Source organism: Hibiscus syriacus, unplaced genomic scaffold (assembly GCF_006381635.1).
Source record: "Hibiscus syriacus cultivar Baekdansim isolate YM2019G1 unplaced genomic scaffold, ASM638163v2 tig00110546_pilon, whole genome shotgun sequence".
Taxonomy (NCBI): domain Eukaryota; kingdom Viridiplantae; phylum Streptophyta; class Magnoliopsida; order Malvales; family Malvaceae; genus Hibiscus; species Hibiscus syriacus.
Window position 1 is genome coordinate 177,906 of NW_024062773.1, and position 288,358 is coordinate 466,263.

Consider the following 288,358-nt stretch of genomic DNA (forward strand, 5'->3'; position numbering starts at 1 on the left):
TGTCCTCAAAAGAAAGACAAATTAGTGAATTTGTGGAAAATCCTTAGTGTGGATAGCTAAGGTAGTGGACATAGACTTTGGTTGAGAAAGTCGAACCACTCTAAATTGCTGTGCAATTTCTTTCAATTTTCTGCAAAAGCTTCCACCAAAATTTTTATTGCCAATTCACCCCCCTCTTGGCCCATTCCGTCAATCGATTAACTCAACAATTGGCATCAGAGCCTAACTCATTTGAAGGTTTAATCGCCTCTTGAGTCGATTCGGGAAGAGTTACATCGATAATCAAAGTCATCAATGGCCTCTACTTCAAACTTCGACTCCGGTCTCGATTTGATGCCCGTCAATAAGCCTCCTTTCTTCAATGGGGCTAATTATGCCTATTGGAAAAATAGGATGATGTACTTCATTCAAGCAAGTGACATGGGAGCATGGAATGTCGTAGAAGAAGGATACTTCAAGCCTCTCACTCATCCAAGATTATGGAGTGAAGGAGAGATAAAAATATTCCAGCTCAACTCCAAAGCCATCCATATCATATTTTGTGCTCTCAGACCAGATGAATACGGAAGAGTTTCATCTTGTACAACCGCCAAAGAAATATGGGACAAAATTCACACTCATGAAGGTACCGATGAGGTAAAGAAATCTAAAATTAGTATTCTAGCGAATAGCTATGAAAATTTCAGGATGAAACCAAATGAAGATATCAAAGCTATGACGGATAGATTCTCAACAATTTTCAATGGTCTCAAATCATATGGAGAGATCATTTCAAATGAAAAGCTTGTGAGGAAGTTAGTATACTCCCTCCCAAAATCGTGGCAATCAAAGAAGACGGCAATCATCGAGTCTAAGGATCTAACATCCTTAACTCTTGAAGAGCTAATCGGTTCACTCTTCACTCATGAAATGATCTTGAAGATGAGGTGGACCTTGATAAGATTGAAGAGACACCAAAGAGAAGGAGAAGAAGAAAAACATTGGAGTTGCTCTCAATCTACAAAAAATGAGAGTGATTCGGATGAAGATGACATGACAGGAAATGGCATTGTTGCCAAACGGTTTAGAAAAATGATGACCTTACCAAGGAAGAAAATTTAAACGAAATGAGGCCTAAAAATGACCAAAAGCCTCGAAGAAGCTCTACCAATTCCCGACACAACCGAGAAGATGGCTTCTACCTCCGGCTCGTTCCACATGGAAGACTCCCTACCAACTGACAAACCTCCATACTTCAATGGAGTCAACTATCATCATTGGAAGAAATTAATGAAAGTATTCATCCAATCCAATGATCTTGATGCATGGGAGATAATCGAGAACGGCTACTCTTCTCCAAAGAAGAAGGAGAGAAGAGTGACAAAGAACGAAAGAAAGCTCAACTTAATGCCATGCACATGTTGTTTTGTGCATTTGGTCATGAAATCTATGAAGGGTTTCTTCATGTTCAAGTGCCAAGGAGCTTTGGATAAGCTTGAGGAAATCCATGGAAACAAGAAAGAAGAACCAACAAAGGTGGTGTCTCTAATGGCTGTGAAGAGCAATCATAGAGGTCCCCAAAGAACCTCTAATGGAAAAAATCGTTAGAAATATATGGGTTTCCTAAAGAGCTCATTACTACTAAAGATAAATATCCTACACAAATGGATACCTCAGGGGACTAGGATTTTGGAAACTAATGAATATGGACCCAAAAGAATTTGGCTACCAAAAATTAGAAATTAATCTATGTTTGTAGGAAAGGAGCATTGCTACAACGCACGGGAAACAAATCCAATTCATGGTACCTTGATAGTGGATGCTCAAGACACATGACCGGAGACAAAAACCGTTCATTGAGCTTAACACCAAAAATGGAGGAGAAGTGACTTTTGGTGATGATCAAAAGGTCACATTGAGGTATTGATACTATTGGTAATACCCTTTCCATACAAATTAAGAATGTTTTATATGTGAATGGATTAAGCATAATTTATTGAGTATTAGTCAATTTTGTGATAAGGGAATCAATGTCATGTTTGATATTAATGGTTGTAAAGTCATTGACATTGCATCTATCGGATTATACTTGTTGGTCATAAATAAGAAACATATACATGGTGTATTTAGATTCTATTAATGACTAATTTGTGCCTAGTTGCTAAGGATGAACATGATAGTGGTTGGCATAGGAGAACTAGGACATGCTAGTATGAGTGTTTTGCAACGGCTAACTCAAGGTGATTTAGTTAGAGGGTTGCCTAAGCTAAATTTTGATAATGATAAAATCTGTGATGCTTGTGCTAAGGAAAACAAAAGCGAGTTTCTTTTAAATCCATTAATGACGTATCAACTAGTAGAGTATTACAATTGATCCATATAGATCTTTTTGGGCCAACTAGGACTACTAGCTTGGGGAAAACAATATGCATTTGTCTTGGTAGATGACTATTCTAGATATACTTGTGTTCTATTCTTAAGTACTAAAGATGAAGCATTAGAAAAATTCATCACGTTTTCAAAGTAATCCAAACGATAAAGGTTACTCTATAACTAGTGTTAGGAGTGATCATGGCACTGAATTTGAAATCTTGGATTTACTGAGTTTTGTAATTCTAATGGTATTAGTCACAATTTTCAGCACTAGACCCCTCAACAAAATGGAGTTGTTGAGAGAAAAATCAACTTTAGAAGAAATGGCTAGAACCATGCTTATGAAAATAATTTGCCAAAATATTTTGGGCAGAAGCCACAATACCGTTGTTATATTGTAATAGAGTAGATTAGGCCATTTTAAATAAACTCCATATGAAATTTTCAAAATGAAAGCCTAACATTAGCTATTTGCATCCTTTTGGATGTAATGTTTTGTTTTGAACAACGGTAAAGAAAACCTTGGCAAATTTGATGCTAAAGTGATGAGGAATTTTTTTTGGGTTATTCCTTAAATTCTAAAGCTTATCGAGTATTTAATAAAAGAACTTTAGTTGTAGAAGAGTCTATACATGTTGTTTTCGATGATAATCCCCTTTCAGGAAGGATTCTTGTGTTAATGATGATGTAGGTATTATAAATACAAATGACGTTAGACATGACGTTGGAGAATCATCATCAAAAGAAGAAACGAAAGATGAGGAACTCATGATCCCCTCAAGAATCCAACCATTGAAGAAAGGGAAGTATTATCCAAGAGAGTACAACTATTCAAAGATGGTGAGATTATAGGTGATCCATCCAAAGGGGTAACAACTCGATCTTCTCTTAGAAATATTTGTAATTATGTTGCATTTATTTCATGCGTAGAGCCTAAAATTATAAAGCATTAAATGATGAACATTGGATTATGGTTATGCAAGAAGAATTAAATCATTTGAGAGAAGTAAGTATGGACATTAGTTAAAAGGCCTAGTAATAAATCTACTATAGGTACATGGGTATTTAGAATAAGCTTGATAAGAATGGTAATATAGTTACAATCAAGGCTAAGTTGTTGCTCAAGGGTATACTCAAGAAGAGGGTATAGACTATGATGAAACATACGCTCCCGTAGCTAGGATGGAAGCAATTAGAATGTTATTAGCATTTGCATGTTTTCATGAATTTAAATTATATCAAATGGATGTTAAAAGGGTATTTTTAAATGACTTTATAAAGGAAGAAGTGTATGTGGAACAACCTCTAGGTTTTGAAGATTCAATTTCCAGATCATGTTCTTAAATTGACAAAGCGCTTTATGGTTTAAAACAAGCTCTTAGAGCTTGGTATGAAAGATTGTCAAACTTTTTAATTGAAAAAGTTTTTCAAAAGGGAAGGTTGATAATACATTGTTTTTAAAGCACAAAGGTAAAGATTTATTAGTAGTTCAAATTTATGTTGATGATATAATATTTGGTTCTACTATGATGTTCTTTGCCAATAATTTTCTAAGCTAATACAAAGTGAATTGGAATGAGCATGATGGGGGAGCTCTCATTTTTCTTGGACTCCAAATCAGCAAAGAAAAGATGGCATCTTCATCAATCAAGCTAATACGTCAAAGACATGCTTAAGAAGTTTGGGACAAATGGCAAACCTCATGACACTCCAATGAGCTCTTCAACAAAGCTTGACTTAGATGAAGGAGGTAAATGTGTAGATGTTAAATTATATAGGTCATGATTGGATCTCTACTTTATCTAACTGCAAGTAGACCGAACTTATTTTAGTGTTTACTTATGTGCTAGATTCAATCATGCCTAAGGAATCACATTTACTAGCTGTTAAGAGAATCTTTAGATACCTTAAGGACACTCCTAGTTTAGACTTTGGTATCCTAGAGACTCTAGCTTAGCTTGCATGCTTTTTCTGATGCAGATTATGAGGATGCAAATTAGATAGGAAAACACCTCTGGTACTTGCCAATTCCTTGGAAATATGCCGATTTCTTGGTTTTCAAGAAACAAATTGTGTTGCATTATCTACCCTGAAGCCGAATACATTTCAGCGTTTGTTGTGTACACAAGTTTTATGGATGAAACAACAACTTTTTGATTATGGAATTGAAGTTGGTACCATTCCTATCAAGTGTGACAATACTATGCTATTTTTTCTCACTAAAAATCTCATCCAACACTCTAGAACTAAGAACATTGAAATAAGACATCACTTCATTAGAGACCATGTCACTAAGGAAGATGTAGTTCTAGAATTTGTTGATACTTTGCACCAATTAGCGGATATCTTTACAAAACCTTTAGACAAGGAAAGATTTTGGACACTTAGGAGAGAATTAGGTTTGACCAACCTATCTTCACTTAGTGTTTAAAATAATTTTAGCACTTTTAAGACTAAATGAAAAATGCTAATTTTTTATTGCATTCATTGCTATTAGTTAGGGGGAGTTTATGATTCTTGATGAAAAATTAATTTTATGTTCAAATATCGTTTAAAGAATAATTTGATTGTTTGAACATGATTAATTTTCAATATATGAGTTGCCAACCACTAGAGAAAATTAATTTAGCATTTTGTGTGTTTAAAATCGAATTTTAGCATTTTGGTACAGAGGGAATTGATACCCCCATGAGGGAACCGATTCCCCCTTTGAAAGGGAACCGATTTCCCCCACAATGGAATCGATACCCCCCTGGGGTTCTGGTTTTATCGGGTAGAACCTCACATTTTGCTCAAACCCTCTCTTTCTCTTCTCATTGCCGCCATTCTCCTCTTTTACTCTCTCAAATCTCTATTTTGCCTCAAATCAACGATTTTAATCGGAATTCACTTCAAACATCATCTTCTAAACCTGCTAGCATCATTAAAATCATGCAAACAACATCAAAATCCACTCAATCTCATCTTTCAAGGTAAAATTTCTAAACTCTCTATTCATTGATTTTGAACAGGACTAGTTTAATTAGTTCTAGGTAGAAATAGTGATCGTACATTTATTGTTTAGTGATTAAAAATTAGATATTACAACTAATTCATCAAAAACACAAGAATTTTCCAAAATATTGAAATTTTGGAAATAATAAATAATAATAAAAATTGTTTTTCAAATTATGTGTTTTGATTGAATTATGTTGTTGTTATGAAAACAATATTGTTTTTCAAAATCTTATTTTTCAGTAGTTTCAAAAACTTTGCCCAATAGGATTAAATTAGAGAACCTTGAAATATTGAGGACTCAATTGAGTTTTGGGATTGATTGAATTGCATACATGTGTTTTCTAAATTGCAGGTTATCCATTCTATTCTGATTTCCTAAACTATGTCCAATCCTAAACGTGCTAGGTCATCATCTAGTCGCTCACACCGTCAACCAAATTCTCCTCCTATTCCTAAAATTCCAATTCCTAATCCTAATCTAGTTGATCCCAATATAACGATCCTAAACTCGTGCTTCAATCATCCTGGTCCTAGAAATCATCGTTTTTGGTATTATCAATATTTCGACTCTTACAAAATTAGAGAAGAACGTATCACTTCTCGTCAAGCTATGTTAGATATTAATTTTAAATATCTTCCTCTTTTACAAGAGTGGAAATTTGACAAACTCTTTGAACTTGAACCCATTGTCTACCATCAACTTGTTCGTATCTTCTATTCTAATGTTGTTTGTGTTAAAAACCAAACTGAAACCGAAACTATAGGAGTTCGTTCCTACATCCTAGGACAATTCTTATATATTGACTCGGCTTACATAGCCAATGCATTCAGATATTAATGATGGTATTTCAAATGAAAAACAAATCTTAGGATCTCGTTATAAAGAAGGGATAATGCAAGTGTCTTAGACCTTCATGAACGTTTTTTTCATCTAATGATTTCTTGGTGGTTTCGACCATCCGGAGGTCGTTATTCTACTCTTATAGCCTTGGATCTTTGGTGGTTACATTGTTTCGAAAACAGTATTAAAATAAACCTACCTCAAATCATTTTTGCTGAAATTGTTGAAACCGTAAATCTTGTTCCTAACAAGAAACTCTGTTCATCTCTAGTTTACGGTTGCATTTTGAGTAATCTAATTTCGATAGCCGGGCTTAGAGTAGGTCTAGATGCCTCATTTCCTCTAAAGAAACAAATTAATCTTCTTTCTTTAACGAGAGCATGATGGATAAAGGATAAGGAAACCGTGAATGGGTTCGATCATCTGAAAATACTCCGGGAGCTAGTTCTTCACGAGCTCAACCAGAAGCTGACGACGATCCCGAGCTTCAACAATTAATGCGAGACATCAATGAGAAGATGACCTGAGCAAACCCGAGGAGCAAGTACAACAAACGCATCAAATGCCTCCATATTTTCAATCTTTTATGGAGACATTCGATTTTCGATATGCTACCATGGATTCGCGCTTTACTTCTATAGAGTCATTTATCCACAATGGGAGCTAAACAATTAGAAATCCTCCGAGAGATGCGCACAAACAACGCTTCAATGAATGAACATATTGATGCACTCTCACACGAGATGGCCGCTATGCGAGCTCGTTTTCTCCTCCCGATCCGGATGTTTAATTATGTGTTTAACTTTAAAACTTTGAACTAAAAGATTTGTTTCAACATTTTGAATATTTTGGATTGTTTGATTTTGTGGATTGTTAGACTTTGGATTTATTTGGATGTTTGAATTTATATATTGTGTGGTTAAATTTATTCATTATTGCATCATTTACATCATGTTAGACATATGACCAATTTTGCCATGTCATTAATTATGAATATTGATTATGGAAATAATGGCTAACATTTCTCTTGATTGTGATCTTAGCATCTTAACTATATATATTCAATTTGCTATATGATTAAAAACCTTGTTTAAAATCTTTTACAAGTCTTTTTGATTTAACAAAAAGGGAGAGAAGTGTTAAGTGTTTTAAAGGGGGAGAAGTGTTAAAGTAAGGGGGATAATTTTTCAAAAACGTGTCGTTTTTTATTTCAAAATCTTAAAATTACTAAAATGTTTTGTTATATCAAAAAGGGGGAGATTGTTGAAAACATTTTGATATTTCGATATAACAAATTAAGTTAAATGAATTTTAAGATTTTCCAAAAAGGTTTTCTAAGTAAACGATTTTACAAAATATTTCGAACCATCTCAAAGCCAAAAATTCCAGATTGCTCAGAGGGAACCGATTCCCCCCCAAGGGGTACCGATTCCCCCCTGAATGGTTTTGGCTCCGAGAATTCCAGTATGCTCGGAGGGAACCGATTCCCCCCTGTGTAACGGTCGAAATATTTGAATTTTACACTTAGGGAACCGATTCCCCTTAAGGGGTACCGATTCCCCCCACGCTCCAAACTGTTTTATTAATTGATTTTACACTAAAACGGCTATATTATCTTCATTAATGATCCCCAACGTTTAGAAGTGATTCAAGGTGTATTTAACCAAGCTTAGAAGTCATTGATCAATAACAAGAAACATCAAGCAACTAGAATCAAGAGAGAATCAAAGAGAAAGCATCAAACCTCAAGTTTGAGCATTTCAAGCCTATTTTTCATTCAATATTCATTTTTCTTTCAAGAACACTTATTGTGCTCAATTGTATTCATTCTTGAGTGTTCTTTTCTTTATTCTAGAATTGTGCAAATAATCTACCTTGTGAGGATTTCCTTGTAAGTTTGCAAATTTGTATTGTTCTCTTTGGGAGAGAGTGTTTTCAAGAATTTGGGGTATAATTCTTGAGGGTTTGTAAGGTTACTCTTTGTCCTCAAAAGAAAGACAAATTAATGAATTTGTGGAAAATCCTTAGTGTGGATAGCTAAGGTAGTGGACGTAGACTTTGGTTGAGAAAGTCGAACCACTCTAAATCTCTGTGCAATTTCTTTCAATTTTCTGCAAAAGCTTCCACCAAAATTTTTATTGCCAATTCACCCCCTCTTGGCCAATTCCGTCAATCGATTAACTCAACAGATTTGGTTCTCTTCTTCAAAGATAACCTCTAAAAATCTTAATTTGTTAATATCAAATTTAAATATTTTTTTATATTCTTTTTTAATAAGTTCAAAGAAACTTAGAGTAGACGAACATTGTGTGATTTTATTTTGTTTGTGGAGACGAATATTATGTGTGTTTTTATTTCTCTAGAATGATTATAAGATAATATTTATTTGAAATACTCATAATCATTTAACAATAAACGTCTAAATACTTTTATAAATGGTGTGCCCGAAAATAGGACTTTTAAAGACAATAAATTCCTACCACTGAGATTATGTTTGATAATGTCATAATTAAAATTAATTGATATAATGATGCATGTCGTTTTCTAAATATATATATATATATATATATATATAATAATAATAATAAATAGTAAAATAAAAGTTCTTTTTTCATTTTTAGATTATATAATGCTAAAATTAAATCATTAATGTTTATCAAAATAATCATTTTTTGGACTATTTTGACCCACGATATTTTATTTTAGGGCAAAAAGATCCACAACATTTCATTTTAAGATAAACTATATTTTTTTAACGTTAACCATTTGTTAATTAATGATTTTCATTTATGAATTAGTCTTTTGTCCCAAAAATGAAATATTCGGTCAAAACGTTATTGAAAAGAAAATAATGAATAAATGAAGGTTAGTTTTGATATTATGCCTTTTTAGATATCCAGATAGAATTATAAAAAAAATCTGTCAAAATCAGAAAAAGAAAAAGATTCAATGAATTGAGAAAAAAAACTTGTTCAATTTTTAGAAGAAATAAAATATCTTTTCTCAATGGTTTTTACCAAGATTGTAGAATTCAACCAAATGCAAACCCAGTCAAGTTCTCACAATGTTCGGCTTCCATGTTCGCCAAATCAAACATCCGTTATCCCCTCTTATTACATCAAAAAACCTTCTTTTCAGCCTATCTCTTTCGATATATTCAAACTCTTCGAATCCAGTTGAGGGCTCACCATATCACCTGATTCAACAATCACGTTCACCATTTCCACAACTTCACTCATTTTGGGACGTAGTTTGGGTTGACGAGCCAAGCAATTGTTAGCAACAGCACAAGCTTATGAGCCGACTCTATCGAATACTTGCCATCGAGCCTAGGGTCGATGATCAACCTGAACTTTTTTAGATTGGAGAGGTGTGGCCGGACCCATTCCAAGAGCTTTTCTTCACCTTTGGGGCGGTTCCGATCCAATGGACGCCTACCGGTTATGAGTTCGTAAAGGAAAACTCCATAGCTCCAAACATCACTTTTGACCGTGAGGCGTCCGGTTTGAATGTACTCGGGCGCTGCATATCCAATGGTTCCCACAACCTGCTCAGCAAAGTGCACCAACTGATACATCCATGAAGAAAGCTCCAATGTTAAAACATAATTTATAGCAACTTTAAACCTACTGCAGTTGAGACATGGCTTAATCCATCTGAAGGTCCCAATCTGGCCAACCCAAAATCTGAAAGCTTTGCATTCCAATGTTCATCCAAAAGAATATTTGAAGACTTGAAATCTCTGAAGATAATCTGTAGCAATCATAAAATAGAATTCTTTGAAACCGACTTGTTAATTGATCCTGCGAGCCGATTTCGATCTTTTTTTAAACACAAATATCTCATTTACACCTTAGTTCATATTGATTTACTTTATACTAACTCTAAAAGTACCTGAAAATCCATTCCTTCATGGAGGAATGCTAATCCTTGAGCAGCATCCCGGGCGATTGTCAACCTGGTTGCCCAAGGAAGAGTTGTTTGTAACCGAGTTGACAAATGATCCTGCACACTCCCGTTGGGCATATATTCATATATCAGTAGTCTTTGTATTCCTCTTTCATCATCCTCAGCACAGTAACCCATTAATTTCACCAGATTTTGGTGCTCAACTACCCCTAACACATTTACTTCCGTCACCCATTCTTTGTGTCCCTGTGAACATAAAGTGGAAACAAATTTGATAACCATATGTTACATAAAAGAACATACAACATGAATCAATTCTTTTCTCAGTATGAGATATTATCCGCTTCGAAGATCAAAGGACAGCCGTTTGTCCTTCAAATGTTGATCATGGAGGACTAAATTGTTGGCTTCTCAGTACAGAATAGAGCCTATGTGAATGAAATGGTACATCATGGACAGAAATGGTACAGAATTCGCCCAAACAATAGATATAGCTTATATCGAAGTTTCAGAAGCCGTTTTTGTTACTGGTGGTTAAAAATCCAGGAAGCTGACCTGAAATCCTCTTTCGGTTGAGCTGTTTAACAGCAATGTCGATTTTCTTGTGGGAATCTTCTGAGCTTCGGATTGTACCCCTATAAACACCACCAAATCCGCCTTCACCGATCATCAGGGATCGACTGAAGTTCTTGGTTGCGGTCTTCAACTCCGAGAACATGAAGTCTCTAAGATTACTTTGTCTTTGAGACATAACAGCAAATGAGTTCTTGGTGGATGAATTTGAGCTAAAATCTGAGACATTCCTGGAATTCGACTCCGACCCAGATCTTCTCATTTCGTTATCAGTTGTCATGGAAACAGAAGTGGAGGATTGAATTGAAATGGACTTTGTAGTTTTTGGTTCATCATTCTTCACTTTACTATTGAAATAAAAACACTTCATTCCCGCAAAGAATCAAACAGCTTCACTGCATATTAACAAGATCGACCAGGAAATAGTTTCAGTGGTGCAAAACAATCATTGCAAACTACACTTTCCAGCTAATATTCAGAACATGAGACAGAACAGCCTTATCAACTCAAACGACATTAGCCTTAAAAGTCAAACATGGCAGCTAAATACCAATGTTCTTTGTCTGCATTTCTCCCCCCCCCCCACCCCCAAACAAAACTCTATAAAAAGACTTCATCTTTGACACAAAATAATCAAAACCCAATCGCCAAATCCACAACTAAATTGTAGCAAAGCCTCAATTGGAACCAATTTCATGTGCAATTAAGTTCTCAAACACTTGGAAACCAATAGGAAAAATACATAAATTCATACATCTGCTGCAAAGAAATTCAGCAACATTTTGAACTATAAAAGAACAAAAATAACAATTGAAGACACCTTTTTTTGAACAATTTCAAGAAAGAACTCACCTTTTACTAATATTCAAACAAACAAAAAATCAATAACAAAGTAGTATAATTTACAGGTTCTTAAACAAATACCAACAATCCAAAAAAGTAAAATTAAGAGGATCCAAGGAAGCAGCAAATAGATGTAAATGATCTAATAGCTTACCAATCAAGAACCCTCCACAGAATATAATAAACACCAAATTCAGATTATGGTATTATGTCTAGGAATTGAAGAACAATAAAGTAAAAGTGAAGATTTGGTTGTCATTTTCTTCAAAAGAAATGATTTTGAACCAATTGAAGAGAATTCAATTCATCCTACGCATATTCGAATATATATGTATATACAGTATAATTCTTTGAACATAAATATGTAAGACACGTACCCTTCTAGAAAACAATAAAGTAAATTATTTGTAGTCTTCTTTTTTTAAGGGAAAAGGGTGGTTTAGAAGGTAGAAGCCATTAACATAGCTCAAAGCCGCTGGCTTTAAATTGTTGAATTCTTTATTTGCTCCATAAATTCAAAACTGGATGCAAAAAGACAAATCATAAGTCAAGATTTATAAAAATCTTATTGCTGTGTAAGCATAAGCTATAGTAAACAATCATTTTGATATGAGAGAAAGTGAATGCGTCATTGATTAGGATTTCTAATATTTTCATAATTCAACATTTTCTCCAATCCATGTTCATGTTCATGTTCATATCTACTCATTTTTTATTTTTAGTTTTTCTAATATTTCAAAACTTTTATAATAAATTGACAACATACATATATTAATTGTTTGAACTCATGATTTCTAGAAAAAATAATATTTTTTAAGTTTTTAATTAACTTAATTCTCAGCTTTAGATGGCATTGTGAATATTGGAAATGGAACCTAGATGGCTAGATCATAACCTACTAGATTGAACTTTGAGGTTGTACATAATTGATTCGGAATAAGTTCCCACTAAAACCCGACATTTCAGTATCAAATATATAATTAAATCTTACTTAATTACTTTTTCTATTTTTATCATCGGTCTTTTAATTTTATCAATCAGATCATTTAATTATTTAAGTGTTATAATCAAGTTACCAAATATTAACATTTAGCGGTTGTTTGAAAAATTGGCACAATTACACATTTAATCCTCAATATTTATATATTTTATCGAATTAGTTCTAATTTCACTTCAATTAAATAAATTTAATCTAAATAAATTTTCTCTTCAATAAAGAGGTGACATGTAGAGATGAGCATTCAATCGAGTCGAACAACCTATATATGATAGTGTTAGGTGCAAGCGCTGAAGAAGTGTGCTGGAGTGATACCGAAGAATGAGCTCTCTGATTATAAACTGAACATTTTTGTCTTGGTTGAGGTGAGTGTCGCTTGCGTTGGTCTTTGAAGCCCCGTCGCTCTATGTCCTTTGCAGGGTTGCTGTCGAGTGTTGTGTAAAGTGTGATGCTGGTTCTAGATGATTGGTATGGCACGTTCTGTGGCTTAATCTCTTGGTATTGCTGGCCCACGATCATTTGTGTAGGTGCGTTGATAGGTTTTCATTTTTGTTCAGTTCAGGGTGTCCCATGGTTATGTTCTGGTTCGTGATGGATGTGTGTAACGGATGCCTGTTTTGACGAATATGATGCACTCTTTTTTCTTTCATCAGATTTAAGGAGGTTTTTTTTAACAAGACTCGTGTCTTTGTCGGGTTTTATATGATTTTTTACTTCTTCTGATATCATACAAGACTAACCCTTTCAAAAAAAATTGAGTTATTCGAGTTGACAAGTCATATTTTATGACTTAAACTCAAATTGAATTTTTTTAGGCGAGTTGTTTGAGTTTTTGTTCAAATTTAATTATAATTATTTATAGTATTATAGTATGAATTGGTTCTAATTTTTTGACTCTTTCTAACCATATAATATATATGTATATATATTTATTCATATTATTTTCACATTATAATATTATTTTATACGTCATATACAATCTAAAATTATAAAATATATTTACAATATTATATTTCAAAGAAGATATTTTGAGGATAAAAGATCGATGAGAGATTGAGAGTATAAAGGAATCAAAGAATTGACGTGAAGAAAAAATTTATAACATTATAGTTAAAAACCTAAATCGAGTAAATGCAAAGTTAATAGACTAATTAAAAAAAAGTACATTTTTAGTAAAAAATTGAAATTGCATATGTATTTTATAATTGTAGCTATGGTAGCATATTGTTTAAATTTGGTAAAAATATACCTAAAATAGAGGATGAATTGAAAAAATACGAAAATCGTGCGAAACTGAGAAATTAAATTAAAAATTAGAAAATTTATTATAAAAAATTAGAATTAAAAACATATAAACATTCTATGATAATTTAGGAGCATGTAATTCAAATTTTTTGATAAAAAACTTACTTTAAATGAAAGAGAAATTTTAGGAATAAGAAATTAAAAAACAAATAATAAATTTGTCAAAGTACTCATTCAATTTTTTTTTTGAGTTACTTAAAAATTTAAAACTTCAACTCTACTCAAATTAAAAAGTTAAATTAATAATTCAAATTAACTAAAAATTTAAATAATTTAATATTAAAAAATAATTTTTTAAATCGAGTTTGTTAACTCTAATGGCATACATCACTGCATTATTTTCGAGAAAAAAAATATATTAAAGAGAATGGTGGCTGCCAAACGGGATAACATAAAAGGGTTAAATGCACATTTAAAGTATACGAATAATAGTTAAGTTACGTTGAAATTTTAAAATTTCATTCAAATATACATTAAATTTAAATAATTCTTTAAATTTGATAATTAATTTATAACATTTAAAATTTTAATAATAAAAAATATTTTATTCAACGAAACATCTATACACTTCAAGCCCGAAGGAAATGCAAAATTGGATTGGCGGATCGAGTTAAGCAAATCTGATTATAATATTTCTATCCGAGTTTTCTCTGTTTCAATACAAAGACACCTCATTGACGTGTTTTAACTGCTTACAACAGCTTGAAAGGAAAGAAGGAAGAGGCAAAAATGGCGAGAGCAGCAGCTTGGCATGCTTCATTTACTTCATATTCATCATCATCATCTCCTTTTGCAAGGAATCCCATGGTAGCTGTTGGTTTTTTTCTCTCATTTTCACCCAGGTTCCACAATTTATCATCGGCTTTTCCTTCACTTTCCATCAAACCAAAAAGACCCAACAACTCTTTTCAAGGTAATTCCTTTACTTTGTTTTACCTCTCTCCTAGATTGATTGTATGCCCTTGATTTGTTTGGAATTTTTTGATGTGTTTTTTAAAGCTTTTTCATATTAATTATTATCTTTTGTTTATTGTAATGGATTTTGAAATGGGTAGTTTTAAACTTTTAGTTTACAAGTAGTGAGATTATTACGATGTCAAATTTGATAAATTGTTGTTAAATACAAAGGATTTTTTTAAGTTTATCATCAGATTGTAGTGGATGCTCCATTGGTTAGTTCAATTCACAAGTAATGAAATTTTTATGTAATATGAAATATGTAAGCTATTGAGGATTGTTGTAGATATAAAACTGGAAAGTTTGTTAAAACAAGCTAAGGAAATGCTAGTTTTAGTGGATGAGAGGAGTAAATTACAGGAAATTGAAAGATGGTGACAGGATAGTTCGTTTTGTTTCAAGTTTCTTCATTTATTTGGAGATCCTTGGAGGGTCATATCCTTTTGCTAGCATCTGGAAATGTGTTGGACGCAAGTACTTCAATAAAATAATGAAGAGTTGGAGCAAATGTCACAAAAAAAGTGGAGTCGCAGGAACATAGAAAGAAAGTCGGAGTTCATTCTTGCTGAAATATTTTTGGTGAATACATTTTTGTTGTGAAAAGGCTTTTTTTCCCTGAAATTTTATAGGAGGCAATAAGATCACATAGTTAAAATTCTTTTTATGAGATGTCGCTAAGTGTTTTAGGGAATTGTGTTCAATGGAGTAGTGTGTCCAGCCCATGTTAATTTACTTCTCATTTTCCTGAAATATTTGTGCTTGACACATTCAAACACATTATTGGATCGGTCCCTCCAAATATATGAAAAAACTTAAAAATTGAGCATACCAGTGTCAAACATATACCTGAATCCAACACTCACTCCCCTCGAGTTTGAGCAACGTGGTTTTAGTTCACCGTGGCTTTTTCCTTGGATTAAACCTAGCTTATGGGTGCTAAATGATTTATCTCTATACTTTTGTGGCAGTGAGATCTGTGGCTGCTCCTACAGAAGATGTTGCAGGATTTGACGAAATGGTTTCCGGGACCGAACGCAAGTATTACATGTTAGGTGGCAAGGGAGGTGTAGGGAAAACAAGTTGTGCAGCTTCACTAGCAGTTAAATTCGCAAATAATGGACACCATACTCTGGTGGTTTCGACTGATCCGGCTCATTCATTGAGTGATTCCTTCGCTCAGGTTTAACCAACTCCCTTATTTTTTGTTTCAATGCTTTTATTCCTACGTTTATCTTCGTTTGGGCTCAGTCTGTGTTTACCTTTGATCAAGGATTTGACTGGAGGGATGCTAGTACCAGTTGAAGGACCTAACTTTCCGTTGTTTGCTCTTGAGGTACGTGGAATAAACTGTGTTGATTTTTCTTCGGGACACTATTTTGTGTTCGTTGCATGTAATCCTTGAGATCACGTATTCCATAAGAGTTAACTATCCGCGAGCTATTGCTTTGACGATTTTTTATTGCCTTGTATGCTCTGTAAATGTATATTAAATGTATAGTTTTGTCACAGATAAACCCGGAGAAGGCTAGGGAAGAGTTCCGAGATGCAACAAAGAATAGTGGTGGAACTGGGGTCAAAGAATTCATGGATGGCATGGGCCTTGGGATGCTTGTAGAACAGGTGAAGCTTTATTTACTAATTTTGCTCTGTGTAATGCCCATGTGTGGCCTCACTGTTTAAGTTTTGACCATTAATCTTTTTAATAAGCTAAGTTTCTTCTAAATGGTCAATGCATCATTTTGTGTTTCATGTGGAAGGCACAAACATCACACATACCTGTATGTACCCATGACCATACTCGTGCATATGCTGACACATGAAACCAAAGTAGCACAGCAAGTATAAAATACTAACCATAGGAGAAATGAGAAAATTTTGCTACATGAATTTCCTGATTGTATGTGGGTCCTAATCCTTCCCGTAAGCTGCTTTTCCTAAGGTCTCAGCTTGTTATTCTTTTGACATTTTCGGATTTATAAAACTATGATCTGTGCTTCTCATGCTTCTTTTAACTTCAAAGTTAGGGGAGCTGAAATTGGGAGAGCTGCTCGATACTCCACCTCCTGGTTTAGATGAAGCTATTGCAATTTCGAAGGTAGCATTATGTGCCCGGCTTATTTCCTTGTTTTATTGCAGCTTTCATATCTTTGGATGTATACTGACTGCAAAAGATCTTGCTAGGTAATGCAATTTCTTGAATCACCACAATATAATATGTTTACTCGAATAGTTTTCGACACCGCGCCAACGGTGAGTCACGAGTTTATTCTTCGTATTTTGTGGCACTTAATATTCAAAATCAACCTGAAGATCCCTAAATGATGGGGAGTTCTTTACAGGGACATACATTGCGACTTTTGTCTTTGCCAGACTTCTTGGATGCATCAATAGGCAAGATATTGAAGGTGAGACTTCCATCATCTATGTTACTCAGATTCAAGTTTGTTTGTTGGATACAAATGTGTACGGGCATGAAGAATGATCGACAAGTAACATCTTCCTCGTAAAACATGAGCTTATTGTCCTTTGTTGTTTATTACTATATTTAGAGGTGCTTTTAAGTTTAAGATAGATGATTTCTCATGTTATTGCCTCACAGAGTTGGCATGTCTAACTGATTTCACATGTAAAACTAAGTTACTCGGTCTTTGTGTCGTCTGAGTGTTGGATATGAGTATGTGTCCAACATGGGTATGTTCATGTCTTTTTAAGTTTTTCCGATGTATTTAGAGGGGTCTTAAGAGGGTCATATCTTAATACCCACAACCTAGTATGTATTAGACTCAGAAACTTAAAAGAAAAATTTAGTCTTAGCAGCATAGTTGTAAAGCCTTCCATTCCTCGAGAGTGGTGAGGTTGAGTTGGTTGACAATGTAAGCAGAAGATTTGTCCTTTTTTTGACATAGATGTCTTATAAATCGAATCATCATGAATCAAATCAATCATTTTTACGAATCTGAAACTAGCTTTATATTTGATGAGTAATTTAGGATCATTGGATGAGTGTAAACGAATGACTAAGATTAAGACTGTGTGTATTTCCAATATACACCTCTTTTTCTTTTTCCTGTAAAAATCTTATCTTCAACTATATATCTCAGCCATCCATTTACACTCATCCAATGATCCTAAATCATTGTAAAACTAAAAATTTTTACAGTGTAATTGGATCCTACCTCTCTATATATATGTTTTCTTATCTAGTTCTGAAGGAACTAATTTCTTTTCTTTAACCGTCATTGCCATATACAGCTTAGACAGAAGATTGCTTCAGCCACCTCCGCCATAAAATCTGTTTTTGGGCAAGAAGAAACCCAACAGAATGCTGTAAGACTGATTTAAATAAGATTGGCATCTTGTTTTCATTTTTAATCATTTTATTTTATTCTTCAATACTATTTATCCATATATTGTATTGTTTGTGCAGGCTGACAAGTTGGAGAAATTGAGGGAGAGGATGGTAAAAGTGAGAGACCTTTTCCGCGATGCAGACTCTACGGAGTTTGTCATCGTCACAATTCCGACGGTATTGCCATTTACAATTGTTGTTCAGCCTCAATTTCAGTACTCAATTATTTAACATTATTTACAATATTCTTTCCTTCCATTACATATAAGGTTTGCTAAGCTTGATCTGAATGGAGGACCATTTTTTTTCTCGAAAAGCAAGGGTGCGGTGGGACGGATTGGTTTTGGCAAATGCTGATATTTATTGCAATTAAATCACTTATATTTTACGTACTTTTTCTTAGGTGATGGCGGTTAGTGAGTCCTCCAGGTTAAGTGCCTCCTTGAAGAAGGAAAATGTTCCTGTGAAGAGACTAATTGTTAATCAGATTCTTCCTCCATCTAACTCTGACTGCAAGTTTTGTGAAATCAAAAGGAAGGTATATTTATCTTTTACTTTCATACAAGGATTATGAGCAGGCAAAATAAATCCCTAAAAAATCAGATTCTTTCTCTGCGAACGGGAATTGGTTCAAGTGGTAAGCGGCTTGATATCGCTTAAGTAGATCTCAAGTTCGAATCCTTGTGTATGATGAAAATCCCCGAAAATCCCTAAAAAATCAGATTCTTTCTCTATCGGCATCTGACTGCAGGATTTTTTAAGTGAATGCTATCGGGTTTATATCTGATTTGACCTTATATGCTATGAATGCTAGAATATGCTATGAATATTACCATTGACATTCTCCTTTTCGGCTTACTCTTCCCTCAAAGTATTCATTGTTTGATTAATATTTCAGGATCAGATGCGTGCTCTTGATATGGTCCGGAGCGATCCCGAGCTATCAAGTTTGAAGTTGATCCAGTCACCCTTAGTTGACATGGAGATTAGAGGTGTTCCAGCCCTTAAATTTATGGGTGATATTGTCTGGAAATAAGTCATCGCTATTGGTAATTCTCTCTTCTGAACTTTCTATTATCATGGCAAAAAGTCTTAAAGGAATTCGTTCATCTTTGTTATTCCGAAACTTCATTTTCCTTGATGTATTTATGGTTACCATCACCTAAATATATCTGTTGTGCACTCATCTTCGACACTCATGAATTTGAATAGAATCGATCTTGACTATGCTCTGTATTGTACCCAGAATTACTAGAGGCCCTATCTATGAAATGGTAGTTATACTTCCTATTAGATTTTTTCATGAACCGGGTTAGGTCGGGTTTTGATTACTGAAACGCATTCAAGTCGGATTTGAGCCGGCTTGATTTGAATAATCCATGTTATTATTTAAAGATAATACCCGAAGACCTCTAAATACATGAAGAAACTTGGAAAAACAATGAACGTATTCGAATCAAACACACATCGGTATCTAACAATTAAACCCGGACTTCATAACCATTACATCACCGTTATGCAATTCGTTACTAATATGTGGTTGTGAATTCGACAATGGCAGGTTCATTGAACAATGAATTGAAGAAGCTTGAGATTTTGGATAAAGAAGCCATGAGAGCTCAAAAGCTTGAAATTGGTTGATGTAAAAGGAAAACCTTCAAGTTTTGTAGAACCCCAAATCTTACATACACGCACACTGTTTTTTTTTTATTACTTTCTGTATGAGAGCAATGATATAACAGTCATAATATTGTTCAAAAAAAAATTAGGTTCAAAATTGAAACAATTTTAGAAAATGTTCATGAAGTATATCACATATGCGGGAAGAGCCTGACAAATCAAATCTTATAGACAAAAGGAAAGAACATAAGAGAAGGCGGTCACCTGTCTTTTTTAAAAGTATTGTTCTTTACTAATATAATACAACTGTTTACTCCTTGAGAACGTCTTTACTTGAGAAAGTGAGAGGAAAAATTGAATTTTGCATGTGCTTTAATATTTTTTTTTTTCGTTTCAGACTAATTTAGGAGTTATGTGTGAGTTACATTTCTCATATTAAAAAAAAAGGAAGAAAAGAAACTCGCTCCTGAGAGAAAACACCCTCCCATTTCCACAAAATTTACATTTCTACCACAAAACCCCCCAAGTATAAATCCCTTGTCGACCACAAACTCCACCCTCCATTCCCCCACATCGCATTCTCTAGAGCTCCTAAATTTCACTTCTCTTTCCACTCGCAATCACCTCCAAGTCCAATGGCCGCCGCAGCTCCACCGCCGCCACCATCCGATGTCCCGGAACCACGCATGGCACCACCGGAAACAACCCCGATAGGCCACCCTGTGTTCACCAGGATCCGCTTAGCCACCCCTTTGGACGTCCCTTTCATCCACAAGCTAATCCACCAAATGGCCGTCTTTGAAAAGCTGACCCACCTCTTCTCCGCCACGGAGTCATCCCTCTCTTCCACCCTCTTCCTCTCCCCTCCTTTCAAGTCCTTCACGATTTTCCTCCTCGAACTTTCCTCTTCCCCTATTCCTCCACTCCTTTCCCCATCCCCTTCTTTTACCCCCATAGAGAAAACTTTCAACTTCGACCTCCCCTTGAACGACCCTGAAAAGGATGTCTTTTCGGTTCATTATGGGAGTGATCAAGTTGTAATCGCTGGGTTTGTTTTGTTTTTTCCCAACTACTCGACATTTCTAGGGAAACCAGGGTTTTATGTCGAGGATTTGTTTGTCAGGGAATGTTACCGGAGGAAAGGGTTTGGGAAAATGTTGCTGTCGGCGGTGGCGAAACAGGCGGTGAAAATGGGGTACGGGAGAGTTGAATGGGTGGTTTTGGATTGGAATGTAAATGCCATCAAGTTTTATGAACAAATGGGTGCTCAAGTTTTGCCTGAATGGAGGATTTGCAGGCTTACCGGTGATTCTCTTCAAGCTGACCAGAATGCCAATGTTTAGCTGTTTTATTTGAGCTTTAAGAAAGTTAAATAAAAAAGGGTTTTTTTTCTTAGTTGGATTCTGATTTGGCCAATGACTGAAATTTTATCTTCAGAAGTTAGAGTTTCTTTGGATGAGATTGTATTTTGCTTGTTTCAGGAGATGAAAAATTATGGATTTCTATGTTATCGTGATGTAGATTTACTCTTATCTTTTGTAATCTGTCGTGATGTAGATTTACTCATCTTTTGCAATCTGCTTTTTTAAATGAAATATGGATCAATTCCACAGTTTTATCGGATTGAGAATTTATTATTATCATATTAGTTAAAATATTTCAAAAAAGAAATGAAAAAAATTGAAAGGATTGCCATGGCACAAACGACAGGAAATAAGCTGAGAAGTATCTTCCACTCCTAATAGCATTCAAATGATTGGAGAATGCCAATCTAGAAAAATATCAGTTTAGTCCTAAACTATGCCTAATCAGAATCTTCCAGTTTGTACATGTTTCCGTTAGACCTGTTACGGCCCCGGAACCCATACCCAGGTGCATTACAGATGAAACCTAACTATAATGACCAACTTTCAGGCCGAAGAGTTTATGTAATGACCAGTTTTCCGTCTATGTCGGCTATAGTCAGACACAAACCTGAAAGAAAGGCCACAACCTTCAACCTTGCATTGATACGGGCGTTCTCCAGTATGCACCCGTATATGCTCGGTCCTAGCCCATGCCCACTTGAATGACATGGAACAACCTTTCCATGGGCACTTGAGGGGCCTATCATCATCATGGACTCGTTGATGAAGGATTGCATATTTGTGGGAACGGAATTTCTTACCACAGCCATCATACGGGCACCGATTCCGTTTGTGCAACCTCAACTCATCCTCTGTCTCGAAACTCATATGGCAGCCTTCCAGGTCACATCCATGAGACCCATTTTTTATTTTCTTCTTACTCTGGGTATGAACTGAAGGTTTTCTCATCTCTTTTGTTGGCAGCCTCTCAGAAGATGCTTTACATGCATTAAGACCGTTGGTTGCATCTTTCCGATCCCTCGGCCTTAACCCTTCACATGGACTTCTAATAAAGCCATTGCTGTCAACCTTTTCATGTGTTTCCTCCAGTTCCGTCTTCCTCTTTCTTCCATACATAACACTTGATTTACAATCTGCCATGACAGACTCATGATCTCCATTCTCTGCCGACGAACAATCTCCGTCGCCATCATTTACATTCATGGTAGTACCAGTCTCTGTAGCGATAGCTTTCTGATTCATAGAAACAGTTCCCTCATCTGCTGTTGCAGCAGCACACGGCACGTCCTGAGAACTGCTGTCTTGGTGAACCTCACAGCAATCTTCTATCACCACGTGAGTAGGCTGCTTTTCTTGGATTGGCAAATCAGAACCACTTATAACTTCATCCCTAGCGATTCTTTTTGTAGCTTGAGTTTCTTGCAATACTTCATCATCTAAGGTCACACCAGTATGCCAATCTTCTTTGGCACAAGGATTCTTTGAAATTAGGGAATGTTTTTCAACAGAGAGGTTAGAAGAGTGATCAATGCCCCCTTCCTTCCTTGCATTAATCTGGATTTCCTGCTTCTGTGCTTTATTCTCGGAAGAAGTACCATCAAAAGAATCTGCTGCAGCACAGGGCTCCTTCCGATCTTCCGATCTTAACATCGCCTTGTAGTTATTTTTGCTGGTAGCTTCAGTTTCTTGCTGCACTTCGTTCTCAGATGTCATATATGAGTTTATGGACAACTTTAGAATAGTTGTATCCTCTAATCCTTTATCAAATGTTCCAGCACATGGCCGAGCAGATCTTGAACTTGCTGAATTACCAAGATTCACCAAATCATAACCGGAAGCCGGTTTCTCAACCCGTCCTTCAGAAAGTGAATTGCAAACCTTGGTAGCAGTGGCAGTGTTCTCCACATATCTTTCATGATCCACAGAAATGCAGCATTTAGAACACTCGCCGGCAGGAGAAATCTCATCACTCGCAGTGTTACTCTCTGTGAGCTTGATCTCGCATTTCTTTTGAGAACTAGCACAGGCTGTCAAACTCCGAGTTTCATCATCCGGATCCAATTCCTCCAAAATTTCATTCTGGTCATTTTGTACCACTGAGGTAGTCAGGATCTCAAGTTGAGTCCGAATTGACTCATTTCTGGTATTTATCTTGGATTTATTTCCCATATCTTCTTTTGGCAAGTCATTCTTCAACGGCTCACTGACCCCACCAGCTCCAGTTGAAAAATCCGGTTTGCTTTTCTTCCTTCTTGAATACTGAATAATTTTCAGCCCATATTTAGAAATGTTGCTATCAAGCTTTTCCACCAATATTTCATCTACTTTCATTTCAACACTTTCATGTGGTTTAGACGGTGATGGATGGTTTAACTTGCCTTTGGAACGGGATTTTCTCGACTGCCATTTGACATTTATTAACTCCGAACTGCTGTATTTATCACTGAAAAGACCACTCAATGGCAGTGCATGCTGGACTTGCTTAAATGGAGAGTTCTTTCGGACTTTGACACAGTACCGCAAGTTAACACCAAGTTCGGTGGTCCAGTCTTCCAGAATTTCATCATGTTCATCATCAATCGCAAAATTGATCAAATTCAGATCCTCCTTGGATGCGGCTTCTAGTGGAACATCATTAAAATTGAACGGGGTACCAATCGCGTCTGCAACAGGTATTGCTTGTGCCTTTATTTTCTGATAATCTAATAGATCAGAGAATAGATGTTAAGAACTAATTCAAAACTACAACACAAGCAAATACATGAAATGATTGAATAGTAGATAGTAGCAAATACTACAGACCTATGTTAACTCATTTGAGTGTTTCAGATACGGGTATGAGTCCAACGGGGATGGGTTCAATTTTTTTTTAATAAATTTGAATGTATTTGGAGGATCTTTAAAAGATCATATCTCCATACTCGAGTCCAAATATGATTTGGAAACGGAAGATGGGAATGGATACTTTTTGATCGGTTGTTAATAACAACAGGAATGTAGCCTAAATGAAGATAAACTGATCTGATGTATAGAATAAAGGAGGCAGATAGATCTAAAGTCAATCTTACCTGAATGACAAATTACCAGCATTTTCGCTCCACCTTTGGACCGCAAAAGCTCATCGACTTGGAGAGCATGCTCCAGGCAGAAAATCCGAGGTCTCAGATATTTGTTACAGGTATTCCATCCTTGGGAAACCTTAGTTATTGATGGAAATGGTGAATTCTTGGAAGGAAGTGATAGATCCACATGACTGAGATTGTCTGGAGAACAAAGCACGAGATTTACATTAATAATCATTTCAGAAACCCGAAAAGATGGTGAAGCAAACTTCTTTGGTTTAAAGCAACATAAGTTCCAACCTCCAAGTTTATGGCAACAGATGTTTAACTTACGGGAAAACAATCCAACTATGTGACAGTTTGAGTGGTGAACAACTCGAAGTCAAAATGAACTGATGATAAAATTGAGAAACAAAATTTATTAGAAAGGGTCCCATACCCGAAATTGATCCCTCAACAGGACAAGAATGGATATTGTTAGGTTTCAAGACTGTTGGACCTTGACATGAAAGATGATTCGCAGGTAGAAGTTCCATAGTTGCTCCCTCACGTGGTTGTACCACGGACATAAATGGATAGCCTAGAATTCCACAAGCCACACAAGCCAATGTCCCTGAATCAACTTGTAAATCACATGTCAAATCGTCATCATTAGAATATAAATAGTTCAGATTTTCCATGTAGAAGCTCATTTCATCTAAGAGATTCTTTGACTAGATTTATCTTCACTGTGAATGTCAGAAACATTTTCCTGCAGCATTGTAGAATCTGTAGCAATTCCGCTGGGCAATTCGGAATCTTTTCTCACACAAGGAAGTAACAAAGGGTCCCACATTATTGCACGATAAGTCGATTCTGTTTTTAGAAGAAGAGATAACAATTTATTTTCGGTTAACAAATCTTCTATAAAAGCCTTCTTTATTAACACCTCTCGTTCTTCCTTCAAGCGATCTCTCAGACGAGAACTGCGAGCACCAGGTAGCAAGGATCTTGGTATCCTGGAATGGAAACAAATTAATTGAAACAAACTTGAGAAACAACTAAACAGCTCAATAGATATTATCAAAACTAAATTTTAGAAAATAATGTAAAGTACAAAGATTTTATGTAGACCTCTATGCTCATTAAGCTTGATATTCACACAAAAAAATACAGATGGCATAATTGGTGAGTTATGGATTAACTTCAGTTGATTAAAGAACAGAAATAATGCCATAATTTTGGTTTCAGATTGTTCTAGAAACTAAAACCACAGTTCATTTTGTGTCAAAGTTTGATATAAAAGAATAAACTAACTAAAAAACAAAGATGGTATAATTGATGAGTTATTAGGGATTAACTGCAGGTGATTGAACCATATAAACAAAAATGATGCCATAATTATTGTTACAGATTATTCTAAAAACTAAAAACATGGGTTTCAAACATAAGGAGTCAACAAATAAAGTGTCGGAGCAACATAGTATATTACTATACTCAGCCTTAAATTTATTAAATTTAAATTAGAAATAGAAACAGCTGCCCGTAGGCCCATTGTTTCAGTTCTTGACATGCTATCTGCACTGGGCAACCGTCATCCGTTGACCTAGGAAATATCGAAAATATAAATCTTCATACTGCCAGATTTCCAAACTAACAGATGTGGCATAACTTCAGTCCATGCTTTGCTTAAATTAATAAAAACTGACCTTGACAAAAAGGACATGGTCAAAAGGTATAACAACTGCTGATGAGAAAGCATTGGAAGATAGTTCATAGCCGCTCTACGCACAGCAGCTTCCTTAGCAACTTGAAGCCACTGCGGAGTTCCAAAGTTTGCAGCTTCCCCGCAATTAAAACCTGTTTAGTAAAACAATTTACCATGACAATTGATGAAAATTAGAATGAGAGAGAAAAGTCTAAGGTAAATGTATGTTCAATTTTTTCACAGATTTCAATATTTGGAGTGTTCAGGGAGGATCATATCTCCATAAATATGTTCGGATATGCATTGGACATTGGTACTTCCAAAACAATGAAGAAGTGAAGCAACAATTGTCTAAGACAATATTCAGATGTAGGTTCACAGTGACCACATTAAAAGGCCCTTCCACATTGTTTTGGTTTATGAAATATAGATACACAATAGTATATGTAGCATATAACAAGTATGAGAGAGAGTGACAGGACAGAAGAGAGAGAAAAATGAATATGCCAGTCTTCCTCCGGCGGGAGTTGGACTGTATTCGTTGACAACCTGAGTAAGAGAGTCACTAGGAGTGAGCTAAGAAACATATTTATCGATCAGGGTCAGGTGGTGAGAATTTTCATACCAAATGTGGTGAACAGGCCAAAGTATAAATCTTTCACTTTTGCCTTCGTTCAGTTTGGTAATGAAACAGAGATGAGGAATGCAGTTGAAAATATTAACGGGGTTGTGGATAGATGGGAGGAAAATTTACGTTGGAGTTGCAAAGTACCAGAGTGTTCGACCAAGGGTTGCTGGTTCTTCTCGTCTTTCAGTTGGTGTCCAGGAAAAGGTTATATTTGATAAAGCTAATCCAAGTTCGAAGGCTGTGATTCCGAGCAGATTAAGAGATGATAGATCATACAAAGATGTCTTGGTGTCGTGCAGTTCGCAAAAGACTGAGTCGGAGCATATAGGAAAAAGTTACGAAAGTCTAGACAGGGGAAGAGGGATGAAGAAGAAGAAGAATATTTGGGAAATGCATATTCCTACTGAAAATTCAAGTTGGGTGAAAAGATCTCTAACGGGTATTGTGAAACATTCCTTTGAGCTGGAGTTGGTTCAAAAAAGGTTTGGCTAGTGATGGTTTTGAAGTTCAAATTGCGAGCTGGGGATATGTTTGGAACTCTTTTGTTATAACGTTCAAATCAGAGGAATTGATGAAGGATGCGTGGTCAAATAAGAGTAAGGAGTTATGGTTCTGGTTCGATCGGTTGGCACCGCTGTTGAATGAAGGTGGAGTGCCTATGGCTTATTGTTTGGTGGAGCTGTTCGGTGTCCCTCTGTTATGTTGGCAAGAGAATTTCTTACAGAAGTTAGCTGGAAGGTGGGGTTCAGTGGAGGTCATCCAGGATTCGACTCTAACAAGGGAAGATCTCTCGATGGTGAGAATTTTGCTTAGGGTGGAAAGTCCCTTTGACGTCCCGGAAGTGTTTACTCTAGGTTCCTACGGAAGATCATATAAGGTGACTTCTAAGTTGGGATCTACTTCCCAGGTTTCAAACTTCTTTCATGGCATCTCGCCGGATAAATTTTCCGACGATAGAGTCACAGTCGTAGAGTCGTCAGAGGAGGAAGACGATAGTATACGTTCATCAGACATGGCAGGTCCAGGTCAGCTTGATGTGGAAGATCGGCAGAAAGTGGACTTATGGATTGATCAGGGATTTCCTGTCGGGGTTAGTGCAGTAGGTGAAGAAAATCAGTTTTCAAAAAGAAGCTTGGCAGGGAAAGACATTAATGAAGTTGTGTCAGAAGGTCACAGTTTGGGGAGTAGTAAAAAGGGAGATTATGATGGGCTGGGTTTAAGAAATAAGGGGGATTATAAAGACAGTTTGCAGGCCCTTTCAGACAGGAGCAGTGAGCCTTTTTCTCCTATCTTGAGACTAGTTCCGGCTGGGCCAGCAGTCAAATTCATTGGGCCCGGAAATGCTAATCAAAAGCAAATTCATAATGTTTCTAACAGCTCTGGGGATGGAGACAAAGACAGAGGCAGTCAAGGCTTATGGTCTGAGGCGGGTTTTAAGGATACAACAGGTATGGATGGTGAAGTGGGGTCTGCTGAAGGCTTAAAGTTGTCATGTTTTAGAGCTGGTTCGCCAACTCGTTCTGCTAGTCCTATTTCTTGGAAGAGTGTCCCGGTTGGGAGAAAGCTAATTAAGAGTCATAAGAGATTTTATAACAGGTCCAGAGAAAGAAAAATTTGGTTGGATGAGCCAGGAAGGGTTTCTAGTTTAAAGTTGGGTAGGTTTCCTATCTCAAGTGGTTTTCATTCTAAAAGTTCAGAGGCGGCTGGGTTGGCTGAAGGGGTTTGTGTTGATCAAAGAGGCAAGCGCTCTTATAGGAGAATGAAAAGATCCCTCACTAGGGATGCTCTAGACCATGCTAGTGTGACTACAGTATCCACATTAACATTCTCAGGGCTGTTGGAGGAAGCGATTGCTACTTGGGAGATAAGTAGGATGCTGGGCATTTCTTTCAAGGAAGGGAAGAATGCTTTTCTACAAAAAATTATGGATTTGGAGAAAGGTTTGAGTCAGGCTAGCTGAGTCCTAAGATGGATTCTGGGATTGCTTTGGTATTTTTTATAATTGAATATGATGACAAAACTCATTATCTTGTCCTGGAATGTTAGGGGGCTGGGCAAAAAGGAAAAACAGAGAGCTGTTCAGAAGTTATCCTCAGAGAAAAAACCAATGTTTCTTTTTCTCCAAGAGACAAAACTTGAGATTTTACCAAGCTCATTTTTAAGAAGTGGGTTGAATAAGCTGCAGGGGTTCGTTGTGTCTCCAGCAGTTGGTTCTTCAGGAGGCTTATTTAGTTGTTGGGATGATAGTTGTTTTGAGTTAGAAGACCAGTTTATCCATAGGAGGTTTATTGCTGTTTTTGGGAAGTTCAAATTCAATCAATTTAAGTGTGGGTTCATTAATGTTTATGGCCCGTCTGTGGAAGAAGAAGGCCAGTTTCTTTGAAGAATTGGACAGTTTTTAAATGGGTGCAGTTTGCCTTTATGTGTGGGAGGGGATTTCAATGCTTACTTAACAGAGGAGGAGAAGGATGGCATGTCTCAAAATAGAAATTCAATGGATATTTTCACTCTGTTCATTCAGCAAACGGGGGTGATTGACTTACCTTTAATAGGGGGAATTATACATGGAGCAGTAATCGGGATTGCCCCACTGTTATTAGGCTGGATAGGTTTCTGGTTAATGTCAGCTTCCTTTCTAAGTTTTCTGATATTACCCAATCGCTGTTGACAAAGTCCATTTCTGATCATAATGCTATTATTTTGGAGAGTGGGGAAGACAATTGGGGCAAGAGGCCGTTTAGGCTGTTTAGTTATTTGATGACTGAGGACGGCTTCCAAGAGAAAGTTGCAGAGTCTATTAATGAGTTCAAGAGGGTCAGAAAAAAAGCAGGAATTCTGAGCATTCTTAGAAACACTAAGTTTGCTATAAAGACTTGGTCTGGAAATAGGAATCAGTTTCCTAGTAAACAGATTTCTGCTATTGAAGACAAGATCCATCACCTAGAGAACTCTCTTCAGAAGAATCGAATTTCAGGAGTTATTGATAGTTCATCAGAGCTGAAGTTACTGAGGGATGAGCTTTGGAGACTTTACAGAATTGAGGAGCAAATCTGGTTTCAAAATTCAAGAGAGAAGTGGGTTAAAGATGGTGATCGGAATTCTAAATTTTTTCACACTTGTGCTTCCATTAGGAGGCGGAGGAACGCTCTAAATGCTATTTGTGTTGATGGGGTTATTATCAGGGACCCGGTCCGGTTAAAGTCTGTTGTCAAAGAGCATTTTTTCAAAGCTTTCAATAGCCGCACTACCTTGGAAGTGGAGGATATTAAGTTAAATTTCTCAAGAATTTCAATGGAGCAGAGTCTTATGCTAGAAAAGGAGTTTACGGAAGGCGAAATTTTGGAAACCTTGAATTCGTGTGATAGTAACAAAGCTCCGGGTCCGGATGGGCTGAGTATGGGTTTTTTCAAAAAAATTTGGTCTTCATTGAAAGGTGATATTATGAATTTTTTCAATAACTTTTACTTGGGAAAGGATTGGGAGCATGGCATTAATCATTCGTTCATAACTCTAATTCCAAAGGGCTCTAATATTGGGGGTTTAGATGATTTCAGACCAATTAGCCTAGTAGGTGGGATGTACAAGATTCTTTCCAAGTGCCTTTCGAGAAGGTTGAGGTGTTGCATGGATGATGTTGTTAGTGATTCACAATTTGCCTTCACTCAGGGTAGACAAATCTTGGATTGTTCTTTCATCGCTAATGAAGGTATTGATTTGTGGAGGAAGAAAGGATTGAAGGGTTGTGTGTTGAAGGTGGATTTCAAGAAAGCCTACGATACGGTAGATTGGGATATTTTATTTAAAGTTATGGTTAGAATGGGATTCGGATTAAAATGGTGTGGCTGGATTCGGAAATGTGTGTCAACTGCCTCGGTTTCAGTGCTAGTTAATGGGGTTCCTACGGATGAATTTCCTATGGCTAGAGGTCTTAGACAAGGGTGCTCCTTGTCACCATTGCTGTTTAATTTCATTGGCGAGTTACTTAATCTACTGATTAGGAAAGCAGTATCTTCGGGCTTGTTCAATGGTTTGATTGTTGGCAAGGATGATACAGCTCTTAATTTGTCACATTTGCAATTCGCAGATGATCTCATTATCTTCTGTATGGCTTCGAAGACACAGATTCTAAATGTCAAGAGGGTCTTACGGGTCTTTGAAGTCATTTCAGGACTGCAATTAAACCTCACTAAGTGTAGATTATTTGGGATTAATATCAGTGAGGAAGAGGTGTTGCAGTGGGCTAATACTATTGGTTGTGTAGTGGGACATTTTCCTTCGGAATATTTGGGATTACCGCTTGGTGCTAAGAGAAATTCTATAGCGTTGTGGGATCCGATAGTGCAGAAATTTAACAAGAAGCTAGCCAGCTGGAAGGCGAGGACTCTGTCTGTGGCAGGAAGATTAGTGTTATTAAAGGCTGTTTTATGCTCATTACCCACCTATTTCATGTCCCTGTTTAAAATACCCTCTTCCGTGATTGTTAAGCTAAACTCCATTATGGCCAGCTTTCTATGGGGAGGAGGGGCAGAGGTTAAAAAAATCCATTGGATAAACTGGTCGACAGTATGCTCTGCAAAAAGTGCGGGTGGTCTAGGAGTTCTAGATCTTAATTACATGAATAGAGCACTCCTAGGAAAGTGGTCTTGGAGGTTTGCGAATGATAGAGGGTCAGTGTGGAAAAAGGTTATTTGCAGTAAGTATAATCTAGACCCTAGTTTGTTGATTTTCAAGGAAAAACTACCTGCTTTTTCTTCTTGGATTTGGAAATCGATAGTCAATAATCATTTCAAAAATGACCAGTTCGGAGCTAAATTTCGAAGTCTGATAGATGTTCGAGTAGGCAGTGGGGACAGAATCAGTTTCTGGTCTGATAATTGGGCGACTGTTTCCCCTCTTAAAGAGGTCTTCCCCAGATTATTTGTTCTGTCTGTAAATAAAAATGGGAAGTTAAAAGAGTTTGGTGAGTTCAAGTCCTCAGTTTGGTGTTGGCATGTTCAATTGAGAAGGAGTTTGAGTGACTGGGAACTGGTTCAATTCTGCGATCTGATGACCTTAATTCACAATATACCTCTGTCCAAGGATCTGTCTGATGGGTGGGTTTGGAGAGGAAACGGGGATGGGATCTATTCTGTTAAGACCAGTGTCAAAGCTTGCAGTCCTGTTTTGTCAGCTGATTCTTTTTGGATGAAATTCATTTGGAGGGGTTTGGTGCCTCCCAGAGTGGAGGTCTTTTTGTGGCAGGTTGTGCATCATAGACTGCCAGTAAAACAGGAACTACAAAGGAGAGGAGTTTCAGCTGTTATAGATGTGTCATGTCCCCTTTGTAAAAAAGAGGTTGAATCCTCTTTGCATTTATTTTTTACTTGCCTTGTGGCATGGGTATTGTGGATGAAATTTTTGAAATTGTGGGGTGTTAGTTCGGTTTTGCAGGCCAATGCTCAAGTTTTCTGATAGCTTGGGAGCATTTGGTCCCTAATTCTAGAATTTGGTCATATATTCCAGGTGTGGTGCTATGGACTATATGGAAATATAGGAATGACATTGTGTTTGATGGGGTAGGCTCGATCAGATCGATCTGTTTTTTATGGCAAGATGTAGGCTGGCGACCTGGTTCATAACGAATACCAAGGATGTCTCTATTCTAAAAGACTCTCTCATCTCTGATCCTACTATTGGGGATTATTGCTCTAAGTCAAGGTGTTCGATCATTGAAATTGTGTCTTGGTCTCCTCCTCCAAAGGATTTTATTAAACTTAATGTGGATGCAGCAGTGAATGGTGATTGGAGGAAGAGTGGTGTTGGGGGAATTCTTAGAGATGAGGATGGCTCGGTGATGGGCTCTTTTCAAGAGCCTTCTGGTCCAGGTCCTCCGGCGCTGATTGAGTTGTTGGCAGTTAAGAGGGGCCTAATTTTTTTTGAGCCGTTTCATCAGCAGATGAAGGAACGTTTATTGATTGAATCTGACAGTAAGCTTGCAGTAGAGTGGGTCAAGAATTTTGAGCTCTGTCCCGGTGTATACTCTAATTTAGTAAAAGATATTGTTACTAAGTTAAGGGAGTTGAATGGTATTATTAGATGGGTTGCTAGGTCAGCCAATGTTGAGGCTGATAGTTTAGCCAAAGCTGGTATTGGCTAGTTTTACATTTGTGATTTGCTTTTGTAGTCTTTGGGTTGGATTATGTAAAGGGAGTGTTTATGTGTTGTTGTTAAACATTATGTATATTGTGGTTTTTAATGAATCCTAAGGCACTCTTTTCCTCCTTCCGCTGATTGAGAAACACTTAGTGTTCCATTAATCATGAAGGGGGTTTTTAACGAGGCCTACATTCCTATCAAAAAAAAAATATAGATACACAGCTGTTGATTGGATTCACTCGCCTTCTTCTGCACCTGTGTATTTTAGTAATCTAATTAAGGATATTGAGCTTTTTGTATTCTCTAGGGCGTTGATAGTAAAGTTAATTCCTAGGGGTTGTAATTGGGAGGCTGATAAGTTAGCTAAAGGAGTTGGTTGACTGAGTAGTTTTATTGAGGATGTTTTTTGGCATTCTTAGGGGATAGTCTTATCTATTGTAATTCGAAGGCATTTTGTTGTATGAATTTCATATCAATAAAATGAGGTACTCTTTTCCTCCTTCGGCTAGTTGTTCCTTGCCTCTCGGAAAGGATCAATTATTAAGGGGGTTTTTAATGAGACCTCCAACTTTTATAAAAAAAAACATAGATACACACGGATAACATCTGTTAGTCCTAATTCTAGTTCCCTGGTAAAATCCAATACATCAAAAATCTTCTCCAATAAGCAGTCGGAACTCATTTTAAATATCTTCAAACCTGCTCATTAATGAGATCACCAGTAGCAAGACCTTGATCACTAATGATAAATATATAACCCCATCCCCCACCCAACCCAGACCAAAATGATTTGGCAATGAAATCCTTCCACATCTCCTCCCCTATAGTTCTCCCGAAGTAAGAAAATTAAAAAGGAAAAAGATAACTATTATTCTCGTAATTAAAATAGTCATTAATTACCAAAACTGCCAGAGGTGTAATCGGGCCAAACTCGCATAGAGGTCAGCTCAAACTTGAGCTTGACCGAATACTCGGGGTTCGATACTCGGTTCGAGCTCAATCTAACATCAAATTCTAAGATCAAGCTCAACTCAAGGTATAATCGAACAACTGGAGCTTGAGCAAGCTCAATTACTAATCTTCATATTCAAACTTAAAATTGAGCTTGATTAAGCCAAGATAGGAATCTTATGAAATACCCAAATGGGAAAAGAAGGGCAAAAAACCCAGAACTTTACCTGGAAAGCAAAGGCCAGAGATTACATGTCATATGTGAAATGGAAAACTGACAAAAAAAGGGGGGAAATAGTTCTTTTGCTTGCATGTAATTTTGATGAAAAGAGCATGAGAAAAAAAAACTGAAATGACTCAACCAACAGACTTATCTGATGTAGAGTCGATTTAAATACACAAGGTTAAGTTGATGTTAGAGATTCCCACTTGACTTGATTAAGAAGTCATTTTCTTACTGTCGAAGAAAGCAAGAACAGGGAGTTTTAGAATCGAAGGTGAATGGCTGAAGGTTTGGGAAAGGAGGAGAGTGGCTGTCGGCTGAGGATGTGGGAAACAGGTGAAGGGCTGAAGGGTTTGGGGCAAGGATGGGTTGTTGGCTGAGGATATGGGAAGGGGAAAACATTGAAAATCGTTTAGGGTTAATACTAAATATAATGAGGTTAAATTTAATGTAGTAATATAAAAATATTTAAAATATATATCATAATGAAATGCTCGATTAAGCTCGTGAGCCATTCCAGCTGGGTATTATAGTGCTCGAATTTGGCTCGATTGAGAGCTCAAGCTAGGCTCATTAATTATTGAATCGCAAACTTTTTTCGAGTCAAACTCGAATAGCTTGCAAATACCAGTATCTCATTTAAACCCCCAAGTGAAGCTTATCACTCCCGTATGGAGCCCCAAAATTTCACAAATATAAACACATTTGTTACATCGTGCCTATCATTTTCAGATAGTTTACCCTATTAGAACCTCACTATCCATTATTACAATATCATGTCAAGCTAAAATGTGTACCTATAAAGCAAGAGAGAGAGAGAGAGAGAGAGAGAGAGAGAGAACTGTTTTCCTGAATATGTTATGCCATCAAAGAACAGACACATTCATTTAATATTTACACATTTTCTATTTTGTGCTTCCAATGGTCAATAAAACATAAATGTGCAGGAATTAAATCCCCCATTCAGGAGATAGACAATTAATGAAATTATCATAAAGCTGAAAATCAACTATAAGAAATATTACCATGGCTGAGTCCTACATGGTAGGCTCTCGGAAAAGTTACAACAAATTCACCAGGATTCTGTATTAACCTGAAGAAACAACAGAATAAACATAAGTAGAACTTCAAAAGTTCAGAAGAAAGCACCAAATGTCAGACACAGCAAGCCTCAAAAGTTTTCCAATATTGGGATGTTAACATCCTCACATCTGCAAGTTCAATATCATTACGGAATCAAGGGAGATTAGGGATACAATTACTCAAAAGAACAACATCAACTCACCTACAACAAGGAATGCCAGATGCGACAATCAACTCAGGTGATACAAGAGTTGTCTTCTCACCCAATAATGACAGAGCAGCTGGCAAGAAAGGATACTGAAACTGAGTTACAAGAAAGGTATAAAAGTTGCAATAATCAACTAAGTCTGATGGATGGCAAATGTTCCACTCCAGGGAGACATGTCTAAAACATCCTAGAATTAGCAAAAGCACATTTTCATAAGCCTCCATAGATTCTACAAGTGGTGAGCGAAAAATTGAAGCAATTCCAGATTAGAGAATCCATCAAAATATTTACTATAATCCATAAGCCATGAGATGAAATAGTGCAAACTGTTACTAAAATCCACCCGAATGTAATACACAACAACCTAATATATGATGACAAAAAGTGTCGTACCTAAGCGGTCAATGTTACCACCATAACCCTCAGTGCGGATAACTTCCTCAAAAGCAAATGCATGATCTCCAGGAACAGCATACCAAGTCTTTGAAGAGCCAGTATGAAGAAAATTCATGCTATGAAGCTCATGATCTTCAACGTGCCATGCAAACCAGCTAAACAGCATGCCAATATAAACCATGGGAGAAGTAACACCAGGAATATCATCAGGCATAAAACGTGTAAGTGAGCCAGCTGAGCGAGCAATCACTTGAAGATTCCAAGGACTATTTGAAAGCTTCCAACCAGAGGTACCTTCCATATCATTGCCAGTATTTACATTCTTTCTTTTAGAAAGAGAATTTCCATCTGATACCATGATTGACAATGTCGTTGATGACTTGGGTGTTTCTACAAATGAATCTGGGTTACTTTTAGCGGGAGTATCTTTATTCTCATCCCTGTGTGAGTTATTTACAGTATCGTTCTCATCTTTCTTGCATTCAGGGTTTTCCCTCCTGTATGACATCCTCTTCCTCTTCCTCCTATGGACATACCGAAATTGACCGTCTGGTTCCCCAAAACCTGATCCGGGGACATCATTAGCATATTCCACATATACAGACTTCTCTGAAGCCACCTTCCAAAATAATGCCTCGATGTGCAATGGTGATCCCTCCTTAAGCACACCCAATAAACTCTTGGCCAATGTCTTAGACTTGGATTCAAACTGCTCTAATGTATAAATCTCCCCACTTTGCCACACCTGCTTCTGCACACCACAGTGTGGACTATTAGCCACCCCTTTCATTCTCCTCCCACTCTGTCCCAGCTCCTGATGTCGAGTTGTAAACACCGCCCTCCTTTCCCCCTCATCACCATCATTGTCCCCAAAACTCGAAACAGAACCAACATTCACGTCACTTCCTAATTCCGGACACTTGGACAGTGACTTATTCAAATTGTTAAAAACATACTTTTTCGATGGTTTTGGAAATGGTGGAATAATCTTACATATACCATAAGAACCAGCTTCTTTCTCAATCTTTGATATATATGCAATGGGGTCAGCAAACTCGGTATCTGTAGGCCGAAATTCAGGTGCCAACGGCAACCGTTTAAGCCATTTTGGTATTTCCACATTTCCCATTTACAACAAAGATTCTAAACAACAAAGAACAACATAAACCAATCAAATCATTAACCCTTAACATACATTGCTTATTAATGTTTCAAAGGCATGAAAATTGACAATAGCCCAATTCTATAAACCACTAAATAAAATTGTTCTAACACGTTTCCCAACATGGGTATCCTTGTTTTCTTCAATCGAATCTACATAAAACTCCAATGTTTTAGGGTAAAAGTTCCAAACTTGTCGCTTGAAAAATATATCAAATAAATTAGGAGGGGGAAGAATAAAAACCTGGAGAACCGCCAGAAGCCACTTGAAAATCTCGACACTAGTCTTCACAACGCGGCAAACAACAGGGAGAGGAAGCTAGGTTTTGATCAACCAATCTGGTGCAAGTTAGCAGGTGAGTGTGGGAAAGGGCTAACGTGCGAGGAGATGTTGATGCAGATTGTGTGGACCGTGCGATATTCGGTGGTATGATGAGGTAAGATTGGATGATATTATATATTGGGCCACTTGCATGATGAACATAACATGCATGGGACCTCTAATTTTATATCTTTGTTTTATCCTTACACAATTGTAAAGGTTTAGATTACCGGTCCAACTACATAAATTCCATCCATATGAACCTATCTTTTATAAAAAAAAATATTTCTATATGAATTTGGATGGATTTTATTTAAATAAATTTATAAAAATATATTTTTAAATTCTTTATTCAAGCTAATTTCGTTAGATTATTATATAATTTTAAAAATTAGAATCTATTAATCAGTTTTAGTGATAAAAATGAGTGTTATTCTTTCTAGAAGTCTCAGATTCGAATAATCATATTTATAAGGTATGTATATGTTGTCAATGACTACAAAATATTTTTAAAAATATTACCTTGTAATCATGGACTGATACAAGATTTTATGTTAGAGGATGAATTTATAAAATTCTAAGGATGACATGCTTATAAAATTTTCAATCGAAAATATATAGGAATTTAAAAAAAAAATTAAGTGGACGATCACCCTCACCCGCTTCCCCCGATCTATCCCTACTTGTAATTATCTTAGATTATTCAAATAAAATAAAATAATTTTATTATCGTTATTTATGTGTATATATTATTCATCATCACACTTATAGTTAAGATCCAAAATGTATCATTCTTTGTTCTATCCCTCACATTTGTGGGATCGAGTCCCACGGAAGGTATTTCATAATTCGGATGTCTCTTACGGAAGCTGCTCTCAACCTGACGTTGGGGGCAATCTACTATCCTACCTATCTCTTACCTTATTACATATGAGAATAAATGTCAGCTAATTTTTTTTCTTTTCCAAAAAATAAATTCAGAGTCAAACAACGACGACATAAATAAGATTACAAAAATTAATGAGCAGTGACAGTCTAATCTCTACTTGCACGGCCCTTATATCAAATTTTAAATAATTAAATTTTAAACAGTATATTTTAAAGCTGCTTTTAAAATTAATTTTTTATACTATTTTTTAAATCACTTTTCAAAAATGTAATAGCAAATGACCACTCATTGTTTTCCACCTTAAACAGGTATGTGGTTAATTTTTTATAAGGGGAAAATATTTTAGAACATTTTTGGTCTTTCTTAACCATCATTGATGGCAGACGCACGTGATTGGCAAACGAAGATTATTGCAGTCGATCTCTTATCAGATTCTCGATTGTGATAAAAAACAGAATTAAAATATAAGAGTGAAAACATATTTGTAATAAAAAACACAAAAAAATCTAAAATATATGAAAATTTGAATTTAAAATTTTTATGTAATTCTAATTTTTATTCTTGTATGGAACTCGGCTTCGTAAGTCGATCATCACTTTCCAAAATCAACTTGTCCTTGCACTTTTTCACAGCAAAGAAAGTTTAACCTTTTGCACTAGTTTCTGGAACTTCAAATTTCATCATCCTTGACAGGGATGTTAATGGCGAAAATAGAGCAAGTGTTGGGAAAAGAGAGAGCGAAAGAAACACTGATAAAGAATCCAAATGGAGTGAAAATAGTGGTGAAGATGATGTTCATGGTGTTGAACCAGGAAGAGTGAAAACGCAATTAACTCCTGATGAAGATGTGTGAGGAATTAATGGAAGCAAGGGAAAAAGTAATAGTGGGTGCAGTTTGAACGCAAATGCAATTGCAATTAGTTGAAGCGTCAGTCAATATGAGTCAAACGATATATCCTGCATGGCGCTTGACGGTCGAAATAATTGTTTAATGGTCTAGTTCAGCTTTCTGTCACTGAGGTTAATGGCTGATAACAATATTTTATTACAAATCGATAATGTTAGTAATTAATTTTAAATTTTTAAAAGTTTAGTAAGAAAAACAAAATTTGATCAAACTTTGGTGACCATTCATATAGTTTACCCAAATTTTAATTTATATAGTTATCATAACCATACCAATCTTATCAACTCGACCTCCCGCTGTGCTTTTAGTTGAATTTAAGGTAAATTATCGCGTAGTCATGCCACTTTTAGAATCTTTTCAATCAGATCCTCAACACATAGAATTTGCTAGTAATTGAACCTCATGGGTTCTGATTCTCTCGATCAGGTCCTAATTTGCTTTAAATAAACTAAAATTCAACATTAATTTCATAATAAATTTCAATTAGGTCCCAATTTGAGATTAGTTCGTTAAAATTTGGCTTTAATCATTAATTAGGTTCAATGTGGTGCTTATTTGATTTAATCTTTTAACATCTTATTTTTTAAGGGTATTTCCGTAAACTCATTAAGGGTAAGTAATTCGGATCAAATTTTACCTTTTAATTTAACTTGCAATTTTCTTAATCAAAGACAACTGAAAATTACGTAGTACCGAAAGGGCGGTTCAAGGGTACTAATCCTTCCTTGACCGTAACCGACTCCCGAACCCGACACATCTTTGGAAAGACGCAGATCAGGTAAGAAATAGGGTATCCGATCAACCCATTTGTTTTAAATAAATGATCGGTGGCGACTCCAATCCACATTTTTCAAGTCGAAGCCCAATTCCGGGACCCAACCGAAAGACGGTTGCGACAGTACATAAATATTTTTGGGCAATATTTATAAGCATAAATCAGATCATGCAAATTGTTATACCATTATATCATGAAAGTTTGTTTATATCAAGCTTTTAAAAATAATAATAATAATAATCAGATTTACATGAGTTTTATCTATTTATTTTTCCTTTAACAAACGATGTCTGTTTATCAAGAAGAGAAATATTTAAGATATTAGTAAAAAAAATATTTAAGATTAAATTTTTTATATAAAAATATAATTATGTTAGCGTATTTTTTTTTCATATGACACGGAATTTAAAAGCGAAGATTAAATTAAGTTTAAACCAAATCTGTCTACGATCTTGTTAGTTCTTTAAGAATGCGAAGCACATATAGTGAATGCATGCGTGCGCATGACTACTGAGATCGAGCCGTGTATGATCATTGTTGGAGGTCAGAAAGGTAAATGCCAAATGTTAATTCATTTTTTACCGGCAAAATCTTTTTACCGTACAAGAAAACAAAAGTACATTAGCTATACATCTCTCATATTTATTTTGATCAAACTCTATTATGAATTTCATTCAAATATTCTTTTCACATTTTTATCTATATTTGAATATGTTTCGTTTTCCAATGCGATTGTACTTTATACTGATTTGATTTTTCTAATTATCATTATATATATATATATTATTCATAATTACACCTATAAATAAAATAAAAGATACAACGCTCATAATAAAAGATTCAGATTCAGAAACGAAAGCAGCACAAATAAAATTATAAAAATTAATGAATATTGCAGCAACATTAACAGTCAAATCTCCGCTTGCACAACCCTTACATCCACAATGAACGCATTCAATAATGTTTTCCTTCCTTAGGTGTTTGGGCACACGATGTTGGTAATGTTAAAACACTATCCCACATTGAGTGAGAAATATCACACACTTGGGTATTTATAGTGTTCATTCTTCTTTCCTTTATTCAATGACAGAGAACAAAGGAAAATCTCGCACGCCGCCGCTGCCTCGTCTTGTCTTGTGGACGTGGCTCGTTGGATACTATCTTTTCGGAGGAATGGTAGGGGCAGACTGGTTAATATCCGATAAACGAGAAGATGATCTTGGCAGCCGGCGAGGTGGTATCGTGCAGGTTTGAGCTGTAACAACGTGTTATTGTAGGGGTACAATTAAGTTGAGCTCGAGCTCGATTTCAAGATAAAGATTCAACTGCTGGGCCGTGCTCAATTAGGCTCATTTAACGTGTAAAGAATAAGCTGGATTCTGCAAGTTCATTTATTTATGAGCCGATTTCTAACAATCGATTCAATGTTACTAAACATCGTGCAAAACATATACAAAATCTAAGAAAACAAACTACTGCTAGAAGATTAACTTTGTTGCTATATTCATTGCAGAAACATGCAGCTCAAGCTGGATCTGAAATTTTCTTCATTATTAATATCCAGGTATGCTTATATTTTGAATTACCTTCACATTTTTTTAACATCCCAAACAACGGGTTAGTGACTAAATTGTAAAAATTCAGAATTTGGTGATTTAGGTAGAATAATTGAATAGTTAAAAAATAATTGTTAGTAAATATGAAATGAATTAAAGGAAAAAATGGTCATTTGTAAGGTAAAATAATTAAAAATTTGGATGGGTTTATATTAACCCACGTGGAAGAGAAAGGAAGGCAAAAATTGGTTCCAAGTTTTATTTCTCTTCTTCTCCTTGTTTGTCTCTTCTTCATGGTGGCTTTGGGCTACAAGGTAAGTTGGATTTTTATGGTTAATTTCTGGAATTTTAAAGAGGGTTTTGATTGTTTAGATGCTATATAAGCTAAAGGAAAGCTTATATGACATTAAAACAACAAGATAAATGTTTTAGAGATAGATTTGAAAAATGAGTTTTTAGATGAAATTTTGATATGGATGAGTTTTTGAAGTTTGAATAAGATTTTTGACTTGTCAGTAGGTTAATTAAGGAATATGGAGTGTTAGAATTGATTAATAACATGTTTGAAAATTGGATATGATTCTTAGTTTTAAGAATTTGAATTAAGTATTGGAAATAATGAAGTGTTGAAATGATAGAAGTTAGTTAATATGGTTGTAGTTAAGTTTGGTGGTATTAAAGGAACTTTGTATGAGAAAAATTAGTGAAGAGTTGATGAATTTCGGGTTTGAACAGTAAAATTTACAGATTATGCAGAGGGAATCAATTTCCCCTAAAGGAAAAGGTTGAAGTTTGGTTTATTAAATTAATCTAAGTTGTTAGTATCAAATTACAAGGGTTAGGCTTCTGATAACCATCTTGAAAATTATGTTTATGTAGATATAAAACGTAATTATATTCCGGAACAATCGAAGAGTTAGGATTGAATCAACGAAAGCGTGGTCAAGGTGAGTGCATATTATAATTATAGTACAATGGAATAAGACTTGTGATAAGTCTAAATCCTATCTTGATTTTTATAGTACAATAGTTATGAACATGCATACATGATAATTATTATGATACATGCATAAGATATATATGTTCATATGATTCGATAAATTATATATGTGAATAGATTCAAATGCACATGTGATATTATAAGTGATATGAATTATGTGATTTCAAGAGAAATGACATGAGCACATGAACATATAAAATATAAGAATAATGCCCATCGTATATGATATGAGAGCTATAGGTATAGTTGGCATGCCAAGAGTCGAGGATTTCATAGGTCCTTCGGGATAACTCATAGGTCATTCGGGACATATTCACAGGTCCTTCAGGACAAACTTCATATGCCACTCAGTGGGACTTATATGAGCTGTGGTGACAACATAGTGCACGACCTCAATGTACTCGAATACCTTGAGTTCTCAGTAATGTACACGAGCTTATAAAATGTTATTAAAGGTAACATTATTATTGTTGTATGTTACCATATTGAATTACATGCTAAATGATTGAATGGATAGATTGCATGATCATATTCATAAGGAATGTATCATTATTATATTTATATGCCTCACTAAGTCTATGACTTAGCGTGTAAGTGATTTACACGTAGGTACCAAGAATCAAGAATAGCGGAAATAGGAGTGGCAAGAACAACAACACTGCTAGAAGATCATATCAGAAGTAAATAATAAAGTATGTATTTTGATTGTATATAGTATGTTGGCATGTAAGAAATGTTTTAGTAAGAATGCTCTGATCGACTTTTCTAATGTTTTAAAAGTATTCATGTAAATATAAATGTATAGTAATTAACGATTAAATTTTTACGAGTTTTATGTAAGTTTTACGAAATCATTGTAGATGCACTGTAGCAGGTTATTGTTCACGGGAATATAGCATGTTACTGTTCATACGTATTTTAATGTTCATAAAACAAGAAAATATTTCGTTAAATTGGTTATAATGAATATAATTAAATAGTATATTATAGTATTTCTTTAAAATAAGTTCAAATGTTTTGTTATTTTGTAAGGAAATTTTTTTTAAAAAGACAATGTGACATCTCAGACTCTTATTCGGGTCGGATACAGGTTGGGGGTGTTACATTTTTCATCAACCATCACATCATATATTTCAGCAAATATGAATCAGGTTCCCGGAACGTCGAGATATACACTAGCATTGTACTGCATGATGAAATCTCCTTTGGAGGATCACCCTTAACTTTACAAATTTTTAAACGGAGAAGATGCCTTTAGGAACTCAAGATTTAAGTTCATACCATGCATTTCTGAGGTGAGAAAATGCTGCACTATATAGTTATATGTTGCTTCAACTTTTTTTCTTATTTTGAAGTATTCGTGCTGCGAACCTGTGAAACTCGGCTTGGATCGGTTCATTTGCCTAGGATTTTCGGTTTCATTTTGAAAAGACTAGGATACTGTATGTTTTGACTACTGATGTGCCTCTGTAGGGATCGTGGATGGAAAGGCAAAGTGTTCCAAAGAGACCTTCCTTAATAGGTCAAGCTCTTGAAACTCGTTATTTCAGAGGGACAAATTACATGGAGGTACATTGTTTTCAATTGTTCGAGGATTGTAATTGGATACAAATATTCGAATATTTCAAGAAAAATGAATAATCAAAATAATGTAGGACGCGTATACGATGCGATTAACAATCAAATATACTGAAAATTTTGCAGGTTGACGTTGATATTGGATCTTCAGCAATAACACGGGGCGTAGTTGATTTTCTTCTTGGATATATTAACAATTTGGTCGTAGAAATGGCTTTTATTATACAGTTTTCCTTTTAACTTTTTTGTTTATGTTTCTTTATTTACTTTTGTATTTGTTAAGATAGAGAAGGAAATGCCACGTGTAATTTGGTTGATGGATTGATTATGATCAAAATCTTCTTGTTCAGGGTAATACACCAGAAGAGCTACCTGAAGCCCTTACTGGAACATGCAGGCTTCATCATATGGATCTATCCAAAGCAAACCATTGCTAGCATTACCATGATTCAAGGTGTTGTTTGGTCGAACCGGGTTAAGCCCGAACCGGCTGAATAACCCTTTTACTTGGCATAATGGTTTGTGTCAAAATTATCAGACCATATGCTATGTTTAGACACAAAATTGAAAAATTAGATTTCACTTTATATGTAAGCTGTAAAAAAACACACATTATGACTAAGAGATGTTTATTAAAATTATACATGAATTTTAGTAAAATATACAATGTGATATAAATTTTTTATTCAATTTTCATAAATCATTAATATTCGTATTATTGTGATATCATTTTATGTGACACCTCAACCGACACGTAGAAATTATCGCCTTAATTCCCGTGCATGATTTTCCGGGTCAAATTATGATTTTGTTTTTCTGTTTTATTTTGGACTTTCATTACCCGGTTACGCAACCGAGTATCAATCTATGTCACCTGCTACACCCAGTCACTCTGTCGGCACCGACACGCCAGATTCATTCTCGGTAAATCGAGACATGTATTTTTTGAAGGGGGTTCATTAGATGTTTTGTGGTGCATGATAATCTAGTGGGGACTGGGAGTTTTGAAAGAGTTGCTTGCTGGATTGCGGAGTCATTGACAATTTATCATGCCTGCACGTGATTTGCGGCCTAGTGGATCGGGACCTGGCTTTGCATAGCAGCCACCAGACATCTCGACCCATCAAATTAGGGGAAAAAATTATTAAATAAAATAACAATTGATAGTTTTATAATATTTTGAATGTATTATATTAATGGTAAATACATAAACGATCATTGACTATAAAATATTATTTTATTGAATCATTAAATTATTAAAATTTACAAATACTTCATTAATTATAGTGTGTTTATTTGTTGAACTCTGAAATATTAAAAATTACAAAATGATTATTCAGTCATTCATTTGTTTTAAAGTTATCCTTTATTATTAAAAAATATGATAGTTTGAGTTGAATGTTAATTTATTGACTGAGATATAATAGTCGTTTTAGATTTTGAGATTATATTTTATCATATCATCGTTAACAACTTAACGTCCAACTTAAATTATCGTCAATTTTTTAACGAAAAATAATGAGTTTGGAACATATGAATAGTTAAATAATAATTTTGTAACTTTGAATAATTAGTGAACCTAACAAATAATATCATATAGACAAGATCATTTACATGCTTTACCCTTATAATAAATGATCAATATATTGATAATTTAATTCCTTCTGATGCGAGTGTTCTGCAACTATTATTGTTCATTATCGATGGATTTAGAAAAAAATTGTGGTGAGAATCACGTATATATTAACTACGTAATTTTTTTTATAATGTAGGCACAAATAAAATTTTAAAATAAATACAACCAATAAAATAAATCGTTAATTAAAAAAAATTAAATTTTAAAGTAGATACGTTATCTATCCTACCATAAGCATGCATCCGCTACTATTTATCATGCAAGTGCATTCTTAATTTTAAAAAAAAAGATATGTGAATCATTGACGAAATGTTTTTCGTACTTTCCAAGTCAGGAGATTTTACTGATCATTTATTATAAAGAAGTAAAAGTCGAATGACTAAATGTTTAGTTTACCCATATAATAAAATATAAAACAAAGTAAAATATTGACGTGTGTTAATGAGTTTGACTTTCATACTTACCTTCATATCTATTATTACTTCATAAAAACTTAATTACTATTCAAAAGTATAATATTTATGAATAGATCTGAGTAGTGACGATGAATATATTAAGAATTAATGAATGAAAAATAATAGAGTAAATCTCAATTGAAACAGATATCCTCTTCGAGCAATGGTTTAGGGTTCGTAGTCGTGAACTTATAGCTTCATGTCTTTGTTTGGCCCCACCATCGTGTGCATATCACATTTTGAGTCTGCGTACGGCCGATGTTCGGGTAATTTTATATTAAAAACTTAAAATAAATAATTATTTAAAGAAATAAGGTTTTTTAGAAATTATTTGAAAGAATAACTCCAAATCATCCACACCGAACGATCTCGCGGCCTACAAACCGCGTGCTAAATCTTCGCACCCTCTAACACGCGAGATACATCCAATGTGGATGTACTTTCCAAGTAAGCCAATAAAACAATTGGATAAAATGGCATTGCACATTGTGAAGGAGAGCTAGCCTTTATGATACAAAATATCGCGAGATTTATAGGGGACCTCGCTGCTTGCAAAGCGCGAGTATTGAGAACGAAATAAATTCTGCGTGTTTTCAACGTAACTCACATCTTGCAAGACTCAAGTTACCTTTAAAGCTGCGTTTCCTCGGGTGCGAAAATGGCTATAAATAGGGTCCTCTATTCCTATTCATCACCACACCCATCCCTTTCATATATCCAAAGATTCAAAGATTTCATATCATGACAACAAGTCTATTAAGACATTATCGAAGCCACGTATTCGATTATTGGAGGCGAAATGATGACGTAAATTAGTTAACATTATTTTATATTTTTACTATTTATTGATTTAGTTTATTTGTTTTGGTATTTAAATAATTTTTTAATATTTATATTTCGTAAAGATATAAACGTGTATTAGAGTGTCATATAAATCTTGTGACATCGCCCGATGCAGATATTATTGACTATTTATATTTAGCGGGTTTCAGATATATTAGTAGTATAACTGGTCACGGTGTGAAGTTGCATCATCCACTTATAAATGTGTTTGTGGAAAAATGGAGATTGGAGACGTATACGTTTCATTTTTCGTGTGGGGAGACAACTATTACCCTGCAATATATTGCATTTCATCTGAGACTGCCTATTGATAGAGTAGCTATTAATGGTGTTGTTGGCGCCCCTATAAACATATGTGAGGTATTGCTCATAATTGATCCGCTTGATGATGCACACGATGGTGGAAAAATAAAAATTAAATTTTTGGATGAAAATTTTACGAACCTACCCCAGAATACGGAGCATGAAGTGAATGAATATAAGTGTTTTTATATATGAATATTTATTAATGTTTCAATTTATTTATTTAGAAATTAAGTAGTTATATTATTTTATTAAATTTTTTGAAGCGATTTGTTCATGTGCATATACTACGAGTTATTGAGGGATTTTAATGCCAGGCAAATCCCAAAATAAAGTGCATCTGATGTGATTGAATCGTTTGCAAAATTTGAGTGATTCAATAAATATAAGTTGGGGTTGACAGTTTTGGCATTTTTGTTCCGACAATTTTGTAGAGTTGTAGATCCGACGAAAAATATCATTGGAGGGTGTTTATTGTTGTTGCAGTCGTGGGCCTGGATCCGAAAGCCATTTTTATACCTGATCCTTAAAACAAATGTCTCATATGAATTTTTTTTACTTAAAAGGTAAAAAAATATTTTTTATAATATTACTAACAAAATAATACAATTATATATTGTATTAATGATAGGTGGAATGATGAAACCTCTCACGCCCACTTACTAACACATCAACGAGACTTCAGACTCCTGATCGATAAGTTTGAAGATCTAGTAATAAAAAAATTTCCTTCAACTTTTATCTTATAATTTTAGAATAATTTAATTTATTTGAGGTTTTTAGCTAACAAAGTTATGTCATTTTAATTTTATAGTTCTTGTGGACACTTTACTGCGATGCTGCTATTGTCGATTGTATACAGTATGAGATTCGGGTGAATAGTGCGCCTGTGGCCATCGTGTTAGTCCCGTTGATCTTGTATGAGATAGTCGAGTGGCATCCTATCGAGTGCGCCATTCAAAAATTTAACTGTGTGCAATCAATTTCTCCACATTTACCTTACTTGGATGATTTTTATCGACTGACTTGACAAGGGAAGATTACAATTAATTGGGCGGACCATAATGCGGTGTATCTGAACGAGTGGGTCCGAAGATTCTAGAGCATGCCCATGATTCAACTCATCGTTGGCCACAACATGACATATGATTATATGTGATGGTACTAAGAATATGGGATGCCACATATATTGATCGATGAGGAGCGAGCATAAGAATTATATGTTTCTCCACATAGTCACCCACGGACGGGGAGGAAACGTGGGGGACTTAAGGCATAGAAGAAGAAGACAACAAATGTGCATCTTCTTTATCAGTAACAATACAAGGACCTCCTCAGACACCGTTGACACACCCTGACTTCACCCACTTGACTCAATCATCATTTCAACAAATAGGGCAGTTCCAGGAAGGTTTCCTCACTGATGTCTTTGACCAGTTGAATTCACCACTGACACAAATGGCGGCTAACTTTGGATCCGATATTATTGAACAAACACCGTCGCAGAGCATATTCTACACCGATCCCAATTCTAGTACCAGTGATGGATTGATTCCATATACAACTATCAGTCTTGATGATGATGATATTGCTGAAGATGAAGATGAACCGTAATTACGTTCGTGTCGGACTCATCGTCCACCACGATGCGAAACTGGTGGACATAGGCATTATTAGTTGTTATCTATTTCATTCTTTAAAAATAAAATATTTGTTTTAAACTATTTTATTTTGAGTTAATCAAAATATTTTCAGTGAAAATCGTACCCTGCATCCTGCGATATCTATAGTACGTCAGCAGAACCACACATCTTCAAAACGTGAGATACTAGGATCTCGCACCCTGCAACTCGCATTATTTGAAAATCGTGTCTTACAACTCGTGAGGTTCTTGAATGCCAATAAAACAACTGCAATTCAGTATTATCGGGCAACAACTCAGTTAAAATGTCGAGGAGAGAAAGCCTTACTGCTTTGGAATATTACAATGATGAAATGATCAGTGATGCATATCTCGGTGTTGTGTTTCAATCCGTATACACTATGATAATAGCGCTACCAATGAAGTTAATGAAAAACAAGTTGATCAAGGAAGTGAAGAAAAATGTCCCACATGCTCGCGGTACAAAATTGTTACCCTTGAGGTATCGACTACTGATGTCATTAGAACCATTAACGTACATGATATACACCGTTGAGGACAATGGTGTTGTGCATATGATGATTGATGCTCACTTGCAATATTCATTTGGAGGGTCGATAAAGTTATAGGTATTATTTTCTGATGCTGATAATAGTACCAGTGTGCCAAGTTGGAGACAAGCGGAGTTTGACTTTAATGCAACTGTTGACAGTTTGACGGTAAATTTGAGAAACAACTTCAATTTATTAAGCACACACGATACACATAACAATTTAGGTGCATCATCATCTTCAATGCCAAGACATTATTGTATTGCTAGATTTGAGTTTGAATTGATCATGCCACCAACACAACAATCCGCGTTTAACACATTCGATGATTTCTCATCTGGACGATATTCAACGTATATCCCTTCTGCGAATAACGCCTCAATACATATAGGGAAACATTCTTTTACTGGTGTGCGTAACGTTAATCATGACAAACCGATTCGTGAACGGTCTCGTGATTGACGAACACCTACAGTAGTGACTAACTTTGATTTAAATTGGGTTGAACTATTCCATTTTGAGAGGGATCATTCTGACGAATAACCAATAAGAGAGCCTGACCCTGATGGTAATGAGTTCGACTCTTCTATAAAGAACCACAAGACCTTGACATGCCATCAGAAATAGAAGACAATAAAGAATACGGTGCGACTACAACGGTTCCACTTGCTACAATGCATATTTCTTATTACTAACCACCATCACACTTTACAACAATTGATATGGAAGCATTTAACACTCCAAAAATTTCCCAATTTTCACACATTGAGCAATACAATCAACTTAGTGATGGTGATCTCTATGTTGGAATGATTTTCAAGTTAATATAATGTTTTAATTTTTTATTATTTATTTTGATTTATTTATTGATAAGTTGGCAATTTTATTTACTTTTTTACAAATAAGTTTAGGATAAAAGAACAAGTTATGACAACAATCAAGAACTATAACATATATCGTTCCGTCACGACAACTGTGAAAAAACTGATTCAGATAAGTACATCATTGAATGTCTCCACAAGAAGCAGGGATGTAATTGGAGGGTTCGTGTATCACGGTTGAAGATGATGAACAACCTTTGGAAACTCAAAAAATACATCAAACCACATAAGTAACGTCCTTCATACCAGGTTAGTGATCAAATTGTGAAATTTTAAAATTTAGTGACCAAAGTAGATAAATTGAATAGTTGAAAGATTTAATAGGAATGTTTCATGTAGGATGGATAAACAAAGAAGGGAAATTAAGAGGGCAAATGAGTCTTTTAGTAAGAGAAATAATTAAATATTCCTTAAGGTTATTTTATAAACCACGTGGAAAGCATTTGAGAGAAAACAAGGTTCCAAATATTTCTCTCTTCTTCTTCTTCTTCTCCAACCGTGAAACTTGCAAGAAAATGTGAGTTGTCTTCTTTTGGATTAATTCTTATGAGTTAAGCATGGGTTTGGTTAATGAAGATTTAGGAAAGATGATGAAGAGAAACAAGGACTTAGAAACTCAAAAAATTGGAAGTTAAAGGAGATTAAAGGTTGGGAGCCATTGAATGAAATCTTGGATTAAAGGACATAATAAGAATTAGAAGCTGGATTTGACTTGTCATCAAGCTAATTAAGAAGTATGAGGTGATAGATTAAAATTAGAACAAGTTAGAATTTGAGTAAGATTCTTAAATTATATATGGAGAATTGGTTTTTTTAAGTTTTAGAGGTTTTAAACGGATAATAATTAGTTTAAGTAAGTGTATGAAAGTTAGGAATATTAAAGGGAGTAAAATATGAAGGTTTGAGCTGAAATGAGATGATTTTCGAGCTCAAAATAGGATTTCTGGTATAGGGAAATCGGTACCCATTCAAGGGGAATCGATACCCCCTCAAACGAATATGAAATTCCAGAATACCAGAGGGGAATCGATACCCCCACAGTAGGGAACCGATTCCCCCTAAAGAAAAAAATAAAATCAATTCCTTAAATTTGTTTAGGCTATTAGAAGTTAATTTCAAGACTTAGGCATATGATAATCATCTTGAAAATTATGTTCATGTAGATATTGAGCCTAATCGAGTTCTAGAACAATCGACAAGTAAGATCGATCGAGGAAAAAATAAGGAAATATATGTGAGTGCATATGCATAGCATGAATATAGTATTATATTCAGTTCTAGACTTGTGTTAAGTCTAGATTCAATATTTGATACATGATCACATTCCATATTATGATACTTGACATGAATTCATATTATATGCATTATGTGACATGAATATGCAGGAAAAGTTATATGAATTATGTGATAAAAGTGTGGAAAGTGAAATGTTATGTGATAAAGGTATGGAAATGATATGTCTATGCGATATAAATTATGTGAAATGTAAAAGCCCATGTTCTGTAGATGAGAACTATATGTATAGTTGGTATGCCAAGGGTAGAGGGTCTACGCGGTCTTTCGGGATATATATATATTCTTTGGAACATTTGTGAGGTCTTTTGAGACACATAATTGATCATTGGCATATGTATATGATTCTTAAGGAATTTATATGTGGTCCTTCGGGACAAATTCTACGCGATCCTTCGGGACAAATTTCTACGTGGCACTTCGGTACAAAAACTCTACGCGACACTTCGGTGCAATTTATACGAGCTGTGGTGACAACATAGTGCACAACCTCACAATACTCACGTACCTTAGGTTCTCAGTATGGTATCATGGGCCAATAAACTTATTAATACAAATTCGTGAATGCAAATGTAATATGCTTACGGGTAAGGATCATGGTGATATAAACTACATTGATTAAGTATACGATTTAATCTCATTTCATATCATTACGGCATTTTCATTACAGTTCCTTGCTATTATTATTACATTGCCTCGCTAAGTCGATGACTTAGCGTGTGAGTGTTTCACGCGTAGGATCCGAGAAAGTAGAAGATACATGTTAAACAGCTGACATCATTACTCCTGAAACTATCAGATCAGAAGCAACCTAATCAATAGGTCATTTTGTTATGTAAATGGGTGTTGAAATGTAACTAAAGGGTTAAGTTGTGTATGCTATTATTATTTTGGTAAACTTGTGTTAATATATGTATATTATCGTATTTTTTTAATATAATTTTAAGTATTTTGTTATTATTTGTTAAGAGTAATGTTTTAAAAAGGTAATGTGACATATCAGACTCGTATTCGGGTCGGGTACGGGTTGGGGGTGTTATATTTAATGGTATCAGAGCTATGGTTTAGCCGATTCTAGGCATAAACCAGAGTCTATAGAGTCTTTAAATAGAATACATGCCAACAAAAAGTGAGAACTTCTGATCTGGTATAGTATGATTATATTGTTTTGTTAATAGAGCGATATGTTTATTCTTATTAGATGTCCGGACATAGTAGCTCCCGAAGTGAAGCGGGAGAAGATAGACCTGCTAAAAGTAATAATTCATCTGCTCTGGCCAGGCAAGGTGAAGAACAGGCATCTCAAGGAGTGCCTGTGCAAGATCAGGATACGTTCTTCAGAACGTTAGACGCTATTCTGACGTATCTTCAACCTCCTGCTCCACCAACTCAAAGAATGAATGTAGCAAAAGAGTTGAGAGGTTTAGGAGCTCCCGTATTTATAGGAGAAGCCGAGAAAGGTCCGGTTGTGGCGGATCTTTGGTTAAATGATTTGAAAATCATGTTGGATGGTCTCCACTGCTCTAAAGTGGAGAAATTAGATGGAGCTGTCTCGTTACTAAGGGGTTAGGCGAGTGGTGGACGAACGTCACCATGAGGATGTCAAATGACCAGTTGACTTGGTCTTTATTTTTAGAATAATTCAAAAACAAGTACATTGGAGATCAGTTCATTCGACAAATGAAGCAAGAGTTTATGAATTTGAAGCAGTTGAACTGCTCTGTATATGAGTATGAATATGAGTTCAACAAGCTTAGTCGGTTTGCATCTAAGCTGGTACCAACTGAAAAAAAGGCTTGTGAATGGTTTGTGGAGGGCTTACGCCCTAGATTGAAAGAGATGCTGATATAATTGAATTTGTCCTCATTCCAATAGGTGATTAATCGTGCCAAAGCTCTTGAAAGAGCTTAGAATGAGAGATCTGGGGACTTTAGAGTTCAGACATCAAAGAGGACAGGTGTTTCTTCCAGCTCAGCACCACCAAAAAGAGGAAGAGACTCAGGATTTCGATCACAAGCTAGATCCGAATCAGTTGCATCCTCAGCTAGAGGAGCAAGTCAAGTGAGGCCTAGACAGACGCAATTAGTGGGATATGGTGCTGGGAGATCCACTCAGAGTCAAGCGAGACAGTGTCAACATTGTGGGAAGAATCATTTTGGGTCATGTCGGATGGCTTCTGGAGCTTGTTTTCGATGTGGAGACGTCGAACATTTTATTCGGGATTGCCCGTTATTGGTTGGTGAGCCTGCTTTATCTGAGAGAGTTGGCTCTACCTCACAAAGAGGACGAGGAAGGAGCAGAGGAAGAAACCAGTCTGAATCCTCTGCACAACATGAAGTTCGTTCAACTGCTCGGGTATACAATTTAAAGACAAGTAAAGATCGAGCTGATCCTGATATTATAGTAGATACTTTTCAGCTTTATGATAAATTAGTTTTGGTACTGATTGATCCGGGTTCTAATTATTCCTACATTATAAGTAAATTAGTAAAGAAATTGAGGATTCTCTTATAAGCCACGAGTAATAAAATTATAGTAACTAATCCTTTAGGCCATAGTGCTCGAGTAAACAAGGTATGTAAGGGGTGTCCCATAAAGATTCAGGGAATTGAATTTCCTGCTAATCTGATGGAATTACCCTTTGACGAGTTTGAAGTAATTATGAGAATGGATTGGTTGTTCCGTTTCTATGGGGATGTTAACTGCAGATCGAAAAAGGTAACCCTGAAGAGTCTAGGAGGAACATAAATAAGTGTGATCAGTGAAAGGTTTAATCCTTTAGCAAATGTAATATCATTAATGTCTGCTAAGAAGATATTGCTACAAGGATGTCAATGTTTTCTTTCAAATGTGAAAGATACAAGAGCTATAGAGAAAAGATTAGATGAAATTTCAATAGTTTGGGAATTCCCTGATGTTTTCCCTGTTGAGTTGTCAGGATTACCTCCAGATAGAGAGGTATAATTTCAAATTGAAGTAATACCGGGAACTGCTCCAATTGCAACGACACCTTATCGGATGGCTCCGAAAGAATTGCAAGAGTTAAAGAATCAATTGCAAGAGTTGTTGGAGAAGGGATTTATTAGACCAAGTATATCGCCTTGGGGAGCTCCAGTGTTAATCGTTAAGAAGAAAGATGGATCAATGCGTCTCTGCATGGACTATCGACAACTCAATAAGGTGACAATAAAAAATAAATATCCTCTCCCACACATTGATTATTTGTTTGATCAATTAAAAGGAGCTTCGATATTCTCGAAGATTGACTTACGTTCTGGTTATCACCAATTGAAGATTCAGGAGAAGGACATTCCAAAGACTGCTTTTAGAACGAGATATGGTCATTATGAATTCATTGTAATGCCATTTGGAGTAACGAATGCACCTGCTACTTTCATGGATCTCATGAACATAATTTTTCAGCCCTATTTGGACAAGTTTGTTATTGTCTTTATTAATGACATATTGGTTTACTCGAAGTCTATTGAAGAGCATAGTGTACATTTACAAATAGTTTTGCAAATGTTCAGAGATAAAAAGCTTTATGCCAAATGGTCCAAATGTGAATTTTGGCTTAATGAAGTGATTTTCTTGGGGCATGTGATCTCTGTAGATGGGATTCGAGTGGACCCTCAAAAGATAAAAGCTATAATAGACTGAGAAATTCCAAAGAATGTATCAAAAGTTCGGAGTTTTCTTGGACTTGCCGGTTATTATCGAAGATTCGTTAAGAATTTTTCGATGATAGTGCTGCCTTTAACGAAGCTAATGAGAAAGAATGTACCGTTTGTTTGGACTCCTGAATGTCAAGATTGTTCTGAAGCTTTAAAGAGAATTTTGACAGAAGCTCCTGTATTGGTTCAACCGGAATCTGGCAAGAATTTTATTGTATTCAGTGACTCATCTCATAATGGTTTGGGTTGTGTATTAATGCAAGAATGAAAAGTAGTAGCGTATGCATCGAGATAGTTGAAACCACATGAAAAGAATTACCCTACCCATGATTTAGAAATGGTTGCAGTGGTGTTCGTTCTCAAGATTTGGCGTCATTATTTGTATGGAGAACGATGTTACTTGTATACAGACCGTAAGAGCCTGAAATATCTGATGACTCAAAAAGAGCTTAATTTGAGGCAAAGGAGATGGGTTGAGTTTTTGAGAGATTGTGATATAATAATTGACTATCATCCTGGGAAGGCTAACGTGGTAGCAGATGCTTTGAGTAAAAAGAAGTTTGTAGCTTTACGAGCGATGAAGACAAGGTTATCTTTGACTGGAGACGGTGGTCTATGTGCAGAGTTCAAACTTAAACCATCATGGTTGGAACGAATAAGAGAATTGCAAAGTAAAGATGAAAGGTGTTTGAAAAGAATTGAGAAAGTACATAGTAAAGAGATTAAAGACTTTGAGGTTAAGTCGGATGGAAATTTGTATTATAAAGGAAGAATTATGATACCAGACGATAAAGAGTTGAAGAAAGATTTATTGGCAGAGGCTCATTGTAGTCCATTGACGATGCACCCGGGTGGAACTAAGATGTATATGGATTTAAATGATCGGTATTGGTGGCCAGGGATGAAGCGAAGCATTACTGAATTTGTGTCCAAGTGTTTGATATGTCAACAAATTAAAGTTGAGCATCAAGTTCCGTCAGGATTATTACAACCGCTTTCCATTCCTCAATGGAAATGGGAAAATGTGACGATGGATTTTACTTCAAGGTTACCTTTGAATCCGAATAAAAGAGATTCAATCTGGGTAATTGTTGATCGATTGACTAAGTCAGCGCATTTCCTTCCGGTTAGAATAGATTTCTCTATGGAAAAATATGCATAACTGTATATTAGAGAAATTATTAGATTGCATGGAGTGCCTGTTTCCATAGTCTCTGATCGAGACCCTCGATTCACTTCGAGATTCTGGAAATCTTTGCATGAAGCGTTGGGAACTCGTTTAAACTTTAGTACGGCTTTTCATCCTCAGTCTGATGGACAATCAGAGAGAACTATTCAGATATTGGAAGATATGTTGAGAGCATGTGTAATGGAATTCAAAGGATCATGGGAAAAGTATTTACCTCTGACAGAGTTTGCTTACAACAATAGTTATCAGTCCAGTATCAAGATGGCCTCATATGAGGCATTATATGGGAGTAAATGTCATACTCCATTAAATTGATATGAACTCAAAGATCGAAGTATTCTTGGTCTGGATTTGATTCAAGATGTAGAAAAGAAAGTTTGATAAATTCAACATAACCTCAAAGTGGCCTCTGATCGGCAAAAGTCTTATTCTGATCTTAAAAGAAAAGAGATTGAATTCGAGGTTGGAGATAAAGTTTTCCTTAAAGTATATCCCTGGAAGAGAGTATTACGATTTGGTCGGAAAGGAAAGTTAAGTCCTAGATTCATTGGGCCATATGAAGTTGTTAAGAGGATATGACCCGTGGCATATCAATTATCTTTGCCATCAGAAATGGAGAAAATTCATAATGTTTTCCATGTGTCTATGATGCGGAGGTATAGGTCTGATCCCTCTCACATCATTGCACCAGAACAAGTAAAAGTCTAATCGGATCTAACATATGAAGAAGAGCCTGTGAGAATAATGGATTATGAAGTAAAACAGTTGAGGAATAAAACTGTTCCATTGGTCAAAGTTCTCTGGAGGAATCACAAAGTAGAGGAAGCCACGTGGGAACGTGAAGAAGATATACGTGCAATAAAAATTCGATGATGAATTTTCTTAAGGGAGGGAGATTTGTAACGTCCTCCATACCGAGTTAGTGATCAAATTGTGAAATTTTAAAATTTAGTGACCAAAGTAGATAAATTGAATAGTTGAAAGATTTAATAGGAATGTTTCATGTAGGATGGATAAGCAAAGAAGGGAAATTAAGAGGGCAAAGGAGTCTTTTAGTAAGAGAAATAATTAAATATTCCTTAAGGTTATTTTATAAACCACGTGGAAAGCATTTGAGAGAAAACAAGGTTCCAGATATTTCTCTCTTCTTCTTCTTCTTCTCCAACCGTGAAACTTGCAAGCAAATGTGAGTTGTCTTCTTTTGGATTAATTCTTATGAGTTAAGCATGGGTTTGGTTAATGAAGATTTAGGAAAGATGATGGAGATAAACAAGGACTTAGAAACTCGAAGAATTGTAAGTTAAGGGAGATTAAAGGTTGGGAGCCATTGAATTAAATCTTGGATTAAAGGTCACAATAAAAATTAGAAGCTGGATTTGACTTATCACCAAGCTAATTAAGAAGTATGAGGTGATAGATTAAAACTAGAACAAATTGGAATTTGAGTAAGATTCTTAAATTCTATATGGAGGATTGGTTTTTTTTTTAAGTTTTAGAGGTATTGAATGGATAATAATTAGTTTAAGTAAGTGTATGAAAGTTAGGAATATTAAAGGGAGTAAAATATGAAGGTTTGAGCTGAAATGAGATGATTTTCGAGCTCAAAATTGGATTTTTGGGCTAGGGGAATCGATACCCATTCAAGGGGAATCGATACCCCCTCAAACAAATATGAAATTCCAGAATGCCATAGGGGAATCGATACCCCCACAGTAGGGAACAGATTCCCCCTAAAGAAAAAAATAAAAATCAATTCCTTAAATTTGTTTAGGCTATTAGAAGTTAATTTCAAGACTTAGGCATATGATAATCATCTTAAAAATTATGTTTATGTAGATATAGAGCCTAATCGAGTTCTGGAACAATCAACAAGTAAGATCGATCGAGGAAAAAGCAAGGAAATATAGGTGAGTGCATATGCATGGCATGAATATAGTATTATATTCAGTTCTAGACTTGTGTTAAGTCTAGATTCAATATTTGATACATGATCACATTCCATATTATGATACTTGACATGAATTCATATTATATGCATTATGTGACATGAATATGCAGGAAAAGTTATATGAATTATGTCATAAAGGTATGGAAAATGAAATGTTTAAGTGATAAAGGTATGAAAATGATATGTTTATGCGATATAAATTATGTGAATTGTAAAAGACCATGTTCTGTAGATGAGAACTATAGGTATAGTTGGCATGCCAAGGGTATAGGGTCTACGCGGTCCTTCGGGATATATATATATTCTTTGGAACTTTTGTGAGGTCTTTTGAGACACATAATTGATCATTGGCATATGTATATGATTCTTAAGGAATTTATATGTAGTCTTTCGGGATAAATTCTACGCGGTCCTTCGGGACAAATTTCTACGCGGCACTTCGGTGCAAAAACTCTACGCAGCACTTCGGTGCAATTTATACGAGCTGTGGTGACAGCATAGTGCACAACCTCACAATACTCACGTACCTTAGGTTCTCAGTATGGTATCATTGGCCAATAAACTTATTAATACAAATTCGTGAATACTAATGTAATATGCTTACGGGTAAGAATCATGGTGATATAAACTACATTGATTAAGTATACGATTTCATCTCATTTCATATCATTATGGCATTTTCATTACAGTTCCTTGCTATTATTATTACATTGTCTCACTAAGTTGATGACTTAGCGTGTGAGTGTTTCACGCGTAGGATCCGAGAAAGTAGAAGATACAGGTTAAGCAGCTGATAGCATTACTCCTGCAACTATCAGATCAGAAGTAACCTAATCAGTAGGTCATTTTGTTATGTAAATGGGTGTTGGCATGTAACTAAAGGGTTAAGTTGTGTATGCTCTGAGTATTTTGGTAAACTTGTATTAATATATGTATATTATCGTATTTTCTTAATATAATTTTAAGTATTTTGTTATTATTTGTTAAGAGTAATGTTTTAAAAAGGTAATGTGACATCTCGGACTCGTATCCGGGTCGAGTATGGGTTGGGAGTGTTACAACATACATGCACTGCCAACATCCTAAATTAAGATCATCGTAACTTGGATGTGTACGTGTTTTCTGAAGCCTTCATTTCATAACACAAATCAAATCCACGTGTTACGATTGTGACTGTATTGCTTCAGTTACATCGCTATACTGGTACACAGTTGACTACCACAAAGCATGATAAGTAAGGTATCAGACACAACAAAAATTGTTCGGCCAATGAGAGAAATCATACAATGAATTACGTACATAACTTAAACTGATTTAAAAACACATTCTAGGAACAGTTGTAAAATTAAAAACAGTGTCGACGTACGAAAATGATTGTGTTGTACAAGGTGTCTTCCAATTTTACCTGCTTTTTTGGACTTTTCCATAATGCATTAATGCATTATGACACTGTAAGTCGATTATTCAAATTGACGACACTTGGTTATATGGTTGATACACTAAAATAATCTTATTGACGGTTGTACAAGACGATAACATAAAAACTATTTCCATCTCCTTCGTAATTGTCGAAAAGGAAGATATCAACTATTGAGATTTATTCCTTACGAATTTACGAACATATGTTCTATCACATGTGATTAGGATATAGATGATGTAATTTGTCTTATTTCTGATGAAGGCGTTGGTATCAAATATGCACTCCAGTGTATGGACCCGTCTTGCCAACTTCCCAATATTTATCACCAGTACTGTTTACGACATATTACCGCAAACTTTTTGTAGAAGTTTAAGAGTCAAGATGAGCATTTAATGTTACTTCGAATAGGTACATCTTTCGCTATTTTCGGTTTGCCATATCTTTACAAAAATATTTCAGATTAATTGTTCCACTTTTTATTGATAGATTACACACAGTACATACGTGAGTTTGAGGACCTAATGCAGGAACTAAGACACATGAATTTTGAGGGCTTCAACTTCCTTGCTAGAATCTCAAAGGAGAAATGGCTTCGATCATTTGATGGGGTAAACGGTATGGTCACATGATAACGAACTTGGCTGAGGCAATAAATTCATCACTAAAAGGAGTGTGTCATTTGCCTATCACGTCCATTGTCAAAGCCACATATTATCGACTGACAACCCTTTTCGTAACCTTGGGAAGGCAAGCAACTGTCTGAATAGAAGGTGGCCACCAAATCCATCCAGACCTCATCAGAAAATTACAAACATTCCAACAGCATTCTAACACGATGAGTGTCATATGCTTCTCTCGCGAAATGTCATTATTCCGTGTATTAGAATTTACGAGGCCATTGGAAGACATACAACACAACACAACACAACACAACACATACATGGTTAATTTACGAGAAAAAACTTGCAAGTGTGAATTCTTTCAAACTTTCAAATACATGTGTGCGCACACCATTGTTGGTGCTTCTTCTGTTCAGATATCCTACATGAGATCCGTTGACCAATTTACTTACTTGAAACTTTATTCAATGTTTATGAATACAAATTCCCTCCCATTGGAAATGAATGGGATCCGAATGAAGCTGATGATGAACCTACAATACAACCAAATTATGCACTACGACGAAAAAAATTGATCGTCCACGGTCAACCCGAATTTTTTTGTAACGAGGAATTTGGTCGAACATCAAGAAAGAACCGGACAAATGAAATTATACTCTATATGTAAGAATCCCGAACACACGAAGAATAAATGTCCCAATCGCTCAGGCCCACTTATCAATTAAATGAACTTTTTGCATTATTTATTTTTTTGATTAACAACAAATATTACTTAGTTTTCAATTTCTTTTGATTTCTTCATTCACCAAATCATGCATTCCAACATTCTCCAACACGATTTTTACCCATGAAAATATCTTGTGTGTGGCCAAATTAGCCTTAACATAAATATAAGTTGCAATACTATACCTCTAATCATATAAATTCTAAAATCACTCATATTTACAATCCATAAATAACACTCCAGTATGTCTATCAAACCATTTTTTTTCTTATTTCTTCACAAAACCATGATTTCTAACTATTTTCAACATCATTTTTATCTGCTTAAAATGTCTTATATATGATGATATTATAGTCACCTTAAAGATAAATTGCAATACTATGTGTTTATAATTAAAATTTTAAAAACAATTAATTTTCCACTCGAAAATAGTATCCGAACAAGGCTATGGACATTAAAGTGAGGGTAAGGAATCTATTGTTATCGCGCTTTGCAGGCTGCGATATCCCCATAAATCTCGCAATATTTTGGATCATAAAGACTACCTCGCGCTTCGCAATGTGAGAGTCATTTTATCCAATTGATTTATTGACTTACATGAAAAATACACTCACGTCAGATGAATCTCGCGTATTGGAGGATGCGAGAATTTAACACGCTATTTATAGATTACGAGATCATCCGATGTGAACGATTTTAATATTATTCTTTCAAATAATTTCTGAAATGCCATATTTTTTAAATAATTATTTATTTGAGATTTTTAATATAAAAAATGATTGATGTTCGAATGTGTGCCCTCCTAACACATGATCTAAGAACATGAAATGATGCTGAAAAGTAAACAAAATCAAATCTGTTGGTACTTTCGTCTAAGCAAAGTCAGCAATGACAGTGTGGCAGCATATAATCAGTTCAGGTAGACAAAAAGTAATCCAAAGGTTCGGATCACAGGCAAACATCACGTGCTTACTACTCTTTTCACTTGAGCCCTTGCTACTGCACCGAACTTAGCTGGAGATGAGCGAGCTACGATTAGCTGTTGTGGGATCCACTGACAACACCGTGAATATTAGTCTTGCCACGTCGGCAAAATAACGTGTACGCGTGAAACGGGCCCCGCTTATTAACGTCTTTGGAAATTCCTACGTTATAAAAAAAAATAACACATCTTGTGAGCTTCGATTGTTATCTTAAAAAAATTATGTAAAAGGGTAACTTTTATTTTATAGTATATTTAATTTATTATTTTAGTTTTTGTTGTATTTTTGTAATAATTTAATATTTAAAGATGTTTAATTGCATCATTTTATATCTTATTTTTAAAATTTAAAACCCTAAATTATAAATTATAAGTTAAAATTTAGGGTTTAAAATTTAGAAGTATTTTGTTTTGATTTAGGGTTTATGTCAATTTATAATTTAGGATTTTAAGTTAGGGTAGAATATATAATAATGCAATTGAGTAACTTTAGGATAAATTGATGCAAAATACGATAGAGAAGAAAATGATAATTTAGATTTACTAAAGGGGCAAAGGTGTCCCTTAAGCCAAAAATTAAATTTCACCAAAGAATCTATTCAAGTAGTAAGTAATTTGATATCATTTAAGTAAATATTGAGTTTGCGTCCTTATATATGTAAAAAAAAATCTCCGCTAAAAAATTTACCCACCAAAATTGAATATACAATACGAATCGATCAAAATTAATCAGGACGATGTCCTAGAATTGAGAGAGTAATAAAAAAATAAATTTTTACACATTTTAATTTTGATTGATTCTTTATTTTGTTCTTTATAATTTTACACTGTATTAAAATTTATATAAATTTACTTTTAACGTAAAATTTATATAAATTTACTTTTAAATAAAATTATATATTCATACAACATCAAACCCTTTATTTTATTTCAATAACTAACCCATACATAAAAGTTTATTACTTCAAAGTGAAAAGAATATTACACAAACATATCTAATGATTCCAGTTTCTAATTATTAAACTTTATATTATTTTTATTAATGTAATAATATATATTTCAAAATAATTTTCAATCTTTTAATATTAACACTTATTGAAATTTCACTTACTATTTTTTTTAGTATATCAAACGATTTTACTATAAAAAAGTAAAAATTAGTGAGAAGGGGAGATAGAAGACAAGAAGAGGAAAAGTACATGGACAGCTAGCAATGGAGGCTACAAGCAATAGTGCAATTCCTTTCCTTTATAAACCTTCCTTTCCTTCCTCCTTACCTTTCAAAACTTCCCCATTCCCTCTCTTTCTCAAGGTATTTGTTCCAGTCCCCGTTGCTTCTGCTACTTCCTCTTCATCTAATTCTTTGAAATTCCAGTTGTAGTTTCACTTTCACTCTTTTGGAAGTTGGGTTTTTGATTTTGTTGGAATTCTTAATGAAATTTGTTTTTTTCCCTTTTGAGTCATAGTTCGTGAATTATGTTTTCAAGCAGCATTTTAAAAAAAAAATCTTATCGTCAAGAATACTCTGTTTGGCAGCTGAGAAAGTTGTGGAATAGAATTGAATTTGAGAACTGAAGTTTTCACTTTTCATTATTTCAGTCATTGCCGATGCCAATTTGAACTATTTACTGAATTAGTTTTTTTTTTTGGAACAATCACTGAATTGGGTTTTCATTTCTTTACCAATTGAGCAAAAGGAAATCATAGTTTTGCAAACCGAATACCATTCTCCTTCGCTTTTCTAGGGAAAACAGATAAACTAATGTAAAAGAAATAAAATTATATGATTTTTGTTATATGTTTTGGTTTTTATCAAACACTGAAAAAATTAAGAAGCTTTCTGCTGGAATTCTATTCCATAAATGATTTTCACAGCATATTTCAGCTACCAAAGCAATGTAAATACTAACAATTCAATTTGTTCAACTACAGTTTCGGTTTCCTGAGAAAATTCTCTTTATTTTCCTGGAAATTATCTCCAGAAAGTTCTGCTCACCGATCAGTAACAAAGGTTTGCTTCAAAATCACTCTATCGTTTTTTAATTCCTCAAATGAAAAAATAATAATAATTTCAGTTTTTTCCAGGATTGTTTTAGTTTTTATTTCAAAGTAAACATGATTGGATCAACGGATTTTATTGATGAGATAGATTGTGGAAGCTTCTTTAATGACCTCATCGACTTCCCTAACGGAGATGTCGAACTCGAAGCCTTCCACTCCACCGCTGCCACTGACGCCGCCTTGTTTCCTGCCATTTGGACAACTCAGCACGAGTCATTACCTTGTTCTGACTCAGTTTTCTCCCACAACAGTGCTTCAGACCCCTCCCCTGAACTCTTTGTTCCGGTTAGTGTAATGTTTTCTATTTTTTTTCTTCTTACACTGTATAATATATAGTACTACAGATATTATTTAGAAGTGTCGAATATAAATATATGTTTCTTATATTTGTTGAAATATTCAACTAAAATGAGATTTGAATAGGGTAATTTGGATTTTGCAGTATGAAGATATTGTTCAATTGGGATGGATGTCAAACTTGGTTGAAGATTCTCACCATGGAGCAAGCTTAATGACCAAGAAAGAAGAGTCATCTTCGATCATTGAGGTGGACTTTAAATGATCTAAGTTTTTATTTGTTGTTTATATTACTTTTTTGAATCTTAAAATACATTTTTACATATTCATTGATTGGTGTTGTGTTGGATTATGATTTCCAGGCATCCTATCATCAATTCCGGACTTGCAGTCCCGTTTCGGTTCTTGAAAGTAACAGTTCGAGCACAGGAGCTAAAACGTCGCTGGACAGTCCTGAAACAGCTGCTCCCAGGAAGCGTGGACGAGCACAAAGCAAACGTCCTCGTCTGACCACCTTCAATCATCTACCGGTAGGTCAGCCAATCTCCCCAACTTCATCTGTCAACGAGAGCGACATTCCTCAGCCATTTGCTATCCCGAAGGAGCCATTGGATTCTGAGAATTATGCCGAGTCTCGACTTCTAATCAAATTACCGAAACAAGTTAATCTGGAACATAAGAAGGTGAAGACCAAGCTATCACCTTCATCTTCGGCAGCCATTGCAGATAATAGTCAAAACCCAGCAAGACAAGTTGTTAGGAGATGTATGCATTGTGAGATAACAAAGACGCCACAATGGAGGGCAGGGCCAATGGGTCGGAAAACCCTTTGCAATGCTTGCGGCGTCCGATACAAGTCCGACAGGCTCTTCCCAGAGTACAGGCCTGCCGCAAGTCCGACGTTTGTTCCGTCATTGCACTCGAATTCTCACAAGAAAGTTGTGGAGATGAGAACCAAAAGTAGTTCACTAGCGCCTACCACAACAATGAGTGACAACAATCCAGCAGAGTTGATTCCAAATAAAAGCAACCCAGCATTGGGTTATATATAAAGCATATTGCCACTTATCTTCTCTAGAACTGATTTTTCTGTAGCTTGCGCTTGAAGCAATATAAGGGGTTTTTGTGCAACCTTACACCCCCGACAACATTAGGTTAGACCTCGAGTTCTTTTATCCCTTTATAACATTAATATATGAAATAAAACCCCAACACTATATCAAATATAAGTTACATATTGATCAATCGAAAAGTTACATGTTTTTCAGATAATATATAGAGGCACAACATATAAATGTGCCTTGACAACACTGAGTTAAACCTCGAGTTCTTTTATTCCTTGCCGTGGCTCAATTTGATGCAATCTCGCCTTAATTGCATGCAATTCAGTGACTGATTCTTCAATTTTCATCCTCTCGAAGGGAACTTCAACAGAGCATGCAGCGCCGACATTAGTGAACGGAACCAAACGCTCCAACATGTCACAATCTATGTTCTCTTTAATATGCTCGATCAATCGGTAATCCAAATTCTCCTCCAATTGTTCTGGCAATGCCATCTTACAGAAACTATGAAGGTTCATCCCGTAATCAAACCATCTGTTGGCCTCTTCTAGGTGATCATCTCCAAGATGAGAATCCCGTAGCTGTAAATATAGCCTTCCGGGTACGTCCGACCACCCATGCCGTATTCTGCAATGTCACAACAAAAAATTCCATTCGAAGAAAAACAGTGAATGATGTAAATTTGGTTAACAAAGTGAGATTTAAAGCTATGAATGTTACCTGGGGCGAGGTACCCAAATGTTCCTTTGATGGTCGAGGAAGTTGTTTGCTCGTTATCCGGATTACTTTCAACATCGAAAAGGAGCTTTGCCGTGCTGAAGTCGCCGACTTGTGCAACCATGTCATCATCGAGAAGAATATTGGCCGGTTTTAGATCTCGGTGAACGATCAGTGTTCGACAAAGGTGAAGGTAATCTAGTGCATTGGCCACATCTATAGCAATGCCTAACATTTGAGCAAAATTGAGATGACGTGACGAGTGAGCTTCCTCATGGTCATGATGAAGCCAACTCTCTAAACTTCCATTCACCATGAATTCCAAAATTAAAGCCTTGAAATCATTGCCTTGGAAGATTATGTTTGAGCAACAAGTTATCAGCTTGACTAGATTTCGATGTCGAACATTCCTTAAAGCCTCACATTCATCCATGAAACTTTTGATTGCCCCAAGGTTCCGAAGGTTCGATACTTTGATTGCCAAGAAACCCTTTATAAACAGAACCAAAACTGCCCTCACCAATTAAGTTCAGGGCTTGCCAAACCATTAGTTGCTTCAACGAGTTCCTTGTACGAAACTCGCACGAAGCTAACTCGCCACAAAGCCGAAGGGATCATTTCTTTTACCGACCGTTTCTTCCAGTAAACAGTAGCAATGAATGGAACCGAAACCGATACAACTGAAAGGTTAATGACAATAAAGACAGTGGAATTCGTTGATAAACCATTTCGCTTCTTCATCTCCGTCTGATCTAAGCATTTCGAAAGCTTAATTTCAGGAATCCCCCCACAAAGATCCTTATTTCCAATGACAGAGAATTGACTGATATTCTTGAAGACCCCTTCTTCTGGAACTTCACCATCTAATTGGTTGAAAGAAAGGTTTAAACTCGCTAAAAATGGAAGATTTTGAAGTTCAAGCGGTATCGTGCTCGTCAAATTATTACCGGAGAGATCTATGCTTTCAAATCCCCTTAAAGAGGCAAGAGCTCGAGGAATGCTACCATGAAACTAGTTTCCCTGCATGTGAAAGACTCTTAATCCAGAAATCTCACCAAATCTCTCAGGGATTTCACTCGAGAAATCGTTGTTATCGACTTATAACTTGACGAGATTCTTGGAGTTACTAACATCAAAGCTACCATTGAAAGAGCTGTGAGACAAATTCAAAGAAATCAATGTTCAAAACCAGCAACCAGTTGATTCGGTATACCGCCACCGAGCAGTGGCGGAGCTATATGCTTTTCAGAATTTAAAATTAGTTTATCAAGTATTCAATTTTTATACATGTGTCCACTTGCTCTAAATTTTTTTATGCGGATTTATTTATGCCTAAAAGATAACTTAAAATGTATATTATAAACATTATTTTTGTTTGGGTTTAAAATTTCATTCATCAAGTTCGAATCAAAATAAAACAAAAAATATATCTTCTTAAAACTCAAATACAATATGCGACCCAAATTTAATATACAATTTAGATTCAATACCCTTAACTCCAATATCAACCGGTTACTTGTCAACCCAACCCCCAATCCCCTCCAAATTTACTTTGCATCCAATACTGGAAAATGACAAAATAATTAACTATTCACATATTTCAGCGAGGTTAATCCAGAAAAACTCCAATAACTTGATAAAACAATAAAATTTGTAAAAACAATTATTACATAACCTAAATATTTGCAAAAATAGTCTATAGACCTACAAAAAATAGAGAATATCTAACAGAAGAAATTAAAATAAATAGAGAAAATTTAAATGAATTGTCAAACCTTTATTGAGATTTTCCAATGATGACAAACATCTTCGACCGTAAATTCGTACCGTGAGCTACTTCATAACGGCAAGTGGGTAAACATTCTCTGAGACCATATGGATCAAACCATCTAACTATTTAATTATTGTCAATCAAATCACTAACCGTTAATATTTGACGAAAATGTTGACTAGACAATTAACAAAATTGACATAATTATTCATTTAGTCTTTATTACTTACATATCCTACCAATTTAATCCAAATTATAAATTTAATTCAAAAGATTAATCCTCTAATCAAGAGGTGACACGTATCAATAGCTTATTAGATAGTTTTTTAAATCAAGAGGTGGTGATCAACGTGAAAACAAAGCAAAAAGAGAAGGTGTTATGATGGTTCAAAACCGGGACTAGAAGGGGCGCATATTGGGGTTTAACCACTGGGATAAACCCCACAATTGATGAATCTTACATGAAATTTTATATATATATATTATTATTAATTTTATTTTTCAGGCTTACCAAACATTCATCGTTTTATGTGAATTATAAAACAATGAATAATGAAATTTACCCATCATCAATGATGAGATTAATTATAGTAAAAATATAAAAGCATCATTAATGATATTAAATTAAATGCATAAATTTATTTCATATAATTAACTATAAAATATTATTAAATATTAAAACATTATATTCAAATTATTATATAATTAGATAATAATTTTTAAATATTTGATTCAAGTTAATTTATTAGTAAATTAATTATTGCTGATTACAAAAAATAGTTTTCAAATACTTCAAATCAAAATTATTAAAAAAATAAAAACAAATTTAAAAACTACTAAATTTATATATTGAGAATGTAAAAAATATCTTAATAAAAATATACTATAATCACTAAAAATAATAATTTAGTAGCGCTAAAATTATGATATTTTTATTTAAAAGATTTTTTAATTTTGAAAAATAAAGCGAAAATTGTTTTTAGAATGGTAATAAATATATACAAAATCATGTAAGAGTAATAATAACTCTGGTTAGGGGTGTTCATTCGGTTAATTCGGTGGCCGAACCGACCGAACTATCATTTTCGAATTAACCGAACTTTTTTTTTTCTTTAACCGTTAACCGAATCGAACTTTTTTTCAAAAATATTAACCGAACTGAATAAATTTCGGTTAATTCGGTTAATTTTCGAATTAACCAAAATTTTTTAGAATTTTAGAATTTAATATTTTTTTAATTAAAAAAATAATTTACAATTAATTTAAATAATATCTAATTATAAATAATATCTAATTAATTTGATTCAAACATTTTACATTTAGTTTTGATATTATTTTAATTAATTAATATTGATTTGGGTTTTAAATAGATTTTAAATGTATTGAGCCTCTTAATATAATTATATTTAAAGGTTAATTCGGTTAATTAACCGATTTCGAACCGAATTAACCGTTAACCGAATTTCAAAAAAATCTTTAACCGTTCCCCGATCGAATTAATTCGGTGGCCGACCGAATTAACTGAACTAATTCGATTCGGTCGGTTAATTCGGTTAAAACCGAATTTTGAACACCCCTAACTCTGGGATGACCCTAGTGGTTTGAGCGTGCCCTATTAAACCTTTGGTCCCATGTTCAATCTCCTCACTGCACTAACTAATTTAGAAAAAACTCTCCAATCAGCTCGTGATAGGTTTCACTAGTAAAATGTGTAATAATGTTATGTCGACATATATCATCTCCTAATTGTATGATTAATTTTTGAATGAAATTAAAATTAAATTGGTAGAATATGTAAGTAACGAGAATTAAATGTATGATTATGCCAATTGTGTTAACCGTCATGTAAATATTTCCATCAAATGTTAACTGCTAGTGACTTTATTGATAATAATTAAATAGTTAAGTGATTAATGATATAATTTATCTTCTTTCAATATATGATTAGGGTTAACAACTACTCAATCGCTCTATACATTTCTCTCATTGATCACATTTTGTGAATAAAATGAAAAATAATCGTATCAGTTCACAGTAAATCTTTTTCAAAAATTAAAAATAAATAAATAAAACATCACCAAATATCGACCAACAAATAAAAAATATCTCCAATTTATTTAACATCACATTTATCCCTAAAAATATAGTATCAAAGTACATCATGTAACAATAATCATATCATATTCAATATTCAATAAATAAATTTTTAATATACACATTTGTTAAACTCATCTATACGAATTAAGAAACTTTTAATACTATATTTAATTTGATTATGCATTTTATTATTATTGAGACATGTCCCGCAGACCTTTCCCATTGAGATCAAATTACTTGCAAGATCTACATAAAGTAAATGATATTTTTACCTTTACTTAATGTTAGTTTTCTTCTTTCTTTTATCTTTGTTCCAAGCTTTTCAAATTAACTCAAAATAATGATGAATAATAATATCTAATCGAAAATAAGGAGTAAATAATAATAAATATATATATATATATATAATATTAAATACCCATCAACCCTAGTTGTATTTAAGTGAATTTTTAACTATATTAAATATATGTATTTTATAAAAAAAATATAAGACAAAATCTATGGAAACGTGTCTTAACTGATAAAAAGTGTATTTTCAAGTTTTTGGTACGAAAGAATATCTATATAAATTTTTTTAAAAAAGATCATAAGTTAAATATATATTCGAATTTGCAAATTTCATTCTATAGATTATATATAATCGTTTAGGTATTAATTTTGGCCGTTGTGGGAATGCCCGTCCTTCTTCACGCGTAGTCTTTTCAAATTGAGTTTCTAGATATATGCAGACTATTTCAAAAATATGAACTTTTAATAATAAACCTTCGTGATTAAATCACTACATCTTCCTCTTGCACCTGTGTGTTCTGGTTCTTAACGAGAGAAACATTGTTGTCCTCACCAACATATTCTTATCTCGATCCATCGTCTGTTACTCTAAATCATCTTCTTTACCTTTATTTTTAATGTGTTTCGTTATAATTGAAAATTTAATTAATCAAGCCCCTTCATATGACTCCAACCCACTCCACTTTGGATCAGTCTTAAAAATATTTTGATAATTAGACATTAATCATGAAAATATAATATTAATAAAATAAGAGCAACATCTTCAATCAAAATTTGGCATATGATATCTAAAATTTAATCTAACGAAAGCTTGATGATATAATAAAACAAATAATCATCAAAATGCATCTAATTCACATGGATACTAGATAGGCCAGGGTAAAAATTCTTCAACGAGACCATACTTTTGCTGTAAATCGTATACCGTAAAAAATTCCTTCCCATGTCCAAGTTAGTAATACTTTCCTGTCTTGAATGCTTATAAGTTGCACTTGGCAATTATCCGGAACGCATGAGAACAACAAGTTACTCGTAAAACTTCGATTAAAATCAAGCTGGTAGATCTGTACCCAATGCATCACAGCGATATAATCGCCGACACGGCGGCAGCCTTCAACGGCCCATACTCGGACATGTTGTCCCAACAAACACCAGCACGTTAGCCGACCATCCATCTCTAATAGATTCATGCGATAATGAGATTTAATTGTTTTGCATGAACAAATTGGATGAGGCAAGGTACTGAACTTCTCACCCTCCATGGAGAACATCATGATGGATTTCTCGCATGTGGAGAATGAACTACGAATCATCCAATAAAGAGCGTTATCGAGTACGACCGGCGACGATCCCAATCGAACGCGATAAGGAAGGTTACCTAGCCTTCTCCACTCGGTTGAACCTAGAGTGAGTATATCATATTCAAAAATATTGCCTGTATTGCTGTTACCTGTCTCGTGAAAATGGAGTAGCTTGTACTCTTGCATTGAGGAATGATAGAAGAACCCTCAATATCCTTCTACGTTAAACTTACGAGGATTATGAATAGTGATTAGTTCTTCTCTGATTGGATTGCAGATATAGATTTGATCTGGTTTCAAATCGCGGTAGTATTTTCGATCATTTCGGGTTTACCGTGATTGTGGGCATCACGGGCGCTATTGGACGCTATTGTGTGTGTAGCGGGTAAATCAAACGGCGGCGAAAATACTATTTCGTGGGCGCTATCATGTTTTCGGACCGTGATTTCAAACCCGAATTTGATTTAAACTGTCAATATCTCTAGTTGACAACAAACTGGGATTTCCCACATATAACTTATGAGGGTAGAAACTCAATCGAAGATACCCACAAGTTGAGAAAAGAATCAACCCATTACTAGAATAAATGGGAAGAACAACATCAGGACTCCAACGTTCAACTACAAACTTTTTCAAAGACCTTTTGACAAAAACTAATCCATCATCACGAGGAAAAACGAAATCCAGAGAAGGCCACAGCCGGTAGCAAACAAAGAAAGTGGAAGGAGATTGCCGGATATGTGCATGAACAAAAAAGGGAGAGGAGCTTAGGGCATACCATCTCTCGCAGACTATTGACAAGACAACCACAGCTGGTCGGCAGGGAGCCGTCTTAGTATTTCGACGACTAAATGTTCGGAAAGATATTCGAAACGTCCGCCGCCGTTAACCTTACCATGACCATCACAAACACGTTCTACAGAATCCGATGACGATAAACTCTTCGTTGCTTATTGTAAAACTGGTTGTTATTGTGTCGATCGTAATTCTTATAGTGACGAAGCCTCTTGAAGCTCGGGTGAGTCCGATGCCGCCGATAGGCTCCATATACGCAGACTCTTTAAATCTGCCCCTTGCGAATAACCTCCATGAACCGCACCGGCGCTGCTCTTTGTAAGATGCTCCGAGTCTGTATTACCTGAATAAAATCGAATTATGATATATATTAGAAATTAATATGTTCTATTTTAAAAAAAAATTCTATGTATTTTTGCTTCATAAGATTTAAGTTTATATCACATGAATAAGATGTTTAAATTTATATCATTTGAATTTAGGTGCAAGTGTTGGATATTAATCGATAACAGATTTAATTTTATTTTTTTATGTATATGCTAAATTATCATGAAATTACAAAGAAAACCACATTCCAAACAAGGAAAAAGGAAATGCCAATATGGAGTATACAACACAGAACATCCGTATTCTAAATTATTTTCTATGTATATTTGCCGGCTCGAACTTTGGGAAATTTGAGCCTAAGGGTTCCTGTAAGTCAGGGTTGATAGGGAACAAGTTGCACTGTCCATGTTGCGCCATCAGCTGATCCACGAGAACCAAGGCTACAATGGCTTCCACCATCGGCAGCTCTGCATCGTCCAAATCAAACGAAAGACAACCCGAACCCGTAACGAGATATATTATTTTGAGGTGAAGGATATGAATATATGAAAAATATCCGAATGAAGCACATGAAAACTATCGTCCAAAGAATACCTCGAGGGTCAACACAGGGATCATGACGGCCGCTAGCTAACAGCTCCATCTCCTTTTTCTCTCGAGTCACAATCAGCTGCTTCTTCTGCAGAAAATATCACAATTCGACACCAATTTTAACCGAATACGCCAAGACTTAGCGAAATGAATTATTTATAGCAATGTGCTGGCAAACTTGTAGTAAAAATATTGAAAAATGTGGTGGTATAGAAATCGAATCATGACATCCACAAAGCATAGGAAATAAATGAGAAGGCAAAAAGAGATTAAACTTACGCTGATAGTAGCTGTTGGCTTGAAAGCTACTCTCATGTTCATGATTTCCCCATTGGATATTCCACCCTGTAAAGTCAACAATAGAGTGTCATAATTCTCAAGTTGAACACATGGATTTCGCCCCAATGTTTCACGGATTCAGATGTAGGTACAGTGACAGCTAGGATTGAATATTGATGAGGCCAAAAAGCTAGGGACCTAAGAAGTATTTTAACCAAAATACTTTAGGGGGAACCAAGGCCTAATTTGATTAATTACTACCTGTATCCCACCGGAACGGTTTGTTCTAGTCCTTATTCTTCCATGTTCATCAGTATAGAATTCATCGTTATGTTCTCTTCCAGTTAGAAAAGTACCTGCAAGCTCAACAGCAATTAGAACTGGAACGCAAGTAACCAAGAACCTATCCTCGCAAGTTATAGCATTCAAGTATATTTCATCCACAGGCCAACTCAGTTCAAGAGAAATATATGAAAGGCAAAACCAAACTAAAATTCTTTTAACCTGCAAATCCACTGCCAAATTCAAATCCTTTGATTGCAGGTAAGGACATTACTGCCTTACCAAGGTCGGCTTCAAGCTTATCAAAAACTGGTGAACGAAGCCCCTGACATAAGAAATATAGATGATCAGTTCCATACAAGACTATTATTCGACTTCAGCTGCTGTAACTTAAAGCATTTTTGTCGTTTATTGATCAAAAGAACCAAAAATTTCAAAATAAATAAGTAAATAAAATAATACAACATGAAAAACAAATCTGATAGAGAAAAACAGACAAGGTTCATACACGTGGGGCATTCCTCACTATGCACGTGACACCACCACCAATAGGATCTCCTCTTGTCCGAACGACATCAATAGCAGCAATCATTTTCTCAGCATATTCAGGATCTGGGCACATTACAATATTACTTTCTATCTGGAAACATTTTGTTGAAAACAGTTGGATAACGGCTACAATAAATTGGTCAGTAATGAAAGGGAAGTCAATAATCTAGATGAAGTAAAAGGGCGAAAGTAGATGAAATGCATGATGTATATATCAGAAAGAATGCTTTTTCAGAACTGGTAAACCCAAATTGGAGGACATGGGGAAAAAATAAACTCCCGTTAACCTGGTCAAGAGATACAGTGTCATGGTCAACCAAACCATCTGGAAGCACAACCTGATGAACTTGTGAAACATAAGCAATAACCTGAAGAACAAATGAAAATTAAGAAGGAAGCGTAACAAGATAAATAGACAAATATGGTTCAATTATGGAAGTTAGAGTCTGCACTCGTATGAACTGAATCCTGAATATGTATTTAAAGCTCTGCTATAGTGAATCTAAACATTCATTTGAGCAGCTGGTAAGAAGCTCGAACTTGACTCGGTCAAAATTCGATAAACGTTCGACTCAAGTTGGTTCAACTCGAAACCTTAACGAGCTGATCCAAATAAAGTCTAACTCGACTCGATAAGTTTACGAACAACTCATCCAAAAAATAAATCTAAATAATAATAATAATTAATTTATTAATAAATAATAAAAAATAATAAGTTAAATAATCTATTATTTTTTAATAAATAATAAAATATTATTAATTAATAATATTATTTTAATACAAAAAAATAAACCCAACCCTAATATACTCGTATAGTATTAGTAAATTTTATTTTTAATTAAAAAAATAATGTAAATTTTTGGTGAGCTTAATGAGTAACGAGTCTAGTTAAGCAACAATATTTTTTAATGAGCACGAGTAGAGTACAATTTTAACAACAATGAGTCGAGACGAGTCGATCAGCAAAATTTTTTAACGAGCACGAGTCAAACATTGCCCAACTCGCAACTGACTCGCTCGATAAGCACCCCTATTTGACACAAGACAAATGATTGCAAAATGGAATAAAGAGATCAGTGTCACAGTTTTCTTTTTTATTTTTAGACATTAATCAATTTGTATTGTATTTGCAAACAAATTAATCAAATAATCCGCACGAGTACTGCATTGAGTACAAGCATTATCATAGTTTCAGTGAATAGATGAAGCAAGTTATAATCACATATAACAAGATGAAACGATAGAGATCGATCCCACGAGCTTGAAACATACCTCAGTTCCCTGAGAACTGCTTGAGAATTTTCTTAGCAATAGCTCCAAAGGCCACTCTTCCAATTGTTTCTCTGGCAGAAGATCTACCACCACCCTTAAAAACAAGTCTGCACCTCTTAAAAACATGGCAGAATCCAAAGTACTAGGATGATTCTGAAAAGCATTACCTGAACTGATCTGATGCCATATTTCATGTCATAAGTGGCATCAGGATGAGAAGGCCTATAAGCTATTGACATTTCCTTGTAATCCTGAAATCAGAATGACATCATTCAAGAACCCTTCTAGATGCCTAAATAACAAATAATTAAGTCAAATTCGAGAACATATAACCTTTAACCAATATAATTGTTATATTTTATAGATCAACTAACTAAATCGTTAAATAATTTTGACTTATCAAACAATTGAAAATATCGAACTGATAAATTTATTTAATATTTCTAATTAAAATAATGATGTTATTACCAGAGGTCAAATGAAAGATCCTTCAGACAAGAGTGAAATACTAAATAAAAATTTACAAAAGTGATAAGACAAGTTATGTAATGTTTCATATAACTTCCATGTAGTCAGGAATAGTTCAGATTTTCTTCTTTTTTATTTTCGTAATCAAACTGTAATTTTAAGCTACAGATTTCCATACAAAGTGCAGCTTGAAATATTATAAAGCTCATAAAAAGTACATGGAAACTTGGTAATTGATGAAAAAAAAAATCGAAAATCAAAATCTTCCCATAAGAATATGTCTTTAATATTTTTATTCTCTATGCAAAAACTCCGAGAAAATGCGAGGAAGAAAAAAAACCCTAAAAACAGATGTAAATGGTTAAAGAAGGAGAAGATGAGTTACCTTTTGTTTTTATTTTTCTGAGAAAAGGGAAAAGGAGAGAAAAATACCTGAAAATGGTAATCCTCGAGCCTGGAAAGCAAGCAAAGAAGAAAAGAAAAGGCTGCAATAGAAGAGTATTCATGGAAACATGTATATAATACATGGAATATATATATGTGTATATTTATGTAGATATGAAACACATGGAATACATGCATGGCTCCTCATACGCCATTTACGGAGGCTATCGAAGTTCAATGGGCTCTACAAATGGCATACAGGGAGCCAGGCACATACATACATGGATAGGTCATGCTGTTGATGGTGATACAACATATATAAATGTATGGTGGCATGTCATGGCATTGTGTTTTGAATGAAAAATGCATGAAAAGAGGAATGCTTCGGGATGATGATGATGAAGATGATGAGCATCGCAATCATCTTCTATCTTCTCTCTCTCTAACCCCAAAGATTACAAGTATTACGTTGGTGAATAAGTGAACGGAGAGAAAGGAAGAGGGGCATATTTATGGGGAAATCTCAAGCCAAGAAACATGGTTCGATGTCTTAATCAAATATCAAGGAGAGGGAAAGGGAAAGAAGTTGTAGGAATTTCGTTATTTTTTTCAAATAAAATCCTTTGAATTGGCATAAAACAATGAAGAAAAAGTGGCTGAAAAGTCAGGGCAAAAAGGAGGGGTGACCTAACTAAAATAATGATGTTATTACCAGAGGTCAAATGACAGATCCTTCAGACAAGAGTGAAATACTAAATAAAAATTTACAATAGTGATAAGACAAGTTATGTAATGTTTCATATAACTTCCATGTAGTCAGGAATAGTTCAGATTTTCTTCTTTTTTATTTTCGTAATCAAACTGTAATTTTAAGCTACAGATTTCCATACAAAGTGCAGCTTGAAATAATATAAAGCTCATAAAAAGTACATGGAAACTTGGTAATTAATGAAAAAAAGGAAATCGAAAATCAAAATCTTCCCATAAGAATATGTCTTTAATATTTTTATTCTCTCTGCAAAAACTCCGAGAAAATGTGAGGAATAAAAAAACCCTAAAAACAGATATAAATGGTTAAAGAAGGAGAAGATGAGTTACATTTTGTTTTTATTTTTCTGAGAAAAGGGAAAAGGAGAGAAAAATACCTGAAAATGGTAATCCTCGAGCCTGGAAAGCAAGCAAAGAAGAAAAGAAAAGGCTGCAATAGAAGAGTATTCATGGAAACATGTATATAATATATGGAATATATATATATATGTATATGTATGTAGATATTAAACACATGGAATACATGCATGGCTCCTCATACGCCATTCACGGAGGCTATCGAAGTTTAATGGGCTCTACAAATGACATACAGGGAGCCATGCACATACATACATGGATAGGTCATATTGTTGATGGTGATACAACATATATAAATGTATGGTGACATGTCATGGCATTGTGTTTTGAATGAAAAATGCATGAAAAGAGGAATGCTTCGGGATGATGATGATGAAGTTGATGAGCATCGCAATCATCTTCTATCTTCTCTCTCTCTAACCCCAAAGATTACAAGTATTGCATTGGTGAATAAGTGAATGGAGAGAAAGGGAGAGGGACATATTTATGGGGAAATCTCAAGCCAAGAAACTTGGTTTGATGTCTTAATCAAATATATAGGAGAGGGAAAGGGAAAGAAGTTGTAGGAATTTCGTTATTTTTTTCCAAATAAAATCCTTTGAATTGGCATAAAACAATGAAGAAAAAGCGGCTGAAAAGTCAGGGCAAAAAGGAGGGGTGACCTAAAATTTGAGGGTTTCCTTTTCTTTTCCAAACGGAGGGAAAGAAGAAAGATTTGGGGGTTGAAGTTGAACCCTCCCCGATCTTTGGCCCCTAAATATAGACACCCACAGCAAAGTGGGGAGTGATCACTACAACAAAACTGTACATTTGCGGCGTTGTTTTACCTATAGCGGCGTTTTATGCGGTGCTATGACAAACGTCGCAAAAAGTGCCACTGAAAATAGTGCCGCTAAAGTTCGCGGCGTTTGGTAACAAAATACGCCGCAATAGGTAACGATATATAGCCAACAAACGCCGCAATAGGTATTGATATTTAGCGGCGTTTGTCCACCAAACGCCGTAATAGGTGTTGAGATTTAGCAGCGTGTTTGACACAAACGCCGCAATAGGTCTTGAGATTTAGCGATGTTTTTCCCACAAACGCCGCAAAAGATCTGGTATATAGTGGCGCTTTTAGAACAAATGCCACAAAATGTCATATCTATAGCGGCGTTTTAAGATACAAACGCCGCTAATTACCTCTCTATAGCTAAGAGAAATTGATTTTGCAAATTAAAACTAATTTGTCAAATGTTGTTTTCTACTCTTTTATTACCCAAATTTAACCTGTAGCATTTTCCAATAAACTTGACATCCATAAACAACAAACTTAAAATCCATAACAAGAAAATTGAAATCCATAATAATAAATCAAAGTTTACATTAACGTAAAATATAATGTAGTTCAACATTATTAACTATAATAAACAATAATAACATCTAAGATATTTTGCTTATAATCTTACACATTCTTCACTACTCTTCGTCACAATGAGACACTTAAATTCAAAGAGATATATCCAGTTTATATGGGAAAACAATGATGCAGAGCTAGTATTGTCCTGTCATTTCTTGCACAGATATGTTGCTTCATGAGGTCTTACTCCAATTGGCATGCCACTTGAAAAGGCCCCATCCATGGCAATGCAAACCCGATCTCTAGTTTCATATCCAAATAAATCATCAATGCCAATGAAAATCCATTATATCTTACGTTAAAAAAGTTAACAACACATTTCTTTAACAACTAAAATTATAGATTCCTTAGCGGTACTCGTACCAAGTTCAAATAAGAAATTTGCAACTCACATTTTCAACAGTACAAAGATCAAACAAAGATTCAAATTGAGCCTGCAGCTGCAACATTCTACTACTGATCTGCAACATGGAAATAAATCAATCAGTACAGAAACCATTAACTCTAACTGCCAATATGCTGCCTTGATGGTTGTATAAGATAATGCCTTTTCCTGATTCAGAACAAGATTGGGAAAGTAAAATAGAATGTCTAATACTAATACAATGGGAGTAATTGTAAAACCTAATGTGAGTTGGTCAAAGGTAATGGCACCAAAAGACAGTAAAAAATGCAAAGCAAAAAATAATAAATATTCAAGATAGAGCCACAGATGGTGTAGAAATGTAATACTGTGTAAAAAAACTCTTTCTGTATCAGCTTAAATCGCTTGAAATAAGGTAAATCCTAGGTTTAAAATCTAGTAATAGAAAGATTAAAGAACATGAGTATGAATTCCAAGAACAATAAAAAAGTTGATTGTTTTGGACTCATGGTGTTGCCATCACCTATTATTTCATGTGCAGTGAAGTGTAAAAAACAACTAAAACATGAGTATTTTAATGATTTAAACAGAACATATAATATTGCGAGGCCAAAACATTCGCGACTTTGGTATCTCGTTAATATCCTCAAGATAATCTCGGATAATATTCGTTTTCTTCCATTTTGTTAGATCCAGAACACATAGTTTAAGAATCATGTCTTCAAAAAAATGTCAAAATGCACTCATAAGAAATGTTGCTTCATTCATATATCAGAGCAATACATGAAGAAATAAATCCATTGAATTAGAGAGTAAATCTGGAGCCAAATCTTCCGTGCCGCAGGCATGGAAAAGTTTGGAAAGACCTAATCCCACAAGTCATGCTACATAGTGACAATATTCATCGTAGTCATCAACCGTTTCGACCTGTAGCAAAACACAAGTTCCCGGGATCGTATATAAGATAATATATATACATATTTTTGGTCAAGTATACAAAATGATATGAAGACATTTAAGAGTTGTATTCTTGAATGCATATTGAACAGATTCAGGGGCTAAGGTTGAGAGATCGAGTTCTTATATATGGTAAAAGACAATCTAGAAGAGATCAACCAGATTTCAATAATGCAAGAATGATAAACCTCCTTACAAATGAATTTTGCCATCCCTGCACCCATTTTTTTCGTAATGTCCTCGATAGCCTCCTGATAACTGCATAATCAATTGAGAATTATCGACTTTTTTCTCCTTTGGGATCAAAATCCACAATCAAAAACAACTTGAACCACTTATCTAAGATAGCCTAGTTAGGAGATAAAGACATAAACTAAATAAACACATACAAATCAGCACCACATTTAAGTCTTCATGAACAAGGAAGATCGAGAAAAAAATTAAATAACCGACCCTTTTTTGAGTTCGAGAAAAGCATTAGATACATGATGAAACTCGTCTATAAGAACTTTGTAGTTCTTTGTACCACCTGAAAAAATAGATAAAGCTATATAAGCAAACACATCGGGATTCATTAACCGGTAAAGTTTTCGGTAATAAAATTATCCCAATCCTGGTGCCATATTGCTCTACTCCACAGAGAATCGAGAATCCTCCTTTGAAGGAGAAAAAACTTCTAGATGCTCACATGAAAAGTGCCAGTTGCAATCGTATATATGACGATAGAAGTCTTTGAGGATAGGAACTTTGACATCAGTTGCTACACTAGTGTCATCCTCTGCACGAAAAAAAAACCTCAGCTTCTTATCGAACAACTCGAAAAGGAAACGCAGAATATTACTATCATTCATAGATTATATAGGCCAAATATGCAGAAATTGTTCCTAGTAATTTAGAATCGGTGAAAGATTATGCACGATGGGAAAATAATATTGAAAAGAAATGGAAATAAAGGGTTTAAAAGACAAAGAACAAACCAACAATATCAAGCGCTTGAAGAACCAAATAGAATATGCAGACCTGCAAAACCACAAGTATGGGGAAAAATCAAATCACCAAATTGAACAAAGATTAGTCTAATCTTAAGGATTAATAAAATCCACAATAAATACAATCGAAATCGACAGTAAATTTACGAAATCAGACTACACCATATGAAATCCATAGAGTTTTCTTACGGCTTTTCTAAGCTCGGTGTCGAGCTGTTGAATAATGAAGGCGAAACTAGGAGAGACTTTGTGAAGCATGGAGAAACAAAAGGCCAAGTGAGGCTCCGACAGGATCTTTTTCTCGGCATGCCTCGAAGCCAATTTCAGCTTCAACAATGGATAGAAATCATCCGGGTGTTTCACAAGTGCTCCTAAACTCCCCATAATTGAATATTTGTTTTGAAGTCAGACCAAAACAACAAATCAAAATATGGGTATATAGCGAAACAAATGGTTGTTTGGATTTTTGAGGGGGAAATGCAAACTGGGTCAAAATATGGCTTTGATATGTATGCTCATTTTTTTCTAAAAGAAATCCATATGTTTGGAGGACCATACTCCCATATAGTTAAAGTAGATACAAAGGGACCACTCACCAGTTCAAGAATTTCATTCCCCTGGTTGCAATTTCTTCATTCTTTTCTCCACAGTTAGCTTCCCACAAATTATCCTCATTGCTGTCAATATGAAGGACAAAAATTCCACCAATTAACCAATATTGAAATTGCAATTATAAAAAATTCCAATATAGGTAAAGTGGATGAGAATCTAGGGTTTCAATTCAAGTTTTTCAAAAAATTAGAAGAAATATAAGGTTTCAATTCAAGTTTTTCAAAACAGAAAAAGAAAAGTAGAAATCTAGGGTTTTTGAAAGTGATACGAAGTGGAAGGACTGATGAACTCGTGGATTTTTCCAGTACTGGAAATCATGATGATGGAAACCCTCGAATCGCAGAGAACGGTGAGCTAATTAGCTTTCTTGAAGAATGTTTCATCTCTTAGAGAATGTGACTTGTCTGTTGGTCGGGTACTCAAAAATTTGAGGCCTCTGAGAGTTAAGTTTAGGGCTAGGGTTTGCTAAATTTAGTTAAATGTGGTATATATATAGCAGCATTTGTATAAAAAACCCACTAAAGAATGATTATTTAGCGGCGTTTGTGCTTAAAACACCATTTAAGTATAGTATATAGCGGCGTTTATATAAAAGCGCCACTAAAGTACGAGTATTTGGAGGCGTTTGGGCTTAAAACGCCACTAAAGTATGAGTTTTTAGCAGCGTTTGTATAAAAACGCCACTAAAGTACTAGTCTATAGCCGCGTTTGTATAAAAAACGCCACTAAATCACGAGTCTATAGCGGCGTTTGTATAAAAAATGCCACTAAAGTACATTTTTAGCGTCGTTTTTATAAAAATGTCGCTATAGTACGAGTCTTTAGCGGCGTTTGTTCTAAAAACGCCGCTACAAATACCGCTATTAACCCATTTTACTGTAGTTATTGCGGCGTTTGTTGAAAAAACGCCACTATAAACAACTCTATTGCGGCGTTTGAGCTATAAAAGCCGCTAAATTACCACTCTATTACACCGTTTGTTTAAAAAACGCCGCTAAAATATAATTTTGTTACGTTTGTATTGTAAACGCCGCGACATACTTAAATTTTGTGGCGTTTTCCCTTAAAACGCCGCTACAGAACACATTTGTTGTAGTGGATTATAATTAATTTTTTTAGTAATTCATCTATTTCTACTGTGTTAATACTAAGGTATCTTTTTATCATATTTAATATGCTACTTTATAATATTAGTGTATTTTTTACATGTTGATGTTAATTCGAATATATTTTTATGAATACAATAAGAGATATCACTGATAAAAGAAAATATCATTCTCTTTAAGTGATTGAGTTCGAGTTGTTTTGCCTTTCATGTGTGCATGAGTTTAGCTAAATTTAAATTTTTATAATTTTTTTTAGATATTTTATAATTTTTATATAATAATTATAAAAAAGGTATAAAAAAGAAAAAGAAAAAGAGAAGAATGGTGGGTTAGGTTATGAAGCAAGCAAATTCCTACGCTAACCTTATGTTTGAAATCTCCTTTTTCAAGGTCTTAAGGAAAGGTTGCTTTTCAATTCTGAGCCTCATTTTGTCTTAGAGTTGTTGGAAACACTTGGATACCTCTATCTACTATTCTTTTTATTAAAATAAATTTGAAAAGGTAAATATAAAACAAATAAAATAAGAGAAAATAACCTCAGTGACCAAAAATGCCTTGTAATATACGATTTTTAACCAATTTTTTTTGGATTTGCCAAAATGACCAACAAAATCGCAATGCGAAATAAAAATCGCAACGCGATCTCCAGAATCGCAAATCAATTCCCAGAATCGCAACGCAATTATGAAGAATCGCAATGCGATAGTACAAATTCGCATTGTAATTTTCCAGAATCGCAACGCGATTTTTAAAGCGCCATTAGAATCTCTACGCGTATTTTATTTTCAAATTCCAAACACGAATATTAATTATCGGAAAACTGAACCGTCCACAGTGTATCCCGTAATCGCAACTCATAACCTAAAACCTAAAATCACAACTCAGTCACATCTCCATCTCTCACTCTCTACGGCGAAATCCGTCCCCATCTCCGAAGATTTCCGTCCCCATCTCCGACGAAATCCCTCACAACCATTCACGGTCAGAAATCCCTCACAATCATTCAGAAATGGAAAATCAACCTCCGAGTGTTAGTTTTTTTAATTATTTTTATTTTGAAAATTTTGCATTATTTTAGGTTTTTCATATTGAAATTGATGATAAGTTTACTGGTAATTTCAATAATAGATTAACCATTTCACTTAGATTTCTTATTAAATTCATTCGATTGCTGCCAATACTGCTAAACTGTTTAGTCTTTAACCCTGTGAAGTTAGTATTTGTCTTTGTTTTGTCTTTTGGTTGAAGTAATGTAATCCATTAAAGTTTCAATTTGCAGAAGAATAATAGTTTCTAAACTTAAAATCGCAACATGAAAATGAAAATTGCAACACGAAAATGACTATCGCAACGAGAGAAATGAAAATCGCAACGCGAAATTAAAATCGCAACGCGAAACCAAAATCGCATTGCGATTTTCATTTCGCGTTGCGATTTTAATTTCGCGTTGCGATTTTTCATTTCCGCATTGCGATAGTCATTCTCTCATTGCGATTTTCATTTCAACCAAAAGACAAAACAGTGTTGCAAATTTTAGTTTCAAGAATAAACTACTACTCTTTATGTTTATTATTTTTGGTATATCTTCACAGTGTAGTTTTTGGTATATCTAACTTGGTATGTTTATTGTTTTTGTAGAAATTTTTTTCGGCTTCATTGACATTAAGGAATAAAGTTAGCCTAGCCACTACAATTGCTTCAAAGCTTTCACCTGCACAAAGAAAATTGTTTGAGGAAACCTGCTTCGGACCATGGCTGAGAGTACAGCATCCGGGTGGAGATGCTAATTTGACCCATTTGTGGCTTCAGACCATGACTAGCGATCTACATGACAGTATACAACGTGGTAAGGAAGAGATATGGTTTCATTTTCCACCGGCGTATACTTGTTTTGGGCGGAAGGAGTTCTGCTTAATCACTGGTCTACGATTCAGACACGATGATGTAGGCCGGTACACTCGTCATATCACCCGCCCATCATGGTTATCCCGGGTTTTTCCCGGTGAGTCAATAGAGAAGCTGAACTTACACGTCAAAGACCTGAAGAAATTGTTTAATAAGAAAGATGGTTTTACTCGGATGAATGACGTCGATGTTGTCCGAGTATGCCTTCTAGTACTTTTGTATGTCGGCTTTTTAGGCAGAGAGGCCAGACAACCTATTCCTCAGGAGCTAATATTATTGGTAGAGGACCTAAATGCATGGAATCTGTTTTCGTGGGGTTCGTATATATGGAAAGCTACCTGGACTAAGTTGTCGTCTGCCTTTGATGACCGCAAAAGTTTGCGTGACAATGGGTCGAAATACAGTTTGTCAGGCTTTGTTTGGGCCTTTAAGGTAAGAATTTCTATATAATGTTTTTAAAATTATAATTAATTATTTAACAATTACTAATGTTTTTTATTATATTGTTTGTAGATTTGGATATTCGAGGCTTTCCCCAGCATACAGACATATGCATTAAAAACTTCAAATGATATTCCTAGGCCTATTTCCTGGAAGAGGAAACGTCTGTTGGATTGGGAAGACTTAATACCATATGCGACAATAAATAATGTAAGTTAACACAAATACTATCATATATAAACAAGTTATTACTAGTAGACGTTTAACTTTGTTTGAGTTTTTATATTTTTAGGAGGCCAACACTCCATTACAGAGACTGACACCCACGGAGGCTGAGCTTGCCACTGATTGGTGGCAAGCTAGTCAGCATTTTTTTGATGGCACGAATGATGAGAAGCCTCCACTTCCTCCACTTCGAGAGCCATCACCTCACCCAGAGCCATCACCTGATCGACCCGACTATACACCTCTACAACGAGAGCCATCACCTATCCCGTCACATCATCGAGCCTCTTCTCCACCATCACCTCATGATAGGCGACCGGCAAAGATGCCACGACTTCTATCTCCCTGTTCTCCACCTCTACCTCCACGGGATGAGTCAAGGGAGTTACGTGATGAAGTCAATGCCTTGCAAGAGGAGATCGGTACTCTACGCGATAACGATGGTGCATGGCGTGTGGAGGTGTCTACTTTACGTGGTGAGGTTGCCGCTCTACGTGAGATGGTAGTATCGTTGTAGAATGAGGTTCATACTCTACGCAAGGAGGTAAGTTTAAGATTTTCCATATTTAACTTGATGATAAATATCATGTCTGTTTATTTACTGATTTTTGTATTTAATTATTTAGCGGCCCGATAAGGTGGATGCTTTACGTCGGGTTTTTCTTGCACGACGGAGTTCACACTTCAGACGGCGTGCACGTGCTATTAAGTCTCCGTACACCCCAATAGTGTGAAGACACCGCAAGAAGAAGCCTGACTCGCCTGTCATCCCTCAAGAGTCCACTCCTATCGTTGAAGAGGCCCCTATCATTCCTCAAGAGTCCCCTCCCACCGTTCAAGAGGCCAATGTCATCGTTGAAGAGGTCCCTCCCACCCATTCAAGAGCCTGATTCACATGGCGTCATATGTAAGATTCTTGAGAAACCCTCTGACGTGCCGGACATGATGGATGAGAGTTGGCTCTCGTATGAGTTACCAGCTAGTACCATTCTGGTATCTGAAGTGGAGATGAGACAACTACCGGACATAATTCTGGATAACACCCTTTGGGCTAAGACCGCAATTGATTTTTATATACATTAGCGGAGCCAGGGGTGTTTCACTGACATATGCAAGCTCAACGATGATATCTATTTGTTGCTTGATCGGTCTTGGTGGGGCGTATTATTAGGGGTCGAAGACAATGGCTATTTCGATGGAGGGGTAAGTCTTATATTTTTCTTATATTTCAATTTGATTATTTTTTTAAATTTATGTAAGTCACTAATATATGTCTTTTTTTGTAAAATAGCATATCGATGTGTGGGTGTCACGTCTTCTAATAATTAGGAAACTTAAGAAAAATAAAAGAAATACACGATATACAATTATGCCGACGTCTTTTAACGCCGTTCACTTGAAGAATCAACGAGATGAATCATTTGCATTGGGCAATGGACAAGCTAAACTTTATCTTGCATGGTGGGAGGTCGATAAGGTTAGTATTTTATTTTAGATTGAGTTTAAAGGTATTCATAAATAAGTGCGCAAATGAATGAATTATTACTTATGATTGCAGGTGTTTATCCCTGTTTTGGAACGTAAACATTGGCTTCTCGTCGAGCTTCAGCTCCCATCCCTTAAGGCAATAGTATATGACAGCATGATAAATTACATATCATTGGCTGATTAAGAGATATTATTAAGGGATGGAGCTCTCATTTGGCTAAATTCTTGGATGCGATAAATTATTGGACTCGTTCTGGAAACAAGAAGCCAAAGAAGCTCAATATTACAGTTAGCAGAGACGAGACCGCACCACAACAAACGGAAGGAGTCAGAGGGGATTGTGGTCCTCTCGTATGCTTGACGTTGGAGCGTTTGATCACAGGAAGTATAAAGTATCTACCTCTCACCAATAGAGATAGAGATGCAGTAGGCTTGTGGTTTCGGCATTATATGGCTAGATCGATATATACGAGACGCTGCCTACTTGCATCCGCGTTATAAAAATGTCCATAAACAATTGGTAAGTTTATAGGCTTTTGGTTTGAAAATGTTTGGTTAAGTACCTAGAATTCAATAATTTGTTGTTTGTAGGTTTTAGATGTGTAGAAAGTGTTGTTTGAGCAAATGTTTAGTTTCTGCAGGTTAATCTCAGAAGTGAGCTGCTGCCTACCTGCATCCGCGTTATAAAAATGTCCATAAACAATTGGTAAGTTTATAGGCTTTTGGTTTGAAAATGTTTGGTTAAGTACCTAGAATTCAATAATTTGCTGTTTGTAGGTTTTAGATGTGTAGAAAGTGTTGTTTGAGCAAATGTTTAGTTTCTGCAGGTTAATCTCAGAAGTGAGCTGCGTGAAAATGATGTATGGCTACAAAAGTTGATTCAATAGTAGATGAGAAAATAAGAATTATTGCTTATTTTTTGATTGTTTAATTGATTTGTAAAAGATGATTTGTAAAAGTTGATTTGTTTAATTGATGTGAACATAATTTTTATTTGTGCATGTTTAATTGATTGAAATGTAATGGTTGATTTTGTTGATTTCAATCTGCATTATGTTGAAGGCAAAAATGACTATCGCAATGCGAAATGAAAATCGCAACGAGAGAATCGCAATGCGAAATGAAAATCGCAACGCGAAACTAAAATCGCAACGTGAAACTAAATTCGCGTTGCGATTTTCATTTCGCTTTGCGATTCCCTCGTTGCGATTTTCATTTCGCATTGCGATTCTCTCGTTGCGATAGTAATTTCCGCGTTGCGATAGACATTAAGATGATTGCGAACGTCATTTCCGTGTTGCGATAGTCAAATGAATGCCTAATAAGTGATAACAACTGAACAGATCATAGCAATTTTCAAACTCAAGTTACTAATACATGCCTAACTGAAAATGTTAAAAGTTCACACATAAAATCCACATAATACAACGTTTGCATTTAAAAATCACCTAAGTTAACAGTCCCAAAAGGTGAAGCCGGTTGTGATTGGGATTTTAAAGATGATTGTGATTTTGATTGCCTTTTGCTTGACACCATATGAGCTTTGGATTTTGATGAGGATTCATATTTTGGTAGAGAGGAAAATGATTGTGATGGCACTGGTGATCCACATGTCAACCTTGTATGACCACTTTCCTTGCACCGACTACATGCGATCTCTTCTTCTCTCACCCTTAGACGGTATACGATCGTGACTTTTTGGTCGGCCAGGTAGCCTTCTGTCCATGGCTGGTGGAAAAACTGTTTGTAAGTCATCTGGTATGTCCCACTCAGAAGGATGTGGAATAGGGTAGACAATCTCGCCATAAGTCTATCGATATACTTCTATAGTGTAGCAATCTATAGCGTATGCGCTTGAATCATCTTGGTTTAGATGAAGAGAAACTTTTATAACATTGCCACACGGATAACCAGATGTTTGCCATTTCATACAACTACACGTCTTTGCATTTAGATCGACAAGGCCATTTAAGTTATTATCCAGTACTTCAAACAAAGTGTTTGAACATGGTTCAACTCTCCATGACGTTGACTTCACAACACGTTTCGTTATCTTTTTTTTTTGTCCATGGTGTAACACGATGTTCCAATGTTCTTGTAAATTTAAATAAATAATACTTAGTAAAATATATGATAAGTTACGAATTTAAAGAAATAATAGATGCATGGTTTCTTTTCTTGTAGTACCACTGTTGAATAGAGGCTCGAAAAAACTCCATTAACATAGTAATGGGTAATTTCCGGGAATGACGACTTAGAGCGTTGATTGATTCTGCACTATTAGACGTCATGAAACCATATCTTGCTCCAAGTTTATGTACTCTTGACCATCTTTCAAACCCGACATCTTCTAGTGTTTGAGCGCACTGAGGCAAAACACGTCTTAAACAGTTTATATGATTATTAAAATCCACTTCCCGATAAGCTTTTACAGCATTCCAGTATGTCCATTTGTGATTTTTTATACCAACAGACCTTGATTTTAGATTTCTATACAAATGAACACCACAAAGTCCATGAAAAGCATCTGGGAAACACCTTCTAACAGCGTTGTCGATTGAGTTTGCCGTATCGGATATGATTGTCAGGTTGCTAATAGGACCTATGCAATCCCTAAGATGCCCCATAAACCATGTCCATGAATCAGAGGTTTCAGATTTGCCAACCCCGTAAGCTATTGGCAGTATCCCATTGTTAGCATCCATGGCTACTGCTAATAAGTTTACTCCAAGGTATCGACCTTTTAAATGTGCTCCGTCAACTATAATAATTGGGCGCATACAATTAATAAACGAACGAATCTACAAAATCATATACACAAGAAATATAATCATTTAAATGTGAAATACATGTAACTAACAAAAATGAGTCAACAAAATTATATTGATTTACTAACCGCAGCACCAATGGCGATAAACAGCAACTCAAAGCATCCATCTCTATCTGTTTTGATATGATTTACCGACCCAGGATTTTTCAGCTTTAAATTGTGACAATAAGCCGGCAGTTGGGCAAACGATGCTTCTGGAGACCCCCTCAACAATTCCAAGGAATAACATTTGGCTCTCTAAGCTTGAGAATATGAGATACTAATCTTGAACCGAGCATTCATGTCAGTCATAATTTCATGTCCCCGATATACCCTACCATTCAAAAACATGAACTCAGCCAGAAAACCACCCAACACCTTTTTGTTTGCCTGTCTATGGTGAGGAAAAACTTGGGTTCTTGAACATGTATGTTTATCAATAAAAGTCCTAACTTGAAACATTTCACAATCTTTTATCCTCTTTGCAATCATACGCCACATACAGTTTTTGTCAATCATACACCTTGTTTCGAAACGATCTTTGCTTGATTTGTTAACTTTTAGTTGATAGCCATTTTTCACACATTTCGTATACAAAGCTATCTTCAAGTCTTCCTTTGTATCAAAACAATCATCTTTCTTGATACGAATAATTTTTGTGTAACAATCAACTGCTATCTTTACCAACTCTTCTTCCGGTATCTGAAGTAATTTTGGCATATTCCAGTTATACTCCCGTGGCATTTTCTTCGGGGACTTTTCTTTGGGGATTTCTTCTTCTTCTTTTTCTTTTTCTTTTTTAGGGTTATATGAATTACAGAATGAATGTTCAACATGTTCATTTACAGTCGTAACTTCCTCCTCATTATCATCAACAACATCTTCCTCGGCAATGGCTGTTTCATCATCAAAATTCGGGTATTGACCAATATCAAAATCATTACACGCAGGGTCTATTTCTTCTTCTGAAAAATCATCAAAATCCGAGTATTTACCAAGATCAAAGTTCGGGTATTGACCAAGATCAAATTTCGAATACTGACTAGTACTCATAATTTTTTCTGTTGGCTCATCATCGTCTAACTGGTCAATACGAAAATCGGAATTTGGTGCTGAAAGTTGATTGGGATTTGGATTAGGGAAAGGTTGTGGGTTTTGAGATTGTGTTTGGTATTGGAAATGTGGTGAAACAATATTTGCTTGGTGATGAAATTATGGTGGAACCATTAAATTTTGAGCACCATAAACTAGGGTTGAAAAACTTAGTTGATTACTACCGCTACTGACCCAACTTCACTACTTCTAGGTTTAACAACATACAATGTAACATCATCACTTGAAACACTAATGTAAGCAATGAATCGTTCAACATCTTCATTGTCGATTAACAAATAAACTTTACCATTTCTCTGATAAGATAGCCTAAATCCACTTAGGGGCTCTAAATTCAATTTATTTGCAACACGTAACATTAGAGTTTCATAAGTTAACTTTTTTAATGATAGTTTTAGTTGAAGATTCATGGGTAAAGGCATATATTGTAAAACACCATGAACATTCTCCCATGACCCTCCAAAACAAAAATCTATCCAAACATGATCAACATTAGATGATTTCATTATTGTAAATTAATTTACTAAACAAGCGAGCTGCGAAACTAAAACCTGTTACCGGATGGAGAAGGATGTCGTTGGATATAGGAACGGATGTCGTCGGAGAGAGTGATAGATGGAGATGAAATGAGTTGCGATTTAGGGATTTAGGTTATGAGTTGCTGCTGCTGCGTAGTTATATACCCAAACATTGTGTTGCGAATTAAAACCTGTTGCGAATTCAGAAATCGAGTTGCAAATTTGAAATTCAGTATTGCGATAGTCAGAATCTCGTTGCGATTTACTAAATCGCAACGCGATTACGTAAATCGCAATGTGAATATGTATTCGCGTTGCGATTTACGTAATCGCGTTGCGATTTACGTAATCGCGTTGCGATTTACGTAATCGCGTTGCGATTTACGTAATCGCGTTGCGATTTACGTATTCGCATTGCGAATTAGGAAAATCGCAACGCGAATTTGGGAAATCGCAATGCGATAGTCAGAATCGCGTTGCGAATCTGGAAACTGATTTGCGATACCGGAGATCGCGTTGCGAATTATCGATCGCATTGCGATTTAGTTGGTCATTTTGGCAAATCCAAAAAAAGTTGGTTAAAATAGTATATTATAAGGCATTTTTGGTCACTGAGGTTATTTTCTCATATAATAATTTATCACCTTTTTCATTTTTTTCATAAAAAATTATTAGTATAACTTTAACCCTTATTTCCATGTCATCATCTTTTTTATATTGGTACTACGTTCATAATGAACTGAGATCCTCAGTTGACACTCATATTTTCCATGTTATTTTGCTACCTAATTTATCCTCATCCTTTATGTATATTCACCTACTTAACTTCCCTATTACATGTGATGTAAGGAATAATATATATATATATATATATATATATTATATATATTAGGATCAATTTATATCTAGTGTAAAACTAAGAATTTTACATATTTTTAAGATTGTTGTATTAAGAAAAATCAAAGGTTGATATTTACTTATTTTTTTTATCAGTGAATATCTTCTCATTTCCTACTATTAATCTCGACATTTGATTTCTCTTATTAAATGATCCTAAAAAGATGTAAAATTCTTAGTTTTACACTGGATGTAAATAAATCTTGCCCTATACATGTATGGTAAGACATGTTTCTTCTCGTTTAGTATGTTTTTATGAAAATCATGTGGAAATCTAATATAATGATAATCAATGTCAATGTAAAAATAAATATTTTGATTATTTTTTAATTTAGTTAGCGGAGTTGTCTTGTGACATGGATTCAACTAAAGACTTTATTAGAAGTAAACATATCATAAAAAAATAAAATATTTTATATATATACAATATTATTTTTATATTTTAAATTGATAAATTATTATATGTAGAGTGATAAAATCTATACAAAAGTAATATATCTTGAGTTTGGTTCTTAATTTTTTTAAGATTAAATGGAAGTATGAAAACACAAAAATATCTTTTTAATAATACTGATAATTCATTAATATAGATATTCATAATTTTTAATTAAGTTAGTAAACTGAATTGTGACATTAATTCAATTAGAAACTTTACTTATTTTTATTTAAAATAAAAATATCACAAATTACAGTAAAGGTTTACACTCAGAAACGTAAATTAATTACATGATTAAGATAATTTCCTATAATCATTCAAACAAAGCTAGCAATTTAAGATCATAAGGATTATATGATGAAAGATTAAAAATATAACCAATAAACTAGAATAAAGATAGATACAAATAAATATGATTGTATCAACAAACGAACCACAAAAGAGAATCAAACTATTGAAATACCATCGACAAAATAGCAAATTAGACTCGACAGATGTGAAAAGCTATCTACAAACACAAAATGGGCATCCAAATTCACTACGAGGATTCAAAGCAGAGAAGATCAACAATATATCAGATAAACGTCATCTTAATCAGTTGTGGCGATGTCAAATCAATCCTTAGAAAAAGATAAATGAAGAAAATGGTCAAACGACCGAAAATATTTCAAAAGACAGAAGAAAACGTGTCATAAAAGCAAATGAAAATGTGTCATACGGACATACTTATTGAAAATAAAAAAGAAAAAGAAAATAGAGATACAACATAAGAAAAGAAAAAGACAATAAAAAATACTGTCGGTTGCAACCATCATTAAAGTTGATGTCGTCGTTGATCAATAAAGACGAAACAAAAGGAAATGAGCGACACACCAATAAGAAAAATTAGATTTTTTCAAAAGAGGTAATTAGTTAGGAACATTATTAATATTAATAACATAAACATTTTTATAAGCATCCATTTTTTAAAATATCTTTTAAACTTCATTTTAAGAAAATGTTAACCAACGAAAAATGTAATTAATGCATTCTTTTGCGTTTAATGAAAATAATGGATTAGACCAAATCTTTATATCTAAAAGGAATGATCCCATAATTAAAGATGGTGTAAATTCTATAACATATATAATCAATTAGATATTAGCGATTATTATCAAACATTAAAAACTTTAAATATTATTATTATATTCATTCCGAGTAAACAAATCTAAAAGGAATGATCCCATAATTAAATGATGGTGTAAATTCTATAAAACATATAATCATTAGGATATGACCGTTTATTATCAAATAGTTAAAAATCTTTAAACATGTATATATATATTCATCCAGAGTAAAAAAAATCTAAAAGGAATGATCCCATAATTAAATGATGGTTTATATTCTATAAACATACATAATCATTAGGATCATTGAACATTGCCCATTTAAATTCATTAATCATTCCTTTTCATGCACACATCAAAGTAACAATCTTATTCTTTAAGCATAAGATATCATATCTAAAGTAAAGAAAATGATGGAACCAACATGAAGAATTAACATTAAACATAGAAAAAAGTCATCTTCCCCCCGATGTTCATTTACTGTTCAAAGATAAAGTTCTGATGACCAAATAGACAATTTTACTATTCAAGAAATTTATATTTTATAACCGGACTAAAAAGTTTTTTTTAATTATTCACAAATTATAATTACAATCAATATAAAGCATAAATAAATTATAAATATAATTAATATATTTATATATTATAGTTAGAATCCATCATTATAAAGTGCAAATATATTGATAGCCATAATATTCTCTAACTGCTGAATTTTGTTTTTTAAAACTATTTGATATATTAGTAAAATTTAAACATTGGATATAAATATGTTGTTTGAGTACAGTAAATCTTAATTTTAAAAATTATTTATTTTATTATTTTAATATTATTAGAATAAAATAATGTTTTTTTTAATAAATTTAGATGAAATTAAGAAAAAATAATTTAAATAAATCATATTTTAACACCATATGGACATTGAATTTTATTTGAATCTAAACATGTTACTTTCAATCTTCTTAAACGAGAGGCTTTAAATTAAAGTTGGGCTTGAAAAGTTGGATTTGAGTTTCAGATCAACTTGTTTTCGGCCTCTATCGATGTTTGGTTGAGATCATTAGGCTTAAATTTATTTGGGCTTTAAATTTGAATGCGAGATAAACTACACATTTAGTATCTAAACTATTAATTTTAGTTTGTTTTAGTATCTAAATTTTCATGTTTTTAAAATCGTACCTAATGTTTTGTTTTTGATTTCATTTTAGTACCCAAAACTTAACGCATTTAGTTCCTAAACTATCAATTTTGTCCGTTTTAGTACCTAAACTTTCATTTCCCCCCAAAATTTAACGTTAAATTTGAACGGTACTAAAATAAAACAAAAACTAAAGTTTTTAATGGTGGGTATTAAATTGAAACAAAAGCTAAACTTTAGGTATGGTTTTGAAAATTTGAATGTTTAGTTACTAAAATGGACCAAAACCGATAATTTACATACTAACGCATAATTTACCCTTAAAATTAATTTGGATTATTTTTGGGTTTCATATTTTAAATAAAAACTCATATTTATTATGTATAAAATATATATTATTACATAAAAATTAAAAATGACAATTAAAAAAGAGCCTAATGTAGTCAAAAATAAAAATATGGAAAACCTTAAATGTGAGTAACACTCTCAATTTGAATTACTCGTAAATTAAAAAAAAATATCACATTAACTGATCGAAACTTAATTTAAATTGAATTAAATCTAAATTGTGTATATCAATTAAACAATCATTTATGGACTATTATGAAACATATCAAGTATATGAACCAAAAGGGTTCAAAAATGCAAATTAACAAAATTGAGTTTGGGAGTTTCAAAATCAGTACCCTATTCACAAACTGTCTTCTTAAGCCCAAAATATCTTAAATATCAAATAAAATAAATTGAATAAATGATACGTATACTAAAAAAATAAATTGTCTCATCGCAATAATAAAATATTTCATGTAAAAAACATAAATTTTGTTATGATTATATTAATTATTATCTTAGAAAATAATATTATAGTCATTTTTCAAACCAATTAACATGTTTTACAAAATGTATTAGACTAAATTAAAAAAAATAGAAATAAGTTAATTTATATTAAATATTTTTTAGGATTAAATTGAATGAAAATTTATAATATTAAAAATTGAATTATATAAATTTAGGAACTAAACTAAACAAAAATTATAGCTCGTCCCATTAAACAGGTCCCCTATTGATCTTTTAAAAGTTAAATTTTCTAAACTTTGATAACAATTATTTTAAATATTTTAAAAAATAATTTTTATAAATATATATTTTAAAACTACTTGATTGAAGTATATTTTTATCAATAATAAATTTTAAATAATAAAGTCAAAATTAAAAAAAAAACCAATAACAGACATTTTAAGAAAGACAGAGGTAGTATAATATAAAAAGTATTATAGTAAATTATATTTTCATGAGATTAGTTCACACTTGACAATTTGATCTAATGAAGTTACCAGATTACTCCTGCTTGGTCTTTCACTGGGATTTTCCCTCAACGAAAGCTCGGCCAAATCCGCGAGTTTAAGCAACGGTTCCACATTTCTCGGTAGAGCATGTTCGGTCGATACTGGCTGCCGCCTTTCCTCTTATTAGAGGCAGTGTCCACTCTACAATTCCTGGAGGCGTGCGCTCTCTGTCATAACTTTCCTTCCACTTAATCTCCAATAGAACGATTCCGAAATTATAAACATCCTCCTCCATATCCCCCTTCACATCCGTGCTTGTATTAGCACTTACGATCCGGAGATCGGATATCCTTGCACCCCATTCGGCGTCCAAAAGTAATTCGAAGTCTTCAGGTCTCGATGAACGACAGGGGAGTGACTTCATTATGAAGATACTCGAGTCCTCTCGCAGCCTGGAATGCGATCTTCAATCGCAGGTCCCAACCTAACCGCAAGAGGTCCCCATGAAGATGGTCATGAAGTGTGCCATGAGGCATATATTCATATACGAGCATTCTTTCCCCCATTTCAGAACAGTAGCCTATTAAGTTCACAATATTGGCATGCTTTACATTGCATAGTAGTTCTAACTCTGCTTCAAAATCCCGGCTGTTGTTGTGAATTATCGTAGCAGCATTAGCACGCTTGATTGCGACTTGCCGACCATCAGGAAGAACAGCTTTACACACAAAACCGAAACTCCCTCTTCCGAGTTCGCTGAATTCTTTAAATCCATGAGTAGCATCTTTCAGTTCTGAAAGCCGATACACTTGTGTCTCCCCAACATACGTCGTTAAAGAGAGAGGCGGAAGTGGATTCGGATTGGGATCAGACTCCGCAACTGGTTTGCCTATGCAAAAGCAGCACGGAATTCTACGTTTGCCATCACTTTTCACTTTGAAGATTCGGGGAAAAATACAACAAGCAACTAGAATTAATAAGCAGCCCAGTACAGAAGAACCAATGATGACCACCAACCTTTTGATCTCCAGCTGCTTTTGTTGCCGAGACTCAGGCGAAACTCCACATACATCCCAGCAAGAGCTGTTCTGGCAAAGTGAGCAAGGAGTGCATATTCGATCCGCATTGGCACTGCAAGTACTCGAAGGAAGTAGCCCTCAGAACAATTTGTCCCACAAGGCAAGCATATCTTCAACTCATTCCGAGCAAGCCATTTTTATGTACTGGGTTTTCTAAGAATAATAATAAAAATGGTGATTCAGATTAGTCTTTGACTTACTAAATAAGTAAATCCAATATTTATTCTGCAAATCAAGATTCAGATCCCCGTGGACCTCAAATTGGGCCGGGTTTTCTGAATACGGATCCTATTTCATTTTTAATAATATTTATATCTATTTATAAAATATAAAAAAATTACTTTTCATAAATTAAATTTTCATTCTCTTAATTTTAAGTTTGCTCAACTCATAAACATTAAGATTTAAACTTTCGATTTTATTTAAGAAATTTTATGTCTCATTCCATTAAACTAATTGATTATTAATTAATAGAAAATGTATTTTAATTAATAATGAGAATGGGAAGGAGAAATTCCAAGCAAAAGGCTTGAAAACACAACGGCTTGTGTTTGTATGTAAGGGAGGTAACATAGGCTAATGTATGTCCACTTGATTCTGGTTTTCTGTCCCCATGTCTCATAACTGTATTGAACTTTGTAATTTCATGGAGTAATAATTAAAAAAAAAGATTTAGTCAATGGAAACATAAGGCACCTAATATGGTATTGATTAATAAAAATATGTTACAAATGGTTGATTTAGTTCATTATTCTGTAAAATATATTCAAGTTCCTCTGTGTTTCTTCCGTAACGAGGTACAAAATCAAATCCGGTAACTGTCCGTACGTACATTGATTGAGGTCACTGCAACTAAATGCAGAATCATATTGCTCTCTGACCTCGGAGCTTTACCGAAAAATTCAATCATATAAGGACACACCGGTCCGATATGGAATTGAAGAACGGATTCTGCACACTAGGTCCCTGCATTTCCACCAAAATGCCTTGCTCGGCCCATTTTTCTGTAATCTGGAGAAGGAGAAAGTTAGCAATACAGTTAAGTTTCATAGCATTGCGAAAGTTGTTTTTTCGCTACAAGCGGGTAACCGAGCAGGTCGGTTCAAAGAGAAGACCTAACACCAATATAACCGAGTTGAAATGAAAGAAAACCTATTTTCTTTACCTTCCTTATTGTTCCAAAGAGCCATGGCATAGGTGTTGAGTGGACAGTCGGGATTCGGATCTGCGTGTAAGGAGGTTCATAAACAATCAGCAGAACTAAGAGTTAATCTGTTTTGTAGACGAAACATATGTTGTTCCGACGCTTCATTCTATTTGGCGTATCTATGTCGAATACATATACGCATATGGTATAGGAGAAGCTTCAAAACCAAGTGAACATTGTGACGTAAACATATCGGATATACACCCATATCCGACACACCCGGAATGAATCAAGTAGGGGAAAAGCAATCATATTCATACCTCCCAGTAGATTTTGAACCGACAAAAGAATGGCCCTACAATCATAAGCAGAAGACCACTTATCCTGTAAAACGAAGAATTTAGGAGTAACTTGGAATACAATGTAAACAAAAGCTATGTGTACAAAGTGGAATTGATACCTGAAGAATGTCAAGGCAGATATTGCCAAACTGATCCACATTGGGATGAAAGCAAACGGTCTCCAACTTCGCTTGAGGTGGCTTGAAAGGATAGTCCGACGTGAAATGCAAGGAAACCTTGTACGACAAACCCTCATGCATGGTTCCTTTTCCGCCCTCGATCGTGCCGATCCATTTAAAAATGCTTTCGCCTTGCGGAAATGCTGAAACCCCGAGATCCCCTCCACACTGCACATCAGCATAATACCCATATATCATTTTGAAACGTAAAACAGTAGAAAAGATTCACATACCATGAGATCCATCAGCTACTTTTGAAGCCTGCAAAACAGAAAATAGAATAGCAGTAGAAAACATAATATATACTCCATTAAAATGAACACAGATATATAAAGTTTTCTCCCTACCTTTGAGTAGGGGAAGCAGTGTCGACGCCATTGATCTCGGAAACGGGTTGTTCGTATGCAGCAGTGGCTGCACGGCGCCGATTGTCCACCGTTTGATTGGCTCCGCCTTCCATCCAATAAAGTTTGAAAAGATAAAAATCAACGGTCAGAAATGAATGGTCGAATTTTCCAATAAAATTAATCAATCCGTTCGTGTTTTTTTCCTATGTGAAATGGCCTAATGCAGCCTCGACGTTTTTTTTTTAACATATTTATATCTTAAAAACAAAGAACAAAATTAAACAGTTCTTAATTTCGTTATTTTCTACGTGAAGGTTACATTACAAGTTGGTGAGCATTTCGTTTTTTCAATTAAAACGATTTCATCGTCTTTAAATTTCTTTTAACAAAATTGATCTAACCAATAATTAAAATTAATATATAATAAGTTTTTGGCGGGATTGGTTTGTAAAATTCTAAAGAAAAAAACTAAAAAATAAGTCTTACAACAGAGAAATATCTTAAACGAATGGTAGATTTAATTTTTTTTTTTCCAATTTAAACTAAAAAATGAACACATTACAGTTCCACCGAATGTCTTTCCGCATCTTTTATTACCTGCATGGTTTTTTTTTGGCCCAAAACAAAGCATGATGTCTGGTTCCACAAGGAACACGAGAAAACAAATACAGCATATAACACAATTATGCAGTAATGGCGGTCACTTCAGTAGACGAAGATGGCCCCATTGCCACCTGCAGAGAGACTGGATCCATTCAACATCTTTCCTGCAATCCCCGTTTTTAACGGCAACAAAGTCTAACTGTTTTGCACCACCGATGGAAACCGATGATTCCTTGATACCTAACTGTTTTCCCGCCGATGCTTTTAATCGGTACCGTTCTGCCCTAGAGCCGATAACCTGTCCTAATACAGATGCTGCAATGGTAAAAGCCATTGCTGTTTTTGGCATCAAGACGGATTTCCGAAGCATGGCTATGAATGGAACGGCGGCATGGATAGCCACAAACCAAGACGGTGAGAATTTTTCAGTGTGTTCCCGCCATATCCCTAACGGAACATTTGCTGCCATGCCTAACATCCCGATCACCAGTACTTTTGTCGGCAAGGATTGCGGGCGGAGATTCTTGGCGAACGCAGTTTGTGCTAGTGCTGCTCGAGCAGCAACAATTGCAGGTGGGCACCTGTATTTCATCCCTGGAGGTGGCTTAAGAACCTTCGTAACTAGTGGCAAAACACTGCTAACTGCCCTGAACGACTTTGCGATCGGACAGTTCCCATTTTGCAGCCATTCATTGCCCACTGCTTCATGATTCGAATTTCCTCCCTGAAAATAATATTGGAATGATGTCAAAACAATAATCCAAAATCTTCAAGAAATTTGTCGATTATTCTAACTTTAAATTCACAGGCCCATAATCCATTATCAGATGTTCTTTGAGTAATCCATTAGCAGATGTTCGATTACCTGTGAAGAAGACTCTTTCTTGGATGATTTTGATTTTCCTTTCTGATTGTTCCACTTATTAGAAAATGCATCAAAACTGAAGGGCCCTCCTGGTCCGAAGGATGAGAGACTAATGGTGGCGGCCTTTGCAGCCAAAGGATTGAACTTCGGTGGGGTTGTTTCAATATCTGCTTTCTCAATACGCAAGGAGGATCGTTCAGGTAGCGGAACTACTCCATCACGTCCATGGAAAAGCCTGAATGCCATGTCGAAATTGGGGACCATCTTCAAATATTGGACCTTTGGCTCCTCGAACCTTAGGCCAAGAAATAAACCCTAATGAACTCAAGTAAAACACAAGACTCAACTAGCAAAGCTCATGACAGGCCCAAAATCATACCGGCATGGCGAAAGGCATGGCAGACGAGAAGGAAAAGTTAGTTGGCTCGTTAATGTTTCTCAAAAATGGACATCTGAGAATGTCCATTTGGGAAGATGAAGAATCCTCATTTAGGCCTCTGAAGAGAAAATCCATTTCGAGCGTAATCTGAACAAAACCATTAAACAGTTGAAATAAAATCCTAAAAGTGCCAAGAGTAGTATTATGACTCGCATATAGAACCAGTTAACAATCAAGAAAAAAAAAATGATCGAGCCCTACAGAACTCAACTGTTAATGTTAACAATCCCACAGCAGCTATAGATCAAAAGCCAAGAGCCCCATATCTAAACGGTCCCATGTGAGGAAATGATATCAGTTGATCACAGAATAAAATCGAACATATTGATGAGATCAAAGTAAACCACTCCAAACACAATAAGAAACATAGAAGCTTTTAAACTGCAGACTGGAAAACATTATGAAAATCCCAACTTTGGCTCTGTCAAACACAATGGAATTTACAAAACTTGTGAATGAAATATTAGAGCTAGAAAATTACACCATGAACTGACACGAGCTGATCTTAAACCAAAATCAAACATGTTTGATTGAGCCCAGTCAGACAAGAATGATGGGAGAAAATTTTAAAGCAAACTATGGAAAACAATACCTAATCAAACACGGTATTTCCCAAATCATTCGTCAATAAATATCAAAGCTTGAAAATTGCCCAACAAATCGATCTAAGTCGATCTTAAAGAACAATCAAATATGTTTAACCAAAGTCTAAACAGTCGAGAATAAAGGCTGAAGCTTTTAAACAGCAGATTATGGAAAACATTAACCAAATTATTACCTCAACCGTTACCCAAAACATGGAATTTACCAAAATCACACATGAACAAGTATCAAATTTTGAAAATTAATAATAATAAAGAAAAACTACATGATTCAGATCTTAAATCAAAATCAAACATGTTTATTTCAGGTCACATCAGCTAGGAATAAAACTAAAGTTTTTAAACAGCAGATTGTACATTACTCTTTCAGGTACTTGAATTTTAATAAAAATAATTACCATGGAGACCAAAGAACTGAATGTTTTAATAAAAATATATAATTAAAAAGAGACATAAGAAACCAAAAATTTCAATTAAAAAAATCTGAATTTACTTTGAAAATGATATTTCATTAAACCTAGAAAATCTAAAAAAATGCTAAAAAATAAGATTTCTTGATTACTATTCAGATCCTTCACAAACAATAGTTAGACCTTCATAATTTATGAACCCTAAAATAATTAAATTTAGCTTAATTCCCCCCCCCCCCAAAAAAAGTAGAAAACATTAAAAATAACAAGAACAATCCATGAAAGGTAAGAAACCAAAAATCTACACAACATATAAGAATTCGAAAAGATAAAGCGATAAAAACCAAAAGGAAACTAAAAAAAAATGCATTAACAGAGATGGAATTAAGTAAAATCTATCACAAATAAACCTCAGAAGAAGAAATCCGTACCTTTTTTCAACTGGCAATTACAATTACGATAACAACAAGGAGAGGGAGAAATGAACAAAGAAAGAAAGAATAAAATAATTTCTGGAGGGTGAAAACGGTAACGTTTGAGCACACGCCTTTATGGGATGGAATAGTTGGTGGTCAACCCTTTCGTGTGGCAGCCATAGTTGAAGTGACGAATTATGAATTATTATTTAAAAATGGTAATAAATTAAATTTAAAACAAACTAAAATAATTTTAGAAAAAATTTTGACTTTAGAATAAATTAATTCGCGTGTTTCTTGCGGAAATGTCCAGCGCTGATACTTTCACATGTATTCACACACCAAACAAAATATTATATATATATATATATACTATTTAATATATAATTTATAATAAAATAATAAATATTTATATTCATTATTGTTTTTCTTGCTTATATTCTTCGTTTAGGTTGGGTTAGGTAGTTGCTTGCTATTGGTTCACCAGAAAGCTGATCTATTCTCACATGTAGGCCAGCGTAAGTGTCCAATGATATGGTAGTCTCAATATGGTATATTATCATATTGATATGATAATTTTTGGGTAAATTATATTAATTTTGATCCACTTTAGTTCTTAAACATTTAATTTTTAAAAAATGTATCTAATTTTAATTTTTATTTATTTTAGTACCTCACCGTTAAAAACTTAACCACTGCATTTTTTAGGTAAACTATCATCCATTTATCAACTATCTTCTCATTCCTATTTGGTACTAAAGTTTAAAAAAATTCAATTTAATTACTCAACTTTCAAATTGCTCCCATTTTAGGCACTCTAATTATTTTATTAATATTTTTTATGAAATGACATTTTTATTATTATTTAATTAATATATAATTAAAAAATTGAAAGTTAGAACGATTAAATTAAGAGTAATTTGAAAGTCAAGTAATTAAATTAAAAAAAATTAAACTTTAGTAACCAAAATAAGAAAGAGAAGATAGTTGAATGATGAATGATGCAAGTTACCCAACAAAACGGTGACACATACAAATCGCCCGTTAAGTTTTAACAACAATGTACAAACAAAACTAAACATTGGATATGATTTGAAAAATTAAAAGTTTAAGTACTAAAGCAAATCAAAACTAATAGTTTAGATACTAAATATGTAATTTATATTAATTTTGATATGGTTTAAGTACTAAAGCAAATCAAAACAAAATACATTAACAAAATAATTTCACTCTTTCTTGGATGATTTTGATTTTCCTTTCTGATTGTTCCACTTATTAAATGCATCAAAACTGAATGGCCCTCCTGGTCCGAAGGATGAGAGACTAATGGTGGCGGCCTTTGCAGCCAAAGGATTGAACTTCGGTGGGGTGTTTCAATATCTGCTTTCTCAATACGCAAGGAGGATCGTTCAGGTAGCGGACTACATCACGTCCATGGAAAAGCCTGAATGCCATGTCGAAATTGGGACCATCTTCAAATATGGACCTTTGGCTCCTCGAACCTTAGGCCAAGAAATAAAACCTAATGAGAACTCAAGTAAAACACAAGACTCACTAGCAAAGCTCATGACAGCCCAAAATCATACCGGCATGGCGAAAGGCATGGCAGACGAGAAGGAAAAGTTAGTTGGCTCGTTAATGTTTCTCAAAAATGGACATCTGAGAATGTCCATTTGGGAAGATGAAGAATCCTCATTTAGGCCTCTGAAGAGAAAATCCATTTCGAGCGTAATCTGAACAAAACCATTAAACAGTTGAAATAAAATCCTAAAAGTGCCAAGAGTAGTATTATGACTCGCATATAGAACCAGTTAACAATCAAGAAAAAAAAATGATCGAACCCTACAGAACTCAACTGTTAATGTTAACAATCCCACAGCAGCTATAGATCAAAAGCCAAGAGCCCCATATCTAAACGGTCCCATGTGAGAAAGATATCAGTTGATCACAGAACAAAATCGAACATTGATCAGATCAAAGTAAACCATCCAAACACAATAAAACATAGAAGCTTTTAAACTGCAGACTGGAAAACATTATGAAAATACCAACTTTGATCTGTCAACACAAGGAGTTTACAAAAACAACTTGTGAATGAATATTAGAGCTAGCTAGAAATTACACCATGAACTGACACGAGCTGATCTTAATCCAAAATCAAACATGTTTGATTGAGCCCAGTCGGACAAGAATGATGGGAGAAAATTTTAAAGCAACTATGGAAAACAATACCAATCAAACACGGTACTCCCAAATCATTCGTCAAATGAATATCAAAGCTTGAAAATTGCCCAACAAATCGATATAAGTCGATCTTAAAGAACAATCACCAAAGTCTAAACTGTCGAGAATAAAGCCGAAGCTTTTAAACAGCAGATTATGGAAAACATTACCAAAATTATAACCTCAACCGTTATCCAAAACATGGAATTTATCAAAATCACATGAACAAGTATCAAATCTTGAAAATAATAATAATAAAGAAAAACTACATGATTCAGATCTTAAATCAAAATCAAACATGTTTATTTCAGTCACATCAGCTAGGAATAAACTAAAGTTTTTAAACAGCAGATTGTACATTACTCTTTCAGGTACTTGAATTTTAATAAAAATAATTACCATGGAGACCAAGAACTGAAATGTTTTAAAAAATATATAATTAAAAAGAGACAATAAGAAAACCAAAAATTTCAATTAAAAAAAACTGAATTTACTTTGAAAATGATATTTCATTAAACCTAGAAAATCTAAAAAAATGCTAAAAAAATAAGATTTCTTGATTACTATTCAGATCCTTCAAACAATAGTTAGACCTTCATAATTTATGAACCCTAAATAATTAAATTTAGCTTAATCCCCCCCCCCACCAAAAAAAAGTAGAAAACATTAAAAATAACAAGAACAATCCATGAAAGGTAAGAAAACCAAAATCTACACAACTCATATAAGAATTCGAAAAGATAAAGCGATAAAAACCAAAAGGAAACTAAAAAAAAATGCATTAACGAGATGGAATTAAGTAAAATCTATCACAAATAAACCTCAGAAGAAGAAAAATCCGTACCTTTTTTCAACTGGCAATTACAATTACGATAACAACAAGGAGAGGGAGAAATGAACAAGAAAGAAAGAAATAAAATAATTTCTGGAGGGTGAAAACGGTAACGTTTTGAGCACACGCCTTTATGGGATGGAGGAGTTGGTGGTCAACCCTTCGTGTGGCAGCCATAGTTGAAGTGACGAATTTATGAATTATTATTTAAAAATGGTAATAAATAAATTTAAAAACAAACTAATATAATTTGTAGAAAATAATTATAATTTGACTTTAGAATAAATTAATTCGCGTGTTTCTTGCGGAAATGTCCAGCGCTGATACTTTCACATGTATTCACACACCAAACAAATATATATATATATATACTATTTAATATATAATTTATAAATAAAATAATAAATAATTTATATTCATTATTGTTTTTCTTGCTTATATTCTTCGTTTAGGTTGGGTTAGGTAGTTGCTTGCTATTGGTTCACCAGAAAGCTGATCTATTCTCACATGTAGGCCAGCGTAAGTGTCCAATGATATGGTAGTCTCATATGGTATATATTATCATATTGATATGATAAATTTTTGGGTAAATTATTTAATTTGATCTACTTTAGTTTCTAAACATTTAATTTTTTTAAAAATGTATATAATTTTAATTTTATTTTATTTTAGTACCTCACCGTTAAAAACTTAACCACAGTGCATTTTTTAGGTAAACTATCATCCATCCATCAACTATCTTCTCATTCCTATTTTGGTACTAAAGTTTAAAAAAATTCAATTTAATTACTCAACTTTCAAATTGCTCCCATTTTAGGCACTAATTTTATTAATATTTTATGAAATGACATTTTTATTATTATTTAATTAAATATAATTAAAAAATTGAAAGTTAAACGATAAATTAAGAGTAATTTGAAAGTCAGTAATTAAATTAAAAAAAATTAAACTTTAGTACCAAAATAAGAAAGAGAAGATAGTTGAATGATGAATGATGCAAGTTACCCAACAAAACGGTGACATACAAATCGCCCGTTAAGTTTAACAACAATGTACTAAAAAAACAAAAAAACATTGGATATGATTTGAAAAATTAAAAGTTTAAGTACTAAAGCAAATCAAAACTAATATTTTAGATACTAAATGTGTAATTTACCTTAAACTTTTGAATCAGTTCAATGCTTTTATCTTTTAAATTATAATACTGTGTTTCAATCTTTTTCACGTTATAAAAATCCATGTGACACCTTAAGAATGTGTCACGTGGCATATTCTTAAAAAAATCATGTTATATAGCGTTATTGTCATGTGTAAATTAAGGGAGTAACGTAACTAAAAAGTAGGAAATTATATATCCCTACAAGGAAATCCAGCACCCAAAGAGGCTGTTCTTCACACCATATAATATACCAAATGTGCATACATTCAGAATTTCTTCAAAGATGCAGTAGCTTTGACCCTACAAAAATACCCGTATAAGACACATACCCGCATCCGACACACACCCGAGTCCAAGTAACAAAAGGTAACGTAACTAAAAAGTAAAATTATATATCCCTACAAGGAAATCCAGCACCCAAAGAGGCTGTTCTTCACACCATATAATATACCAAAATGTGCATACATTCAGAAATTTCTTCAAAAGATGCAGTAGCTTTGACCCTACAAAAATACCCGTATAAGACACATACCCGCATCCGACACACACCCGAGTCCAAGTAACAAAAGGCAACCGCGAATGACAATCATAGATTGATCAATAGGAAAATTCTAAAAGTAGAGCTTTGAGGAAAGTGTATCTCTCAAGGATAACAGGTACATATACCTTCTCAATCTCTTGCTTAAATGTTTCAAACACCTCATTGCTCTTTACCAATGCATCCTGAAAATTAAATATAAATTCAAACATCATGAAGATGAAAATGGGATAGATTTAAGCAAATCGGACTTCAATGTTGCCGCATCATAGGCTAAGATTCTCAGCAGTCAATACAGAGAGGAAGTTGGAAGAGTGAAGTGCATTCAGTGATAAGGTCCAAGTATATCTAAAGGAAAATACATCAAACATGAAAGATGTATCACTCTATATCACTCCGGATTCTTCATTTTACGTATAGTATCCATGTTCAACAAATATTAGCAAACGGGCATGGGATTGCTACCTCGTCAAAAATAGAAAGATAGAGCATACCCACGTCCAATACGTACTTGAATCTGACACCCATTCTCAAGTCTGAGTAACATAGAAATCACTTCTTAATTGTCTATAAAGGCATCACACTACTATTCAATTTCTCTTCGTGTTGCTTGATTTTCAGATCCGAAAGCTGTAGTTGTAGTGTTTTTTTCTTTAGCTGTGCATATAATGTCCGAAACATAAGAGTAAGGCTGACAGTCCTTGATAATAGAATTGATTGGGATTTCAATATGAAAAACCTTAGATGTACCGGGATGTCAAACCATACCTTCTGCTGATATTGTTGTTCAGAGAGAGCGTATTGATCAGCAAGTTCCTTCAACTTATTTCTCAAAACTCTACATATAGCATAAGGACCTGCAGTAAAGACTTACCTTGTGCACAAAGTAAAGTAGGAGTCAGGGCTAAGCCTGATATACGTCCTCCAATAATACCCCTAATGACAATAATAAACATGTATGTTCAAGTGAAAACGGTATTTTAATTAAAACATGAAATGTTTTATTAAGAAATCAGATACAAAAATACAGTAATTAGAGAGCATATCGAAAATATACAGTAAATCATATATCAAATAAACAATATTTAGAAATCAGTATCGTCTCGTAAAAATATTTAGTATCACACGAATCTAAAAGTTAAGATGAATACTTTAAAACAGTAATGTAATAACATCAGGAAACACACATGTACCGGTCTGAGTAGTCTGATAAGGAAGCCACTATTGAGTCTGCCGATCACGATCAACGGTAGTGCTAGATCTTACGAATCAAAAAATCTATATCAGAATCCTAATATGATTAACAATAACCTCAATTTAAACAATTTACAGAAACCTACGTAACTCTCGAAGAATCTGGATCAAGCGGATCTAACAGACGGAACTACTGGATCTAATCGACCCTTGGTCGGTAGAAAACAGCACCTCATGAAAATATATACTCGTATCAATTCCATAATTAAATCTCAAATATAAACAAAAATGCTAAAAATACTAAGCACTTTCAAATTAACGGCTATTTGGGGTTTCGGGTTAGAATTTGGCAAAAGATCACAAATCAGACTCAAAATGTCAAAAAAATGTCAAAATGAAAGTTTTCAAAAAAGTTAACGCTAGTTAACGGTTAACCGTCGGATCAGGTCGGGTCAGGATGGGTCATCCGTTTCTAGAACTCACCAGAGTTTTCGGGGCTAAAAATACTAAGCACTTTCAGATGTTGTGCAATGATGACGCACGGGCGTGCGTGCGGGGCTTTCAGGGGTAAAAAAATATGGAAAAATTCCTATATGTTTTTTAAGGGGTTTTGAGAGATTTATCAAGGTAGATTCACAGCGATGAACGACGGAGAACTCGACTTCGCAATATGAGAAACTTGTTCTTCCTCACCCTTCACACGCCGGCGGCAACGAAGACAAGATGACCGGTGGACTCGAGACAATGCAAACACAATAAAAGGTGTCCAAAACGAACAACGGTCGACGACGAAACGTCGATTGAAATTTCTTGCTAAAAGAGGAAAGCTTGAAGATAGAGAAAATGAGGTTTTCAAATGAGAAAATTTTTCCGCTTTGAGGTTATATATTCTTAAAAGAAATTGTAAAATTAGGAGTATAGGTCCTCTAGTTTTTTATACTTTTTGAATTTGGATTCAAATTTAATCAAAATTTAACTTTGATCCCTAAATTTAATTAAAATTTCAATTTAGTTATCGGAAAATTTTTTAAAAAAATTTAAGCCCTAAGTTGTGGTGTGACAAATATTCCTATCGAAAATATACCGTAACTGTCATTTGTTAAAGTCCTCAAATTGCAGTTGTAGTGCAAGAAGCAAATCACGAATGCCCTAATATAACCTCTAAAACCAACTTCATGCTCGATGTTTAATCTCAAGCTCAATCCAAAATTTAATTTTAAGATCTAACATTAATTTGAGATAAATATTCAGTTATTTTAAATTTATTCAATTAAACTTTAGATATTATTTTAAAACATATATTGGGCTTTTATATCTAATTTATTTAATTTGTGTTTAAGTACAAGTTTTGATGCAAATTAAAGTTTAAAAATTAGTTATAATAAAATTCTATATCAGAATTTTCGAGTTCATTATGTCCTGATCCAACCATATATAAATAGGGGTGACTCCCCCATACCAGGGCCAGAGACTTAATACTCAATTGGAATTTATAAATTATCCACCAAGAGCGACAGTGATAGGATTCAAACTTGGCCTTATAAACTCAAATTCAAATATATAAAAATACATTTAAAACAATAATAAGATAATATAATATTATTATATCATACTTGTCCAATTTATTATATATTATACTTTTGAAAATATATTCTAAAATATTTTTTAAATATGGTAAATATAAAATAACATTTTAAATTATTTTTTAAGCAAAATAAAATATTTCGTTAAAAAAATAAGAAAGCACATATGTACACGTGCTGAAAACTAGATAAAAATAAATATAAATAATTATATTTTTAATATACTAACAATATATTAATTTATATATTATCACTACACCAAATATCATGAATTAGAGCAAGTATATTGACTAAGTGACCATGTTACCCGTCTTTATTCCCTACTATTTTCTTAAGTTATGAGTTCTAGACCCATTACGAACACTTCTCTTTCTCCCTAAAGTCCCCTTTTCCTACTATTAGGATTAGGATTTAAAATTAGATTTAAAATTTGTCAAAAAATAAAAAAACATAAATTAATAATCTTAAATGAATAATCAATGGTCCCTCAATGCTACACAAGGGTGAGAACATTCCAATTGAAGTCAAAACATAAATTTTATCAGTTGGTTGGACCTGTTAATTTTTTCTTACCGATATTGGATCGGGTCGAATAATGTTAAAACCGAACCAGCTCAATAATATCAAAACGTAGTGCTTAGATGCACAAATAAGTCAATTATACGTCATATAATGCCTGCTCGGGAACCATGGCCCCGCAGCAGTGCCTGACGAAACAGCACTTAAGAAAGCTTTTTTACAACTCCCAAACCACCTTGGAACAAGATGACCAAAAAGATGAATCCCACATTAAAGTTCCTATAGGTGTTTAACTAAATTTAACTTCTAAATTCTAATACTCGTAAATCTGGTAGCCGAAGCTTGGATCGGGGGCACTTACTCGTTGCCTTGCATGGAAGGAATGATCATATGTTGTCCTGGTGCCTGCAAGATTAAACCAAATCATTGAAATGGGATTGTTAATTTACACTGCAGTAGATATCCATTACCGAAAACAAAAATACGAAGAGTTTTTTCAGGTACATATTACTAAAAAGAGACCACGTTGGTTTTGAGAGAGGGAAAGGAAAAACAACCCTTCTTTTACAGCTACAATTTCCAAAAGTTTTTACTAAAAGATCCGAATTTTCACCCAGAGTGTATATATAATACGTTGGACTACGACAACTTCATTGCCATTACAATGTGGCTAGACAGGGTGCTACAATGCCAAATAGAGCAGCAGGAAGCAATAGCCTGACCTACTCTCCAAAGCGGGTAAAAGGAGTTGAAGCTGCTAGATGATTTTTTGTTGTCCCAAATCGCAATTGAGAAGCAGAAAAAACTGAAGGGCAACGGGGGAGAAGGAAGGGATTGATAGCTTTGCAAAAAGCTTCCTAGTTCAACAATCTAACTTACTCAGATTCGGATGGGTGCTACAGGAGTATGTGTTTGCCATAGGTAATTTTGGTTTTTTCCCCATAGGTTTTTCCACATATTTGGAAGGCTTTAAAGGAGTTACATCCCATACCTATGTTCGGATATGCTTTGGACAACCATACTTAACAAACACAAAAAGTTGAAACAATTAACAATAGTAGATTTTTACAAGTTTCTTGAGTGATTCCAAATGGAACTCCATTGAATCAAAGGGTCAGCCAATTGCACATTTATATAAAATATAATCTACAATGCGCTATTAAATGGCAGGAAAATTGAAATAACCGTCGGTGCAAAATCTTGCACGTAAATAGTTATCCAATCAATCAGTTTTAATATAAAAATATAAATATTGTAATCCTATCATTCATCGGTTGATCATTTCATATTCAAGAATTCTATCCTCAACAGAGAAAATAGTTTCCTACTGTAAGCTTGATGCTAGTGTGGAATGCTTTTACCTAATTCAACCCCTTATTCATCAAAAGATTAATGTAGGTGTAGGATTGATGCATTTTTGTTAAAAGACCTGAAATGGCAAAGCCTTCGGTAAAAACAGAACTTGGTGCAGTTGTTGAAATCGATTCATTTTTACACTTTTTAGAATAGGAAGCCAGGGGACTAGGAGAGAAAACTCACAAAAGAAAAGTTTGATTCCGTCGTTACTTTACTCAAAATAATTGGTTAAAGCAAGAGATAACCTAGATCCACTATGATATTTTTATTCCTCAAACTAGTGAAATTGTTAGAAAAAAGATATTGTATGGCACTAAGGTAACCAAAATAAAATGAAATGCTCGAGGCACAAGACTACAGAAATGAACTTTACTAGTACAATCTAATGCTAATCAAGCCGAACACGTGAAAATGTTTAACATGAAGTTAACGAACAGTGAAACATTAATCAACATGTTCTTAAGGGAATATATATATATAACCAACAAATGAAAACCTTTGCATGAAAAAAACCCCAAATGAGAAAGAGAGAGAAAGAATTACTTGGGAATTTATATAGTTCAATGTCCCCTGGATTGAAAACTGCAGGATTTATATGCCAACCAGGAAAAAGAATATAGTAATCAGTTACAGAGTTTATGGGGGGAAAATTGACAGGTATATAAATTTTTAGCACAGAAATAAGAATCTATATAATTCCGACTCTTCTCTTTTCTTGAAATACTAATGTACAACATGTGTGTTGTCACATATCTGGAAATTCGTACTAGGATATGACTATCCAAGGGTCCACCATATGCATGGAAACAACTTGAAAAAAAAAACTTAATATTACTTTGTTGGACCCATACTTGTTTCACTCATACTCAAGTTCAAGTAACTTAAGCTAGTAACATGCTTTCACCTGTGGATTTTGGGCAGCCAGAGCTCCAACTGCATCTCTTCTAAAAGATCCATCACCCCCACGGGCGGATCCCTTGGTGTCACCCTGTTAATTAGAAAGTTTGCATTAATGTTGCCACTGGCATCGGAGACACTATCCGAGTAAACTACAAGAAAATATATTAATGGTGAACGAGAGAGCATAACTACCTCCAACTGTGCATCATATTCATCGTGGATATATATCAGTCCCGAGAAAAAGGCCAAAAAGAAAGAAATAGTCAGATCAAATAATAAAGACTGAAAAATGTCGGTGAATTGAACAACAAATTTTGGACTTCAAAATAATGTCAATTGAGACCCAGGCTTAGTTTAACATTTTCTGTTATTTAAAAAAAATGTGATTTAAAAGTTTTAAAGAGTTTGACATTGCCGTGAAAAAGTGTTGTTATAAATAAAAATGTCAAGAAAAAGTATGTTTAAAATAATAAAAATTTAGGAAAGTGAGGATCACAAGGTCCAAAGTCAGCTTCCTAACCACAAAAGTTCCATTTCCTTAGCTTTTTATTTGGATTGTCAAAACTCAAAACTATTATTTTAACTGCAAAAGCCATTTTTTTTCCCATTTAGCATTGCACTTGCAGTGAAATGCAGCTTTTGAGGTAAATCGGTCCTAACATAGATTTACTTGTATGATACGCAAGACAGTTACAATAAACAAAAAGGGTTTAAACGCCATTCAGTCTTCTAACAGCCTGAAAGGTTCCAGACTATGATAAATCGACAAACTAGGTGAAGTAGACAAACAAATAGGTCAAAAGTTAAAGCCCAGGGCTAAGATGAATTGAAAAGCCAGATGAAGCAGAAAGTGAAGTAAATAAACAAATAGGTCAAAACTTAAAGCCCTGCATACCTCCCTGTATCTGGCGAGGTATATTTTAAGTGGATCGATATAGTCTTCGAATCCTAATGTTGCCATTGCCCACAACAGATCATCTCCATTAATTGTTTTCCTCTTCTCTTTCTGACATTTATCGCTAGCCCTACAAAACATACAGCCCAAACAATTTTCACAAAATCTAACCAACCATATGATTAAAATACAGAAGCCTAAATTTCCACCAAAAGCAATTCAACCTCTGAACAAAATAATATTAATATCGAAAACATCAACAAGAAAACCGATGATATATTTCACACCAATCACAAAATTTCTAGTTCACAACAAAAATGGCAAAAATGCTTGTCCACATCCCTCAAAACTAAAACCTTGCCTGAACCAAAAAACATCAGAAGTCGGAATTAAAAACACAAGAACATTTCTTTTTTATACAAACAAAAAATAAATACCTTCAAAACCAAAATTTTTACAATCCAGAGTAAGAAAGGGCAACAACCATCCATTTACCGGAAACCAGGAAATAAGCATATCAGAGACAAAAGCCAACGCCACAGAGTCACATCTCTAATGTCATGAATCACAATTCAAAATTTACAATTCATATAAAACATAATCATGTTTCTCATTATTATTAAGAAAAAGTAAAGAAACAAGCTCCAACATAAAACACCATTTGACAAAGAATCTCTAGCCCATATACAAAAAAAGCTCATAATACATCAAAACGTAGTGTATGAGAATTTAAATATCAAATTTTACATTAATGATTATTTTTCAAATTTATTGATTTGTCAGATATATAGTTAGTGGTGAATTTGAAATGCATATAGATCTTTATGAATTTGAAATTCATGCTTTATACCTTTCAAATATACACAAGCTTATTGAACCATAAATTTATAATGTATGTATTACATTCTCACAATTTATATCAAAAAAGAAATTTAAATCCAAATTTTCAAATTCATGTTTCCAAACATCTACTAACTCCAATCAACCAACTCCCAACTTGAATAATTTCCTAAAAAAGAACCAAATATTGCAATATAAAACACAGTCTACTTTCTCATATATACTAAACTATGTTATTCTGACTCTTCATTTTTATAGAAGTACCATGTCCAAAGTATAATAATTGAACATGTGCATGCAGCTATGATCTTCTAAAGATCCTCCAAATACATGAAAATCTTGGGAAACAGAAATTGAACACGACATATTTGTGTTCGACACTCCACCGAGCCCGAGTAACATAGATTCTAAGCCCCACATTTGAAACAAAACTCTTGATTCTCAAAGTGACATCCCCGCAATTTCAAAATCGACAATTTCAAAGTTAAGCAATATTAAAGAAAGAAAAAGTTCCCAAAATATTCAATAACTGAACATACTCGCTAGTGATGAAGCTGATGAACTCAGAAACACATTCTTGAATAGTATCTTTAGCATCCTTGGCAATCTTCCCATTAGAAGGCAATCCCTTCTTCATTATTCTACTTATATTAGCAATTGGGAGGAAACGGTCTTGTTCCCTCACATTTGACTGAGGACTGCTTTGCTCTCCTCCACTCTCATGGCTCCCTCCTGGTGGGCTCCAAGGCCCCCCTGCCATACCATCTGCCATGTGCCCAGAAAACCTAGATCACAACTAAAACAGAACATGGAAAAACAAGAACCAGCACTTTAAATACCCAGATGCACATATGCTTATATAAACATCTCAAATGCATAAATTCAACCCATAATTACATACAAATACAAACATGCCACGAACAAAATCCTCAAATTCAAACAAAAACAAAACTTAAATCATTTTAACAAAAAAGAGATAATCAGATGCATACATGCTTCAGTAAACATCCCCGAAAGCATAAATTCATCCATCCATACATATACAAATACGAATACTGTCATACATAGAAAATCTCAAATTCAACTAAAACCAGATGCCTAAGTACATAAATACATACAAATCCCTATGAACAAACACATACCTAAATACATACAAGTTTTAATGGATATTTTTTCTTCTTTTTTGTATTTGGCGCGAGAGGATTCGACGATGAATCAAAAGTAGATTTGAGGGTTTTTTTTTCCGTTGAAGGAAGTTCGTGTTTATAGTATCTGTATTCTAATTAAAAAAATATTTTAAATATCTACTGAATTATAAATTTTTTTAACTTTAATTACCTATTAATTATCGAAACTAACAGTTAAATCTAATAAATCTTTTTATATATTTTATTATTGATTTCTCAAAATTTATCATCAAATCTAACATTTTTAATATATTCTTCAATTTTTCTTACACTGCAAAAAAAAATATTAAAAAAATTTATCATCTACTGAGCACTTAAAACGACGACGTTCAGCTGCTCATAATGTGGGTGAAGAAAAATCCCTATGAGCTGTTTTAAGCTCCGATTTCGTTTCAATTCTCTACTACTCCTCGATCAAAGCATAAAAATTGTCATTTTAAAGAAAAAAATATTAAAAAATCGAAATTTTCTTTCAAATTCTCATGTGCTTCCCTGGGAAGAGTATGGAAATTGAGCTGCTTTTCTCAGGTGTAATTTTGGAATAGCATTTGATATCGACGGCGTTATTCTTCTTGGCCGTGTTCCCATTGGAGGTTCTCCACAAGCTCGGAGAAGATTGTACGGAGATTCCGGTACTATTAAGTGTTTTCTACTAATACTTTTTCAATATCATCAACTTTGTGTGGTTGCATTGAAATGCAAAGAACGGTATGAAAAGAAATATTGTTAATCAATTTTTTTATTACTTCTCAGGTGAATGGAGTGCTCCATACTTGTTCTTGACTAATGGTGAGTCACTCTGAAGTGAGCCTACTCTTATCACTACTGATAGAAACCTAACGATTTATATTGAAGACAGTATTTGCTTAGCTTTTATTTGAAGATATTATGTTTAAGTTACATATAATTATGGTTTGGTGTATTTTTTGTTTAAAACTATGAACTTAGTTGTCATTGTTTTGGATCCAATTGCAGAAACCAAAATCTACACAACAATTTTGTAGTATGAGTGTTATACTATGTCATTGGTAAACTCAGATGGATATTTGATTTGAATAGGAGGAGATGTCCCAGAAACTAAGAGATCGAAGGAGTTAAGAACTTTTGGGAGTAAATATTATGTCTTCTCAGGTAAAGCTTTAGCATTTCTATACGAATGTAGAGTTTTCCATCTTTGATGTTCGTTTGTTTGACAAATGGTTTGTTGCCATTTTCTTGCGGTGCAGGCTGCAAAGATCACTCAGCTTTGGTAAGTCTCTTTTTCTTTTTTGTGTCTAGAATATGGAATCTATTTCTTTTTCTGCTAAATCTCTTTTCTCTTGAATATTTATATCGGTAACAGACTACCCTATGTATTACTCAGTTAGCTGATATTTTCTAACTTCGTCTTCTCTAAGTCGGATTTGAGAACGAACTCATTATTGCCATTGGAAAAGGGGACCCTGCTTTGGTGATGTCTGAAATGGTTTCAAGTAAGGGCTAAATGTAATGTTTAGGTCTGCAAAAATTTGATTTTCATAGCATATATTGTTAGATTATTTGGAAATTTATTTAGCTAAACTGTTTAGTGCTAGAAAAGTCACGTCATTCGAACAGTTGGCGATGTACTTTGAGAACATTGATCCTGTATCTCAATATAAAAGATGGACAGCTATGCCACTGTCAGATAGGAAGGGTTCAACAGTGCCAATATATGAAATTTCATCAGTAAGGGTTAAGGCAACATTTGTTATCCGTGATCCTGTAGACTGGGGGAGGGACATTCAGGTATTTTGCTTTAGTTCTTCCTTTGAATTAGAACTTAAATTCTTTGTACACTTTGAATCTCATGCAAAAGTCCCTTGAATGATCTAATTCGAAATTGTCTATTAATTTGTTTTCTTGTTTGGGTTATTTGATATGGTGTCTGTCACTACATGTTCAGGTTTTCATGGTATTCAATATGAAATCAGGACAAGTCTGAAATTCTTGAATTACATGATTATGTTTAGAAAGAAACCATTTACAAACACATCTGGAAACACCTATAACTTGTTAACTGATTGATGAAATAGTGTTGTACAAGCTCCAAAATTTGTCGAACGGTTTCATGGAATCATTTGCTCCCAGATTTGGAAATGTTGAAGTCGAGCAACAAAATGAATGTTTTATTTCATGTTTCAACTTTTAGATTACACTATAGTTTGCAATTTGATCTGCATCGTGCAACATTTGGAATACCTAATGGGACTTGGATCTTGCTTTTGCTGAAAGTTACAATGTAACTTCTAAATTCTAATTGGTAAAGCTGTAATTACTCAACCTCTTACTATTTCCATCCCCATGAACAAAGTAAAAGTAGATCACTAATGTTGCTCTGACTCTTCGTCTTTCTTTGAAGTACTTATATATCTGGTATTTGATATAAATTTGGACATGGGTAGGAGATATGATCCTACAAGATAAATCAAATTAATTAAATTTCACATCATTCATTTTTCACATGATTTAATAATATACATATATAATTGCATTGAATTAACGTTCATTGCAGTTGAGTATAAATCCAGATAAACTTAGGTAGAAGAAACAGATATAAAAACCCATCGGAACCAGGCATTTGATGCATTGCAGTTGAAGCTTTGATCTCGGACATTTTTTATATTTACTTCTTTCCCTTCCCCAATGTCCAGCCTGCATTTTCAAAACAAGTTCATCAATTTCTTCAACATTGAATCAAAATATCTTCCTAGTGAACAAAAACAAAGAAAATTACCAGTAGAAAAGGGTTCTTGACTCTGAGAATGGAGCCATTGTTTATAATAAAAGTGTAAATTGTGTCCATACCGATGTCTCGGATCAATCTGAAAACACACATTAAACTTGAATCACTAACAGTGATAATCAAGAACAAAGGTCATCAAACCATGTTAATTTATAGAGAAACTCACTTACTGCCTCAAGCCAGTGTTGCAAGGCAAGCTTTTGAGCATTGTCATTCTCCGATAAACCTTTCCCAACCTTGGCAGCCCTTGTTCTCGCCCTCGACCAACGCAAAATCGCAGTTTCTTGTTTACCTATATCGAAAAACGATACAGAACTCCTCTTCAATTCTGCAAAAGCTAAGAGCTTCCACCTACATTACACCAAATAATTGCCTTAGAAAAAATAAAAGAAGTGCATAGAAATGCATATACACAGCCACACACCAAGTCTGTTCCACAAGAACTGCACAATCTGCAAGCTTTCTTTGTTTGAAGAAGAGATATGAATGAAAAAAAAATCCTAATTGAAGTTTAGGTATTAAGTTTTCATTTAAAGGAGAATATGGGGTCTCCATCGTGCCGGTCAACTCGATTAAACCCATCCATGTAAGCATTTAACGAGCCGATTGTGTTTTTCGTCACGCCTGTTAACGTTTGTTAACGTTGAATGACCAGTTTGTAACAAATCAATAACGTTAGTGACCGGTTTATAATTTTTGAAACATCAATGAGGAAAACGAAAACTACCTCAAATATTAATGACCATCCGTATAGGTTAACCTTTATATAATTGTACTGTCAGGAAAGTCTCATGTAATTTTGATATTTATTTTCTTTTAAAAATAAAGAAATAATTTGACTCATAACCTGAATCATATTCATATGTCTATAATCGTACACATCTTGCGGATGTAATTATTCAAATTTAAAATCTTTAAAAACATAATATTTATTTTAACCATTAATATCTCACTAAGTTGTTACCATTACATATGTACAAGATAAAAATTTAATCTTACATCCCAAATAATTAGAGGTAATAAAGAACAATTATGTAATCTTTCATCAAAATTAAATTGGGGATGAACAATTATTAACAAATACCAACTTCATCCCCATTTCACAACCATTTTGTTTGTAAAATAAAAAATATAAATGAATTAACAATCCATTAAAGGATTCAGATTTGATCATCCCGGTATATATTAGACCGACTTTGAAATATTTAAGTATCAAAGTAGAATATTTCAAGAAAATATATATAAAAAGTAAAATGGTAAGGCCTCAGTCGTAATTTCACCTCAATCCCTTATCTAAGTGGAACAGCTGCTCTTCCATTCTAAGTTATTCAAAAGAAGCAGATAAGCCCCTTCCAACCCCTAAACTCTCACTCATCACCCCTTTCCTTCCGATCTTCTCTTTTTTTTTTCCGCCATGGAAATAGCTCTCCTCTCCTTCCCATCCCTCAAACCCCCGCCTTCCCACCCATCACTCAGACCCACCGCCCCATTCCTCCGATCCTCCAAACCCACCTTCGTTTCCCCCAAACCACCCTCATACCCTTCCATCAGAGCCGCCATTTCCCGGACCAAGAAAGAAGAAACAGTCGAAACTGTCAAGTCCCAGTTAGAGAACTGTTACCTCTTGGCCGCCGTGGAATACAAGGGCTTCACCGTCAAACAATTCCAAGAATTGCGTCGATCGCTCCCCGACTCATCGAAACTACTCGTCGCTAAGAACACTCTGGTCTTGAAAGCCATCGAAGGGACTCCCTGGGAGGCATTGAAGCCGTGTATGAAAGGGATGAACGCTTGGCTCTTCGTCCACACCGAAGAAATCCCGGACGCTCTTAAACCTTACAGGACGTTCCAGAGGGAGAAGAAGGTTGAGAATGACTTCACGGGGGGTGTTTTCGAAGGGAAATTTTATGGGCCGGACGATTTTAAACAGCTTGAAAGTATGCCTACCAGAGCTGAGATTTACGCTAAGCTTTTGGGGAGTCTGCAGAGTCCTGCTATTGGACTTGTGGGGACACTCCAAGCTCCTGCGAGAGATGTTGTTATGGTTTTAAAGGCTTATGTGAAGAAGCTTGAAGAGGAAAGTGGGGGCAATTGATGAAGATTGCTTTGTAAGTGTAATTTAAGAAAACCCCACCTTTTTTTGTTGTATTTAAAAGAGAATTCTTCTGATATGTTCTTTTACTTTTGTAGAATCATGTAATCTTGGAATTCGAATTGCTGATGTTAGAATCACATTGCAAGTTGATTTTCTCTCTCTTCATTTTCTGGTGAATTGTTTGTCTTATGTTGTTTGAGTGAATGCTGGGCATGCCTATTATCATCAAGACTTTTGAGCATGAATACTTTCGAAAAATGAAAAGTTCATGTAGCATAAAGGGATAGGTGTGAGATTTAGGCAATAGAAGATAGTCATATTACTTGTATTTTGGTCCAAGCATGTTCACTTCAATGATATGCTGGATTTTCTTTAAAGTTTTTTCCTATATTTTGAGGGTCGAATTCGGATACTTTAGAGAAATGAACAGTTGGAGAGACACTTGGTAAGAATTCGAGTAAAATAGGAAGGGTTGGAGAAACTCGGAATACTTTTGTTTATGCTTGGTGAGTTTTGTTCCTTCTTAAAATCTGCGTTTGGTTTGAACTGGTCTTGAATGGTAATTGTTAGTTCCTCCGATTGTACTGTATTTTGTTCTTCTTCTTCTTGGTTAGTTTTGTTCCTTCTTCAATCTGCATTTGGTTTGAACTGGTCTTGTATGGTAATTGTTAGTTACTCCGATGGTACTGTATTTTGTTCTTCTTCTTCTTGGTGAGTTTTGTTCCTTCTTAAAATCTGCATTTGGTTTGAACTGGTCTTCAATGGTAATTGCTAGTTACTCCGATGGTATTGTATTTTGTTCTTCTTCTTTGTATCCATAAATTCAGCTTGTGTTGGATGGTCGGACTACGAAACTAGTAGTAATGGGGATATCATGAGGGTAAAACGATTCTATTGTAGGACAGCTATTTGATTCTAAATGGAACTAGCAACGATTCTGAACCTTATGACCACCTTAAATTATTTGAAAAAAAATACCTTTGATGTAAGCGTACATAGGGTTGATTTTATTTTTGGAAAAATAAAATATTTATATTGAAATAAAAATAAATAACTATTGAATTGTCCAAGATGAACGAAATATATTTTAAAAGCATTTTTGTATTATACTTTTTTCACCTTATTTAAAAAAAAGTAACATTAAATTAACCCTAAACTATGTTTATATTAAATTAATTTTCCATCATAATTACCCTCTTTTATTGGGGAAGAGGAGGGTTGGTTTAGTTAATATTAAACAAATAAATTAACGTTATATATTTAGACTTTAAAATTGTTTTTCCCATTTTACTCTTTAAAAATATGACTAATATTTTAAATTCAGCTCGACCTTTCATAGGCATTCATATCATCTTGATCTAAGGGATTAAGGTCATCTCCAGCTCTCATATCTACTCTACAATATCTTTATCTCTATTCTAAAATGAAACAGTAATTCATCTCCAACAGTATCTCTATATTACCACCAACTCTACTTTATTCACAATATTTAACTATATTGATTTTGTAAATATAAAATAAAACATATACATTTCTAATAGATATCAAGATAAAAAACATAAATAAAACATTCATAAATAACATTGAGAAAATACAAATAAATAAGAAAATTACAATTTATAATAATAATACGAAAAATCATAAGTTACATATTAGTATTTTGTGTTTGGGTTGTTAGTTAAAATGTTGTTTGAGTTTTTGGTTAAAATGTTGTTTGAGTTTTATTAATATTTTTTATGTTTTTATGTTTGTTGTAGTTTTTATGTTTCAAAAAATTAGTATGTTTATTTATCTAATTTTAATGTATTTTTATCTATCTTGCAATTTAATCTACTTGAATTTATTATATTATGTTTATTTTTTTATTTTATTATGTAGAAATTACAATAAAAAAACATAAAAGGTAGAATAAGATAAAATAATATAACAAAGAAAAGGAAAAGAAAAAAAAATAACAAAAGAAAGTAAAAAAAAAAACAAAAACCAAAAATCTAAAAAATAACAAAAAAAAATATAATATGTAGCGCAACTCCAGTTGTAGCGTGTAACTGTAGCTGTCGTCACAATACAACATTAAAGTGACGATGGACTAGAGTTGAAATTTATCTCCAAACTGAAGAATACAGCCACTCTGGAGTTGATCTAAAATTATGTTCTTTGTAGGTTTTCTAAGGTGTTTTTGGAGTTAAAAGATTTTTTTAAATAAAAATAATATATAATATATAGATTTTCACACTCAAAGTGTTTTATTAATATTTAAATTTTGTTTTTAAAAAATATTTTTGAATAAAATTATTCATTCAATATACATATCATATTTTAAAAAGCGTCAAAAATGTTTTTTTGTCAATTTAAAATATTTTTTACGAGAATCGTAGATATTAAAAATTGAAATTAAATTATTTAAAAATATATTTTTGAAAATATATTTTATTAATATTTTTCAGAAATAATATACTCTCGTGCTTTTAATTTTGAGATTAGTGCATTTGTTGTTTGTCCATGATTTAGGGATGGTAAACGGTATAGTTTTGTAGATTTTGTATCATACATGTTTTAATTGGAGTTGTGATGGGTATTATTTTAGTAGGTAGTGGACGGGTGTGGATTTAGAAAGTAGTACTCATCGTGGGTAGTGGGCAGGTGATGAATTTGTTACCCGCCCGCCCCGTATCTGCCCGCCTCACATCCGCCTGCACACTAAATACTCATTAAATTTTGGACCTTATGAATTTAGGTATAATTTTTTAGACTAATTTAAAAATTTTAATATTGTATAAGATATATGCTGTTAGGCGGGTCTAGCTGGATACATCTCCAGTTAGATAGTATGTGTGGGGATGAATTTTAAAATATACCCGCACAGGTGGGTGATGATTTAATTTTTTTTACCTATAATGGGTAGTGGACGATTGATGGATTTAAAAATATTAGATTCCCTCTAATCAAATCAACATTGAAAAAGGAGAGAAAACATAATAGTTAATTATATTGAAATATTTTATTTATAAATTTGCTACTAAAAATATTTTAATTTTAACCGAATTTGTTAATTATAAGCAGTTTAAACTAGGGAAGGCATGCGACCCGAGTTTGATGGGTTCTGATCCGATCGGGTCAGATGATTTTAAAAAAGGTTTTGGGTTCGGATTACGTCTGGTCGAGTTTTTTTAAAAGTGATGTTCGGGTCGGGTCGGATTCAGATTTAAAGTGAAAAATATCTAATTCAACTCGATCCAAAATATATATATAATTTTACCTTATATATTTAGTAATATTACAACAATAACCTTCTATATATTATTTTTTTAATTAAATCATTGTTATGTTACTTAAAAATACTCTTGAAACTCACCGACCTCTCCAAGAAGTAAACTTTATATGATTAAGAAATTCTGAATTTCGTTAGCAAACTATCATTTTCCACACATAAATTGGTTCATTTATAATAACTAAGTTTTTTAATACATTAAAAATATTGTTAAAAACGTGTGCTTATCATTACAAATTCATCATTTATATTATGACAAATCACATATTATTTTTTAACCATCTATATTAATTTACTAAATTTTTTATGAATTTTAAAAAATGGTTAGATTAAAAATAATGAATTTTTGAAGTTACAAGATTTAATAAATTAAAAAAACATAAATAACGAAATTAGAACATTTTTAAAGTAATGGCATGATTAGAAATTTACAGAAAAACCAAAGGGCACAATTGCAAAAGGGGAAAAAGGAGAAGAACAGAACTTCTTGTGAATTTTAACTCTCTCTCTCAATTTCTTCCCTAAAGTGTGTGTGTGTGTGTGTTTGGGTCTGATTTTCATTTCTCTCCTTTTAGCTCTCTCTCTCCCTCTTTCTCTTTCTGTTTCAGCAATTAGATTCTAAAGTAAGAAAGTGGAGAAAGAGAGTTTTAAGGGGTAAATTCATATGGGTTGGTTCCCGTGTGGTGGAAAGAAAAGCAAAAATGGAAAGAAAAAGCTTCCCATCGATGATAGTGCAACCACCGCCAATTCATCTGATGATCAGATCCCTTCTACTTCAGGTTCTTGTTGCTCTTCTATTCTTTTTATTTCGAAAACCACCTCAAAATTTGATTTTTTTATATACCCTATAGAGGATTTGATCTTTTTGTTAAAAAGGAAAAAACAGTGAATTCCTTTTTATTTTGGCTGCAAATTTTTTTGGTGTAAGACCCATTTGTTCAATTGTTTTTCTAGTTTTATGGGGTTTCAATGTTTCAGTTTGATCTATGTAGGAATTTGAAAATATATATAGTATTTTCGTTTTGTGTTTATTTTGAGTCTATAAAGATGAGAATTTGATGGGATTTTGTAATTCTTAATTCTATTGATTTTGGGATTAATATATATTATGTATACTGATTTGGAGTCTCAGTTATTAGCTTGAGTGTGCAATTCCTAATTTAATTCTATGTTATTAAGTCTTATGGATGTTTTGGGGGTTAAATTGTTGCCATCATTGAACTGCAATAATTTATACTTTTTTTTTTTGTTCTTGATGTTGTTATACTATATAGGTTAGAATTTCTATGAAAGCCTAAATAATTGTACTAGTTCAAGCATGTTATTATTTTCAATCTACGTTACACGGACTTAGCTGCGAGTGTCAGTCTGTCAGATATAGGTATGCTCCATTTTTGTTAAGTTTTTCCATGTAGTTGAATGATACTGGAGGGTCAAATCCTATCCGTACGTTAGGATATGCGTCGAGTATGAGTGTTTATGATGAAAGGGTATAGAAGCTAGAATCTTGTTCGTGTCCTTTTCGTCTACCTGTTGTTATAATGTGATCAGTAATAAAACCTGTCTTTGGCTTCTGTTGATGCGGTAGTGCTACATGTTTTTGGTTCAGTTTTCAGAAATTATATTAAGTTTGTTTTTCTGCGTCATGGTAGAAAAGCTGAAGGTTAATTCTGTGCCGGATGCTAAGAAGGAGGCTAACAAGGATGGAGGGTCGGATCACATTGCAGCGCACACGTTTACCTTCCGTGAATTGGCAGCTGCAACAAAGAATTTCCGGGCTGATTACCTTTTAGGCGAAGGAGGTTTTGGCCGGGTGTATAAAGGGCGATTGGAAAGCGCTAATAAAGTATGTGTAGTAATGAGACTGTAAATTTTGTTGGAAATACAAATACTTGAGATCCATATAACACAGTTCCACTCTCCGATGATCTCATACACCTTTAGTTGATAGAATCATAGAAATCATAATTTTCATTGTTCATGAATATATTTTTGTTTCGGAAATATATGCCCCTTAACCATTCATAACGTCTAGTCAACCTTAACTTTGTCACCGTGTTGTGTAGGTTGTGGCAATCAAGCAGCTTGATCGTAATGGACTGCAAGGAAACCGGGAATTCCTTGTTGAAGTACTGATGTTGAGCCTGCTTCACCATCCTAATCTTGTCAACTTAATTGGATACTGTGCTGATGGAGATCAGAGGCTTTTGGTTTATGAGTACATGCCATTAGGATCTTTGGAAGATCATTTACACGGTATGTATAGCAAACGCTCATTTCTATACTATTGTTTGGAATCTTGGTTTCTTTCACAACATTGAATATCGTGCAATTATCATGTATCATTTTTTGTGTTTTGAGTTTCTGGTGTTTGATTTGTCTCTTTTCCTTGGTCCATTCTGGCAATTATTTTGATTACCTCAACATGTATCATCTTTTAACACAGATTGCTGATTATTTTTCTCTGTGTGCTTTTATGTTCCAGACTTACCTCCCGACAAAAGGCAATTAGATTGGAATACGAGAATGAAAATAGCAGCAGGTGCTGCAAAAGGTTTGGAGTATTTACATGAAAAAGCTAGTCCTCCTGTCATATATCGTGATTTGAAATGCTCGAATATTTTGCTTGGCGAGGGCTATCATCCCAAGCTATCGGATTTTGGCTTGGCCAAATTGGGTCCTGTAGGCGATAAGACTCATGTATCTACAAGAGTGATGGGGACATACGGATATTGCGCACCAGAATATGCAATGACTGGCCAGCTTACGTTGAAATCAGATGTTTATAGTTTTGGAGTTGTTCTGCTTGAAATCATTACCGGAAGGAAAGCTATTGATAACTCAAGGGCTGGTGGCGAGCAAAATCTGGTTGCCTGGGTAAGATAGCCATGGCATCTCTCTTTTTATAATATTTCTGAGAGTTTGAAGACACGTTTTATTGCCTTGGCTTATATTTTTGCATGAACAAATTGTAATAGAATCTTGATTTCCTACCAAAACTCTTATCTGTTCAATTGTTTTGAAATCTGAACTGTGAGAATCTACGATACTCGGACACGAGTATGAGTGAAGGATATGAGTATATTCATTTTATGTTTTAAGTTCTCATTGATTTGAAGGGTCATTTCCCCATTGCCTGCATATGCATCATACGTGAGTGTTGGATACGAATACTTCAAGAAAAATGAAGAGTTGGAGCAACATACGAGAGAAATATTATTTGGTCATTGAGGCACAATCCTTCCGAAGAAGAAAGTAAAACTAGAAAGAACCATAATTCTTGCAAATCTTTTAGTTTTTTTCTATATGTTCTGCATAAACCGTTCATTTTTATTTAACAGGCTCGTCCGCTGTTTAAAGATCGAAGGAAATTTGCACAAATGGCCGATCCATTACTTCAGGGACAATATCCGGTGAGGGGTTTGTACCAAGCTCTAGCTGTGGCTGCAATGTGTGTTCAAGAACAGCCGAATATGCGGCCGCTGATAGCCGATGTAGTCACCGCCCTCACCTATCTTGCTTCTCAAAAGTACGATCCCAGAACTCATTCGGTTCAAGGATCTCGTACCGGTTCTTCCACTCCGAGAACGAGACATGAATAGTTCAGGTAAGGGGAATCAACCAATTTATCCTGTTTTTTTTTAATTATTTTTCTCAAAGATTTTAAATTCTTTCAATATATAGATAGAGATCTACTTTTCTTCCGTAAATTGTTTCATAATTTGTGCTGTTAATTTTAAACATTTATTCTCACTCATTTAATGATTTAGAATACGGGCGGTATGATTTTTTTTTTAAATATGTAGATTTATAATGGTATCATTTAAAATTATATTTCAAAACAATCATAAGTAGAATATACCAATAAATGACGGGTGACAAACGAGCAATAATGTAAATAGTTGATACAAACATATAGAGACGAATCATTCCAATATCTTCGAGCAACAGACAGAAAAAAAACCGACATATATGTCTAGAAGCCAATGAAATGTCGTATATAAATGAACTAAGAAATCATGCATCATGAAAACAAGCAACCAATAAATCTCGTAGAACCACTTATCAAGAAGAAAACTGATGCCGGAACAGCCATAACACTTTTTCCCAGAGAAAGGATTAAGAGAAGATATTATTATAAGTGTATGAAAATAAAATTAAAAAATAATAAAGTTAGACAAAAAAAAAACTGAGAAGTAGCCAGAGAAAAGTTTTGGAGTTTTTGATAGGAAATGCTTGCATAAAGATGAACACAAGTATTGAAAATGCTAGAAATCCTAAATACAAGTATTAAAAATGTATTAAACGACTCGTTTACATTGAGCTTAACAGGATTCTTTTGTCTAGATTTAACTTGTAGATAAATTTTCCTGACCAAATTCATCTCTTCATAACATGGACCTCAGGGTTTTCTTTTTTATGAGAATTTACTCCGTAGTTTTACTGTTCTCATACTAATTGCACTAAACAATTTTCGAAGGACTAAAATGAACATGAAAAAAAATTGAAGATGCCTTGCCGAAATTAGATGGAAGAAAAGAGATGGAATTCGTATTTTTCTTTCTCACGTTGGGGAAGGAGAAGAATGGAGAAAATTCCCTTTTTTTCTCTCTCTCTCTCTTTCTTTTATTATTTACTACTATTACTATTTTACCATTTAAATCACATGTTAGTAAATATGTGGTGTAAACTTCATGGAAAAAGGGAAAGAATCTATCATCTATATGTTAATTGCACTACAGGGATATCAACTTTCATTATTTTTAGTTACTAAAGTTTTAGTATTTTTGATCTATTTAATTTTGTCATTATCTAGGATTTTTGGCATTACACAAATTGACCCCTTAAGGAAAAAAAATTATTAAGACAAGATCAATCTTATTTATTTAGGTTCACATTTTAATTTCTCCTTTTTGAAATATTCTAATTTTAATCTTAATTTTCTCTAAAAGAGAGAATTTTACGAGAAAAAAATAAAAATATTAATATCTAGAACCACGACTTTAAAAAATATGAAAATAAAAATAAAAATTAGAACTTAATTTAAACCGATCAAATATGTTTCTCTCATATTTTAATTTCTTAAACATGAAACTCAGGGGCCTATCTAGGCCTAGGCCTAACTAGGCCACGGTCTCTCTTGCTCAAAAAGGATAAATTTCTTATTAAGTCACCCATTATTATTTAATTTCTATTTTGGTCACTCAACTATTATTTATTTTAAATCATGTTACATTTTGGTTATGTTTCTGTCTCTCATCTTTAAAAAATTAGCGGTGATATTGATGTATCATCATAAAATAATGTCATGTCATTATTGAAAAATAATTAAAAAAATTATATTAACATCATTGTTATTTTTTAACGGTAGATGATCAAAAAATATATATATATGAATTATTTTAGATAAAATTTATATTATATTTGTTTTGGCTAGTCTATGAAATTTTTTTAGATTCGCCACTGATGAACTTATGTTACATTTTAATTTATCATATATTATTTCTCTAACCTACTACAAACTTTAGTAAAAAGTGGGTCTTTCTCACGTCTAAATTACGCCTTTAACCATAAGACATATATGACTGGGTATTCAATTGATTGGATTTAAAGGTTTTACATTCACCTTTTATTTTTATTTCTATTACTACTTAATATATATTTAATCACACTTTATAAATTAATACAAAAGAGGTTATTGAATTATATTAAAATAATTATCTTAGTTATTAAACTTTTAAAAATTATAAAATAACCATTAAATTTTTTAAATTATTACAAAATAATTATTATAATATCATTTTATAACAGTTTGATAAAATTTAATGACCATTTATTAAATATTTTGATAAATTTAATGATTATTTTATAATAATTTGATAAATTTAATTATTAAGCTATTAATTTTAAAAGTTTGGTTCTAAATTATTATTTTATAGTAGTTTAATAATCTTTGATGTACTTTATCTATTAATTTAAACATTTTATGGATATTTTTATGTTTATAAGTATCTAATATATGTTTAATTATCTTTCACAAGCTAACTTTAACATTTTTTTGAAGGGTGATTATCACTATATTAGCAATTGATGGAAGAAAAAAGAAATTGACTGGATCCTAACATGATTTTAAATTAAAAAAATAGATTTTTTACATTCTTTTTGAAAAATATTAAATCACTGAACTGACGTTTTAATTATAAATTAGATACCAAATTATATATTAAACCTTTTTATTAATGTGACATTCAGATTATTTTGTGATTTATCAATTGCGTTAGTGATTAGAACATAACTTTTGAAGCTTTAATGAGTAAAATAAAAATGTACTACAAAATGAGTGGCCATGGATTAAGTTACCCTTTAAAGAACGCCGTAAATCATTGAATCTTTTTTTCCTCGAGTGTTGCTTATACTTTACTCTCTTAAAAACTAAGCACCTTATATTATATTCTTATAGGAATATAATCCACATTCTCCTGTTTGGTTGGTTAGAAATGTCATTCTTAGTAATCTTATATTATCAATAGTAGATTTTTTGGGGTATATTACCGGGAATGTCATTACCTCCATTTCCTTAGATATTGTTGGATTACCGGCGTTTTGGACTAAAATGCCTTTAATTTTTTTTTCTTTAAAAAATATCTTTATTTTATCATTGAATAATAAAATTTATACGAAGGTTAAATTACAAATTTATCCTTAAACTATTTTAGATTTACAAAAAAATCTATAATTAAAATTTTATAAAGTTCAGGAGTTAAAATAAAATTTTACCATTTCATTAAACCTTTTTATATTTTCAATTTTGTAAAAAAAATTATATAAATTTTATGAATTTAAATTTTTTAAAGAAAATATATAAATATTTTCTAACTTATTAAAAAATAAATATATAATAAGGACAATTTGGTTAAATATTTATTCCAATAATATTTTATTCCTTTAACTAAACTGTTAAAAATCAAACTTGAAAAGTCAAGAAAGATGGCTAGAAGTGCAACAATATGACGGCAAGATGACAAAAGCTAGAAGCCTCTTGAATTTCTTAATTATTAAGCATATTAAGGTGGTCCCTTAAAAGGATAAGGTTGCAACAAATATGGTGGCAATAATGGAAAAATTGAGAAGCACCCAGAGCTTCAAAATAAGTCGGTTAATTGATCCTATATATATGTGCTCTAGCCTAGTTTAGGATGTATGTAATACAAGTGAGGAAAATATACGAGAGAAAGTGAGAAAAAATGAGAGATAGGTTGTAAAGCTTAGCAAAGCTTTAAAAGAGTGAGGTTGTGTTTGTAAACTAGTAGCAGCTAGTATTGCAGTATTGTAATATTGAGAGTGTCGTTGTAAAATATTTTGTTTCGTATAAATAAAAATTTCTGAGTTTTATAAATTATAGTGAGCCCATCTACGCTTCCAACAAGTGGCCTCAGAGCTTGGTTTGAGTTCAACGTGGTGGAGAAGATGGCCAACATGATTCAACCTCAAATCCCGAGATTGACAAAGACAAATTATGGCAATTGGAGCATTCAAATGAAGGCGTTACTAGGGTCCCAAGATTGTTGGGATATCATCGAGGATGGTTACACCGAGCCTGAAAATGTAGCAGCAGAAGCAGCCTTGGCCAATGAAGAAAAGAAGGTATTGAAGGAATCCCGGAGAAAAGATAAAAAAGCATTGTTCTTTATTTTTCAAGGAGTAGACGAATCTACCTTTGAAAAAATTTCTGATGCAAAGACCGCAAAACAAGCATGGGAGATTTTACAAAAATCTCTACAAGGTGTCGAAAAAGCAAAGAAGGTACGCTTACAAACTCTCCGTGCTGAGTTTGAGATGCTAAAAATGAAAAATACAGAAAACATCGATGATTATATTAGCCGTGTGAAAACGGTCGTAAATGAAATGAAAAGAAATGGTGAATCACTCGATGATGTTAGAGTGATGGAAAAAATTTTGCGGTCATTAACAAGAAAATTCGATTACGTGGTGGTGGCAATCGAAGAATCAAAAGATTTATCTCAGATATCGATTGATGAGCTTGTGGGTTCACTTCAAGCCCATGAGCAGAAAATAAAACAAAATGAAGATTCTGAAAATTTGGAGCAAGCTCTACAAAGCAAGATGAATGTCAACGAAGGAAAAGCTAGCAGCAGCTACACACAAGGACGAGGAAATCGTGGTGGTTATCGTGGAAGATATAGAGGAGGACGAGGAACTCGTGGACGTGGTGGTCGATCATATAGCACCGATCAAATGAGTGAAAGCAATCCAACATCAGGTCGTGGACGAGGATTCAGAGGCCGAGGTAGGGGCAGATATCAACAAGGAAGCAAATTCCAGGTACAATGTTATAATTGCAATAAGTATGGTCATTATAGTTATGAGTGTAGATCTGCTCCTAAACAAGAAGAAAGAAATAACGTAGCAACAGCTGAAGAAGAAAAAATTGAAAAATCTCACGTATTCCTCACTTATAAAGGAAATGAAGAATTCAAGAAAAATATTTGGTATCTTGATAATTGTGCTAGCAACCATATGTGTGGTCAAAGGGAATTGTTTGTGAAATTAGATGAAACAGTTCATGGACGAGTAACGTTCGGAGATGACTCGCACGCAGAAATAAAAGGAAAAGGCAAAGTCATGATTACTCAGAAAAATGGAGAAAAGAAATATATTTCAGATGTTTATTATGTACCTGCTTTGAAAAGCAATATCATCAGTCTTGGTCAACTCCTGGAAAAAGGATATGAAGTGCAGATGAAAAACCGCTCGCTTGCCATCAAAAATTAAGAAGGAGAATTGATAGCCCAAGCTGATATGACTCGAAATCGTCTCTTTACAATTGATATCGAGTCAGGAGAAGTAATGTGCATAAAGACCGCGATCAAAGATGATTCATGGCTATGGCATCTAAGATATGGACATCTTGGATTTTCTGGATTGAAGCTGTTGTCAAAAACAAGCATGGTGAAAGGACTACCAGAGATCAACCCTCCAAATCAATTATGTGAGGCTTGCATCAAAGGGAAGCAACATAGACAAAGCTTTGAAGTTGGTAGATCCTGGCGTGCCCGAAGACCACTGGAGATAGTACACACAGATATAGCCGGTCCTTTTGACATACCATCGCTTGGCGGTAACAGGTACTACCTAACTTTCATTGATGATTTTAGTAGAAAATGTTGGATTTATATCTTGAAAGAAAAGTCAGAAGCGCTGGAAAAATTGAGAGAATTCAAAGCAATGTCGGAAAAACAAAGCGGTCAATATTTGAAGATACTCAGATCAGATAGAGGAGGCGAATATACATCAAAGTTATTTGAAGAATTCTGCAAAGAGCATGGTATCATCCATCAGCTGACAGCCAGATACACGCCACAACAAAATGGAGTTGCAGAAAGGAAGAACCGCACAATCCTGGATATGGCGAGAAGCATGATAAAAGGTAAGCAACTACCGAGAAATTTCTGGGCTGAAGCAGTTCGATGTGCAGTTTACCTATTGAACCGATGTCCAACAAAAAGCGTGAAGTATATGACGCCAAACGAAGCATGGAGTGGACAAAAACCAGGAGTTGGACACCTCAAGATTTTTGGATGCATCGCATATGCCCACGTTCCAGAACATACTAGAAAGAAGCTTGATGACAGAGGAGAAAAATGTATTTTCATTGGCTATGATGAAAGAAGCAAAGCTTACAGATTATATAATCTTCTTACAAAGAAGATAATAATTTCAAGAGATGTCGAGTTCGATGAAGCAGACTATTGGAGATGGAGCAAAGAGGAAAAGAAAGTTGAAGGACTATTTTTTGAAGATAAAGATGGTGATCTTATCAATCAAGATGAACAAGATGATGATCAAGATCCTCGACAAAATCTACCATCGTCGTCAAGCAGCAGCAGCGATGCCAGCAACATAATAGAAGATCGTGAAGCACCTCCCACAGAACTTCGAAGATCCACAAGAGAGAGAAGAATGCCAGAAAGGTACAACGATTATGAACTAAATAATGTTTCACTTTTCTGCTTGCTTGTGAACAGTGATCCAATAACATACGAAGAAGCGGTTGAAGATGACAAATGGAGGAATGCAATGGATGAAGAAATTGCATCAATAGAAAGAAATGATACTTGGGAGCTAACAAGACAACCAGAAGGCCATAACCCAATTGGAGTAAAATGGGTTTACAAGACAAAAACCAATAAAGAAGGAAAGGTCGAGAAGCACAAAGCGAGACTAGTTGTCAAAGGCTATAAGCAAAGACAAGGAATTGACTATGATGAAGTATTTGCTCCAGTAGCAAGGATCGAGACCATCAGACTTCTCACAGCAGTCGCAGCACAAAAAGGATGGAAAATTTACCAGATGGATGTGAAGTCAGCATTTCTAAATGGCTACCTAGAAGAAGAAGTTTATATTGAGCAACCACCTGGATACATTAAAAAGGGACATGAAGACAAAGTTTACCGATTGAAGAAAGCTCTATATGGTTTGAAGCAAGCCCCGAGAGCATGGAACACGAGGATTGATGAATATTTCCAGAGAAATGGGTTCATGAAGAGTCCATACGAGCATGCCTTATACACAAAGAAAAATGAAGACGGTGATATCATGATCGTGTGCTTATATGTGGACGACATGATTTTCACAGGAAATAATCCAGGTATGTTCAATGATTTTAAGAAAGCTATGACTAAAGAATTTGAAATGACAGATATTGGAGAAATGTCATATTTTCTTGGAGTTGAAGTGAAGCAAATGCAAGAAGGAATATTTATATCACAAAAGAAGTATGCAGAAGAAATTTTAAGAAAATTCAGAATGGAAGATTGCAAGCCGGTAGCCACTCCAGCAGAACCAGGAGTCAAATTAAGTGTGAATTCAACAAGAGAGCAAGTGAATCCGACGTTGTTCAAAAGCATAGTTGGAAGTCTGAGGTATCTGACTATCACACGACCAGACATAACATACGCTGTGGGATTGGTAAGCAGATTCATGGAGAATCCAAAACAAGATCATTGGATTGCAGCAAAAAGAATCCTCAGATATGTCAAAGGTACAACAGGTCATGGTTTATTCTACACGCATTCAGAAAATTCGAAGCTAGTTGGTTATTCTGATAGTGATTATGGGGGAGACTTAGACGATCGAAAAAGCACAACTGGATATCTCTTTCATATCGGCTCTGCAGCATTTTCATGGTTATCAAAGAAGCAACAAACGGTAGCTCTTTCAACATGTGAAGCAGAATACATAGCCGCAGCAGCGTGCACTTGCCAAGCAATGTGGTTAAGGAATATTTTGAAGGAGCTAAATTTGGCGCAAGAAGAACCGATTAAAATCTATGTCGACAACAAGTCTACAATTTCCCTTGCCAAGAATCCAGTCTCTCATAGCCGAAGCAAGCATATTGATACAAAGTATCACTTTATACGAGAGCAGGTGAAGAACAAAAATGTGGAGCTAATTTACTGCAGAACTGAAGATCAACTAGCAGATATTTTCACAAAACCATTGAGAGCAGATATATTCAACCGACTCAAAGAGAAGCTCGGAATGAAAAATCAAGTTTGAGGGGGAGTGTTAAAAATCAAACTTGAAAAGTCAAGAAAGATGGCTAGAAGTGCAACAATATGACGGCAAGATGACAAAAGCTAGAAGCCTCTTGAATTTCTTAATTATTAAGCATATTAAGGTGGTCCCTTAAAAGGATAAGGTTGCAACAAATATGGTGGCAATAATGGAAAAATTGAGAAGCACCCAGAGCTTCAAAATAAGTCGGTTAATTGATCCTATATATATGTGCTCTAGCCTAGTTTAGGATGTATGTAATACAAGTGAGGAAAATATACGAGAGAAAGTGAGAAAAAATGAGAGATAGGTTGTAAAGCTTAGCAAAGCTTTAAAAGAGTGAGGTTGTGTTTGTAAACTAGTAGCAGCTAGTATTGCAGTATTGTAATATTGAGAGTGTTGTTGTAAAAATATTTTGTTTCGTATAAATAAAAATTTCTGAGTTTTATAAATTATAGTGAGTAGACTTGTTGTCGACATAGATTTTAATCGGTTCTTCTTGCGCCAAATTTAGCTCCTTCAAAATATTCCTTAACCACATTGCTTGGCAAGTGCACGCTGCTGCGGCTATGTATTCTGCTTCACATGTTGAAAGAGCTACCGTTTGTTGCTTCTTTGATAACCATGAAAATGCTGCAGAGCCGATATGAAAGAGATATCCAGTTGTGCTTTTTCGATCGTCTAAGTCTCCCCCATAATCACTATCAGAATAACCAACTAGCTTCGAATTTTCTGAATGCGTGTAGAATAAACCATGACCTGTTGTACCTTTGACATATCTGAGGATTCTTTTTGCTGCAATCCAATGATCTTGTTTTGGATTCTCCATGAATCTGCTTACCAATCCCACAGCGTATGTTATGTCTGGTCGTGTGATAGTCAGATACCTCAGACTTCCAACTATGCTTTTGAACAACGTCGGATTCACTTGCTCTCTTGTTGAATTCACACTTAATTTGACTCCTGGTTCTGCTGGAGTGGCTACCGGCTTGCAATCTTCCATTCTGAATTTTCTTAAAATTTCTTCTGCATACTTCTTTTGTGATATAAATATTCCTTCTTGCATTTGCTTCACTTCAACTCCAAGAAAATATGACATTTCTCCAATATCTGTCATTTCAAATTCTTTAGTCATAGTTTTCTTAAAATCATTGAACATACCTGGATTATTTCCTGTGAAAATCATGTCGTCCACATATAAGCACACGATCATGATATCACCGTCTTCATTTTTCTTTGTGTATAAGGCATGCTCGTATGGACTCTTCATGAACCCATTTCTCTGGAAATATTCATCAATCCTCGTGTTCCATGCTCTCGGGGCTTGCTTCAAACCATATAGAGCTTTCTTCAATCGGTAAACTTTGTCTTCATGTCCCTTTTTAATGTATCCAGGTGGTTGCTCAATATAAACTTCTTCTTCTAGGTAGCCATTTAGAAATGCTGACTTCACATCCATCTGGTAAATTTTCCATCCTTTTTGTGCTGCGACTGCTGTGAGAAGTCTGATGGTCTCGATCCTTGCTACTGGAGCAAATACTTCATCATAGTCAATTCCTTGTCTTTGCTTATAGTCTTTGACAACTAGTCTCGCTTTGTGCTTCTCGACCTTTCCTTCTTTATTGGTTTTTGTCTTGTAAACCCATTTTACTCCAATTGGGTTATGGCCTTCTGGTTGTCTTGTTAGCTCCCAAGTATCATTTCTTTCTATTGATGCAATTTCTTCATCCATTGCATTCCTCCATTTGTCATCTTCAACCGCTTCTTCGTATGTTATTGGATCACTGTTCACAAGCAAGCAGAAAAGTGAAACATTATTTAGTTCATAATCGTTGTACCTTTCTGGCATTCTTCTCTCTCTTGTGGATCTTCGAAGTTCTGTGGGAGGTGCTTCACGATCTTCTATTATGTTGCTGGCATCGCTGCTGCTGCTTGACGACGATGGTAGATTTTGTCGAGGATCTTGATCATCATCTTGTTCATCTTGATTGATAAGATCACCATCTTTATCTTCAAAAAATAGTCCTTCAACTTTCTTTTCCTCTTCGCTCCATCTCCAATAGTCTGCTTCATCGAACTCGACATCTCTTGAAATTATTATCTTCTTTGTAAGAGGATTATATAATCTGTAAGCTTTGCTTCTTTCATCATAGCCAATGAAAATACATTTTTCTCCTCTGTCATCAAGCTTCTTTCTAGTCTGTTCTGGAACGTGGGCATATGCGATGCATCCAAAAATCTTGAGGTGTCCAACTCCTGGTTTTTGTCCACTCCATGCTTCGTTTGGCGTCATATACTTCACGCTTTTTGTTGGACATCGGTTCAATAGGTAAACTGCACATCGAACTGCTTCAGCCCAGAAATTTCTCGGTAGTTGCTTACCTTTTCATGCTTCTCGCCATATCCAGGATTGTGCGGTTCTTCCTTTCTGCAACTCCATTTTGTTGTGGCGTGTATCTTGCTGTCAGCTGATGGATGATACCATGCTCTTTGCAGAATTCTTCAAATAACTTTGATGTATATTCGCCTCCTCTATCTGATCTGAGTATCTTCAAATATTGACCGCTTTGTTTTTCCGACATTGCTTTGAATTCTCTCAATTTTTCCAGCGCTTCTGACTTTTCTTTCAAGATATAAATCCAACATTTTCTACTAAAATCATCAATGAAAGTTAGGTAGTACCTGTTACCGCCAAGCGATGGTATGTCAAAAGGACCGGCTATATCTGTGTGTACTATCTCCAGTGGTCTTCGGGCACGCCAGGATCTACCAACTTCAAAGCTTTGTCTATGTTGCTTCCCTTTGATGCAAGCCTCACATAATTGATTTGGAGGGTTGATCTCTGGTAGTCCTTTCACCATGCTTGTTTTTGACAACATCTTCAATCCAGAAAATCCAAGATGTCCATATCTTAGATGCCATAGCCATGAATCATCTTTGATCGCAGTCTTTATGCACATTACTTCTCCTGACTCGATATCAATTGTAAAGAGACGATTTCGAGTCATATCAGCTTGGGCTATCAATTCTCCTTCTTTATTTTTGATGGCAAGCGAGCGGTTTTTCATCTGCACTTCATATCCTTTTTCCAGGAGTTGACCAAGACTGATGATATTGCTTTTCAAAGAAGGTACATAATAAACATCTGAAATATATTTCTTTTCTCCATTTTTCTGAGTAATCATGACTTTGCCTTTTCCTTTTATTTCTGCGTGCGAGTCATCTCCGAACGTTACTCGTCCATGAACTGTTTCATCTAATTTCACAAACAATTCCCTTTGACCACACATATGGTTGCTAGCACAATTATCAAGATACCAAATATTTTTCTTGAATTCTTCATTTCCTTTATAAGTGAGGAATACGTGAGATTTTTCAATTTTTTCTTCTTCAGCCAAACACAAAATACAACATTCCCAATAATTATATTCCTGTTAATCTTTTATTCCCACTGATAATCTTTTATTCCCACTGGAAATCTTACATTATGTGAATCAAACTCACCCTAAACTGCATTTTGAACTAAACTCATCAGTGTTTCTCAAACCATCGCCGTCCGTCCATCAGTTTATGCCGTTGCGTCGCTCACTGCACGTGACTTCTCTTTCACATTACTCATCTTTTTTTGCAGTCTCCATATTTCTCATACATGTAAGCTTTTTTTTTTTTGAATTTATATTTTCTAGTTACATTGTTTTAAATTTTGCAGTAATATTAGGGTCTAGAAGTGAGACCAAAATTATTAGTTTGTGTTCATCTTACCCATCACTTTGAAGTATTATTTACTTAAAGTGAAGCAATGAGGACATATTAGTTCTTGTACTTACTTTCATCGTTTCCATTTTACTTCTTCAACCGCTTCCTTACAAAAAGAAAAGAAGAAAAATCATGGAGATGGATCCAAGGTTGAGGGGAGCAGCTGAAACAGGAAACATTGATGCCTTGCACGTTCTGATTGGAGATGATCCGTACACCTTGGAACGCATGTCGAGACTCCACTTCATGTTGCGGCAGACAAAGGGCACGTTAGTTTCGCAATGGAGATGATAAACTTGAAGCCTTCGTTTGCCAAGAAGCTGAACCCAAATGGGTTTAGTCCTATGCTCTTGGCGCTGAGAAGTGCGCAGACTAAGCTAGTGCTTCGACTGTTGAAGACAGATAAAGATCTGGTTCGCGTCAAAGGATGGGAAGGGATGACTCCTTTCCATTATGTAGTTACAACCGGGAACTCTAGGCTTTTGATTAACTTTCTTGAAGCTTGCCCCGAGTGCATCGAAGATGTGACGGTTCGAGACGAGACTGCGTTACATCTTGCTTTGAAAGAAGACCAGAACGAAGCTTTTAACCTCCTAATCGGATGGCTTCAAAGGACTCGTAGTACTCACGGTAGTGTCTTTTCCTTTGAGAAAAAAATGGCGAATTGGAAAGACGACCAAGACAACAGCCTGTTGCACATTGCGGCTAAGAAGAAACAACACGAGGCATGAGCAATTCTATTCGTTCCTTCATTTACGTGGCATTCCAAAAATCCCTTTTGATAAACGATTAATGGCTCTTCTGTTTTCCATTAATGATGCATGCAGGCACTCAGACTTGTTGTTAGATTCCCAACTTTGGTTACACGTAAAAGCCAAGGATTCGAAAGGTTTGACGGCTCTAGAAATCATAAAAGATGCTAACAGACGAGGCGTAAGCACCAGCACGAGTGACGAAGTCGACACCAAGATTAAGCGGTTGAAAGTTAGAGTTACGTTCGAAAGAATAAGAGTGCTGGGAGATCGTACTAGGCACAATATGTCGGTGGACATGATCAACACGATGCTGGTGATTATGGCTCTCGTTATAACAGCAATCTACCAATCGTCGTTAAGGCCACCGGGTAGTGTTTGGCAAGACAACGACACCGCCCCGGCCCCGGCCCCATCAAACATCACTCATCACTTGTCCAATAAAAACATTTTCAATACATCTATATCCATCTTCGGTGAAAAATCGGGAAAAGCGGGTAAAACAATCATGAATCCGAACATTTATGATGAATGGATTGTTTTGGTTCTTGAACCTTGCAACCTTCGGGTTCACGGATCTTGCAACCGTGTTCTTCCTCTCCAGTTTTCACCTTTTCCTGCTCCTTGCCGTGCCTCTTTATATGTTGGTCATCTCCTACTTCTGTTCCATGACGATATTAGCGCCAACCCTCACTTGGGTATACTAAACCTTTTCTTCTTACTCCTTTCCGGGGCTTCCTCGCATAAGTAGGGCGTTGGAAAAAAAAAATTCCAGCTCTATCCAAATTATTTCTTGAACTGAGGTGTTTGCTATATTGATCTCATTGGTCGCCAAGTGATCCATAGGTAGTCAAGTGCTCCATTAGTCTCCAAGTACTCCTTGTGACAAAGCCTTTTCTGTTGCAGCAACTCTTCTGTCTTCCCTCGCTGTTGTAGCTCCATAGGTCACCGTGTGCTCCTGGAGACCTATGGAGGTCGCCATGTGCTCCTGGAGACCTATGATGGTCACTGTAGCAATTACCATACTTAAGCAAATAATTGTTCGACTGCACTATGTGAAGAATTTGTTTTCCATTGCATTATTCAAATACTTTTACCCCTTTCGGGATTATTCCCGTTCTTGCTGTTATTGGCGTTGCTTATCTTCAGCAAATCAATTCGGCAGACCATAGCCGAGATCAGGTATCGAACACGGATGCGGGAAGCTCTTGGCATGAACTTTAGAGGACCCTGGACGTTGATGTTTTGTTCGCAATACATACTTGATGGCATTTTTGGTATCTGGATGCCTTCAACTTAGGTGTTCTGCTCTTATGGTATGAATTGATCATGTACGCTTCCTACTGCTCTCTCTTTTTCTTGTATTAGGCATCTGCAATTCTACTTTAATGTTCATTAATTAACTTTTAATTCATGTATTAACATCTTCGCCGTTTATGGCCCGTTTTATTTATTATTTAGAGGCTGATGTAATTACTTGGCCTTTCTTTTTCATTTAAAAGGAATATCAAATATAAATAACTAATTAATATCCTACTAATTTTGAACTTTGTTTTTTATATTAGAGTACCTTTTGAGATTATATCCTCTTACGTGCCACACACTAAGTTGGAGTGTTTCCTATAGTTAAACTTGATTATAAGTTGAAGGAAATATGAAAATGTAAGTAATAAAAAATACAAAGATTTTATTAAAATTTTATGATTTGTAAAAGGTTTTTTAAAATTATATTTTTTAAAAGGTAATTTTATAAGTATAAAATCAAATTATAATTTTTCATTATTTGAATTTTTTTTTTATTTTTAAAATTATAATTTAAAATATTAAAATTTTAGTATCTAAAAAAGTTATTTTAAAATAGTTTAATGACTATGAACTTGATTTGGTGCCATGGTTGGACTTCATTTATTGAGTTTTAATTCGCAATATTCGAATCTTTATCGTGTTTGGTTACAATTTATTCAATTTGGATTTTTATTTATTTATTTGTCAATTCTAATGGAAGATCACTTGTTTTTTTGTTGATTCTCTGTTTATGGCTACAATGAGTTTGAGTTATTCTTCATAGTTTTTGAGCATCAGAACTAACAGATTTAAGAGGGGAACATCCTTTTCTTGGTCCCTAAATTTGAGTTCTAGCTCGTTATTTTGAGGATAAAGAGTGATTAAATCTTGGTATGTGAATTCTTCTTCCTTGTGTTATTTACACCGTGGGGTGTGCCTTACAGTTTTAAGGTTTTGCGAGGAAATTATGGTAAAAAGTTTGCAAATTTCATTGATCAGACAATTGATTTGCTTTATTTGGAGGTTGATGTTAAGTGATTTTTGTTCAATTTATGTTGTTTTATGTGTTAGAAGTTTGCTTGAATTTAAAGTTTTTCCGGGGAAGTTGCCAAGAAAGTTGCAGGTTTTCTTGCAAGAATTCATCTTAATGGTTTTGTTCGATGGTTTCAGGCCAACGTGGCTGAACACTATCGCAGCAGCTAAAAATGCTCGAGAGTATTACAGACATGGTTCTTTTTGCCGCTCAAGTTTATGCTTCCATCAGAAGTGGCTCCTTAGCTATAGTTGCGTCCACATTAGACTCCCTTCTCGATCTCTTGTCCGGCTTCATCCTCTGGTTCACCGCATTCTTAATGTCAACATCGAACTCGTATCAGTATCCGATCGGAAAGAGACGAATGCAGCCTGTGGTCAGTATTCTTTCTGTTCTTGTCATACTTGATTCCTGATTAGGGTATCCGATGTGAGTATTGGAACTAAGAGACTATTCTGTGATTAGGGTATCCTTGTTTTTGCCTCTGTCGTGGCAACTCTTGGACTGCAGATAATCTTGGAGTCCGTTCGGAAAATGGTATCAGATGTGTGTCAACTTCAATTATGCATTAAAGTTTTCTTCTCCAATTGGAATGACGGAAAAATCTTTGTTTGTTTTGCCCAGGAGGATGAATTCAACCTGACAATCGAGCAAGAGAGGTTGGTTGTTGGCATAATGCTCGGAGTGACCTTGGTAAAGCTTCTCGTGTTTTACTACCGTGCATTTACCTACGAAATCGTTAAAGCTTATGCTCGGGATCACTTCTTCAATGTTATGAAGAACATCGTCGGCCTTGTTGCCATGCTACTCGCTAAATACATCGATGACCGGATGGACCCTGTTGGGGCTATCATTGTAAGTAAAAACCTTGTCTTACTTCAGATCATATTCAACTTAAAAACATCAGTGTATGCTCATAATTGTAAGGCTGGATGTTGCAGTTGGCTTTGTACACGATCCGGACATGGTCCATGACGGCATTAGAGAATGTGAACTCACTGGTGGGAAGATCAGCAGGTCCAGAATACCTTCAGAAACTAACCTATCTGTGTTGGAACCACCATAAGGCCATAAAAAACATCGACACTGTCCGAGCTTACTCCTTCGGGTCTCACCATTTCGTCGAAGTCGATATCGTACTCCCGGAGAACATGGCATTGCAAGAAGCTCATGACATTGGAGAATCCTTGCAAGAGAAACTGGAGTTACTGCCTGACATCGAGCGAGCTTTTGTTCATTTGGATTACGAGTTCAGTCACAAACCTGAACATGAACAGGCACATGCTCTGTAGACTTTAGGTGGCCACTGACTTAAAAGAAACAGATCCGTTGAACTAGAAACCGATGGTTTGTCCTGTCTGACTAGTGTGTTAGAACCTATGATTAGTGACACAGATTGAAAATTGGGTAGGAACCATAATGGATGTTTCTACCAACAAATTCTAAAGCATATGAATGGTTGGAGCCCCAGGTTTGGTATAGTTTCATATTACTGACCATTGGTATCTAATAGGTGAATGACATATGCATTAATATTGCAGATATATTATGATCATCCCATTATCATCTGGATGAATAAACACATGCATTAAGTAGTAGAATCATTTATGTTAATAACATTAAAATTGTAATTAATGATATTACAGTCATCTCACCAATATATTACATTTATGTAAGAAGCCTATTATCAGTTCAGTTAAAGAAAGATGATATTTGCAATAAGTTCACCTGCAGTGGCTGCTGCTGGAAATTCGAGCACAGATGGTCCTGTGACTCGAACTCTGTCGAGCTACCGAACTGATAAAATGATGAATCAAGTTACTGATATACAAACATTAGCTTTTCTTGACCCGAACTCAGTCGAGCTAATTTTTTATCTAACACAGTGAAATAATTATAGGGATAGAATCAGAGCTTTAATTCAAGAGGACAAAATATAATTAACAATAGAAATTGAGAAAAATAAAATCAGACTAAACCAAAGTTAGAGTATAGATAATTATGTAATGTATATATATATAATAAATAATTAGGGGACAGTATCCCCTAGAGAGAACATAGCTTCGTCCTTGAGTAATTAGATATGTTGGTGAATCATCTGAAGGTGAATTTGATCATAAAATGAAAATTTTATCTAAATCAAACGAATTTCGAACGAGTTGAGTTTACTCGACTGTGTTAGAGTCATGTTGGTCTGATTTGGGTATCCGCCGGGGACATGTACAGCTCTAAAGTGTGACAATGCCAGTGGAATAGAATACAGAAATACAGATTAAAAAGGCTGTCAAGAGTGGGTTGAGAGAGAACAATTTTAACTTTTTTAAGAATCTTTTTATTGTACATTCATCATAACATTTGTATTCCCACTTGTAAAATTTAATAACTATATATATATATATATATATATATATAGTGGAAAGCGGAGGAAACAAGTGCAAATAGAAAGATGAGCAGTTTATTTAAGATGGATGAGGCATAATCAAAAGAAGATAAAATTCCTTCCAAAACAAAGCCTTCCAAATCTCATATTCCAAATCCTCTCTTAAACCATACAAATCACCAACTTCTCCAACCAAGAAACAAGCAGAGGCGTCGCCGCCTTCAGCTCGGAAAGTGGAGCAACCAGAAAAAGGTAAACAAGACATCAACGGAGTAATTCTTTCAAAACATGATCATCAACGTAAACAGCAACGTCCGATGGAGGACCCTTCTTCAAAAGATCGAAAGTACCAGAACCAGAACCAACCGCCGCCTCCATCTCGGAACGTGGAGCAACCAGAAAAAAATAAACAACTCATCAATGGAGTAATTCCGTCAAAACATGATTATCAACATAAACAGCACCGTTCGATGGAGGACCCTCCTTCAAAAGACCGACAGAACAAGAACCAGCCGCTTCCTACACCTCGGAAGGTGGAGCAAGAAGAAAAAGATAGACAACCTCCTTCAAAACACGATCATAAAGTTAAACAACACCGTCCAATGGAGAACCCTCCTTCAAAAGACCTAAAGAACCAGAACCAAAACCAGCCACCCCCGCCTCCAGCGAGGATGGAGCAACCAGAAAATGATAGACAGCCCTTCAATATTGGAGTAACCCCTTCGAGACACGAATATCTGCCTAAACAGTACCTTCCGATTGAGAATATTCCTTCAATAGAACCGAAGAAGCAGAACCAACCGCCGCCGCAGCACCTTCAAGCTATTCCTGCAGACTATCTTAAACAATCGGACGAACCGCCGGAGCTTCAGCCGACTCCTTCTCCTGATCCGCCTGAGACTGACAAAGGTTGCTGTCCCAAGTGCTGCATCTTCTAAAACACAAAACATCATTATTCAATCATCGTTATTATCTTTAAATGTTTGTTTTATTATTTATCAGTTCTAGTATTCGTAATTCCTTATGCTTTGTGTAGGGTAAATTGTTTATATTTAAAAAGTCTTTTAATTCTTTTGTTTTTATTCAATGAATAGAGAAAAAAAATAACAGACAAAAAAACTTTCATTAATAATTTACTTAAATTCTTATAGGATAACTACACATGTAGTATCTAAACTATCAATTTTGATTTATTTTAATACGTAAACTTTTATTTTTTTTAAAATCATATCTAACGTTTAGTTTTCATTTCATTTTAGTACCCGTCGTTAAAAACTTAATGCGTTTAGTACCTAAACTATAAATTTTGGTCTGTTTTAGTACTTAAACTGAAACAAAAAGTAAAGTTTTTAACGATAGAGTACTAAAATAAAACATAAACTAAACTTTAGGTATGATTTTAAAAAAATTAAAAGTTTAAGTACTAAAACAGACTAAAACTTATAGTTTAGGTACTAAATGCAGAATTTACCCCTTTTAGAGTAAACTATATATTTAGTATCTAAACTATTTTTAGTATTTTTTATGAGCAGACTATGAAAATAAAATTTGAAATTTATTTTATAAAATTAATTTTAATAACCGATACGTAAAATTCTGTTAAAAATATAAAGTTAAGATGGAAAGTTTTTTGTATTAATATATGGTGATTACAAGTGATAATATTTGTTCTACAGATTCTTAATCATTTGACAATGAACGTCTAATATCCTTTAGTGTAGTCGCTAGTTCAAGCATCCGTGATCTCTAAAAATAATAATCATCACTTTAACCACTGAAGTTGTTTAGTTTGTGTAATTAAAATGGAAAGTTTAATTCATGCAACTATGTTAAAAAAATAGGATAAAGTACATAGATAGTCTCTGACTATAAGACATTACTTTATTGAGCCTCTCAACTATTAAAAGTTATGAAATGATCATCCGACTATAGGAAATTGTTTTGTTGATTCTCTCAACTATTTAAAGTTACAAAATAGTCACATAATTATTCATATGTTCCAAACTCGTCCTTTTTCATAAAAAAAAATGATGATAATCTAAGCTGGTCATGAATCTGTTGACTGAGGTATGATAGTCATTTAAGATTTTGGGGTCAGGTTTTATCATATCACAATCAGTAGGTTAACATCCAACTCAAACTACCATAAATAGAAAATGACAAGTTTGAAACATATGAATAGTCGAGTAATCATTTTGTAACTTTTAATAGTCGGAGGACTCATCAAAGCAATACCCTGTAATTAAGAGATTATGTTTTAATTTTTAATAATCGAGAACTCAACAAAACAAAACATCGTTTTATAGTGGGAGGACCATTTGTGTACTCTACCCAAAAACATTGTATAAAGGAAGATGGTATTTTGAGCGTAAGGTGGCTGATGTAGAAACAAGTGACGTAAACAACAAATTAGGCGGGAATCTTGGAAATCCATAAAGCAATGCTTGTAAATATTAATGAACTACATTGTATTCCACAAAACTTAAACTTTATGTAACAATATCATTGCGTATTAGAATAAACTGTCAGCTGCAAACTAATATGAAAGGGAGGAATATTGGAACACCATGATCAAAGCAAAGTTTCTACTTTTAATTTAATTAAATACTCATTAATTTGGATAAAGAATCAGCTACTATTATATTGCATACCTTATATATATAAGGATAGATCGAGAGGGCGTAGCAAGGACGATTACCTCCTCAAAAATTTTAAAGTCGTATATATTTTAGAAATTTTTTGTAGTCTCAGTTGAAAATTTAATTTTTCTCTCTTAAAATTTTATAAGTTCACTTTTTAAAACAAAATTTTACCTTATATATATATATATATATCCAACTATATCTATCGAATTTTAATAAAATTACAAGTGGCTTAAAGGAAACTATATGCTGAATTTGCATTATAGTATGCTGCGTTCTTTCTAAGCTGAGAATCTTATGTTAATTTCAACATTTTAATATATAACATATATGTGCGTGTATATGAAAGAATATGTCGTGTCATGCTATCTTTGATACAGTAAAAAAGTTTTTAAAAAGTATATAGAAAAATCATTGACATGTATTATATAAATAATTGTGTATAAGGTTAATTCTAAAATTAAGTTAATTATTAATTAAGCCACACCACATAATTCGTTATTAAAGATATTAATATTAATTGAATTGGAATAAAGTAAAGTAATTTTTAAGTTTTAACAAAGTTAGACGAAACGAACCTCAATTGAGCTTTAGTTATTAAATTTTATTGTGTTTGATATTAAAACCAAATATGTATTATGGAACTAATGAGAAACAGTACAGACAAGACCTTCCAGTTCCGGGTGAAAGAGATGAACGATTCTACTCAAAGGTCCCCTTCACGTAATAATGCTTATAGTCCACCTTCGGCTAAACCCCTTGGTGGAAGCGCCGGCGAGGATCCTCCGCAAGGTGGCAATAGCTGCCACCGCAATCACTACCACCAGCAGCAAATATCTCCGGTGACGGTTCTTCCCGAGAAAGATAATCGTGGCGACAATCAAAGCAGTCATAAAAACTCCAGCCACCACCACCAACAACAGAAACAAGCATCTCCTCCGGTGGTTCTTCAAGAAAACGACAATCCTGACGATCAAAGCAGTCATAAAAACTCCCACCAGCAGCAACATCGAAGCAGTCCATCGGGGCAGGATTCTCCTCCATCAGGGTTTCATCAAGAAGATCAAAGTTCAATCCAAGAGAGGTCAGTAGTTGAAGATGATCATTTGAATCGTCCGAAGAACCCTGAGATCACACTCACATCATCTGATCCGCCGGTTAACAGCAATCATGATAAACAAACAGCGCCCAAAGGTCATGACCAGAAGACGAGCATAGTCCATAATGATGTGATAGTCATCAATCCACATACTCAGGAGAGACTGTCAATGCCTCCAGGGTACCCAGATAAGTCTGGACCTCCTAAGCTTCCTCCTAAGAAAGGAATATTCCAAAGATGCCTAGAGATAACATTCCCCTGTTGTTTTTAAAAGAAATCGCCGCCCACATTATCGGTTGTTGTTCTCTTCTGTGTCGAATAATAATGTACTTTTTTTCTTCTTTAAAATAACATTTATTCAATGTCTTTAATTAAATAAACCATCTTCCTGTTCTACTTAAAAAAACAACATTTGCTTCTTGTATAGTAATGATCTTTTATACAAAGAATGCTACAAACTAACATAATATACAAATCCAAGACTCGGTAAATGGAATGTGATGGTTTACACAAATGCTCGTATTGTCAAGCAAAACATCATTAGATGTCGGGCTCAAACGGGTGTGAATCCTGTAAAATTTTTATATATTCGATAAATTTTGGTCTAATATTATTTTGATTTATATAAAAATAAATATTCAAATTAAAAGTATAAAAAGTTATTAAATATTTAATTAAGTAAAGGTCGAATTAAAGAAAAATAATCATCCAACATTCTCAAGTTTTTTGGTCTAATAACAATTTAAGTCATTGTAAGTTTGAATATTAGACAAATTAAACATTATTTTCTAAATTTTGAATTTAAATACCAAATAAGTCATTGCATTTTTTTTATTTAGCCCCTGATATTATTTAGTCATAACTCTGTCCCTATCCATGTAGACATGTATGTATAGAGGAAGAATAACGAATCTAGAATCATTGATGAGTATTACTGTAGACAGCCATTTTTATCCAGTTTTAATTGATTATTTATTATTATTATTATTCATATTATTATTAATATGATTATTTATATCTTTTGCAGGCCCAATTACAAAACCCGGAGCCCAAACAATGGCCCAAACCAAATTGCATATGAACTTAGGGGATATGAGTAGTGGGACAACTATTCTCATCAAACTTTTCAAATTGTGGGATTTTGAACTTAGGGGCAAGTATAAGGTCTTAGACCAAACTCACCTCCAAGGCCTCGATCTTGTAAAAATGTTCCTCTCCTTTTACGACCTTCATATGATCTTCCAGTTGTTTTATTTTAGTTTCCATCCTTCTGGACTTGTCCTCTCCATCAAGATCTAGAACTAGTCTTCAGGATTACCGTGGGGATTGGTTACCCCGGCTTGCCCCTTAGTGGTAGAAAAATTTGTCTGATATCCGGGTGTGATTATCAATTTGGGAGGTGGTGCATAATTTCCTCAATAGCTCCTGCCTGAGGCATTAGAGAATTTGACTCCCGTTAGTCTTACCATAAGTTGGTCAACCAAAGAAATCTAGTTTTGGGCGATGGAATCCAAGGTAGTCTTAAGATTATGTCTCAGCTTATTTTCCAAATCCTGTTGTAGCCTAGCAAAGTTATCTTCAAGTTCCTTCATTCTAGCCTCCATCTTCTTTGTTTTGAATAAGGTGTTGTGAGAATGAGTAATGGTATAGGCCAATATCTTTTTTGTTACATAACCTTACGTTTATTATTAATTTATCTTTTTAGTAAATATGCATGCTATGGTGCAGAAATATAAATAAAGTTAATGTAAACAAAATCAATAATTGTAGTTACTTTCATGATAATTTCTGTTATACAGATTTGTCCACTTGAGATTCTTAATAAACCTGTTAAGATGACATGATAAATCTGAAAAAAAAATATTTACTATCTCATTTTCCCCATAATTCCGAAGTATCTTGGATCAAGAAAGGTAGAAAATGACAAATTTATCTTAAGAATGTTAATCGAAAGTAACAATCCGAAATTAAATTGGAATCTGAGAAAAAGTAAAACAAAGAAATTAAATTCTTTAAAATAAAAGAGAATTAAAAAGGAAATAAAAATACTCTTTTATATTTGATCTTGAGATCGGAATCAGTTGAGGCATGTCACTACACAGTTTCTTTAAGATAGATTTTCAGTCACTCCTTAGTGCTTGAGATCTTTTGGTCGTCTGTCTTGCATTGTACAACAACTTGATAATTGACTACAATAGCACAATAGTAGAGATCACGAACTATCATTGCCTCCGACTATCACCGGAAAAACTAAAGGAGAAAAAATATTTTCTAAAATGGAGAGAAAATATTTTTCAAAAGAATAAAACTTCTTAAATTTTGAGATATGAAAAATCTAACATGTTTGTTCAGTAATTATATGGGATATTCAAGAGAGTTTTACTCCAACTAAATCTCTTTTAATATCTAAATTTAAACATATAATAATATCTTTTAAATTTAAATATTAAACAGATATATCCTCCTTTTATTATTCAAATTAAACAAATATTATTTTAATTTGAAATATACAAAATTATATAATTATATTTAATATTCAAAGTTAAAAAATGTAACAAATACCTTTTTAAACTGACATATTCAAAGAATAATTATCCTATTAATATTCAAATTAAATAATATCTTTTAATTTACAATATTTAAAAAAACTCTAAATTTAATATAAATATTAAATTCATCAAAGTAATAAATTTATATGAAGTGAGGATTTTTTTATATGTATTAATAAAAACCCAAAAATAATGTTCAAATTTAGGTTTAATTTTGATTACATTAATGGCGAAACTTATTTGGAAATAAAATTCATGTGTGTGAATAACATAGAAAAAAGATTAATGTGTATATTTTTAGTTGGATGGGATCATTGATGATATGATAAAAAGGGCCCATAAAATAATTTCTCAAGATAAAATAGGTTAAGATGTAATCCATTATACTCTAATACATAAATTAAAAGTTTATTAATGAACTTTGGAGTAGACGATTGCATATGCCTAATATACAAAATCAAACAAAGCAGTAAGAAGCGTACATGATCAATTCACACCATAAAATAACAACACAAAACCTAAGCTGAAGGCAACCAGATACCAAAAATGCCATCAAGTACGTATTGCGAATAAAACATCAACGTCCATGGTCCTAGAGAGCTCATCTGAAGAGCTTTCCTCATCCGTGTTCGCTCCTTGATCTCGGCTATGATTTGCCGAATCGATTTGCTGAAGATAAGCAACCCGAAGAACAGCAAGAAGGGGAATAATCCGAAAAGAACGAAGAAGGAAAGGCTGACGTATGCCCAAGTATAGGTTGGTGCTAAGATTATCATGGAGCAGAAGTAGCAGATGACCATCATGTAAAGCGGGATGGCTAGGAGCAGGAAAATATGAAAACTCGAGAGCAGGAACACGGTTACAAGATCCGTGAACCCGAAAGTTGCGAGGTTCAAGAACCAAAACAACCCATACATCTGCGAATTCATGATTGTTGTACCGGCCTTTTCCGTTTTATTACCAAAGATCCACATTGATGTATTAACAAAGTTTTTATTGGACAAGTGATGAGTGCTTGGGATGTTCGAGGGGGCTGGAGCCGGGGCAGGGGCGGTTTTGTTGTCATCACCATTGTCTTGCCAAATACTACCCGGCGGACTCAACGATGATTGGTAGATTGCAGTTATAACCAGAGCCATAATCACCAGCATCGTGTTGATCATGTCCACCGACATGCTGTGCCTAGTACGATCTGCCAACACTCTTATTCTTTCCAAAGTAACTTTACTTTTCAACTGCTTAATCTTGTCGGCTTCATCACTCGTGTTGTTGCTTTGCTCGTTATGGTCTGGTTTGCCAGTACCATGTAGGATTTCAAGAGCCGTCAAACCATCCGAATCCTTAGCCTTTACGTTCAACCAAAGTTGGGAATCCAACAACAGTTCTAGTGCCTGCAATGCATCATTAATGGAAAACAGAAGAGCCATTAATCGTTTATCAAAAGGGATTTTCGGAACGCAACGTAAATGAACGAATAGAATTGTACATACACATTTTTGTTTGTTCTTAGCCGCAATGTGCAGCAGAGTGTTGCCTTCGTCGTCTTTCCAATTCACCAACTTTTTCTCAAAGGACAAGACACTACCTTGAGTACGACGGGTCCTTTGAAGCCATCCAATTAGGATGCTAAAAGCTTCGAACCGGTCTTCTTTCAAAGCAAGATGAAACGCGGTCTCGTCTCGAACCGTCACATCTTGGATGCATTCGGGGCACGCTTCAAGAAAGTTGACCAAAAGCCCAGAGTTACGGCGGTTCCCCGATGTAACTACATCATGGAAAGGAGTCATCCCTTCCCATCCTTTGACGCGAACCAGATCTTTATCGATCTTCAACAGTCGAAGCACTAGCATAGACTGCGCACTTCTCAGCGCCAGGTGCATGGGACTAAGCCCGTCTCCGTTCAGCTTCCTGGCAAACGAAGGCTTCAAGATCATCATCTCCATCGCAAAACGAATGTCCCCTTTGTCTGCTGCTATATGAAGTGGAGTGTGGACGAAAGGAATCTTGTCGATGTTTTCCAAGATGTATGGATCCTCTTTTATTAGAGCGTGCAAGGCATCAGTGTTTCCTGCTTCGGCTGCTTCCCTCAACCTTGGAGTATACATGTCCATTTTTAGTAAGGAAGCAATTGAACAAGTACAATGGAAATGGTGAAGATAAGTAAAAGAACATCAACTTCATAGCCATCTAAAATGCAACGTAAAGGTCGTTATTTGAAATCCAAAGCTCCATTTGGTAAAGAATTTGTACTAATTGCTGCACTTTAAGTAAACAAAGCCTCAAAGTGATGACAGCAAATTAACTAAGTAGGATGACGTTCACTTGGAAACTTGTCTCTTTTTAATATTCTGATTGGTTTGGTCCTACGGGCTACTTCATAAAAAGTACCTAACTCAGCCCTTAAGAAAAGAACTAAATAGACATCAGTTTTGGTAACGCTTCAACTCATTAAAAACCCAAACTTTAAGACAAGAATGGAATAAATTACCATTTCTTTTCAAAAGCTTCAACGTATTGATGACTTCAATTGCAAAATATTCGAGATTTTAACCAACTGTAGCTTGGTTGAGCTTTATTATTGGAAAAAAAACAATTTGAGTAGTAATGTTTTAAAGATATAATTCAAAAAATTGAAATACCTAATATTATTATAAAGATCAGTGTTAAGATAAATTAAAATTTTAATAAGTATTAATAAGAGTTGGGTGTAACGATAATTTACAATATACTTTTAATGAAAAAGAATACAAATTTGAGTCATAGAACAACACTATTGTTCAATTTTATCAGTTTTTAAAATAGTAAAATAGATGTTGCAGAGCCATGTGAAGGAATCAAACTTGGATTGTAAAGAGTAAAATGTTGGTGCTTCATTTTGAGGAAAGAACTGATTCAAAAATGAAAAGCAAAACCAATCTTGTTACCAAATAAAGAAAGCAATGATTCAGAAACAGCCACAGTTTCAGGGATTTTGTGAAAAAAGCTATTATTACTGTTACCCAAAAGCTCTTTGCCGAAAGCTCTTTCGGTGAATGTAATAATCGACCGTAATCGTTCGTGTAAGTGTTGAGGTCTTGGAGTCGAGGAAGCATTCAAAGCTTCGGCATTGAGTAGAATCCGCGTAACATCTCTCTTTGAAGCCCCGTCTGGGAATTGAAGTTCTTGTATGACATCCAACTGTGTTTTACCACTTGAATTGATCTCGTTCACATTAACTTTGCAATCTAATAACAATTTGATCATATGCTCCATTGATATAAAATATTAAGGAGATATTCGATCAAATATAATAGAGATATCGTATCGTTTTAGAAAGACGAGTAATCCGTAAGATTGTAGTACCTTAGGTTGATTATTGTATGCAGCAACGTGCAGTACAGTGTTGCCATCCTTGTCTTTCCAATTCAATAGCTTTTTCCCGGTAGAGGAGCTGTACAAATAGGTCCGTCGAAGCAATTGCGCGAGGACGCGAAGAGCTTCGAGTTTGTCGTTATTAGCAGCAACATGCAAAGCAGTCTTGTCCCGAATCGTCAAGTCATGTATAGATTCGGAACAAACTACTAAAAATTAGGCCAAAAGATTAAGGTTTCCGTGTTGGACCGCATAATGTAAAGGCGTGCAGCCTTCTCTACCTTTGACTCGAATAAGATCTTTATCCCTGTCCAAGAGACAAAGCAGGGTTCTCTCGTTTTGCAATGCCAAGTGAACCGGGCTATAGCCATCTTTGTTCAGCTTCCTGGCAAATGATGACTTCAAATTCATAACCTCCATCGCGAAATAGACATGCCCCGATGTTACAGCTACGTGTACCGGAGTGTCGACGAACGGAATTTCACTGATTCGGTCTAAAATGTATGGATCCCTCCCGATTACATCGTACAAGCCATCTATATTTCCTGCTTTAGCAGCCTCGTTTAACTTCCTTCTCAAACTCACAGCAAGAGAATTCTAAAATTGATTAAAAGACAGACCTATATATACTAATCCAAAACTTAATATATATTTTTCAATTTTTTATTTCTTTCCAAAACTTAATATGTTATTTGGATTAAGTAGCTGTTTAGTTGACTGACCTTGCTTCTACTCTTGATCTTTGTACCTCTGGATTCGGATATGGTTCTCTAAGGGCTCTTCAATTTCGTGGAAAGATTTTAAAATATTGAGCATATTTGTATTTTATCAAACATCTACTCACATTAGAATTCACATCCGAGTTAGAGTAATGTGGTGCTCCAAGTCCTTTTTTCCTCTCTAAGTTTTGTCCACTCAAATTCCTTGTTTACTTTATGCAGCATTATATCAAGCTGCCACCCGTGGGATTCAGCGTATCTATGGAAAGGTTGATGCTGTTGTCTCATCTTTGAGATGAAGACTCAGCCTTTCAAATCTTATGAGCTGGCTCAGATCTGTACGTAGCAGCTTGTATCTTTGTACTAAACTATTGACTTGTTTTGGGATTTCAATAATAAATGCAGATAAATGCTATAGGGATCTTGGTTTTCCAAAAGTTTCTAAATGAGATTTGATATTTTGATTATCATATATGTTGTGAGATGTAGAATTTTAATTATTCTGTGCATTTATGTTATTCATGATACAGGTACTAGTCCTGTACCTAGAGTCCAACAGGTAAGCTTAATTCTTTTGCATCTATGTTATATCGTGTTCATGCCGAATATGGGTATTGTATATTCGAGTATGTTTCAAATATGGGTATTGGAGATAAAAATGTCAGGCATGCATATTTTAGACATGAATATAGGCTAAACACAAATATTGGATACAAAACGAAGAATCTGAATGATCGTCAAGCGGCTTATTTGTGCACATTAGCTCAATCCATGTGGTGGTGGTGGTGGGGGGGGGGGGAACACAACTATGACCCTTAAATAGAAGATATTTGTTGTGGTTTTCAAACAGTTTCAATGGTTGTTGTCGCCTTGCAGTGGTTTAAATCTAGGACGACAAAATCTTGATCTGAAACCATAGTTGTGATATGGTCATTCATGACAACCATTTTCACATCATTTGCTGCATCCGTTGATGATTGTTTATCCTTGCTCTTACCCCACAAAACTAGATAGAGGCCAGCAACAATTACAACCGCTCCAAGTACCCTATAAAAGGTTGCAACAATTAAGATAACATTCATTACATCCACAGCCATAATAAACATAACCTGAATTAGAAAATTTTCTATGTCAATATTAGAATAAATATAGCGGAGAAGAGGGATTTTGATATGATACCTTCCTAAGTATAGCACCTCAGACAAGATAAAGGAGCTCAAAATTGCAACAATAACCATGCTTAGAGGGTTAAATGCAGTGACAAAAACAGGTCCTCTGGTTTTCATTATTACTCCTTGAACATAATAACCTACTCCGGAACAGACTACTCCCTGCAACCAAACGCAGTAGTTATTATAGTCGGGGATACATTCTATGATGTTATATTAGATGAACTGAGAATTGTCTTACAGCGTAAACTGCAGCTAAGAGTTTAACATCCAAATGAACAGACCAGACCGCAGCATTGCCTGCTTCCATTGCCACTGCTACGATGCTTCCTTCAATGGTGCCCGCCAAGCAGATTAACGCTGTTAGGGAGAGCTCAGCAGGGTATGATTTTAGAGTAATCGCCTATAATACAGAGCATTACACTTTTTGTCAAATTAGAATCAACCCCAACCAGTTGGTCGGTTAATAGAGAAGACAACGAGACAACTTACCTGTAAAATGATGAAACCGGCCCAGCAAAAACAGCCAACAGTGATCATGAGAGCACCTTTAATCGGATCTTGCTCCAGTGACGATGCAGTTGAATGCTCAAGTAAGCTATTTGATTTGGTCCACGGCAACTGCAACATCGGTCCATTAATCAATGTCATCAACATTGCACCCCCAACTGTCACAATCGTGCCTAATATCTTTGCCTGGCTATGTAATCTTCTTATATTAACCTTCTCAAGCCTGCAACAAATTTCCCCCATAGAATCAATCCATTGCCTCACTTCACTTCAACATAACAAACATATATACATAATTCAAAACATTCGAAACCGGCATATACTATAATTTAATTACTTGAAGATCAAGGCAAGCAAAAATGCAAATGCAGGAAGAACATTGGACATGGCGGATGTGAAGGTTGCTGTGGTATACTTCATGCCAGTGTAGTATAAGTTTTGGTCAATTGTTGGCCTGCAGTGCACAACATGATTAATATTTCCCGATTAATAAATTAACCATAGTAAGTAATAAGATTATTGAAAATAAAAAACATTTTTACTTACTCCAGTAAGCCTAGAATCAGTATCTTAATGAATATAGACAGGCTCAATTTTGGCCTAATCTTCCTGTAAAGTAATAATCACTCAAATGGGTGAGCTTAACAAACAACTACAGATATTAAGAGAATAAATAAATAAAAGAAAGAAATCTAGACCTATCCAAAACAATGGCAAAGGGAGCAATGACAAGAGTGGCAATGGCATGCCTGTAGACGACCAGAACATGCTGATTCATGCCTTGGTCCAAAGCGAACTTTGTAATTAAAGACATCCCTGACAACCCAAACTGCAGAAATATTACCGCCAGAAATGGCTTTGATTGATCCACCATTGCAACAAAAGTATTCATAATGTTTTTGTTTTTCTTTAAGAAAGATGTCTCTTTTATCATTAATGGTGAAGAATGAAGCACAATGTGTAGGTTCTTATATACCGAGTGTAAAGTATTTGTTAACCTCCACAAGTCTTTGTATCCAAGTCTGGGGATTCCATTAAAATGAATTGAAACTACCATTGTTTCAAAGTTTTTTTTTTTAAAGACAAAGGAAAACGAAACTCATTGTCACTAAAAAAACGCCATGAAAACCAGCAGTCTTTTTCTACGTAATATTATATAGAACATAAACAGTTGGCTATTGAGACAAGAATAAATCAATTGAAACTCAGTGGGATTTGATTTAGTTAGACGTAACGCTGTCGAGTCCAAACAAAACTTCTACCAGGTTACCACTCATTTGTTCTTATTGTCACTTAAAAGGAGTTGACAACTTCTTCTAAACTACTTGATGAAAGCAAAGTTGATGGAAAAAGCATCAGCATCGTATTTCTTAATTTTTAATTAATATTTTGAGGAAGTATCCCTACAACTTTGGCATCCTAATCAGATTACATTCACAGCTCCATTTTGGCTTTCTTAGAACAATGGGAAGTCAATGCTCCACTAATGTGTTTAGTGAGTATTTAACAAGTTGGTTAATAACTTAATATTGATTTTGACCTATTTCCTATGGATTTATAAACTTTAGCCTATGGAATTCCAATTCAAGTTTAGTTACACATATAAATTAAACAAACATAACTCTTGGCCTCAAATGCTGATTTTGGGTGGTGGAAATTTGTGGCTTTAAATCAAAGTACACTATTGTTGTTCTAAATTTACATATCACTTTGGTCTCAACCTATGAAATTTAATTACATTATTTTTTTATGAAAAAATAAATTGTTAAAATTTTAATGATATGAACATGGCATTTCATCTAATTTTTCACATAAATTTGATAAAAAATATTTTCAAAAATGAGACTTACTTTAACTTTTAATTAATTTAATATGAATATAAAATTAAATATTTAAATATAAAATAACTCAATCAAATTATTTAATTACTTTCTTATAAATATTTAAATTTACAATGATAATTTTAAAATATATAAATAAATCTTAAAAAATAAAAATCATTTTCACTGTCATTTAGTTAATTTAACCAATTATTTCAGTTATATTATGTCAATTTTAACAATAAAATAAGTTCAATTTAATAATATAATCAATTTGTTTAATTTATAAGGATGAGTCTACAATGCATGACACACATCGTTATATGCCACTAATGACATACATACATCGATATGTATCACTAATATTTTAATAGGATACAATTCATAAATAATCATTAAATTATGTTAAAACAAATTTATTTGTCATTAGATTTTTAAAAACTTTTAAAAAAATAGACATTAAACTTTAGATTTTGTTAAAAATGGATAATGAATGTTAAATATTGTTAAAGATGTGACATATCATGCTAAATTAATAAAAAAATATCTTATTTAATCCCTTAATTATAAACTAAAATTTTATTTTGATATAGATTTTTTAAATATTTTAAAATAATAATTCTAAAAAATAGAAAATGTGGCTTTTTTTAAAAAATATGATAATAATTTTTTTTTAATTATTTTAAAACATTATAATTTTATGAATTTTTTTAGTTCATCAAAGACACCCCAACTTAAATAAATAATCAAAATAATTCTTAATATTTTATAATGTATCAAATAATTTATATGATAAAAATTTAATATTTATAATATGATAATAAAAATAATATTTATTTTATTTACATCTGCTTTTGTTTTCAATTCAACGAATTTAATAAAAACTTTTTAACTAAAGTTAATAATAAAATGAAATTTTAGTTAAATTAAAGAGTCAAAAAAATGTTTTTCATTAATTTAGTATATCACATTACTTATTTAATTATAATCAAAGGTATTGCGCTCATTTTGTAATAAAATTTAAAATTTGATTCCTATTATAAAAGTTTTGAAAGTTTAATATATATAAAAAATCATTTTAATATAATTTAATGATCATTTACAATTTTTATTCTATAAAATTAACGATAAATATGATACATGACATTTATCGTAGATCTTTATAACTTTTAATATATAAAATTAAAATGACCAAACCGACCACTAATTTTGCTTAGGGGAGAATCTCAAAACTATGGACTAATTTCCAAGCCTGTGTTTTTTTGGGTTATTGCATCGTCAGGTGGTGGAGCATAATAGTCAACGAAAATGCCTTATTTATTTTGATTTGCTTTTTAATGTTATTTTTTTTCAATAATCCACGTGTTTCCCATTAAATAAAAATAAAGATTGGAAATTAGCAACAGTCTCGTACACTAAAATTTTACTAAGCTTTTTCTTCTTCTTCTAAACTGTAATGCCATAGTAAAACGTGAATGAATTTAGGGATAATACAGGAATTATATGTGAATTTAACTTAAAATATATTTAAATGTTTTATAATTAATTTAATATAAAAATATATTTTATTCTTATCTCCGCTTAAAAATATATTTTGAATATGAATAAAACTTTTTAATTTAAAATAAGAATAAAAATATTTTTCTATTAAATTAATAATACAATATTTAAATATATTTTAAATAATTTATTTTTGAGTGATGATAAAGATAAAATATATATTTTTACATTAAAATAAAAATAAAATATATTTTGTACATTTGTGGTCCATTATATACCAAATTGCTTCTTTGGCTTCGTGGTTTGGCTGCTGATGTTCCACTCAATGGTTAAATCTATTAAATTAAAAATAAATTAAAATAAACTTAGTCTTCCAATTAGAGATTGATGCATGTCGTAATTTAATTAGAGGATTAAATGTATTGACCTTAGTTAAAATTAGGATCAAATTGACATTTTGTGCAAGTAACAATGACCAAGTATAATTATACCAAAAAGTTGACTAAGGTGTCATTCTCTCGGTTAAATTTTAACTATCACGTCACCTCCACGGTTAAAAGTTAACGGCCAGTGGCTTGATTGAACTATTTAAATAGTTGAGTGGTTTATTTGATCAAATTGAAACATCAGTGGTCAAAATGAGTTTTTGACCATAGTTAAGTGGTCACCTGTATATTTTACCCATTAATAAAATACATTTTATTTGATAGTTCAATTGTAATTAAAAAAATATTTTAATAATTTTAATATTTTTAAATAATAATTTAAAATTTTAAAAACAATTTAAAAAAACTCATAATACTTTCAAGTATTTAATTAAAGATTATTATCATTTTTATTATTTTGAATAGTTTAAGGTGATTGTAAGATACTATTATTTCTTTAAGTATGAGATAAATATAAAGTAATATATATTTAAAATGACTTCTATCTATCTTAACAATGAACACTCATACATCTTTACGAAATAAAAATAATCTTTTAATCAATTAAATCAATTGATTTGTAGCAAAGAGTAGGATTATCATTTGCAATTTTTTAGGAGGTTTAATAAAAAAAATAAGTGCTCAAATTTTGTCGTGAAATACGTTTTAGGGTTTAAAGAATTTTTCGTTAAAAGTAGGTACCTAATGTTTTCTCAGTTATACTTTTAGGTGCTTACCGTTTATTTTTTTAAATTTTTTAATAATAAAAATATTATTTTTAAGTAAAAAGGAAAAAAAGTTTAATTTATTTATAAAAAAACCCAATTTTTCATGAAATTATAGAAAATACCCTAAAAAGCTAAAATCTCTCATTTCAACTCCATTGTCAATCGTCGCCAGCTATCTTCGGCCACCATCGTTATCGTCGAACGGTCACCCACCCATCGCCACCCACCCATTGATCAATCTTCGTCTTTTCCGTCACCCAAATCCATAAATCTAAAATCTCCAATATCCAAATTTAAATTTTCTAACCCAAACGGTTGTTGGCCATCTCCGGCCATCATCATCGTCGCCGAAGGGTTGGGTTTTGATCAGAATAGAACGGTGGTTCGAATAGTGGTGGCAATGTGGATTATGGACGTTGAAATCGATCGAATTCGACGACGAACGACGACGGAGGCTTAAAATCCAATGAACCTTTGAACGCTCCTCCATGACAAACGGTGGCATATTATGACAAAAGACCAACAGGGGTTTGATCGAAGACCAACATCGGTAATGACGTCGGTGATGGTGACGATCACCGCTGGTCGGTCGACGGATTGAGGAAGGGGGAAGGGTGTTGGGGGTCTATTTTGGATTTTTTAACAAAAAAATATTATTTTTAATTAAATAAATTCTCAAAAATTTTAGAACACGACACTTTTCATTTAACGAAAAAAATTTAACAGTGGTTAATGTCTGGACACCTAAAAATATAACGTTTGAATCTTTAGATATTATTTTAACGAAAAATACTTTAGGCACTAATATGTATTTCAATGCAAAGTTTGGGTACATATTTTTGTATTAAGCCTTTCTAGGAAGATGGGTCAACTGCTTTATTGTATGTGCTCTCCCAAGAAAACCAAAACACCTTTAACCCATATACATACTCGTATATGAGTCAAAGATATCATATCAGTCGTATGAAATATTTATTATTTGAAAAGTAGTTAAAATTTATTTCTTTAAAATTTTAAAATGTATTTCTTTATTTTAAAACTAATAATAACACAAAATTATAATTTAATATTCAAGTGTCAAAATTTAAATTTAATTCTGATAGTACTTTAGGCAATTTTGTATTGTAATATATCTTAAAACAAAACTGCCAGTAAATTGTCTGATTTGAAAATCATTTCTATCATAAATAATTACAATTTAATAACTAATATTCATAATTAATAATGTCTTTTTGTAAAACCAAACCTTCATAATTTAAACAAAAATACCTTAAACAGACTCGAATTAGAGCAATTATAAACTTCTTTAATATACATGTCACTACCAAATAAATTAACAAACAGAATGTTCTTACTTACTGATTCTGGTGGAAGAACTGATTCCTTAAAATGATGTTGATGCACTCCCTACTTTTCTTTCTAGCTTGCACCTACGTGTAAAACACTCACAAGCTAAGTTTTCGCTTAGTGAGACAATTAAGTAAAATGAAATAAATAAAATATTTAACGTATAAAACAAACATTATCGTATACAAACATTAATAAAATAAAATATGTATAAATCAGTTGTCAACTCGTAACAAGAATTTATTATAAAAATTTGTAATTCGGATTGTATTGTGCCATTACAGATATGTATTTTTTTTATTTCAATTCATATCATTGCAAAATTGTATTTTTTTTAAATATGATCATTTCAAATTAATATTTTTCTTATTCATATAAGACATTTACACACTATATTATCATGAGAATACACGGTACGCCAGTCAGATAACGAGTGAGTGCACTATATACAAATTTACTATCATAACAGATTGCACACAATCACTCAACCTCGTGCACCACTAAGGTACGTCGAGTCAGACCACGAGTGACCCATCTTGGTGTCATATAATGCACATGTAAAGCTAATCAAATGCACCGAATTACTCCACCTCGTGCACCATTAAGATACGTTGAGTCAGACCACGAGTTATCCAAACTAGTGTCATATCATAAACATATTCAGATTTACTCCACCTCATGACATGTCATTGTACCACTAATCCTTATTTTCATACATTGGGCTTTGTTCTAAATCAATTACTAATTTGCATATAAAATCATTCACCTATATAATCGAATAAAAAACTATTTATATAAAACCAAATCTGTGCAATTCATACCCAAAAATATTCACATGCTATGAAATAAAATACCGAATAAAATAATTTGGGTTATTCAAACCAAAATGATATAAAAAACAATTTAGTAAATTAGTATAAAGATATTTCATAAAATAATTCAAATTGTTTCAATCGAAAACTTTCGAGATTTGCTCATCGCAAGTTGTCCTCATATATAATATAAAATAAGTAAGCTGCACTCACCAGCGCCTCACCAGCGCATCCTATGATAACCTTTATAACCCTCGTATCCGGTTCATTTTGATCTCGATTATAATCATGAACTACTTGATCATCGGTTTTCAACATATAAACGATTCACATACATTAGTACTCGTACTGTTATAATAAAATTAATTCGAATCGTAATTCTAAAAGTTCGACTAAGGAATATTCGATACTAATTTCTACTCCAAAATCGAAATCAACCTTAACCAAATTTACTTTTGAATTTCGTTCTTTTTTCTTTTTGCTCGTTTTATTCTCGATTCCAATCACAATCTACTTAAAAATTGATTATCCGACATAAATAATTTCGAACATATGTTAGTATCTAGCTAACTTGTTAAATACGTATCCATATACAATATGATAAAATTCGATAAATAAATATTCTGTACTAATTTCTATAACTAAATCAATTATACTCAACTTTTGCAAAAATAACCTTCCCAATCCTTGAAAATAATAATTCTCAACCTTAAATCACTTAACTTTTCACAATTTAACATTTAACCCACAATTATGCATTTCTTTAAATTAAACACCCATATTTCAAAACTTGTCAAATTGGTCCTTACTATTCACTTTATCCTTAACAATCATCATACTACTCTATTTTCACTATATTTCTAAATTAGTACATTAATCTTGCACTTTTGCAATTTCACCACTAACTTTCCAAAAACTTGCAATTTAATCCCTAGGAATTATTCAAATTCCAAATCAACCCAATTCAACATTTCATTATTCCAACTATAATTTCCAGCATAGAACCTTAATTTTTCAACATTTACTTTACAATCCTCCAATTTCTAAAAACTTGCAAAAAGATCCTCTAAGCTTAACATTGATCCAAAACTTAATTCAAACCTTATGATATCATCCTTCTATCTAATTTAAACCCAAGAGAAATTTTTATACAAATTTTCCGAATTTTTTTTCTCCATGACCGAAAGTTTTGGATACTTTTCTTAATGGTCTCCGACTTTGATTTAAGCTTAGTTTAGTCACCTACAACTATTTTCCATTCATCTCTAATCATTCCTATATAAAAAACAACCAAAAATTAACATTTCTCATAAAACCAAAACCACGATAGTGATTTTCAAACTTCTATCCTACAATTTTATGAGCAATGCATGTTCTTTGTAATAACATCAACAATACCATTATATATATTGTTTAAAATTATATATGATCAAATTTAAAAGTGAAATGAGATAGAAATTTGATTAAGAGAGAATTTTTATTTTGGAATTGGAATGAGAAATTGAATCACGCCTTTCAACATAAAAGGGAGCTTTTTTATAAAGGGCTCTGTCCTTTTTTTACAACATTTTTCTCACTTACTGAAATGACAAAAGCTGAATAATTTACAGTAATTCAAATTTCGAAATGAATGATATTGATGCTTTATCGAAATGCACATATATAAGCAAGCCAGTGTATGTATGAGATTGTGATAACTTGATTCACAGAACATGTAATGAAGCAGCTTCTTTGGAGAGATTGCAATAAGAGGCTTATCATATCCAATTCTGACGCAGTGTTGATACCAAACCATGATGATTGGTGCTCACCTGCGGGAAACGTTCACTTCAGGACCTTGAGGGAGCAGTAGTATAAGCATAGCCCTTTGTTGAAGACTAATCAAGAATTCTTCTTTGAGAATGACATCAACCAAACTTCACCATTGTGCTACAAGCTCACATACATGAACAATGGGCCTCCATATCTTCACCATTAACATCATTCATCAACACTCTTCCTATCAACTTCCCAATCTCTTCTTCCATCTATACACTAATTATACCACCAAGAAAGTCATCAAAACCAATACTTTAATTATAGTAAATAGTAAAATTTTCAATCATTTATACACAATAAACTAATAAAAGAATAATCATTTAAATAATGTTAAACTAACCTTTTCAATTTCTATTAATTACTATGGACCACCTCTTTTGCATTCTACCAGTGAAGTAAATAGGGATCCTACAAAAGATAGTGGACATGGGGGCCTCCTTATTTTGTCAACAAAACACATTTTGAAAGAACCAGGCTCTGGCTCTCCATAATGTCATGTATGTCATGCGTCATTATCATCATTTGTGTGGCCCAGAACATACAAAAGCCAGACGGACAAGGATAAAGACTCAAGTTGAATCCCGACAAACAAATTTTCTGACATCTCTAGCCTTGGCGGTGGCAGTGGCACGCCCTACAAAAATGTGTTCAAGGCAAGTTGATACCAGCTCATGACACAATAAGTATTTAAGCCAAGTTGATACCAACATATATTATACTATTATTCACGTTCGTTTTGCGTGCAACATACCTGACATCGAATACCCAAACTATAAAAAAAAACCTTACTAATAGATATAAAATATTTACTTAATTAAGCCTCTAATTTTAATTTATTTAAATATTACCCTCATTTTTATAACTATTTATGTTATCTCTTTAAATTTATTTTCTAATACCGTCCATGTATGTATAATACAAAAGTCAAGTGGCATTAGTTATATGTCCTAGAAAATCAAATGCTATATGTGTTTAAATTACACATTCATTTGTTGTGTCCTTTCCCGGAAGATTCGGAGTCAGACCCTTACTATGTTTTAGCAGGTAAGTAATATCTGCTTGCAAAATTCAAGCCAAACCCCATGTATGTGTACATCCAAACTGCTTTAATTTTGGACACCCCTGCAACTTCGAAGAAAAGATGGGAAAGAAAAACAAGATGAAGAAGAAGAATCCAAAGCCAAAACAGGACCAAGATGGCAATCACAGTAATGCTGCAATGGAACATCAGTTAGTATTTTCTCTTTAGTGTTAATCAATTTTGTTTTTATATATGATCAAACCAATTTTAATTTTTTCGAATCAATGATTCCCTTTCAGTTCTTGATACAACGAATGTAGATATTGGGGTTCTAAGTTTTAGTCTGCTAGGTAATAACTGTTGGAAGCACATGCATGAACCAACTGAGCATGGTAGATTAAACAAGAACATTGAAACTAAAGATATCATCAGTTGTTTAATAAATCTGGGTTTTCCCCCTTTCCAACAGGAACATTGAGCCTGAAGATGTCATCAGTTGTTTCCCTGATGAAATCATTTTCCAAATCGTTAGCTTCCTCCCTTTTGAATCTGCTGTCCGCACCACTTTCCTTTCGAGACGATGGAATGGCCTTTGGAGGCGAACTTTGGTGCTTGAAAGAGCCCTGGAAGATGCTGTTGTTACTATATTCAATCTTCTTTATGATTTCGCCGAACCCAATCGACCAACAAACAAATGGGGATTACAATTCAACCTTGGCCAAGGTACACTCCTCTTTGTTTCCATTACACCTAATAGAACGCTCCATCTTGATTTCACCGCCGGTGAACAAGAATCCTCAGCTACATTTGATTGGTGTCTGCCATTGAGTCTTCCGTGGCGTTGCGAGTGGCCATCGCCCTATAATCAAGACAAGAAGATAATGGAGTTGAATCCCCCTTTGCCCTTTTCACAACAGTTCAGAATAAAAACCCTTTATCTAATATCAGTAAGCCAACTCTCTAGCAAAGCACTTACTTGTTTGGCGTCCAATCTCCCATTTCTCGAGAGCTTGATCGTTGAAAGGTGTAATGGAGTTCAATCTTTAGTTGTAGAAGATGCCGGTGTTCTTCAAAAGCTAATTGTCTTGGATTGCCCCCGATTACAATCTCTCAGTTTTCAGGGTCCCCGTTTACAGTGTTTCCGATACAGAGGCAACTTAGTGTCCTTTCATTTGAAAGCATGTTGCAGATGCTATTATGCCGACGTATATTCCATGTGTGATTGCGGATTATACCTAGAAGACGCCATGGTTGATCTCAGACAAGGTCCTCTAACACAATGGACTTGGGACTTTGAAACAACCATTCGTCCTCATCAGGCTTCCTACGGAAACTACCGCTGCGGCTGTGCCGGCGAGCATAAATGCTTCAAATCGTTTTTGAGAAGCATAAATGGTGTTAAGTCTTTAACAATATGCAGATGGTTTTTCGAGGTATGTATAGTGAAAGAAATGTTCATTTTGTTTTTAAAGAGGGGTTTTACTCTCCCTCTGCTAAATTGTGCTTTCGTTTTCCTTTAGCAAACATTGTGCGAGAATTTATACAGTTCAAGTGGAGGACCTGAATTTTATTTCAAAAGACTAAAAGAGCTGTGGTGGATTGATTGTTCAATGGCCAGGCACAATATCAATGCCTTACTTTGCTTCCTCAGGCTTTGTCCTAACTTGGAAAGACTTTGTGTCACTGTAAGTCTTCCCGTTTCCTTGATCATATAAATTGGCATCTTTTATTCTTTTATAACACTAAGCAATTATGTTATCCAGCCACGGATATGCATCTGATTTGGAGTCAAATACATATACTATAGGAAGGATAAAGAGTAAGTAGAGAGGTTGCAAGAAAAAAAATAATTTGAATGATTGATCAAAACTTGCAGATTGATCCCAAATGCTATGACTTTAGTAGTGGAACCGAGAAATTCTCTGCCATAGTCAGTGCTCCTGCAAATCTCAATGGTCTAAAGGTTGTGAAACTAGAAGGATTTGCAGATAAGCAAATGGAGTTTTTAATGGCAAGGCGATTGATACCTTTATTCCGAGAAACTACTCCGGTAATCATATCGGAATCACACAGGAAATGTTTGAAGCATTTGGTAAAAGTAGCCAAGTTGGAGAAGAAAGGGAAGTATCCGTACAAGTTCAAAATGGTTGAAAATCTTGATGATAGATTTCCAAATCATCTTCATATGAACCTTTAATTTAATTATGATTCAATAAGGTTCCATTTATATGTTATTTAAGCTTTTTTCTGGGAAAATGTCATGCCAGGATACCTCTTTCGAGAGGTAGTTTCTTAAATGATGTCATATATATGTGGAGGATATGCTAATCAATATTATTTTCTTTTAAATATTATCAAATGTTATCAAATTCAATTGCTTACAATTCTATATATATGTGTTTATATAAATGTCCTTTCTCAAAAGCTTTACAATACCAAAATTGCAATTGCTGACAAGGTACACTCTTTAGACATACAACACAGTGTAGGCTGCCGGTCTGAAATACTACTTGTATCTGTTGGTTGACATGTCTATGCTTGGATTATATGCTCTAACATAAGATGTAATGTTTGATATTTAGAAGAATTCGAATAAAAATATCAAACGAAAACTGAGGAAGAGAATCAGAGTCATGATCCAGTTGATGACTATAACCCTACAAACACTTCACGTTTAAGGTAACAACTGCTGATTACTATGTTTTCTTTTAATATTCTTTCAGTATTTTTTATATCATTCTTGTTTTGTATTTGATCTCAGGCATTCGGATATCAGTAGTTTAAAAGATGATGTTTTATGCCAAATTGTTCCCCGGTTCATCTACAAATGGAAGAAGCATGATCAATAGAAGAAAGACTCAGCTAAGTAAGAATCTGTTTATATTTTTACTTTGGGATTTTATTATTTGTTATGATCAAACAAGTTTTGATATTTTTTTTGTTTTTATTTGGAACAGTTATAATATGGGCCCCAATGATTTCATCAGTAGTTTACTAGACGATGTACTTCGCCTCATCATTTCATTACTTCCTTTTGAATCTGCATTCTGAACTTGTTTTCTTTCAACTCACTGGAAACAACTCTGGAGAGAGGCTTTGTTGGATTCAGTCCATGATGTAACCGTGGAAGCTGCCATTAAGCCATACAAATCTTTCTTAATGGTTTTGATGTCCACCATTGACCAAGAAATAAGTGGGGTTTCATGTTTGAATTCAGCCATGGATTGCTACCATTTCCTACAATGGTTCACTTTAACTTGATTTCTCAGCTGGTCAACAAGAATTCCCAAGGCCATTTGATTTGCTTTTGGAGCTGAATCTTGCATCGGGTAGTTTATACATCGCATTGAAATGATTTTGATTGGTGGTGGCTTGAGGGAAATTACTTGCAAACCCGACAACCACCTTTAAACACAATGAAAGTAAAATCTTTGAATCTCATATCAGTGAGCCACCTTTCTAATATGGAAGTTGCTTCTTTGGTTCCAAATTTGCCATTTCTCAAAAGCTTGACAATCGCCAAATGCAATGCTTACAATCTTTAGGGAGTCATCCTCGATTGCCCCAATATACAATCTCCCAGTTTCAAAGGTTACTGTCTAATATCTTTAAGATATAGAGGCAAATTAGTTTCCTTTTGGTTTAGATTCTCCTGAGAATTTAATGCTTTGAATCCACTCGTGATAGACGCCATGGTTGATCTCAGACAAGGTCCTCTAACACAATGGGCATGGAACATTGAGGTTGACCAACATTGCAGCTGCAACAAATATAAATGCTTCAGCTCGTTTTTTAGAAGCATTAAATGTCTAACAATATGCAGATGGTTTTACGAGGTAAGTTCATTAATTCATATACCGACTCTCAGTAATATTTCAACTAGTGTACAAGAATCGGATATTGGTACGTGTTCTATATGTTCGTTAGTTCATCCACTGACCTTTCACAACTCAATCTTCATCTACTAACCTTTCACAACTCAATCCTCAATCCATTTTGTTCTGAATTGTTTAGATATGGATGTGCAAGTCGTTACCCTTTTCAAGTAGAAACCCTCAATATTGTTTGAGCATGAAAGAGAGCTTTGGTGAATTGATTGTTCAATGGAAAGAGAATCTATCAATTCGTTACTTTGCTTTCTGAAGCATTGTCCTTGCTTGGACAGACTTTTTGTGACTGTAAGTCGTTCTGTTTTCTCGATGTTACTTCGCATATTTATTGGTATAAATAGCAGATTTGAACAAGTGTCGGATACTATAGATGTTGTGTAGGAAGATCCTAAATACAATGATTAATGCTCAAATTTACACTTGAAATATCTTAGTAATTGTTGCCTTGTCAAACGTGCAGACTGATCCTAAATGCTATAAGTTGCCCTGCACTTGAATATTCTTGGCTTTATACATTGTTTCTGACGAACTCTATGATCCCAGATTTGATCTGTGAAACTATAAGTTATGCATCAAATCAAATATTTGATGAATTAAACATATAATATTACGATAAAATTATATGCAATGATTTTCCGCTCATTTTCTCTTACTTCCAAGGAACAAAACATATGATATTACAATAAAATTATGCATCAAATCAGAATATTTGATGAGGAGTTAACATTTAGTATGTTAACATGTTGCGTTGGCCGAAAAGGCGGGTGAAAGGAAAAAGTGCATCAGAGTAACAGCAAAAACTCTTAACAGAAGTGTTTGAAGCTCCTCACAAGATTTTATTTGAGAAAATTAGATAACTATTGCAAGTTTGGTTCTTCAAGGGAAAATGACACTTCAGATAATGGCATTGCATTTGATCGGTTTGGGTTGAATTGCCTTTTGCACAAGCTTGGTTTGTTCCTTCACGTGAACGTAATAGAAACCATTAACAGTTGAAGCAGACAGAGCACGACCGACTTATCTGATATCCCTAAAAGTTCCTCTACCCAGAGAAGTCATTGCAGTTGCAAGCCTAGGTGCGATGTAACTAAATGCACCCATGTTCATTGGTTCTTCTTGGCACCATACAATCTCTGCGTCTGAGGGAATCCCAAAAGGTAAAAATCCAAAACGATGTCTCAATATCAAAAAGGAATAGAGGCTTTATAATACACAATGAATTACCAAACCTAACTGCACAAAACTCGCCATAGCTAGTACATCCAGTTTGACAAATGGGGAGAGAGATGGGAGGTTTGAAAACAAATAAAAGTACTACAGATCAAGTCCGAGTTTAAGTTCCGAGTACATACTTGGATATCTTTTAAGCTCTCGCTGGACGAGGTTATAAGGGAATGGGCAAAGCTGCTCCACACGGCATGTAGCAACGTCTGAAGCATTGTTCTTCTTCCATTCATCGTCAAGCTCATAGTAAACCTGAAAGCATATAGAATACCGATTATTGTATAAAAAAACAACACAAATTATCAAAACCTATATGGAATATGCAGCACATATTTATCATTGGTCGGGTCGGAAAACTAAGCTAGAAGCCCAACAAGATAACAAAGTTCACAAACTCCTTCATGTCTGGTCAATTATACCAGAGAAAATTCCATAAGTAAACTGCTCATAGAAGAGGAAAACATGGAGAAACCGAGGGCATAACAAACCTTTCCAGAACAAAGTACCAAGCCTCTGATGCCCTCCTCAAGGTCAGATTGCATATTCTGATCCTTAATGAGGCGCTTAAATTGGGTCCCTTGCTTATCAAAACCAGGATGGCCTTGAACATCATCAAATTCAGAAAGATTTGATCTGCAGTCCTTGTGACGAAACAAGTTTTTTGGGGCCATGACAATAAGTGGTTTACGGAATTCCCTGTGTATCTGAGAGAGAGAGAGAGAGAAGAAACGATAAGAAAAGGAAAATGGCAAGACCTTCAATGTTGAAACATCGTTAAGAACTATTAGTTGCACTCACCTGTCGCCGCAAAACATGGAAGTAATTAGCAGACGTTGTAACATTAACCACCTGCCAGTTGCACTCCTGAATTTGCTTACGAAGAGTTGCATCCATCTCAGGTCTCACAAAAGGATGGTCATCACTCATCTACAAAAATATTATAACAATCTAGTTATCGATGCAAAATAGTATTTTTCTCCCTAGCTTTTCATGTATACAATTACAACGACATGCTTGGAAGTGTAACACGAATGTGAATACAGGTATCACTCATCTACAATAATGCGTGTTGTTTCATGGGGAATACCTGTAGCAAACGCTCTAGACGTGCACTCAAATACTCAGGACCATGTCCATCATAACCATGAGGAAGCAGCACAATCAGACTAGATTGACGCATCTACTTTGCCTATCAACTACTCACAAATTGATCAAAGATCACTTGAGCACCATTAGCGAAGTCACCAAACTGAGCTTCCCACATAACTAAGGAATTTGGGTTTTCCATCGAGTAACCCAATTCAAATCCAAGCACACCAAACTCAGAAAGTGAACTGCGCTCAAGATCACATGTTGCTCAAAATAGATTCTAAATATTAACAAGAGTAAGAAGGGCAAACAATGCACAAAATTATCATGCACAATCTAACAATTCTCAAGTGGGAACATAACTCAACACAAGAAGCAAGGATATTTCACCTAATGAAAAAAATGCATGAATTCACAAATGAAAGATAGGGTAAAATTGTACAAGTTATTCCATGTCAAGTATGGCATGGAAAGCATGTTCCAACTATGGATTCAATAAAGTGGAAACGCTCTAGTCGTACAAGTTACGCCTTGATGCAGAACCCAATTAAAATTTAATTGTATTGCTTACATGGATGATAGAAAATTTTCGCATAAGAATGTACACTACTGGACTAAAATTTTAGCTATTACAAAGAAGCACAAATAGTTTACCTATTGCTGACAGTAAACATCTCCGCGTTTTGGTTGATGGTAACACGATCCAGAGGACAGTACTGTTCCCCGGTTTCCTGGTCATGAATGACAGAATGCCGATGACTAAACGTACCCCTTTCGACATCCTGACCAGTCAGCCTAACATGGTTACCCTCCACCACCAAAGTAGCGAAAGCAAGTGCTTCACCCATAGCCCAGTCAAAGCCCTCCCGTCTCAATCATCTGTGCACATTGTTCGTAAACCTTCTTTACTGCTTTATGAGGCTTAAAATTATCTGGAAGTGTTGTGATTGCTTTGCCAACATTCTTCAATATCTCAGGTTTAACCCTGCAAAACATGAAAGTTTCATCAGTGGGTACAGATCAGGGTTACCCAAAAAGAAAGTTGAAATTCAATAATAAACCAACAAACCCAGTGTTTCGGACACGAGAAAGCTGTTCAGGTGACTTGAATCCTGTCCAATAAGCTGAGAGCCAGTCCCTTCTTTTGGGAAGGTAATCTTTGCTGGCCAAAAATTCTTCATTAAGAATTGAACCAACCTTCTGACTTATACTACCAATGTCTTCCTCTGTCACCTGCCCGGTCTCTAACAATTTGTTCTGGTATATCTGAAGAGCTGAGGGGTGATTCCGAAAGATCTGTTAGAAGAAAAAAGAATAAAATATGTGAAGTTTGAAACATTCCTCAAGAGCAAATAGAACCACAAAAAAGGGGGCAGGAAAAACTGCAAGGGGAAAAAACATAACCAAAAAGACTAGAAGCAGACCTTATACATTTTTGGCTGTGTGAATGATGGCACATCAATCTCATTATGCCCAAATCTACGATAGAAGATCAAATCAACCACCACATCCGAATGGAAGGTTTGTTCCACTCTCCTGCAAGTTCACATTTCTGGACAACTGCCTCAACATCATCTCCATTTACATGGAAAATTGGAGCATTCAAGGCTTTAGCAACATCAGTACAATACTGTGAAGATCTGCCTTCCCTTGGATCAGTTGTAAATTTCATTTGGTTGTTGACAACAATATCTATAGTCCCACCAGTAGTGTAATTTATAAGTGCACTTAGATGAAGAGTTTCATAGACTACACCCTGTCCAGCAAAGCTACCATCCCCATGAATCAAAACAGCCATGTTCTTGGTCCTATCCACATTATTGGAGTAATACTGCTTCGCTCTAGTTTTTCCAACACCAACCGGGTCCACAACTTCCAAGTGACTTGGGTTTGCAACTAAAGACAAATGGATTCTCTTTCCACCTCTCGTTGGCCGATCATAAGTTCCCAAGTGATATTTGACATCACCAGTTCCAGTGTAAAGCCCAACCTCATCCACATGCTTTGTACCACCACTGAACTCACTAAATATCTGACGAAGTGGCTTTCGGACAACATTACCTAGGACATTGAGTCTTCCTCTATGAGGCATTCCAATAACTATACTCTCAACCCTAAGGTCAGCAGCCCTGTCAAACATTTCTGTCATTCCAGGAATTAAAGTCTCACCACCCTCTAGACCAAACCTCTTAGCAGTTGTCCACTTAGTGGCCAAGAAATTTTCAAACCGTGTACTCCATATAAGCCTATCGAGAATGACTCACGTCGCTGGCGATTGTACTGAATAGGTGTCGGGGTTTCAATCTTGTCTCTCAACCCATTGCACTTCTCCCGGTCAGCGATGTGCATGTACTTGAACCCAATGCTTCCACAGTAAGCCTGTTCAAGTCGAATCAAAATTGATCTTAGTGTTTTGCACTGGTCGGTTTTCTGATAAAAACCCAGACATCCTCCAAACACCTAAAAAGAATTCTCTGTCAAGTTCAGTTTCAGTAAAACCATAAAGAGCTGGATCCAAATCATAAGGGATTTCTCTTTCCTCTAAACCCAAGGGATCCAACTTTGCTTTCATGTGACCATTAACCTGGTAAGCCCTCACAAGCAATAACAGCCGCATACTCTCCTGGATGGTCTGACCCGAAATTCCAGGGGATGTGGCAGCCTGTCCCACAAAATTCCTGAAGAAATTGTCCCATGATTCATCAACACTATCTGGGTCAGATTCCCAGGTCCTCTGAAGCTCCTCTAAGTACACACTGCTAGTTCCATCTAAGAAACTGTCAGTTAGCTTCGAAAGCGGCACAGGACGAGGAACCGGTGCAGCCTGCGCCTTAGACTTAAAGACGGTGATATGAAAATATCGACTCTGTGAAGGTACAACGCGTGATCTTGTTGCATACGATCCACCCTGAGACAAAGTCCTCCTAATCGCAAGCTTTGCCACACTTGAACCAGCTCTTAACCACCCCATATCTACAATCAACAATGCCCGTGTCAAACCAATTCTCAAAAATATAATGAGCCTCCAAGCTTTCTTTATCTACTACAAAATCTACTTGACAAAAAAAGTACAGATTATTAAACAATATATATCTAAATGTAAAGTTTTGATACACTGATAGCCCAAATGCATATTTGATTTAGATTCTCCCGGCTTCCAGTTCAAACAGATCAAATCAATTCAAAAATCTCTTGGACTGATTGTAGCATATTCATCCGGAAACCAACAAAAAATTATAAATAAGAAACAAATGCAAGCAAAGTAAATATAAAAAAGGAAGCAAATCGACCAGTGAAGAAGCTTACGAGATAATCAGTGAATAAAGAAATCAGATGAATGTAATGTTCACCATATATTGTTTCATCTATCCTTAACTCAAAATAAGGATATTATATATAATACTATCAAATTCGGATTTTGTTGTCTATGCATCATTGTTGACAAGTGATACTCCTTTATCGGTACCATCACAATTAGTTTAACTTTTTTTTATTAAACTGATGGATTATAATATAGTATTTGTTCTAAAAATTCTAGATCATTTTATAATCAATGCTTAAACATTTATGTAGAGGCTAGAGTTTGAACCCGAAATCTCTAAATACAATAATCATTCTTTTAATCATTACGATAAATTAGTTTGTGCTCACAATTAACCTAACTAATAACACCATATTCACACCAATGGCATCTTTTGAATTTGCACCTCCACTATTGTTACTCTTCACAATTTATCCATCATTGTATGTTTGAAGTGCGGCGATGGATAAATATCTAATATAGAGATATCAAACGCGTAATTGACGAAGACTACATTGTAAAATTCATTCACTTAAAATTCATCAATGATATGGTCCCTCCCTCCCTCCCGTTCAAACAGATCAAATCAATACAAATAATATTTTAAGTAGTGATTTACCAAATATATTATCAAACTCGGTAAAGCGCCCAATAATAATAAAATTGGTAGAAATAATAATATTTTAAATAATTTTTTACCAGTTTTATTAAAAAAATAATAAACCGATAGCATATTTTCTTAACCGTATATTGAGATTGTGGTAAAACTTTCCTAAGAATTCCACATTGCGACCGTAGAGACCTGGGCTCGTATCCCAGTGGTAGTCCCAGAAATGTTTATTAAGTTGTTCGATAATTCAACTTACTTACAACTATTAATATTAGGCGTTGATTGATGATGATTAACTAAGATCACTCGCCAATCTTGAACGTGTTTTTATAATAAATATAATTTTTCATTGAATAACAATAAGTCCTATAAAAAGTTATCCAATAAATTACAATACGCCATATTTTTTCCTGACCTTATTATTTTGATTTTTTATAATTTAAAGACTAAAGTAATAAGAATATAAAAGTTGAAGATTAAATTTTTCATTATTCCACTAAAAAATTAGGGTAAATCTTGAAAATTAAAATAAATCATAAGACCTAAAAACATAATATTTGATCATTTTCATTTTACTAAAATATGTTGTATTCATTTTTGTTTAATTAAAATATGATTACTTAATTTATCGACTTTGAAATATATAGTCATTGAAATTTTGACTACCATTAATGAAGAAACTAAATAAAAAGCAATCACATCTTAATTAAATTAAAATAAAAATGATTATGTCTTAATTAAAATGATTAAAATAAAGGGTACTGCCAATGATACACATAAATGCACCTTTCACATGAAGCAAGCACACAGACAAGAGAACCCCAAATTCCAATTCAATGATTCACAAATTAAATTAAATGCAAGGACCTACATGTAATGTAAAAGGATGATTATGTCAATAAATATGAACTGTCAATAAATACGATGAATCAACTACGCGCAGTATGACAAAAAACAAACATATAATATAAAAAATGCAGTTATAATTCATATAGATTTCCTCATGGAATGGGGTTAGGAAACAATGAAGCACCAACCACTAACATCCCTACCTTTGTCACAATATAGATTCCTCGAGGTCCATGAATGGTCGCTCACTCCATGGGGAGGGACGAAAGCAGACACGGACCTCGTGCTCTTCTGGTCCTCCACGATGCTTGGGCACGATAATCTCGAGCATTGTTCCGGTCTCATCATGGTATGCTTCCAGTTTAGCGTTTTCAGGAATGCGGTCTGGAAGGGGAATTTCTCTAACGAATTCCCCCGGAGGACAGTGCTCGGGTGCTGGATCTGTTAGCTTAAATGTCCTATCATGCCTCTTAATGAGTGGCATGCAAGCTGTACTCACACACGATATCTTTACAATTCCATGTGAGGAAGTATTTCTCCAAGTAACTTTCACCCTTTGAAGATCTGAAAATGGCAAGCTGACGATGATCAAAAAGCTCTCATCATCTTCATATATTGTTTTTGCTGCTGTTACAGGCCCATATACATTCTTCATTACCCCACTAAATTCATTCATCCATGTCGGCTCAACTGGGTGGATTTTCATATCCAAAACTCCATTAGAATACAAATTATTTGGTAAACCCAGATCTTCATCATTTCCGTTCCAGAAATAGTCCTTTTTCCGTTTACTACAGACAGGTGATAAATCCATCCCATTACCATTGCTATGTTCTATCGGCAGAGTTGATAAGTTCAAACCAGTATTGTTAAGCAGCTTTCTAGTGTGGGAATTTAAATTACCCTTTAAAGGGGCAAGGGGACGCTCAAGCTCGAATTCTGTGCTGGTAAGATTCCTCCAAGTTGCAAAATCACTTGCTTCAGGAGGAATAGAGAAGTTAATATCCCTGCCGGTAAGTTCTCTCCATCTCCTCTTCTCTTCATCATCAAGATTCGAGAGGTTTGGTGATGCCACAACTTCAATCCCATGTAAACACTGAGGATTAGAGAGACCCCTGTAGTGTTTTCTCTGCATTCTATGAGATCTAACAAAACCATTACCAACATTAAATGGAAACAGGGGCTCTCCTTGTCGAGAATGACCATTCATGTAACTCCTCAACTGCATCTTACCAAGTGCATTTTCGGGCCTTTCCTTGAAAACCCACATATACATGTTCTCCATGTCATGCTGAACCAAGAACGAATCTAGCTCCAAGTCTGACTTGTCATAACCGGACAGACCATTGCGTCTCTTATTACCTTAGATTTTGACTTCCCATTTAAAACAGGCTTGAAGTAGAAAGTAAAGAAAACCAAGCACCCATACACTGTCAAGACGCTTCATACACTTCTTAGCCACTTTTGGGACATTGGCAACCGCCTCGTAAATCTGGGGTGCAAGGCTAACATCTAAGATGTCACATGGATCGTTCCATGCCAATGGAGGTGGGCTCGGTTCAGATGATAATGGGAGATTGATATCGGGTGGCCGAGAAAGCATCATAGATCGATTCATCTCTCTCTCCAGTTCATCTGGTAGAAAAGAACCCGAATCCATAGACAGAAGTGTAGAAGGGTTATCAATATCCATTGACAGAGTAGTGAGAAGAGCTTCCCCCATTCTTTTTCCTTGCTCTTCTAACAATTTCCTATTTTCCACTGTTTAAAACTTAAAAACCCTAACAATCAACAAAAGCTCCTTGTAGATATCTTCATAAATCAAATGAAAAATCCGAACCAAATAGCAGATTCATAAACCATCAATCCACAAAACCGCTGGTAAACCTCATAAAAATCTTCATGATTCAATTCCAAGCACAACAAAATCCACCAAGTTTCATCAATCAATCAATCAATCAAATTCAAGCTACAGCTGAATACGAACAAAGGCAGTAACATTGTTAACACCAAAAAACCCAACCTGAAAAAGAAATACAAAAATACCCAATTCAGTCTCAATTTTTCTATATAAAATGGATTCAATAATCAAAAGGATGATTATATCAAGGCCGAATCAAGCTAATGTTTTTATTATCTAAGATCTAAAATACCCTAAAAATTTAAAGATTCAAAATTTCCATTTTCTATTGATTTTCTTACCCATCAAACCAAACAGAATATAAATTGAAAAAATTCAAATCCGTGATTCTACAAGAGCCATAATCCAATAAAATTCCAACAGAAAAGTGAGAGTCCCAAAAGAGGAGCAGATTTGAAAGGAAATCAAATCAATCACACACACACACAAAAAAAACCCTAACCCTAAAAAAGTAAGATAAGAAGGAAAAAAGAAATTGACTTGTATTATTATTACCTACAAGGAGAGGATTTGAATCCAGAGAAAATTGAGAGCTTGAAAAATATGATCCCTTTGAGAGAGAGAGAGAACGGAATCTGTTTAAAGAGACGGACCTGAATAAGGAAATGGTCGAGACATCGGCGCCGTTTCGAACTGACGGCGTTAGGTAACGGAAACGGTGACGGCAATTTTCTTTTTTTCTGGACGGAGTAGTGTAAAACAAGGGTCAAATGAGGCTTCTCTCACTATATGAAACAATTTTTAATAGACCGATGTGGAGCACGTGTTGTACACGTGCCACAATCATTTTTTTTTCACCCTTACAAATATAATGAAATATTGAAATTGCTTAAAAAGGGCAAAACACTAATGTGTGGAAATAAATTTTTAATCTTTCGACATCGAACACTCATAATTATGATATTTATGATGTTTGAATCTAATTTCTTAAGGAATAACAATAATTTATTTACCACGAAAGTTATTTAATTCTAATTTTATGTATATATTTTTAGAAGAAAAAAACACACAGTTAGGTATATTTTTAAAATTTTAAATTTATTAAATTTATAAAATAATTAAACTAGACTATATTGAAAAACAAAGAAAATAAGTATATTTGAAATTTTAAATTTATCAATGTATAAAATTTAAATAATTAGTAAATAGACTGAGTTGAAAAGTACAATTATCATAAGAAAAGTACAATTAAATCTATAAAATATTTTTCCTAACACACAGCTACAGTACAATGACCTCATCAATTCGTAAGATGTCATGCACATCTTTATATTCAAAGCCCAAGGAAATTTTTTAATAAAAGAATTAAGTTAGAGGATTTAATAATTATTTTTTTAGTATTGATTGTGAAATTATATTATTCAAATAACAATAACTGCTACGCAGCATTTTCAAAAAAAAATACTTTATTGTGGATAATAAATTCACAAATGTTGAAACCATTTTTATTTGCCAATAAAGTCCATATTATTCTAATTTGTCCAACTTTCATCATATTTATAGAATTCTTAATTACCTCATGATTTGGGTTTTTGATACTATAATATTCTATTTAAAAATATAAAAGTAGGCGAAAAAACATTTTTTAAAGTACTCATTTATAAAATCTAAAAAGTATTTCTTTTAATTTTCACATGAGATTTTTTATTTGATAAAGTCAAACGAAGCCGTTAATGAAAACTAATAGAGTTAATTATGCGTATGCAAGCAAATTAGGATTTGCACATATTAACAGAAGTAGACAATTTAAGAGACATAAATTATTTTTCAAAAAAAGACTATAAATTAAAATTTACTTAAATATGCAACGACATCTTGGGTTCCGAGGTGTTATGTTGGTTTTTCATTCAGAAGGTTAGGATGTTGTTTTTGAGGATTTCTGTGCTTGATGTTTTGAAGTCAAGGCAGTCCTGTTTGCTCATTTATGTGGAGGTTTGTGGGGTGGACTGGTGTTATTAGATGTTGAATTTTATGGTTTGTGCTTTCATACTTGGTTGATGTGGTCTGTTGAGGTGACTTTGTTTTGGTTTTCGAAGAATTTTGTCGTAGGGTTGATTGGCTGGTATTTTGTTGGTTTTAGTACTCCGTATTCCGAGTTTTGGAGGCTATCGATGAGTTTGTGTTAGGTTTTTAAGGTTTTTATTGCGATAGTGATTCATTCTTTTAGTTTTTCTGGTTGATCGTTCTGGAGCTGTTGGATTTACATATTGGAGTTTTGATCAATCTATTTGTGGCCTATGTTGCTCCATTGATTTCCAGGATTTAGTTGGTAGTTCGAGGTCGTTCTTTTATTAACTTGCTTTCACAACAGCATGTTAGATGTGTCTTTGTAGTCTCCTGTATCTCAGGCAGTGTTTGTTTTCTCAGGAGCTAGACTATGGCTTACTGTTCCCACCTCATGGTTCACTCTTTTTCCTCCAAATAGGTTTAGGTAGATTATTTAATGAGGTTTATGAGGTGGTATACCTTGTATCCTTATCAATACAAAGTACTCATCTTTAAAAAAAAATCGACGATCAAATAATAGAACATGTTATTAATCATAGCCAAGTCACATTTAACTACTCAAATTCAATCAATCGTATGATAATTGATTGGCGATTGTAAATTAAATCACGTAAAAGTGAGCATGATTGAAGATTCCCAATCTCACTTTTTGTGAGGTGGTGTGCCCATATCCAGTAAAGCATTCAAAGTGGCCTACTCTTTCTTTTTCCACCTTGGACTCTCCAAAAAGAAAATTGGACGCACTTTTGTTTCATTGTTTAATTCCTCCGCTCTCCTTTTCAATCACTTTTAATTTGGGTAAACTGCTTAAATTGTTATTTAAATATAAAAACTTTACACGAAAGTGTCAGCGATTAAAAAGATAATTTTTATCTCTAAAGGTCTCAAATTTAAATGTCATTGGTTATACAAGATTTGAGCATTCATTATTAAACGATTGAAAGTCTTAAGAATAAATACTACATGTAATCATTCTAAATTAATAATATATATATATATATATATATATATATTTTAGCAGAAAGAAGAAAAGAAAGCTTAGTACTGGACTAAATGACCATCATAGCACCTCCGATTGTCAAGCTTAGTATTGGACTAATGACCATCATGGCACCCCCGATTGTCCTTGTAGAACGCCTTCCCAACTTCTGAAGGTGGATCATGGAAGGTATGAACTCAAAAAGGCCGTTTCCAAGCCAATTTTGCCACAGCGTCAGCCATTCGGTTGAGTTTTCGTGAGACATAAGGCAACCGTAACTTTCTTTCAACAAACTCGGTGATATGAGATATCATTGATGAACATACGCCCCTACTCGCGACGAGCTTAATACCAATAAAGTCCTTTTGCAATCCGTTTCAACGACTAGTTGGCACAAACCAAAATCCTAAACTAGCGATAGATCTTTAACATACCCCACAATTCGGCATTCAAGATCGAACAACAACCATTGGTTTTGGAAAGTCCCGAAAGCCATGCCAGACCTGTAGCAGACCCTTGGGATCCATCAATGTTATTTTGTATCAACCTGCGCTGGTTTAGCTTTTAATAGCTGAATATAAAATTTGAGCCGTGTCGTGGTGAAACCACTGTCCTAGAAATAAATTCAATCTGATGTGTGTAATCGATGCGATAGGCGGATCGTCCCCAAAGTTAACACGGTTGCTTCGAGAATCCATACACCTAAAACTGGAGTGAACTGCTAGTGATACTGCTTTTCTAATAACAATAGAGAAAAAGAAGCTTTAGAATGCTTTTGAATGTTGAGTGGATTTGTGAGTGTTTTTATGAGTTGAGAAGCTAAACTTGCCTCGCTATTTATAGGTTGAGCTTAGGGACAAACGTCCAAGAAAAAATCAGATATAAATCTAATTTAATTTTGCTGATTTAATTTATGTTGAAACGACTGTAATAAACAAATGAATCAAGTCCTAGCCCAGATTCGTGATTTAAAATCAGTCGTTTGTAACTCTTGTATTTATCTTTTGTAATTGGCACAATAAATATCTGTATTTACTCTGAACAGAGTTGAAAAAAATCCAAATACATCTAACATTCATAGATAAAATTTTGAAAGTCATTATCTAATTATATAATTTTGAATATAATGTTTTAATATTTAATAATATTTTATAACTAATTATATGAAATAAATTTATGCATTTAATTTAATATTATTATTGATGATTTTATATTTTTACTATAATTAATCGCATTATTAATGATGTGTAAATTTCATTAGTCATTGTTTTATATTGCACCTAAAGCGATGAATGTTTGGTAAGCCTGAAAATAAATTAATAATAATAAAATATATAAAAGTTCATAAATTTATCAATTTTGGGGTTTGTTCTAGTGGTTAAACCCCAACTTATGCCCCTTTTTGTCCTGTTTCCAACCATCATAACACCTTCTCCTTTCTACTTTGTTTTCACCTTTATCACCACTTGATTGTTGGAAGAATTTTATTTCATTAAAATATTAAAATTTATTTTAAAAGCTCTCCAATCAATTATTTATAATTGTCAATTCCTATTGGAGAATTAGTTTTTTTTTTAATTAAATTCATAGTAGGATTAAATTGGTAAGATAAAAGGAATAAGGATTAAATGTATAATTATGCCAATTTTATTAACTGACAAATCAATATTTTCGTCAAATATTAATAGTTAGTGGTTTGATTGAAAACAATTAAATAGTTAGATGGTCTGATGGACAAAATTAAAAGGGTAGATTCAAAGAAGCAAGTTTATATCCAAAAGGGTAGATTCAAAGAAGCAAGTACTAGGAACAATATGAAACAATATACTTATTCAACTAGAATATTAACGATGCCTATCGGAAAACAAATACGAAATAGTGCCATTCAATGTCTTCATATATATGGAGCAGCTTCTAACATATCCCTAATACAATAATATCACCTCCTCAATGTCCTCTGGGCATTTCAATATATGGAAAGCAGAAGACTTCTCTTTCAGTTACACATCGACTGATTAGATTGCAAAACTTAAAAAAACAACCATAGCGTCATTATGATGACTGTGACAACCCCTATCCATCTTAGTACGCATTCGGGTGAAGCAAGACTATGATTGAAAGAAAGCTAGAAGACATGGTAACTGTCGAAACGACTCTGATATGAATGCGTGAAATCTTAGGATCGATATTCGGGCGACTAAATGAACACTAGTAAAATACCATTAAGTTGCTTCTCACAACAATTATCAGAGATACGACGCAAATGCTTCAATCATTTCAATTGAGAAATGGGGTTTTGGATTTCTAGTTGAAAATGTGTACAGAAAGCAAGCAAATACACTTTAGTAACATGCAAATGTTGGGTTCTATTAACTCGGGCAATGCAAAATATGGAATGTAAAAGCAATGAAATCTTATAAATGTTGATAATCTTTATATATAATTCTAGATGTAATAGAAATATTACAAATATCTAGATTATTTTATGAATATTTTTAGATATATATATTTTAGAATATTTTGAAGATATCTCGTAAATGATAATTATATTTATATATTGAATTTCCAACGTTGGCATTTTTAATGATTAAAAGAGAAAATCTTTTATTTTAAAATTAATAAATACAATATTAATTAATTTGTACAAATTACTTTTAATTTGATACTATTAATTCTTCTTCATTGTTGCCTGCAACTCACAATGGTAAAGCTTTTATTTTCGTATTGGTTAGATATTTGATATGACTTGACAGTATATCCTAGTGCAGTCCTACTATCTTAGCTTGAGTTTCTTCTCCTACTTTCCCAGTCGAATGAGGCAACAATATTGACCCTGTAATATATTCTGAACTGGATGGAAATGCCTTGTACAAAACAAGTTGCCTATAACGAGAGATTCTGCAGTGAGACCCCTAAAATAAGGTTAATAAATTATGTGACTGGTAAAATGATAATATGTTAAAAGCGTAGAACGAAATATTATAAATCATAACCGAAAAAGTTTATCTTCGGAGTAACATAACATGTTGCACTAAAATGTTATATATGGTAAGAAAATGAGTTATAATCGGTAAATGTTATGGATACTATTAACATTTTAGGTTTCGTCAAGAATGACATGGTTCACTAAAAATACATTGATATCTATATTATTAATATTTTGATTAATTATTAAAAAATATTTATAGATTTTAATCCTATCATTGATTCAAATATATTATTTTAATTTTTGAAATATATTATTAATTAATGTTATGAAATATATATTGATTTAGTGATTGATTATATGTTGAATTAATATTTGTAAATTTTAATTCTTTGATTTAGTATGCATAAAAATATTTTATTTAATATATATGTATATTACTTTGATATTATGTTTGATATTTATAAATTTATGTTTGGTATATATTAATTAATTCAAATATAATATTTTGAATTTTGAAAAGTTATTCAATTTCGTTTCATCTACGTGGTCTTAGAGAATGTTTATCCACTCGCCGTCGTGATGTTGCTCACCGTACCGTAAGAATTTACGGTCGGGATGTTTTCCGTCACCGAAAAATATCAATAAAGATTTAATATTTCCTTTAAATTTGTTCTATTTATTTTAGTTTCTTCTTTTAGTTATTCTCTATTTTTTGTAGGTCTGTAGACTATTTTTTGCAGATATTTAGGTTCTGTTACAATTTTTTTTACATATTATAGTCTTATCAAGTTATTTGAGTTTTTTAGATTAATCCCCCTGAAATCTGGGAATAGATAATGATTTTGTCATTTTCTAATATTAGGTGCATGGGAATAGATAATGATTTTGTCATTTTCTAATATTAGGTGCAAATTGAATTTAGAGGGTATTAGGGGTTGGGTTGACCCGTTATCGGTTATATTGAGATTAAGGGTATTGGATCTGGATTGTATATTAAATTTAAGTTGCATATTGGATTTGAGTTTTAATTAGATATATATATATATATATATATATATATATATATATATATATATATATATATATATGTTTGATTCGGGCTTGATAAATAGATTTTTAAACCCAAACAAAAATAATGTTTATAATAGGCATTTTTAATTATCTTTTGGGCATAAATAAATTAATGGCGAGCACAAAAAAACTTAGGATAGACACAAATTAATTTTAAGAAGAGTTTATTCTTTTCAAATAATATTAGGATTTATATTTTTCTTTAATTGATTTGAGTACTTTTTATTTGGGTTTAAAATTAATTGAGTTTAAAAATATTAATGAGTTTAAGGTTAAATTTTATTAAGTTTTTATATTTCAAACGAGTCTAGAGAACATAAACGAATGAACATAAATGAACGGATTATCGAACGTTTACAAACGTAAATGAACGAACGAGTCATTTGCTCATGTTCGTTCATTTAATTAAACGAACATAAAATTTATCCATGTTTGTTTGTTTAATAAATAAACGAATATAATCGAACTTCCCGCCGAACGGTTCTTTGAACGTTCAATTCATTTGGTGACTTTGTTTCTTCTATAAATTACAAATAAAAACAAATAAATATTATTTCCTCAAAGAATATCATAGATATTTATTTTTTTCTTTTTCATATTTCCCTTTTTATCTATTATAACAAAACAAAAAATGTATTAAATAAATTTAAATTGGTATTTAAATTTGTAATTTTCTGTATTTATTTCTATAAAGGAAAATTAAGTTCAAAATTAAAAGATTCTTATAAATTTAATACAAAAAATTGCTAATTAATTGTAAACTTTAAAATAGTTTTATTGTCATAAATTATTTATTTGTTTTGTTTATTTATAAGAAAAGAAAACAAGTAAAAAAGAATAAAATTTTAAACAAAAATAGAAGAAAATTAAAACTAAAAAAAACACTGATATATAGCGCAATGGACAATTATGGGGAAAATTCCACTATGTTTAAACTGATATAGCGCAATGGACAAATTTATGGGGAAAATTCCACTATGTTTCTGATGATATTCAGGATTCCACGAGTGGATGACATTGGCTTCCCTGGTTGGAGAAGGAATAAAGGCCGCGCTTTTACCATTAAAACGTATGCAGATGAGGGAAGTTGTTGAGGATTTGATAAGCCTAAACATATGGGAACTCAGTTCTACAAAGACAACCCCTCAAATGCTTCATTTTTCAATCAATTGAGAAGAGCGTTTCTATACATGTGGAATTGTCTTAAGATTTTAAAGGTTCCTCTTATCTCCATGAATGGATTTCTGAAATGAGTCCAGGGTTTCCTCAAGTGCATGTTGAAATAGCTGAAGAGCGAAGTTCCTTCCTTGCTGCGGATGAGGTTGAAGACCGTTGTGGGGTTGTGTTCCTCCCTGTTATAGTCCCAAAAAAAGGAACCATCAGGACCAAGGAAAACTAAGAAATCATAGTTCATACGTTCATAGTCGGAAGAATTCCTGATTCCACTGAAGCAAATGAATCGGACCTCAATAACAAGGTATTCAACAGCTATTCTCTGTTTTCATCTCTTGTTTTCTTTGTTTTTTGGGGAAGCCCCCAATTGGGATGTTCCATCACTGAAGGCAGATATAGTGCTGATTCTCTCGGCATATGTTGAAAACCTTCGAGACAGTGCTAAAGAAGATAGTTTTGGTGAGTCGAGGCTGCCTGCTCCAGTAATTCCTTTTGAACCAAGAGAAGCGAACATGGAGCTGGACAAGTGTTCTGGAAATCCCACTGAAGTTTCCTGATTTGAAGAGACATCATTTGCTTGCAAATTTTTGTAGCTTAAATCAGAACTTGTTAGCGAGCTAATACTTGTCTGACTAAGCATTGAAGACTGAGATTGTCCATAATCAAATGTGCTTGTTTTCAGACCACCAGAAGCCTCCATCCCAAGTCGAGATGGCATACGGCGAAACTTAGAAAATTTATTAGATATCTTCTCACCACCCCAAAATTCTGGAGGAGTGATGGAGGCCTCTTCACTCTTGAGTAATGTTGAAGCCACGGATCCAAAAGATGTAAAAGATCTTGTGTCCTCCTGCCCAAAATGTGGTATATTACAAACATATTTACGTGGGACAGATGAGAAATGAACATTGTCAGAAACGAGAGCTCTCTGCCGAAAATTACAATCTGATATTTTCTTCAGTAGCCAAATTCTGCTTCATGGATAATAGAACTAAATTTACCCTGCACAGAAAGTTTGGTATTGTAAATCCTAGAAATCCATAAAAGATGTAAACCCAATTTATTAGCATGTATTTAAAACAAACGTGATTCATTTTACTTGTTCATACGCACACTCAAAAAGCTACAATCATACCAAACAAAGCACAGATGGAAAATTCACATTCTAAGAGAAAATGAGGACTAACTAGTATAACTATACTAATTTGAACATTCCATGAAGATTTAGAGTAATATTTTGTACAGGAAAATCAAAATAAATAAGCCATGCAGTAATGTAATGCACAAGAATAGATGAAAACGCGTAAAACCTGTTGAGACATTGCACTGGGCTTCCAATCAAATATTGGATGATCACGAGCTCCATCATCTGCAAAACCAAACCTCCTGCTAGAGGCAAACAGCAGGGAGGAAGTGAAATGATTTTCTTTCTTGGCACCATCATGATCATCCCACAGCTTATCCAGTGAGGGTGTAATTGGTTGAACATCCAAAACAGGGGAAAACACATCCATATCATCCTTGAGATTGAATTTAGAACGTGGAGCATGTAATCTCATCAGTGTTCCACCTGGCCACATATGGCTTTTATGTGGTGTTTCCATAGAAGAAGACAGAATGGCTGTGCTTGACACCGTTCCACTACTAGTTATCGCAACCGCCTTTCGGGTGGGACCAGAATTTAGCTTCGACTTGAAATAAAATATTGGGAGTCGCCACCGATCATTTATTTTTCGTAAAAATTTGGTTGACCAGATACCATCTTATCTGATCTGCATTTTTACCAGAAATATGTCGGGCTCGGGAGTCAAGGAAGAATTAGCACCCTTGAACTGTCCTTTCGGTACCATTTAATTTATCGGTTGTCTTAATTGCGAAAATTGAAATTGAAATTAAAATTAAAAAATTCTATCATAATTATTTACCTTTTAATCAATTAAAATTATCCCTAAAAATCATAAATAAAGTTGCAAAATAAAACATACAAAAACAAAGAGTTAGTATTAAGATCAAAATAAAAAAAAGTAAACATGGATCTAAATACAATAAATACAGGAGCCTGAATGGTAATAAAATATAATTATATGGATTAAAATGCAAAATATATAAGATAATAGCTAAAATGAAAATAAACAAAGATAAAAATACAAAAGAAAAAGAAAAGCAGTACCCAATCAGGAATAAATAGTTACTAAAATAAAATAGACAGAAAATAAAGTGTCAAAATTAGAAATAAACAAAACAAGAAATATAACATGTTAGTAACTAAATCAAAAACTAATAGTGACTAAAATAAAGGAAATGAAAGTTACAAGCATAAATAATCACAAAATATAACATATTGGTGATCGAATTGAAAATAACGAAAATAAAACACCTGAAATAAAATAAAATAAAACCATAGAGCTTCGGTGACTATAATGTAAAAATAATGTAATATTAGAGGGACCTAAACGTGATTAAATGCACAAGTTTAGTGATTGATTTTTAAAAATACGTGATAATGGAGTGGCTTAAACATGAATAGACCAAAACTTTTAGAGACCAATATAAAATATAGCAAGAAGACAAGCGACCCTATGTGGGATTAACTCAAAGTCAAAATAAAAGCATCCCCATTCCTTATTAATCAGAACACGTGAACCCCAAATATAATTTCTTTTCCCATTTTTTTATTCTATTCAACATGTTAAACCCATAGCCTTCTTCTCTTTTTCTTTCACGCCATACACAGAGCATCCATGGCGTCTGGATCTTCGGTGAATCTGACCATTCAACTCTAGACCCGACGACGGCGACACCCCACTCCGACAAACACCAAAGCAAGGTAACCTAACTTCCTATCTCTATTTTAATTAATTTTTCTTTAGAACTCATGGAATTTACTTTAACAACTAACAAAATTATAAACTAAAATTCTTATTATTAGTTGCATTCGAATTGAATAAATAAACTAAAGAAACTGAAATACAAACTAGAATACCTTAGAATTTGATTATGTTTTGATTGCCGAAAAATTCTGTATTTTATTGCTTTTTTTCTTCTAAAAAATGAGAGGAATTTGACCCCCTTTTCTTACATTTTCATTCGGCTTTTTATAGCCATTTTCTTACATAGCTTTTACATTAAAAAAAATAGCAATTTGTAATGTGATCATACTTTGGATTATATCTCACATGCATCTGTAGGCATTGGTAGGTAACAAGCATTAATGCTCTGGGGGCAGCGGCACTTTGAATGCAAGTTGTTCAAGCTTAGATGAGCTGGGTCACTGGGATGGGGACAAAAATCTGTGGTCTACAGCTGCCCCTCTTTATACATTCTTGTGTTAACAAGAATAGGGCAAAGACGAAAAAGACAATCAGTTTTTGTCCGGTCCTTTTTTTTGTTTTGAAACTTGATACATTTGTTGGGAAGTAACTATAATTGGGCTTCAGGCTGAGCCTGGAATTGGGTCTTGGTCTTCTTCTCGATTAAAGACATCGGCTTGAAAATTCTTCTAGAAGGTAGTTCCTCATTGCTACCATGCAGTTGATATGCCCCTAAGCTGAATGAAATCAAACTCGAAGATCTTTGATGACAAATAGCTCTTCTCGCCTTGAGCTATGCTATAAATTTAATGTGCCTTTGAGCTGAGTGTAATCGAACTCAAAGGTCTTTGTTGACAGATAACCCTTCTAGCTTTGAGTTATGCTGCAATTGATATGCCTTTGAGCTGAGTGTAGTCAAACTCGAAGGTCTTTTGTCGGCAGATAACCCTTCTTGGCTTGAGCTATGCTGCAAATGATGTGCCTTTGAGCTGAATGAAATCGAACTCGAAGGTGTTTTTTGACAGATAACCCTTCTAGCCTTGAGTTATGCTATAAATGATGTGCCTTTGAGCTGAGTGTAATCGAACTCGAAGGTCTTTGTTGACAGATAACCCTTCTAGCCTTGAGTTATGATGTAAAAGATGTGCCCTCGAAGCAGAGTGTAATCGAACTCGAAGGTCTTTGGTTGATAGATAGCCCTTCTTAAGTTAAGCTATGCTGCAAATGATGTGCCTTTGAGCTGAGTGTAATCGAACTCGAAGGTCTTTGGCAGATACTCCTTCTTTGAGTTAAATCCTTCGTCGTGAAGTTGGAATCCAATCTAGAGATGGATGATGCTTATGTGTACGATTCCCTTCGTCGTGAAGTTGAAACTGTGGTTATGTGGACACGATATCCTCCATCGTGGAGTTGAAATCGTGGATCCGTTGGTACGATATCCTCCATCGTGGAGTTGAAATAGTGGATATATGGGCACGATATCCTCCGTCGTGAAGTTGAAATTGTGGATGACCCCTTCGTCGTGAAGTTGAAATCCAAGCTTGTGCTGTTGCGGGTGGACACGATTCCCTTCGTCGTGAAGTTGAAATCGTGGATGACCCCTTCGTTGTGAAGTTTAGCTTCGAGTTAGATATCTTTCGTCGTGAAGTTGAAATCTACTCTCAAGAAAATTGTGAGTTCAATATCCTTCGCTGTGAAGTTGAAATTGAATCTGAATGAAACTGGAAAATTGTTTGTTGAGAACAATATCCTTTGTTGTGAAGTTGAAATTGACTCTAAATGAAATTGAAAAGTTATTTGTTGACAGACGCTCCTTCGCTGTGAAGTTGAGCATTCACCATCAATTTCTGAATGTGCTTTTGAATCGAGTATCTTTCTTCTTGAAGTTGAAACTTGACTCTAAAAGCTGCAAAAAAAATATGTATAAAAAATGATGAATGTGATGATCTTAACTGTGTCTAAGATGCATGCAACATGAATTAGTTTTATCTCCTCGTGCTTTGTCTGTTTGTTCCTACATGTGGAGGAAATGCCTTCAGAAGATCTGATCGTTTGCATCAGGATGTTGAATCCCCAAATATACCCCAATATTCAATATTGAATCTCCAAATATGCTCTAACATTTGTTGTTGAATCTTTAAAGATACCCCATTGTTCCTCATTGCTTGTTTCTGCACTGATTATAAGCATAAGCTTTATGTCTGAGAATAACATGTCAAATACCAAGATCCACTCTAGAGAGATTGTCTTGTTTGAAAAGTGTTTTTCTTCTTCTTTTATTTTCCAAAGTTCTGAAAATGTATTAGAAGAGTTTTGAAAAATGTTTAATCAAAAGTTTTGAAAATATTGCCCCTTTCTAGGTTTCACAATTGAGACGAATCATAAAACTAGAGTTCATTGGACATAAAAGAATTAATTACACTGTTAATCCTTCAATAAATTATAGTTATTTGACAAGTGTCAATATCAAAGCTATCTTTGTGAAATGGTTAAGGAGACGATAAGAAAGTCTCAGGTTATTGTGTTTAGTCAATGGTTTGGCCTTCTTATTTCTTTGATGTTCACTGATCTGATGGGGTAGCTTGTATGCTCCTCTACTGGAAGTGTTTTCCAACTCCCAGCATTCATGGTCACGCTCGGATTGTGCGATGCCTTATCAAGTAATTTGTGTGATTGCCTCAGCTGCACCATTTTTATATTCGAGTCGTATTTTTAGGTTTTCAACTCGAATCCTCCTTTGGTTTCAAGATGTCATTCAGAATTTACGTCTTGAACCCCCTTTGTTATTTTCTCTATCATGCATTAAAGATTTTAGAAAACTTTTTGCAAATAAAAATTAATCCTGATGGGCGGGACGAAATCTGAAGATAATCTCTTCTGTTTAGAAATTAATATATGATTAGAAGTGACTTTTAAGGCACGTAATGTAGGTCATGGTTCATGGTTATGAAATAAAAGGATAAATAGGCCCAAATAAGTGTTTCAGGGTATTGAACCAAGGATCAATTCATTCTGATGCCTTCAATCCTGTCTTGCTCAGTTTGAATCTGATCGTATGTGTCTCTCTTTTAATGCTCTATGATCTTCGAGTAAAGTGATTCTGGAATAGTTATGCTTGATCAATCTCACAGTTTGATGCTCGATGTGTCATTTGAGTCAACTCTCGTACCTTTTTCTTTGCTTTTCTTTGCACTTGGAATTTGGTTCACCTTTCGGTATCTCATATGATTTGATGTCTTCACTCATGCGAGCAGATTTCTTCCACCTTGCCCCCCAGTGTGGAGGATGATTCTTGGTTAAGGTTAAATCAGAAGAAAAATACTATAGGCTCAACAGGGGACAAAAAGGGATATATATATACATATATGGATAAATGAAACAAAGTCGTTCATCATCTCATACACAAAAGTTTTCGCAAACGAGGTATCCCCAGGGGGATAGATTTTCAGGATTAATTTTATTCACATGAAAATAATGTAATTAATGCATAATAGAATCATTTCGAATTAATTCTCCTTTTAGGCTTCTTGCTCCCAGCATGCCTCAATTGTACAAGCTCATTTTCAGGAAGTTGATGCGAGATGCCCCAAGTTGTATCTTCTGGTATGAAGGTTCATGCTCAAGTGAACATCTTATACTCAACGACTTTATTGACTCAAAGATATCGATATGACTCTCCATGGATTATTCTGGGTAAAGAATCGAGGGATTTTTTTATTTTATTTTAAATAGGATAAGAAAGGTCTGATCTTGTCATATGTCAAAAATCTATAATTCTTGAAGAATTAAAAGGATATTTAATTCATTTAATATTCAAAAAACTAAAGATTAAAATTTGTAATTATTCAACCTTAGAAGGTAGCATAAATTCAATCGTTTAAAGGATTAAGCAAACATGAAAGATCAAAACGCCCTTTAAGCAAACATGAAAGATCAAAACACATTCAAACAAAACAATGCTCTCAGTGCAAATGGTAGATGCAATGTCCCTTTCTTCGATTATTCATGCCCCTAAATCCATCAGGTTTTGGATCTTGCACTTCAGAGCCTTGCTGTTCTCAGAGGGATATCTGGAGCTTCCTATGTGATGATATCAACATCGTAACCCTCGGGATATGAAGACTCTTTTCCCAAATCATCTTGGCAGGCTTAGCCCTACAATCAGCTGATTAGGCTCCCACTGTACTAATTTTAGTTTTTTTAATTATTAAAATATTTCTTCCATGTGGTGTCACTTGATTAAGAACATTGCATCGAATCCTCCATGAAGAAATTTCATATTTATGAAAATGCTTAAAATGAAATGTAGATACAAAAATGCATGAAATGCTCGAGGCATTGATCCAAAAACATGTATGTTATTATAAATAATCTTTATTGGGACAAAAGTGTTTTATCTTTTAAGAGACATATTCTGACAGCTTTTGACATGTTGACTAGTCTTCTGCCTTCTTCTGTCACCTGTTGAATAATCTATCGAACCGCTCCGGCTTCTCTGGATGAACCGTGCAAATGTTGAGTTGCTTTTTGTACTGGTCCAAGAAGTCTCGAATGACTACATCTTTGGCATTTGTCTTTTGTTGAACATGTTCCCAACGAATACGTCATTGGAGCCCTCAATTGATAGGAACTATGTGAAGTTCATTTGTCTATTTCTTGAATTCGTTAGCAATGGTCTCCAATTTCAACTATAGTTTTGCCATTGTTGTCTTTGAAAGGACTCCCAAGATCAGTAGCCTTCATCTTGCCCCTGCAACCTCCGTCAGTCAGTTCTTCAAAGATAGACTTTCATTGTGCTTGATGTAGACCCGGTTTATTCTAAGTCCTTTATAATGTAACATAGTGATATACTCTTCAATTGTGGGCACCACGTCTTCTGGATTGAATGTGACACATAGTCGCCTTGTAGATTGTCATCTGCATTTTCATCTCTCGTATTACAACCCCTTTGTCCATTAATACAAATTATTTACGTTTAACGAGCACATTTTTGTGGATCAACACCTCTTTTAAATGATGCAAATGATGAAAATAAAATAAAAAAGAACAAAAATGAAAAGAGTTAGTGAAATAAAGATAATAATCAAAACAATAATGAAAATAAAAGTTCTACCCCATATAATATCTGCCCCACATGCTTATTATTCCTACCTGGACATGATCTCTATCCCGTATGCTAATTTCAAACAAATCCTAACTGCATATTTTTCTAGTTCGCACGCTTTGAACAGAAAGTAAAACAGGAAAGAAAGTAGCCTAGGGTTTGGAATGAGGTTTTGGGGTAGGCTTTAATTCTCCATAGTCTCCCGGTTTAGGTCTAAAAAGGTAATCGAGTTCTCCTTTCCAGTGCCCCCTTGGGCCTGCCAGACCCTTAGTCCTAAGCCCATTACAAGCTCGTGTGGACTAAGTTAAACTCGAGAGGAAACATTCCCTTATGCCCGCACAGTGAATAAATTCACACGAAGACATAAGGTATATGAATCCCGAAGGTTACTTGCTAGGCCCACACGGAGAATAAATTCTCACGAAGGCGTCGCTTTCACCGCCACTTAAAAGGGTTCGGAGCTCGGGTATAAAGCCTTAGATGGAAAAAGTTAAAGATCTGAAATCACTGAAAACGTTAGTACAACTATTTATTTGAAAAATAATTAAAGATAAATAATTGGAATCGAATAAATAAATTAAAATTTAAACTTGCAATTTTCGCTCAAAAAGACAGTTATAAATTAATTCTGGCCTGACTCACTTACATCCCCAATGGAGTCGTCAAACTGTCGCAATCGCCTTTCGGGTGGGCCCGAAATTCGGCTTCGACTTGAAATAAAATATTAGGAGTCGCCACCGATCATTTTTTTTCGTAAAAATTTGGTTGACTAGATACCATCTTATCTGATCTGCTTTTTTACCAGAAATATGTCGGGCTCGGGAGTCAAGGAAGAATTAGCACCCTTGAACTGCCCTTTCGGTACCATTTAATTTATCGGTTGTCTTAATTGCGAAAATTGAAATTGAAATTAAAATTAAAAAATTCGATCATAATTATTTACCTTTTGATCAATTAAAATTATCCCTAAAAATCATAAATAAAGTTGCAAAATAAAACATACAAAAACAAAGAGTTAGTATTAAGATCGAAATAAAAAAAAGTAAACATGGATCTAAATACAATAAATATAGGAGCCTGAATTGTAATAAAAATAATTATATGGATTAAAATGCAAAAATATATAAGATAATAGTTAAAATGAAAATAAGCAAAGATAAAAATACAAGAAAAAGGAAAGCAGTACTCAATCAGGAATAAATTGTTACTAAAATAAAATAGACAGAAAATAAAGTGTCAAAATTAAAAATAAACAAACAAATATAACATGTTAGAACTAAATCAAAAACTAATAGTGACTAAAATAAAGGAATGAAGTTACAAGCATAAATAATCACAAAATAAACATATTGGTGATCGAATTGAAAATAACAAAAATAAAACACCTGAAATAAAATAAAATAAAAACATAGAGCTTCGGTGACTATAATGTAAAAATAATGTAATATTATAGAGACCTAAACGTGATTAAATGCACAAGTTTAGTGACTGATTTTTAAAAACACGTGATAATGGAGTGGCTTAAACATGAATAGACCAAAATTTTTAGAGACCAATATAAAATATAGCAAGAAGACAAGTGACCCTATGTGTGATTAACCCAAAGTCAAATTAAAAGCATTCCCTTTTCTTATTAATCAGAACACGCGAACCCCAAATATAATTTATTTTCCCTTTTTTTATTCTATTCAACATGTTAAACTCATAGACTTCTTCTCCTTTTCTTTCACGCCATACACAGAGCATCCATGGCGTCTGGATCTTCGGTGAATCTGACCATTTAACTTTAGACCCGACGGACCCCACACACGACGACCCAAAGCAAGGTACCCAACTTCCTATCTTTACTTTAATTAATTTTTCTTTAGAATTCATGGAATTTACTTTAACAACTAACAAAATTATAAACTAAAATTCTTATTATTAGTTGCATTCGAATTGAATAAATAAACTAAAGAAACTGAAATACAAACTAGAATACCTTAGAATTTGATTCTGTTTTGATTGCCGAAAAATTCTGTATTTTATTGTTTTTTCTTCTTCTGAAAAACGAGAGGAATTCGGCCCCCCTTTCTTACATTTTCATTCGACTTTATAGTCATTTTCTTACATAGCTTTTACATAAAAAAATAGTAATTTGTAATGTGATTATACTTTGGATCATGGTTATCAAAACTGGACCGAACCGGCCAGTTCAACCGGTTGAACCGTGAATCGGTGGTCTGTCCGGTCCGATTACCTCATAAAATCGGTCTGGCAATGAACCGGCTGAAAACCGGCAAAACCGGTTTGAACCGTCGGTTTACTTTTTTTCTTTTAAAAAAAATTTAAACCAAACGAAGTTGTTTGTTCAACGAGCCAAGTCAAATTCGAGTATTGCTAAGCTCGACTCGAACTCGAAAACTTTAAAAGTAAGCTCAACTCGACTCAAAAACTCACGAGCTAAAAATTATCAAGTTCAACTCGAACTCGAAATATAATATTAAAACTTGAAATCTAAAGGCTCGAACTCAAAAAAAAAATTAGAAGTTCAATTGAAGCCTAAAATTTGAGCTCAATTGAAGCGAAAGAATAGTTCGCTCTGTGCTCACCAAAAGGCTCTATGATTTTGAATGTCAAATTAACTTTATTATTTATAAAAGTAAGTTTGGATACTCTTCTATGTTTTTTAGCCATGTGGGATTGTTTTGTTCTCATATTTTTACTCTTTAAACTTTTGTGATGTTCTTCTATGTTTCTTAGCCATGTAATATTGTTTTTTTTTTAAAAAAAAAATTAAACAAAATGACATCATTTGTTATGATTTTTTTAAGCCCCAATTTTATTTTTTGATTATATTTATAATTATATTTATTATTTATATGTTTTACCTTAAATATTATGTTGTAGTTGATTTGAATCATTTTGTTTCACTTGATTTTATGGATTTTAATTTATATGTTTGATTTGTGATATTTTTATACCTTTTAATTGTAAACTTAAAAAAGTGTTACATATATATTAATATTTCTTTGAATATGTAAAATTAAAAAAATTTATTTATATCATAAGAACTGAATCCTTCAGTGCGATTTCCAAAAGAACAGTGTCATCAGTGCAAGTACTTCATTAACAATTGCTGGTTCGATCTTACATATATATCCTAATAATATTTTTGATATGCCATTCGGTAGAGACGGCATTCTAGTATTGGATCAAAGGAAAAGATCGACTGACTTATTCATGTCATGCTCCAACTCATTACACTCGTTTACCTAGCCGAATATGAACTCCATCACCAATCACCATGCTTCATTCAGATTTATATCGGACACTTTAAATGTTAGTAATTTGTCAAAAAAAAATTTGCTCATTATTCGGTCAATGAGATAATTATAGTACTAAGGAACATAATTATTTTTCCCTCAGAGGTAGTGGAGCAAAGGGAAAGCATGAAAATTCTAGCGTTTTGGTTCCTTGCTTGCTCTACGACTCTGCTTTGATTGGATACTCTTCCCCCATGTGGCCCGATGCTCAATTATGGGCTTACAATATTGGCTCTCAGGGCTATCGGTAAGTAGTCGCCCATTTTGATTCTGTTTATCACAAAACGATGCTTCTAGTTCTAGGGACTCACTCCTCTTCTTGTTCTTTTAATTCAGGTTTCTTTATTGAGTGCTTTTCCTTAATTGTATCTTTTCACAAAACAGAACCCACGTGAAAATAAGTAATCGAAGTGATCATCGTTGTTGGAATGGATTTTTCAATCTCATTAATTAAGTTTGGACTTTCTTGAGCGTCTAATTTGTGGTTACTCTGGACCCACTACCTGATTAAAAACGAAACAACTCTTAGAAAAGATCAGCAGTGTGGCCTCACTGCCCAATCCTTGTGCAAAAGGGGTTATAGTACTTTAATAAGATTAAAAATTTAATTTGTACAGTGGATCAAGTAAGTACATTATGGAAATCATCTATATGATAAAACTTTATAACACAAGCAATGAAGTCGTGTCCAAATTACAGGCTTCCACGTGGATATGATAAACTTGATCCTAATTCGATTGTCCGAATCGGATTTATCCAGTTTGATACCGAAATAGTCTCAAACGTGATGATTAAATTTGATCCAAAACCCGAAACTATATTCATCTCGAACAAAAAATCGATCCAAATTGTAGTTGGACCAGCTATAAACTTTTATAAACTTTCAATATAAAATTCGAAATACATATTCTAATACGTATTATAAGATCGAGTTTGGGTTAAATTATCATCTCTAAATTATGGTTTATTCAAAATATTAAATGATTAAAAGTTGAAATGAGCATGATGAAGATTGACAAACAAATAGACATGTTTTTAACAATAATATATTAATAATGTTATATACTTAATTAGACTCATACCCGATTTAACCCAAATTGGCCCGATCCAAGGTTGACACGAATCGAAAATCAATCGATTCGATACTGATCCAAACTAAAAATCAATCGATTCGTATTGACCCGAACCAAAAATTAACGATCTAATATGACTTAAACTGGAAATAATCAACATGAAAATCGATTCGCCTGATAACCTAACTGAACAATTACTATCACCCAAACCATACCTGATCCTATGTGAACAAAATTAAATCGAACGTAATCTAGGCACAAACTAAATTAGTCTGAAATGATCCAACTTAAATCTAATACGAATGATCCGTTGTCACCCCTACTTCTACGTATTATTGTCTTTATTTATTAAGAGTATATGTTATAAATGCTTTTAAAGTATAACTAACACGTTATATATATAGATAAAAAATAACACGAAGAAATCGATATCACCAAATCTGCTAATACGTATACTTACCCAAAGGCTACCGAGTAGTGACCCACTTAATTGCTGAAAGTTTTCAAACCCTTAAAAAAGATGTTCTCTCCTCCCTTTGTACTATTTAATAAAGGGAGCTTAACATTCCATTCCTTTGGAAAAAGAGAATCAATGTTTACTCCGATTATTGTGTTGATTCAGAGTTAGGCAGCAATGAATGCATGTGTCCCGAGTTAAGGGTATGGGATTTAGGTGACGGTTAAAGAAATATATATTCACAATTCATAAGGCGACAAGAAAACGAACGCCTTAAAAGAGAAGGTCGAAGCAGGAAGGGGGAAGGAAATGAGATAGAAACAAAAGTGGTGGTCGTAAGGGGAAGCCAGTTTTAACTTTTGACCCCTCAGCCTCACACTATGTCTATATCTTAGATAAAGTGCCCAACTCCCATTTTGTTTAGTCGGTAGCATCGACAGATAGCCACCAACTTGTTGCCCTTTCTCTTTCCAGCTGCTGAGGTTGGTATTTGGATAGCCACCAATTGTTGCCCTTTCTCTTTCCAGAGGCTGAGGTTGGTATTTGCGACCCAGAAGATTAAGGTTGCTCTTTCCTATCTTCTTTTTCAACTCCCCGTTTGTGTGGGCTGCTCGCTCCAAAAACTACCATCACATTAGTGGCGTCCTTTCAACCTCCACTTTACACCGTTTTTACATACACTCGATGCGATCAGCACACGCATGTAACAATATAACTTTGCAAATAGATGTCTACAGAATAAAATAAGTATCAAAACTATACATATTTCACGAATAGATGTTTACAGTATTTTTCGGCTCATCCAGGTGTTTATCGTTACAAACGTTATTTATTTAGGTGTTCAGGTTGTCAACGACATTAATTCCCCCATTAAGTGGCATATGTCACAATCTAGTGGTTTTAAAATTTATTTTTTAAAATATTATTATATTTATAAAAAACCTAATTTCTCTTAAATTATAAAATAGCCCCCAAATCTCTAAAATCTCCAAATTCTACCCTTAATCTACCGTCGCCGCCTGTCCGGCCATAAACACCGCCGCTGATATAGTCCCTGTCATCCTCCTATCATATGTCATCGTATTTGCTGCCGATTGGTTGTATGAATCGCGTGGGATCGCGATATAGTCCTGGCCACAAACATCGATTCGTCGTTGATCGGTCACGATTTCATAGGGGTTTTGATTGTCGAGGGGAGGTGAGGATGGGTGGAGCTTCGTCGATGGGAAAGGGTGGTGGTCGGCGTGGGTTTAGGGGTTAAAATGAAGATTTTCAAACTTTTGAGTTTATTTCAAATTTTCTGGGGTTTTTTTTAAATATATAATTTTTTTAATTTTATACAAAAATTTCAAAATCACCAGATTGCTTAACAGTGAAAATAACGTCGTTGAGACCCAGACACCTAAATGAGTAACGTTTGTAACGTTAGGCACCTAGATGGGCCAAAAATACTGTAGGCACCTATTCGTAAAAATATGTATAGTTTGAGCACTTATTTTACACTTAAACCTTTTAAAATTTATATTAATGGTAAATTAAATTATAGAAAATAAAGTGATATAATTTTATTGAACATGTAAAATTATTATTTGATAATATCTTGATATTGCATGTGATACCAATTGATTTATTAATCTAATGTAAGTACAACATAGTATATATTCAAAGATAGCTCTCAATCATTTGACATTGAACATTTTTATCCTGAAATTTATGATATTTGAATCGGAACATCAAAGAATAACAACAATTTAATTATCACTAAAATTTGTACTCATATTTTTTTAAAGCTAACAAAATATTGACATGTCCATTTATTAAGTTCTTCGTTTGTAGAAATTATTTTTATAATATATATGGTATAAATATTATTTCCAAAGTTGACGCCGGAGTTGAAATTTTGTTTTCAATTTTCTAATGACAAAATGTGTTCTTTGTATTAGACTCAAAACTGAATTAATTTATTAATTTCAAATATGTATGAATATATATATAAAAAAAAATTAATATGCAGGTCGTATAAATTTATCTATTTTAAGATTTAAGTATTTTATTTAAAATTTAGAGTTTAAGTTTTAAATTTTAGAATTTAGAATTTAGAAATTAAAATACATTTATATAATTCGTATATAAAAAAATAATTCATATATTACATCTGAAGTTTAAACTATTGAATTTGGTATTCTCTTTCTGTAAATTGATAACGTAAAATCCTGAGCCTAAAATGGAACGGTGATTTTCGTGATTGTGAAAATAATTTGTGTTGATAAACTAAATTTGACGAAGCAAAACATGGAAATGTTAGGGATTCGAGACATCGTTTTGCATGCAATGAATGTGCGTAAAACCTTTAACTACTCAAAATATAAAATGGTGGGAGACAATATCCACCATTATATAAATATATAATACGGAGTTACTTTTGTGAAAACACGACACGTGCAAAAGCACTGCTTTGTTCTATGATTACAACTGCCGTTGCCGAGTTGATCTCAACTCCTTCATCCACCATTTCTCTCTTCAACAGTCTTTCAGTTGGCTTTAAATATGTTACTAGTCTCTATCTACACCCACCTAAGGAGCACCTTGGGTACATAACGTCTTACCTTAGTCGAAACGTAGGTATCCACATGATGGATGTGCCCTCAGGCTCATAAAGATTTATCCAATACAAATAGCAGAGGTACCATCCTAAGGGAGTACCTTAGGATCCATAAGGTCTTACCACTATGTTCATTGAGCTTAGGAGCCCACTCAAGGGTTGTCTTAGGTCCATATGAAATTACCAGTTCGATCGGTCTGAACCTATATAAGGAATTACCAGTTTGACCAAAGCTGAACCTGTAGAGACTTCATACCAGATCCTAGAGTACCCTGAAGAAAAATATTTTTCAGACAGTAACCAGTGATAACAGGAAATCAGAGTTCAAACAGATATCAATTAAGTAAAATCAGTAACCAAAGAACAGAAATCAAATAATCATGTTTAAATTTTAGTAAATTAGACATAACACTTTAAAGGAAACAATCAAACAGATAGTCACATTGCAAATCAGATAAAACAATCATGTGCACATTGTATTTCAAACATATATTTAAAACATGTATATGGCACACAAGGAACACACCCCGCAAAAGAATCGATCTGGTAGATCTACCGAGCACCAGCTTCACTACGCTCTTCTGGTGTACGCGAACCTAGGTTATATCAGTATAGTATTATAATTGGAATAATATTCTAAATTGAGTATCTAACAGGGTTACAGAACTATACGAGTAATCACGAGCTGGTAATGACAGACAGATTGGGAGGAATCGAGTAGAGCAAGAGAACGGTCAGGAGATCTACGAGTACCTTAAATATACGACATCATCATAAATTAGTCATTGACCCTTCTATTAAATTAGATGCACTGAAATAAATACTTAAATTACATATGCATATTCAAGTTTGACGGTTAATTTGGAGGCTTTCGGGTTCAAATTTGAAAAAAATATACTTCGGACTTAGGAAGTCGATAAACATAAAATATGATTTTTTGAAAATTTTGACTTTTTTTGGTCAAAGTCAACGATCACTGGTCAAAGTCGACATGCAGGTCAGCAGTCAACGGGTAGGTAAACGGTCAGGTCAAAGTCAATGGTTCGGGTCAAGGTCAACGGGTTAGACCGATTTGAGCTGACTCAAGTCGGTTCTAGAAAGTTCATTGGACCACGAACAAGCCTCACGTGCATACGACGGTGCGTGATGGAGTCTACGGGGTCGGGATGATTGGCAGACTACTCCACGATCAACCAAACATCAAATAGAAGAAACAAACGAATAAGGTCGAAACACTTACCCACGCTGACGACAAGGAAAACGGCAGCGACAGAGTGACCTAATGGTTGGGTTTTGAGCGGAAGATAATAGGGAATTCGACTGTGGAGGCAGTGAGGCGAGCCGATGAGCGAGACGACCGGATTCGAAGCAAAACCGACGTGTGACCTAGGTTTCTCCGGCGATCTTCGAACAACTCTCCATGGCTAACGGTGGCTCCTATCGACGAATAAACAGAGGGGTTTTGCTCGGCCTGTGATGACGTCTTCATTGGAACAGGCGGTGACGTGCACCGTCAGCCAAAGGCGATTGAACGAAGACGACGTAGATGGGGTTTGGTTCCTTGACCAGGGGGTTCTGAAATAAAATGGGTTATCACCCAACCCAATTATAATAAAACATATATTTATTATTATTAAACTCAAATAGGAGCCTAGCTTGGTGGCTAGGGCATGGGTACCCATGACCCTAGGATCACGGTTCAAGCCCCCTCTGTAACACCCCAACCCGTACCTGACCCGGATATGAGTCCGATATATCACATTGACGTTTTAAAACAATATTCGTATAAAATAACAAAATATTTGAACTTATATTAATAAAATATGATCATATATTGTTGAATTATGTTTTATTATAACAAATTTGAAAAAAATACATTTTCATGAACAGTATTATACGGTATGAATAGTACTATACTGTATGAACAATACAATGAACAGTGCTACAGTGTACCGATGCACAAAAAACATCTAATATAAATTGTGTATCGATGCACTGCTACAGTAACTTCAGCTCAACTTATATAAATCCCATAAAAATTTAAGCTTTCATTAGTATACAGTTACCATTTACATATATACGTTTAAAACGTTACAAAACTCAATCAGAGCATTTTACAAAACCGATTAGAACATATCAGATTCAAACCTTTATTTACATACCAACCAAAATCAGTATTACAAAATACAACTTATTCAATTCTTTTCTGATCTGATCTTTGGAAAGGAGAAATTGACATGTCTTGCATAACTTTTATCAATCTTCATCTTCTCGAAACCTACGTGTAAAACAAAAACACGCTAAGTCGTTGACTTAGTGAGGCATATAAAAATATAATAAAAGAATTCCTATAATTATAAACAATTCATACTTAATCATACAAAAGGATATATCCTTTCATATAATCGAACATACACTGCATATATCATTAACATGCTTATCAGTACTTATATTATTCTCACTAATTCTCTTTTTATCATATAGTCATATATTGTACCTTTCTATACTCACCATCGAGCATTCATATCATTTCACAACAGAGCACACATATGTTGTCATCATAGCTCGTATAATAATTTGTCCATATGTCCCGAAGAACATAGGTAATATTGTTCATATGTCCCGAAAGACATAGATAATATTGTCCATATGTCCTGAAAGACATATGTAATACCGTCCATATGTCCCGAAAGACATAGGAAATGCTGTCCATATGTCCCGAAAGACATAGGAAATATTGTTCATATGTCCCGAAAAACATATGTAATATTGTCCATATGTCCCGGAAAACATAGGTAATATTGTCCATATGTCCCGAAAGACATAGGTAATAATGTCCATATGTCCCGAAAGACATAGGTAATACTGTCCATATATCCCGAAAGACATAGGTAATCTTTCCATATGTCCCGAAGAACATAGGTAGTACTTCGACTCTTGGCATACCAACTATACCACTAACTCTCATATCACATAACATGAGCATTATCATTTATAACAATTCACATATTCACATCACTTATTCATATCATTTCTCTTATAAACACATCTCTTCTTTTCTGTCACGTATCACATGTACTTGTAATCATTGATCTCATATCATATAACATATATCACATATTTCATATTCATGTAGATCATGTCACATAGTTGATATCTTGTTCTCATATCTTCACATAAATCTTATAACATATAACTACTCATCACATAACTTATATCAAAGTTTCATATATGCACATAGTTCAGTTTTACATATCTTATATCACACATTCATATAATCCCTTATGTCCATATCACATAACTTAACTTATATCATATTATCATGTGTTCACTCATATCATGGACACTTAACATGTATCATATAACCACGTATTCTCATTTCATTCTATAATTCCATCTTATTAGTTTTCTTCACCTAAACACCAACTCATAAACTATAAACCCTAAACAATAATAAATATTTTAAACATCGATGTAGTTAAACAATTTCGATGGCTAAATTGATGCGAAAATAATAAATCAAGTCTATTATAAAGATAAAAACAACCCTTACACCTATGTTCAATAATTCGAGTATAATTTTTTTTAAAAAAATCTCTCAAATAGGGGTCTTTTTCTCATTGTTTATATAGGAAGGTTGCGTTGTTGGCCTCTGCTTATCTAGGATGGTTTCGCGTCTCTCTAATTTTCTATTCTTTCTCATTTTTATAATTTTTATGTTTTTCATATCTAAATTTTGTTGTCATATTTTGTTTAACGAGTTTTCAGTTGACATAATTATTTGATTATTTTTTTTAATATACTCATGTGTTCAAGCCGGTTCTCTTATATTGATAGTTGTTTACAATCATCTAAACATGACATCTTAAACGAATTTTCAGTAGTTTAATGGACCTTCAGACGGAAGGGTAAGAGAATAATTCAGTTAAAGTCCGGTTCAAGGATAAATTTAATGTTCACCCAATTCGAAATTCAATTTTTATTACGAAAAGAAAAAGGGAAAAAGATCCCAGAAAATGGAGATTGGGCCATGTGCAATGTACTAAAAAAAACCAAAACTCTGGCAAAATTTTTTTTATAAGGTCACGGTCGGTCGATGAGCAATGTACTAGAAAATGGAGATCGGTCGATGAATTTGATAATGCAATCTTTTTAAATCTAATTGGTTCATATGTTTGTGTCATGTGTATATATTTCGACGCTATATTTTTAATTAAATTTAAATAAAATAACATAACACGTTATTACACAACATTTAACATTTCTTTTATCATTTATTTATTTATTTCGTGTTTAATGTTGTGTTTTAAATTAAGCTTTTATTGTCAGGAAATCTTGTCCATTCTAATATTGTCGGGTCTAAATCTATCCCCAATCTTAACTTTTACTTTCTCCCTTTGTTTGTTTCCCTTTGTTTGGTACGAAAATGCTTATACCCTCGACCTTAATATTAAGGATACCATCATGTTTCTTGATAATAAGATAACGAACCAAAAAACGTGAACTTTAATAATTCAATATTTCAATGCCTAAACACAACTTGAATTAAGCTGAGAGCTGGACCCAATTAAAGATAAGAGAAAGTGAGGAAAAGGATTTAAGAAGAAAAGTTACAGACATGATTTAACTTTTGTTTTGGAGAATAGAAGGTGTTGCCAATGAAAACATCTTCCAAAAAACCAGTAAAAGTCGGATTCCATGTTATCAACTCACAAAGCCAACTCTTCCACTGTTGGATCATGAGCTGTATCCAGTAATCAAGATCACTGGGATCAAGGATCCCCAGATAACGAACCAAAACGGCCTGAATTCTATGATAGTTTTGATCCCAGAGAATAAAATTGACCTGAAAATCAATGATTGGAATTTAAAAAAAAAATTAACTTTTTTATTAAAGTCCCAATAAGATGGAATTGCCGTAAACTTTTTTATTTACATGGAAATGTGTGCTTTATATGGAAGTAAAACAGGCCAAGGCCGAGGACAAGGAGTTGCTTACACAATTCTGACACTCACCAAATATAGAGCATTGATTCTTTTGGAAATTTATTAAAAAAAAAATGGAACCGAAAAACCCAGATTTTCAATAATTGGAAAATAAAAAAAATGTTTTTGGCTTCTATAAATCCAGTAGCCCCTGCCCTTTATAAATTATATACATCTGAAGAAGATAATACTAAGCAGAGCAAAGAGTTGAATTGAAAGAGGTGAGGTGAAACATGAGAGAGGCAAACATGATACCTGAAACCACAAATGAGGCTGAGGATTATAAGTTAAATGTTGAAGTCCCTGAAACTGCCCATGCTGTTAGCACTGGTACATACAAATATACATTTTCTATCTAAACGATTCTTCTTTTTCATTTCTTCTTCTTGTTTTCTGTTCGTGTTTCACTATATGTTCTTTTTTTGGTTATGACAGATTTGTTTTGTTTGAATTCTGGGATCTTGTTTTTTTCTTATTTTCTGCAAACTGCAAAGTGAAGACTGAAGAGTAGTTTCATTTCGGATCTCCAGTGTCGGTGTCATGTGCAAAATCATTATATTTTCGTATTTGATGCTGCAAAAATTTATCTTTTTCTTTGTGGCATTTTCATGGCCATAACAGTTTCTTTTTCTCGTTTTTCTTTTCTGTTTGTACTTCAAGTTCTTCAATGGCTTTTGATTTACAAATAGAGAAAAAGCAGTTTCATGGTTTTGTGATGTTGCTTCACCCCGACTGGAATATTCCAAATTAGTGACATAAACAGGAATTATTCTCCTGGGGTTAGTATTTTCTATTTGAGATCATTAGAATTTTTTTTACAGATTCATGGCTACAGGCAGGTTTTGTTTTGACCACTGGTGTCAACAGTGTATTTGTCTTGGGATATTCCGGGACAATCATGGTTCCTCTCGGCTGGATCGGAGGCGTAGTCGGTTTACTGCTTGCCACCGTGTTGTCATTGAATGCCAACATGATTCTTGCCAAGCTCCATGAACATGGAGGAAAGCGGCATATCAGATACAGAGATCTTGCAGCACAGATATACGGTACGAGGCTTAAGTTAATCGAATACGGAGTCACGGAATCTCATATAGTATTAAGGTCTTAATGTGTAAATTCTATGTTTTTATTAACGCTTGATGAACACAGGTAGGAGAGCCTATACTATTACATGGGGAATGCAATATGTCAACCTGTTTATGATTAACATTGGATTTCTCATCCTGGGTGGTTCTGCTTTAAAGGTAAGACCAGATTGTTTAAAGACACCTTACTTCCCTTGTCAAATCTACATTTTGGGTTGAAGATAGTTGTTCTAAACGGTTGCAGAATATCCCAAAGAAGATCTCGACATTTCCGACCTTTTCTATGCTTACCCGCTCCATGAATAAGGACTCGGTTGTCGATTTACATGAAGGTTCATATAGAAATCATAGTCCTGAAATCTTTAACATGTGAACATGTAAATGCAGGCTTGCTTTGCCGTTTTCAATTATGAGCACACCATGAAACTTCCATACTGTATTGCGATAACCGGGTTTGCTTGTGCTTTGTTTGCCATATCGACGCTGCATCTGTCGGCTCTGAGAGTATGGTTGGGATGTTCAACAGTTCTTGGCCTGATATATATCATCGTGGCATGTGTGCTTGCAGCTAAAGATGGTATGTTCCCATATCCGATATTCGCGCTGTTCTTCTTATCACATGGAAAGTTTCATTTAATAATCCCAGACTGGTGATCGAACTGCAGATGAAACTGCAAATAGAATCCTTAATAAATCAGTTCTTTTCCTCTGTAAAAAATGAGAACTTTCCAAGAGGGTTAAAGCAATGCTAACCTTTTTTTGGTTGTCACTCGCCAGTATCGGGAATATTGGCTCGATTGATGAGCTAAGGCATTCGGGTGTTTGTTGTTAGCTACCTTGAACTTGAAGCTGATCACTTTAGAGCTTTAGATTATGTATCTGAACACTGCGGTCGACTCTCAAAGTTTAAACCTTAAAGAAGTTTTTGAGCAACCATATGCATGAAAACCAAATAGATTCTTGCCTGTTGTCTATTGAATAAATTGGCATTGCTTAGCTCCTGCAACATTGAAATTTGCTCGATTTTCCGATAAGCCTGTTAGCTTACCTTGATGAATAAATTAGCAGTGACTTTCTTCAGAGTTTGATTTGGAACCCTGATGTACTCCTTTTTGTGCTGCTGATATTTTCCTGCATTTATATGACGATAACGATTCCGATGCTGTTCTAGGAATCAATGCACCTCCTCGAGATTACAGCATACATGGGAAATCAAGTAGCAGAATTTTTACAACTATAGGAGCATCTGCAAATCTTGTGTTTGCATTCAATACTGGAATGTTACCAGAAATACAGGTATGCCAGGATACCTCGAAATAAAAAGGTCGAAACTTCTTCCTTTAACAACATGAATTAGTGTTGAATTTGTAGCCATGTTGCGTTCGGTCCTATTTCTTTCTCTGCTTCTGACACATTGTTTCTGATAACAGGCAACAGTTAGGGAGCCTGCGGTGAAGAACATGCTTAAAGCTTTGTACTTTCAGTTCACCGTCGGAGTTGTACCGATGTTTGCCATTACCTTTATAGGCTACTGGGCTTACGGAGCGGCAACACCCAATATTTGCTTAATAGTGTAAGCGGTCCGCTTTGGATTAAGGCGGCTGCAAACATCTCCGCCTTCCTGCAATCCATCATTTGTTTGCATGTAAGTCTGTTTACTTGTTTGTAACATCCACCACTTTCAGCAATGCTCCACAAATCTAATGTGTTCCTCCGCTACCCGCTGTTAGATATTCGCGAGCCCGACTTATGAGTATTTGGACACCAAGTTTGGTATCAGAGGAAGCGCGTTGAAACTTAACAACTTGGCCTTCAGGATCGCGGCAAGAGGCGGGTACCTTGTTATCGGTACACTGGTGTCGGCTCTTCTCCCGTTCCTCGGAGATTTCGAGAGCCTTACCGGGGCGTTGAGCACGTTTCCTCTAACATTTATCCTGGCAAACCACATGTATCTTGTGGCAAAGAAGAACAAACTGAGTCTGTCACAAAGGCTCTGGCATTGGTCCAATGTTGTTATCTTTACTATCATGTCTGTCGCAGCAACAATTGCGGCTTTAAGGCTCATTGCCGTGGATTCCAAACAATATCATGTATTTGCAGATGTGTGATTAGCTACTAGGGGCTTAGACAAATACCCGAAAATATTTACAGAAATCCGGTTCGGATGTAATGTTCGATTCGGGTTTGATCAGAGTAATAATATTAATATAATGTATTCTGTCAGCTCTCGGTTCATAAGTTAGAAAAAAACTATAAGTCCTATTCGAACTGAGCTGAATTATATTTTAATTTAATCTTAACTAGCTTGTAACTTCGGTTTGATTTTGAAAAAGATGAGCATATTTTAACTGAACGTTTTCTTTTCGAAACCTTGTGTCCGAATGATACAAATGCTCGAGCTATAAGCAGGGATGTACCGAGGGAGCCGAGTTCCACATAAACCCTTCACGAAACAAACGTATGCTGTGTGGGAATCGAAATCTAAAATACGTGTACTTGATTCCAACTTTGTGAAATAAGGTGACCCATTTGTAAACTTACTAATAATAGTGTGATTTGTGTTGTAATTTACCCAACAAAAAATTAATTAACCCGATTATTATGATGCATTGATTGAATGAGAAGAATGTTATTTTTAAAAAATATATGAACCCTTTATAAATTTTCTAATAACATAGATACTTTTATTGTGATTTATCCAAACATAAATAACATTCTCATATGGGTAAACTCAGAAAAGCATAACAAAGGAATTCCAATTCGGAGTAAACTTAGGAAAATGTACATAAATAAAACAATGTCAAAGATTAAAGTAATTTCTCGAAAAATAAAACAAAAATATCATGTATTAATCGGATAGAAAAGAATATGAATATTTCCATCAAGGATTTTGTACCTATTTGTTCATTAACTAAGGGGTTGTTTGTTTACTTCAGAATGATTAAGCGCGGAATGATTCAAATGCTGAATGATTCAGAGGCTCTGAATGGTTTGACTCTGAATGTGACATGTTGTTTGATAACTGACTCTGAATGATTCAGAATGTACTTATGTGTTAATCATTCAACATTGTTTCATGAAAACAAACATTCTCTAAATCTCTAGGGGGCAGTGGCAATAATTATGGACCAGACCCATTATTGGGACTTCCCCTCGGCCTAGGCCTGACCCAAATATGGTTTGGGCCTTTCGGGCCGGGTCAGTTGGCAGGTGTAAAGCAACTCTCAAATTACAACAAAGACAAAAACTGGTGGCAGCTTAGGCTGGCAACGAGAGGTGCATTATGTCTTGTTATGCAACAACTTTGACTTACATTTGTCTTTTCTTTTTCTTTTTTAAATATCGTACCGACATTTTGTATATATTATATTATGAAAATAATAAATGAACAGAAGTCTAGACAATAATTTCAAGGGTTCTCCTAAGCAGAGTTTAGAAATTTAATATGATGATTAATTATCATTAAATGTGTTGAGATTTAGATTCATTAATTGATCGAATGGTAAGGATGTTCATGTTAAGAGATGCTGTTGAATATTGAAAGAAATATGCAGCAACAACTTCATTGGTTATGCAAGAGACGAGATTAAAAGAGAGCTCCTTAGACCAGTGAGAACTTTACCCAATAAATAAACACATGCGTTTACCTTGCCAGCTTTAAAAATCCTTCTTCTCTCTTCTTCTAGTTCTAGCCTCAGAGAAATTTGCAGAGCAGCCACATTCTTTTCCTTCTACTTTGGACTTCCTCAAAACAAGATTTTTCTCTTTTTTCCCAAGTCAGAATTCTGAATTTTCTTGTCTTTGGGATTCCTTGATCGTGTAATGAGAAACTTGAATCAGATCCATGGAATCATCCCAGAATAATCCTTTTCCCCCCACCAAAATAACCCATAATTCCCACAAGTCCACCCAGATCCATCTTCATACAATAGCAATTTCGTTCATTTATTCAAACCCAGCTCTTTCTTCCTCCAGATAAAGATACCCAGATCTTCAAACCCCAAAAAGAACCATGAAAAACACATCGAAATTGTTCACGATCGGGCTAGTAGCATCATGGTACTCGTCCAACATTGGTGTCTTGCTGTTGAACAAGTATTTACTAACCAATTATGGTTTCAAATACCCAATCTTCTTAACCATGTGTCACATGACAGCTTGTTCCTTGCTAAGCTACATCGCAATTGCTTGGATGAAGATGGTTCCAATGCAGACCATTCGATCCAGGGTTCAGTTTCTCAAGATCTCGGCTTTGAGTTTGGTTTTTTGTATATCAGTTGTGTTCGGCAATATTTCTCTGAGATTCCTGCCGGTTAGTTTTAATCAGGCCGTCGGGGCTACGACGCCTTTTTTTACTGCGATCTTCGCCTACTTGATGACACTGAAGAGGGAGGCTTGGCTTACTTATCTTACCCTTGTCCCTGTTGTTACCGGGGTTATCATTGCCAGTGGGGTATGCATTTTGTTTACTTTCTTTTGGTTAATGAAAATTTTAGCTGCTTTTAAGGAACTGCATTTTGTTTTGCTTCAGTTTGTTGAATTTTATGCCTGTTTGTTTATCTGCTAATTTTTTCAGTTCTATATTTTTATATTTTAGCCTTTTTTTAGGAAATTTGATTGGAATTTGGAAATTTATGTACTTTATTTCGTTCAAACTTGTGTTGATCTTCTAATTTTTGTTAAGCTATATTTTTTATTAGATAATGGAAATTTTAGAATTCAATCCTGTTAGTTGTTTTAATGGACAATAGAGAGGGAAATGGTGTGGGAATATGATGCCATTCCTCCTTGATATTATGGCCAATGTGATTATTTTGATGTGAGATGAGAGGTTTAAAGTATTTGTCTAGTTTTAAAGAAGTGGATTTTAAGTCTCATTTAGATTACATCGGCCTCCTGTAGCATAAAGAATCCATTAATAGCTAGGATTGCGGTATGTTGAAGTTCGAATTATGAATTGAAGTATTTGCTTTACGCTCTATTTAGTTTCTGAGGCAGGGACTGTGAGTCTTAACTTACATACCTTGCTCTTTGGAACTTACTGATTTTGCAGTTGTTTTTAGCTTAGTTTGGAGATTTTTCAATATAATGACCACAACTTGTGGATTATCAATGATTAAATCATTAACTTATTGTTTATGATTCATCAAACTTTATCTTTCCTCCTTATGCTTGCAGTTCTCATATTGTATGTTCTGGTTGTGGCATTTAGAAGCTATATTCTGGAATTTTGCTTCTTTATTCGATTGAGAGACCCTTGAATTTTTTTTCTTTCTCTTTATAACTTTTAAACTGTGTTCTGCATTATTCACAATATTATAGTTCATTTGCTTAATCCGACTTTGATTGTTAGTTTCCATTTTTCTTATTTGAGCATAGGGTGAACCTAGTTTCCATCTATTCGGTTTTATCATGTGCATTTCGGCTACAGCTGCAAGAGCTCTAAAGTCAGTTTTACAAGGAATTTTGCTTTCTTCTGAAGGGTGAGGAATGTTTTATATGCCTATGCTTCTGCTTGGTGGTTGATGGCATGATTTTCATATTCTTGTTAACTTTATTTTAGGGAGAAGCTGAATTCCATGAACCTCCTTCTCTACATGGCGCCAATAGCTGTTGTATTTTTACTTCCTGCAACGCTCATTATGGAAGAAAATGTGGTCGGTATTACACTTGCCCTTGCTAGAGATGACACCAAGATCATTTGGTATCTAATATTCAACTCAGCTCTAGCATATTTTGTGAATTTGACCAACTTTTTGGTCACGAAACACACCAGCGCCCTGACATTACAGGTATGATATCTGTGATCCTTGTTCAATCCTTCTCTTGTTCAATCCTTCTCTCCAACTCTCCCTCCCTCCCTATTTTAATGGCTTTTAGGAATTTGCTTCATTTATCGTGCATCTTCTTAAACCTTGTGGTATGAAGTTGATGTTGCATTAGTATACTTGATAAGAAAGAGCAAATAAGAAAATTCTTAGCACGGGATCTTAATTTTTTTTGAGTTACTGGGATGCTTTTGTCATTCAGGTTCTAGGAAACGCAAAAGGAGCAGTGGCTGTGGTGGTTTCAATTTTAATTTTTAGAAACCCAGTCTCCGTTACTGGAATGCTTGGTTATGCACTCACTGTCTTTGGGGTTATACTCTACAGCGAAGCCAAGAAACGAAGCAAATGACACATCCTAGATATGTAATATGTATGTGATCGTTGTATATTTTGTTTCCTTTATCGTGAGGACTGCAACAATGTTCGAAGAGAGGTACGTCCAGGGCTGTATTGTAGCATATGATGCCTTGGGTTCAATACTTTCTTTACCCTTGAAGCTTGGGAAACCACATTTTCTTTCGAACTGGCAACAGCTGCATGATTTAGTCAGAAATTAGAAACTCCAATAAGTGACTGATTCGTCTCTATCCCTCCCAGCTTGGGGCTGTAGAGGAATATTGTTTTTATGTTTTTTATTCCTTCAGGGCAAAAGAAAGAAGAGGTTGTAAAATTTGTATTACTACACCGTCGATCTGTTGTTACAATTTACAGTGTTGATTAATTAATGGAAAGGAATCTCATGAGTTTTACCATTTTTAGCATTATATTGTTTGAGCAAATTATACATAATATTCATTAGCACCGTTCCATCTATGATAGTAAACTTGATGTTGGTCTTTCTCCTCGGCACCTTAAAATCTTGGATGTCCTATACCAGATATGTACAGCTTTATATCCCACACCGTATACACAGTTATATAAGATTATATCACGCACCGATGTTTTATCATGTCGGATGAAAAGTTGAACAAGTACGTTTTAAAGAAATGAAAAAGATTGACATAAACTTGATGTTGGTCTTTCTCCTCGGCACCTTAAAAATCTTGGATGTCCTATACCAGATATGTACAGCTTTATATCCCACACCGTACACACAGTTATGTAAGATTATATCACGCACCGATTTTTATTATGTCGGATGAAAAGTTGAACAAGTACGTTTTAAAGAAATGAAAAAGATTGACATAGCTACACATATAATATCATTGCACTGCAACCTGCAAGGGTCATTTTACAACTTTGGGGAATGCATATCCCAATCCCACAGATAAATCAAATACCATAACATATACACAGATGAATGTGAAGTCATTAACATAAATCTGAGGATCCATGAACAGAACACACTGGCAAGCACAACTGCACAAGGAAGCAAATGCGTAAAGAGTGACTTGAATTCAAGCTTCTGGAACGGAGGCAGCCGCCCGCTTAATCGATGCGGACTTGATAAGATGATTGTAGCTTCCTTTCTCTTTGAAAAGCTGGGAGAAGTGATGCTTGCAATACAAATTACCCTCCGGTGCTGCATAATTTGATGGGCTTATAGGGCAGCCACCATGAGAGCACTTGAAACATGACTCGTGGTAAGTTGGCAAAAAAGATGATATTTATTACTGTCAAATTCTGTCATTATTTTTATGTACCCTGATTTTATTGATTTTAATTTTATATTTTTAAAATATCAATTTTTTTAAATAATACAAAGATGATGTTGTTAGTTCAATCGATTAATTAAAATCCGTCAATTGGGGTGAACTAGTTTCTAAAAATATTTGTAGAAATTTAAACAAAAATCAAAACTTTTAACCCTATTGATTTAGAGTAATTCAAGTTTAATAATACCTTAATTCTATATTATTAAAGATTCCTTACTTCACTAACTTAAATTAAACTTTTCAAGTACAAAAATTAACCTTAACAATATTGTTTTTTATGGCTTAGATAGAAATGGTGTTTCTTTTTTAAGGTGTTTGTGTTTGTTTATTCAACATTCGCTAATATGTTTGTTTAATATTTGTGAATATAGAAATGGTGTTTATTTTTTCAGGTGTTTGTGTTTGTTTATTCAACATTCGTGAATATGTTTGTTTAATATTTGTGAATATATTCGTTTAATATTCACAAACATATTCGTGAACCAATCGATCTCTGTGGTAAATGAATTGTTATTATTTCTTGAGGTCTCAGTACTTACCACGGACTAATAAAAAAATGTTTGCCAAAATAGTGAATTTACACCATTAGTTCTCAAGCTTCTTAGACTTTGCAATTTGAACTCCAAAATTTACAACGTATTCAATTTAGTCCCAAATATTTAAAGGGTAAACTACACAGGTGATCACTCAACTATGGTTAAAAATCATTTTGATCACCGATGTTTCAATTTAATCAATAAGACCACCCAATGATTTAAATGCTTTAATCAAGCCACTGGTCGTTAACTTTTAATGGTGGAGGTGATGTGACAGTTAAAATTTAACCAAGAGAATGATGTCTCGGTTAATTTTTTTGGTGTAATTACATATTTAGTCCTTGTTACTTACACAATATGTCATTTTAATCATAATTTTAATTAAATTCAATAAATTTAATCCTCTAATTAAATTATGACAAGTGTCAGTCTCTAATTGGACAATTAAGTTTATTTATAATTTATTTAATTCATTAAATTTTGTTTCCTCCAACCAAAGGGTAGGGGTGAGCAAAACTCGACTCGACTCGAAAAAAATTTCAAGTTCAAATCAAGTTGTAAAATACAATTCGAATAAGTCGAAAATTTAGTAATTCTTAGATTAATTTTTAAGTTTGAGTCGAGTCTCTCGACATTGTATGATATATGTAAATCATATATGAAAAAAATACGAAAAAATATATATATTGTATATGGTTATAAAATATCATTTAAATTGGAATCAAATAATGTAATAGTATTGTAAATATTTATAATTAATTTTAAATATAAACTTGAAAATTTGACTTGACTCGACTAAAAAAAAATTCAAGTCAACTCCGAGTTATAAAATAGGATTCGTCATCTCAATTTTTTTTTGACTCGACTCGATCGGACTAGAGGGTGACTACAAGAAATTTTTTTTTAAAAAAGTTGAGATTTGGGAGAATTGAACTTAGGGGCTTTAGTATGCTAAGCAAGTGAGTAACCATTAAGGCTAGGGCATTGAATAGTTTATGCTTTATAGCATAAACTATATATTGTATACAAATTTTTAAAATTTAATTTAAATTCATAACATCTTATACATCTGAATTTATATTCATATCTTAATTTTTAAAATATATATTTTACTTTCTATCTAACTTATTAAATATATTTTAATTTTATTTAAAAATATATTTTATTCTTATCTTAACTTTAAAAATATATTTTGTTATTAACTTATCTTCAAACAATATATTTTATTCTTTTATTAACTTAAGTTAATAATAAAATATTTATTTTTAAGTTAATAGAAGAATAAAAAATATATTTGAAGTTAAAATAATAATAAAATATATTTGTTAAGTTAATAAAAGAATAATATATATATATATATATATATGAAGTTAAGATATAAAAAATATATTTTTTAAGTTAATACAAAATAAAATATACTTTTAAAGTTAAGATAAAAAATAAAATATTTTTTTTGAATTAATCATTAGTATCCGATCTATTGACCGACTGATCAGGTACTGCAGAGGCGAGGGCGACCCTCCCAACCCATTTTGCTCCATTCGCAAACGCCAGGATTTGAACCACTGACATTGCTTAAGGGACCTAGTGTCTCATCCCACTAGATCAACTTGTTGTTAATAATAAAATATATTTTAAAATTAAAATAAAATATATTTAATAAGTTAGATAGAAAATAGAATATATATTTTTAAACTTAGGATATGGATTTAAATTAAGATATATAAAATGTTATAAATTTAAATTAAATTTTAAAAATCTATATACAAGACATATACTATCTGTTGTGAACTATAAATCATTCAATACCCTAGCTTTAGTGGTTGCTCACTTGCTTAGCAGCCTAAGAACCTTGTTTCAATATCCCCAAATATCAACTTCTTTAATTTGTTTTCTTGTAGGGTGACACGTGTCATCCTCTAGTTAGAGGAAACAAAATTTAATGAATTAAATAAATTATAAATAAATTTAACCGTTCAATTAGAGACTGACAATTGTCACAATTTAATTAGAGAATTAAATTTATTGAATTTAATTAAAATTATGATCAATTTGACATCTTGGGTAAGTAACAAGGACCAAATATGTAATTACACCAGAAAATTAATTGAGACATCATTCTCTCGGTTAAATTTTAACTGTCACGTCACCTCCACCTTTAAAAGTTAACGGTCAGTAATTTTATTGAAGCATTTAAATAATTAGGTGGTCTAATTAATTAAAATTGAAACATCGGTGGTCAAAATAATTTTGACCATAGTTGAGTGGATACCCGTGTGGTTTACTCATATTTAAATATAACAAAGTAAAAGTAAAAAAATCAACTAAACAAGCCACTAAATGAGTTGATAAATCAACTTATATACGAGTCAACTAACAAGTTTTCAAACGAATTTATTCGTGAACATAAATGAATCCGACTAGCGTTTTAAAAATATAAAAAACTACAATTTGAAATCCCCCACTGTTTTAGTCCTGTCTCCTATAGACACTATTTGAGGCATACGCTTCTAGGAAACTTTATCGGAATCAATGCTGGATAAAATTATTTGATAAAATCATATACCATATGTAACTGATAATTTTATTAAACTAATAATCAATTGTGATATGGTGGACTGTTTTATTTAGGGACGAATACAAAATTTTTATATTAAGAGATAATTTATAAAATTTTAGGTAAACAAATTTATAAAATTTTAAGAGATAAAAATAAATTATCAATAAAAAAATAAAAAAATTTGATTGATTGAAAGAATTTCAAACAGATATTACTCATTATAATCACTACAGACTAGTTAAATATATATATATATATAACGATTGAACAATGTCGATGTTTAAATTTATATTGTATTTTGAGAAAAAAATTATATATATATATATATATAGTGAATACATACTTATACCAAACATTCGTATTTTAATTCGAATAAATTATCTAAATAACTTAAAATAATGACAACCTAGGCCTACTAAACTTGTATTTTATCCTTAAATCTACAAGAAAAATGTAATTAGCACCAAGTAATCAACAAGAAATTAGTGAGAGAAAGAAAAAGTGGGGTTTGAAGGAGAAAAAGATGAGAGATTTGAAAAATCAATTTATAGACGACTTGAGCTGTTATTATTCCAAACTGCAAAAACATCCATCTAATAAATCCCTTAAAAGTTTCAAAACTTCTGGCCGGAGCTCTGATTTTTATCCCATAGCATACATATATATCAATCTGAAAGCCATTGCTCAACTAATATCTGTTCTTATTTATCAACATCAATGCATACATATTTATACACTGACCATTACCTACTACCATAGTTGGCTCTATCTTCTTTATTTCCATGCATATATATATATGGATGGCTGCTGGTATAAAGTCTTCAAATTCATTCATCTGCCTGCAATTACAAGTGTATTATTTCACTACAATTATAAAAACAAAGAATTGCTAGAGAAGCAAAGAAGGTGACTAACTTGACATAAGATTTGACCTTCAAAATGAAAAAAAATGAAGATTATATATGAAAATACCTAATTCTAAGTAAAAAAAAAATGGAATTGTAATAAACTATATGCTGTATTACGGACTTACTCAACTGATGGTATGTTGTTTTCATAATATATTTTTTTAATATTAAGACGAAAGATACAGGAGCAAGAGAGTATCCAAAAGCTACACGAAACACGCAATGATTTGTGATTAAGGAATAATAGTTTGAAAACCAGATATAATATATAACAGTGGAGAGATAGAGAAAGACGTACGGATGGAACAGTAATCTTTACTCACATTATGTATCGGTCAGATGAAAAATTGGTAATTTACTGGTGATACGTGCATGAGTTACCTATCATATTCCTTTATATATGAAGTTATAAAACTATAAAGTATGTCAGAGATCGAGTTCTTCTAAATATAGCCTCGAAAAAATCAAACTTGGAAGAGACGGACAAAGTTTAGAGACAAAGAGAGCAAAGATGATTTTGCCTTGGGTTCAGATGTTTCTCCGTGTCTTTTCTATTTCCAGCAGTGGTTGAGTCTGAGATTCGGCATTACAATTTCACTGTCAGTATATATCAGAAGAGAAATTCTTGCTTCTGCTAGAAAAATTAACAGATTATGAACATTTATGTTCATTATGTCGGCAACTGCATATGTATCAGGTTGTCTTGAAAAACACTACAAGGCTATGCTCCACTAAGCCTATTGTGACCGTGAACGGGAAGTTTCCGGGGCCAACGCTTTATGCAAGAGAGGATGATAATGTACTAGTAAACGTTGTCAATCATGTTAACTACAATGTTTCAATCCACTGGTAAACAAGTTTATCGGATAGCTTTACTGCAATTTACAACCCCGCAGCCTGGTGTGGTGAGTATGGTGACACTTTTTTCTAGATATTGCAGGCATGGGGTGCGGCAGCTTCGAACAGGGTGGTATGACGGACCGGCATACATCACACAGTGTCCGATTCAACCGGAACAGAACTACCTCTACAACTTCACCTTTACAGGTCAGAGAGGGACACTACTTTGGCATGCACATATTTCCTGGCTGCGCTCAACCATGCATGGTGCCATTGTTATATTGCCAAAGAAAGGTGTCCATTTCCCATTTCCTAAGCCTGATAAGCAAAAAATAATCATATTAGGTGAGCTTCACTTTGCTTGGAATGCGTAAATCTATATATTTAATGAGGCTAATACGTTAACGGAGAGGAATTTGTTCTTTGAATTCTAGGGGAATGGTAGAAAGAAGACACAGAAGCTGTGGTCAACCAGGCAATCCAAACTGGTTTGGCTCCAAATTTATCATGTGCACACACCATTAATGGTTACTCGGGGCCGGTTTCAAACTGTTCTTCTGAAGGTACTAGAATGCATTATATAAACCTACTGATCTATATATCCATATTGTAGGGCAGATCTCTAAAGATACGAAAGATCTCCTTCCGAGCCGTTCATATAAGTTTCATCGAATATGCTTTTCCATAGAATTCTATTACTTTTGTGGATGCAGGCGCTTATACTTTACATGTCGAAAATAGCAAGACCTATTTGCTGCGGGTTATCAATGCAGCTCTGAATGATGAACTCTTCTTCAAAATTGCCGGACATGATCTTACTGTTGTTGAAGTCGATGCAGCTTATGTTAAACCCTTTAAAACCGACACACTATTTCTAGGTCCGGGACAAACCACAACAGCCATTCTTACAACCGATCGGGGAATAGGAAAGTATTTTAGTCGCCATTTCTCCGTTAATGGACACCGTCGTTGCGGTCGACACATTCACTGGAACCGGATACTTACGCTACAACCACACACATCCCCTCATTCCAACCACCATGACCCATACACCACCTGTAAATGCAACATCATTGACATTCAATTTTTCTGAATCTCTTCGAAGCCTGAACTCGAAAGAATATCCTGCCAAAGTCCCTTTAACCATCGATCATTCACTACTTTTCAACATCGGGGTTGGGATTAACCCTTGTGCTACATGTTCCAATGGTTCCAAGGCTGTTGCAGCTATTAGCAATGTCACATTCGGCATGCCAACCGTTGCTATCCTCGAATCACATTACTATGGCATAAACGGGGTCTTCACAGATGATTTCCGGGAAAACCATTAATGCCTTTCGATTATACCGGTACTCAGCCGTCGAATCTACAGACGATGAATGGCACCAGGGTATACAGATTGGCCTATAATTCAACAGTTGAGCTAGTGATTCAAGGAAACTCTATATTAGCCCCTGAGAGCCATCCAACCCATCTGCATGGATTCAACTTCTTTGTAGTTGGGAGAGGGTTAGGAAATTATAATCCGGAGAAAGATCCAGAGAAATTCAATCTGGTTGACCCTGTTGAAAGGAACACAATAAGTGTACCAACTGCAGGGTGGACTGCAATCAGATTCAGAGCAGATAATCCAGGTACCCTTGAAACCATAGAAATTATTAATGCTTGTTAGAATATTGTTACCAAAAAACAGAACATGTTGGAACATTATGATTTGGTGGTGTTTTTATATAGGGGTCTGGTTTTTCCGTTGCCATTTGGAAGTTCACACCACATGGGGGCTTAAGATGGCGTTCCTGGTCGAGAATGGCAATGGCCCGAACGAGTCACTTCCACCGCCGCCAAGTGACCTTCCACGGTGCTAGAGCTGAGACGAACTTACCCGAAGGCTTTGAGAATCAAAGTTTCCAATAAAAATGTCAAATTTTGTGGTCGAAAAACAAGGAGGAGGAGATTTCAGAAAGCTTTTGAACAGAACAACACAATCAAAGGATTGTTGTTCTCTGTTAATAAAACATTTAAGCATTTTTTAAATATCATTTCAATCAAAGGAATGTTGTTTTCTCATACTAAACATTCAAGTTTTTTTTTATGTAATTTGAATCCAAGTAATAATGGGAAATGTTTGAATTATTTTTATATAAAAAATGAAGAATCGAATAGGGTTTTGCATATGTATAATGCTTATTTCAAACTATATCAAGAGCAAATTTGGGACAAAAATGCAAAATACTAACATAATAAAAACTCACGCGCCAGATTGGGGTCGAACCTATGACTTTCTGCTTAGGAGTCAGACGCTCTATCCACTGAGCTACAGGCGCTGCTGACGTAGATTTTATTTTCATAATTAATAAAAATATAAAATGTTTCTAAATAGGCTTAATACACTTTTAGATGATTAAACTATACTTCTAATTGACTATTGGTGCCTAAAGAATTTTTCGTTAAAATTAGGTGTCTAATATTTTTTTCGTTATACTTTTATGTGTCCACTGTTAAAAGAAATTATTAAGTGATACATGTCTCGTTTATATTTTTTTAAATATTTTTTAATAATACTTTATTTATTAAAAAATCAAAAAGTATTTAAATGTGGCATGTTTCAGTTAACATTTTTTAACGATACCCACCTAAAAACATAACGGATAAAATATTAGACGCCTATTTTTAACCCAAAAAAAATAGGTGCCAAAAATCAACTTGAAATATAGTTTAGAAATTTATTTTTGTATTAAGTCTTCTAAATATATTTAGAGCAATATATAATGTAAACTATATGTATGACCAGTCAACTATTTCCTCTTTTAACTTTGACCATTCAACTGATTCAAAACTAGACCATCTGAGTGGTAAAAGAGAGTATTATTAATATCTATTATAGGAATAATCATCTTAACTCAATTTATTTTATTTATAATGTCAAGATTCAACGTTCGACCTTATTTTTATATAAAAAATACTAAATTAACTTATCATTAATTATTACCTATAGCTAGAAAACAAAGCAAACAAATACGTTGGAAGGGAATTTGTAGAAAGGGTTATTTCCAATTCATTCAGCAGAAACATAAAATAAAATCAGCAAAACGTTTAAAAAAATACAGAGGAAAAGGTTATCTTATTCCATGACAACCCAGCATGTCTCTATTATATTTTACTAAAATAGTTATTTAATTATACACAACAATTCGAACTTGAAATATTACTTAATCGATATCAAGTTGTTTAAATCCGATTGTAATACGAGATTATAATCAACAAATTAATAATTTAAAATTTAATTAGATCAAAATTAAATTAATAATATCAGTTGAAAATTATAAAAAAGATAAAACAAAAATCTGTATCCTCCCTTAAATCCGATCGGTTAAAGAAATCTTTTAACTTTTCTGTTTTATATATTATTAGTGTATAAAATTATATTCTAAAATTTAATCAGATTGAAAATATATTAACATCTGATTAAAACTTATTTTATTTTATAATTAATAATTAATTATTAGTAAATATAGATTATACATCCCGTAGACAAATTTTAAATTTTAATATAATAAAAAAATTTAAAAATTAAATCCATCAACAATATAATGAATAAAAATCTAAAAAAAGTAATACCCTTCTCATTCACGTATATTATATACGAATGATTTTGTTTTATTTTAATTTTTTAGTTTTGTATTTTGTTTTTTTTTCTTTGGTTTTTCTGTTAATTTGTTGGACTTGCCTTACATAGAGGGGCACAGTGTTATAAATAGTGAAATGCGTGAGAAACGCTGTATCTATCCAACCCAATTTTGTAGTCTCATTTCTACCATTTACGGGGAAAAAGTTCTGAACTTTGCGAGAGCCAATCCAACCTTCATGGCAGTTACCTCGATGAAGTCCCCATTAACAATGTCAATGCAAAGTTCCCGGGGATTCCCCCACCGCCTATTTCCTTCAACTACTCGGTTTTCTCGAATTCCGGCCACCCGCATTTCCCCAGCTCCAACCTCCTTCCGTACTGTACTTAAGTGCAGGAGCTCTCTTACAAGCACTACAAGCACTACACTCGGTAATTTTTAATAATAATATTTTTTGTCTTATTGGGCCTCTGATAAAATTCTGGACACTTATATAATTTTGAATTTTTTTTAATTATTGTATAAAAGAAATTAAACATTAAACTAATGCCAAATTAAAATGAATCTAATTTATTTTTAATTTTTAATCTTCTTTTAATACTAATGTTTTTTATTGTTGGGGCTTTAGTTTGAATTGTTACGAAATGATTTATCATCCGTTTGTGTACTGAGAAAATGCGGGAAAGATGGATTTAAATTCACGGAGAATATATATTTTTTAAACTCTTTTAATCAAATAAGGAACAGGTTAAGGATTAGAGTTAAGTAGGAACACTATATTTCTTGTGGGATTTGCTTTTTATTGATATGATAATATTTTAGATTCTGCTCAAACTGCAAATTGACCCCTTTTTGTGGTTTTGTTTTTCAGTTACTGATGAAAGTAAGTTTGTGGAGGCGGCCAAAAAAGGGAATTTAGTACCCCTTTATCGATGCATTTTCTCTGATCAGCTGACTCCGGTGCTTGCATACCGCTGTTTGGTTAAAGAAGATGATAGAGAGGCTCCAAGTTTTCTCTTTGAGTCGGTCGAACCTGGTTCTCAGGCTTCTAGTGTTGTAAGAATATTTACATATGCCTGTTTTTGTTTTGATAATCTGCAGGGTTACATTTAGTTTTATGATTTTGTTCTTTATTGGATTTTGATTGTATTAGGGTCGTTATAGCGTTATTGGAGCTCAACCGACGATGGAAATTGTAGCAAAGGAAAACAAGGTTATGATTATGGATCATGAGGCAGGGTGTTTGACGGAGGAGAACGTTGAAGATCCTATGTGTATTCCTAAGAGAATTTCAGAGACTTGGGAACCCCAACTTATTGACGATCTTCCTGATGCATTTTGTGGTGAGAATGATTGCTCTTCAGTATGTTGAATTGTCATAAATATCTATTTGATGTGTCTTACAACCACTGACAAGATGTGGATGATCTTGCAATTCCCATCTTGATTGGTTACTTTTATTTGCAGTCCTCAAATTGAGGAAAAACAATCGATAATTAGTTGGTTGTCGGCTTGTTCATAAGTTAACGGCTTATTTAGGGTTTAATGACACATGAAAGCTGAGACATTGTTATGAGAAAAAGGGGATAATGCAATAAATTCAGGTTTTGGAGTTATTCCTGCTACTGCTCATATTCGGACTGCTGAATGTGCTCATATTTAGTTGGGAAAGAAGAGATTAAAGTTCAATTCATAGGACCGAAAAACAAGATCAAAAAAATAATATTCTTAGTACCGAAAAAAATTGGTCATTCAACTGTAAGATTTAAGTACATATAGCTGTCTCAACCAGCAACTTATCTAGTGTCTTAACCTGTTACGTGCGGTATTTTGTAGATTTTCCAGTTGCAAGTACTTGGTTTTCATAACAGAGTAGGAAAAGTCTGATGTAATTTTATTGTGGATTCAAATGGTTTCCTTATAAAATCTTTACACTCACATTTTGTTCTAATTCTCGTGATGTGTAGGTGGATGGGTTGGTTATTTCTCCTATGATACAGTTCGCTATGTCGAGAAGAAAAAGCTTCCATTCTCGAAGGCACCACATGATGACAGAAATCTCCCAGATATGCATCTAGGACTCTACAACGATGTCATTGTGTTTGATCAGGTGGAAAAGGTATTCCTTTTACTCCAGCTGCAATTCACTTTGTTTTGCAAGCAGTACTAAGTTCAGGGTTTTGGTTCCAAATATCAATCAAGTCTGATGGAAAAGACAGTGATATGGAGTAATATTCATTGTTCCTTTTATTTTTTTCAGAAAGCATATGTAATTCATTGGGTGAGGTTAGATCAACACTCCTCTGTTGAAAAAGCTTACGCTGAAGGAATCGACCACCTAGAGAAGTTGGTGGCTAGAGTACATAATGTTGAGCTGTGAGCAACTGTTATACTGCAATATCGGTTTTCATTAAGTTCAGATGTCTTTTAGTTTCGCTGACATATCAGTTTCCCTTTTTTCTTGATTTTATTCTCAGTCCAAAGCTACCTACAGGCGCTGTAGATTTACAAACCCGTCATTTTGGCCCTGCTTTAAAGAATTCGAATATGGCAAGCGAAGAGTTTAAGAAAGCTGTGCTAAAGGCAAAAGAGCATATTCTGGCTGGGGATATTTTCCAGATTGTATTAAGTCAGCGTTTTGAGCGGCGGACATTTGCTGACCCCTTTGAAATTTATAGAGCTCTGCGAGTTGTGAATCCCAGTCCATATATGGCCTACTTGCAAGTTAGTTTGTTCTTTAATTACTTATTTAGTTGTGAATCCGTGGATCATTAGTCATTTTATGATTTCATATCCCTTTCAGGCTAGAGGAGGTATTCTAGTTGCCTCAAGTCCCGAAATTCTTACCAGGGTAAAGAAGGTAAAGTATTTTACTTTTTTCTTACTGCCCTGATTTTAAATCCTAGAGAACTACACTGAGCTATTTTGGGATCTAAATTTCTTTATTGTGATTGGCATGAACAGAATAAGATTGTGAATAGACCACTGGCAGGAACAGCAAGGAGAGGAAAGACGCCAGCTGAAGATGAGATGACGGAAAAACTATTGCTAAGTAATGAAAAGGAATGTGCAGAACACATCATGCTTGTCGATTTGGGACGCAATGACGTCGGAAAGGTTTTTCCCTCAGCAATTTCAATTATGCATATCTTACATCGAAAGGTGTGTGACCGGTTGTTTTCTAATGCATGTTTTTGGTTTAGGTCTCCAAATACGGTTCTGTAAAGGTGGAGAAGCTGATGAATATTGAACGATATTCACATGTGATGCACATAAGCTCTACGGTATGAAACTATTCTTTTCTCATCTGAACATAAGATCTGAAGTGTCCCTATGCATAACCAGGTGAAACAGTATTAAACTCTTTAAATCATTTATGGTAGCTGGAAATTGTCCCTTGGCTTAAACTTGTTTATGTGATGTTAATCGAGTGATCTATTAGAATTTAGTTGGTTTATTTGGAGTATTCTTTTAGGATTTAGGCACGAGACAGACAGATTTTGTCAAAGTGATGTACTGATTCAAACAGCTTTAGAGTATTGCGTTCTGATTAGTTTGCTTCATTAAATACCACAGTCCAAGAAATTTGTTTTGAACATTCTAAATTATGTAGGTTACCGGTGAGTTGCAGGATCATCTCACTAGTTGGGATGCCCTCCGTGCTGCACTTCCCGTTGGAACAGTTAGTGGAGCACCAAAGGTTCTGTACTTGCTATTTACACGCTTTATACAAATCCTCTGTTTCAACTGATGATTGAATGCTTTCAAGTTACTGATGAAATTGAGTATTGGTTTAGGTGAAGGCTATGGAGCTTATTGATGAGTTAGAGGTGTCGAGACGAGGCCCTTACAGCGGAGGATTTGGGGGCATTTCCTTCACTGGAGATATGGATATCGCCTTGGCTCTCAGGACTATGGTGTTCACAACGGTACCCCGCTTTGACACGATGTACTCATACAAAGGTCCTGACAGACGCCAAGAATGGGTAGCATATCTTCAAGCTGGTGCCGGTGTAGTCGCGGACAGTGACCCTGAAGCTGAGCACCTGGAATGTCAGAACAAAGCTGCAGGCCTTGCTCGTTCCATTGACCTGGCGGAGTCTGCATTCGTAAATAAATGATATGCTAGCTTTTATCAACCACAGCTGCCGGAGCTTTTCATAATGTAAAATATTAAGCCTTTCTCTTATCGATCATGTAATAAAGTCCGTCTTTCAGACAAACTAGACCTTCTTGTTCCATAACCAGTTAATTATCAATGGCAGACTACAAATAATTAGATTCAGAAAAACCTAAACTTTATTTAACTCTCTTTTTATTTATATACATGAAGTTCTTATATATACATTAATTCTCTATTGACCCAACAAAAGTAAAACTACCACCACAAGAAGTTGCTTTTATTTTCCATTAGAAGCATTTGATTTTCATTTAATTATGATGTGAATGCGAATAGTTAGTGGACATTCCATTTTGTAATTATAATTATAGTGTTAAAATATTATAAACTAAAATGTGGAAATTATGAAAAGTGAAAAAGGGAAATGGAGGAGAGAAGTGGACTTCCTATTCAGGGTGAAAATCAAAGGCAACCAATGACATCCGTTCAACCTCCCACCATTATTTTCCTTTTAATTATTATTTATTTACTTTAAAATTAAAAACTGTTCACATATATTTAATTATATATAGATATCTAAGGCTAATTATAAAAAAAAAAAATCAGTATTAGTGTCGAATATTGGATGAAATGCAGTTCCTCTCTTTTCTGCATCTTTATGATTGCTTCTTTACGTGGAAAAGAAAAACTTTTTCCACAGTTGAAGGAAGATGGGGAGAGGCATCATCACTATCACCTTCCACACACGTATCTTCCACTACTAAACCATCTCTCCACTTCAAATCTTGTTCATTATTCTTTTTATTCATTCGTTTTTAATACATTAAATACAACTTTTTCTTTAATTACAATATTTTAATCCAAGATTATATATTTTTTAACCCTTTTATCTTACGAGACAAATTGAGTTTGGATTACATATTTTTAAAATACGTATACTTTGTCATCCCCACTGCACACTTTATGACACTTGTAATGGAAGGAAAGAAAAAGAAACGTAGGGTACCAGTGTGACTGATTTGAGATGGATGGGGGCAAAAGCACAGGCGCGTACCATATATGGAAAAGAGAGGAATAGGAAGTGGGGCATTGCCTCTTTTTAGGGTCTTAATTATTTTGATTTGGACTGCATGCCTCATAGCAAGTGGGGTTGGCCGCCCTCCAGCGTCAAGGAGATTTGATGACATTTGATGATACACTGTTTTCTCTTTTTCAGATAATAATTCAACTAAAAGTAAATTACGTGAGACTGTATTAATATTTAAGTAAATTTTATTTTTTCATTGAAATTTCAAAAAGTAATAAATTGATATTAATTTTATCGATTTCTAACAAAATGATCATTAACTTTATCGATTTGTAACAAAATATTAATATTTTTTGTTAATGTTTTTATGCCATGAATTTAACAAAGATGATAGTAGAGTAAACACTTGGTTACAAACCGATCACATTAATTACCATTTGCTATAAATTGAAGACAGTAGTGACCAATTTGTTGAGAAAAAATAAAAACATACTCAAATATTAGTGATCATTTATGTAATTTAACCTTTAATTAATGTTTTTATACGCAGTATCAATGTCCTTATTTTTTCAAATTTGTAATCAATTATTTTAAAATAATTGAATTAAACATAATATATGGGTGAGTGCTGATTATATTATGAAAAATAGAATTGAAATGGCGGAGTCTTATCTTATCACACTTTATGCGACAATTAATGGGTGCTAAAGTAAATTTTCTACTAGGAGGTAATAGAAATGTTGAACATATTCGACCCCACTTTCGTTTTCTTAAAAACTAATTAACCGAACAGGAAAAGATTTCATCTCATATCAATAAAAGAAATTAATATTATTTATATAAAAAAAAGAAATTAATATTATTGCTTGATGTTGGTCCCCAAATGGACCGACCCTTCTCCCTTACTAAATGCTATTTTTTTACAAGAATATAATGTTAAGATTCATTTTTAATGTATGATAGAACAATTATTTTAATTTTATTTATTATTTTGTTTTTAATATTTTAATTTTAATTAAGTATTTTTTTATAAAATTATCAATAAATTAATAGTTAACATTTTATTGTTGACTAATATATTCATATATATTAGAACATTAATATAATAACTCATGTTTAATTATTGATATAATTATGCATGTGTTATGTGTGTTTAATTACTAATATAACATGTGTCGAATGTGTTAAATTGTTGATCTTCGCGTAATTATTTAAGATTTATGAACATATCACGTTAGCAATAAGTGTTGAACGATGGTTATTAATCGACCGATGATTTTTATTTAAAAATAATAATTTAATCTATATTAAGACATTGAGGATTAAAATATCTTTAAAAAAGTACTGAATCAAAATTACTATTCGTATAGATGTTAACATTATATTTTTTATAAAATATATATTTAAAAATAAAATTTTATTTGAAAAATTAATCATTATATTTTCTGATTCTCTAATTTTAATTCTAGGAAGAAAGTTAATTGCAGAAGTTGATGCACGCGCAATATAAAGGGCAGCTGGGCTGATGATGGGTGGAACCATTGTGCAAATTTCAAGTCAAATCCCATTACTCTCATTGGGATTATTATTCCAATTACTTTCTATTTCCCCCCCCCCCTCTTCTACGGGTAAAATTAAGAAAATATTATGAAAATAATGATTTGTTTCAAATTGAAAATATTTTATAAATTATGTCAAATTTTATTGTGCCTGGTAAATTAGTCAATAATTATTGTTTGAATCTGGGTTTAATTTTTAGTTTTGAGAAAGTATCATCAATTATAGAAGATTTTAAGAGAAATTATCATCAATTATTTGTGATTTTAGATTAACTTACAAAAATAAAAAATATTTAAAATCAAAATGAGCATGTAAAATGAAAATGAATAGAATAGAATAAAATTATGAATAAACTTTGTAAGAAAACATCCCTTTTATCAAAATAAGTTGTACGCCCCTCATGTGTGCTTGATTTGTTAAAAAAATAATTTCTTATATGGTTCTTTGTATTTTTATTTTATTTCTTTCTTTCATACTATATTTTTTAAATTCTTATTTAATTTTAAATGACTTGTATTTATTAGGATGAGTCTGTCACGCTCGACAAACACCGTGGAGTACCACTAACCGTAGAGCATTATTAATTTAATTTATAAAAATTTAAAATTCTAAAATACTAAATGTATAATTCTAAATTAATTAAAAATTTAAAAGTAAATTATTTAAAATAAAATATTAATTACATTGTTTTTTATAATTTAAATAATTTTTAAATAATTATTAAAGGTAAATTATAAATTTTTGTTGTTAAAAATTTATGAAAATAATGTAATTAATATTTTATTTTAAATAACTAATTTATAATTATACTTTAAGTCTTTTAAAATTTTATATTTTTATGAATAACTAAAGTATTTTTCTGGCATTTAATTATAACTTTTACGTTTTTACAATCTAATTATGAGAGTCCACATTAAAAAAAAGGAAAGAAAGAAAGTCTGCCTATTCATTGGTAAAAAGACAGTTGATAGTTATATGTCTTGCTTTACACAAACACTTAGGGTGTGTTGGTTGGGGAATGTGAGATTTTCATGAGAATGAAATCCACACTCTCTCGTTTGGTTGGCCGGGAATGTCATTCTCGATAATCTTACATTACTAATAGTGAATTTTTTTGGGTATATTACCGGAAATGTCATTAACTCCCTTTCCTTAGGTATTGTTGGATTACCGATATTTTGGACTAAAATGCCCTTAAAACTTTTTTTCTCAAAAATATCCTTATTCTATCATTGAATAATAAAAATTCTACGAATGTTAAGTTACAAATTTATCTTTAAACTATTTTATATTTACAAAAAAAATCTATAATTAAAATTTTATATGAATTTCAGAGGTTAAAATAAGATTTTACCCTTTCATTAAACCTTTTTATATTTTCAATTTTGTAAAAAAATATATAAATTTTATGAATTTAAATTTTTAAAGAAAATATATAAATATTTTCCAACTTGTTAAAAAAACAAATATATAATAATGACAATTTGATCAAATATACATTCTAATAATCTTTTATTTCTTTAACCAAACACGGTAATCTTACATTCCTGCTAAACCAACCAAACACAAAATACAACATTCTCAGTAATCCTATTCTCTGGTAATCTTTTATTCCCACTGGTAATCATACATTCCATAAACCAAACGCACCCTAAAAGGATTCAAAAGCATGGGTGTGTTTGTTCTTTTCTCCCACCCTAAAAGAACATTAAAAAATCACAAGAGGAGAAAAAGAAGCACCATTTATCAAAATAGAAAAAAAATATAATATTAGTGATGTTTCTGCTAAAATAATATTTTGGTGATCAAAATAGAATAAAAACAATAAATTAATGACCCAATGATAAAATTTACTCTTTATTTATTAATTATAAAGAAGAAGAAAAGTTGAGATTGGAAAAGGAGATCTTAAAAAAGGTTTTAAGATTCTTTGTTGCTTTCTTTCTCAATCGCTATCAAGATTTCTTTTCCATGCCTTTTCCAGTTCTTGCATTATAAAGTAATTGCATTGCAAATGGTCCCATTCGTCAGGAGACTCAGCCCACCCTAGTATTACACTCACCAACAAATGTATGCGAAAACGACTTCCGTAAACCCTAAACCATTTTATGACGGAATTATAATTTTTTCGTACTCTGGAATTTTTCATTATACTTCCAACTCTATAAAATTTCTAACTTCCTCCTCGTGATGATGATTAGGGTTAATGTACATTTGACCCTGTTTTGATTTTGATCTATAATTTCATTAAAGTTGAACCCAGTATATGAGTTCAGTAGTTAAATGAGGTGTTGTTCTCTGTAGAAATCTTGTGTTTTGAACCGTTGCATTTAAAGATTGTGTGTGATTTGTCAATGATTAAGAAAAATTCTAAACAAATATTATCTTACAATCACATTAACATAATAAAAAAACCAAATTTAGAAACATTACATAAAAAAGTTAAGGCTAAATTAGAGTTCAAAATTAAAGTTAGTGACCAATTATAGATCAAAGTCATTGTGAAAAGAAAATCAAATGTTAAATTATATATAAAAACTAAAGTAAAAAGTAAAAAAGTGCACTAACCTTTTTCATATCATTTGGTGGGCATACAATGTGAACAAAGCTCTTACACGGCCTTCATTTACTAGTCCTTTCCCAACGACAATTTCTCTGAATTTTGGCCTACGCAAACTATTTATAGCAATTACTTTGCCATTTCCAAGCATTTACTTACTATAAATGCCATGTTCTTGGATGTTTGTGGAATTGACATGTGTGGAGCATGATGCCATTGGAATAATTTAACATGGTAGCACGAACCAACTTATTTTAATAGTTAAAGTAATCAATGTTATTTTTAGGTTACGAGTTCGAGCACCAATGACCGCAACAGAGTGTTGGACTGTTATTATCAACAGTTGAAAATATTTAAAACCATGGAATAATTTGGCATGGTAACACGAATCAATTTATTTTAATAGTTAAAGTAATCACTGTTATTTTAGGTTACGAGTTCTAGCACCAATGACCGCAGCAGAGTGTTGTTTATTAAAACGGTTGAAAATATTTACGACATTACTTTGTAATTATTTTAGTTTAATAAAAAATGGATAGGTAATAGAAAATTGAGTTTTAGGGTTCAAGATCCTTCTTTAATTAACCTAGGATGATGTTTATAATATTAAATCAAATCAAATTTCAAATATTTAATTAAAATATAGTAATAGTTAAAATGATATGAGTGTTCTTATAAAATTACAATTAATTAAGTAAAAACTAGTTACAAATGAGGAGTATTTTGATAAATTGTTTTATATCATAAACTTGTATATTTGATCTAATCTTTACTTGAATTTTAAATATTTTAATTAAAAATATATCATATTTTTTCTAAGTCTGATTTTTAAGAAAATAAAATAATTTTGTATAATGTAAGTGGTGTTTGATAGTTGGAAAACATTTTTTTTGGAAAACAATTTTTTGATTATTGATAGATATAATCGGTTTTACGAAAACCATTTTCTAATGTTTGATAGTTGTAATTGATTTTCTCAATGTAATTCACTTTCCTAATTTCTTTGTATTTTTTGTAAAATGTTTTACCATCTGATTTTAGTAAAATATTTTTTTTAACTTTTCACTTCATAATATAAGCCCCCAAAAATATTATTTTATTTATTTAATATTTTAATATCATTTTAATAAATATATTAATTATTAAAAAATTAATATTATTATAATAAAATTTGAATAATATTATATTTTTAATATTATATTAATATGTACTCAGATATATTATAATAATATATGATATTATATTTTACTTTAGTAATTTATAAAAATTATTAATATATTTATTATTATATATTGTTTTTATAAATATAATATTATTAAATTACTGATAAAAATAATATTAAATTATGTATTTAATACTAATAAAATACTAATAATTAAAATTAAGGGTGTTCATATGGTTAATTTGGTCACCTATCGAAATGAATTACCATTAACCAAATTAACTAAAATTTTTTCCTTTAATTGTTAATCAAATCGGGTCTTTTTTAAAAATATTAACCGAACCGAACTTTATTCATTTTATTTAAATTATTTTTATAAAATTAATTATGGTGTATAATTTGAATAAATATTTTTTAATATAAATATATTAATTATTAAAATATTTAATATTATTATAATATAATTTGAATAATATTATATTTTTAATTATTAAAACGAAGTTGACCAAATGTGCCTTGCACTCGTGGATGGAAGGTGCATATCATCAAGCACACCTTTCGTCCGAGCTGACGCCACGGAGGTAAAGCGCAGATCCTCAGACGCGCCTTCTATAGGATTCTGACACGTGCTGGAAGGCGCGAATAATGATCTGCGCATTCTATTATTCCCCAAATTACCCCTTCAATTATTTACCTAGTTCGACAATCGGCCATTCCCTCTCCTATAAATATCACCCAAATGTAAATATCGAACCACACACAAATCCAGTGATGTTCTTCTTATATCAATTTCTTTTATCAAAGTAAGTATAAGTTTTTATAGTTTTTATAAGGTAATATTATTTTTTTATTTTTTTCATATTGAATTGTTTGACCAAATTTTATTGTATTAATTATGTTTTATTTCTTTTGCAGTTGTAAAATGGAAGGCGAGATCATATCTCGAGGCATTTTGCTGATACGGTAACAATATTAAATTGTGTTATTTAAATTATTGTTTTTAATTTTTTAGTATTAATTTATATTTTAATTCGTATATTAGAAACAATTAACATCATTTTTTTACAAATATAAGACTATCAATCTTTCAAACTCTCAAAATGAAGCGTATTTCAGCTATTGTTTACTATGATGGAGAAATTCGGGAAGATGGAACCGACGTTGTCTCTGTATCAAATCATTCTGTCAGCTTATCCTTCAAGAACATAAATTCTGGAAGATGGAACTGGCGTCGTATTCGCATCAAATCATTCTGTCAGCTTATTTTTCAAGAGGAACATCACTCTTGAGGATTTAATCACTAAAATTTTAAAGAATGTCCATGTTGGAAGTACAAGAAGATTGTCTCCACTTTAGTACAAATTTTCAACATCACTATTTCCGTTAACTTATACAGCGTTCAAACTCTCCAATGATGACGACGATGTTGCTATGATGGTTGATCCACAAAATCAAAATTCATACATTGTTACACAAATATATGTCACATTTGTTGAAGAATTTGCGGTTCGTGGTATGCCATTATACTCCCACTATGGGCTGGCTCAACAAGCTGATCAAGTTAACATCCCAACTCAAGTAATGTGTAATGATTTTAACTCGTTAATGGGAAATCCATATCCTGATACTATCTCATCAAGTTCAATGGGGAGACATTCATCAGCAACTTGTTACGATCTCTACCGAGGTGGCTCCACGAACAATTTGTATGGCAACATCGCTTCCAGTTCAATGGGAAGGCATTCATCTGCCAATTTTCTTGACCTGAATATGGATATGCCCTCGATGTAGCAATCTATTCAGTACCCATTTGACACGATGCTTTCAAGTTCTAAGGGGAGACATTCAACTACGAGCTTATTCGACCTTAATATGGAGATGTCTGCGACACATCGCTCAGTTTAAAACATGTTTGACACGATGCCTTCAAGTTCAAGGGGAAGACATTCAACTACCAGCTTATTCGACCTAAATATCATCATCACATAGGAACCCTCATCTCCACCAGATGAACATCTTCGTGAGCCAGGTGAGGATGGTACTGAGACTGGACTATTCGTTGAGCCTGAATCACCACAATTCAACATAGACTTTGATGATAATGATGTAGATGAAGTTCCTACAAATATGATACACATCGAACCTCCAGCACATATGTATGAAGCTGACTATTATGCAATGTACGGGCCAGAATTTATGAATATACCTAATGTTGGTGAGTATAGATTTAACTCATCAGACAATAATGGTGAGTTATATAAGGGAATATAGTTTACATCCAAATAAGAAACGATGATTGCAATTAAGAATTACAACATTCATAATTCTATTCAATCTAGAGTTGACCAATCAACCAACGAAAAATATGTCTGTCACTACGTTTAACGTGATAACAGGTGCAACTGGATGGTTCATGTATCGAAGAAGAAGAGGAAAAACAATATATATGAACTAACAATATACAACGATCCTCATACATGTTGTGCTGGAGGGATTAACCAGTATTATCCCAACTGGATACAAGTTGTATATCCGACATATTGCCACAAACTATCATGGAAAATTTAAGAAGAATGACGAACGCCAATTACTTGTATGCTTGGGTATGTCACGATGCCTAATTTTATTTCTCAATCATTTTCATTTTTGTATGTGAACTTAACAGTAATTACTACGTTTGATGTGCAGGTTACAAACTATTACCTCAAATGTTTGAGTTCATGCTTCAAGATTTGCAAGGAAAAACGAGTAATGATACAATTATATTAGTCCTCATCAACAAGAAATGTAGATAAAATGCATACGATGACGGATATTGATATGGACATATGACGACCAATTTGGCTGAGATAATCAATTCGACCTTAAAGGGGCACGCCATTTACCAATAATAGCTTTGGTCAAAATGACATATTTTTGTTGAGGGTACTTTTTGCCATGTTCAGGGGACAAGCTCTAACTTGGATGCAAAATGGCTATGCTTATCACCCAAGATTAGTTGAAGATCTACAAAAATAATTGTTGTATCAAATGGAATATTTGTGAAAAGTTTTTCTCGGACCCATTAATTATTTCATGTCACAAAAATGCCATGATCTCTTCAAGGGATTGAATCTAAGTTGTTCAAAGTTAATCTACAAGATATGTAGTGTGACTGTGGATTTTTTCAAGCTTTGAAGTATCTATGCTCCTATGTCATAGTAGCTTGCTCTTATACCTGTCAAGACTATAACCGTTTTATGGATTCTGTATGCCGACTTTCAACCGTATTTAAGGTATATGAATTTAAGTTTCCCCTGATAGGCAATGAGAAAGACCCAGACGAGGTTCAGAATTAGCTTTCGATTGTACCAGATATGTCCTTATTAAGGGAGCCAGATCGGCCAAAATTCACTCGAATTCAATGTGATATGGATATTCGAGAGATATCCAAAGAAAACAAAAGATGTGAGCATTGTAGAAACCTAGGCCACAATAGAAAAAAATTCATCTCTTTTAACATCACGTAATCGTTGAGCATCACGATGTAATTATGGTTTCTGAAATCTTAGTTTTTGTTATTTCATTTTCATTTACTTTTTGAGAATGTCATTTGAGCATTAAAGTAAAACATTACAAACTAAATAAAAAATAATTAAATAGAAACATTAAATACAAACGTTATAACTTAAATAATTAAATAATAAAATCATTATGAACAAATTAAATAAAAAGTCCATATTTCATTATGTTTGCTGATAAACAAAGAAAATTAAATAAAAACATTACAAACTAAACAAGTCTATCGATGTATGCGTTTTGAATGTGTTCCACATGGCAGTGGTTATCTGTTCTGATGAGGGCTTCTTCGTATAACTTGCTATTCTTCCTCACTCTCATCAGCATCATCATCATCATCATCATCAGTAGCAGCTATATTTTGTTTATGAGGGACGGATGACGATGTAACACCTTCATAGAATAAGGACTCTAGAAGTGTGTGACTAACCATCATACTGCTCATAGAGAACTATAAAAACTGTGAAAAATTGACATCGAAGACTGTGATCCATACTGAGCCAGATGTGTTTGTGTCTTTGGTGAAACACCACTTGCCAAATAAGCACCATATGAAGCCCATATTGGATCCATAGGCATGTCAATATAATGTCCGACAGGAGGTGTCATAAAACCCTGCGGTGGCATAAGAAACAGATGTGGTGTCATCTGAAATGGTTGTGATGTCATCTGAAATGGTTCTGGTGCCATCTGAATCGGCGATGTACCCATGTATAGTGGCGGGTTGGGCATGTAAATTGGTGTAGATTGTGCATGTTGTGATTGTTCATGTCGGGCATCTGAGGATGAGCCGAAAGTGTATGCTCTCTGTTCACGAGTCGGGGGACAATGATATTATGACGGTGGACATTTTTCTCAGCGTCGATGAATTCTCTTACCTTGTGTTTCCTCGGAAAGTATGAATGACTTCCCGAATGTGTTGAACCACTGATAATAGTTAGTCGCAACTGAATAATAATCCACATAAATCGACTCCCTAGAGGGAATGTGTCCACGTCGATCCTCTTAGATAACTATCCAATCTCTGTGATTTATCAACCAGTTGACATTCTTTTTTGCCCTTTCTATCGACGTTATGCAGATGGTCGAGATTCCTAGGTTCTTCAGGAATATATTGTATGAAGCCAAATTGGCGGAGAACGCTATCAGCAGGATACCACTTGACAATAGCATAACATATCAGATGAACTACCGCCATCCATACATCTGATAAGCCACTCAAGTGAGGTGGGATACATAGCCTCATTTCTTCAGTATAATAAGGAGCATATTCAAACTAAAACAAATATATATAATTCTTATAAATAAAATATTCTAATTATATAACGATAATTAAGGTAAATAATAAAATTTATATACATACCTCTGTACCAGTCTTCTGATCAATGAGTAGTCGAATTTCTTTCAATTTGTTTGGTATATCACGATGATATTTATTTCTACATGACCACCTATTAAATGTAAAAAAATATTTCATTTTATACTCATAAAAACTTATTTATATACAAACTCAATGTTGAATTTACCTCAATAATAATGGGAAGACCTATGGATTATTCACGACCGGGCATGAAAATGACATGCGATACGAAGCCCAAGATTGAAGAAGAATGAGACATTTTCCGATAGCATTTTTTATAATCAGTTTCCAAACACTTTTCTCTATAAAGAGATGCCAAAACGGCTTAGCCTCAACTGAGTGAGCCGACAATGTGAAAATTATCAAGGTGACGCAACCACATACAATGAAATTGGTTGCGCGATTTGTCAGGCATCAAGATCTCTCCCATGAGTTGTAATATGCAAGCCCGAGCAAATCTTTTAGCATGTTCCTCGGAACAGTCTTCACTCAAATTTTTAAAATTTGTAGCCAACCATGCTAACGATATTCGACCACCATTGAAAGTAGGCAGGATACCTCCAAGATACTCCTCGCACAAGGAATGTCAATCACCATCTGACACACCATAAATAACAACCCCATCTATCGAAAGCCCCAAATATATGAAAACATCCTCCAACGTAATAATGCACTCCCCACACAGAAGATGGAATGTGTGTCTCTGGTCTTCACCTCTCAATTAGTGCATAAATAAGGGGAAGTTCGAGGTTACAGTGCCCTTCAATCTCGCTATGTAACCGAATCCAGCCTCAGCTAAATACTGCTAGACACAATTCGATATCTCTAACTTAATGTTATGAATAAATGAATCTAATACACGATCATTCACCTAATTAAATAAATAGTATAAATTAAAATCTAAACTAATATTAAATAAATAAATAAAAAATTCACAATAATTAAATAAAACAATTTAATTTGTTATCGTATCTGCAAAATGACTGGAGTTATAATTTCATCTAAACACAATAACCCACTTCCCATTTTATAACTGCAAAAAGCAATAAAAATTAGTACAATAAAATATAATAAATAATAAATATTAAATGATTATAATATAATAATAAAAGTTTTACCTTATAAAAACGATAACATAATTTACTTAAAGCTTACTAGAATAATTAATAAAATGAATAGGAGGAAATTTTTGGTGTGGTTTGAGGGTTGTATGATGGGGTATTTATAGGTGGAGGTGGAGGGGGAGGGTTTGGTTGGGCGGTATTAAAGAATATATTTATGAATCATTGAAGGTGCGTCTGAGGATCCGTGCTTTACCCCCTGGGCGCCTGGTCGGACGGAATGCGTGCTTGATGATCCGCGTCTTTCATCCACGTGTACAAGGTGCGTTTGGTCAACCATGCTTTACTGCCATCGATAATATTTGAAAAAACGATGTCTGACAGGTAAATAATATATATTTGAATGATTTTTGGGTCAAAACGCTAATTTATTTTTCGTAAATTATTTATCAAAAAATCAATTACAGACTATTAAACGAATCCAACCTTAAGTTAAATCCAAGGAGGGGAGATTATTTTGTCATCCATAAGTTAAAATCATATATAATGTTTGAAAATTATAAATCAAACTTAAAATCGAATAGCTTTTTGATTCATTCGGTGGCCGTGAAGGGGAAAAAAGGGGAAAAGGGTTATGCAAAATAAAGGAAAGAGGGCAAATAATCAAACACCTTTCTTTGATAGTCGTCAGAAAGAAGGAAGAAAAGATTAATCACTTTGATGGAGACACGCCGAATATTATTATCACCACCTTTTTTTCAAGGCCATGTTTGGATGCATGGATATTCTCTCTATTTCAACTCGAAACTAACGAGTTAGAGAGCGATTACAGCTCATCCATTTTTCTTTGGATTTTAAATTTTGATCATAACAATTTATAAACCCAAAATAATTTTAAATTAAAATTTATCAAACTCTAAATGGATATAATAATAATAATAATAATAATAATATATATTAAAACTATAACATCATTTGAAAACTGAAACAGAAACATTTCGAGAAAGATGAATATTTAAAATACCATTTCTAGGTTGCTTTTGAAGTTAGATTTTATGTTCATTGATTTTTTTATTTAATTTAAATTTGAATTGAATTAAATTGAGTAGCAACTCAATTAAGGCTATTTGACATAACTGACACAAATTTTCTCTAATATCCCCTTTCTGACACCGTTTGATCAATATTTTCCGAAGTAGCACCCTTTCTGTTGAGCTGGCGAAAGGCGCGTCCCCGAGGACGCGTCTTACCCGTGTTTTCCCTGAGTTGGATGCCACGTGTGGAAGGCACATCTCCGGGGACGCGCCTTTCGCTAGCTCGACTGCCACGTATTTTATTTAATAATAAATATTTTATTTTATTATTATTATAAATTAATAATATTATGTAAAGTGTTTCGATTATAATGTAAGAATTATCAAATGTATTTTGTTAATGTGTTTAAAGGTTGAGTGAATTATCTACATTAATATGATATAACAATATATGAAAACCAGTTTTGACTTTATTGTAGTTATAGGAAAAATGTATGAAATTATAATATTACACATATGATTATATTATTATTTTTGATTTTGATTATCGATCTATTAATTTTACAGTTAATTATTTAAATGTTATCAATCTAGTCATCTCATATCAATATTAACGAAAATATTGATGCATAAGTTAATAATTAGTATAATTACATATTTAATCTTCAAGACTTACATATTTTATGAAATTAGTCTTATTGAAAATTTAATTTAATAAATTTAATCCTCCAATCAGAACATGAAATGTGTCATCGTATACATAAATTTTTTAATAACTTTTAATTTGTTTAATTTAATATTTTTCTCTACTTAGAAGGTGGAATTATTATTATATTTTAAAAAAATTTATAACTAATAATATTAATTATTATATTAAATAAATATATTAAAAATATTTATGTATTTAAAAGTTAAAAAAATTATTTAGGTGTACATACATTGACAAATTATATAAATGCAATAACATTAAATTATTAGAAATAAAAACATTCATTTAAATACAATATTAATTACATAAGAGTTAACGGTTATATGATGATAACAGAGCTGGACATTTTTTCTATTGTGCCCGATGTTTCTACAATGCCCACATCGTTTTTGTTCTGTTGACTTCTCCCGAATATCCATATCACAATGTATTTTAGTAGATTTTGGACGACCTGAGTCCCTCAATAGCAATGGATCTGGTACAATTGTAAGCCAAGTTTGAATCTCATTTGGGTCTCTTTCGTTTCCCATGAAGGCGCGTTCCCGGGGGCGCGCCTTCCATTATTTTGTCAGAGAATATGTTATCATTGCCTTATTATGTCACTCATGTCCCTCGGGGACACTAGATATATCAGTACATATTATTTCACTATTCACATGAAGGCGCGTTCCCGGGGGCGCGCCTTCCATTATTTTGTCAAGAATATGTTATTATTGCCCTATTATGTCACTCATGTCCCTCGGGGACACTAGATATATCAGTACCTATTATTTCACTATTCACATGAAGGCGCGTTCCCGGGGGCGCGCCTTCCATTATTTTGTCAGAGAATATGTTATCATTGCCCTATTATGTCACTCATGTCCCTCGGGGACAATAGATATATCAGTACCTATTATTTCACTATTCACATGAAGGCGCGTTCCCGGGGGCGCGCCTTCCATTATTTTGTCAGAGAATATGTTATCATTGCCCTATTATGTCACTCATTTCTCTCGGGGACACTAGATATATCAGTACCTATTATTTCACTATTCACATGAAGGCGCGTTCCCAGGGGCGCGCCTTCCATTATTTTGTCAGATAATATGTTATCATTGCCTTATTATGTCACTCATGTCCCTCGGGGACACTAGATATATCAGTAAATCAGGTAAATTATAACCAAAATTTAACTTCCTTTGAAAGTTCAGCAAGTTAAGAATAACTTAAATTAAAACGTTATGTGAAGTTTGATTAAATTAGATAAAATGTTATGGATAAATTGAATAAATGTGAAGTGATAAGTTGATTGTGACATTGAAATTATATGGAATGAGCATCGAGATGTTAAATTTCGAATACTATAATTTATATTTTAAATTTAAATTTCGAATAATATTATTTTTATTTTAAATTTCTAATAATATAATTTGTATTTTAAAAACATTTATCAAACATTAATGTTAAATGTGAATAAAAAATAACATTAAAAATATGTATGTAACAACCTAAAACATTTAAATAACATAACCAAATTACATAAAATTCTGAAATATAACTATTTAAATAACATTAAATACAACTGGATCACCGATGTCGTCTTCTCGAATGAGTTCCACATGGCGGTGATTGTCTATTTCGTGGAGGATTTCTTCGTGGAACTTGTTCTTCAGTCTCCTCATCTTCACTATCATCATCAGCAGCATTTTCTTCATTTGGTGTAGATGACGCTGAAGGGGCTGAAGGGCCTGTATAAAATAACGACCCTGGAGGAGTGCTAGTAATAATCCCACCGCTCCCCGGGAACTGTGAAAACTGTGGAAACATTGGCATCGATGTCTGTGATCCAGATGGAGATTGAGGTGTCTGATGAGAAGCACCACCAGCCAAATAAGATGCATATGAACCATATGCTGGATCATTAAACATAGTCGTATATGCACCTCCATATGGTATAAAACCCTGCGGGCTAGGCATGTAACCTGGCGGGCTAGGAATGTTACCATGCGGGCTCGGAATGTAACCCTACGGGCTCGGAATGTAACCCTGCAGAGATGGCATATAAACTGGTAGGCTTGGCATATGAAGTGGAGGGCTGGGCATGTACCCCTGCGGCATCGACGAATAAGGATATTGTGGTGGGACTGATGCAGAACCGGTAGCGCCTTCTCTCCGTCCACGCGTCAGGGGACGATGATATTGAGACGGTTGACGTCTTTCTCGGCGCCTAGGAATGTTAACCCCTCGTGCTTCCGCCGAAAGTAGAAACGGCTTCCCATTTTCATTAAACCAGTCCATATAGTTATCCGTAACCATATGACCAGTTTCAGCGTAATATTGTCGAGGGGCCAACAGTGTATATCGGTTCTCCCAAAGCGCAATCCAATCTTTGTGTCTCACCACCCAGTTAACATATTTATTTCCTCGTCTATCTATGTTATGCACGTCGTCTAAATTCCTAGGTGCTCTAGGAATATATTGCGTACAACCATACTGACGGAGCACGCGATCAACTGGATGCCACTCAATAATAGCATAACATATAAAAGGTATAACCGATATCCATACCTCTAATGACCCACTAAGGTGGGGTGGGATGCAAGCTTTCACTTCATCGCTCGCATAAGGTATCCACTGAAACTGAAATATAAATATACAATTCAAATAAATAAAATATTCTAATTATATCTAGCATTTCGTATCAATAAGTAAACAAATTTCCTCTAACCCAGTAGGTATACTTTTATGGTCCTTTCTTTTCATCGACCACCTATGAATTATAATATAAACTAAATATAACCCTATTTAATTAAAAATATTTAAATCAAAATTTAGTTCGAAAATTACCTCAACAATAAGAGGAATACGTATGGTTCATTCACGATCGGGCATAAGAAATGCATGCGGAACCACGCCCATGATTGTAGAAGCAGAAGACATCCACCGATAGCAGTTTTCATATAATTCATCGCTCGACACATTTCTCTAAAGAGAAATGCCAAAACTGCAACGCCCCAACTATATCTTCCAACTTCATCAAAATCGATCAGATGCCGCAACCACATACAATGCACCTGGTTGCGAGATTTGTCGGGCATCAATATTCCTCCAATTATTCGTAGAATATATGCCCGAGCACATGCCTTTGCTTGATCCTCTGAAGCATTTTCATTTAAAACCTCAAAATTAGCTTTCAACCAAGATAAAGCTATTCTACCTCCATTAAACTCTGGCGGAGCAGCTCCAAGATAATCAATGCACATTGATTGCCAATCACCATCCGCCATACCACACATCATATTTCCGTCGACGGGAAGCCCCAGATGCATAAAGACATCCTCCAATGTAATTGTGGCCTCTTCACATGGAAGGTGAAAAGTGTGTGTCTCGGGCCTCCACCTCTCAATCAGTGCAGAAATTAGGACAGGTTCGAGTTTGCAACCGCCTATAATTGTTGCAATATACCCGAACCCGGCAGAAGCCAAATATGGCAAAATACGTTCTGGTGTCGGTATACGTGGATTTTTAATAAAAGTCTCTAAAATACGATCAGTATCCTAAATAATATACATTATAACAAATATAAATTCATATAAATTCATAATAACTTTAAAATAAAAATAAATTTAAATATTAACATTAATTATAAAAAATATTACCATATCGCTAAAATGTCTGGAGATATGATCAATATCCAATCGCAACAGCATTTCGTTTTCCATTATAACTGTAGACAAAACAATATAATTAGCAAAAAAAATTAATAATTCTAAATAAATAATAATTATATAAATATTATTTTAATAAAAAAATAATATTTACATAAATATATTAATATAAAATATAATAACTATTTAAAAAATACTAACATAAAAATAAATTTCTTACCACTAATAACAAATTTAAAACTCAAATAGTTGGATAATTTGAGTTATATAAGAGAGGAGAATATGATTTTGGTGTGAAGAATGAGGGAGGGTTGAGGGGGTTTATATAGGGGAGGAGGGGGGTAGTTAGAGAAAACGGATAGGGGCATTTATGGCATTTAATGGAAGGCGCGTCCCCGGGGATGCGCTTTCCACACGTGGCAGTCGAGTCAGTGAAAGCGCGTCCCCGGAGATGCGCCTTCCACACGTGGCATACAACTCAGCGAAAATACGAGTAAAGCGCGTCCCGGGGACGCGCCTTTCGCTAGCTCAGCCGAAAAGGTGCCACTTCAAAAATATTGATCAAACAGTATTAAAAAGAGGATATTAGAAAAAATTAATGTAAGTTATGTCAAATAACCCTCAAATAACACATTATTCGTGAAGTCCAATTCATACACAGCCGCACCAAAAAAGAAAAGAAGAGTAGACGTAAGCATCGAGTGACGCTGACTTTGATTTTTTTTCCCTACTCCACTCGCCACTCTTACTCAGTGGGCACAGCATCTGCATTATGTTTTACTGTTGAATTAATTTGAATTAAGTTGATAAATTAAATTTTTTTTAGTACACAAAAGTTTAGGTAAATGATGATTCTCCTAATATAAGATCATGACGTACCTAAAATCTAATGTGATTTACATAAGATTTTACAAATTGTCCACCAAGAATGACGACGGTGAGATTCAAATTTAGTCTTACAAACTCAAATTCATAAATCTCAATTGTTTGTGCCGACAATCGATAAATTAAATATTAAGATAATTGTTATTTAGTTTGATACATGGAGATTGAATCTCAACTACTATAAAACTTAAAATATTTTATTAATATTGTTATTTATTAAACAAAAATCTATTAAATTATACTTTTATACATAAAACGGGATTTGCTTCTCATATATCACACACCGAAATTTATATTCGAATATGACACATTTTCAAATTATGGACACGTATGACTCTTTTTTAAGAGAAAATCGCCTCAGTGACCAAAAATACCTTATAATATACGATTTTAACCAATTTTTTTTGGATTTGCCAAAATGACCAATAAAATCGCAACGCGATATCAAAATCGCAACGCGATTTAGAAAATCGCAACGTTAAAAATAAAATCGCAACGGTCAAAAGAAAATCGCAACGCGAGCTTCCAAGTTCGCAACGCGATTTAGAAGAAAATCGCAATGCGATTGATAGAATCGCAATGCGATTTATAGAATCGCAATGCGATTGAGAGAGTCGCAACGCGATTTAGAAGAGAATCGCAATGCGACTGAGAGAATCGCAATGCGACTGAGAGAATCGCTAAGATCATGACGTACCTAAAATCTAATGTGATTTACATAAGATTTTACAAATTGTCCACCAAGAATGACGACGGTGAGATTCAAATTTAGTCTTACAAACTCAAATTCATAAATCTCAATTGTTTGTGCCGACAATCGATAAATTAAATATTAAGATAATTGTTATTTAGTTTGATACATGGAGATTGAATCTCAACTACTATAAAACTTAAAATATTTTATTAATATTGTTATTTATTAAACAAAAATCTATTAAATTATACTTTTATACATAAAACGGGATTTGCTTCTCATATATCACACACCGAAATTTATATTCGAATATGACACATTTTCAAATTATGGACACGTATGACTCTTTTTTAAGAGAAAATCGCCTCAGTGACCAAAAATACCTTATAATATACGATTTTAACCAATTTTTTTTTGATTTGCCAAAATGACCAATAAAATCGCAACGCGATATCAAAATCGCAACGCGATTTAGAAAATCGCAACGCGATTTAGAAAATCGCAACGTTAAAAATAAAATCGCAACGGTCAAAAGAAAATCGCAACGCGAGCTTCCAAGTTCGCAACGCGATTTAGAAGAAAATCGCAATGCGATTGATAGAATCGCAATGCGATTTATAGAATCGCAATGCGATTGAGAGAGTCGCAACGCGATTTAGAAGAGAATCGCAATGCAACTGAGAGAATCGCAATGCGACTGAGAGAATCGCAACGCGATTGAGAGAATCGCAACGCGATTGAGAGAATCGCAACGTTAAAAAGAAAATCGCAACGGTCAAAAGAATAGTTAAAAAAAATTTGTTTCTTAAGAATTTTCTTTAAAAAGATAGTATCCGCGCGGACGTGTCGAAGACACGTATTACCACGACCACGACCACGACCACGACCACGACCACGACCACGACCACGACCACGACCACGACCCCGACCCGAGACGAGACGGCGGCGGCGGCGGCGCGCGAGAGTCCCCCTTGTCCTCTTTCACTCAACAAGGAAGTGCAAAATACAAGCCTTAAATACCATTCCCAATAGTATTTCCAATACTATGTGGGATTGAGCATTACCAACACTTGTTCCAAATATCATTATTCTTCATAAGTTATCATCCATTACAATATGAATTAGTCGTGTTAATGAACCAATATACCTCATTAATATATGGTATTGTTGAACAAAAGAATGATGATGATGATCTTATTAAAGACCATCTAATACGAAAGAATCCAATGCATAACCGATACCTTATTGTGCAACTAATTCACATAGAGGTTGTACGTGAAAAAAAAAAATCTTTTACTTTTATAGTAAATATCTATCTCAATAATTTTAATATAAAAAATATATTTTTTATTTAATAATAGAATTATTTCATGTATTTATCAAGTTATAATTTTAAATACTTATTAAAATGAATTAATTTATTATCGATAATTCATATTGTAATGGATGATAACTTATGAAGAATAATGATATTGGGAACAAGTGTGGTAATGCTCAATCCCACATAGTATTGGAAACACTATTGGGAATTATTTAAGGCTTGTATTTTGCACTTCCTTGTGAGTGAAAGAGGACAAGGGGGACTTTCGCGCGCCGCCGCCGCCGCCGTCTCGTCTCGGGTCGGGTCGGGTCGGGTCGTGGTCGTGGTCGTGGTCGTGGTAATACGTGTCTTCGACACGTCCGCGCGGATACTATCTTTTTAGATAAAATTCTTAAGAAACAAAATTTTTTTAACTATTCTTTTGACCGTTGCGATTTTCAACGTTGCGATTCTATAAATCGCATTGCGATTCTCTCAGTCGCATTGCGATTTTCTTCTAAATCGCGTTGCGACTCTCTCAATCGCATTGCGATTATATAAATCGCATTGCGATTCTATCAATCGCATTGCGATTTTCTTCTAAATCGCGTTGCGAACTTGGAAGCTCGCGTTGCGATTTTCCTTTGACCGTTGCGATTTTCTTTTTAACGTTGCGATTTTCTAAATCGCGTTGCGATTTTGATATCGCGTTGCGATTTTATTGGTCATTTTGGCAAATCCAAAAAAAAGTTGGTTAAAATCGTATATTATAAGGTATTTTTGGTCACTGAGGCGATTTTCTCCTTTTTTAAAGGTGTTTTTGACGGAATATGTTTTATTAAAAAAGAAATTGGAAGGCTCTATGCACCGAGAACTCCTTTGAAGTTGTGTGTGTCATAGAATAAATTTCTTTTGTCCACTTTAAACTTTTAATACGTCATTATTTTTTATTTTAATTTGATTAATTTCGGTTTTCATATTTTTAAAATTTTAGTCATAAATTAAATAACATATATTTTTAAATCCCAATCAATTAACTATGACTATTTAAATATCTTATAATCATTAATGCTTAAATCTAAAAGTTTTAGGGATAATAATCATAATTTAATCACTAAAATCACTTAATTCATGTATAAATAATATATTTTTATCGATAAGAACGGAAGACAAAATTAATAAAGCATGCTTAAGGGTCTCAAAGACTAAGAGGCCTTGTAAAGGTCAATTGTGATGCATCATTTGATAACACCTTAAAAAAACTGTAGTGATAATTTGGGACGCATTTGTAAGAATTGTGGGAAATATTGTTCAATAATATTGTAGATTGAGAGCAATGATTTGCACTTCAACTCTCACTTGAAGAAACGGGAAGAATTTTTATGGTTGTGCCAGATGAAAAGAGGTATTCTTTCAACTCTCCCTTGTTTTTTTTCTTTATTTATAAATTTTTTATTTGAATTTTCTATTGGGTAGCAACACTGTGATTTCTTTCAATGAATTGAAAAGGATTATGGGAAATCATTCGATGTTGATGAATTAAGGAGCGAAGTACAAATGTTATTATCCAAAAATAGAGACATTTAGATTGAAAATTATGAATTGAAGAAAATGATAAAAGTTGGTGAAGTAGAAAGATTGGAGAAGAAGTTGATGAAGACAAAAGATCAATTAAGAATATGTAAAATTGAAATTACAAAGTTTAAGAATCAAGCAATGTTGTACAATGTTGGATTGATCATGTGTAATTCTTATTGTAATGAAGTTATTCTTTTGATGTAACTTTTATGAATTCCATTAATCTATGAGTTAGTGTTGTTTGATATGAAGTTATTCATTTAATGTAACTTTTGTAAATTCTTGAAGTGACGCTAATGTTAATTATGAATTTCATTGCAGAAAAAATGTGAAATTTACATAGAATGTAAATGCAATGTAACTTAAGATATATTAAAATATATAAAAAAATTACAAAATGTATATAAATGCATCAAATTCCATACACAAAACTTACAAGTTGTTTTACATACATAAAACATCACAAAATACTTTAGTTAAGAAAACATATTGTAGTTCCACAAAGCTCCATAAAAGATTGCCTGATTTACCTTACTTCAATCGCATTAAATACATCAAAAAGTAACAAAAATTAAATTAGATGTTTCATAATATTTATTTTCAAATGGGGTTATCTATGATTTTCCTCTTGATGTGCAATTTGGGTCTTGTGCTTCCTCCATGTGATTTGCTAGAAGTTGATGAAGTTTGAGAAGATGTTAAAGGTGTAAATCCTTGTGCAGACTGAGACGAAAATGAAGGTTGCATCCTTCTTACAACTTGAGATGAAGCTGCTGCAGGTTGAGATGAAGATGGAGGGTACATCTTTCTTACAGACTGAGATGAAGATGTTACATGTTGAGATGGTACTGCAGGCTGATAAAAATGTTATTGTACCACTGTTGTATTCTGAGATGAAGATGTTGGAGGCTTTATCCATGTTATAGTCTGGGATGAAGCTGGAGCAGTCTGAGATGAAATGCTAATTTATATCAAAATGATGAAAACACAATTCATGTCCTTAAATTAAAATATGTAACTTACATTCTTCTTCTTTGAACATGTTCTACGGTTGTGTCCAACCTTACCAAAAATGTAAAAATCATTTTAGTTCATTGTTTAGACAACTTGCTCCCTTTAGGTCTTTCTCCTTCCTCATTTCTTCATTTATGTTTGGATCTTTCAAGAAGTTTTATTTTGATTGGGGATATATAGCCCCATATTTATTTTCCTCAAAAAATACCCACTATAAAGTGTTGACAGAACATATTTGTATAATAACTGTTATGTTTCTTTTTTGTATGCATCAACCACATATGATTTAATAGATTCATTTTTATATAAGATAACACATATTGCATGTGGATATGGAATACCTGTCAAATCTCATTATATGCATGCACAATTTTAGCCCTTAACATCCACAACATATATTTCCCATTTACTCAATACTTCATAACCATATTGTTCATTCCATGTTACATGACAATACACACTAGTTGTTTTATGTTGTTCAACAACTTTACAAATTTTAGTACAAAAAATTGCTCTTATTTTTTACACCTAAGTTTGTGTGAACGATTTTTATTCATCACATAGTGTCTAATGTCCTTAAATAAAAAAATTGAAGTTTTATATGTTGCATGAAGTATTGTTGAATCAAATGCCTCACCAAAATTGTTATCAACAGAGTCGCATTTAGAATGTGTTACAAAAAAAGCCATGGACCAATTTTGGGATATCACTGCATCAAACTTATTAATGCGCTCTCTTTCAGATGGAGTATGCCTCTCAACTTCCAGATCAAATGTACCAGTGGGGTCTGCTTGTCTCAATGCAAATTCATAATCGAATAATCTATTAAATCCATGCCCTAACTTATCTCTTATCTGTTCTGTAGCTCACTTCCTAACTCTACAACAAACATTCTTGGTAAGATATACTCTCAGCTCTTCTTTAACAAGTCTTTGCATGTCTTTTAACTTTATGTTGGACATTATCCTCAGTTTACTAATAAAATATTTCCCAACATATCTATACTTTACCCTATTATTCATAAATATAATAGAGCAATAATCTTCACTCACTAGTGTTTTTAACCTTATAAACACCATCATTTTTTCCAAGATAAATCATGAAAGGACACCCACACCCTTACAACCAGGGATTTAAATAGCGGTCGCGTCGCGTTTATCGCGGTTGCAGACATAACGGATGCCATCGCGGTCACTGCGGGTATCGCGGTCGTGAATTTTTTTAAATTTCACACAATATATCCTAAAACATAATAATTATAGTTATAATGTTAATGAGTTATTTTTAATGGCGTTTAGAATGCTTTTTAAACGAAAAATGGCATATAAATTAATAATATATATCAACAATATAAGCAAGAAAAACAACACATACCTTAGAAATGGGGTAGTAATAGTTTCACCAATTAGGATTAAATAAATAAAAATTAAAGTTTACATTTTAAAATAAGGATTAAATTATAAATTTTTAAAGGTGGAAGGATAACAAATTAACATATTCCTTAAAAATATATCCTAGAAATTATTTAAAATAATTAAAAAGCTCTATTTCTCCCTTTTTATTGACACATATGACATATATATTTTAGTTTTTTATATTAATTTTTTTGGTTTATTCTAAAAAATCTAGATGTGATTTGGGTTTGGAACAGTCTTCTCTTAAACCCCATCTTCCTTCTTCCACTTTTCTTATTCATTTCTTTTCTCTGTTTTGCATTTTCTATTTGATCTACATCTACTATTTCTATTTTTTTTTCTTATATTTATAACTTATCGTCTTACTGTTTTTTTTCTTCTTTTTTGCGTTCTGATTTTTTTCTAATTCTTCTGAACTTAGATCTAGGGATTTCTTACCTTGTCAAATGAAAGTCAAATCTTTGTTCTTGGTCTGGTCAACTTCTTCTAGCCTTGTTCCCTTCCCGATTTGGTCTTTGTCTTGGTGAATGGTGAGTCTTGCTTGCTCAATTGCTCTTTGTTTGTTTTTTTTAGTTTACAAAACTTTTTGTTTGGAACTTTGGATTTCTTTCTTTTGTACTAATTTTGCAGAATTTTTTGTTTTGTTTTTCTTTATTTTCAATTAGCTTTTGCTACCATTTTTTACATGTTCTGTGTTTTTTTTTCAAGTCACGGTTTAATAACGGGAATAGTGTCCCATTATTGACGCTATTTACCGTTAAACGTTAAATTGCGGCCGCAACAGACCATTATTGTTATGATTCCGCTACCCACCGCAATTTTCTTGAATATTGGTTTCGGACGGCGGCGCTACCGCGAAATAGCGGACGCTATTGCGGTTGCGTTCTGCTATTTGAATCTCTGCTCACAACTTACTCTAATCTTATCCTATTCGTTCCTAATATACCTATAATCAAATCTGTTAGCTACTGCATAAGACCCTAATACCTCCTTAAATTGCTTGTGACTTTAAAAAATAATACCCAACTCAAATCTAGGTTCACTATTCTCACAAAAAAAATGTTTTCTTACCTTTATAATAAGTTCACCATCAGTATCTATTTTGTAGCTACCAACATCATCAAATGGTAAGTAATCAATGTCATCTCCATTTCCTTTCCTTTCTTCAACCCTATAAAACCCATTGTTTTGATTTCGTCTTAAATTCTCATCCCTCGCGATTTCAACTTTTCTTCTTTCTTTAAATTTTCTTGCATTCTGAAAAAATATATGTTATTTCTTCATCATGATCATCATTGAGCACTACTTCACCCCTTAGATCTTCGTATTCAGACTCTGTTTTAAGTTGATCATAAATCGAGTCACTTTCATCTTTAGTATCTTCTTCATCTACCACCATATTAACATCACCTATATTAATGCACTCTTTCCCAACTTGCACATTTAGACCATCGACATTATCATCAGTTGGCCCACCAATAATCAATCAATCTTCAACTAGCCCACCTTCAACTGACCCACCATCATCACCTACAAAATCTATATTTTCCAACACTAACCCATAGTTAACATATATGTGTACATTTCCTTTATTACTTAAATAATGAATCAGATTTAAATAACTTGCATTATCATAATCTAATGTCCTCAAATTTCTATCTAAACTACAACTTGATTCTAAATACGTTATATAAACTATTTAGTTTGTTGGACACACTGCATCATCAACAAAAGCAATGATAATAGAATAACATAAATAGTTAGAATCAATTTTTCTTTCAACCTCTTTGCCCTCAACATTTCAGCTTAGATTTTCAAGTGAAGTTCCTTAAAATGAATTACCAAAGTATACTCCATCTAAGTAATTTTCTCTAAATAATGAACAATTTAAACATGAATCTTAAGATAATGAACATATCAAATGCATATGCACCGAAAACAGGAAACATGATACTTTACACATGGGAACATTTTAAATAATATTAAAATAATAAACATAAATATGTAGAAAATCTTAAGAAATATTAACTTTTTGTTTTGTCTTTGTTTGTCAATGAGAATCTTGTACTTTACTAGCTTGGCTTTATCTTCAACTCTGAAAAGAGCCGATTAATGGAACATATTAAAACCTTCAATTTTTCGATCAAAAAAAAATAACTTCATCAATCTAGAGTTTTAATCCGTATAAATCATAAGAAAACTTCATCAAAAACAAAAAATTAAAAAATTTTAAGAACTTACCTTTCTTTCGCCAACCAAATGTTTGATTTAGGGTTTTAAACATTCACCATGATCAAGAAAGTTTCATTAAACTAATCTCCTTCATTGTAAAAATCAACTAAAGAAACTTAATCGATTGTTAAAAAATAAGAGAAAGAAAAGAAAATCGATTGTTAAGTGAGAAGTGAGAAAGAGAATCATTGAAACAAAGAAGAAGAGGATGAGACAGTCTATTGAAGAAAATGTGAAGTAAATCGGTTCAAGAGTTTTATTTCAACCTTTTTTATTAATAAAAAATCTTTTCTTTTCTTTATTTATGATTTTAAAGAAAATAAAATATGAAAAAATGGTAATATAGCGTGTTCTGATTGGTCCGAATGTTTTAAGGATGTTAACAATTAGAATAAATAAAGTAACTATTTATAATTAAGGATATAAAATATCCCAAAATATATTTTAAAGGAAAATTTGTTTAAAGGAAAATTCGATACAAATGATATTGTTTAGAGTCGATTGGTGCACTTAATCATTTATAAAAAGAGAAAATAACTTTAGTGACTAAAAATATCTTATAATATACGATTTTAATTAATTTTTTTTAGATTTGTCAAAATGACCAACTAAATCGCAATGCGATCAATAATTCGTAACGCGATCTCCGGTATCGCAAATCAGTTTCCAGATTCGCAACGCGAACTTCGACTATTGCATTGCGATTTACATATTCGCATTGCGATAGTCCAAATTCACGTTGCGATAGTCGAAGTTCGCGTTGCGATTTTCTAAATTCGTTGTGATAGTCGAAGTTCGCGTTGCGATTTATTCCAAATTCGTTGCGATAGTCCAAGTTCGCATTGCAATAGTCGAAGTTCGCGTTGCGATTTATTCCAAGTTCGTTGCGATAGTCGAAGTTCGCGTTGCGATTTATTCCAAATTCGTTGCGATAGTCCAAGTTCGCGTTGCGATTTTTCAAATTCGTTGCGATAGTCGAAGTTCGCGTTGCGATTTATTACAAATTCGTTGCGATTTATTCCAAATTCGTGGTCGTAGTAATACGTGTCTTCGACACGTCCGCGCGAATACTATCTTTTTAGAGAAAATTCTTAATAAATAAATGCAATACCACCAGTCGTTGCGATTTTAGACTATCGCAACGAATTTAGAATAAATCGCAACACGAACTTCGACTATCGTAACGCGAGCTTCGACTATCGCAACGAATTTGGAATAAATCGCAACGAATTTAGAATAAATCGCAATGCGAACTTCGACTATCGTAAATCAGTTTCCAGATTCGCAACGCGAACTTTGACTATCGCAATTGATAGTCAAAGTTCGCGTTGCGAATCTGAAAACTGATTTACGATACCGGAGATCGTGTTATGAATTATCGATCGCATTACGATTTAGTTGATCATTTTAACAAATCTAAAAAAAATTAATTAAAATTGTATATTATAAAACATTTTTAATCAAAGTTATTTTCTCTTATAAAAATCACTCTCTTGTAGTTCTGATAAACGAATAAACATATATATTTTTTTAGTTTTAAATTTTAAGAAAAGCTTTTGTTTTTATGATATCCGGCGATGCCTACGTCGGTAAGTGTAGGGCGGCAATGCTTAACGCCTGAGGCAGCTCACGTGCTAGACGAGGCGGTGAGAGTCGCGCGACGAAGGGGACACGCGCAAACGACGTCGCTCCATGTCGTTTCCGCTCTTCTATCTCTCCCTTCTTCCCCACTACGCGACGCCTGTGCCCGTGCCCGTAACGCGGCTTACTCCCCTCGCCTCCAATTCAAGGCGTTGGAGCTTTGCCTTAGCGTGTCACTGGACCGAGTCCCCTCGAGTCAACTCAGCAACGACCCGCCCGTCTCTAACTCGCTCATGGCCGCGATAAAGCGGTCTCAGGCGAACCAGCGAAGGCAGCCCGAAAATTTCCACCTTTATCGCGATATGTCGCTGCAAATTCCTTCCAATAATATCTCATGCGTCAAAGTGGAACTCCAATACTTGATTTTATCCATCCTCGACGACCCAATTGTGAGTCGGGTCTTCGGCGAGGCGGGTTTTCGGAGCTCCGAAATCAAGCTGGCAATCATCCGCCCCCTCCCTAGTCTCTTAAGATGCTCCCGACCTAGTGGACCACCGGTTTTTCTTTGCAATCTAGAAGAAACAGATTCGGCTCACGAAAACACCCGGATCCCAGGTCATCGGGGATTCAATTTCCCGTTCCCGGGTTTTGCATCGTTTTACGGAGGAGAAGAAAACTGTAGGAGAATAGGAGAAATTTTGACGCGAGGGAGGAATCCGCTACTTGTCGGTGTATGTGCAAATTATGCACTCGCGAGTTTTACGGAATCTTTGGAGAAAAAACAAACGGTTTCTGTCTAAAGAAATTCCGGGGTTAAACATAATTTGCATCCAAAATTGTATCTTGCAGTGCATTAATGAAGGTTTTACTAAAGGGGAGACGGATTCAAAATTTGAAGAAATGGGTCGGCAAATGGAAGGATCCGGATCCGGATCCGGGGTGGTGGTGAACTATGGAGATTTGAAAATCTTTGTTAGTGGCAAGAGTGAAAAAGACGAAGAAGACGCTAATGATGACAAGTTTGTCGATGAGGAAGATGGAGTTAGTTATGTAGTTGGACAGTTAACGAGGTTATTACAGTTTCATGGAGGTAAAGTCTGGTTGTTGGGAGCTGCAACGAGTTACCGGACATATTTGAAATTCTTAACTAGGTTTCCTTCCGTTGAAAAAGATTGGGATTTGCAGATTTTGCCCATCACTTCTGTTAAGAATTCATTGGTTCAGCCTTACTCAAAGTCCAGGTATATAAATAAATTATCAATTTTCATGGATATTGTATTTTATATCTTTTATATTGGCGTGGCATGTTTATTGGATGAATCACTTTTATTTGTTTCCATGTGTAATTTATTCTTACCATCTTGGTATTAAATCCAACCCTGATCTCGTAGTTTATATCAAGTACAGCTTGATGGAGTCATTTGTTCTATTTGGTGGGTTCTTCTCTATACCTTCCGAGTCGAAGGGGTCCATAAGAAGCTCATATGTACCCCGCTGTCATCTATGCAACGAGAGGTGTGAGCAAGAAGTAAATGCCATTTCCAAGGGAGGATTTAATGTTTCCGTGGCGGATCAGTGCCGATCTACTTTGCCTGCTTGGTTGCAGATGACGGAGGTTGGTGCGACCAAGGGATCAGACTCAAAGGTGTGTGTCTGTTAGTTTATGCTTCGTGTGCTCGTATTTCTTCCGTTCCCAATTATATAACATATACCAGATGACCTTTACTGCTTATACTGGTTTTAAAATAATTGGATTGCGTGTTACGTTTCAACGCTGTCGATAAAAAATCAGTTTATTTTGGATAATTTATGAAATTTACGTGAAAACAAGTTTGTCTCGCTTTAGTGCAGGCCAAAGATGGGCAGTTATTGAACACTATGGTAGCAGGACTGCAGAAGAAGTGGGACAATATTTGCCAGCGCCTTCATCGCACTCATCCAGGCCCCGAGTCGAACACTTTTCGAGAAAATCCTCCATTCCCAACTGTTCTTGACTTTCATTTCATCCAAGACAAGAAGGAAAATGTTCACAGTCATGGTAGCGACGACAGCAGAAATGCACTGGATGGTGAAAATAATTGCATAAATGCAACTTCATGCTCGCCTCTTGATTTTCAAAACATGTCTACATCACTATCAAACAATCCTTCACCTGTAGTATCCAAGGCTGAAAATGGAAGTTTCCTGCCCAAACTAGGGGGAAAACCTTCCAAGGGAGATGTTTGCAAAGCAATTGAACCCATATCCCCTTGCAGTTTGTCCAATTCAAGTGTGGGTGATACTACTCAAGCGTCATCTACATCTGTGGTTTCTGTGAAAACTGATTTAGGGTTGGGTTTATGTTCGGGTTTCTCGGGCAATACATTGATGAATCCTTCAAACCGAGACCATCCAGGTTGCCTCCCTGAAAATTTTGATGCTATTAATGGGACTGTCTCTAGCCATCCATCTCAGTTCTCATCCTCTTCCTCCCCTGACTTTGGTGGAAAGCTTCACCTAAGCAATTTCAAGACGCTTTTTAAAGCTGTCACCGAAAGAGTTGGATGGCAACCTGAAGCTGCAAGTGTTATTTGCCAAACTGTAGCCGACCGCTGTGCAAGAAATGGAAAATGTCATGGAGCCAGTCGAAGAGGTGATATTTGGTTGAATTTCTCTGGACCTGATAAATGTGGCAAAAGGAAAATTGCCCTTGCACTCGCAGACATAATATATGGAAGCGGAGAAAATTTCATCTGCATTGATCTAAGTTCCCAAGATGGGGCGGCGACCAGTATGCAGTTGATCTTCAATTCCCAGGAAGTGAATAATGATTTAAGGTTCCGAGGGAAGACTGTGGTTGACTATATTGCTGAAGAGTTGAGCAGAAAGCCCTTGTCTGTTGTCTTCCTTGAAAATGTAGATAAAGCTGATGTTCAGGTTCAGAGCTGCTTGTCCCAAGCTATCCGAATCGGTAAGTTTTCGGACTCACGAGGAAGAGAAGTCAGCACAAGCAATGCGATATTCGTGACGACTTCAACATTAACCAAGGAAAATCAAGTTGTTTGTCATAAAAAACAAGCATCTAACTATTCCGAGGATAAAATATTGAGAGCCAAGGGTCGGCCACTGCAGATAGTGATCAAGCATGATGACAAAATAATTACAAGGAATAGCACCTCTAAGCAGGGGTTTTTGAATAAAAGAAAGCTGATTGGCTCCCATGAAACTCTGGAGCAGCATGAGATGGAAATTAATAAACGGGTCAACCGAACATCACCTTTGAATCTAGATTTGAACATTCCTGCTGAAAACAATGAATTGCATGAAACTGATGACGCCATTGTCGACAAAGACTGTGTCGATGAGAGCCCCATGCGTTGGTTGCGGGATTTCTTTGATCAATCTATAAAAAATGTGGTATTCAAGCCATTTGATTTCGATGCACTCGCAGAGGAAGTACGGGACAACATAAACCAGAATTTCCGCAAGTTGATAGACGCAGAGTGTTTGTTAGAGATAGAGTCGAAAGCCATGAAACAACTAGTGGCAGTTGCATATTTATCTGATGAGAAGATGGTGATTAGGGATTGGGTGGAACAAGTTCTTAGCAAGGCATTCACGGAAGTTGAGAAAAAGAACAACCTCAACGCTCACACCGTCGTGAAACTTGTTCCCTGTGAGGGCCTCCCTTCTGAGGAGCAAACACTAGGACTAGGAGTTTGTGTTCCCCCTAAAATTATTCTCAATTAATATAAGTATAGCTTCATAATCCCATGATTTTTGGGGCAATCTTCTCGTCTTCCAGTTCCAGGTCGCTAGGTCGTGTATTCTACCATGTATAATCAATCTGTAGTGAAGTGTTAGTGTGGTACATCTATTCTTCACCACCAAAAAGGGACCACCAAAAAGGACCCCTTTTTGTATTTTTTTTTGGCTTGGTTTGATTACTTGTGGATGTTTTTAGATATATGATCCTGCCTTGTATGAAGTAACCATTTCTTACATTTACCTTGTAATTCAAGTACCTTGTTCTACAAGTATCTGAAAGAGTATGATGAATCCTTTAGGTCAAACTGTAGCAGCTTTCAAATATCTTGTCAAACCGCACCCTGAAGGAGTAGGATGGTCTCCAGCATATTCAATGATTTACTTTCTTTTTTTCTAAAAGTTAAATGTGACAAAAAGGGTAATGCAAAATGCGCTTTCTTTCCACGTTTACACATTGGCATAATGATCATCTTCCGCCCCACAAGACCACGCTGAGTGTGTTGTTTCAGACAATGAAAGCACCATATTTGCGGCTGGGATTTGTAAGAAGAAGAATAGAAGATGCATTGTATAACGAGTTCCAATATCATGGTGGATGTCATTGATCCATCCGTATTCACAATCAAATGCTTGTAAGCCCTCCTACGCCTCTCGCATAACTCCGAACCGAAACTATTAGCTTGGAACCCAATATTAGGGATGATTTGATTAGGCCACATTCCGTTAAAACCCAACAGGCCATTGAGTGAGCCCCCAGAGCTTGATTGCAAGCAAGTACTTGCAATTTCAGCCTTTCAGGCTCTAAAGCTTCTGTTTATTTTTGGGTAAACTACACGAATGACCACTCAACTCGATCAAAAATTATTTTAACCATCAATATTTTAATTTGATCAAACATACTATCCAACTATCTAAATGTTTCAATCGAGCCACCCACCGTTAACAGTTAACAAAACAATTGACATGGAAGTTAAAAGCATTTTGGTATAATTATACAATTGTACATGTTACTTATATATTCTTTCAATTTGATCATCATTTTAATAAATTATAACAATAACATGTGTCATCATTTGATTGGAGGACTAATTTTTTTAATTTAATAGATTTACTTGGTTTTTTGTTCGAATCCCTCCAGTCCCCTTTTAGTGTTGGTTTATTTTCTTTCAACTAGAGTGACACGCGTTATTATTTTAATTTATTAAAATGAGAAACAAATTGAAAGAATATATAAGCAACGTGGACCAATTGTGTAATTATACCAAAATGTTTTTAACTGCCACTTCTTTTATATTGCTAGGTTAGACCGTTAGACTCTGGTTGATCAATAACTTACTCGTGTATCAGAGTTTTTATATTTCGTGGAATACTTATGCAGAAGAATCTTGCTCGATTTGACACATAGGCTCATTTTGCTTGTTGATCTGTTACTTGCTTTTTGCCTCCTAGAATGTAGAAATGGTATTGGTGCGTATTAACAGGTAGGACCTGACTTATAACTTTGTGAACTACCATGTTTGCTGTAGTTAACAATTTTATGTAAATACTTTTTATCTATGTTACTCAGACTTGGGAGTGAAGGACTTATACGGGTATTGACCATAATGAGTTTATTCAATTTTTTAAGTTTGCATGTATTTGAAGCGTCATATCCAAATATCCACGTGTATGCATTTGACATGAATACTTAAAGAAAAAAAAGGGTGAAGAGTCCAAGCAACATAGCTTTTTATTGACAGATTGGTTGGGTGTACTTGCACAGTTGCACCTGTTTGCTAAGTTTTCCAGAAGCTTTTGTCAGCGCTGCCGAGTGATTGTTAGTTTCTTCCTATATCTGATGTTGCTTCAATTCGTGTCCTACAAGACAAAAAGAAATATGCTTGAAATGCAAGTCATGAAGAGCTTGTAATTCCTGTGATGAAAGTCATTAATGGAAAAGGAAATTCAATATCTTTACTTATTAATTTTGTCTCCTTTAATTTTTTCATCCGTTTTGTTACAATTGTTCCTCGCATAATCAATTATTGGTTAAGAAATTCTGTTTAGAAAATCATTCTGCTTCTGCTATATGGTTCTAATTTTGAATTGTGTATCTTGCTTGTCTCTTTTAGAGGCCACAATTGGTTAAGGGGAACATGCAACTTTTTTCTGTTGACCTGCAGTGTAGTCAAGCTCTTGAAGCACATGCTGCTTCATTTGCTCAATTTAAGGTAAGTGTATTTCCTGTACTTTACTATATAGACTCTGATTCAATAAGGTCCTTATCGTATATGCTTGTTTATGTTGAGCAGGTTCCTGGAAATGAGAATTCTTCTATTCTTATTTCATTTGCCACCAAGACTTTTAATGCTGTCCAGATTACATCAAAGTTGCACGTAATTCAGCTTGGTGCTCAGCCAGGTAAGTTTGCCAGGCCGTCTGTTACACTTTTGCCATCTCATTGTTATTTAAGATGGGAAATTGAATGTCTTTTAACTAAATATTAAAATTGGAAAAGTAAATTTAGGAAAGAAAATTGTTTGCCATTTCCCAATCAGAAAGTATTTTGAATTTTGGGAAGTTCAGTTAGCTGTGACTCTACTTCTGGAATATTTGTTTGGTAACTCAGAAATTCTTGAATTTTATGTATTTAAGCTCTAGATCATGGTCAAGATTATTTTCAGTTAGAATTTTTGATGGAGTCATGTTTAAGAATTGTCTATGCATCAATATAGAAGCTATATAATTATTCCGTTTTTCCTTCAGTCTATTATATTTTTAATCTTCGAATTTGGCAGGTAAGCCATCACTTCCAAAGAAACAGGCCGATCTATTTTTTCCACCAGATTTTCAAGATGATTTTCCAGTCGCGATGCAGGTAAATAATATCCTAGATCTTGATTTATTTTCTTTTAATTTGTTTATTGTGGTTCCGACAATAAGACAAGTATATGTTAAATGGCAGATGTCCCACAAATATGGCTTGATTTACGTTATCACCAAGCTCGGGCTGCTGTTTGTTTATGATCTAGAGACTGCATCTGCTGTATACAGAAACAGAATTAGTCCAGATCCGATATTTCTAACCTCTGAAGCTTCAGCACAGGGTGGGTTTTATGACATCAATAGGCGAGGCCAGGTGTTGTTGGCTACTGTAAATGAAGCAACAATAGTGCCATTTGTAAGCGGTCAAGTATGTGTTGTGCCTTTATCGTTTTGTTTTCTAGCATCTCTAAGGCGAGACATATTGGCCTACAACTTATTCTGGTTGTTTTCTGCTTCAGTTGAACAATTTGGAGCTTGCTGTCAATCTTGATAAAAGGGGAAACCTTCCTGGTGAAGAGAATTTGGTAAGTGGATTGATTTTTTGTAAATTTATATGGTGTGAGAATCCTTGCATCGGGAGGATAACTGAGAAGTAAGAGCCTGATACTGCAAATAAACTGTAGAATTTAGTTGCCCGATAATGATATCTTAAGGAAAAATCTTTTTTAACTGTGACAGACTTTTTTGGTAAATTTCTGGATTTGAATTTCATTAACTTTGCTGCAATTCTTCAATCTTGCAAATCAGGGATTGTTGACAGGCTTTTTTTATTTACCTTGGTGTCTGTTTTTTTGGCTGTGTTCTTTCCTTTGGCATTGCATGTGTAGACTAAGTCTGACATCCTGATGCTGCCTGTTCTTAACAGTAATATTTCATACAAGTTTTTCATTATATCTGTTGTTTTATTCAGATCTCTATTTTTTATTAATGTGTTCTTTTTTTTGTATGCTAGGATGTTGACTCTTTGGTTTTGGATATCTCAGGTTGTCCAACGTTTTCAAGAATTGTTTGCTCAGACAAAGTATAAAGAAGCTGCTGAGCTTGCCGCAGAGTCTCCACAAGGGATCCTTCGTACGCCTGATACGGTTGCCAAGTTTCAGGTCTATTTTTTTCTTCTCTTAGTCATACAGGTATTGGTTGTATTATTTGTTTTGATTTTTTCTGAGGCAGATCCTTTACCCAAAAACTGCAGTGTTCCTGTTCAAGCTGGGCAAACTCCACCACTGTTGCAGTACTTTGGTACGCTTTTAACAAGAGGGAAGCTCAATGCATTCGAGTCATTGGAATTATCTCGGCTTTTGGTAAACCAAAACAAGAAGAATCTTCTGGAAAACTGGTTAGCTGAAGATAAATTGTAGTGAGGAACTTGGAGACCTTGTGAAGGTTTGATTTGAACTCATTGGAATTATATTCTGTTAGTATCATACTTGATTTCTTATCTGAATTTCAACTTCAAAAAAGTAGGACTAATTTTATTGTTCTGTATTTGCCTAATTCTTATTGCTGCCCTGCTTATTTTGTAGACAGTGGATAATGATCTTGCGCTGAAAATATATATTAAAGCTAGGGCAACCCCAAAAGTTGTAGCAGCTTTTGCTGAACGTAGAGAGAGTGACAAAATCTTGATTTACTCAAAGCAGGTGATTTGGCTCAATTTTTTAAATTGACACTTTTTGTTGTGATGATGTGTGATATTTTTCCATCCTATATTCATTAACTATTCATGAATAAACTCTTTTCTCAGGTTGGGTACAGTCCTGACTAATTGTTCCTTCTGCAAACAATTCTTCGTATAGATCTACAGTTTTGTTTCTATTTTCTGTAGTCTTTAGTATTCGAGGTGTTGGAGCATGTCGATTCATTGGAACAATGGATTAATCTGTTCAAATCTCTTTATTAAAGCCTTTCTAAGTCAATTTTATGAATATTCTGATAAAATTAGAAGATTATTTATTGTTTGCCGATCAATCATTGATAATATCATAGACATTTTTTATGGGATTGGATCTCTGTTATTTCCATGTTTTGAGATGGAGGCGAGTTATACCTTTTTTACTTTCACGGAGCTTGTAATTTTGCATTAATGATGTCTCAAATGGAGGGAGGTTGTCCGGTTGATTACAACACCATTACTGATCTTTTTCTTCAGGTCTGCTGCCTATGGAATTGGTTGCTGAAAAACACTTCTTTACATAATATATGAGATTCTTTTCTTTGGATATCTGCCTCTTGTTTCTAGAGAAACTTGATACGGGAGGCTACTTCATTTCTATTAGATGTTTTGAAGCTAAACCTGCCAGAGCATGCTTTTCTACAGACGAAGTTTATTTCTTTAACGTGCTATTTAAGCTAATTTAATTTAGGTGTTTTTTTTAATTTGTTTTCCTCTGGAAGCAGTATAAATAGTTTGATAACATTCTTTTCTGATGTAGGTTTTGGAAATAAATTTAGTGACCTTTCCAAATGTTGCTGATGCCATTTTAGCAAATGGCATGTTTAGTCATTATGATCGTCCCCGAATTGCACAACTTTGTGAGAAAGCTGGTCTCTATGTGCGGGCCCTGCAGGTAATTATCTTATATTCTTATTAAGGCTAATACTTGTTGCATTATGTGCGACTTTCTGCACTGTATTAATAATATCTCCTTGATTACCTGTAACAAATTTTTGCAGCATTACACCGAGTTGGCAGATATTAAACGTGTCATTGTGAATACTCATGCTATTGAGCCTCAGATGCATGTTGTCCACCGTCTTTATCTCTTGGTAAAATTGGAGACTGTGGAACCACCCGACATTTTTTTAATAATACTGTTTTCAGTCACTTGTTGAGTTTTTTGGTACACTTTCACGAGAATGGGCTTTGGAGTGCATGAAAGACCTTCTGCCAACCTTCAAATAATTGTTCAGGTAAAAGATGTTGTATAATGGTATATGCTAGTACTGCTTAGGAAACACCGAAGGATAAGTTATGTGTCTTTGCAGGTTGCCAAGGAGTATTGTGAGCAGTTGGGTGTTGATGCCTGTATAAAACTTTTTGAGCAATTTAAGTCATATGAAGGATTGTACTTTTTCCTGGGCTCTTATTTAAGCTCAAGGTAAGCTAAGTAAACACTAAAGTTCCTCTGTTCGGTTGCTCACAGCATGACAGCAAATATTTCTGTTAGGTACTAAATATGATGTTTACTTCCGACTATGGGATAGTGAGGACCCTGATATTCACTACAAGCACATTGAAGCAGCTGTTAAAACTAGACAAATAAAGGAAGTTGAGCACGTGACTAGGGAATCAAACTTTTATGACCCTGAAAAGATAAAACTTCTTGATGGAGGCCAAGCTTCCATTTAAACTCAAGTTATCGAGAACTTATTTGCTTCTTTTGATAGGTGAACCCTGGGAATGCACCTTTAGTAGTGGGGCAATTGCTAGATGATGAATGACCTGAAGATTTTATAAAGGGTCTCATTCTCTCAGTCCGTTCTTTGCTTCCAGTTGAGCCCCTCGTGGAGGAATGTGAGAAGAGGTGAATTGTTCTTCATCTTCCATCCTTGTTTCTTCCCATCATTACCATGTGATTCTCATTTTCAGAATGTGGTTTCCAGAAATCGACTTCGTTTACTTACATGGTTCTTGGAGCATCTTGTAAGTGGGGGAAGTCAAGATGTGCATGTCCACAATGCTCTGGGTAAAATCATCATTTACAGCAATAACAATCCAGAGAACTTCCTCATAACCAACCCTTACTATGATTCTGGGGTTGTTGGTAAGAAATGATAGAAACGTGATCCCACCCTCGCAGTTGTGGGTTACCGAAGAGGAAAATGTGATGTTGAACTCATCAATGTCACAAATAAGAATTCGTTATTCAAATTGCAGGCAAGGTATGTAATTATTTAGTTTATTTATTATAATGTATTTGGATCTTTGTTTTAAAGGGGCTTATCTGTATATCACCCTTTGATCTCAGGTATGTTGTTGAGAGGATGGATGGTGATCTTTGGGAGAAGGTTCTAAATCCGGAAATGAATACAGAAGACAGCTAATTGATCAGGTTGTGTCTCTGCTTTGCCAGAAAGCAAAAGTTCAGAACAAGTCTCTGCAGCTGTTAAAGCTTTCATGACGGCTGACCTGCCCCATGAACTGATTGAGCTTCTTGAGAAGATTGTAGTCCAAAACTCTGCATTCAGTGGGAAATTTAATCTGCAAAATCTTCTTATTTTGACAGCTATTAAGGCAGATCCGCCTAGAGTTATGGACTATATCAATAGGCTAGATAATTTTGATGGACCTGCAGTGGGAGAAGTGGCCGATTAGGCCCAACTATACGAAGAAGCTTTTGCAATTTTCAAAAAGTTTAACTTAAATGTTCAGGTTGTCAGTGTATTGTTGGATAACATTAGAAGTATCGACTGGGCTGTGGAATATGCATTACGAGTTGAAGAAGATGCCGTTTGGAGTCAGGTGGCTAAGGCACAGCTGAGGGAGGGGCTGGTGAGTGATGCAATTGAATCATTTATTCGTGCATATGATGTTACTCAGTTCCTTGATGTTATCCGAGCGTCTGAGGAAGCTGATGTCTACCCTGATCTGGTGAGGTACCTTCTGATGGTTAGGAAGAAGGTTAAAGAGCCCAAGGTGGACAGTGAGCTCATTTATGCCTATGCAAAGATTGTTAGATTGTGTGAAATTGAAGAATTTATTCTCATGCCAATCGTTGCTGATCTTCAAAATGTCGGTGATCGCTTATTTGATGAAGCCCTTTGTGAAGCTGCAAAAATAATGTTTGCATTTATATATAACTGGGCTAAGTTGCTTTTACTCTGGTGAGCCTTAAACAATTCCAGGGTGCTGTTGTCGCGGAACGAAAAGCCAACAATGCCAAGACATTGAAGGAGGTTTGCTTTTCTTGTGTTGATGCAGAAGCATTCCGACTGGCACAGATATGTGGTCTTAACATTATTGTACAGGTAAATTTGCTTTCAAGTTGAGTTACAATTTTTGGGTACAGCAAAGTGGTTCATACGTGTGCATATTCAGTTCCTCTTCTTCTCTCATGTTTGTTGGAGGTCATTTGTTCATGCCGATTTGACATTGTGTTTATTGATTCTGTAGGTGGATGACCTGGAAGAAGTTAGTGAATACTATCAAAATAGAGGATGCTTCAATGAGTTGATCTCTCTCATGGAGAGTGGTTTAGGATTGGAACGTGCACACATGGGTATTTTCACCGAGTTGGGCGTTCTTTATGCCAGATATCGCCCTGAGAAGCTCATGGAGCACATTAAATTGTTCTCTACTCGTCTCAATATTCCCAAGCTGATAAGAGCTTGTGATGAGCAATAGCATTGGAAGGAACTTACCTATTTATACATCCAATATGACGAGTTTGATAATGCTGCAACTACTGTGATGAACCACTCTCCTGAATCATGGGATCACATGCAGTTAGATATTATTGTCAAAGTTGCTAGTGTTGAGCTATATTACAAGGCCGTCCACTTCTACTTGCAAGAACATCCTGATCTCATCAATGATATGCTAAATGTGCTTGCACTTCGTGTTGATCACACTTGTGTTGTTGACATTATGAGAAAGGTTCAATTTTGGCCGATCAAATATTTAAATAAATACCACCAACTTATTGTACTTTTATTTTAATTCACTTAGTTTGACAATTATTTCCTTCTTGAATATCAGGCTGGTCATCTGCGTCTTGTGAAGCCATATATGGTTGCAGTTCAGAGCAACAATGTGTCAGCGGTGAATGAGTCTTTGAATGAGATTTATGTTGAGGAAGAAGATTATGATAGATTAAGAGAATCTATTGATTTGCATGATAATTTTGATCAGATTGGCCTTGCACAGAAGGTGAAGTACTATTCTTACATTCTTGTTTGTTGTTAGGTTGCTTTCTGATGCTGTTTTTAAATTGCTCGAGTAGATTGAGAAACATGAGCTTCTTGAGATGAGGCGCGTCGCTGCATATATTTACAAAAAGGCGGGCAGATGGAAGCAGCCCATTTCCTTGTCAAAGAAGGACAAGATTTACAAAGATGCGATGGAAACAGCTTCAAAATCTGGTGACCGAGGATTTGCTTGTTTACTTCATTGAACAGGTACAGAAGTCATTCATGAACATGTAAAAAAATATATGCCGAGTAATAAATGGTTTATAGTGATATGGTTATATCTTTGGAGGTATAAACTGTAAGAGTTCACATCTTGTGCAACCAGTACCTCTAATGAGATTAGTTTGCTCTCTTCCACTTGTTCCTTAAGGTGCAATTTTAAGTATAAAATCATAGTAGGCAATGACCGTACCACAGTTGTAGGACATGGAAGTGAAGCTTTTAACGTGTGCTGTTTTTGCTCTGTGGTGGTCTCTCTGGTACCTTCACTGAAATGGACGTAATTTCAATGTTGATGTTCTTTGCACAGGGCAAGAAGGATAGCTTTGCATCATGCCTCTTTGTCTGTTATGACTTGATTCGACCAGACGGTGTTCTTGAGCTAGCCTGGATTAACAATATGATTGATTTCGCATTCCCATATCTGTTGCAGGTAATTTCTTGCAGTATCATTTCATTTGATTGGGGCTTTATTAGCTAGACGTTTTTTTAGCGCACTGCCTCACTTTACCATGATTCTTTTATTAGCCATGAAGATATTTCTTAATTTGGAGACTATTGTTGGAACCTTATTTGAGTCTGTTTTTCCAGTTCATCCGTCAATATACTGGGAAAGTTGATGAACTTATCAAGGACAAGATTGAGGCTCAAAAAAGAAGTTAAGGCTAAAGAGCAGGAAAAGAAGGAAGTGATTGCACAACAGGTAATCATAACATACTGTTTTCTTGAAAATAGATTCTCTACATCCGCCGGGAGTGGCTAGATGTAGATCCAAGTTCCAACATATTCTAAGCGATTAAAATGGATTGTGTTGCAGAACATGTATGCTCAGTTACTACCACTTGCACTACCTACACCGCCAATGCCGGGAATGGGAGGTGGTTTTGCACCTCCGCAACCCATGGGAGGAATGGGAATGCCACCAATGCCATCTTACGGCGTGCCACCAATGGGAAGCTATTAAGTCGGTCGAATATCAAGTTTGATTCATAATTTAGTGGTTAGTTGGATACATGTTACTGAGAGGTAAAGGAGAATGACATTGTAGTTCAATTAGTGAGTCTTAAGGCGTCTTCAAAAGTGAACTTTCCCCTTGTCGACGAAGTTGGAATAATGTCATTTAATATGTTTCAGAAGTGTTCGATGTGTCTTGTAGTATTTCTATTTATCTTAAAGAAGAGGGGATTTTTGGGTGGTGGTAGGGGGCCGTAGAGTTGGCCAAGCCGAGGAGTTCATTAACTGTATACATATATTTTTTGTGTGATTATTTTCTGTTTCCTTCATTCTTTGGAATGGAACTGACCCATTTTGTTTCATTATCAATTTTTTGGATATCCGCTTACATGAGATGAAAAAGAAAAATCCTAGTTTCTTACTTACAAGTTACAACCTCAAGTTCATCCCCTACCTTTGATTAGGTAGAAAAAATCTCAAGCCAGACTTCTCTGGAATTGCACTGATGCTGCAGGCAATATAATACCTTAGACAGGAAATCCATGAATCTACTTTGATTAAAAGACTATTTAAAATATCCCTTATGAACTACTTACAACCCAAACCTCGACACAGTTTATACAACCTACAACTTGCAACCAAAATGACTCAACAAACACCTTAAAGAAACAACTTCTGATATGGAATGGAGCTTGCTCATGCAATAGCTTCCACACCCCTGAATAAACACAGGACACACATATCAGGCACAAAAATAGATGAACAAGATGAAATCATGGGGATTTAGAGTTAATAGCAGCTTTCAGGCAAAAAAAAAAAGACCAAAGAAGTTTAGACTCTTACCATGTCCTTTTCCAACTCTTCTTAACTGAGCCACATATTCTGATATTTTCTTGATGGCCTCCACCTATAAAGAGAGAGCACGACGGAATCAAAATCCCTGATTTCAGTATTCATTAGTAAAAATAAATTTTATAGACACCAAAATTGTATTATACCTGCTCAGCTAAGTATTCCCGTTCGATAAATTCTGTCAACTGCACGTCATGGTTCAGCACAGTTACCTATTTATAAAAACCTGAAATATTAGTTAAAAAAATGTGTGCTATCACCTTATTATCACTTTTAAAATCAAAATTCACAACTACATGCAGAGAACAAGATAGAAAAGAATTATATATATATATATATATATATCGAGATTGAGAGAGAGAGTCTTACACTATGCAGGTTCAAGAGCTTTTCATTTTTTAGTTTCTCCAGGGACAAGGCAAGCTCCATTGCTGAACCAAAGAACTAAACACAATCGGCTTCATTCGCATATGATATGCTAACATCTAAAGTATATTTTTACTACTTTTGACTAATATGACATTATCATGCGATCCGGTTCGACATTAAGAAATATAATGGGATGATCACATAACAAATTTAAAAATGCTCCAGGACGTTAGAAAGTGAATGTTCAAGAAATATCTCTTCCTTGGCTAGATTCCTTATAAAGGACTACGAACACACCAAGCATACAATTTACAAACATACTTCATAGCTACAACGTGAATCTAACCTATATCTCATTGTATTTTTCATGTGGATGTATTTTACCTGACGGTAGAAAAAGAAGGCAACCGAATAAGATACAAAGTACATTTTACTAAACAAGCCTCAGGCTCTAATAATATCAACTTACCATAAAATGCATCTCCTTTATCTGCATGATCAAACTCAGAGAGGGGCATCAATATGGGCTGCAGCTTCACTTTTCCACCTCGTTTATTCTGATAAATAATAAACAACCCAAATCAGGAAACAATGGCATAACAAAAGAACAGCAACAATAAGAAAGTGAGTCCATGGATAAAAGAACCTGGTATTCCATCAATTTCTCTGCATGCTCTCTTTCTTCTAAACTCAATTCCTTGAAGAACCTATTCGCAAGGGGAAGTCTGACGTTAGCTCATAAAAGAGGGTTCCAAAAATACTCAACAAACTCAACTTTTTCAAGAAGAAGTACTTGGCAAGACCCTTGAGTGCAACGTTGTCCCTATCGAAGTAGGCGAACATAGCATGATATACATACGAAACATTGTATTCCACACTGTCATTCCAAAAGAAATGCACAAAACATTAGAAAGCGTATACACACCAAAGCCATCAGAATAAGCCAAAATTCATCTTTACAAAGAAAATCAAATCAACACATCCAGGAAATCATTCAAAAATTATTTTTCAAAAGAAAAGAATTGAATTGTTTTTATACATTAGTAAGAAGACAAAATCTATTTTTTCTCACACAAATTTGCAGGTCAGAGAATAAAATAAGTATGTTTTCAAAGAATTTCAAAACTGATACCATCAGAAAATACATTTTTTTCCAAATACAGAGTTGGCTTTAGAAACTATAAAAGAAAGACCCACTTGATTTTTTCGTTGATTGAAGCTTCACAGTCATCGGTGAACTTTTGGCGAGCCAGAGAAACTTGAGGGGCGGTGGGTACAAGATCAAGCTCCTTCTTCACTTCCTTGAAGGGTTCGAAAACAACACCAGTGAGCGGCTTGTGGTTGGCCCCTTTGGTTGCACAAACTACGACATACCCAATTCCATTTCCTGGAGAAGAAAGCCGATGAATCGAAGAAGAAAAGGAATGGAAAAGAGAGGCTTGAGATGAAGAAAGAGAGGAAAACAGTGGACCCTCTTGAGGATTTAACAAAGAAAATGCTGGAGCAGCTTTCAGCAACATGGCTCAGAAAAACCCGAAACTTTTGAGTTTTGACGAAAATGGGAATCGAGAGATCTGCAAACAGTGGAGGGTCGAAGGAGTAGGAGAGAGTGAAAATAAGAACTGGGAGAGGGATGAAACGTGTACGGTCCAGATGAGTGGGGGAGCGTGGCATGGGCATTATTAAATGAAAACCTCGTTAATTATTTTTTGGGTAAAGTATACAAATGGTCACTAAACTTTTCAGATACTTACATTTAGATCCATAAACTTTTAAAACTTGCAATAAAGTCACCAAACATTTAGTTTGTTTGCAATATGGTCCCGACGTAAAGACCGTTTCACTGCCGTTAGGATAAATTATATAAATGGTCATTGAACTTTTCAGTCGCTTTCATTTAGGTCCTCCCAACTTTAAAACTTACAACACAATCATCAATTACATTTTAAACCCCAAAATCCAAAATACTTTAATTACATTTTAAACCTCAAATTCCTAAATACTTTAATTACATACTCAACCCCAAATTCATAATCCATTTTCAAAATCTATCATAACAAACTGAACTTGAAGCAGTAACCTTAAACCCTCAAAACATAACCGTTTCGAAAAAATTTAACCAATTATAAGCGATTATGTTGGGTTTAGGGTTATGCTGGACATAAATACTCAATTCAGTTTACAAAATAGTTGACTTGAAATTTTTTCGATTTGAGTTTATAAAATGTAAATTAAGTTGAATTGAATTTTTAAGTTTCTGTTTAAATTTAATTATAAATATTTATCATATTATAATATTATTTGATTTTAATTCAGTTCAGTTTATAAAATAGTTTACTCGAAATTTTTAAAATTTGAGTTTATAAAATTTAAATCAAGTCGAATTGAATTGAATTTTCGAGTTTCTGTTTAAATTAATTATAAATATTTATAATACTATAATATTATTTGATTCTAATTTAAATAATTTTTAACCATTTACAATACATATATTTCTTCATATTTTTTCCATATATGATATACATCATACAAAGTCAAGGGATTTGACTCAAACTTAAAAATTAATCCACTAATTACTAAAAATTTTGAGATATTCGAGTTGTATTTTACAATTCGATTTTAACTTGAAATTTTTTTAAGTTGAGTTTATGAAATTAAAACTCAAAGTCAATTTGTATCAAATTTTTTGAATCAATTCAAGTCAAAAAATAATTTTTTCGAATCGAATTGAGGATTGTTCATTTATAGTTGGTTAAATCTAACTTTTAAATCCTAAACCCAACATAATCACTTATTGTTATGGACTCAAAATGAACTAAATGTTGTTGATTATGTTGGGTTAATTGGTGGGGAAATTTAGCGTTTAGGGTTATGTTTTGAGGGTTTAGGGTTATTGCTTCAAGTTTCATTTGGTATGGTAGATTTTGAGAATGAATTATGAATTTGGGGTTGGGCATGTAATTGAAGTATTTTTGGAATTTAAGGTTTAGAATGTTATTGAAGTATTTTGGAATATGGGGTTTAAAATGCAATTGATGATTGTGTTGCAAGTTTTAAAAGTTAGGGGACCTAAATGCAAGCGCCTGAAAAGTTCAGTAACCATTTATTTAATATACCCTAACGGTAGTGAAACGGTCGTTACGTCAGAGACCATATTGCAAACGAACTAAATGTTTGGTGACTGTATTATAAGTTTTAAAAGTTATGAGACCTAAATGCCAACGTCTAAAAAGTTCAATGACCATTTATATATTTTACTCCTTTTTAAAAACAACAACTGTGTCAGATTAGTTAGGAAAATAACCCTAAATAATTCACGGAAGACTATCTCACTTTCTATAAAACAAATTTAATGGATCTCACGTTTTATAAGACGTGAGACCCATCAACTTTTAAAGATAAAATCATTTAATATTGGATAAAAACAATAATAAATATATAAAACTCATTTTTCGTAAAATATAAGATCTGACTTTACTTTTGACAGAACACGAAATTTTATACGTAAATAATTTAAGAGTTATTTTTTAACTAATCTGACATGAAGACTATTTTAAAAAAATAATCAATGAGGGTTTTTCATTTAATAATATCCGTGGCATACAGGTGGGCGGCTCGTCCCTGGATGTTGATTTGGATATATCAAATTATATATGGGTAAAGTACATACACAGCCCCTCAAGTATAAGGTTTTATTTTACCGAGTTCTCCAATTATTAAAAATTATAAAATAAACCCTCAAGTATATGTTCTAAACTCATCTTTTTTTGTTAAAAAATTGAGAATTGTATGAGTTTTACATTAACATGCTAATTGAAATATGATAAGATAATATTTTTGTGGTGTCTACTGGCACCGTCGTTTCTTTCAAACACATGCTCGATTATATAATGTTTCAAGTACTTGCTCGATGACATAATATAAATGGAGAGTTGATCCCTAAAATATAGCTTAAGTGATTCTATGATCAAATTTTAACATATTTCCAATTAATAGGTTAACATCTAATTCAGATAGCCACTAATTTCTTAACGAAAAAGGACAAATTGAGAATGTAAGAAAAACCAGGTGATCATTTTATAACTTTTAATAATTTGAGAATTCAATAAAATAATGACATGTAATTAGAAAATTATTTTATAACTTTTAGTAATCGAAGATTTAACAAAACAACACCTTATAATTGAAAAATCATTTATGTATTTTACTCATTATATATTTATATGTTCAAATTATTTTATAGGTATCTATATATTATTAATATTATATATATCTTTATATATTCATATATCTATATTATATTTGTGTTGTTTTTATGCGTATTTTAATATGGGGTAAAGACTTGAGGTACACAAATTATTATGTAATTATTTTACTCTTATTTTGATCACTTAATTTAAAAAAAATTCAATTTATTAACTAAATTTTATACATTAATTTTTTTATTAATCTACCTTTAACATTGTAACGGGGTTATAATATAATCTAATAAAACAGTGTTTTATAATCAACCTTGGATTCCTCTGACGGATTGCAACAATACATCTAATTGAAAGGTAAGGGGAAAAGGTTTGCTAACTTTACTCCCCATATATAAGAATCATCTGATTACGGATTCTTTGAGAATTCAGATTTGAGTATTATGAATATTAGAGGTTTGAGTCTTCCATGTAAAAAAGTTAGTCATTTTTAAACAGATAATATCTTATATTTACCTCGAATTAATAAAAAAATATATGATTTGTTTACCAAAATTATACCACGGTTTTCATCTAAAATAACACTTTAACAATCACATTTAACGTCTCAATATGTTTTATAAGAATTTTCCTGATTATCTTCAAATCGTGTTCAGTTGTAGTGATAAATAATTAAATAATAAGAAGTGACCTTAATTAAAAATTAAATAATAGACTAAATTAAGGTTTGAGCGGTAGAGAGTCAAAAGAATTAAAATGGGTGGGGTTTTAATTAATTTGTTACATAGACCACTAATATAATGTTGAACATTAAAAGCCTCCGTACCAAGTTGCCATACAACTTGCATCATCTTCTCTAAAACCACTGGCAAATTTATATCCACTTGCATTGTCTGCTGCATCAACTTAGCAAATTAAAAATCAGGGAGCATATATTAGTTACATGGTTAATCAAATTTACTCCTGCACTCTTTTTGCACTTTAAAATGAGAGATTCGACATTTGTTATTTGAATGATTTTATAAAAAATATTTTATTATTAATTTTTCTTTGAAATGTATTGTATGAAAAGGAGTTTTTATTTGCTTTTTTCTTGTGTGGGCTTCAAATTTAATCTTGTTTGCTCAGAGAATAAATATAGATGGATATAAAAGTGTTATTTAAGTAAATCATAACTTTTGTATCGGCTCGAATCAAAGTGATCTCCATAAAAAAAATTATTGTTATTTATTGAGGGCTTAAATTCGAGTACCGGGGGTAAGCCTTTAATATCAAGGGTATTGTTATTACCCAGATAAAAGAAAAATCTGTATCTCGTATACATACAAACACAACACAAACAATAAAATTATTGAAGTTGCTAATAATTGTAAGCAAATGTTTCTCATATACATAGAGAGAAATGAACAGAAAAATGGCGAAGAAATGAGCCAGAAATTAAAAAAAAAGATAAAAAGAAAAGAAGACATACTTAACATTTGGAGCCACTGATGTACCGTCACCTTCATCGTCAGCAAGACCCCTTTTTTTTGAAGTAATTATGGAGCTGGTAATGCTTCTGTTCTAGCTATATTTTCAGACACTCGAGCCAAAGATTGAAGGTTGCAGCGTACAATTGTATCCACAAAACTGCATGTATCTTCTCTATCGTTACCGGCAGGTATATCAACAACGTAAGATTCGAAGACCACTGTCCCGTTACCGTCGGGTGAACCGTGTAGGGTTGTGACAGACTTGTAATTGGTCAACCGATGATCACCTCCAACTATGCTAAAGCTAAGCACATGGCGTTCATCGTCTAGGATCTCTAGCTTCTCCATGCTGGATGCCGCCGGGAGGCCGGACACCACATGGACCTCACGGAGGGAACCCACGTTGTTGCCATCTCCGACGATAACTTGGCAGCTCTTGAGGAATTGCTTATAAGCTTGAGGGTTATCAAACCGACGAACTATTGACCAAACGGTTTCAATAGGGGCTTCGATGGCTTGGACAACCGCCGAACAACATTGGTTAGGCCCCAGGGTGCGGATATGGTATGTCGCCACCGTGTCGGGCAGCGAGATCCAGCAAGGAAGAGGGAAAAACCTATTCAACGTGGCGGCGGTGGTAGGTTGTTGATGAGTTTGTTTCTGGCGGCAGCCGGCGATGGTGGCGGCAAGGGGTGGATGGAGCTGCAGTGAAGAAGGCATGGCTTCAAATACGATAAATGCGGTACATAAACGCTAGGGAAAGTTGATTATATAAAGGAGAAATAATTATAAGATCAAAAGAAGAAACAGATCTGCTTGAAATAGTTTGAAGGATTTGTTTGGGAAGAGTTGGAGTTGTAACAAGAAGAAAAAAGGAAGAGATTACGCTGCAAGTGGTTCACCTAGTTGCAGCTTCTCTTTTTGGACTTTATTTAATATATGTATATATATTACTATTTTTTATAGTACAAGACTGACATTTTCTGAATTATTATTTTTCCTTTAATAGGTGTGAATTATGAGCTTTATTAGGTCGTAAATACTTATTATTAATATGTCTTTCATTGACACAGTGCAGTTTGGATAGTATTTTTTGACAAAATTTTCGAGATAATGTTATGAAAGAAATTAATTCACGAGTTAATGCACTCTCAAGATTAATTGCTCAAATAAGGTGAAATTCACAGTGTTGGTCGTAGGTCGTCATGCACTCCGGGCGACCTACCCTTGCTCAAACAGAGAGAATGAACGTGAGAATGAACGTGTTACATGGCACATGCACGTCCCAACACATAGGTCGTCATGCCCTCCGGGCGACCTTGTAGGTCGCCATGCCCTCCGGGCGACCTACCCTCGCTCAGCTTCCCTCGGATTCCCTCGCATAGCTCGCTCGTTTACCCTCGGATGCCCTCGCATAGCTAGTTCGGATGGCCTCGGATGCTCTCGGATGGCCTCGGATGCTCTCGGATGGCCTCGATCGGATGGCCTCGGACCAGGAAGACATGGTGACCTAGTAGGTCGCCCGGAAGGCATGGCGACCTACGGCCACACTGTTGATTTCGCCCTATTTCAGCAAATAATATAAGGAGTGCATTAGATCGTGAATTATTTATTTTGAGTGTATTATATCGTGAGTTTAGCCGTCTCTTTTATATATAAAAATATTATTATAAATATATTAAGATTGGAGCTGAAGATATATGTAGTAATTTGCAATATAATATATTATATGGTGTGTGGGTGTGGATTATATATTGGCATGCATAATTCAATATGGAATTCGACATCAAGACCTCATCTCATCCATGTACGGTTTATTAGCTAGCTAGTTCACGCATCTTTGAACCGACGCAATTATCTATAAAAGCATGCAGGTAAGCTATCTATTCAGCCCCACATTAAGTAATAATTAAATTAATGATTTTCATTTAGTATTAAAGTAGGAAGAATAATTTCTTACAATGAACCATATCCTGAAAAAAGTAAAAATTCATTTGTATATACGTGTAAGTAACTTTGTAAAGTTATACCTTTACGACAATTTTAATATATAATTAAGAAAAAATATTATTAGTTTTATTATTATTTTTTTAATAAAATTGGTAAAAAAATTATTTAAAAATTTATTATTTTTACTTAAAACATTAATATTTTTAATATTTCCGGTAAAATATCAAATAATAATAAAACTGGTAGAAAAAATAATAAAATTAGTAGCATTTTATCGGATATATTAACAAAATCGATAAAACATCTAAAAATAATAAAATCAGTAAAAATAATAATATTTATGATATTTTTTTATTAATTTTATTAAAAAATAATAATAAAATTAATAATATTATTTCTTAATTATATATTAAGATTGTTGTACGTATAATTTCCCTAGTCGTCTACTCCTCCGAGAGAAGGCACAAAGCGGAAGAAAAAGCCAAGTTTGTATCATTTATTTGACTGGTACAACTTTTGAAATGAAAATGATTCCCGTGGTCTTGGATTCCACAATTTCGGACAACTTGGTACTTTTTTTATCAAAAATATATATTTCATTTTGTGCTTACACTTTCAATGCAAAAGTATTGTATTGGTTTATTTAGCATAGATATAAGATTATAATATTTGGTTAGAGAAATATAAAATTATTTGGATGTATATTTTATTAAATTATTCTTGTAATATATTTTTTTAAAGTTAAACTTTAATATTAATTTATAAATATTTGAATGAAAATTCATAAAAATATTTTAATTGTTATATTATTTAACTTTTGAGGAAAATTTTCATTTAATATATAATTAATATAATTAGTATATTAAATTTATATTTTAAATAATATATCATATTTATTTATATAAAATATAATATAATATAAAAATAATATTATGGTAGTGAAATATTATTTTAAATAATTACATTTTTACAATAATATTATTTTTTTCATTCCATAAAATTATAAATAGTAAAATATTGAATATTAAAAATATAAAAATATTTTAAATTCACAAAAATTATTGATATTTTAGTAAATCAAAATCTTTTTATATTATTATTATTTTTATAATTTTGAGTAAAGTATAAAAAATAAGAATTTAGAAATATCGTTATAAAAAGAATTTATTAATCCAAGGGTATTCTTGTCCAAAGTAGTGGGAATGTAAAATTACCTAAGAATTTGGAGGTAATGACATTCCCACCATTTTAATAAAAAAATGCTACTATTGGTAATGTAGTATTCCCGTAATGTAAGATTTCGTGAACCAAACGCGGGAATACAATTCTGAAAAAAATATTCCCTTTAGTAATTTCAGATTTCGAGATCCAAGCTCACCCTAAATACTTTTAAAGCTAATATAAAACGTTGGTTACTTTCGTTTAAATTTATATATATTTCTTCATTGAATTTAAAAAAAATATAATATTTGATTATTTTTATTAAGATATGGTTATGTTCATTTTTATTTAATTAAAATATAATTATTTACCTTATCGATTTTTAAATATCTAGCCATTGATTTTTTAAAGATTTTTAGTGATAAACTAAACAAAAGTGACAACTTCTTAAATAAAAAAACGAAAGTGACCAAATATTATATTTTTTGACTATAGTGAAAAAGTATAAAAACTAAAAAGAAAGTGATCAATCATGTAGTTTACCCATTTTTTAATCTCATTTTTTTCTATGTAAAAATAAATAAGTCATCAGACTTTTTAAAATAATCAATTACGCCATCAAACTAAGCCAAATAATCATTAAATTCATCTACCATATCATTGTCCATCGTATACTATCACAATAATATCGTAAAATGTCACATCAATATTGTATACTTATATATATATATATATATATATATATATATATATAAAAGTTTATGAAATGTCATACAAGCAATTTGATAATCAATGTTTACTTTTGTTCTTCAAAATGTTAGATTAATTTTTAGTGCAATAAAAGGTTCAGGGACTATCCTATTTTTTTTTTCTAAAAGTTTGAGGGTCTTAATTTTCATTAAACATATTTTTATTCTACTTACACTCTTGTGTGTTTTTTGCTTATATCAATATTTTTATGTATTTTTAAAATTTAATTGATGTCCGATATACAATAACATTATATTTTATTATAAATTAATTTAAAGTTTATGTTATGAAATTTCTTATCAACTTTATCGTTTTATATTTACATAACTGACATGTTAGAATAATGTAATGAATTTTTTGGTACAAATATAATAACATTTTTTAATAATTATAATTTAATTTAATTTTTAATAACTATTTATTCATTTATAATTTTAAAATTTGATACTAAATATATTTTTAATATTTTATTTTTGGATTCAAGTTTTCATTTATATTAATTAAACATATTTTTTTTTAATTTAAAATTTTTGAAAATTAAAAATATTTTCTAAAATAAAAAATAAAAGATATTTTTTAGAACCAAAGATATCCTTATTCACTTTTTTTCCAGTAGGGTTCATTTGAAATTTAAAATGCTTTATTTTAAAATTAAAGAAATAAATTTCTAGTAGGAGATGGTATTTGTAGATATAATAATTAAATTAATATTTCTTATAATATCAAGATTCGAGATTATAATTTTTAAAATTCAATATATTATTTTTCATTTTAAATATTATTAATTTCATCCTATTACTATCGCTGGTTTTGAAACAAACTGGGATAAAACCACGGGAATATAGGAACTACTCAAATCATACCAAAGTAACTAAAAATTAATTAAGCATCAAACTCAAGCACCATTGGAATGAGTTAATCCTCCATTCCAAATTGTAAATTTGTAACTAGAGGTAAGAGGGCTTAGTCATCCCACAATTCAATATCAACGCTATATTAATTTATTTAAATAGAATAATCCATTAATAATTTTATTCATAAATTATATATAACCTTTATCTAGATTAAAAATATGATAGACACTATCATTTGACTATATTAAATAAATTAATTTATAATAAATTATCATTTAAATAAATTCAATATATATATATATATATATTTCGGTATAATATCCTCATTGGTATAGGTGAGTATTCGATCGAGTCGAGTTAAAAATTCTCAAGTTATTCAAGTTAACGAGTCGTATTTTACAACTCGAACTTAACTTGAAATTTTTTTGAGTCGATTCGAGTTATTCGAGTTTCTATACAAATTTTATTATAATTATTTATAGTATTATGTCAATGATTTATTCTAATTATTTTACTTTCTCTAACCATATAAGATATAAATATTTTATTTTTTTCACATTAAAATGTTATTTAATATATCAAATACAATCTAAAATTATGAAATATATTCATAATATTATATTTTAAAGAAAATATTTCGAGTGTAAAATATTAATGAGAGTATGAAGGAGTAAAGGAATTGATGGGAAGAAAGAATTTGCAAACAATTGTAGTCAAAAGGCCAAACTGAGTAAAATATTTTATTTTTAGTAAAAAAAGTAATAATTGAAGTTACATAGGTATTCTATTGTGGTATATGAACATGTGGTTCAAATTTAGTAAAAACGGATTTAAAATAAAGGACGAATTCAAGAAATAAGAACATTATAAAAAATTGAGGGACTAAATTAAAAAAAATAAAAAATTTATTATCAAAAAGAGAAATTAAAATTACATATGTATTCTTTGATGGTTTAGAAGTATGTGCTTTAAATTTGATAAAAAAATATATTTAAAATAAAGGATGAATCGAATGAATAATGAAATTATCCACACAACTGTTTACCAAAACAGTTCAATTTCAAACACAAGGATGATTCATTAAGAGAAGAACGTCTTATATTTACCTGTATTATCAGCAACAAATCTAATGACTGCCCATCCCTCTGCCGGAACCGAAACTGTATTCCTTAGTGGTGGATCAACAAGATTGAACTTGGATGTATCTCTTGAAGCGAACTTCAATTTGTACAATTTAGTTCCTGGAATGGGTTGGTAGAGAGACTGGCTGATGTTTCCGGTTTAACAAATTTCACCGGAGGGTTTACCGGGAAATCCGGGGTGAATACTCCTGGAATCCCCTATTGGTGAGCTTGTAAAAGAGAGAAGTTCCGTGCGAGCACCAATGAGACATTGTTCATGCTAGCTGCAAAACGTGTATCGTTTGGTCCTTGACAATGACTTTTATGAAAATTCGGCGCGCAGCTACTCCAATAGGTGGATCGTCCTTGAGGTTAACACGATCGCTCCAAATTACGTACACCCGAAATTGGAGAGAACTGCTCCTGGTACTATTACTCTGATCGCCGGAAAAACATCTTAAAAAGTTTTGAGAGAGTTGAAAGATATTTGAGTGAATTTTGAGATGAGTTGAGAAATAAAATTGGCTAGATTCATTTTAACGTTTAAAAATAATTTTTTAAATTTTAATGTCACAAGCATCAACCTTGATCTTGAGCACAAGACAAATAACAGTGATGTATAAGAAACTCCCCTTATTCTCTATCACTCAACAAGAGAGTGGAAAATGAAAACATTAAATATCCAATCTTAATGTATTTCCCGCTCTATGTGGTATTGAGCATTAATAATAGTTGAGTCCTAGACCAATGGTGAAGAAGAGGCTTTCATTGAGCTCAATCGATACTTGGACTTTATGGAGACTTCTAAAGCTTTGGGAGAAGGCCGTAATGGTGTTGGTATAATTGTAGGCCGGAAGAGAAGGTATAATTGTTTCGGATGCATTGCCCTTTCTGGGAGAGTTGTATTCAAGAATGGTTGTAGTGGTAGTTTTGCCAAAGGGTGCGTTTTGTGCACTCTGGTAGGCTCGGGCTGCAATGTAGTATCTACCCGGTGCTGGTCGGCTGTGATGAGAACATCAGTGGTTTGGGCGGGACCTAGCATGATTACTGAAGTGGTGAAGGGTTTGATATAGAGGCATCAACATTGACAACAGTGAGCTTATGGTTGGCCACCACAAAGAAAAGCGGTTGGTTCAGGGCAGCATTTGTGTTTGGTTTACGAAATGTAAGGTTACTAGTTAGAATAAAAGATTACCAGGGAATAGGATTATTAGGAATGTTGTCTTTTGTGTTTGGTTGGTTTAGCAGGAATGTAAAATTACCGTATTTGGTTAAAGTAATAAAAGATTATTAGAATGTATATTTGACCAAATTTTTCTTATTATATATTTATTTTTTAACAAGTTGAATTATACTATAATATTAGTATAAGATATTTATATATTTTCTTTACAAATTTAAATTTATAAAATTTATATAATTTTTTTTACAAAATTGAAAATATAAAAAAATTTAATGAAAGGGTAAAATTTTATTTTAACCCCTGAACTTCATATAAAATTTTAATTATAGATTTTTTTTGTAAATCTAAAATAATTTAAGGATAAATTTATAATTTAACCTTCGTAGAATATTTATTATTCAATGACAGAAGAAATGATATATTTGAAAAAAAAATTAAGGGCATTTTAGTCCAAAACGCTAGTAATCCAACAATACCTAAGGGAAGTGGTAATGACATTCCCGCTAATATATCCTAAAAAATCTACTGTTGGTAATAAAATATTACCGAGAATGAGATTACTGGCCAACCAAACGGGGGAATGTGGATTTCATTCCCCCCGGTAATCCCACATTCCCTGAACCAAACACGCCCTAAAAAGATTGGTCTCGCCAGAGTTTATGGGAACGATTGTGGTGCCCATAAAAAAAAAGGTCAAGCATGTCAATCTCCTGGAAAATCATATCATTCAATTGTATGGAAAGTTATTATGACTTCTAACCTTTGGAGGAGCAATTGTATAGATTATCAGGTTGAGCATTAATTGTGTAAGCATCAGATACATTTGGAGCATTACCTGTCCTCGCTGTTTCCTTCACAACATCAACGGGGTTTGCATTCCACCATTCACCTTTGTAGTGATAATCAACAACATAAGATTCTTTCTAGGCATATTCGGAAAAAATATTGGAGTAGAGATATAGAATTTTACTTTTTATACCATTTTGAATTAATCTGTTTGTTTAGAACTCGTCGTGTTGTTTTATAATTAAAAATCATATATTGAATAATTACCTAGTAAAATTGGTGTTTCGCGATTTGGTGTAGGGAAAGGGTAGGGTTCGCCTAATCTAGGGCGGACAATGATAGCTCCATAAACGGTGTCTCGAAGCCATGAGCTGTGAGCGTGCCACCACAAAGTTCCTTCTTGTCCTTGAATTGTGAACCTGTAGGTGAGCTTCCTCCTGGTCTAATCGGGCATTGAGTCACAAATTCTGGTCCGTCTGCCCATCCGGTCCTCATTTGCCGAACACCATGCATGTAAATCAAAATCATGGTTATGCCAATTCAATATATATACCAAAAGATGCATGCGTTGGCAATAAACGAGTAACGAGTAATTTCCCTATAACTAAATTAGTGAGAATGCGAAATAAAAGCGGAAAAATAATACCCGAAATTGATAACGGAGTTCAGCCAATTTTGCCTACGCCTCCGGACTGTTGCAGATTTTTTATCAAAGAGAGAAAATTTACAGGTGTTTACAAAACACTCACTACTCACAAGTTCTCTAAACTCTTTAGTATTGGGAGAAGGAAATGATTTTTGGGATGATTTTGAAGCTAAATAGGTTAGGGTATTTATAGTTTAAGTTTAAGGACTAATCTTGTAAATACCCTAAAGTGCATGGACTTATTGTAATTATCCCATTTACCATTTTTCAACAAACATCTACCAAACTTTGAAAACCGTTTTTCAAAGTTCGGTGCCAAACTTTGAACAACAATTTCCCACTTGAAGACTGATTTTAATCTGTCTTCACACATCGATCAATGCAATAACATTTCTGGTCTTGTTACTCTAGCATGTCAACTGAAGTTAAACACAACTTCAGTTTGTCCATAGTCACCGTCTTTGTTAACATGTCTGTCGGATTTTGAGCTCCACTAATCTTTTCAAGTTTCAAAATCTTATCTTCCAAAAGAGACCGGATAAAATGATATCGCAATTGTATGTGCTTCGTTCTCGAATGAAAAGATAGATTTTTTGCTAGATGGATAGCACTTTGACTGTCGCAATACAAGACATTGTTTTCTTATTTCTTGCCTAACTCTTCCAAGAAACTTTGGAGCCAAATCATCTCTTTGCTGGCTTCCGTAACAGCGACATATTCTGCTTCAGTTGTGGAGAGAGCAACTATCTTCTGTAGTTGAGAAACCCAACTTACTACAGTTCCTCATAGAGTATAGACATACCCTGTAGTGCTTCTTATGATGTCGACATTTCTAGCTAAGTCAGCATCTACATAGCCTGTCAGTATCGTATCTCCACCTTTGAAACAAAGTGCTTTGTTTGTGGTACCTCGCAGATATCTAAGGATCCATTTGACTGATTCCAGTGTACCTTGCCCGGATTATTCATGTACCTGCTAACATCTCCCACTGCTTGAGCAATATCTGGTCTGGTACAAACCATGACATACATCAGACTTCCAATTGCTGAGGCGTACGGCACCTTCACCATGTGTGCACGTTCTTCATCCGTCTTTGGTGACTATTCTTTGGAAAGTCTAAAATGAACACCTAAAGGTGTACTTACAGGTTTAGCATCTTGCATGTTGAACCTGGAGAGTACTTTGTTGATGTACTCAGCCTGTGATAACATCAAAGTCCCCGACTTTGTGTTTCTCTTAATCCTCATCCCAAGAATCTGCTTTACAGCACCCAAATCCTTCATAGCAAGCTGCTTCGACAATTTTTGCTTCAAGTGTATAATCTCTTGCATGTCTGAGTCTGCAACGAGCATGTCATCAACGTACAATAATAAAATAATGAAGCTGTTGTCGAAACTCTTGATGTAGCAACAATGATATGCTTGAAATATGGTAAAACCACTACTACTCATGAAGTTATCAAACTTCTTGTACCACTGTCTAGGAGCTTGTTTTAAACCATACAAGCTCTTCTTCAACCTGCATACCAGGTTTTTCTTGCCTGCCTCCATGAAGCCTTCTGGCTGCCTCATATAGATTTCTTCCTCCAAATCACCATGAAGGAAAGCTGTCTTTACATCTAACTGCTCAAGATGCAAATTCTCTGCAGCTATAATTTTCAACACCAGTCTGATTGTAGACAGTTTTACGACTGGAGAGAAAATTTTATTGTAGTCAATATATTCTTTTTGTTGAAATCATTTGACAACCAATCTTGCTTTGTAGCGTTTGCTCCCATCGTGCTCTTCTTTGATCCTGTAAATCCACTTGTTATGGAGTGCATTCTTGCCTGGTGGTAATTCAGCTAATTCCCACATCTGATTTGACATAAGTGAGTCCATCTCATCTTTCATGGAAGACTCTCACTTGACTGAATCCTCCACATGCATTGCTTCATTATAGCACTCTGGTTCACCATTGTCAGTCAGCAACAAGTAGTGCAAAGAAGGTGAATAACGTTGGGTTGGTTTAGGAATTCTGGATGAGCGTCTCAGTTTTGGTGAGTCTGGTTCTTCTTGAACTGCTTCAGGACTGATTTGAACATCATTTCCAGAAATCTCC

At 33.9% G+C, this 288,358-nt stretch overlaps 22 protein-coding genes, 3 long non-coding RNA genes, 1 other non-coding gene and 13 pseudogenes across 36 annotated transcripts; 18 read left to right on the plus strand and 21 right to left on the minus strand.

Moving 5' to 3' along the window:
- Positions 1–9,188: 9,188 nt before the first annotated feature.
- Positions 9,189–11,782, minus strand: LOC120130364 (annotated as a pseudogene).
- Positions 11,783–14,437: 2,655 nt separating this feature from the next.
- LOC120130387 (ATPase GET3B-like) lies at positions 14,438–26,484 on the plus strand. 2 transcript variants are annotated; one of them, XM_039147632.1, is made up of 12 exons: positions 14,438–14,730; positions 15,743–15,954; positions 16,045–16,107; positions 16,284–16,394; positions 16,795–16,869; positions 16,956–17,024; positions 17,114–17,179; positions 18,027–18,101; positions 18,202–18,300; positions 18,527–18,661; positions 19,022–19,172; positions 26,474–26,484. In XM_039147632.1, the coding sequence occupies exons 1-11, from the start codon at positions 14,547–14,549 to the stop codon at positions 19,157–19,159; spliced, it is 1,227 nt and encodes a 408-aa protein (XP_039003563.1). In that variant the 5' UTR covers positions 14,438–14,546; the 3' UTR covers positions 19,160–19,172; positions 26,474–26,484. The 2 variants fall into 2 exon arrangements, with proteins under 2 accessions (XP_039003563.1, XP_039003562.1); XM_039147631.1 differs by lacking the exon at positions 26,474–26,484 and adding an exon at positions 19,685–19,830.
- Positions 20,293–21,138, plus strand: LOC120130389 (probable acetyltransferase NATA1-like). The gene has a single exon (XM_039147633.1). It carries the CDS (start codon positions 20,379–20,381, stop codon positions 21,084–21,086), a length of 708 nt encoding a protein of 235 aa, XP_039003564.1. The 5' UTR covers positions 20,293–20,378; the 3' UTR covers positions 21,087–21,138.
- LOC120130386 (probable lysine-specific demethylase ELF6) lies at positions 21,455–37,078 on the minus strand. The gene is given in 8 exon segments (XM_039147630.1): positions 21,455–23,812; positions 24,179–24,373; positions 24,612–24,876; positions 24,879–25,170; positions 25,861–26,011; positions 34,822–34,889; positions 35,082–35,160; positions 35,481–37,078. Coding segments are annotated over 8 exon segments (4,341 nt in total). The 5' UTR covers positions 36,613–37,078; the 3' UTR covers positions 21,455–21,653.
- Positions 37,079–40,040: 2,962 nt separating this feature from the next.
- Positions 40,041–44,151, plus strand: LOC120130343 (annotated as a pseudogene).
- On the plus strand, positions 40,891–65,321 carry LOC120130331 (GATA transcription factor 8-like). 2 transcript variants are annotated; one of them, XM_039147588.1, is made up of 6 exons: positions 40,891–40,895; positions 46,320–46,324; positions 63,839–63,853; positions 63,931–64,178; positions 64,336–64,440; positions 64,553–65,321. In XM_039147588.1, exons 4-6 carry the CDS (start codon positions 63,948–63,950, stop codon positions 65,240–65,242), a joined length of 1,026 nt encoding a protein of 341 aa, XP_039003519.1. In that variant the 5' UTR covers positions 40,891–40,895; positions 46,320–46,324; positions 63,839–63,853; positions 63,931–63,947; the 3' UTR covers positions 65,243–65,321. The 2 variants fall into 2 exon arrangements, with proteins under 2 accessions (XP_039003519.1, XP_039003517.1); XM_039147586.1 differs by lacking the exons at positions 40,891–40,895; positions 46,320–46,324 and having other exon boundaries at positions 63,669–63,843; positions 63,918–64,178.
- Positions 57,443–73,036, plus strand: LOC120130333. Its single transcript, XR_005516825.1, has 4 exons — positions 57,443–57,454; positions 58,571–58,572; positions 61,737–61,746; positions 72,912–73,036. It is a non-coding gene; the product is annotated as an uncharacterized LOC120130333 (long non-coding RNA).
- LOC120130332 (probable LRR receptor-like serine/threonine-protein kinase At3g47570) lies at positions 65,687–66,444 on the minus strand. The gene is made up of 4 exons (XM_039147589.1): positions 66,312–66,444; positions 66,251–66,273; positions 65,975–66,217; positions 65,687–65,881 (listed from the first exon to the last, which is right to left on the minus strand). The coding sequence occupies exons 1-4, from the start codon at positions 66,314–66,316 to the stop codon at positions 65,802–65,804; spliced, it is 351 nt and encodes a 116-aa protein (XP_039003520.1). The 5' UTR covers positions 66,317–66,444; the 3' UTR covers positions 65,687–65,801.
- Positions 73,037–73,068: 32 nt separating the features above from the next.
- LOC120130344 (chorismate synthase, chloroplastic-like) lies at positions 73,069–75,744 on the minus strand. Its single transcript, XM_039147602.1, has 9 exons — positions 75,691–75,744; positions 75,524–75,617; positions 74,539–74,619; positions 74,211–74,342; positions 73,925–74,027; positions 73,682–73,776; positions 73,421–73,486; positions 73,186–73,229; positions 73,069–73,126 (listed from the first exon to the last, which is right to left on the minus strand). Exons 1-9 carry the CDS (start codon positions 75,708–75,710, stop codon positions 73,069–73,071), a joined length of 693 nt encoding a protein of 230 aa, XP_039003533.1. The 5' UTR covers positions 75,711–75,744.
- A 3,328-nt stretch (positions 75,745–79,072) lies between these two features.
- LOC120130345 lies at positions 79,073–81,593 on the minus strand (annotated as a pseudogene).
- Positions 81,594–96,289: 14,696 nt separating this feature from the next.
- On the minus strand, positions 96,290–97,502 carry LOC120130346 (annotated as a pseudogene).
- Positions 97,503–98,323: 821 nt separating this feature from the next.
- LOC120130347 lies at positions 98,324–99,492 on the minus strand (annotated as a pseudogene).
- Positions 99,493–99,943: 451 nt separating this feature from the next.
- LOC120130326 lies at positions 99,944–102,825 on the minus strand (annotated as a pseudogene).
- Positions 102,826–104,138: 1,313 nt separating this feature from the next.
- LOC120130327 lies at positions 104,139–105,875 on the minus strand. 2 transcript variants are annotated; one of them, XR_005516824.1, is made up of 4 exons: positions 105,782–105,796; positions 104,571–104,625; positions 104,301–104,447; positions 104,139–104,216 (listed from the first exon to the last, which is right to left on the minus strand). It is a non-coding gene; the product is annotated as an uncharacterized LOC120130327 (long non-coding RNA). The 2 variants fall into 2 exon arrangements; XR_005516823.1 differs by lacking the exon at positions 104,571–104,625 and having other exon boundaries at positions 105,782–105,875.
- A 4,961-nt stretch (positions 105,876–110,836) lies between these two features.
- Positions 110,837–116,007, minus strand: LOC120130338 (nuclear transcription factor Y subunit B-1-like). 5 transcript variants are annotated; one of them, XM_039147598.1, is made up of 7 exons: positions 115,908–116,007; positions 115,293–115,518; positions 113,914–114,043; positions 113,211–113,216; positions 113,023–113,106; positions 112,662–112,700; positions 110,837–111,167 (listed from the first exon to the last, which is right to left on the minus strand). In XM_039147598.1, the coding sequence occupies exons 2-7, from the start codon at positions 115,511–115,513 to the stop codon at positions 111,120–111,122; spliced, it is 528 nt and encodes a 175-aa protein (XP_039003529.1). In that variant the 5' UTR covers positions 115,514–115,518; positions 115,908–116,007; the 3' UTR covers positions 110,837–111,119. The 5 variants fall into 5 exon arrangements, with proteins under 5 accessions (XP_039003529.1, XP_039003528.1, XP_039003526.1 ...); XM_039147597.1 differs by having other exon boundaries at positions 115,293–115,549; XM_039147595.1 differs by having other exon boundaries at positions 115,896–116,007.
- Positions 116,008–117,163: 1,156 nt separating this feature from the next.
- On the plus strand, positions 117,164–117,829 carry LOC120130370. The gene is made up of 3 exons (XR_005516828.1): positions 117,164–117,189; positions 117,304–117,412; positions 117,509–117,829. It is a non-coding gene; the product is annotated as an uncharacterized LOC120130370 (long non-coding RNA).
- A 2,192-nt stretch (positions 117,830–120,021) lies between these two features.
- LOC120130375 (50S ribosomal protein L10, chloroplastic-like) lies at positions 120,022–120,799 on the plus strand. The gene has a single exon (XM_039147621.1). The coding sequence runs from the start codon at positions 120,119–120,121 to the stop codon at positions 120,797–120,799; it is 681 nt and encodes a 226-aa protein (XP_039003552.1). The 5' UTR covers positions 120,022–120,118.
- Positions 120,800–124,595: 3,796 nt separating this feature from the next.
- On the plus strand, positions 124,596–127,718 carry LOC120130374 (probable serine/threonine-protein kinase PBL7). 2 transcript variants are annotated; one of them, XR_005516829.1, is made up of 6 exons: positions 124,596–124,849; positions 125,723–125,916; positions 126,137–126,326; positions 126,556–126,947; positions 127,190–127,325; positions 127,412–127,492. XR_005516829.1 is itself a non-coding variant. In XM_039147620.1 (5 exons), exons 1-5 carry the CDS (start codon positions 124,735–124,737, stop codon positions 127,670–127,672), a joined length of 1,152 nt encoding a protein of 383 aa, XP_039003551.1. In that variant the 5' UTR covers positions 124,601–124,734; the 3' UTR covers positions 127,673–127,718. The 2 variants fall into 2 exon arrangements, 1 of the variants encoding a protein (XP_039003551.1); XM_039147620.1 differs by lacking the exon at positions 127,190–127,325 and having other exon boundaries at positions 124,601–124,849; positions 127,412–127,718.
- Positions 127,719–135,680: 7,962 nt separating this feature from the next.
- LOC120130348 (secreted RxLR effector protein 161-like) lies at positions 135,681–136,731 on the minus strand. The gene is made up of 2 exons (XM_039147604.1): positions 136,115–136,731; positions 135,681–135,693 (listed from the first exon to the last, which is right to left on the minus strand). Exons 1-2 carry the CDS (start codon positions 136,711–136,713, stop codon positions 135,681–135,683), a joined length of 612 nt encoding a protein of 203 aa, XP_039003535.1. The 5' UTR covers positions 136,714–136,731.
- A 2,953-nt stretch (positions 136,732–139,684) lies between these two features.
- Positions 139,685–140,661, plus strand: LOC120130349 (ankyrin repeat-containing protein BDA1-like). Its single transcript, XM_039147605.1, has 2 exons — positions 139,685–140,128; positions 140,231–140,661. The coding sequence occupies exons 1-2, from the start codon at positions 139,685–139,687 to the stop codon at positions 140,324–140,326; spliced, it is 540 nt and encodes a 179-aa protein (XP_039003536.1). The 3' UTR covers positions 140,327–140,661.
- Positions 140,662–142,258: 1,597 nt separating this feature from the next.
- Positions 142,259–144,019, plus strand: LOC120130368 (metal tolerance protein 11-like). Of its 2 annotated transcripts, none has more exons than XM_039147616.1 (5): positions 142,259–142,330; positions 142,610–142,848; positions 142,938–143,018; positions 143,097–143,327; positions 143,414–144,019. In XM_039147616.1, exons 2-5 carry the CDS (start codon positions 142,645–142,647, stop codon positions 143,762–143,764), a joined length of 867 nt encoding a protein of 288 aa, XP_039003547.1. In that variant the 5' UTR covers positions 142,259–142,330; positions 142,610–142,644; the 3' UTR covers positions 143,765–144,019. The 2 variants fall into 2 exon arrangements, with proteins under 2 accessions (XP_039003547.1, XP_039003548.1); XM_039147617.1 differs by having other exon boundaries at positions 142,938–143,009.
- A 1,150-nt stretch (positions 144,020–145,169) lies between these two features.
- On the plus strand, positions 145,170–145,790 carry LOC120130350 (pollen-specific leucine-rich repeat extensin-like protein 1). Its single transcript, XM_039147606.1, has one exon. It carries the CDS (start codon positions 145,170–145,172, stop codon positions 145,788–145,790), a length of 621 nt encoding a protein of 206 aa, XP_039003537.1.
- Positions 145,791–151,660: 5,870 nt separating this feature from the next.
- Positions 151,661–153,253, minus strand: LOC120130351 (ankyrin repeat-containing protein BDA1-like). The gene has a single exon (XM_039147607.1). The coding sequence runs from the start codon at positions 153,251–153,253 to the stop codon at positions 151,661–151,663; it is 1,593 nt and encodes a 530-aa protein (XP_039003538.1).
- A 781-nt stretch (positions 153,254–154,034) lies between these two features.
- LOC120130352 (ankyrin repeat-containing protein BDA1-like) lies at positions 154,035–155,500 on the minus strand. Its single transcript, XM_039147608.1, has 4 exons — positions 155,426–155,500; positions 154,775–155,090; positions 154,485–154,699; positions 154,035–154,319 (listed from the first exon to the last, which is right to left on the minus strand). The coding sequence occupies exons 1-4, from the start codon at positions 155,498–155,500 to the stop codon at positions 154,035–154,037; spliced, it is 891 nt and encodes a 296-aa protein (XP_039003539.1).
- Positions 155,501–155,920: 420 nt separating this feature from the next.
- Positions 155,921–157,806, minus strand: LOC120130363 (WAT1-related protein At2g39510-like). Its single transcript, XM_039147612.1, has 7 exons — positions 157,590–157,806; positions 157,438–157,500; positions 157,229–157,345; positions 156,874–157,114; positions 156,623–156,784; positions 156,392–156,543; positions 155,921–156,259 (listed from the first exon to the last, which is right to left on the minus strand). Exons 1-7 carry the CDS (start codon positions 157,781–157,783, stop codon positions 156,055–156,057), a joined length of 1,134 nt encoding a protein of 377 aa, XP_039003543.1. The 5' UTR covers positions 157,784–157,806; the 3' UTR covers positions 155,921–156,054.
- An 8,553-nt stretch (positions 157,807–166,359) lies between these two features.
- On the plus strand, positions 166,360–170,192 carry LOC120130371 (F-box protein At2g39490-like). The gene is made up of 6 exons (XM_039147619.1): positions 166,360–166,571; positions 166,832–167,795; positions 167,883–168,047; positions 168,239–169,041; positions 169,124–169,228; positions 169,320–170,192. The coding sequence occupies exons 1-4, from the start codon at positions 166,483–166,485 to the stop codon at positions 168,557–168,559; spliced, it is 1,539 nt and encodes a 512-aa protein (XP_039003550.1). The 5' UTR covers positions 166,360–166,482; the 3' UTR covers positions 168,560–169,041; positions 169,124–169,228; positions 169,320–170,192.
- Positions 170,193–170,912: 720 nt separating this feature from the next.
- On the minus strand, positions 170,913–175,903 carry LOC120130373 (annotated as a pseudogene).
- A 1,536-nt stretch (positions 175,904–177,439) lies between these two features.
- On the minus strand, positions 177,440–179,946 carry LOC120130372 (annotated as a pseudogene).
- A 7,451-nt stretch (positions 179,947–187,397) lies between these two features.
- Positions 187,398–201,233, minus strand: LOC120130353 (annotated as a pseudogene).
- A 6,659-nt stretch (positions 201,234–207,892) lies between these two features.
- On the plus strand, positions 207,893–211,153 carry LOC120130384 (annotated as a pseudogene).
- A 1,276-nt stretch (positions 211,154–212,429) lies between these two features.
- LOC120130385 (probable sugar phosphate/phosphate translocator At3g11320) lies at positions 212,430–215,414 on the plus strand. Its single transcript, XM_039147629.1, has 4 exons — positions 212,430–213,280; positions 214,207–214,310; positions 214,391–214,619; positions 214,858–215,414. Exons 1-4 carry the CDS (start codon positions 212,840–212,842, stop codon positions 215,002–215,004), a joined length of 921 nt encoding a protein of 306 aa, XP_039003560.1. The 5' UTR covers positions 212,430–212,839; the 3' UTR covers positions 215,005–215,414.
- Positions 215,415–216,616: 1,202 nt separating this feature from the next.
- LOC120130383 (anthranilate synthase alpha subunit 1, chloroplastic-like) lies at positions 216,617–228,939 on the plus strand. 2 transcript variants are annotated; one of them, XM_039147627.1, is made up of 12 exons: positions 216,617–216,621; positions 225,003–225,211; positions 225,652–225,836; positions 225,934–226,123; positions 226,748–226,899; positions 227,041–227,156; positions 227,258–227,504; positions 227,584–227,640; positions 227,745–227,897; positions 227,984–228,064; positions 228,394–228,480; positions 228,578–228,901. In XM_039147627.1, exons 2-12 carry the CDS (start codon positions 225,019–225,021, stop codon positions 228,899–228,901), a joined length of 1,785 nt encoding a protein of 594 aa, XP_039003558.1. In that variant the 5' UTR covers positions 216,617–216,621; positions 225,003–225,018. The 2 variants fall into 2 exon arrangements, with proteins under 2 accessions (XP_039003558.1, XP_039003559.1); XM_039147628.1 differs by lacking the exons at positions 216,617–216,621; positions 225,003–225,211 and having other exon boundaries at positions 225,772–225,836; positions 225,945–226,123; positions 228,578–228,939.
- LOC120130354 lies at positions 220,833–223,153 on the plus strand (annotated as a pseudogene).
- On the minus strand, positions 223,406–223,478 carry TRNAR-CCU. Its single transcript has one exon. It is a non-coding gene; the product is annotated as a tRNA-Arg (tRNA).
- A 28,300-nt stretch (positions 228,940–257,239) lies between the features above and the next one.
- Positions 257,240–261,272, plus strand: LOC120130359 (protein SMAX1-LIKE 8-like). Its single transcript, XM_039147610.1, is given in 4 exon segments — positions 257,240–258,064; positions 258,066–258,521; positions 258,688–258,925; positions 259,132–261,272. Coding segments are annotated over 4 exon segments (3,360 nt in total). The 5' UTR covers positions 257,240–257,276; the 3' UTR covers positions 261,010–261,272.
- A 1,872-nt stretch (positions 261,273–263,144) lies between these two features.
- Positions 263,145–271,183, plus strand: LOC120130361 (annotated as a pseudogene).
- A 148-nt stretch (positions 271,184–271,331) lies between these two features.
- LOC120130360 (ferritin-3, chloroplastic-like) lies at positions 271,332–273,726 on the minus strand. The gene is made up of 8 exons (XM_039147611.1): positions 273,334–273,726; positions 272,930–273,013; positions 272,783–272,843; positions 272,606–272,693; positions 272,137–272,198; positions 271,914–271,979; positions 271,759–271,822; positions 271,332–271,633 (listed from the first exon to the last, which is right to left on the minus strand). Exons 1-8 carry the CDS (start codon positions 273,654–273,656, stop codon positions 271,497–271,499), a joined length of 885 nt encoding a protein of 294 aa, XP_039003542.1. The 5' UTR covers positions 273,657–273,726; the 3' UTR covers positions 271,332–271,496.
- A 4,100-nt stretch (positions 273,727–277,826) lies between these two features.
- Positions 277,827–278,704, minus strand: LOC120130334 (abscisic acid receptor PYL4-like). Its single transcript, XM_039147590.1, has one exon. It carries the CDS (start codon positions 278,525–278,527, stop codon positions 277,874–277,876), a length of 654 nt encoding a protein of 217 aa, XP_039003521.1. The 5' UTR covers positions 278,528–278,704; the 3' UTR covers positions 277,827–277,873.
- A 4,898-nt stretch (positions 278,705–283,602) lies between these two features.
- The window catches only part of LOC120130355, a 7,998-nt pseudogene continuing 3,242 nt past the window's right edge, over positions 283,603–288,358 (minus strand).

Bases quoted from the DNA above. Each gene is read 5' to 3' on its own strand.
- LOC120130387 (XM_039147632.1), top strand. From the start codon at position 14,547: ATGGCGAGAGCAGCAGCTTGGCATGCTTCATTTACTTCATATTCATCA. The intron at 15,955-16,044 runs GTTTAACCAACT...CCTTTGATCAAG, and splicing joins TGAGTGATTCCTTCGCTCAG to GATTTGACTGGAGGGATGCT. The intron at 18,301-18,526 runs GTATTGCCATTT...ACTTTTTCTTAG, and splicing joins TCATCGTCACAATTCCGACG to GTGATGGCGGTTAGTGAGTC.
- LOC120130389 (XM_039147633.1), top strand. From the start codon at position 20,379: ATGGCCGCCGCAGCTCCACCGCCGCCACCATCCGATGTCCCGGAACCA.
- LOC120130331 (XM_039147588.1), top strand. From the start codon at position 63,948: ATGATTGGATCAACGGATTTTATTGATGAGATAGATTGTGGAAGCTTC. The intron at 64,179-64,335 runs GTTAGTGTAATG...TGGATTTTGCAG, and splicing joins CCCCTGAACTCTTTGTTCCG to TATGAAGATATTGTTCAATT. The intron at 64,441-64,552 runs GTGGACTTTAAA...TATGATTTCCAG, and splicing joins AGTCATCTTCGATCATTGAG to GCATCCTATCATCAATTCCG.
- LOC120130332 (XM_039147589.1), bottom strand. The intron at 66,218-66,250 runs ACCATGAGGAAG...CACGTCATCTCA, and splicing joins AGAGAGTTGGCTTCATCATG to ATTTTGCTCAAATGTTAGGC. The intron at 65,882-65,974 runs GTAACATTCATA...GTGACATTGCAG, and splicing joins ATTTGGGTACCTCGCCCCAG to AATACGGCATGGGTGGTCGG.
- LOC120130344 (XM_039147602.1), bottom strand. From the start codon at position 75,710: ATGGCATCAGATCAGTTCAG. The intron at 74,620-75,523 runs GTATGTTTCAAG...TTTGTTCTTCAG, and splicing joins GCAGTTCTCAGGGAACTGAG to GTTATTGCTTATGTTTCACA. The intron at 74,028-74,210 runs GTATGAACCTTG...TTCTTATGTCAG, and splicing joins TAGTGAGGAATGCCCCACGT to GGGCTTCGTTCACCAGTTTT.
- LOC120130338 (XM_039147595.1), bottom strand. The intron at 112,701-113,022 runs GTGAAAGCATGT...TAAATCCTGCAG, and splicing joins TGGCTGCCCAAAATCCACAG to TTTTCAATCCAGGGGACATT. The intron at 111,168-112,661 runs GTAATTCTTTCT...TTAATCTTGCAG, and splicing joins TGAACTATATAAATTCCCAA to GCACCAGGACAACATATGAT.
- LOC120130375 (XM_039147621.1), top strand. From the start codon at position 120,119: ATGGAAATAGCTCTCCTCTCCTTCCCATCCCTCAAACCCCCGCCTTCC.
- LOC120130374 (XM_039147620.1), top strand. From the start codon at position 124,735: ATGGGTTGGTTCCCGTGTGGTGGAAAGAAAAGCAAAAATGGAAAGAAA. The intron at 124,850-125,722 runs GTTCTTGTTGCT...GCGTCATGGTAG, and splicing joins TCAGATCCCTTCTACTTCAG to AAAAGCTGAAGGTTAATTCT. The intron at 125,917-126,136 runs GTATGTGTAGTA...CGTGTTGTGTAG, and splicing joins GATTGGAAAGCGCTAATAAA to GTTGTGGCAATCAAGCAGCT.
- LOC120130348 (XM_039147604.1), bottom strand. From the start codon at position 136,713: ATGCAAGAAGGAATATTTATATCACAAAAGAAGTATGCAGAAGAAATT.
- LOC120130349 (XM_039147605.1), top strand. From the start codon at position 139,685: ATGGAGATGATAAACTTGAAGCCTTCGTTTGCCAAGAAGCTGAACCCA. The intron at 140,129-140,230 runs GCATGAGCAATT...TGATGCATGCAG, and splicing joins CTAAGAAGAAACAACACGAG to GCACTCAGACTTGTTGTTAG.
- LOC120130368 (XM_039147616.1), top strand. From the start codon at position 142,645: ATGCTCGAGAGTATTACAGACATGGTTCTTTTTGCCGCTCAAGTTTAT. The intron at 143,019-143,096 runs GTGTGTCAACTT...TGTTTTGCCCAG, and splicing joins TTCGGAAAATGGTATCAGAT to GAGGATGAATTCAACCTGAC. The intron at 143,328-143,413 runs GTAAGTAAAAAC...TGGATGTTGCAG, and splicing joins ACCCTGTTGGGGCTATCATT to TTGGCTTTGTACACGATCCG.
- LOC120130350 (XM_039147606.1), top strand. From the start codon at position 145,170: ATGGAGGACCCTTCTTCAAAAGATCGAAAGTACCAGAACCAGAACCAA.
- LOC120130351 (XM_039147607.1), bottom strand. From the start codon at position 153,253: ATGGACATGTATACTCCAAGGTTGAGGGAAGCAGCCGAAGCAGGAAAC.
- LOC120130352 (XM_039147608.1), bottom strand. From the start codon at position 155,500: ATGAGACAACAGCATCAACCTTTCCATAGATACGCTGAATCCCACGGG. The intron at 155,091-155,425 runs GTAAACAAGGAA...AATCAATTTTAG, and splicing joins TTGATATAATGCTGCATAAA to AATTCTCTTGCTGTGAGTTT. The intron at 154,700-154,774 runs GTAGAGAAGGCT...AATTTTTAGTAG, and splicing joins AGATCTTATTCGAGTCAAAG to TTTGTTCCGAATCTATACAT.
- LOC120130363 (XM_039147612.1), bottom strand. From the start codon at position 157,783: ATGAATACTTTTGTTGCAATGGTGGATCAATCAAAGCCATTTCTGGCG. The intron at 157,346-157,437 runs GTAAGTAAAAAT...TGTGCACTGCAG, and splicing joins CTGATTCTAGGCTTACTGGA to GCCAACAATTGACCAAAACT. The intron at 156,260-156,391 runs GTATCATATCAA...AACCTTTTATAG, and splicing joins GAGGTGCTATACTTAGGAAG to GGTACTTGGAGCGGTTGTAA.
- LOC120130371 (XM_039147619.1), top strand. From the start codon at position 166,483: ATGGGAAAGAAAAACAAGATGAAGAAGAAGAATCCAAAGCCAAAACAG. The intron at 167,796-167,882 runs GTATGTATAGTG...GTTTTCCTTTAG, and splicing joins TATGCAGATGGTTTTTCGAG to CAAACATTGTGCGAGAATTT. The intron at 168,048-168,238 runs GTAAGTCTTCCC...CAAAACTTGCAG, and splicing joins TGGAAAGACTTTGTGTCACT to ATTGATCCCAAATGCTATGA.
- LOC120130385 (XM_039147629.1), top strand. From the start codon at position 212,840: ATGAAAAACACATCGAAATTGTTCACGATCGGGCTAGTAGCATCATGG. The intron at 213,281-214,206 runs GTATGCATTTTG...ATTTGAGCATAG, and splicing joins GGGTTATCATTGCCAGTGGG to GGTGAACCTAGTTTCCATCT. The intron at 214,620-214,857 runs GTATGATATCTG...TTTGTCATTCAG, and splicing joins CCAGCGCCCTGACATTACAG to GTTCTAGGAAACGCAAAAGG.
- LOC120130383 (XM_039147627.1), top strand. From the start codon at position 225,019: ATGGCAGTTACCTCGATGAAGTCCCCATTAACAATGTCAATGCAAAGT. The intron at 225,837-225,933 runs GTAAGAATATTT...TGATTGTATTAG, and splicing joins GTTCTCAGGCTTCTAGTGTT to GGTCGTTATAGCGTTATTGG. The intron at 228,065-228,393 runs GTATGAAACTAT...TAAATTATGTAG, and splicing joins TGATGCACATAAGCTCTACG to GTTACCGGTGAGTTGCAGGA.
- LOC120130360 (XM_039147611.1), bottom strand. From the start codon at position 273,656: ATGTTGCTGAAAGCTGCTCCAGCATTTTCTTTGTTAAATCCTCAAGAG. The intron at 271,980-272,136 runs GTAAGACTCTCT...TTTTATAAATAG, and splicing joins AGCTCTTGAACCTGCATAGT to GTAACTGTGCTGAACCATGA. The intron at 271,823-271,913 runs GTATAATACAAT...CTCTCTTTATAG, and splicing joins GGGAATACTTAGCTGAGCAG to GTGGAGGCCATCAAGAAAAT.
- LOC120130334 (XM_039147590.1), bottom strand. From the start codon at position 278,527: ATGCCTTCTTCACTGCAGCTCCATCCACCCCTTGCCGCCACCATCGCC.